The 227,928-nt window shown below is 31.7% G+C and overlaps 13 protein-coding genes and 2 long non-coding RNA genes across 20 annotated transcripts; 7 read left to right on the forward strand and 8 right to left on the reverse strand.

Moving 5' to 3' along the window:
- Window positions 1-15,211: 15,211 nt before the first annotated feature.
- Window positions 15,212-16,886, reverse strand: LOC134686299 (uncharacterized). Its single transcript, XM_063545966.1, has 3 exons — window positions 16,712-16,886; window positions 15,869-16,115; window positions 15,212-15,508 (listed from the first exon to the last, which is right to left on the reverse strand). Exons 1-3 carry the CDS (start codon window positions 16,772-16,774, stop codon window positions 15,318-15,320), a joined length of 501 nt encoding a protein of 166 aa, XP_063402036.1. The 5' UTR covers window positions 16,775-16,886; the 3' UTR covers window positions 15,212-15,317.
- A 9,973-nt stretch (window positions 16,887-26,859) lies between these two features.
- LOC134687530 (uncharacterized) lies at window positions 26,860-33,928 on the reverse strand. Its single transcript, XR_010101772.1, has 3 exons — window positions 33,189-33,928; window positions 31,734-31,816; window positions 26,860-27,603 (listed from the first exon to the last, which is right to left on the reverse strand). It is a non-coding gene; the product is annotated as an uncharacterized LOC134687530 (long non-coding RNA).
- Window positions 33,929-67,030: 33,102 nt separating this feature from the next.
- LOC134686300 (uncharacterized) lies at window positions 67,031-74,540 on the forward strand. 2 transcript variants are annotated; one of them, XM_063545968.1, is made up of 4 exons: window positions 67,031-67,178; window positions 70,287-70,433; window positions 72,739-72,973; window positions 74,273-74,540. In XM_063545968.1, the coding sequence occupies exons 2-4, from the start codon at window positions 70,371-70,373 to the stop codon at window positions 74,512-74,514; spliced, it is 540 nt and encodes a 179-aa protein (XP_063402038.1). In that variant the 5' UTR covers window positions 67,031-67,178; window positions 70,287-70,370; the 3' UTR covers window positions 74,515-74,540. The 2 variants fall into 2 exon arrangements, with proteins under 2 accessions (XP_063402038.1, XP_063402039.1); XM_063545969.1 differs by lacking the exon at window positions 67,031-67,178 and having other exon boundaries at window positions 69,957-70,433.
- A 13,224-nt stretch (window positions 74,541-87,764) lies between these two features.
- On the forward strand, window positions 87,765-93,217 carry LOC134686301 (uncharacterized). The gene is made up of 3 exons (XM_063545970.1): window positions 87,765-87,911; window positions 91,258-91,507; window positions 92,942-93,217. The coding sequence occupies exons 1-3, from the start codon at window positions 87,852-87,854 to the stop codon at window positions 93,145-93,147; spliced, it is 516 nt and encodes a 171-aa protein (XP_063402040.1). The 5' UTR covers window positions 87,765-87,851; the 3' UTR covers window positions 93,148-93,217.
- Window positions 93,218-97,310: 4,093 nt separating this feature from the next.
- LOC134686302 (uncharacterized) lies at window positions 97,311-100,942 on the reverse strand. The gene is made up of 2 exons (XM_063545971.1): window positions 100,874-100,942; window positions 97,311-98,501 (listed from the first exon to the last, which is right to left on the reverse strand). Exon 2 carries the CDS (start codon window positions 98,438-98,440, stop codon window positions 97,313-97,315), a length of 1,128 nt encoding a protein of 375 aa, XP_063402041.1. The 5' UTR covers window positions 98,441-98,501; window positions 100,874-100,942; the 3' UTR covers window positions 97,311-97,312.
- Window positions 100,943-103,660: 2,718 nt separating this feature from the next.
- LOC134687531 (uncharacterized) lies at window positions 103,661-123,334 on the reverse strand. Its single transcript, XM_063547902.1, has 2 exons — window positions 123,304-123,334; window positions 103,661-105,954 (listed from the first exon to the last, which is right to left on the reverse strand). Exon 2 carries the CDS (start codon window positions 105,853-105,855, stop codon window positions 103,777-103,779), a length of 2,079 nt encoding a protein of 692 aa, XP_063403972.1. The 5' UTR covers window positions 105,856-105,954; window positions 123,304-123,334; the 3' UTR covers window positions 103,661-103,776.
- A 4,579-nt stretch (window positions 123,335-127,913) lies between these two features.
- Window positions 127,914-131,079, reverse strand: LOC134687532 (uncharacterized). 2 transcript variants are annotated; one of them, XM_063547904.1, is made up of 2 exons: window positions 131,012-131,079; window positions 127,914-130,483 (listed from the first exon to the last, which is right to left on the reverse strand). In XM_063547904.1, exon 2 carries the CDS (start codon window positions 130,376-130,378, stop codon window positions 128,363-128,365), a length of 2,016 nt encoding a protein of 671 aa, XP_063403974.1. In that variant the 5' UTR covers window positions 130,379-130,483; window positions 131,012-131,079; the 3' UTR covers window positions 127,914-128,362. The 2 variants fall into 2 exon arrangements, with proteins under 2 accessions (XP_063403974.1, XP_063403973.1); XM_063547903.1 differs by lacking the exon at window positions 131,012-131,079 and adding an exon at window positions 130,887-131,005.
- Window positions 131,080-133,841: 2,762 nt separating this feature from the next.
- Window positions 133,842-147,757, reverse strand: LOC134687534 (uncharacterized). Of its 4 annotated transcripts, none has more exons than XM_063547906.1 (2): window positions 147,667-147,757; window positions 133,842-135,689 (listed from the first exon to the last, which is right to left on the reverse strand). In XM_063547906.1, exon 2 carries the CDS (start codon window positions 135,589-135,591, stop codon window positions 133,954-133,956), a length of 1,638 nt encoding a protein of 545 aa, XP_063403976.1. In that variant the 5' UTR covers window positions 135,592-135,689; window positions 147,667-147,757; the 3' UTR covers window positions 133,842-133,953. The 4 variants fall into 4 exon arrangements, 3 of the variants coding, with proteins under 3 accessions (XP_063403976.1, XP_063403975.1, XP_063403977.1); XM_063547905.1 differs by lacking the exon at window positions 147,667-147,757 and adding an exon at window positions 143,692-143,757; XM_063547907.1 differs by lacking the exons at window positions 133,842-135,689; window positions 147,667-147,757 and adding exons at window positions 139,228-142,494; window positions 143,692-143,757.
- A 4,380-nt stretch (window positions 147,758-152,137) lies between these two features.
- On the forward strand, window positions 152,138-155,407 carry LOC134687969 (neurogenic locus notch homolog protein 1-like). The gene is made up of 2 exons (XM_063548435.1): window positions 152,138-152,249; window positions 153,585-155,407. Exons 1-2 carry the CDS (start codon window positions 152,138-152,140, stop codon window positions 155,405-155,407), a joined length of 1,935 nt encoding a protein of 644 aa, XP_063404505.1.
- Window positions 155,408-155,509: 102 nt separating this feature from the next.
- Window positions 155,510-159,006, forward strand: LOC134687970 (multiple epidermal growth factor-like domains protein 10). The gene is made up of 4 exons (XM_063548436.1): window positions 155,510-155,525; window positions 156,756-157,238; window positions 158,056-158,161; window positions 158,890-159,006. The coding sequence occupies exons 1-4, from the start codon at window positions 155,510-155,512 to the stop codon at window positions 158,960-158,962; spliced, it is 678 nt and encodes a 225-aa protein (XP_063404506.1). The 3' UTR covers window positions 158,963-159,006.
- Window positions 159,007-165,133: 6,127 nt separating this feature from the next.
- On the forward strand, window positions 165,134-167,557 carry LOC134686303 (uncharacterized). The gene is made up of 4 exons (XR_010101589.1): window positions 165,134-165,179; window positions 165,624-165,671; window positions 166,515-166,570; window positions 167,426-167,557. It is a non-coding gene; the product is annotated as an uncharacterized LOC134686303 (long non-coding RNA).
- Window positions 167,558-169,874: 2,317 nt separating this feature from the next.
- On the reverse strand, window positions 169,875-179,219 carry LOC134687535 (osteopetrosis-associated transmembrane protein 1-like). The gene is made up of 6 exons (XM_063547908.1): window positions 178,811-179,219; window positions 178,017-178,131; window positions 175,594-175,748; window positions 174,062-174,193; window positions 172,487-172,652; window positions 169,875-172,096 (listed from the first exon to the last, which is right to left on the reverse strand). Exons 1-6 carry the CDS (start codon window positions 179,165-179,167, stop codon window positions 171,984-171,986), a joined length of 1,038 nt encoding a protein of 345 aa, XP_063403978.1. The 5' UTR covers window positions 179,168-179,219; the 3' UTR covers window positions 169,875-171,983.
- A 174-nt stretch (window positions 179,220-179,393) lies between these two features.
- On the forward strand, window positions 179,394-193,466 carry LOC134686304 (small ribosomal subunit protein mS31-like). The gene is made up of 10 exons (XM_063545972.1): window positions 179,394-179,483; window positions 184,171-184,260; window positions 186,071-186,238; window positions 186,587-186,633; window positions 187,285-187,363; window positions 188,259-188,311; window positions 188,595-188,700; window positions 190,305-190,393; window positions 191,027-191,161; window positions 193,161-193,466. Exons 1-10 carry the CDS (start codon window positions 179,404-179,406, stop codon window positions 193,427-193,429), a joined length of 1,116 nt encoding a protein of 371 aa, XP_063402042.1. The 5' UTR covers window positions 179,394-179,403; the 3' UTR covers window positions 193,430-193,466.
- Window positions 193,467-199,917: 6,451 nt separating this feature from the next.
- On the forward strand, window positions 199,918-207,751 carry LOC134687536 (eukaryotic translation initiation factor 1A, X-chromosomal-like). The gene is made up of 6 exons (XM_063547909.1): window positions 199,918-200,066; window positions 201,772-201,855; window positions 202,758-202,861; window positions 204,311-204,443; window positions 205,231-205,322; window positions 206,157-207,751. The coding sequence occupies exons 1-6, from the start codon at window positions 200,051-200,053 to the stop codon at window positions 206,160-206,162; spliced, it is 435 nt and encodes a 144-aa protein (XP_063403979.1). The 5' UTR covers window positions 199,918-200,050; the 3' UTR covers window positions 206,163-207,751.
- Window positions 207,752-212,846: 5,095 nt separating this feature from the next.
- LOC134687537 (uncharacterized) lies at window positions 212,847-226,446 on the reverse strand. The gene is made up of 10 exons (XM_063547910.1): window positions 226,350-226,446; window positions 224,742-224,807; window positions 221,294-223,342; window positions 219,713-219,856; window positions 219,250-219,351; window positions 218,117-218,281; window positions 217,383-217,498; window positions 216,428-216,638; window positions 214,631-214,903; window positions 212,847-213,321 (listed from the first exon to the last, which is right to left on the reverse strand). Exons 2-10 carry the CDS (start codon window positions 224,794-224,796, stop codon window positions 212,912-212,914), a joined length of 3,525 nt encoding a protein of 1,174 aa, XP_063403980.1. The 5' UTR covers window positions 224,797-224,807; window positions 226,350-226,446; the 3' UTR covers window positions 212,847-212,911.
- Between the last annotated feature and the right edge of the window lie 1,482 nt (window positions 226,447-227,928).

Below are 227,928 nucleotides of genomic sequence, written 5' to 3' on the forward strand. Positions count from 1 at the left end.
GCAAAAATCATTAAACGCATACCCTGTATCTTATTCTTCATGTAGCAATACATGTTGTTTACCCTCAGCTGAACTTTCTTTTTGTCTTTTTTTTTATGTTGAGCTACTGTTAAAAGAGGCTAACATGTAGGTTATATTTGGATGCAAAGAAAACATTTTCACAAAACAAGGTTCATACTTGATGAAAATAAATATGTGATTACATAATTTTTAGCAATGAGAAGCGGAAGATATCCACTTTCGTATCATAAATTGCACGTACCACTTAACATTTTAACTCTCCAGTTAATGTTAAATTCCCAAATATACACAATAAGTAATATAAGGTATGTGCACTTATGGACACCCAAACGAAGGATAACAACATAAAATATATATGTTACTGTTCCTAATTCATATCAAAATCTTAAATTCGCCTCAAGCTTATAAAAGATGTAAATATATTTATACTATACTATTAATGACATGACATCGATAAGGAATTCCCTATAATACAATATCCATAAAGATATGAAAATATAAAACCCACCGACGAGGTTACTGTACTGAGATATCTATAATACTAAAATTACGTGGTCCAATTTGTCAGCCGGAACACGTAAAAACGACGAATCAAAGAATTCAACTTTATATACAACTAATATAGTACAAAGGTGTAGATTAAAAATTACACCACTCCAGGCACTTTTGTTTTCCACGTAATTAATATTGCCAATAATTAAGAAGTTCGGGGTCGAGTCCGATACCGATACCAATAGTATAATCACCTGTTACCTATTACCTTATCTGTACGTTCCGCATCTGACAAGGCGCACCACCAAACGGTTTATTCAGGATTAATATGCTATATACACGGGTCATAATCACAGGGTTGACACTACTAAATTGTCAAATTGTTACTTATTGTACTATTTTAATCAGTAAGACTTTCTAACTTATAACAATACGAATACTAAAAATCTGGACTAAAAATAAGGCGTATAGGTACAGTTTTCAATTTGTTAGCGTGCATGACGTAAAACAGCGAATCAAAGAATTCAAGTTTATTTGTAACTAATATAGGACAATGCTGTTGATTAAAAAACACTCCATTCCAGGACCTTTTGTTTTCCAAATAATTAATATTACCAATAATTGATAAGTTCCAGTTCGACGGGTTCAAACAGAAAGATTTGAATGCAGAGAAAACTGTGTATCTTATAATCGGCATGACTTTATCAGATGACAATACTAATACTAAAATAAGGCTCAGTACACGGACCCGCGATATCACGGGTGTGTTCTAGTATATCGGATAAATAGTTATAAGCGCTTTTACCATAAATGGTTCTTTATGGAGATTATATTTGCTTAATATTTGTAAGTACAAAATGTGTGAATACATTTTCTTGCAGAGTGTCATTTGAGGTTTTTTTTATGACGCCTGTAAAATCCACACATTGATGTCTTCATCTTTTCATAAACAACAAAACATAAATGGATTGTGGTCTACAGTGGCTATAATATAAGCAAATGTTGCTAGCATTGCATACATTATATTACCTGTCAATAATATGCCAATATTTATAGTGCAAAAATGTCAGGCATGTTATTTAAATCACTAACATAATTAAAATTTGCTGTTACAAAATATCAGAAATTATTATAAATTCAGGAATGTATCTCCCTCATGCTAAGCTCTGATTCCTTTCACGGATTTGGCTATACTTTTAAGACCTTTTGGATTATAGCTCTTCATCTTTTATATAAGCTTTGGATTTCAAATATTTTGGCCACGAGCATCATTGAAGAGACATGTATTGTCGAAATGCGCATCTGGTGCAAGAAAAATTGGTACCGTTAAATTTATTATCGCTCTGGTATATTTTTTATCAATCATTCTAATAGATCATATCATATTTCAAAAACTAAATGAATAATAAAAAAAAATCAAGATGAAATCAAAATTACAGTAATACAAGACCGATCAAAAACGTTAAATGAAAACAAAACTGAAATCAAAAACACTTATATGAGAGTCAACGATAGAACGTCTCTCTCAGCACGCAGAACTAATCGCATCTAATGTGGTCGAAGCACATACATGCGACTAAACAAATTAATTCAATATGAGTGAAGATGCATGTCACCAGAGAAGTTAAGATAAAGTGTGAGTGGAGAGCGCTAAAAGTATTGTTGCGCAATTCATTATCAAAATTTCGATAAATAATCGTCCAATATATGTACATTTTAATTGTAATAATCGTAACAGTAATTTACTAGTTGTATCTAACATTAGGTATTGCACTCTATCTTCAACATTGTTTACCGTACACGATGTGAGCTATTTGACGACGAAATTCTATGTTTCAATGAAGGTTGCTGATCAGATGACATCCACCCATTCATAAAAACTTTCAGGGAGTTGTGTATATTAAACGGAACTGGGTAATAAATGAAGGTTTGTCTTAATCTTATTAAATGAATTGTAATTAAATGAAGCTGACATTTATAAACACCCCATATTTGATAAAGGTCAAACAGAAAATCTAGAATCTACTTTTACTGACAAAACTTCTGTGAATCAAACAATTTAAATTTGAAAATCAAATCTCTTGGTCATTTGGCAGTTACACCTTATAGCAAGTTTAGCAATACAACTTTTTTTCAATCGTTATATATAATAGAGACCATTTCATACAATTGTTTAAACTATTGTCTGATATGGTTCTTTTAAAGATAAAGGTCTCTTGAGCAATTTTGACCACCAAGAAAAAAGTCAACAATGTGATAGCGAAACAAAATATATCAACTGAAAACGAAGGATTTTGTCCGGTAAATATTTGGCAAAACATTTTACAAGTAAGAGTAAATTAAACCATTTGGTATTTTAAGTATCGTGATTTTCTTATTTAGTTAATTAACGTATGTCGAGTAAGTTTATCTATATATCTTTTTGTAATTTTTCTGAAAACTCAAGGTTTTTATGTTGAAAATGCATGTCATTGCCGTTATTTGATGTCAAAAAGATACGAATTGATGACCACGTGGTGTTATTCATTAAAATTGAGGTATTTTATATGTCAATCGAAACTATGCAAGTGGGATGTTTAATATCAGCTGTGAATAATGTTACAGTATTAATTGGAAGTTTCTTGTAACTTTGATGTGGTAAAACGATTTTTCATTCCAAAGCCTTTATTATGGATTGAATAACAAGGTAATTGTATAACAAAACCGTTGTTCGATGTAGGGAACATTAATAACAATGTGTCTTGTGTTTTTTTTTACTTTTGTCAATTTTATATCAATACCCTTGACATAAAATGTATTCAGTTGCACATTTTCAATTAATTTCATAGACACTTTAATTTTGGCTGACACAAATTGGATCTTTTTTTAAATAAGGTTGAATTGTTTTCGATGTGAAATGTTACCATTGTGTTTATAAATTATGCAAAAGAAGTTTAGGTTTTGACGAAGTATAGTTGAATGACTTTTGTATAATCAATGGATTCTAATAAAAAAAGTTTTGATAGTTTCCGTAAAATTCTCCCAATCTGAATTTTAATGATGATGAAACACTAAAGTATCCGTGTTGGACGTTATATTACAACAATATATCTAAAAGCGTGAACGCGAATCATCCAAAATCATACTCATGTCGTTTGTTGATGTGTTACTTATTAGTCTATATCGTTCTGTTTTTGTTAATACATTAGGTCGTTAGATTTTTGTTTGAATTGTTTAACATTTGTCATTTCGGGGCCTTTTGGAGCTAACTATGCGGTATAAGCTTTGCTCATTTTTGAGGGCAGTACGGTGGCCTATAGTTGTTAATTTTTTATTCATCTTTGTTTCTTATGGAGAGTTTTCTCATTGGCAATTATACCATACATTTAAGAGTGCCGTTTTACCATAGTTTATTCCACACTTTGATTAATATTTCTTGTTGGTTACATTTTAAAGGGATTTTTTTACGTTGCATCCGCATGGATTGTATCAGGGTGTTGGTTTGAAGAAAAAATACATTTCATTTGGTGATATTGCACTGGTATTGTATTAAAACAATAATTAATAAACACATTCGAATAATTTAATAATAGAAACAGAAAGGATATTTTAGTTTCCAATCATTTGAAGGAATGTGCATTGGCAACAAAATGAAAACAACACGTTAAATTAAAATTTCATGCGCCAAAGGCATTTCGTAATTATTCTCAAATTCTTGTACATGTCCTACTGCGATGCATTCACCTTGGTAAACCACTTTGTAAATTATTTTTCAATATCTAATTTGTTCCTTGTATGGATGTTGCTACTTAACAATATGGTGTTTCCTCAATGTTGAATGTCGTGTATGGTAAACAGTTGTTGTTCATAATCATGGCCTTTGGTCTTTAGTGGATTACTGTCCCACTGTCACGAACAAACATATCTTTATACATATACAAAGTCTGTAAACATTAAGTATGGAACGAATTTCATTTTTTGAAAACGTTATATTGATAAATAATTATTTAAAACTTTCGATCTAGAAATGAGAGAATCTGAAGAAAATTACACATGAAATAACATATACTTGAAGCTTTTATTAAAGGGACCTAAAAATTCCCAAACGTTTACAAAGAGTTTTGTTTGAATAAGGATTGGCGATACTTTGTTGAAAACTTCAAGATATTAATTTATCTAAATGCACATATATGTGTAATAAATGTAAAAAATAAAAAAAATAAATACAAACTCAAATATTAAGTAATTATTACAGGGTAAATTATACAAATTGAAACAAAACATAAGAAACAGCCAACTGGACAAAGTTTGAGTAAATTCAAATACAAGAGCATTCAAAGTTTTGTTCTAGTCTACATTTCATCCAAGGCATATATTTGAAAATAAAGTGAATTAAGATTATTATTTAATAAAGTGTATTTCCTTCGTTCTTATATCAATGTGTGTTTCCTTGTTTTTGATAAATTCGAGGTTTTTATTCATAAAATGCAAGTCATTGTATTTATTTGATTTCAGAGCGATACAAAATTGAGTACCGCATGGTGTTCATTGTTTTAAACTTTTTTGTAATGTCAACAATCGAAACTTTGAAGGTTTTTTAATTTAATTGTTCTCGTTTGAAGCTCCGTGGGACTATTTATATGATATTTTTTCATTCTCCCGATCTTAATTAAAGACAGAATTTAACGGCAATTGTATCATATCCATATTGTTCGATGTGGGGAACATTTGTAACAAGTGTGCCTGTGTATTATCGTACTTTTGTCATTTTTTATATCAGCATTTTTAAACGAAAATTTATTCAGGTGCACTTTTTCAATTAATTTTAAACAAAACACAAACAGAAACGTTAACTGACAAAATTTAAATGTTAAAACGTTTGAAACTTATACTTCATTAATTCAAATGGTATTGAATGTCATTACAAATTAAATTAAGTATGCAATAGAAAGTTTTGGTATAGAATTTGTTTTCTATTAGTATCGCTAGTGTATAAACTGCTTCGTTTTTGTTTGAGAAATATATTCGTTATATCAATATTTATGAATATCGTCTCTAAAATAATGTGAACACTCGTCTGCATCTATTTAATGAATGGCCTCGATCATCACTGAAGATACATTAATTGTCGAAATGTGCATCTGGTGCAGTTAAATTGGTACGGATAATATATATATATATATATGGCATAACATCGTGGCCACAAGTTAATTGTTTTCTGTGTAGTAAATTATTTAACAAGATCCATTTTGTTACATCTTGTGATCAATTTGATTTGGCAATCGCCAATAGCAGTCAGCAGGGTTAAAGAACATCAATTGTTCGACCTTTAAGTCAAATGCGTTTTGTTTCAATATAATTTTTCACTTTTTTGGTCTTTTGGAAAATGTTGTTTGTGCTGTATTTAGACCCTTCTACAACGAAATTTGTTTTACATGCACACGTATAAAAATTGCGGTTTTTATCCAACGCAATCAAAGGTTTGAACGTAGATTTCAATTTAGACTCGTATATATATATATGGTTACAGTATATATGCACAATTGTAATGCTTAACATCAAACTCATGACTTCTACCATATATGAAGGTCTTACAAATTCATAGAATTTTCAAACAGTTTTTTTTTATTGATAAGGCTTTAAAATGATGAATTCGAAAGAAATTCCTGAGCTTTCAATCATGAGGATGCTTGTTGAATGATCTTTAAATCAAATAAACTCCGGATGCGGGAATTTCTCGCTGCATTGAAAACCTATTGGTGACCTTCTGCTGTTGACTGTTTTATGGTCGTGTTGTTGTCTCTTTTGACAAATTTCCCATTTCCATTCTCAATTTTACTTATTTTATTACTGTATTTTTTATCAAAGAACTTAAGGCCACACAGAGGCAAAACCTTGCACAACTAAATAACTAATAAAAGAGGGACGAAAGATACCAGAGGGACCGTCAAACTAAAGAATAAGCAACACGAACCCAAACAAGTATTAGGGGTGATCTCAGGTGTTCTGGAAGGGTAAACAGATCCTGCTCCACATGTGGCACCCGTCGTGTTGCTTCTGTGATAACAAATACGGTAAATAGTCTAATTCGGTAGGATACATTCATGAAAAGGAAGGGGGTTGTAGTTACGACGTAAGGAACATATCCGATATCATTTGTGACACGGTTATTTCATAACGGTTAACCAACTTTTGACTGTATTAAGGTGGTACCTAACACTACAGGGAGATAACTCTGTAAAATCAGTTAAACGTTTTAACAACGGTGTGTTGTTGAGGGAATATTAAGCTTTGCAATCTTCAAAATTACTGTTTGTCAATCTGCTATATATAACCAGTGTATTTTTTCTGATATAATGGTTGGTTCAAATTTTTTGACAAAGGGCCAAATTAATTTAACCTAAAATAAAACAAAATGAACTTTTTCCAATCTTAGGTTATTTGCAAGTTAGAGACATGTTTTGTCGAAATGCGCATCTGGTGCACGAAAATTAGTACCGGTAATTTTATTAGCAGGTCATGATCATTAACTGGAAAGTAATCATAAAGATTCACTGCAACACCACATGATTGTCCAATCGTTTGATGATTTTATCATTTGATTTTGCCATTTGATTAGGGACTTTCCATTTTTGAATTTTCCTCGGAGTTTAGTATTTTTAGTATTTTACTTTTTGCTACTGTTCCAAAGACATACACATTTATCATATACATGCATAAATAATACACCACGTCCAGGAACCAACACTAACAATCAATCCTACTATGGAAAGTACCGGTTATTTATTATTTATAGAATTTCATTCTTCGTTCAAATAATACTGTTGTAAAACCTTACAATGATTACAAATGATAAGCAAGACAATGCCCTCATAAAACCTATCGATTGAAAAGTTAATCGCTGAGATGTTTGAATATAAGGAATTTTCACAGACATTTCTACGGAAGCGTATTAGCGCCACACATTTTTTGTCTTCCTATGTTTGAGTTTGAAACCTTTGCGATATAACGCAAACCTTTGCAATTTAACCCAAACCTTTGCGATATAACGTAAACCTTTGCGATTTAACCCAAACCTTTGCGTTATATAACGCAAACATTTGCGTTATAACGCAAAACCTTTTAACGCAAACATTTGTTTCATCTTTTTTCTTATTTAAGATACAAAGGAAACAGTAGTTATTAATGGAGGAGGCTGTATATATCAAAATTTATCACCTTTTTAGTCATTGCAAAGTAAAATGCTTGAATAATTAGATCATAGCAATGATTAATAATGAGCAGAATATTATAAGAAGATGTGGTATGAGTGCCAATAAGAAAACTCTCCATCAAAGTCACTATTCGTAAAAGTAAACCATTATAGGCCGAATTATGGTCTTCAACACGGAGCATTGGCTCACACTGAACAACAAACTATAAAGGTCCCCAAAAACGATATCCATATTACTACTTAGTATATATATTACAAAGAAAATTGAGTAAATTGAGGTTATACCTAAGAAAAAAAATCAACCCTGGTAATATAGCTATAACCGAATATGAATATACTTCCAATGTTAGCTATCGTTTGAGAACTGTGTGAAGTAGAGTGAATTCAAACAAGCTACCCTTTGGCAATAAATGTATAGAATGAAGATGTTTTATTAATAAAATTATGTTCTCTCTATTCAAATTGCTACCCAAGCATCTATCTTATTCATATTCTGAGATTTTTAAAAAAAACAAGCAGAAAGATCATTTTGTCTACTTGACTTGGAGGTTTCACAATTGTATGACATCATTTTTTATCTTTCAATTTAAATATGGCTATACAATGTATACTAAACTATATCTATTTTCTTGTTAAATTATATACTTTTCTGATGGACAAATCAGTCTTAATTTATGTATAATTGCACTTCAAGTAATCCATTATTCCTATGCATATTTATTATAATGATTTTGCTTTGTATGTATGTTTTTTTTTATCTACTAGTAAATCACATCCGAAAAAAAGACAGACGGACATATATACAAAAAGTTTTAAAAATTGACCAAATTCAATGAATATTTACGAACATGCGTTGAAAGGCCATTTCGTGATGTCACAGTTTCATGTATTGAAAATAAGCTATCTGTTTTTATTGTGTAGCAACTATACACGATCATAAAAAAAAACGTTTACCACAATTAACCTAGTTTGAGAACAATAAACAAAGCATACATAAAACAAAAATTGTACATAAACTTTCATATGATCTTTTGTATTGTCAAGGAGAGAGGTAAAAGATACCAAAGGTACTCGTCAGTCGAACATAAATTGACAACGCCATGGCTATAAAAGAAAAAAAAGATCAACCGACAAATAAAAGTACATACGAAAAAGGTCGAACAAAACAAAATCCTTGGAATTTGACATTTGTGAGGTATTAATCCTTCATTTCAAAGGCGTAAAACATTTCTGAGTAATACACATATATCTTGGCTGTTTCAAAGCACCAATATTACTTTTATTTGGGGTTTCTATAGAATATCTTGAAAACTTCAGGTTACATGGTTTACTTCAAGTGATGGTCATTTTCATATATTCAAAGACATGTTATAATAAATGTGGTATAACACCTGGTTGTTGCTCATGAAATCAAGCATCTTGATAAAGAAATTTTAGAAAAAAGATTTGTTTGAATCAGCGTTAATTTTAAAACGTAGGATTTATTCCTCCCTAAGAAAAGATACTTGGTTATATGTTGGCCCTGCTTTTAATTAAACAAAACAGACACAACTCTTTCAATTTGTCTTATAGTTTGGAATACTTGTGTAAAGTGTTGAAAATTCAAATGTTAATATTTTTTTTTTCCAATAATGTATATGTCTGACCTTACTTAGGTATATGAAGATATGGTATGAATGCCAATGAAACAAATCTCCATTCAAATAACAATTAATAAATAACAAACAGTAAACAATTGTAGGTCAAGGTACGGCCGAATTATGGTCTTCAACACGGAGTCTTGGCTCACACCAAACATCAAGCTATTAAGGGCCCCAAAATTACCAGTGTAAAACCATTTAAAAGGGAAAACCAACGGTCTAATCTATATCAAAAAACGAAAAACGAGAAACATGTATACATTACATAAACAAACAACAACTATTTTTGCTTTTCATTCGGTAAAGAAATCTTTTCTTTTCGTCCTGACTAATAGTGTTGGATAGACGAAAGACTACACATACATTATGTAACGACATACGGAAATCACGATTGTTTGATGAAGATACTAGGTGGGAAATAAGAAATACAATCATGTACTTCAGATAGGCTGAGAGATAACGTCTCACCTGTATAGCACCCGATCACAGTAAAATATATTGCTATGTATAATTACTTAACCAAATTCACGTGTTCGTTACACAAATGCTGTTTTTCCAGGGAAATTTTGCCGGTCCGGAGCAAACTACTATTTATAAGACATGCACTGCTTTCAAATTGCAATGTAATTCATTAACTTTTGTAAAATTAGAATTGGTGGGAGCTATTATCAGTGATTAATTTTGTTTTAAATGCACTTTAAATATTTGACTTCCACTTTATTAAGAAAAATCGTACAACAAACTATACACCGTTAACTATGTTACTACACCATCATGAAGTGAAACTTCCCTAATTATAGTAATTTGTCTTGATAGATCGTCAAGACGTAGACATAAAATGACACTATATACACAATTCATTTTGTTATGATAAAGAATATAAAGTTTGTATTTTAACATAAGGTAAGTTCACCTATAAAATATTCATGTAAACCAAAATGTTCTTAGTTTTGTCTTTTATTCTTATTTTACATCGGTCTTATATAATAAATAATATTGGCAAACGCCAGGTGAAGGCTTTGTTTTATGCACATTTCATCATTATTAAAAACAAAATATATATATTAATAAATTATGATGATTATTGAATATTATGGATGCAATAAAATTCAAAAACGTTCAAAAGGAAGTAATTTAAAAATCATATAAATGTATTCAAATGTATTTATAAATTGACTTAGTATAAAGCTAATTACATCCCAGCTCCTTTGTTCTAACAGGGTTGATCTGAGCCGGATCACCTCTACCAGATCACCCCAGTTTGAGTTTCTTTGTTATGCATGCTTCCCTTTGTTCTGTAACATTTTGGCAGGAATGTCAAATCCACTATAAAACTTATTAGTAATTATACGGAAAAGACTATCTATCAAAATTCACGTAGAGAAAATCTAGTGTATATGTTGGGATTCGAACTCAAGACCTTTAGCATATCAATCCACGACACATACCATTACACCAGGACGACTGGATACGAATTAATAGTAATTTGACATACTTAAAGGAAGCAAGATCTTTTTATAAGTGGGGCGAGTTGTCAAACCTTCATTCAGTGGGGTTTAAACCTTTTTCGTTTAAAACATGAATAAGTGAGTTTTCAGACTGATTGTTAAATTTGATTTTACAATTTTCAAAAGTTGGGCGAGTCGGTAAACAAGAGTGGGGCGATTTTTTTTATAAAGTGGCGATATTGTGTGGGCCAATTGGCAAGTAGGGCGAGTTGACATTATTTGATATCTGCTCATCGTGTTTCAGGGTCATTAAGGGTATACATCATATATTAATATATAAAGTATATTATAATGGTTGTGTGGCATTCTAAACTAGATTTTATGAATTGTAAATGATTTCCCGTCTAATCTAAAACAGCTGGGATGTAAAATAGTTATCCCATTCGGACTTGGTGTGTCAGTGTTAGATCACCCTCTGGCCTCCGGCCATCGGAGTGATCTTACACTGACACACCGCGTCCTTGTGGGATAACTATTAATGATAGACATGCAGTTTACTATACTTAATCATATTATCACTGTACTAGTAAACATATTTTTAAGGGGCCATCTGAAGGACGCCTTAGGGTGCGTGAGTTTCTAACTACATTGAAGACCCATTGGTGGCCTCAGGCTGTTGTCTACTCTATGGTCGGGTTGTTGTCGCTTTGACACATTCCCCATTTCCTTTCTCAATTTCATTTCTATGAATAATTAGCAGGTTTTGTCAATAACATAGTCATTCATAAAAGGTCACTATACAAGAAATAAACATAAACAAGTATCCGTATATTTTCTAAAATGTACAAAGATACATACTAGGGCAAGCTTAATAAGATTTAAGTACACTAAAATAAGGGAAAATAAAACAAGAACGATTAGGCAAAAGATGTAAAATGAAGACGAATAATCTTTAGTCAAAGTTCCAAAACACTATAAACAAATTCCAAAACTCTCTCTTTTCGAAAATCACAGAAAACAAAAAAGACGAGTGCTGCCGGAATGTTTTAAAAATGGGTGTTAAATTCGTGAAAAATCACATTTCATCTTTTGTAAATTACTTTTCAAATGACCTGTGATGTCAGTATCTAGTAATATATAAGTAGCATCAGTACCATACCAATATCTTAAATCGTAACTACATTTTTCATATAAATGTCAAGATAATACACAAATATTAAGGGAATCGTTTGAACTTTTAATGAAGCGAGAAATGACTCAATGAGAGGGCAAGTCTTTCATTTTATGCATGATTTAACTTTTTTTTTAAATGACACAATAAGAAATAGAACACAATCGAACAATTTACAAATTATACGATTATTCTAGTATTTCTATATGTAAGACATGTATCTCGTAAGTAGAAACACAGAAATGTCATACTAGGCAACCTATTGGTGATTTGGATTGTAAAAGAAATGTAAAAGAAACCAAATAGACATTTAAACTCAAAATAGACTGAATTTCGAGGGAGGGGGGGGGGGGGGGGGGGCAACGAGGGGAAAAGGGGAAAAGAACAAAAGAACAAAAGATAAACAGCACAAAAAATTTGGGGATGATCTCGAGTGCTATGGGCGGGTGAATAGGTTCTGTTCCAAAAATAACATCCTTGATGTTGCTTATGTAAATACAAACCTTGTGATCAGTCTAATTTTGCACATTTCTACCTTCCAAGAGCACCTTTATTTCTCAGTGTTTGATGCGCTCTTTAGTTTTCTGTGTTGTGTCTGATGTACTACTGTTTGTCTATTTGACTTTTTTTTCCTTTGTAACCATGGAGTTTCCATGGTTTTTTTTTAAGGTAATTTCAATTCTGCTTTTCAGAATTATAGTTTGATAGCGTAAGCAATAGCCTTTAATCATGAAAAACATGAAATGGAAACGCAAGCCTCGGAAAATCGGATACAGCTGGAGATTTACAACTCATATGCGGGTGCACCTGGAATATTGCTGCATAGAAATGGAAAGTTTTGAATAAGAAGGCTTACATCGGCTCTAATGTCTTAAATCTTTTTCTACAACCGACGGTGGTTGTCAATTACAAAATAATGAGTTGAAATATAAGACAAATTTAACTGTGTCTGTTGTATCCATTATTTTTAACAGACATATATCTCTGAATATAGTTCACATTGGCACAAATATTGATTTTGTCATTAGCAAATTAAAACATAAGTAAATTTCATTATCTTTTGAGGCGAGATGTATAGAGACACAGACACGTTAACTTTTATTTCTATAGAAGTCGCTCTTCAATATACTACTACCTGTCGATACATTTATTTTTGGCATTGCACAAGTCATGTCTTCTTTGACTATTAATGACATTAAAATACTTAATCCCTGTGATGTGTTTTAGTCGATTTTAGTCTCTGATGCATGATTTTTTACTATTAATTGGTTTTGGCTTTTAACTAGCTGTCAGTAATTGCGAGTACTCTCAAATCGTATTTTCTTGTTAATTCGACCTGTTGATACTGTTTATAAGGCTTTTTTGTTATTTTTTTATTTATATGGATCTTGTCTGTACACCAGCTTTGATTATTTGTAATATCTTCAATTTTCAACATTTGTATAATCTTCAAGATTATAAAAAAACGTTTTTTTTATAAAATGAACATTGATTGTTAAATATTTCTCAGTGATGTCCTGTGTTTGAATTTGTTTGTTAGCTTTTTTGGTCATGAATGTTTGTCTCTAATATTTAATTAACTGTGCATTTGTATTCAGATATCGCAGTTCAAATTTATTCGTTCATTGTGTAATCATACGTTTTTTGATTGAGTTAAGTCTGCCAATTGATATATTATCGTATGTTTTTCTATGTTGTGATGTTATGCTATTGTTTCAGAAAAAGGGAGAAGGTTTGGATCCATTAAAACGTTTAATCCCGCTGCAAATGTTTGCACCTGTCCTAAGTCAGGAATCTGATGTACAGTAGTTGTCGTTTGTTTGTGTAATATATACGTGTTTCTCGTTTCTCGTTTTGTTTATATAGATTAGACCGTTGGTTTTCCCGTTTGAATGGTTTTACACTAGTAATTTTGGAGCCCTTTCTAGCTTGTTGTTCGGTGTGAGCCAAGGCTCCGTGTTGAAGGCCGTACTTTAACCTATAATGGTTTACTTTTTAAATTGTTATTTGGATGGAGAGTTGTCTCATTGGCACTCACACCCCATCTTTCTATATCTATATATGTAACAATGTCCTGTACCAAGTCAGGAAAATGGTCATTGTTATATTACAGTTCGTTTCTGTGTGTGTTACGTTTTAATGTTGTGTTTCTGTTGTGTCATAGTTATCCTCTTGTGTTTGATGCGTTTCACTCAGATTAAGTTTTTAACCAGGATTTGTATTTTTCTCAATCGATTAATGAATTTCGATCAGCGGTATACTACTGTTGCCTTTAATTACCATTGTCACCAAATTTATTTTTTTTATCCGAGAAGACATTTTCTTTATATCGGGATCCAGGCAAACTTATTTGAAGTACTACAAAACTGATTTCAAAACTCAATGAATAAATGAGGCAATGATATCACGCAAGTGTGACACATTAATTTCTAATAGCGTTAGGCAAATACACAGTTTTTAATTTAAAACAACAAAATAATCAATTATGAGATAAAACGACAGAAGACAATTGAACCATATATTCCTATGGATAGCTTCAGTAATTATATATATATATATATACGTAAAACTAAGATTATTGTTTTTCAGATGTACTTTAAATATGTTCTCTTATCTTAGAATGTGTTTGCAAAGAGGGATAACTCGAAACAACCAGTGTAACTTTAGTCGCACTTTTGACTTTAACCTACCTACTGACTGGAAAAGTAAGGAGTTTTGTATTCAGAAGCCGGTATATATGTATAAGTTCTTTACCTCGCATTTTAATTGGTATTTTACATAAATTTGAGTGTCAATAATGTATCTTTAAAGACGAAGCGCTCGGCTTGTATACAAATTTTTGATTCCTAATTTTGTTATCCAGATACATATTTGATGAGTTTAATAATTCAAATGCATATGTAGCAAATACTTGGAATACATTATTGACATTTTATTTGAACATTTTTTTTCATAAGTTTTTTTTATATCCATCCACGTGCAGCTCCTTTCACAAAATAATTTTAAAAAAAAAGTCATTATCTCTTCAGTATAACTTAGATCGATCATTCTATCATAGGCATTTTAGGTGAAAATAGTCGCTGGTCTCGCAGTACTTTGCTTTATGTTCTTTTCAATATGTTTTATTGCTATGTCGATGCTGATCAATGCGGATAGAATGCTTTGAGTAACAAAGCACACACACTGAGGACTAGCAGTTTCACTCAATCATTTGAAGCATCAGTATGTCAACGTCTCAGTTTACTCCATTGCACAGTTCGACTGTCTACCTCTCCTTGATGATTGCATCCGCCCGAACTTTGAAAATAGTATTGCTTCAGATATTTCTGAACAGTTTATTGCTAAAGTTCTGATCAGCTACTGATGTCTGATTTTGACAGTTTCCAAAAACGGATATTTGTTCGCAAGATATCCTCATCACAAATGTCACTATCAGAATCCCTTATGAAAGACAAAGATGGCGGTCGAGATAATTTGGGTGATCTCGTTGATAAATCCTCTTCACTTTCAGAATATTCACTCATATCTTCAGAACAAACAGATCCTGAAATCCAAATGGAATAACATGTTAAAAAATTATTAAAAAAAATAATCTTGTTTTTAACTAAATCCAAATTTAATAGTATGCAGTCAATAAGCTACTTAATAAATATGCTTATGCAGTTTTCATATGATTTTAAGTTATAATATTTCTAAACTGAAAAGAAAATGACCATTTTGCTATTTTGATAGAAATAATAAGATGAAGATCAATCAAGGTAGATGTAAATTCAACTTTCCTGATGATGTTACAACTACACGAATTGATAAACATTAAACATGATGAATGCAACGCAGGTCTTCAACATACGATAGATACATTGTATATATACAAAATGTTAGGTTTATTTGAATATATAATTACCTTCTAAACTTGATGATGAGCCCATTGTATCTTCGAACATAGGAGCACTTAGTCTTCGTGTAAATGTTTTTTGTTCTATTTTATTGGTAGAATTTGGAAGCATATAACTACTCATGCACCTTCTTTGGTGACCAGAAAAAGTTCTAGGTTGTCGCGTGTGTCCTTGCCTTTTAGATAATGTTTGTATGGTATCATTTATATTAAGAAGTTGCGTCATCAATTTAACATCTTGGCTTCTTAAATCAAGCTGAAAAATAACGTAATAATTATTAAATTATATAAAACAAAATGTATTATAAAACAATAAGTGTTTTATATATAAGTAGAACAAATATAAATGAGGGTTTGTTTATTAAAGTTTACGTATGAAACAAATAGTATATAGTGTATATTAAATATCTGTCTATGGTAAACATGTAGGATAGAGAGTTGTTTCATTAGCACTCATACCAAATCTTCTAATAATAACTATGTGACAGTAGAAAAAGCTCCGGAATCGGAGTATTTCTCCGAGTCTAAATAAAGATATTGAATAATGAATGTCACTTTTGTATATTAAATATCTGTTATGGTAAACATGCATAATAGAGAGTTGTATCATTGGCACTCATACTAAATCTTCTCATATCTATGTTACAGTAGAAAAAGCTCCCCGAAATCGGGGTATTTCTCCAGGTCTTTATTATAAAGATATTCAACAATGAACGTCTTTTTGACAAGCAAAATTTAATGATGTTTAAAATAAAATAATAAATACCTTAGAAATATTGAAAGTATACATAATCAACAATCAACAATCAAAACACAATGTCATCCATTTAAAAAGAATAATCTACAACTTACCAGTTCATTTCTTAATGTATTTAAAGCTAACGTAATTCTATCATCCACATTATTCTGTTCCATGTTTACAATATAAGTTTACACGGTAAGTGTTCTACTATTAAATGATTATGTCAGTTCATTTCATCTCTTTTATACCTTTAACCGTTAACTATTTATCGGATCAGTAATTCCCAATTTGCCACGCACCGTATAGGTTGTACGTTACCACCTCAGAATCTGTCAAGTACTTTGCACTTGAAGGTGACATAATTGTATTAGGATGTAGTATTCGGTTATTGTAGAGATCACGGTATGTTAAGGACTTTATATCTTATTATACGGAAATTATCATTTAAACTAATAAAAATATTCTTTATGAAAACAACATCTAGACAGTACATGTTGATTATATTTATTATGTCCTTATTGGAAAAGTCGACAACGTTTTAATACAATTCAATAAAATATAAAAAATGTTAATCCTATTAGCTTGACACTGTACCGAGCATGTTAGCCTGTAAAATGACCTTAAATTAATTTTCTAATATACGGTCTGATTTGAGTTTCTCTTTAACAATTAGTTGACAAAAATAATGCTTCTTCGTTATAATATTGTATGAATATTTTTCTCCATGTTGATGTTCGCTGTGACTTTGAGATGCAGAAGAACAGCAGCACAATCCCTGGTCGGTTGCTATTTGTGTATAATTGCTGTACATGTACTGATTTCCTGTATCCTTTATTTTTCCATTATATTAGGTATATCCAAAATCAATGTATAATTTAAACGAATTTTGAATACACATACAAGTACGATTTTCGCACGGACAATTTATTTACCTTGATAATGCCCCAGGAATAGCAATGACCATGTTTTTGAAAACTTATTTTTAGTTTTGATTTTACTTTTTATTTTCTTCTTTATCCAAAATATTATTAGGTCGAAACATTTGGGCTTTCTGTACTATTTTTTCTCTCTTTTTCTTTTATAAAGTGATTTCCTAATGTATCAAATAACTTATCACGCTAAACAGCACATGGAAAATGGTCAGACATAGACTAATTTTCTAACTGACGTTGTGTCGTTGTTCTCCTCTTATATTTAATGCGTTTCCCTCGGTTTTGGTTTGTTACCCCGATTTTGTTTTTTGTCCATGGATTTATGTGCTTTGAACAGCGGTATACTACTGTTGCCTTTATTTGACATTTATTGTTAACTTTTCCATTTTTATATATTCATTTCTATTATATTTAGATCTAAATATGTAATGCCTACTTATTTTTTGGTTTGTTGTTTTTCTTTTCTTTGCTTTTGTGTGTGTGTGTGTTTAATTTTCTTTTCTTCAAAACTTATCCATGAAACTTTTTTTAATAAAGACATATTAATAATTACTTTATGGGTATACGGTTATACATTTAAAATAATATTTAACTTAATTTACTTAATATAAAGAACTCACTAGTGCTAAGTACTTATCTATTAAATTCGTCGAACTCTTATTAATGGTCTTTTTTTCTTATGACAAATTTAAAAAAAAACATGGATTATATGAAATCCTCGAATTGGTAAGTCTATGTATATAAACACATGCACGTGCATGTGCTTCACCGCCTTGTATTACACTTCAATAACTTCAGTGATTAGTCTTCCCTGTAATACGTTATAGTGGTTTTCCAGGGCTTGCTTTTTATAAATGTACTGTGGTTTATAAACCAAAGGTTATTGTGGTTTTTAAAGTTGCTCTAATATACAAACAAAACTAATGACATAATTCGCGAATGTAAGTATTTTCCTTGCTTTACATGTGTGTTATGTTGTATGGATGTTTCATGTTCCCGTTCTCTCTCTCTATTTCGTTTTTTTTTCTAAGTTATTTTTTTATTTTCACCCAAGAATCCTTAATTTCTATGTTAAACAAGTTCAGTTTTAAATGATGTAACTGTGACTCTTCTTACAGCAATGTTTTATAACTTGTCAACATGAATCTTTTCTTTTTAATCATTTCAGTGCTTAATTAACAGAGACAACACAAGAATTATCGGTCGATACACCGCGGGCATTATCTACATTGGCAGATTCTCTCCCTCAATATGCGCATTTCAGGTAAAATCCGATGTTGTCGCATTTGGTCGTCACATGAACGACAAAGGAAATCGGTATTATAGTTGAGACTATAGAAATATGGTCATCCGTCACATATATTCTGATATTCTATAACGATCAGCCAAAAAGTAAAGTCAGTAACAGTTTCGCAATATGAAATAAACTGTACTACTATGATTCGTTGGTACTATAGCTTTCTTATAAACAGTAGCTCTCAAACGTGTATGAAAAACTACAATGTATTCATAGTAGGCGGATGCTCCACTCGCACTATCATTTGTCTATGTTCAGTGAACCGTAAAATTGGTATCACACCTCTAGTTTGGCATTTAGATTAGAAAGATCATATCATATATAAGGATCATTTACTCAGTTTCAAATTGATTGGACTTCAACTTAAGCAAAAACTTCCTTGACAATTAACTTCAACCTGAAGCGGGAATAACGGACGGACAGACAAATGAACAAACGTACGCACAGACCGAAACACATAATGCACATATATGGAACATACAAAACAGTTATACGTTCAGTTTTTAACTACCAATGAAATAAAAAAGTGTGTGCAAGCAGTATAGCATAATATGTATAAAAATGTGTGACACGATCTTCATTAGTTATGAGAGCCAGTAATAAGTTTAAAAGAAAGCCAGTTGGCACCATTTGAAAAGTATTGTTTTAAAAGATTTTCTTGTAAGATACTTGCAACGAGTGCAAAGATTGATGCTACCACTACATGAGGTAGATATGATTAACTTTGATTTATTTGATAGACTATCGAGTTACTCTATTGTAGGATATTTGTCTCCTCAAAAGTACTATTGGCGTCCTCATCCAAAAAGTCAATGATAATGAACACCTATGTTGTAAATAATACTTTGACAGTAAAACCACGTTTCCTACGCCAAGGATAAATAATATTTTTTATATATATAAAAATAATTATTAAGTACATTTTTTCTTCCGTGTGATATCATCTTGATTGAACTGATTTTTAAATATTCACTTATCAAACGTGTGACTCGATCTTGTTTATTATTAAGGGTCAGTAATAAGTTAAAGAGAAAGCCAGTTGGCACCATTTGAAAAGTGTTGTTTAGAAAGATTTTCTTGTGAGATACTTGAAACAAGTGCAAAGACTGACGCCACCGCTACATAAGGTAGATATGATTAACTTTGATTGAATTGATAGAATATCTCGTTACTCTATTGTACTAGGCTATTTGTCTCATCACAAGTACTGTTGGCGTCCTCATTGAAAAAAGGACATTGATAATGAACACCTATAATATAAATAATAATTCGATTGAAACTGAAACCATGTTTTCTACACCAAGGATAAATGAAATTAATATACTTATATAATATAAACAATTATCAAGTATATTTTTTCTTCCGTGTGAAACATTTTTATTTTGTTTTAACTGCTAATGAAAAATTATACTTATATAAAAGTGTGTGACACCATCTTGATAAGTTATGAGGGTCAGTAATTAGTTTAAGAGAAAACCAAATTTTTGTGAGATATTTGAAACGAGTTCAAACACTGACGCTGCCACTACAAAAGGTTAGATAGTATTAACTTTGATTAATTTTTAGAGCATCGAGTTACTATATTGTAGGTTAATTGTCTCCTTATGAGTACTATTGGCGTCCTCATCTAAACAGTCATTGATAATGAACACCTATTTTGTAGATAATACTTCGATTGAAAGTGAAACCCCATTTCCTACGCAAAGGACAAATAATGTTTAATTTAAAATATATGATGTCTGTCATAACTAATGCTTGCATGTAATAATGAACAACAACATATTATTTTACAGATAGAATTACTTTTACCTACAAAGCATGTCGTTAATGAAATGAATTGGGTGTAAATAACAAAAAAAGAAGTTGGAAATACGTAAAAAGGACCAACATTGTAGTATATACATGCCAACAATAGCTTGTCATACGTTTGGGTATTCCAAATACTGATCACTCAGAGTGATTTAGTATTAAATTTTGCATAATGTAAAAAATCTTTGTATATATTACAACCATACGTTGCATTGACCTTGAAGTTTGTTTTGTCACTTTGTTGGGTTGATGTCGTATTAAAGTATGCCGCATATCTCTTTTTAGTCGTTATATGTTTTGACGATCAATATAAGGTTTCTGAAAAACATAAACCTCTTAATATATCTTAAATTATTGTTGTTAAAATTTTTTAAATGAAGTGTAAAAAAGGTTTTTGTATAAACAATTAAGGTTTCATTTGAAGAAACATATTGTCTCACAAAAATGTCTGAGAATGTGTTTGTGTAAAATGTGGTCGTATTTAACATTTTTTTTTTACAGTTGTATGTGATTTTTTTAAAGGAAATAACATTTTATTATGTCAATAATGTATACATGTTTTTTTAAATTTAATCCTAATAAAACTGATTAAAGGATTACAAGGTTAGAGCAGGAAACCGGAAAGTGCAGTGGTTTTATGGTTTTAATATCGGCGCAGTTCGAAATACTAATTTTGCTACGTTTGAAGTGTTTTTGTTTTGTAACACAAAGTAAAGTACGAGTCAATAGAATATTACTGACAAAAGTACAACATGACAGAAAGTCATCTGTTTAAACAACACTGCTTACAGGGCTAACGTTATGTCAACAAAAACTTTCATTTAATCACACGAGATAAAAAGTTACAACATAAAGACAAGTAATCGGCAGTGTTTCCTTTTGATTGTTAACCAACTCTAAGGTGATATTTCCTCTCGCATGCTTTGCATCAAAATTAAATTTCTTTGTTGTTGTATTAATACAGCAAATGATACTTGTTATTTACTTTATTTTCACGCAAACGACAAATCGCTCATCATAATGATGTTTTCAATGACTTCCATTACCGGATTGTAGCAGTGTGTATCATGTTATATAGTGATGTCGAAGTCTGAGCAGACAACTGCTTTTTATAATTATTTAAAAACCATAAAATTTTAACATGTTAAAGTAGACGTATCAATACAAACAGTTATAAAATCTTATCTCAATTTCTTTCTCAAAATATTATCGTCATGAAATTGGTTTCAAAATACCTGACCACATCGAAATTAAAATCAAGTATGAGAGTATATTCTGAGATACAACGCAAAAAAAGATGACAAAGCTACATACGTGATTTGGATTATAACCCCGCTAAAATCTAACTAAGGAAGTCATCTATTTATAAGTCTTCATAATTTAGATTTTCAGAAAAAAAAGCCAATCAGAAAAAGAATCTCATTTGCAAATACTGTAGCGATAATTCAAATTACATTCTGACTGTTATTGCACATCAGAAAATGTTCTTATTGTAGCATACTTACTCTAATTTGTTGGACAACACTTCATTTGAAAACAGAGAAAACTAGGTTTTTAGGTTGAAAATACAAAACATAAACCACATTTTTAAAAACGGAACTTTTACTGAAGATAACATGATAGCGTTAAATCTGTAAGAAACAAAATCAAGTACATTGAAAATGAATATCTTTATTTGTAAATCCATAGTTACTTTTCGTGTGCTTAAATTATTCCTAAAAATATTGTTTTATTTAGTTGTGTTTCGTTATAAAATCGTATTATCGTATAATAGGATTTTCCTGTTCATATCACGTGTTAACCTTCGTCAGGCAAGCTTGAGACAGAACATTTAAAACGCATCAAACAAGCATTTGAAGATCAAACAAAACAAACGGACCCGAACAGAATAGCAGATACTATATGTCAACTTTGTTTGATTAGTCAGGGGCAACATGCAGTGGTTTACCGATATCAAAATCTCAGAGCCTTATATGGAGGATACAAGTCAAGAAATAAAAAACCTGAGGGAAACACAATTTTAGCAGAAATACCATCGTTTAGTTCTTTTTTTTTTTAAATAATTGTATCAATTCAATCATTCCAAAGCTAACACATCATACAAGGTGGATGGTACCCGCGGCTTATGATAATCCACAATCGGAAAACCTGACCGATCAGAAGTAAACAGTATATAACAGTGTTTATTTCACTGGGAAAAATATTAATTTATAATATTTATAGCGTATACATCTATGGATATTCCATATGTTAGTGTAAATTCACATTGCGATAAGACGTGTCACGGTACTTGTCTATCCCAAATTCATTTATTTGGTTTTGATGTTATATTTAATGCATTTCCCTCGGTTTTAGTTTGTTGCCCCGGTTTTGTTTTTAGTCCATGGATTTATGAGTTTAGAGCAGCGGTTTACTACTGTTGCCTTTATTTACCCTATGTGCTGCTGACTTTCGTGGTACATATTAATAACTGCGACATTTACGAATTAGAATTACATATACTGTGTCTATTTTGAAGAGAAAAAACACGTATGGTTTTGCTTTTCAACAATATTTTTTTGTTCTGAATACCCTTTTCGTTTTGACTAAGAAAATCAATGTTGATATATTTTATATAAGAAGTAAAAACACCAAAAAACTGAATTCGAGGAAATTCGAAACGGAAATTTCCTAATCAAATGACAAAATTAAAGGTTGAAACACATCAAACGAATGGATAAGAACTGTCATATATTCCGGACTTGGTATGTTTACCCTTTACACATTAAGCCCAATGGATCATCAAAAAACTTCCTATTTATCATTTGATATTGATACATCTTCACAGCTTAGTATTCGTTTTACGTGGATAACAAAACATGCGCGGTCGATTATGCTTATTTTATTGCCGTTATCTTATGTTTTAAAGTTTGAACTTTGTTTCATTTGAAGGATACTCACATTGCGAAAATATTAGTGCATTGGATTTAGCAACAGGTTTGTGTTTTATAGAAACAATATAGGTGTGTGAATATTTATAAAGGTGTGCAATATTTGTTACGTTTAAAACATTTAAATCAAAGATTATTGAAGTGCCACTTCGGATTTGAAAGTAATTTTGCGTGAAGACAACAAGCTCTTCCTTATACCATCTTTTGACGTCAAACCATAATTACATTTACCATTCTATTGCAGAGCAGTTAAATATTTGGTGCTTTTTTTTCCAGAAACATTCAGACCAAATTCTGAGATTATTAACACAACCGTTATATTTTGTGTAATAAAGCTGCAATTTATTAAGGGTGCATGTATGTTCCTGTACATCAATTGATCAAACCTGATCGTATATTTGCTCCAAAACACACAAAAGATTCAGCACAATGCAACAATTACCATCATTACACAAATGCGAAAAAATTAAACGAAGAATACAGACCCAAACAAAATAGCCTTATTTAGTATCAAATAAATTTTAAAGTATCTCTTAAAAAGCTGACGGTGCACAGCGGGTTCATGGCCATCTTGATGACTTTATCTTATAAAAAATGTCATGTTTATCTAACAATGTCCTTGAACATCAATTAATACCTTTTTCTGATACACAAGTAGTTCAAAGATCATATTTAACAGATATGTTGTGATAACTAGAAGATTACGTGTCAGAATGGCGCAATATATCTCTAATCCGACGGAGATTTTTGATAATCCGTATAAGTGAAATACAAATAAAAACAGCATATATAAACTAAATGTCGTTGTTATACATACTTGCCTTAAAAACATTTCGGAAGATTGGTATTTCACACTGCTGGTAAACTGCTGACCACAGGAGCAAAGTAGTCATTGTTCGGTTCTGACATCGTAAAACATTTGCCCTACACTCACCCTTGAAAAAATTATATAATAACTAAAAGACTGAGTTTGACCTCACTCAATCAGTGTGAACCTTATTTAATTTTTGATATTTTATTTAATGGTTCCGTTTGGTCATTTCCTACCAACGATTCTGTGTATTCCTACATTTCTGGTTCTTGCTTACCAATGATTGGTTATTTCAGAAAAGTGCTTCTACAAAAAGACTCTTTTTAAGTGGTATATTTCGAATATATTTCTATTTCTTTACTGCATGCATGGCATTTGAACCCGGATAGATAGTTAGTATCCTGGTATAAAAGATAATGGCCTCTCACTGCAGACCTTACATCAGTTTTCATGAACACAAAATCGTTAGAGAATCACAAGAATTTTGTTACAAAACCATAAGTTTACACGAGGGATTCATTAGAAGGCTTTTTATCAAATCTGCAATATGGCGAATGTCAATTGATCAACAAAACAAGGTATATTTGAAACCAGTTCATTGTATACAGTAGAAAAGCAAAAAGACTGCTGGCAAACTGTTATGTCTCTTTAAGGATATAATGGGTGTACTACTGAAGCATTTTGATTTTCTTTGCGTCTTTATCTTAAAAGAAATACAATTATATAGCACCTTGTGCCATTCCGATATAATGTTTGACCAAGTTGAAAAAACATAAAATCTCAATCAGATCTCAAGCAGTAACTGGGCTTATATATTTTTCCTGCAAAAATTGGATAAGGGTCTCTACTCACTTGAAATTTAAACTGATATATAAATTATGTATGTATTGATCAATTGTCAATCGGTGGATGTAGTGAACAATATATCAAATTCACATTGTACTTATTTATTTAGCTTTTATTCGGGATTGAATAGAATTTTAACGATATTCAACTAGTCAATTTCTTTGTTGTAGATTTACCATTTACAAAAAGTGAATGTCATTTCCTAAGTTTGCGTGCTACAGTGTGTTATTGTCATTTAAATGGACATCTATGAGAAAACCATGCAGATGGTGCTCCATGCAAAGTTGTTTGATTTTGATAAAACTCTGCTAACATGTTCAGATTGACCTTATATGAAAGTCATGCAAGTTTGAAGCCCTTACACTGCTGGTAACCATGGCAACGATAGGGATTTAGGGTATTTCCCAGTTTATTTATAGATGCATTTACTGAAATGCATAGATTTCATAGATTTCTCAAATAGAAATAAACACTATAATACTTCTGAGTGTTTAAATACTTTAATAGCACAGACAGGATGTGTATGAAGTATAAATCACATAATTTTATTAAACATAATGATATATATAGAAAATAAGGGCGTGGCAAAACACATAAAGTGATAAAAAATATGGCCTTTTCATCAAATCACACTAAAATAGACACTACAGCCCAAAAGTCGCTTTAATTTACCCTAAATTTCAGACATACATTGCATTTTCTTTGGTTCAAAATATTTTGAAGGGATTTTGGTTGCAAATTAATTTTATAGATTTTATTGATCATTTAGATAGCCTCCCCCCTTTTTTTGGGGTATTTTCGCAATAAATTGAGGAAAGTCTCATATTTCAATTAAACCAAGCATTCAAAAATAAATACTTGAATTATACAGATTGTACTATGCAAAATAGGTAATTCAAATAGAAAATTCAAAGTGAAATGGATTTTTGTGTCACAAACAATAGTAAGCATCAGGCTTAAAAACGGGGGGAGCTGCCAAAGACAAATTTTTTTTGGTATTTTTTTTATTCCAAATTCCTTCAGTACACTTGTCCTTATTACTTTAAAGAGTAAAATCCTTTCATTTCTTCCTAGTAATCCTATTTTGGTGATTGCAGCTTGCTAATTACTAAAGTTTTATTCTGGTTACTCAAAAATGATATGAAATTTAATGTCAAGTTCATCATATTGAAAAATCTTAAGTATTGACATTCAGAATATGTGTTCTACAGGTAAACAAAGATAAGACACTTGCAACCTTTTACTTGCATGCTGGTAACAATATAAGTCATTTTGATCATGAGTACCTGAGACAGTGATGATAAAATCTGAATTTCTATTGTACAAAGGGAGATAATCCAATAAAAATGTCGTTTTTTTAAAACCTTAAAATTGCATGTACATATTTATTTAAACTAACATATGCTTCATCAATTTAATAAAATACAAATATATCTCTATTAGGTTATCTGGTGAGAAAGTTAATATTGCAGTTGAGCATATACTATTCGTTTGCTTTTGTTGTAGTACTGTCTTAAATTCTCCTCGAAAAATGTCTAAATTCCTTTTAGCATTGATATATTTATAAATATTTCAATCTGTTTAAATGATCAGAAATGTTATTTTATTTATACCATTAGTATAATATATTTAACAATCAATGTAGATGATACAATAACACAAAATGATGCTTAAATGCAAGAATAAGATTACTATAAACATACATAAAAGTTAATTCAAATTGACTTAGCAGCACAAGACAATTGTTGCATTAGGTATAGAATTTAGGGACGTATTAAATTATTTCCATACTATCTGATAAAGATTTACATACATGTAACTACATGAACTACGAAAGGTAATTTACTAACAATTCAATCAATAAAACTAGTTAGTCAATCTAAGTAACAATTTCTGACAAATGAAAATATTATAATGTTTATCAAATGGCCAAGTACAACCGTAATCTTCTTGATTGTCTTCAATATTGATGACCTTTTAATGCAGAAGTAATTTTTAGACTTCTTTTTTGCTGATGAGAAAGCCATTCTAATGGTGAGACAGTAAGAACACTCTAAGTCCTTGCAAATGTCTCTCTCTTCTCATTTGTGTTGCAACTGTGTGTTGACTTGGTTGTTGGTAAGACTTCGGCAAGATTCACATTGCTGTTTATTTCTTTTTTCAAAGCATATCCATGAGTTCCATTTCAATTTATTTTTATTTGAGCTTGCAATTTTTTAACACCAACAGGAAAAATCAAAGACAGATCATAGCCTTATTCAAGTATCCGTAATACAATCCAAGTTTTTCTTCATCATAAACATGTTTATCAACAAAAATGTGTCCCAGCAATCAGTCTTGTTTCATGAACTCCAGTTATTTTTGGATCACCAAATGTCTGTAAAAAATAATAAGAAAATAATTGTTATCCATTAAATCATTGAAATTTCCTAAAAAAGAAATTGATTATTAACTTGGTCTTAGTGTAAATGTGTTTCGATTATCACAACTCTGACATTCCAGTACATAGAATAAGAAATAATGTAAACTGGCTAAAAAGCTGCAGCAAAATTAATTTTCTGAAGTTAAATTTGCAGATTTCATCTTGTATTTAATTAATGACATTATGACAACACAAAAATAGGGAGATGAGTATTGATTACAAATGAGACAAATATCCACAAAAGATCAAATGAAATGAATGTAAGTCCCCTGTACAACCTTCAACAATGAGATTTAAACAGCTCAAGTACATTCTATTACAACGCAGAGATTGCACCTTAATGAGGTTGGTGGTGTTTGTATACCAAATATAGTTGACTAATGCATAAAGTATTAGCCAAAATAGACCATAACTCAACCAGATGCTCCGCAGGGCGTAGCTTTATACGACCGCAGAGGTTGAACCCTGAACGGTTGGGGCAAGTATGGACACAACATTCAAGCTGGATTCCGCTCTAAATTTGGATTGTGATTAAATAGTTGACACAGCATAGGTTTCTGACACAGAATGAATGTATTCAAATGAACGTAAAATTTTTGTTTTCTCTTAGAGCAATTCACTATGCTGTTGAATATTAATCCTCTCAAAAAAATGTTTGAAGAAATTTTCTTTTTATTTATGAAATTTCAAATGAGAAAAATTTAACCCAATTTTTTATTCACATCCCCCTTTCCCTTATTCCAAAACTAATTTCAATTAAAATATTCTAATGGAGTTTGCAACAATTACTACTCATTTCAATATATGATGTAAAAAACTGCTTGTTATCACTGAATGGTAAAGATTATTTAAATTTATCAGTTGGTAGTAAAAAGTGAATATACATTGTATATTGTATATAACAAAGATTAAAGTTGATTCTGGACAAAGAAAGATAACTCCAATTAAAAAAAAATCTAGCAGATATTTCTTGCTTACTATACTGGACAAAGAAAGATAACTCTTAATTAAAAAAAAATTTGCTATTTCACAATATTGTGAAATTAGATATTTCTTGCCATTGCACAATACTGTGCAATTGAAAAGACTTGCTATTGCACAATACTTAATATAATAATTTTAGATCCTGATTTGGACCAACTTGAAAACTGGGCCCATAATCAAAAATCTAAGTACATGTTTAGATTCAGCATATCAAAGAGGCCCAAGAATTTATTTTTTGTTAAAATCAAACTTAGTTTAATTTTGGACCCTTTGCACTTTAATTTAGACCAATTTTAAAACTGAACCAAAAATTAAGAATCTACATACACAGTTAGATTTGGCATATTAAAGAACCCCAATTATTCAATTTTTGATGAAATCAAACAATGTTTAATTTTGGACCCCGATTTGGGCCAACTTGAAAACTGGGCCAATAATCAAAAATCTAAGTACATTTTCAGATTCAGCATATCAAAGAACCCCAAGGTTTCAATTTTTGTTAAAATCAAACTAAGTGTAATTTTGGACCCTTTGGACCTTAATGTAGACCAATTTGTAAAACGGGACCAAAAATTAAGAATCTACATGCACAGTTAGATTCGGCATATTAAAGAACCCCAATTATTCAATTTTGATGAAATCAAACAAAGTTTAATTTTGGACCCTTTGGGCCCCTTTTTCCTTAACTGTTGGGACCAAAACTTCCAAAATCAATACCAACCTTCCTTTTATAGTCATAAACCTTGTGTTTAAATTTCATAGATTTCTATTTACTTATACTAACGCTATGGTGCGAAAACCAAGAAAAATGCTTATTTGGGTCCCTTTTTGGCCCCTAATTTCTTAACTGTTGGGACCAAAACTCCCAAAATCAATACCAACCTTCCTTTTGTGGTCATACACATTGTGTTTAAATTTCATTGATTTCTATTTACTTTAACTAAAGTTATTGTGCGAAAACCAAGAATAATGCTTATTTGGGCCCTTTTTTGGCCCCTTATTCCTAAACTGTTGAAAATAAAACTCCCAAAATCAATCCCAACCTTTATTTTCTGGTTATAAACCTTGTGTCAAAATTTCATAGATTTCTATTAACTTAAACGAAAGTTATAGTGCGAAAACCAAGAAAATGCTTATTTGGGCCCTTTTTGCCCCTAATTCCTAAAATGTTGGGACCAAAACTCCCAAAATCAATACCAGCCTTCCTTTTATGGTCATAAACCTTGTGTTAAAATTTCATAGATTTCTATTCACTTTTACTAAGTTAGAGTGCGAAAACTAAAAGTATCCGGACGACGACGACGACGACGCCAACGTGATAGCAATATACGACGAAAATTTTTTCAAAATATGCGGTCGTATAAAAACTTAACTTTGACCACCGAATCATAAAAATGAGGTCAAGGTCAGATGACACCTGTCAGCTAGACATGTACACCTTACAATCATTCCATACAACAAATATAGTAGACCTATTGCATATAGTATAAGAAAAACAGACCAAAACACAAAAACTTAACTATAACCACTGAACCATGAAAATGGGGTCAAGGTCAGATGACACCTGCCAGTTGGACATATACACCTTACAGTCCTTCCATACACCGAATATACTAGCCCTATTGCTTATAGTATCTCAGATATGGACTTGACCACCAAAACTTAAACCTTGTTCACTGACCATGAAATGAGGTTGAGGTCAAGTGAAAACTGTATGATGGGCATGAGTACCTTGCAAGGTACGCACATACCAAATATAGTTTTATCCAATTACTTATGATAAGAGAGAATTAAACATTACAATAATTCTTAACTTTTTTTTCAAGTGGTCTCTGAACCATGAAAATGAGGTCAAGGACATTGGACATGTGACCGATGGAAAGTTCGTAACATGAGGCATCTATATACAAAGTATGAAGCATCCAGGTCTTCTACCTTCTTAAATATAAAGCTTTTAAGAAGTTAGCTAACGCCGACGCCGGATCACTATCCCTATGTCAAGCTTTCTGCAACAAAAGGTGCAGGCTCGACAAAAAAATCAAACTAAGTTTAGTTCTGAATCCCTTATACCTTGATTTGGTTCAATTTAAAGCTTTTAAGACATGCCCGAAATTAGAAAAATATGACTACAATGCACTGTTTAATTTTGCATAATATCAAAGAACACCAATTATTCCATTGTTTTATCAAATCAAGTTTAACTTTATTTAGATTTAAACATATTTTATTTGCTCAAAGCAAAAAAGCATCAGACACAAGTAAAACATACTTAAAGTTTAACTTTGGACGCTTTTGACCCTATAGCTGATATGGATCATTTAAAAACAAGCCAAAACATTTGAAATTTGTAAAACAATAAGCATTGAAAACAAATATATAATTAATTTTACAGCTAAATTCCAAAGGCATGTAAATCTAAGACTTTGGTTAGCTTGCAAGGTTTGTTTGTATATTGTACAATTACAATTGGCATAACGTCTAATCAAATTTAAAAGTACTCTACCAGAAGATATCAACATTAATTACAAAGCTTGAATTAATATATATACAACGGAGCAAGCAAACCTTCCAAAGTTTTAGTCTACATGCAGTAGGAAAATAGCTGTAATAATGCTTAAAGTGCTTTTTCAAAAATGAAAAATACAAATGTAGTCTTCAGGTTTACAATATACAAATGTATGCATGTATACTATAAATGAGGATCTGTCAAGCTGACAAGAACATATATATTTTATTCTAGGTTTAATTCTAATAAAGAAAACAATTTCAATATGATGAGTAATGAAAATTTTGTTGTGTAAATTGTACTGATATGGCCCTTACATGCCTTAATTGATCATAAAATAAGAATTTGAGTGTTCTGTGTGTTATTTTTACTTTTTGTTTACCAGATTCAACTTTTAAAATTGAAGGGTTAATCTAATTTCTGAACATTTATCATGTTTTTACAATAATAAATGTAACTGGTCAATTTCCAATTTCTGTATATGATTATATTTCACAAATAATGCCACAACACAGGTCATATTTGATGTCTATTTAGTAGTCTCTTTTTATGACTTGTTTGATTCATTTTTTTATCAATTATATCATATATTTACCTATATGATCTCCTATCATACATGTACATGTATCTGCTTTCATTTGTATATTTTTTTTGTGCTTTTCCATCTTCAACATTAACCTGTTGATAAGAAATAAAATATTGTATATTTGTGAATTTGCATGATCAGTACAGTGAGTTACATCTACATGTATATGTACATTGTAAATTGAGTTGGCTTTATAAAATAATGCATTGGATCATTGAAAAAAAAAGTTTTGTAGATATGATAATTAATCTGTGTAAATGTCATAAATGCTTTGATATCAATCACACCATCAAGTAATTCATTTCTTCAGTATTGTCATTTTGAATTTGTTTTATCTGAGTAATCTGTAATGTAATTATAATCTCATGTTGCCCGTTCTGTGCCCTTTAATTTGGATTAGTTTGTAAGCATATTCTATTCTGATTCTATTTTATTAACTGATAGAAGTAAATACATGTACAAGTTCTTTTCCCATGTTTATCACTGTGATACATGACCTTCACTTCGGAAATATCAAGAAAAAGATTCACAGTAACAAATATTTAGAGAGAAAAAAAACAAGCTCATAGTCTGTAAAACATGTTTTTGAGTTTGAGAACCATATATTGAATCAATCTAGTTGCATTGTACAATGTCGTATTGGTAAAGGAATGAATAAAGACAGGGAATTCACAACTCTTCAGGAGATATATTGTGACTTGAACAGTGTTTTATCAAAACCTTACAAAAATCTTTAGGGAAGGGATAAAAATAATGGTAGGTAAGGGTAGTGCGGTTAACACACATACTTTTTAGTTGGCCTAAATGTACAGTAGTTTTCGTTATGTTTATGTACATTAATTTGTACGTGTTTCTTGTTATTCCTTTTTAGACCATTGGTTTTCCTGTTCAAAGGGTTTTACACTAGTAATTTTGGGGTCCTTTATCATTTTTATAGCTTGTTGTTCCGTGTGAGGCAAGGCTCTGTATTGAAGGCCGTACATTGACCTATAATGGTTTACTTTTATAAATTGTTATTTGGATGAATACATGTAGGCACTCATACCACATCTTCCTATATCTATCTACTGAATGTTTACTATTTCAATGGGTTATATTTAAAAACAGGGATTTGAAGCAACCATTAATTTTGAATTAGGAGAAAAAAACCTGAGTCAACGGACTCTTATTGACAATTTGGAAAACAAACTCAGGGCGAACTTTGTAATCGAATATATCTTTTATCATGATTATTATAAATTTCAGAAGAATTCTAAATCATTATAAATGTATGTCAATGAAAATTAAATCAGTGTTTGCTTCCAGAAAATTATGTAAATACCCCCCCCCCCCCTTTTTTCTCCAAAGACAAATGGTGAATGCTCTTCTTCCTATATTTATGAGTTGATGTGATGTTTCTAAAGTAGGTCTTTTTATGGTGTCAAATTGCTTTTTCTAACCAAAAGAAAGAAATAACAAACTTACCAGAACCAAATGAAACTGAAAGTTTTGCTCCGTTGCTAGATTTGCAAGGGTCATGAAAGGATGACATCAACTCATTTTGTTTTCTTGTCCACTGCAATCCAACTCCTGTCCATGTTTGCAGCATATGCATTTAAAATTATGTTATGTGAGTCTGAAACCTAGACATGATTATCAGATAGTGAGTCTAGCCTCATGTCATGTCTAGACTATCTGATCAGGATCAGACTTATCCCAATGGCAGTTGGAATGTCTTGGCCACATGGTTTACTATGTTTTTGTTACACTCTTTCAATGAAAATAAGTTTTTGGCTACACCATATTCATCAAAAATACCATTATTTTCTATCCTTTTGCACATTTGTTGATTTCCCTCCTTCTGTTATTGACAATAAATCTACCTTTTATTGTGAAGAGTTTTACAAAGGGAGATAATTTTAGGTATATTTTTCAGTTTTTCATCATTTATTTAAATAAGCTTATATCAATTTGCAACGAAAATCCCGTTAAGGAATAGTAGTTTGTAGTGAACCATAACGTTTAACAAAATATTGTTTCAATTTGAGTGACTTTTGAGGTTTTATGGACATTTTCAGTACAGGCTGGATTCAAATTCTCGAAAAACACATTTATGTCAATAAAAATAAAAACAAAAATAAAGGTTGAAATAAGATCAAAATTACAGTTTATTTTAGTAGAAAGTCTGAATTTTAAGGTAAAACTGTTTTTTTTTGTCATATAATACTTTGAACTATTCAATAAAAAAAAATAAAAAATGACCATTTTCAACAACATTTTTCAGCAAATTTGGTACTTTAATAGAATTGCCCTGTATTCACATGTTTTGAGATAAATTGTCAATTTTTATACATAGAACTATTAGATGTACTTAATACTTTACTAGGAACCCAAAATCAGCTGAAAACTCCACAACCCCTTTCATAATTTTTTTTTGATTTTGCATGGTTTTCTCGTAGACATCCATTTAATATGTATAATTTTGAAATGGTGTGTGTGCTTAAATGCATGTCATTGCACTTATTAGATACCGAAAAGATAAGATATTGATGGCCAAATACTTGTGATTATATTTATTTTAAATAACATTCTATACTGATCTATAATGATATATTTCAAAGGGTTCTGAATCAAATATTGCAATCGATTGACACTACGTGATACTCTTTTTCACAGATATTTTAAAATGCATATTGCTTGTTAAATTAATTTTTAAATCGTTGTTAATATAAAAAAAGGTTTTTAAAATAAAATACCTCTGTTTGTAAAGATAACCTCACTTGATACTCAATTTCAATTATCTAATCAGCATTTTATTTCCACTTTTGCTACATAGGAGTTAAAAAAGTAAGATGCTAAGATAGCATGTAAAAAAGGGTTTTAAATGTAAACGAAAGTACCCCTGCAACTATATTAATTAACAAAATTAATATTTAATGCTACTTAACCTTGAAAGTGTATGATAATTACGACAGTATAGATTATAATCGTTATAAGATCTTTTACATGCACACATTTTGTCTTTTTTCCTCGAGAATTTTAAATCAATCTGAGATATAAAGGCAGGATGTAGATACTATCACTAAAATCTGAAACTCAGTATGTAGGGTTGTACAGTGCAAAAATGTTAAACTACCTGATTCCTTGACATATTAAAATATCAAAGTGCTACAAAACAACTGTTAAAATTGATGTTTAAAAGTTTAAAATAATTATATATGTTCAACACAAGCTAAATTCTCTATATAGTTATCAAAGATGGTCTTAGGACATGTCAAAGTCGTAAGATAAGTTTTCGAAAGTGTCCTTAGCTACGATTAGTCATTACTTATGTCGTAAACTTAAGACCCCTCGCGACATGACTTATGATTGTCTTATAATTGTCTACTAAAATTTTAATTACTTTTCATGTATAATTTCTTGTTAATTGCAACAAAAATATTTGTTGTGTTTCTCAGTTAGCTAAATAGTAAATATTTTATTTTTATCAACTACGTGAATTAAATTTTGAATCTCCTGCGACATACAATTTGGATATTTTTTCGAACTCATGGTTTTGTATAATAAATATACATAATTTTTCGTTCCTAGAACATTTAACAGTACTATATTAACGTATGTGCACGGGAATTTCGTTAAGCGGGTACTCGATGAACCTAATCTTAAAAGTCGTCACAGTTAAATAACCATGCATGTTTGATATAACACGAAAACTAAGTTCTAGATTTATCATATAATATTAAAAATTAAACTTAAACAAATTATTAACTCATATTTCAGTTCCTTTTTGTATAAAATACATGTTTATCTTAATACAAAAATTAAAATATTTGTAAATATTAAGAATGGTAATAATTAATATGTTCATACTTTTCATTTTGCGCTTTATATTTATCACTTTTAAATCATTTTTTAAATATTAGAAAATAATGTTCACTGATGACAAGAGCAGCATAGCTACGATTATCTTAGCTTTAATTTACATCCTATGACATATCATATGATAGTCATAAGATGATCATAAAATATGTCCTAAGATATATCTTATGACATATCTTATGATACTTTCGAAAACCAGGCCCCAGGATTATAATTTAGTACGCCAGACGGGCGTTTCGTCTACATAAGACTCATCAATTACTCTCATATCAAAATAGTTATAAACCAAACAAATACAAAGTTGAAGAGCATTGAGGATCAAAAATTCTCAATGAATATTGAAAGTATGGATATGAATGAGCATTTTCGTTCATAACTGCATAGCATATGTTATTGTACTAGTAACATTTAAAGTATTGATCTCATATAGATCCGAATTTTAAAATTCAATCCAAGATTAGAAAAATGCAATTTAACACAGAACATCATTTCTATGACACTGACAATGATAAACATTACATAAAAGCCAATATGCATCATGAAGATAAAACTATAAGAAAACCACCGACGAGGTTGATATCTATCTGATTAGCATATTGACCATATACATAAATTACCTTCGAGGTTATATTGGCTAGAGTTAAGTAAGTTGGACTAAACAAAACATATTAGCGAACTGACCATAATGGTTCTTCTTTTACAAGATAATATTCGCTTAGTACTGGTAAGTTGAAAATGGGAGACGAAATACTCTTGCAAAATGACATTTTATTGAATCCTGTGAAATGCACATACGTCCTTTCGATAAATAAATCTTTGTATAAACAATTGAATATAATTGTTTTGAAATGAGGGATAAGGTATAACGAAAATTATGTTGCCACAATTACAAGTTATATTTTATTGTTGGTATGTTAATATTTAAATGTATAGGTAAAACAGAGGGTGGTACTTTTTGTATCACAAACTTAGTATCTCTTAAACAGTAGTCTCATGTACAATTGTATTAGCCATAATGATATATTTTCATAATAGATAACAAAATGTTTCATTAAGGTTTACATTATTGATGACAAGATTGTAAATTTACAGCAATATAAAAGTAAGAAGATAACAAAAGCGAGGGGAAAATACGCAAGATTAAGTTATATTAGATTCAATGGTAAGGCGCTTGCACCGCACCCAGGACTAATCGTATCAACAATGGTCGAAACAAGTACATAAGAAACAAATTAATTAATCCTATATTTATGTAGATACATGCCATCAGAGATGTATACAGTTCATATTACAGAAATCAGTCACAACATATTAATGTGCATTTATGTGATACTTTTACTTTAACGTACCAGTTGAATTATGAATTGGCGTTAGTGTTTATCTTCAACAATTCTTATCATACAAGATACAAGCTATGTTAACTACAACATTCTATGTGTCCGTGTATGTTGCTGACCAGATATCATCCCCTATTCATAAAAACTTTCAGTTCTAATTGAACGGAACAGTGTAATAACTGTGGGGTTTGTCTTAATCGTATGAGATACGCTTTAATTAAATTTTACTTTAACAAATATCAGCATCTTCATATTTAAGGTGGTACCTAACACTACAGGGAGATTACTCTGTAAAGTCAGCTAAACGTTTTAATTTCGTTGTGTTGTAAAGGGCATTTTAAGCTTCTCAGTGATAAAAAGTGGTGTTTGTCAAACTGCTATATAACTAGTGTATTTATTTTGATAAAATATTTGGTTTAAAGTTTTTGAAATTTTTATATTTTTGTTACAGGGTCAAAGTAAATAATTTGTCAAAATTTAATGAAAATAATGAAAATTAAACGAGCCAAATGAATTTTAGAATTTGAAGCGAACGGCCGAAGTTAAAACGTTCTTTTTTGACACATATGGAATAATATATCTAAAGTATTAAAACATTGTTGTGACGTTATTCTATTGTTTACCCCGTTCCTCATTTCAGTGATTGGACTATCATTATCCTGTAAGAAACCCTTATGTTACCTTAAGCTGTCCAATATTTTCAAGAATAGCCCTCTGCTTTCCTTAAGGTGGTACCCAACACTTTCACTAAAATTAATTTGGCTCGTTTAATTTTCATAAAATTTTTCCAAAGTATTTATTTTGACCCTTTAACAAAAATATGAAAATATAAAAAAAAATTGAACCAAGCGTTTTGTCAGAAAAATTACACTGGTCATATAGCAATTTGACAAACATCAATTTTGATCATTGAGAAGCTTAATATTCCTTTTTCAACACAACATAATTAAAACGTTAAGCTGACTATTCAGAGTTATTTCTCTGTAGTGTTAGGTACCACCTGAAGTATTGAACAACAACTAAAGGTAGCATAACTGATTTTTACTGGCAAAAGACAGTTTTTCACTAAAATAAATAAAAAAAATATTACTTACCCCCATTGATTTCATCATGTTAACAAAAATTCAACCAAAAAACAAATGACAAGTCAAAAAAGCAATAAATAAAAAGTCACCTTTCAATACTATAATTTTGTCACTCAACAAAACGGTCTCGTTAGGAAAAAAATCACTTTCAAATTGATTTTTAACACTACCAATACAATTTTCTCATGTTATTGTGTTGTCTCCTTTAGCACAAATTCAATAAGTTGACTATGCCTGTTGTAAGTCTTGGTTTGTTGCTTTTATGAATTTCCTTTTTCTAAAGATTTATCCTCGTCCGTCTTTAGCCTATTAAAATTGACTTCTGGTGCTGCTCTTATTTTTCCTAACATCATTTACAACTATAATTAAAATGAAAAAAGAAATAAAGTAATTATTTTATAATTTGATAGATCATGGTGTAATACAATTACCATGAACAACCTGAACCTTATCCTGTGTACAAAGTGCGAATCTAGAACTTCCTTCATGAACTAGGGGACTCATAGTTTTTTTATAATTTTCAGGTTTCGGCGTTGATTTACAAGTTGTTCTTTTTTTAGTCTGATAATATTGCTAATATAATTAAATATGAATATAGTGCAAAATTTCGATTATGGACGACGATGGATATGGGTAGCAGAAGAAAGGAAGACATAACCCCATTTTATCAAACCAATCGTGACTGAGTTCAATTCGCACTTGTTATCATGATTTTCTTCATAGAGGATTGTTGCGTACAAGAAAGCTATTAAATCAAGAGTCTAAAAAACATCTAGTTTTTGGTGGTGTTCGTGTTGTTTATTCTTTAGTTTTCTATGTTGTGTCATGTGTACTATTGTTTGTCTGTTTGTCCTTTTCATTTTAAGCCATGGCGTTGTCATTTTATTTTTGATTTTGAGTTTGGTTGTCCCTCTGTTATCTTTGGTCCCTCTTTGTTCGCACTGATCGTTTTATAAAAGATTTATTTTCAAAAGAAAAATGAGACACACTTACGTTTCGGTAACATTTAAAAAAAAAACACATGGGGATTCAAAACAAAAATAAACGAGATTAAGAGTGACGCGACCTTACAGAAAGAAATAAAACAGAAAAGAGGGTCAGGTGGCATCGTTTTGGTAAACAATAACAAGTTGAAAATTCCGACAAAAGAATAAAACGGATTGCATTTTGATATCTCTTCTTTTGTTCATATTCATTATATATTTGAAATTTTATTAAAATCGACTGCGGTGCACTCGATAGTTTTCAACAAGAACCTGTCTTCATATGCTATTCTTCATTGTTGATTCCCCTTGAAAAAAAAAAATAGAAGAAAAAAAGAATCTAATAGGTGAGGTCTACATTTTGAAAAAAAATATATATGACCTGCCATTATTAGCTGCATTGCCTATATCCTCTTTTGTTATCCACACTGATATAATGTATCTGAATAGAATCTGTATACATATTTGATTTGATTCCAAAATTTGAAACAACACTATTACTAATAACAAAATTTCTTTCTTCATGTTTGCATTAAAAATATCCTTTCATCACTTTATCCATTTTGAAACACGCATGTAAAGGTGTTCTTGGAAACTAGGAGCGGAACTATGAGCAGCAAAAATCATTAAACGCATACCCTGTGTCTTATTCTTCATGCAGCAATACATGTTGTTCACCCTCAGCTGTACTTTCTTTTTGTCTTTTTTTTTATGTTGAGCTACTGTTAAAAGGGGCTAACATGTAGGTTATATTTTGATGCAAAGAAAACATTTTCACAAAACAAGGTTCATACTTGATGAAAATAAATATGTGATTACATAATTTTTAGCAATGAGAAGCGGAAGATATCCACTTTCGTATCATAAATTGCACGTACCACTTAACATTTTAACTCTCCAGTTAATGTTAAATTCCCAAATATACACAATAAGTAATATAAGGTATGTGCACTTATGGACACCCAAACGAAGGATAACAACATAAAATATATATGTTACTGTTCCTAATTCATATCAAAATCTTTAATTCGCCTCAAGCTTATAAAAGATGTAAATATATTTAACAAAAACTATTAATGACATGACATCGATAAGGAATTCCCTATAATACAATATCCATAAAGATATGAAAATATAAAACCCACCGACGAAGTTACTGTACTGAGATATATATCTGATAAATAGTTATAAGTGCTTTTACCATAAATGGTTCTTTATGGAGATAATATTTGCTTAATATTAGTAAGTACAAAATGTGTGAATACATACTCTTGCATAGTGTCATTTGAGGTTTTTTTATGAAGCCTGTGAAATCCACACATTGATGTCTTCATCTTTTCATAAACAACAAAACATAAATGGATTGTTGTCTACAGTGGCTCTAATATAATCAAATGTTGCTAGCATTGCATACATTATATTACCTGTCAATAATATGCCAATATTTATAGTGCAAAATTGTCAGGCATGTTATTTAAATCACTAACATAATTAAAATTTGCTGTTACAAAATATTAGAAATTATTATAAATTCAGGAATGTATCTCCCTCATGCAAAGCTCTGATTCCTTTCACGGATTTGGCTATACTTTTAAGACCTTTTGGATTATAGCTCTTCATCTTTTATATAAGCTTTGGATTTCAAATATTTTGGCCATGAGCATCACTGAAGAGACATGTATTGTCGAAATGCGCATCTGGTGCAAGAAAAATTGGTACTGTTTAATTTATTATCGCTCTGGTATATTTTTATTAATCATTCTAATAGATCATATCATATTTCAAAAACTAAATGAATAATATAAACAAATCAAGATGAAATCAAAATTACAGTAATACAAGACAGAACAAAAACGTTAAATGAAAACAAAACTGAAATCAAAAACACTTATATGAGAGTCAACGATAGAACGTCTCTCTAAGCACGCAGAACTAATCGCATCTAATGTGGTCGAAGTACATACACGAGACTAAACAAATTAATTCAATATGAGTGAAGATGCATGTCACCAGAGAAGTTAAGATAAAGTGTGAGTGGAGAGCGCTAAAAGTATTGTTGCGCAATTCATTATCAAAATTTCGATAAATAATCGTCCAATATATGTACATTTTAATTGTAATAATCGTAACAGTAATTTACTAGTTGTGTCTAACATTAGGTATTGCTCTGGTCCGTGTAACACTTATCAATTTAAAGTTTTGAAAAGTTTTGTAATTTTAGATTTTTGGAATTTTGATCAAAGTTTTAAAATATCAAAATTTCAAATTGTGTAAAAGTTTTGAAATTTTGAAATTTTAACCAAATTATTAAAATATTAAAATTCTAAAAATCATTTTTAAATTTGAAAGTTTAGGAATTTGACCAAACTTTTAAGATACTAAACCTTAGGTGCAATTTTGATTATTTCACTTTTTGAAAGTTTGATTTTTTTAATTTTTGATTAAAATATCAAACATAGAAAGGGGCGAACAGAGGGGTACCTGTAAAAAGCGAAACGAAATAAAAGCGGAAGGAAACGAAACAATATGAATTAAAAACATACTGATACTTAAAAGTTTATGTATTAAATAAAACCACAGACAGACAGTTGTAGGCGGTGAAAAAATGGATGGATGACAAAATAAATATTTCTCAAAAGAAGCGAATAAATTTCGAAACCAGACGTACGGCTCTGATATTGGCCATTTTACTTGCTGGTTTTTCTAGCACCCATATTTTAGGAGAAACAGGAGCAGCAGTAAAAATTGAACAACTCGCAGTAGTTCAAATAGTATGGTTAAGTTGAGCATGTATATATATTTTCTACTGAACTCAATAAAAAACAAAAATAAGTTCTATACACGGTGTATTATCTCATTTGATTTTTAATTTTTCTGTTTTTCTCTACGACTTCTTTTTGCAATCTTGTTGGCTAAAGAATACATCATTTCATGTACATTATGAACGTTCATCTTTAACGTTTTAATCTGTTCTTTGTAAGTTATTGGCCCTAAATATTCAGCTTTGATCGTTCCCTATTAAGAAGGTCGATTTTAGTTATATTTATTTGGTACGGTAAGAATACTGAATGCATGGTGTCCCAATTAAGGTTGTACTAGTCTACAATGTGGGAGGTTTTCAATATATACATATGTATATCTTAATTACGCTGAAATTAAGAGTACTAAGATCTAATATAAGTAGATTGGAGCCAAGATACCGTTACAAGGTATCTACAAAAACTCATCATAGATGGATACCAGGATATAAATTTTACCAGGTTTTTTTTGCGCCAGACGTGCGTTTCGTTTACAAAAGACTTATCACTGACGCTCGAATCAAATTAAGTTAAAAAGCCAAATAAACATTATTTTCACGAGCATTCATATTTATGTGATAGGTGCCGCTGAACTACCTCCCTCACAGTTTTGGAGGTCAAGCTGTGTTGTACAAGAATCTATAAAATATTTTGGAATGCTATAAAGAACAGAGACGCTAAATTCATCCAAGTGCGGACATCACAATATAGCAACTAATTACATAACAATAAATTGTGTAATAATTATTTCATAAAGAAATGAACACAATTTGAAAGATTAATCTTCTTCTTTCTTTTGGTACCTTATTTATAAAATATACTGTGAAGGATGAAATGAATTACATCAAGTTATTTGATTGGGAGTGAAAAAATCTTTGTATTGTGCTACCTTAAGGGATATTATTGTTCCATATTTTTATTTTGTTATTTGAGCATTTTAAAGTTATCGTAGAAGAGCACATGTACACCCAGTCAGAATGGGGCGTGTAAAGAGAAGCCACACTGTCAGCTGCATGATGGATTTTTCCATTTTTTGGCGGACACCAATGTTGCTCTCGAAAAACACGTACAATGTAAAATGCTGAATTTTAAGTACACTGAAACTGAAATTCGAAAGTCAAGAAAAATAAGGACCGAAATAATTGAAGAGGTGTTTGGCCAAACTGAAGTTAAAACATCTCAAAATGCATCTATAAGGGCTACCTTGTCCTAGGCTGAATCCTATGTTTCTTCGTTATTTGTATGTAAACAACCTATTTTAAATTATCGAATTTTTTTTATGCCAGTGACAAATATTTCATGAATGTTCTTGAACAAATTAGCAATAAATGCAACAGGGAGAGAGTGTGCATAATGATGAAGACATATAAAACCTTTCAATTAGTTTAATTGATGTCTGAAGCCGGCGTATGGCAGTAACATCTAGCCTTATATAGTAGTCCTTTGTGAAATTTTCATCATTGTCATTTTGATTAGTTTCTTTTGTTTCCTATTCTGACATAGGACTTGTATTTCCTTTGCAGTGCGTTTTACTGTTCGTATTACTGTGTGTTTTTCATTCTGTATTGGCTACAGGTATCGGGAGGGTTGTGATCTCACGAAACACGTTTAATGTGACCCTGTCGCATTTGTGCGCCTGTCCCAAGTCAGGAGCCTCTGTCCTTTTAAGTCTTGTATGATTTCAATTTTAGTTCATTGTTATATTTCGGAGTTATATAATCTATAATCACTGAACCAGTACACTTTTTTGTCTAGGGGCCAGCTGAAGCACGCCTAGCACAAGGTTCATTGCGACGCTATATATTAAGTATTCCTTCCGTATCATTTCTTGGACCTGAAATAATTTATAAAAGGCTATGTATTATCGTCATGCAATCGATAAAAAAGAAAACAAAACGTTTAAAGCTGCATGCGACCGAATCGCTATTTCTGGATATACCTTCATCAGGAACGTCAAAAGGGCGAATAATACTATTTGGTTTACTGGGATCGCGAGTTGGTCAGTTTTCACTGATATTTCTAAATGTTGGGCGCTGGGAACACCAAATAGCTCTGAATTATTTATCTCAAACGCTAACCTTAATATATAAGAGATTTAAATCAACTTATGTGATTCCGGTTTAAATAGATTTTTTTTTTTTATAGATGCACAACCTTAAAATTTCAGGATTCTGTTATCCCATGTGATGTCTAATATGTTTCATAAAAAAACAACTTCTTCTTTTCATTATTTATTTATATTGATTTGATATATTTCTGCTATTTATTTATAACTAAGAATAATTGTTATCAGAGCCGTCTTTACATCAGTGTTTACAGGTACCCCTCTTTTCGCCCCTTTTCTACTTTTGAAATTTTAATCAAAAATTTAAAACATCAAACTTTCAAAAAGTGAAATAATCAAAATTGCACGTTAGGTTTAGTATTTTAAAAGTTTGATCAAATTCCAAAACTATCAAATTTATAAACGATATTTAGAATTTTATTATTTAAATAATTTGGTTAAAATTTCAAAATTTCAAAACTTTTACACAATTTGAAATTTTGATATTTTAAAACTTTGATCAAAATTCCAAAAATCTAAAATTTCAAATCTTTTTAAAACTTTGAATTGATAAGTGTTACACGGACCTGCTCTCTATCTTTAACATTGTTTACCGTACACGATGTGAGCTATTTGACGACGAAATTCTATGTTTCAGTGAAGGTTGCTGATCAGATGACAACCACCCATTCATAAAAACTGTCAGGGAGTTGTGTATATTAAACGGAACTGGGTAATAAATGAAGGGTTTGTCTTAATCTTATTAAATGAATTGTAATTAAATGAAGCTGACATTTATAAACACCCCATATTTGATAAAGGTCAAACAGAAAATCTAGAATCTACTTTTACTGACAAAACTTCTGTGAATCAAACATTTTAAATTTGAAAATCAAATCTCTTGGTCATTTGGCAGTTACACCTTATAGCAAGTTTAGCAATACAACTTTTTTTCAATCGTTATATATAATAGAGACCATTTCATACAATTGTTTAAACTATTGTCTGATATGGTTCTTTTAAAGATAAAGGTCTCTTGAGCAATTTTGACCACCAAGAAAAAAATCAACAATGTGATAGCGAAACAAAATATATCAACTGAAAACAAAGGATTTTGTCCGGTAAATGTTTGGCAAAACTTTTTACAAGTAAGAGTAAATTAAACCATTTGGTATTTTAAGTAGCGTGATTTTCTTATTTAGTTAATTAACGTATGTCGAGTAAGTTTATCTATATATCATTTTGTAATTTTTCTGAAAACTCAAGGTTTTTATGTTGAAAATGCATGTCATTGCCGTTATTTGATGTCAAAAAGATACGAATTGATGACCACGTGGTGTTATTCATTAAAATTGAGGTATTTTATATGTCAATCGAAACTATGCAAGTGGGATGTTTAATATCAGCTGTGAATAATGTTACAGTATTAATTGGAAGTTTCTTGTAACTTTGATGTGGTAAAACGATTTTTCATTCCAAAAGCCTTTATTATGGATTGAATAACAAGGTAATTGTATAACAAAACCGTTGTTCGATGTAGGGAACATTAATAACAATGTGTCTTGTGGTTTTTTTTTACTTTTGTCAATTTTATATCAATACCCTTGACATAAAATGTATTCAGTTGCACATTTTCAATTAATTTCAAAGACACTTTAATTTTGGCTGACACACATTGAAACTTTTCATAAAGTTGAATTGTGTTCGATTTTTAATGCAATCATTGTGTTTATGAATTATGCAAAAGAAGTTGTGGTTTTTTGGAAAGTTTAATTGAAAGACTGTGGAACAATAAATGTTTTTTAATAATAAAAAAATTACAATTTCCGTAAATTCGCAGAATTATTTTGGTCCTCTGACTTTCGAAACTTATACAGCAAATATAATATTCATTTGCCGTATCTTTATTTGTTCATAAAAATACTATTTCATCAAATTTTAGTAACATTAACATAAACCTACGTCACGATTTCTTTTTTTTTTACAAAACGTTATAATAGCAATGTATGATTGTATCTTATAATACTTAATTTCAATAAAAATAAAGTCCGGCTGAGAAATCTTACTCACAAAATCCACAATTATATTCAAAGATTCAAGCAAAACTTAAAATGAAAATAGCCAAAGAAATTTTTTGTGACCTGGTATAGTCTTCGTTAAAATATTGGTTTTAATCATCAATGAAGTGCATATATGATGAGCCTATATTTGTTTAATCGTTGTTCTTTGGTCTATAGATTAAAACTTTTTCCTTGTCACGCAAAACACATGTCCTTGTCCTTTAGTTATGTTGAAAACAGATTACTTTCGAACTAAGAAAGAAAGATTCTACAATAGTTTACACCTGTTATTCCATACACTAAAAGCTATTATAAAAGGGACCAAAATCTGCCTAATGGTTACAGACAAAGAGTATTGTTAGAAGAAGGATTAACGTTACTTCGTTAAACACTGCAAGGTATTTATGGGCTGATAATTTATCGAAATGCACATATATGTGTTATAATTGCAATATATAAAGGAAAAACAAATACAAACTCAAAGTATTAAGTATTATTTCAGGCTAAATTATACAATATGGAACAAAAATAATTAACAACTAACTGGACCAAGTTTGAGTAAATCCATATGTTGGTGCATTCAAAGTTACTTTTTTAGTATACACTTCAAATAAGTAATATATTGACATGATTAAATGGAATCGAATCCCCATTGTTCTATGTGGGGAATATTCATTACAATTTTGTCTGTGTTTTATTGTACTTTTGTCATTCTTTTTTATATGTCAACAATTTTAACCGAAAATGTATTCAAGTACATATTTTCAATTAATTTTAAACAAAAAAATCCAGAAACATGGACTGCATTGTACTGGCAATTTCTTCATAAAACATTTAAATTTTGAAATAAAACAATTTTGGTATCGAGTATTTTTCTATGAAAATTTCTAGTGTATAAACTGTGTTATGATATTGTAATGATTATGTTTATTTATGTTGGCCTAATTTGTGTTGAATGGCCTGATAGTTGTTTACCAAATAATTATATAACTGTGCAGTTTAGGAATCACTGGAACAATCACAGCATGATTGGAACTTTCTAGAATGATCCTTATAAAAGATGCGTAATTTAAACTTCTACGTTATTCCAGAAACTTCCGTTGTAACTTTCCAGGATTTTCCACAATGTTCCATTAAAGAGTGTTCTAGAACTTTCCATGACAACACTATATATACAGACACTAAAGTAAAACTCTCATAATTAAACTTGGACATAGACATTGATAGACATTAGTATTCACAGCATTTGGATTGACACTTTTATTCTACAAACAACATCATACTGGATTGTGACCTTAGTAGTGAACATAATATTCAGATTGGATTCCGAAAGATTTCCGGATACAGATAAAGATAAAAGATTGGACTCATATTTGACAGTTAAGTTGACAGTTATATTTGTGTAAAACTTCTTGTAAACTTTTGTATAATAAATATTGTTAAATTTTACTATTTATTTGTGTCTTTTGTTGGCTACAATTTAAAGGCGATTTCTGGCCGTAACAGAAATTGGGGGCTCGTCCGGGAGACTGAACATATTTTATTCAAAATTTGTTTAATATTTTATTATAACTAGCCAACAAAATTCTACAAAATGGCATTTGATGCTGGTAATTTTTTGAAAACGCCAGACCTGGAGAGTTTTGATAATTTAAAGAAAGAGGAATTAGTGTTGCTTGCTAAACAACTGAAATTAGCTTTTAAAGTATCTATGAGAAAACAAATTATAAAAAATTTGGTTATAGACAAACTAGTTGACGCAGAAATTTTAGGTGAAGAGGCTCTTGAACTTAAGGTCGAAAATGTTGACGCCTTTAAATTAAAACAGCTTGAATTAGAACATGAACTTAGATTAAAAGAACTGGAAATGAAGGAAAGATTGGAAATAGATAAACAAGAAAAAGAAGATGAATTCAAATTAAAACAAGATGAAATTAAATTAAAACAAGATGAACTTGAATTAAAACAGGCAGAACTTGAAATGAGGGAAAGGCTAGAGATGGAAAAACTAAAAATTGAAATGGTCAAAGAAGAATGCAACACTAAAGTCCAGCCAAAATCAGATTATTTTGATGCAGCAAAAAATATGAGTTTGGTACCAAAATTTTGTGAAAAAACAGTCGACAAATATTTTCCACAGTTTGAGAAAATTGCTAATAATTTGAAATGGCCAATGCCGTATTGGACTACGATGCTGAAAAGTGTTTTTGAGGGTAAGGCAGCTGAAATATACTCCGCACTTCCATCAGAAAAAAGTTCTGATTATGACACTGTGAAACAAGAAGTTTTGAAAGCCTATGAGCTAGTACCAGAAGCATATAGACAGAAATTTAGATCTTATAAAAAGTTTGATTCGCAAACCTATGTGGAATTTGCTCGGGAAAAAGAAGATCTATTTGATAAATGGCTTACTTCAAAGAAAACAAATAACAATTTTGATCACATAAGACAATTGATGTTATTAGAAGAGTTCAAACAATGTGTTCATTCAGAATTAAAAACACATTTAGACGACAAAACTGTTGAGTCAATACATGATGCAGCTGTTATATCAGATAATTATACTCTTTCACATAAAAGAAGTTTCAAGGGTCAAAATGTCAATACCTCCAGTGGAAATTACAAAAATCAAAGCACTGAGCATACTGATAGTAAGCCTGTTCCACAGAATAAGAGTCATTCCAGTTATAATATGTCTAGTACAAAATTTGATACTTTTGAGAAGAAGTCACTGATTTGTGCTTATTGTAAGAAGACTGGTCACCTGATGGCTGATTGTTTTAGACTCCAAAAGAAGAATGAACGAGATAATAAGCCGAAGACCAGTGCATGTACGACACCTTACATTTCCAGTGCGTTGGAATGTCCTGCGAGTCAGGCTTTTAAGTCCAGTTTTTGTGATTATATGGAGGAATATAAACCCTTTATGTCTGATGGGTTTGTTTCTATTGTTGATGATACCACTCTTCAGCCTATTAAGATTTTACGAGACACTGGAGCTTCTCAGTCTTTATTGTTAGAAGGTGTGTTGCCTTTGTCCGAGAAGACTTCTGTTGGTGCCTCCGTTTTGTTACAAGGTGTAGAGTTGGGTTGTATAGATGTTCCTCTCCATCGTATTTATCTGAAGTCAGATTTGATAACTGGACCAGTTATTGTGGGTGTTCGTCCTAATCTCCCTGTTGAGGGTGTTACATTATTGCTAGGAAATGATCTAGCTAGAAACAAAGTGGTTGCTGAACCAATTGTTATCAGTGAACCGGTGGTGGATGTTAAATCACCTGAAGATGATGCTGAATTATATCCAGCTTGTGTTGTTACTAGGGCGATGGCTAGAAAACAACAAGATGAGAATTTGCAAACAGACAAGTTTGATTACATGGACCTTTCTGACACTTTCATAGCTGACATTGAAGGTCTTGGTAGCTCAGAAAAGACCATAGTAAGACCACCTAGTGATAACAAGAATGTTATTATGCCATGGCCGGACGTAAACAGCCATTCATTAAACAGAAAGAACCTTTTCGAAGAACAAAATAAAGACCCTGAGGTTCTTCAGCTCATCCAGAGGGCTCAACCACAGGAGGAAGCAGAAAAAGTGGCAGAATGCTATTTCCATCAGGCCGGCATTTTAATGAGGAAGTGGAGGCCTCCTGATGCTACCCCAGAGGAGAATGGAGAGTGATGTACCAAGTGGTGGTGCCTAAAGTTTATAGGCAAGAAATTATTGGTCTTGCCCATGACACCCCCTTGGCTGGACACTTAGGTATAAGGAAGACTTGCCTAAAAATATTGCAACATTTCTACTGGCCCAGACTTAGAAACGATGTTGCAGAATACTGCAAATCATGCCATATATGCCAGGTTGTTGGTAAGCCTAACCAGAAAATACCACCAGCACCTCTTCTGCCTATTCCAGCCTTTGACGAACCTTTCAGCAGAGTTCTAATTGACTGCGTTGGACCTTTACCAAAGACCAAGACTGGAAATGCATATTTATTGACAATCATGTGTACATCTACTCGCTTTCCTGAAGCTATTCCGCTCAGAAATATCAAGACAACTACGATCGTCAAAGCTTTGATCAAATTTTTCACATTAGTAGGACTTCCTAAGTCTATACAGTCCGACCAGGGATCAAATTTCATGTCAGGTTTATTTCAGCAAGTCGTATACCAGTTAGGGATTGCTCAATACAGATCAAGTGCTTATCATCCAGAATCTCAAGGTGCCTTAGAACGTTTTCATCAAACATTGAAGAACATGATTAGAACTTTTTGTCTTCAATTTGATAGAGACTGGGATGATGGAGTTCACTTTCTACTTTTTGCAGTCCGAGAGGCTGTTCAAGAATCCCTTGGATTTAGTCCCTTTGAGTTGGTATTTGGTCATACTGTAAGGGGACCGTTAAAATTGATTAAGGAAAAGTGGCTTACTGAACATACTGACTTGAATCTTTTAGACTATGTATCTAGATTTAAAGAAAAATTGTTTACTGCTTGTCAAATTGCTCAGAAAAACTTAAAAAATGTACAGAACAAGATGATAATATGGTATGATAAAGATGCCAGGGACAGAGTTTTTGAGCCTGGTGATAAGGTACTTGTATTTTTGCCAGTCCCTGGACATCCTTTACAGGCTAAATATTGTGGTCCTTATACAATAGAGAGTAAAATTAATGATTTGAATTATATTGTAAAAACTCCAGGTCGGCGCAAACAAAATAGAGTGTGTCATATTAATATGTTAAAACCATATTTTGAGCGTACTAATGTACTATGTGATAGTAAACCAGTTGCCACTTTAGGCATGGTTAAATTTGAGAACAATCATGACAAACCAGATGTAATTGGACCAATTTTTAGTTGTAAAACTATGGAAGAGACAGTTAGATTGAAAAATTCAGAAATTTTGTCAAATTTAGATTCAAAACTTGCACATCTGTCTTTTGATCGTAGAGAAGAAATAAAAACTTTGGTATTTTCTTTCAAAAATCTTTTTCCAGATGTGCCTAACAAAACAACTGCTGTTTGTCATGATGTTGATGTAGGAGATGCTTCTCCAATTAAGCAACATCCTTGCCGGCTCAATCCACTCAAACTTGAAGTTATGAGAAAAGAAATTAAATATATGCTTGACAATGATATTATTGAGCCGAGTAACAGTGAATGGAGCTCTCCTTGTCTCCTTGTGCCAAAACCAGATAAAACCTTTCGTTTCGTGACTGATTTCAGAAAAGTAAATTCAGTCTCAAAATCTGATTCCTATCCGATTCCAAGGATAGACGATTGTATTGACAATATTGGTCAAGCAAAATTTGTGAGCAAATTTGATTTATTGAAAGGTTATTGGCAAGTTCCATTGACACAGAGAGCTCGTGAAATATCAGCTTTTGTTACACCAGATGGCTTATTTCAATATACTGTAATGCCGTTTGGCATGAAAAGTGCTCCAGCTACATTTCAAAGAATGATCAATAATGTTATAAAAGATTTAGACTGTTGTTATGCTTATATTGATGATCTAATTGTATGTAGTGATAGCTGGGAACAGCATTTAACACATTTGTATGATACTTTTGATAGATTGTCAAAATCAAATTTGACTGTTAATCTTGGTAAAAGTGAATTTTGTCAGGCCACTGTTGATTATTTAGGGCATACAGTTGGCCAAGGTCAAGTTAAACCTATTATGGCTAAAGTGGAAGCTATTTCCAAATTTCCACCTCCTACAAATAGAAAACAACTTATGAGATATTTAGGCATGATTGGATTTTACAGAAAATTTTGTTCAAATTTTGCTGCTGTTGTTCAACCATTGACTCATCTTTTACGGAAAGATTCAAAATTTATCTGGAGCGAAAATTGTCAAAAAGCTTTTGAAAATAGCAAATCACTTTTAATTAATAGTCCAGTTCTGATTACTCCAGACTTTGAAAAACAATTTAAACTTGCCGTTGATGCAAGCGACGTAGGAATAGGAGCTGTTTTATATCAAGAGACAGATGATAATGTTGAAAAACCTACATCATATTTTTCTAAGAAATTAGATAAACATCAGAAAAATTATTCAACTATTGAAAAAGAGTGTTTTGCAATGTTGTCAGCACTTCAACATTTTGATGTATATTTGAATCCCACTGTATATCCTATTCTTGTTTATACTGATCATAATCCTCTCACCTTCATGCATAAAATGAGAAACAAGAATCAGAGGTTGACTAGGTGGAGTTTATTGTTACAGGAATATGATGTAATTGTAAAACATATTAAGGGTAAAGATAATGTAATAGCTGATTCTTTATCTAGAGCTTATTAAATCACTTTGTATATATTATGTATTTTTGTTCATATTAATCATGATAAGTTTTTGTTACACTAAAACTTCTTTTAAGGGGGGAGGTGTTATGATATTGTAATGATTATGTTTATTTATGTTGGCCTAATTTGTGTTGAATGGCCTAATAGTTGTTTACCAAATAATTATATAACTGTGCAGTTTATGAATCACTGGAACAATCACAGAATGATTGGAACTTTCTAGAATGATCCTTATAAAAGATGCGTAATTTAAACTTCTACGTTATTCCAGAAACTTCCGTTGTAACTTTCCAGGATTTTCCACAATGTTCCATTATAGAGTGTTCTAGAACTTTCCATGACAACACTATATATACAGACACTAAAGTAAAACTCTCATAATTAAACTTGGACATAGACATTGATAGACAGCATTTGGATTGACACTTTTATTCTACAAACAACATCATACTGGATTGTGACCTTAGTAGTGAACATAATATTCAGATTGGATTCCGAAAGATTTCCGGATACAGATAAAGATAAAAGATTGGAAAAACAATTTAAACTTGCCGTTGATGCAAGCGACGTAGGAATAGGAGCTGTTTTATATCAAGAGACAGATGATAATGTTGAAAAACCTACATCATATTTTTCTAAGAAATTAGATAAACATCAGAAAAATTATTCAACTATTGAAAAAGAGTGTTTTGCAATGTTGTCAGCACTTCAACATTTTGATGTATATTTGAATCCCACTGTATATCCTATTCTTGTTTATACTGATCATAATCCTCTCACCTTCATGCATAAAATGAGAAACAAGAATCAGAGGTTGACTAGGTGGAGTTTATTGTTACAGGAATATGATGTAATTGTAAAACATATTAAGGGTAAAGATAATGTAATAGCTGATTCTTTATCTAGAGCTTATTAAATCACTTTGTATATATTATGTATTTTTGTTCATATTAATCATGATAAGTTTTTGTTACACTAAAACTTCTTTTAAGGGGGGAGGTGTTATGATATTGTAATGATTATGTTTATTTATGTTGGCCTAATTTGTGTTGAATGGCCTAATAGTTGTTTACCAAATAATTATATAACTGTGCAGTTTAGGAATCACTGGAACAATCACAGAATGATTGGAACTTTCTAGAATGATCCTTATAAAAGATGCGTAATTTAAACTTCTACGTTATTCCAGAAACTTCCGTTGTAACTTTCCAGGATTTTCCACAATGTTCCATTATAGAGTGTTCTAGAACTTTCCATGACAACACTATATATACAGACACTAAAGTAAAACTCTCATAATTAAACTTGGACATAGACATTGATAGACAGCATTTGGATTGACACTTTTATTCTACAAACAACATCATACTGGATTGTGACCTTAGTAGTGAACATAATATTCAGATTGGATTCCGAAAGATTTCCGGATACAGATAAAGATAAAAGATTGGACTCATATTTGACAGTTAAGTTGACAGTTATATTTGTGTAAAACTTCTTGTAAACTTTTGTATAATAAATATTGTTAAATTTTACTATTTATTTGTGTCTTTTGTTGGCTACAATTTAAAGGCGATTTCTGGCCGTAACAACTGCTACTTTCTTGTTTCAGAAATATATCCGTTATCTCAATATTTATTATTCTACGAAAAAAGTCCCATAAATAATATGAACACTGCATCTAGTTGAATTAAAGTATGACCTCGAGCATCAATAGAGAGACTTGAATTGTCAAAATGTGCATCTGGTAAAGTTACATTGGTACGGTTAATGTTATATTGTTCCAGTATACATGCAAAATTGTATTGTTAATTATCAAACGTATGACGTATGACCTCTATCAAAGGTCATATAAATTCTAAAATTTAAACAGTTTGATTTTTATGAGGCTTAAAAATGCTGAATTCGAATGAAATACACGAGCTTTCAATCCTGATGACGTTAATTTGATCATCTTTACATCAAATGAAACATGCCTAATTTGATAATATTTTACGGCACTTTTTTTATCAAAGAACTTAATTAAGACCACACAGAGGCAAACCTATAACAACTAAATATATACTTAACTATACATGTCTCAAATAAAAACCTGAACTATTTCATATCTTCGGTTATGTGCAAGTCAGCAGGTTATCAACTTGAAAGTAATCAAACAAAGTCAGTACAACACCACTGTGCCTAAGACATACATTTAACATATACATGCATGAATGATGCACCACTGTAGGTTTATGAACCAACGATCAGTCCTACTATGGGAAATACCGTCTATTTATTATTTATAGAATTGCATTTGTTCAAATAATACTGTTGCAAACCCTTACTATAAACTTAGTAATATATAACTAGATTTTAAATATTTCGTACTTGATTTGGCCTCTTTACTCTTTTGACCAATTGATAAATTGAATACCAGTAATTATTTAATTGATCAAGTTTAAATTTTGCCATCAATGCTACATCTTTTAGGACAATTCTAGATGATGATATATTGGGCTATGAAAGTATTCCTTTTCCTATTTCAAATACATCTAGGTGTTTCAATATCTTAGTAGAATAACATTTAAATTAGTTATTTTACTGACTATCTACCTCAGGCATAGATTACCTTAGCTGGGCCTCAATGCTCTTCAACTTCGTACTTTATTTGGCCTTTTTAACTTTTTTGAATTCGAGCGTCACTGATGAGTCTTTTTTAGACGAAACGCGCGTCTGTCGAATATACATTTTTTTTTTAATTTTGTAGGTAGTATATTTATTATATGACACCATTATTTTTTTCTTTAACTACATAATAATTTTATTCATCGAATATTGCTTGTTGCATAAACATGTTCAAGAATATACAAAATTTAGTCCTGGTATCTATGATGAGTTTATTTATTAACAAACAAAGTATAACAATAGTACAAGACTCTAAGATATACGCAGTCTATAAAAACTAACCAAATTGAACGTTGGACTTTATCAACCATCTGAAAGAACGGAAAACAACTGTCATATTTCTGACCAGATACATGCAAAGTTGGTCCACATTATGCAGCTCCTGTTTTAATGTTAAACAAGGCAAGGAAAGGAGCAACCCCCACATAAGACCTAGCGATTTAAACGCTAATATCTTATAATATTATAAATATTCACAGAAATATTAATTGTAAAATATCATTAATTGAATTTTTTCATCGAAAATATTGAAAATAGCTATGTTAAAAGACGCGTGTAATGATAAATGATAGAAATACAAATTGTTTAGTATTTACAAAAACTTTCAAGATTTATGTTGTATTTTTACAAAATTTGTTCAAATTTGGTATTCGGCGCAATTTTAATATTGTGACGTTTCATGTATTTGTTAATGGGAAACATTGAACAGATGCATGTTATAGAAATGTTTAAAGGAGCAGTATTTCATATACATACACATCATGGTTAATCAATTAAATATCTGCAGATGTTCTATATTTCTGGTCTCAAAACGTTTGAAAATTGACCAAATTCAATGAATGTTTACGAATAAGCGTTGTTAAAGGCCGTACGGTAACCTATAGTTGTTAATGTCTGTGTCATCTGGTCTTTTGTGGATAGTTGTCTCATTGGCAATTATACCACATCTTCTTTTGTATATTGAAAGGGCATTTCGTGATGTCAGAACTTCATGTATTGAAAATAAACTATTGTTTTTAATTGTCTAACAAGTAACTTTACACGTTTATAAAAAAAAATGTTTTCTATAATTAACCAAGTTTAAGAACAATAAGCAAAGCATACCTGATAATTATGCATAACATTTTTTATGTTTTTTGTATTGTCAAGGACAGGTAAAAGATACCAAAGGCACATCCAAAGCTCCTCAGTCGAATATAAACCTACAACGTCTGGCTAAAAAGGGGAAAAAAGACCGACTGACAAATAAAAGTTCACAAATTACAAAGAATTTATACTGAAGACTAAACACAAACACTCGAAATGATCGCAATGGGAAACGTTGACTGTTCTCTGGTATCTTTCGTCCCCCTTTTCTAGAAGGTTCAGCAAGTCACATTCTAAAACTAGGAGATATATACTCTGTATGCAGCATTAGATAAATTATTGATACATTAAAAATGAAAAATTGGGAAGCTGAAATCATCTCTTATGTAAATCATAGTACATGTACGTCAAAACCGGTTGCATACGAAAATAGGTCGAACAAAAAAGATTCCTTTGAATTTGGCATGTGTGTGTAATTAATCCTACATTTCATTGAAGTAAAACATTTCTGAGTCATACACATATATCTTTGGTGTTTCAGAACACCATTATTTCTAAGGTATATTTTTGAAACTTGAGGTTACATGGTTGAATTCCAATAATGGTTATTTTCTAATATGCAAAGACATGTTATAATAAATTTGGTTAATATTACTGGACATGATAAAGTTGGACTCATTCAAAGTATATTTTTTATTTGAAACAATTATGAGTTCTGTTTTTTGGGGGGGAACTGAAATTTTGTAAAGACTATTAGGGGAAAATAAATTGTTATATTACACCTGTTGTTGCTCATGAAATTAAGCAACTTGATAAATCAGTTTGAGAGGATTTTTTTGTATGAATCAGCGTGATTTGTTCTGTATAACAAGATACTTGTATTTACGTTGGCCATACTTTTTATGATACAAAGCAGAATCAACTCTTTCAATTGGAATACTCGTGTAAAGTGTAGAAAGGTCAAATGTTAATAATATTTGCAAGATAGAATATTCTTAAATAGCATGTACTTTAAAAGATCTTTAGATTTTTCAGTCAAGTATATGTCTGACCTTACTCCATTATTTGGCTTTTTATTCAGTAAGGAATTCGTTCCTTTTCATCCTGACTGATAGTGTTGGATAGACAAAAGTCTACTAAAAATTTATGTAACGACATACGGAAATCACGATCATTTGATGAAGATAGCAAGAACGACATTACAAACACAATCGTGTACTTCAGATAAGCTAGAAGATAACGTGTCGCCTGTATAGCACCGGATCACAGTTAAATATATTTGTTATGCATAATAAAAAAAAAACGAAATCATGCGTTTCACAAATACTTTTTTCCGAGGATTTTAGTCGGAACCACCTATTATTTATACGACATGCACCCTTTTCAAATGGCGATGTGATTCATTAACTTTTGTAAAATTAGAATTGGTGGGATCTTTTATAAGTGATCAATTTTGTTTTCAATGCACTTTAAATATTTGACTTCCACTTAACCAGAAAAATCGTACAACAAACTATACACCGTTAACTATGTTACTACACCATCATGAAGGGAAACTTCCCTAATTATAGTAATTTGTCTGGATAACTCGACAAGACGTAGACATAAAATGACACTGTATACACAATTCATTTTGTCATGCTTCAGAATATAAATTTTGTATTTTAACGGGGTTCATCAAATATACAATGTTTACTTGTAAAATATGCATATAAAACAAAATTATCTAAGTTTTGTCTTTTTATTCCTAAAGTACTTAACATCGGTCTTACGTAATAAATACAATCGGCAAACGCGAGGTAAAGGTTTGTTTTATGCATATTTCATCATAAATTAAACATATCTTTAAATATATACTTTATGATGATTATAAGATATTATGGAAGCAATAAAAACCAAAATGGATATACGATCAACTATCGACACAAAAGGAAGTAAGAAAATCAATGTTCTAAAATGTATTTATAAATTGACTAATGCAGTTTACATTACATAGCCGTCTATAAATGATAAGCAGGTTTTGTCATATAAATAACCAGCAATTAAGGTCAAACTACTAGAAATAAATATATACAAGTATCCGTATATTTTCTATAATGTACAAAGATACATACTAGAACAAGACCAAAGTATACTAAAATGAGGAAAAATAAAACGAAAACGAGATTTAGTCATAAGATGTAAAAGGAAAACGAAAAATCTTTAGTCGAAAACTCTTTTTTCTAACATCACGGAAAACAAAAAGTCAAGCAACAAAAAAAGACGAGTGCTTGGTATGCAGAAGATGCCGGAAGATTGCTTCAATTAAAGTTCAGAATTGGAAAGCTTACAAAGTGTCTAATGTCTTTCAGGTTTTTTTCAACAGACCTTTGTTGTCAATTCGAAAAGAGAGTTAGGATATAAGTCAGATTTAACTTTATTTTTTGTATTCATGTTTTCAATAAATATCGGACAGATGAGTAAAGCATTGTCACCAAAATTAATTATATTGCGAGAGGACAATAACTTTATAGCGGAAACTAGGCAAATTTATTTGAGTTTATTACTACAAAACTGATTTCAAAACCTAACAAATAGATGACAACTGAACAAATTAGTCTATGACGGCAAGCGATGGTGACACAGTAATGTTTACAACCGTTAGGCAAATAAAAAGTTTTAGTTTTTAAATCATTGAATCATCAACTATGAGAGAAAATGACAGTTTCTACAATATATTCTAGCAAGTCGTTATGTATATAGTGTTGCATTGCGAATATTTTTAGTAATAATACGTAAAACTAAGATTATTGTGTTTCAAATGTACTGTATGATGTCATATCGTATAGAAAATGTATGCAAAGAGGGATAACTCGAAACAACCACCTCAACTTATGTCTTTAAACTAACTACTGATTGGAAAATTAAAGAGTTATTATATTCAGAAACCGTTATATGTGTATAAGTTTTTTAACTTCGTACTTTATTTTGTTTTTTACATTTTTTGGGGTAGCACTGATGAGTCTTTGGAGACGAAACACTCAGCTGGCATACATTTTTACAATTTTAATCCTGGTATCTATGATGAGTTCCATCTTTCTAATAAAATTGTAGCAAATGCTTGGAATATAAAATAAGCATTTTATTTGAAAAATGGCGATGAGTGTCTACATTTTTCAGCAGTTATTTACTATTTTCACACACGTGCGGCTCTTATAACAAAAACAAAAAACTTACGAGTAGTGATTATCTCTTAAGTATAACTTAGATCGATCTTTATATCAGACTGTACTTCATTTCATGTGATTTTTCATGTTTTACTGCCATGTCGAGTCTGTATATAAATGAGTATATGCTGTAAAAATTAAAATATTCTTCCTACGTAATCCAGTTACTGTTAAAAAAAAAAAGGTCAATTAACTATCTATATCAGTTCATTGGCTCAATAGTATTTGGTTAGTTAAAACATATTTACCTATAGTGGATTTAGAACTTATATTAATCCCTATCCACATTGCGGATATTATTATGTTTGTTTAATACTCCTTTGTGCAATCTAGGTAAAATCTTATTTTAGCTTGATTATCACACACTTCACTTCATAATGAACATGTTTCAGGTTTGAAGTTGATATGACCCAAAGTGCATTAAACAAACGCTGAAACCTATCATTATTTTCAATCAGACTCGGTTTTCTTAATTGAATCATTTCATGTTTTGTCATGTTAGTGACATAACGTAAACCCTCTTTAAAACAAAAATTGACGAACTTGATACGGTATGGACTAACTTACAGACGGACGGACGTATGCACAGACAGTTCAATATAATGTGTATATACAATTGTAGGCTGGAAATAATAAACACATTAACTCCAAACTCATTTATACCTATGACTTCATGACGAGTTGGGTGATGATGTTCTCAGCAATTAAAAGTAGGAAGAGTTAATGAAACATATTTTTCCAGGTCATCCTATAACACATATATATGAGATCTAAGATGAATGTATCTTACAAAACGGCCCCCAATTGTAACTTGTAAGTCGCTTACATTGCGTTCCTTAAAAATATTGAAAACGTGGTGTTTGATGGAAATATTAAACAAATTCCTTTAATAAAGTTTTGAATGGTAAATATGTTTGACATAAACTAACGCCTTTCGTGTACAAACATACGTGGATTCTGCTCGAATAAATACAATTTATTCTCTACTTCAGAGGTTAACTAAATAATAATTCAAACAAAATTTTCCACTAATGTTTTAAGTCATCATCTAAAAAATGTCACACAATAAGAGTGTTTAATTAGCGATTTATTTGAAGACAGCATGACATTTGTGAAACTATATGAGAAATATAAAATAATATAACCGAGACCTTTGACCGATCCAACAGTTTTATGACATATCCGATCGCCCTCTACTTAAGTCTTTTACCAATGAATTTTATACAACCTTCATATCTAAGTCGATGTTCATGCTGTCAAATACAATTTCTTTCTGTTATTATTCAGATCGTCCATGACAATGTTCCTTTGCCAACAACAATTAGTTTCCGGCAAATTTAGGCAAAAGTAGTTTTTCGGTGTTCAAATCCTGTCAATCGACTGAAAAAAAGGAAATATCAAAAGATGCAATCTCCGAGAAAAGTTCAAAAATAAAGTACCTAATATAATGGCAAAATCAAAAGCTCACGCCCATCAAACGAATTGTTCATAACTGTCATATGCTTACCTAGTACAGACATTTTCTTATATGGAAAATGGTAGATTAAATCTTGGTATATACCTAGCTAAAACTCCGAATTGTATGACAATCGTATAAAATTCCATTATATTGAGGTGTGATCAAAACAAATAGACATAGTTGTAAATAAGAAGATACACATCAAGCTAACAACCCCTGACTGCGGGAATCAAATGAACTACAATGTATAAACAAGTCATAAGAAAACAGAAACTACAAAGAGAGGTTAGTTATATACAATGAGATCTTAGAATAAATACTATTCCGACAATCATCATAGACTAAAATCTTACTAATTCTGTAATTATTTAGATTATCTTTTTCGCGATCTTACGTCAAAGATGATCGTTCTTGCAATCTTATATAAACTGTTTATATTGGTCTTTCATCTCTAAGGAGAGTGTAAGCAAAATATATACTGCTTTGCAATGTTATCATCCAATTAATTTTGTTTTATATTCTCTATACATAAGACAAATTATTATGAACAACTGAATGCATTAATTTGAAATTTTTTTATACATGTAATTTTGTATTAAACTTATTGAAATATATGCGTACTGTCTATCGTTTTAAAAAGTAATCACCATATTGTAATTAGTAAATAGCAATGCAAACTATATTTACATAACAAATGAAAGGTTAATGAAACATGATACATTGTTTTTTTATTTTGGTCGGGTTGTTGTCTCTTTGACACATTCCCCATTTCCATTCTCAATTTTATTTTTTACAGAGTTTGTCTTTAGTGCCGTGTGGAGGCAGTAGAGTGCCTCCCCGTGCTTCAGGTTTATGCTCTTATAATATACTAGATTATGGAGTGTGTGTCCGAGCGAGAACTTCTCTAGTTCATTACTTTAGGAATGTTTATCAAAAAGTAGTATTTCAATATTCAGCCCCATTCTACTAATTGGTCAGCCATCAGTCATACCCTGATATACACTATCTTTTTCGGGTAATTAATACTGATAGCGTTCGACATTTTCAGCCGAACAAATTTATCACTTTTACTTAACTTAATTATTGTATGCTGGTTCATATTCTGGACGCCAATCTTTGCTCCTTTATTATGTAATTCACTAACAAAACAATTATGAAACTAAGAAACGGAAAAATACTAAATACTAAACTTGTTCAAAGGGTATCTACACGTCTCAATTTTCAAAATCGGTTATCTAAAAATACTACCATCGCTAACATTTTTAACAATAAAAATCGTGGTTACCCTTCTATCGATAAGTGTCATGCCAAAAAATGACTTACATGTCCCCGTCTTTCCACCAACAATACGGTAAGGTCCACGTTTAATGGTCGCACATTTTCTTTAAATTTTGAAACTGATATTACTTGAAAAACAAACAGTATTATTTATTTACTCACATGAAACAAACCGGGATGTGGTATTCAGTACGTAGGAGAAACTGGAAGATATTTATCAAAACGCACTCAAGAACATCTGTATCGTTTTAAAAGACCTAATAAATTCAAAAGTATCATTTACCAACACCTTAAGAAGCACAACCATCCTTTTAAATATTTAGCAGTTCAACCTTTAGAAGTAGTAAATAAGCAGCCTGGTGAATCGCATTCAAAGTTTGTACGATCACGGAAAATAATTGAATTAAATTGGATTAAAAAATTACAGACAGTTTACCCTCTCGGTCTAAATGATAATATCATGGGAATTGGTAATATATCTAGAACCAATTCCGTTAACATTTTGGATATTGTTTCTAAAACTGTTCGTAAAAACCGTTCTCACGGTTGTAGAACAAATCGCAATCAAAAAAAATTTCGGGCCAATCATACCAATATTTCGGACCTTATTTCTATTTCAAAAAACAACGGCAGACATTATCTGTTAACAAAACTCTGTTCGTTACCGGTTAATAAGTTAAATAAAATTTTGGAGGATTGCAACACAATTTCATATAGCAGTCCTAAGTATGAAATTGTTCAAATTATTATGGCATATTGTTATTCTAAATTATTTCCCAAAATTGATCGCCCTGAAGATCATAAAAAACATTTTATTAAAATTAAGTATGTCAACAAAGGCTTTGATTTTGTAAATATTGCCGGTATATTTAACGACCATTCTGTTAAAGAACAAATTCCTGGATATTTTGACAATACTGAGCTACCTCTTATTTGTTATATTTACAAGAAATCTACCCGGAAATTTGTGTTTAATTATATTCAATTGTGTAAAGATGTTAATATCAGTGAAAATACACCTACTTCATGTAATTGCAGTAATTCCGAATATATTTATGGACCCATTTCCCATGTTATAACAGGAGATCTTAACATCGTTCAAGACTGAGAGTTAAAATCATTTCTAAGTAAAGGACCTAAATATCGTCCCCCGTCATTTATTAATTGGAATGAGTGTCGTAATATCATCCACGACTCACTCCTTACTTTCTGTATGAAATGGATAAAACGGGAAAAAGCTGACAAAAAATCTTTGGACTCTTTTTTTAATTCAGTAATGAAGATAGTTGATATACGTATTCAACATTTTAAAGAACATTTTACTATTAACAATAACCATAATAAACCTATTTCTCGTATCAAACATAAACTAAAAGAACTAGCCAAGGAATTTGTTTTTGTCCCGGCCGATAAAGCTGCTAATAATATTATTATTGTTTGACGTAAATTTTACATCGAGGTTCTGAAAAAGGAAATCACCAATTCACCAACATTCCAACTGACTCCATTTTCAGAAAACGAAATCTGTAACAAACATAAACTTTTAGCCACCGCTTTACAAGCAGAGCCAAATACAATGAAAGTTCCAACTATGTATTGGCTTCCGAAGCTACACAAAACCCCTTACAAATATAGATTTATTTCGTCTTCAAGCCATTGTTCAACTACTAAATTGTCTATTATTCTTACCAGCACACTTGGTACAATTAAAAACCTTATAATAAATTGTTCAAATAAGGCCTTCGAAAATAGTGGAATAAATTACTTTTGGAGTGTCAAGAACTCGTTGGAAGTACTTGATAAATTGCATGCTTATATTGGTGATTTTGAATCTGTTCAAAGTTTTGATTTTTCTACCCTGTATACCACATTGCCTCACATTCTCATTAAGAAAAAACCACACATCTAATTAAATGGGCATTCAAAAAATCAGAATGTGAATATATATGTTCAAACTCTTTTAGGTCATTTTTTAGTAGCAATAAACAAAAAAACTATGTTAATTGGACATGCTTTGATACTATATATGCCCTTGAATTTTTACTAGATAACATTTTTGTTCGCTTTGGGGATTCCGTATATCGTCAGATTATCGGAATTCCAATGGGGACTAACTGTGCACCACTTATTGCGGACCTCTTTTTGTATTGTTACGAGTTACAATTTATGACAAAAATAAGCAAAGACCCATCAAAACAACATCTGATAAACAAATTTAATAATACTTTTAGATATTTGGATGATATTTTGGCTCTCAATAATGACGACTTCAGTATGTATATTAATGAAATTTATCCTGGTGAACTCACTTTAAATAAAGCTAATACTAACAATGACCACTGCCCTTTCCTCGATCTTGATATCTATATCACTAACGGAAAGCTGAATACTAAAATTTATGATAAAAGGGATGATTTTTCATTTCCTATCGTTAATTATCCGTTTTTAGATGGTGACGTTCCCTTGTCACCATCTTACGGTGTTTATATATCTCAACTTGTACGATTCGCTCGTGTATGTAACAATGTTTTAGATTTTAACGAGAGAAATTTATGTATTACTGAAAAATTATTACACCAGGGTTTTCGATATCACAAACTAGTCAAAACATTTACTAAATTTTATCATCGGTATAAAGACATCATTCGTAAATATAGCTCAACATGCAGACTTTTTATACGTTCAGGTATTTCACATCCAATTTTTTATGGAAATATTCTTTATAAAGCACAAAGGTGTCAGTATTCACCTCATAAACTTACAAAACCTTTGAATAGACTTATTAAGAAGGGATATAATTACGATACTGTTGTCAAGTCATTAAAGATTGCATATTTTGGCGTTAATATTGAGTCACTGATAAGGTCTTTGCGTCGGAACTAAACACATTTATTCTTAAAACAGTTGTTGGCATGACACGGGTTATGTTCTTCTCATATATGTTATGATGGTATGATACTAAACCCCTTACGGGAAGGATTGTGCCTGATGTTCATATGATGAAATCATAGTCTTTCAGTCAGTTTAATTGAAGTCTGGAGCTGGCATGTCAGTTAACTGCTAGTAGTCTGTTGTTATTTATGTATTATTGTCATTTTGTTTATTTTCTTTGATTACATCTTCTGACATCAGACTCGGACTTCTCTTGAACTGAATTTTAATGTGCGTATTGTTATGCTTTTACTTTTCTACACTGGTTAGAGGTATAGGGGGAGGGTTGAGATCTCACAAACATGTTTAACCCCGCCGCATTTTTGCGCCTGTCCCAAGTCAGGAGCCTCTGGCCTTTGTTAGTCTTGTATTATTTAAATTTTAGTTTCTTGTGTACAATTTGGAAATTAGTATGGCGTTCATTATCACTGAACTAGTGTATGTTTGTTTGGGGGCCAGCTGAAGGACGCCTCCGGGTGCGGGAATTTCTCGCTACATTGAAGACCTGTTGGTGACCTTCTGCTGTTGTGTTTTTTTATTTTGGTCGGGTTGTTGTCTCTTTGACACATTCCCCATTTCCATTCTCAATTTTATTTAAAGATCAATAGAAAAACTTGACGAGCTTCAAGATTGTCAAATGAAAGGTTATAAAAGCACGATGTATTGCATCTATTGTGGGAGAGAAATACAAAATCTGACTTGAGTTTTTATTACAGATTTCAACAAGTAGCATAAACAGTTTGGAGAGTTTAATGAACTAAAGAGGTCGACTATTTTACGTACGAAAAGACAAGTTGACTTGCAAAGTCATAGACAGGTGTTTCAATATGTGTTTTGAGAACTATAAATTTACTATTGTCCTGTCATGTTTATAGTCTACTATAAAAACTTGTTCTCAGTATTTATACGTAACAGCAGTTATAAATAATGCTCCAATTCATTAAATGACAATCGGCATTATACTTTAAATTTGATCAATATACCATAGATTGTGATTTAAAGAGCATTTTTGACACTTCGAATGTCAAGTAGCAGTTAGGTGTTACTAACAATGTATGTCATTTCATGAATCTGTCTTTTTTACTTATGATATACTAAAGGTATTGCTGCTATGTGTCTTTTTTACTTATGATATACTAAAGGTATTGCTGCTATGTGTCTTTTTTACTTATGATATACTAAAGGTATTGCTGCTATGTGTCATTTTTTCTCTTAAATGGGTTTTTGCCTGCTGTAAGAAACAGAACACAATAAATAAAAAGCTATAGTAATTACATGTACATGATAAACAAAACAAAAACAATATATTTAACGGTACATCCATATTAGTATAAATCTGAATGCTTGACAATCAGGGTTATTTATATAGCTTACTTCCTCACGTTAACAAAGTATGTATCAACAATCTATGATGTTATTACGATATTAGAATTTCTCTAATGAACAAATACAATTGCTATTTTTAACAATCATGATACACAAATTCCCGAGACAAAGTACAATGAGTAAATGATTTCCATTACAATTTGCTATATCACATTTAAATTAACAGTTATTGTGAAACATTGATTAATGGCTACTTAATGTCAATCGTCTAATGTTATCAGGACAATACTTTTTTAGTGAAATATTATTATAGTATCTTACTAAATATGAGTTTGAATATTAATGTGCTAGCTCACAAGGATCCAGTTTTTTCAGTTGAGGGGAATATAATAGTTTGGTATGTCAAGAAAGAAAAACACCAATGCAAGCGCTGTTACCTTGCTTATTTTGATGCTTTGCATGTACTGATTTTGTGTTATGTATGGATATCCCTAATCCTATCTTTTATTTTTAACTGTGTATGGTAGAAAGATCTACAATATATTATATAAATGAATTTCAATGACAAATAACAATTACACCACAAACAACCAACGTTAATATTTTAATTACAATAAACAAACAATTTCTATTTAAAAGTCGTCGACAAGGTCATTTTAAATGCACTTTATCCGTTAAAATAGACCTGTATTCAACTGACTATGTTTAAATAATGATACATGAGTTACTTTATCTCACGTAAACTAATCTTTTATTAAAATGTGGTATTGAAGATAAATGAATAAGATGATTACAACCAACATATGTTTGACAAGACATTAGTTTTTTACTCAACAAGTAATACGCATATGTGTAGATCTTGTAAGATAGAAACAAAATTACTTATCGTAAATTTAAATTTGAAAGAAAGAAATTAACAACAACATGTAATTGTCACACTCCTTCAAACATGAATGACATTATAAATCATGTCGTAGGAGAAACATGGACTGCTTGATAGACATCTTTTGGCGAACGTGGTAAATATCATCTTATTCATTCAGAACTTTTTAAAAAATAAGCGTGTAAAAATAATACTTTAGATTTACAGTAAGAATGTGATTAGGTGAATATTTTAGTGAGATAATGAAACAGTTAATGTATAATAGAATATTTTTTATATATGTTTGTAGACAGGGATCTCATCAGTGATTGTCTATTGTCATATCGTAATTTGCGAGGTTTTTTCATAGCTGTTTTGCATTTTTGGCAATTTGGTAAAGATAGCATTATCAATGATGACCACGCAATGCCAACACTTTGATTTCCGATAACGATGAAGAAGAATTTAAAATCATAGGAAACTCATTCTACTACTCAGATTTATAAAAGCAAAGATGTTGACAGCATAACCCCAGTATTTTCAAATGAATATCGTCTATAAGTTTTTTTATGAATGGAATGATAAAACTGAAAAGATTACAGACTAAAGGCTGACATACTGTACGAATATGTATTTCATTAGAGTCCGTATTATAACTTCCTGGTGTCAATTGGTCAATAAGTTCAAGCATTATAAGCATTTCTGTATGTGCATAACACTTATTTGATTAGCAATGATAAAGGAGACATGTATACAAATCTATAAATACCTATAGCATAAAAAACAAATGCATCACTTTTGAACTTAAAGGGTTTTTACTTTCAATCGACAAATAAAAAGGTATTAGGTTTTATAAGTCTGACTATAAGTTTGCGTTTCCTGAGATTCAGATTTCTTCTTCTGGTTTTTGAAATAAAAATATTTGTTTTATTTGGTTACCATTGATACTTTGGTTAATGTCATCCTTCATAGTTTAAACAATGCTTTCCGTTTTTGTCTATAATTAAAATACAAGGTTTTGTTAAAGACTTTATCATAAATCTTACGAATCCTTTCTAAAATATAGTTTCTAGTTTTAAAGGTAGTTTTCGTCATGAAATAAGATAATTTGCAATGAGCGATATGCTCATTATATGCACGTAATGCTTGACATTTAATTTAAAGAAGTAATGAGAGCAAACTTCAAGGTTAGTTTATTGTTTTTCTGTAAGATTTAAAAAAAAATATCTCATATTCAGACTAAATGTTCTTGGTATGCAAGAACATAATAAAACCATTCTTCTTCTTTAAGTAAGAATGACAGCGACTGCATGAAGGAATTAGTACTTTCGTATAAAATAATGTTAAATGAGCAAGACTAAATTGATTGCATTCAAAATGTTATCAGTATTACTACTTGTATCTTAATTAGATGCTATGTTAGATGAAAGTCAATGTTGTTTGAAGCAATTAAGTGAATTGAATGAACTCCATATATCATTAGTAAGAACTCACGCAAAAGCTATGACGATTTAGTGTTTCCAAAACAAACAAAAATCTTTGTAATTTGCTGCTTTCGTTTTTATATAATTTAGAATATTATTTTATTTCAAACTGATTAGCACTTGACAATGCTATAAACATGTTAAAAAGTAAAATACTAAACTTAATTCACGGATTCTATCATATTTCAATTACCTACATGTAAATACGAACCGTAGGGTTGTAAGAAATTGCATTGTACATCAAATGAAATAATTAATAAGCTACCCCATATAAAAAGAAACGCTACATGTGGAACAGACATTGTTCATAGTTCAGGAGCACCCGGAAATATCCCCGGTTTTTGCTGAGGTTTGTATTGCTTAGGCTTTTAAAATTTACTGTATAGCATTCGATTTATCTTTTCGTCGTTCTTTGTTTCAGCCATGGTGTTGTCGTGTTTTCCTTAAATTGTGATATTTTGTGTGTCTCTTTTATTAGATTGTCCTAGGTTTTCTATTTACACTATGTACATTTGTGTCGTCAAGATATATAAAATTGTATTTGTTTGAATAAAAAATTGACATGTTTTTAATTTTGTTATTTTGAATGTCACTTATATTTATATTAATGATTGGATTTATATGCTATAATTATAGAAAAATCGTTTTCTCAACCTGCTGTAAACGCTTTAAAAGTGTCACGTTTAATCTTGCATAACGGCTCAGCTATTCAGTTTCAAGTTTTCATTTTACGGGTGATCTTTTATGAAATACTTCGTTTTCAAAAATGTTGACAATTAAGACCAGCAACATTTTGTTGTTTTACATTTAGTAAAAGTAGAATTTCTACACATGTACACTGAAGTGAACTCATAAAACATACATGATAGTTTAGTTATGATTTGGCGTTTTGTTTTAATCTATTATTCCCATGTTGCGTGATAATCAAAAGGCATGCAGCGAAGAGAAAATAAATTATATCTTGAAATTTGGGTTACCAAAGTATTTTATTTGTAAAAAATACAAAAAAAGTTGAATTATCTTCTTATTATTTGTATAGCATTGAGTAAACAGATTTAAATAAAGGAACATGTGGTTCAGATATTTCCTGTTAATAACGATTTTATAATATATTGAATACATATCATGATAAAACAAATCTTCTGCACTATTCTTTACAAATCTTTTAATGCAGAAGTTTATATAAAACTTGATCAATACAGAAGTTTATATTAACTTTTGTCAAAACGTTATGAATTGAACCAAATCGGTTTATGCTATTTTAATAATGTAGTGTTCATAGCGTGATCCTACAATAATTTATTATATTGTATAACTTGATCTAGTCAATAATGCGAGAAAGTGCAATAAGAAAATTAATGAAATCTGAGACGGTAAAAATACAATGAAATTTCTCACAGGTAAAAATAATAGTATTTATTAAATTCCAATGCATTTGAATCAAAGACGCCGAAAGTGAACATGTAATGCATATGTTGTATGGTGTATATAGAAGTTCATTCGCAGGCAGTTAATTGTCCATTAAAACCATGATAGAGTAGTGTTTGAACACGCGCCTAACTGATAAGTACATTAACTTTTAAAAGTTATAGTGTACGCATTTTAACTGCTGGGTAGATATAACTGGAGATACTATTTATCTATTTATGAAAGTTAAATTAGCTTCGAATATTATTTAGGGTTGACTTGCACGTAGCGTGATCTCTGGATTAATTTGCATTACAAGGCCAGATTTTAATTATGCGATTTAAACCACAAGAATCTCAATTGGTCTCTTTCAGTTAAAACATTTAATGACAACGTTAATTTAACCTGTGTATTAATGACTGTGGTGTGTGTTTAATGTGTTTAATTACGTAACTAGAATGATGGAGCGCTCGACAGAGGAAAGAATTACTACTGCATTGGACAAGTTGAGGAATGATCTTGTAAGTGTTTTGATATTTTTAATATTTTCAATAACTTGAATTTTGTAAAAAGAAAGTATATATTTTTTTTTATATCTGAACATTATTATTCAAGGAAGGTGGTATACGACTTCGTTACGATATAGCAGTCCAGATACAACACAAAAAAAACAACAAAAAAAGACATCGCATAAGGTCATCAATCATAGACATGTATCAACACCATGTGATAATTTCTGAGCGATTAAATTGTCTTGTGACAAGTTTAGTCAGCTAATAAATGAATAAGCATGCAGAGATATCAGCATAACTGTTATCATTTTAAATGTCACAGTAAATCCGTTTTCATATATATTCATGAACGAGTTCCTGGTTTCCTCAACTTTACCAAGGACCCATAGGAGTCTTTCGTTTATCATGCAAGATATATAAGAATTCAAGGAGTTTTTGTCGACGTGTTAACTCTAAGTTCCCACATTAAAATTCATGAAAAAATATCAAAGTTCTATTTTTCACATCAAGTGAATAACTCTAATACTTGAATATTCATCAAATCTATATTACTTATCAAGTATTTTTTTTTTAATTAACGAAGTCTTGTAAAATGTGCAGATTAAAGTACCAAGATAAAGTTAGAACCATGAATAGTTCCGAACTGGTGGCGATATGGCATGGTTCTTCTTTAGCTTTTCATTCTCGGGAAATAACGCTCTTGCTTAAGTTATGCGTCTTTTTTGCTATCTTAATGCCCCGCTCTTCATCGCAAGGTAGCTAGTTCGCAGAACAAACTGTATGCCTTAATTGCTTATTTTTCAAGTTCAGGTCCGGATGAAATTAAAAACTTGTCACTGGACATTAACCAATCATTTTTATTATTTTATGTTTTATTTGGTGTTTGTTATTATTATGCATATATGTGGCTTTTTCCTTCGTCAACTGTGAATATTTTAACATATCTTTGACCATCGGCTGTTCCGTGCAAATATATGAACACAGATAAGTCAATGGTACACATAAACTATAAAATTGACTTATTTCGTGTGCGTTATGACACATCAAGCGTGCCTTAAAAGGTGAATTGTGGAAAGCGAAACAAGAACTGCCTTACGTGCAAATATCTTTTTTCGATCCCCGGGCAATTCATTAATGAACGGTCCTGGAAAATTTGGTATATTATCTACTGCTTTGCTTAGCAGGTGTAATTATGAGAGTAAGTATAGGTAGATTGACATGTTGTCTTTCTTAATGTTACCTTGTGAACTACGACGTTAAATATGCAACTCAGCATGTCGGTCTAGTACAAAGCAGGGTTTATTTTAATATAGCATTAACATATTCTCGTCCTGATTTGCATTTAATTTGCTACAAGGCTTTACTAGTAAAAAGCGCTCTATAATCATCATTACAAAAGATTAAATATTTTGAACTTATAAATTATATAAATTTCACCTCCATCATTTAAAATTTCACCACCTTTGAATAAAATTCACAGGTCCTCCTTCCTTCTGTTTAAATTAAAGTTGACTTTAGTCGCTCCTAAAATGTATTTTGATACAAAATCGAAATCTTTTTTCATATCCCAGAAAAACTAATGACACGGCCAGGTTAGCCTTGAAGTTCTCAACTATATTTACCTCTTAATGGCATGTTACTTCAAATTATATATGAAACCTGTTATTTCAATTGGTCAATTTGAAATTCAAAAAGTAGATAAAGATCTTTGATCAATGACGATAAAGTATTTATAGACTAAACATATAAATAATTTTCATAATTATTACATATTTCAATTGTATATGGATTGAGAAAAGAAGGGGTAGACAACACTTTTTTACGGTGTATTAGTTCGGGACACAAAATTTCTACACGCACAAAACAAAATCATAAACAATTATTCAGGGCTTTCTTTTACCCTCCTAACTCTGATTACAGATAAGTTGACAACCTAACACTCTTTCTCGTCAGCATTTTTATCAAACTTTGTTTATTAAGGGAGAACCTATTTTACTTCATAAGGGGGTATGTTTTTTTTTTATCTGAGACAGAAATTCTTGTATTCAATCAATATTTGTTTCTAAATTCAACAAAATAAGGTATGAAGAACAATCTAGATTCAAATATCTTTTGTCATCTGCTTGAGCAGAATTAGTTTTCTTATAAAATTTGGCATCGGAACTTTTTTAACGTAAAAAACATACCCTCCCTTTTGAAGTTAAATTGTAATAACTTTAAAGCGTACCTTTTAGTATAACATAAATATCGAATATTTCTATTACGTGTTTATAACAACAAATTACGAAAAAAATCCTATTTTCATTGTTTTTAGATTGAACTGAGAAACACTGACATCAAATTACTGATCCAGCTTTTAAATATACATGACACAATACAGACTTTACTGAAGCACAGAACAATGTCAAGGACGCAGTCGTGTTACAACTGTTTAACAAGTAACAACAAATTAGGCAGTATAACATCCCTCAAACTAGAGACGCCAATCTTACGTCAACAAAGCATGCCGTCATTTTGTAACTTAAGTAGTTCGTGTTCTAGTTTAGCAGGTAAATATTTACTTGGAAGTCATCAATTAACCTTAGACACTTGTGCGTGTTTAATGCTTAGTTTTAAAGAATGAATACAGAATCTATACATTAATAAGTACGTTCATTAGATTGATGGGCGATGTACAGAACAGATACAATTTGCACTAATATCAGTTCAAAAATTCCATTTATTTATTGTATCTATAATTCCTCTTCCCATGCTGTTTAATGTGAAAACTTCACAAGCAAAACTGATATATTAACAAGTATGTGGTCGCTACTTTTTAATATGAATAACAAGATGTGGTATTATTGCCAATGAGACAACTTTCGAAATAAAACCAAAAGACACGGAGGTTAGCTCTAGTCTTTACGGTACAATCTTTCAGACATGTAGAGCGATATCCATGCAACATAGCAGGCTTGGGTTATGTACATAACAATGAACGAAAAACTAATATGTTATATTATGATCAGTAACAAACGACAACCACTGAATTAATAGTTAAGATTAGTTTAGAATTTTACCCTGTATAGCTACATAGTATTTTGGCATTGGTTTTGTTCTCTCAAAAGAGTTTTTGTCTTTGAAACGAGCCATTCATGGATGAACAACGTATAAATGTAAAATGTAAACTTGTTTTCAAAAAAATCACTATATATATATTCGTACTCAAACGTAATTTTATAAATGAAAATCTTGATATGAGGCAAGCTTTTTTGGTTCAATCGAGTTCTTTGATTTCATGTTCAAAGAGATAGCATCTATATAAATTGTTATAAATTATTACCTTATTTGTATGGTTATGTTAATTGAAATTAATAGGTCGCGTGTAACGTGATGTTTTCTTATTTCATAAACGCGTTCACAAACTAAAAATGTCCAATTAAGAATGTATTCAAATACTGTCGTTTAATCATATGAAATAAATTGTACAGTTGAAAAGCATTAAAACATCAATTGATAAAATTTTCTAAATACTGTGTATTAATGTCAAATGTAGGAATTGCTGCATATTTGGTTAATACAAAAACAATATCCCCCCTCAAAAGCAGGATTATCAATATAATCCCACTCATTTTTGGAAAATTTATAACACTACAGACGTCCAAAATTTGTTCATTGATTTTTTTTAAAGATTATATTTCGCTTTATACAGCATTATTGTTTTGTGATTGTCCGATTGGTTTTTTTTTTAAATTTCGGATTGTTATTTGACGTATATGCTATATTTATTTTATTCATATCACATACATTGCAGGAGGCCTGCTTTAGCTTATTGCAAGTAGATAACACATTATTGTATACTGTTGTAGAGTCCTCGCCAGTAAACAACATGTTTTATTTCGCCGAAAGTGACGAAGATATATCTGAAACACCAGAAATATCTGACATATCCGAAAATACGTTAACAACTTTCCAGTCAGAAGCAACAGATGTACAAAAATATGAAGACATTCTGAAGTTCAGTGTTCAGGAATGGAAATCGACACAGTCTGTTGAGATTTGTCTTGAAACATATTTATCATGTAAATCATTTGAGAACAATGTGTTTTGATGATAAACATATATAGATACACTGTATATAGAAACTATCATTGATATATCATCAATAAAAAAAACTGTCTCATTAAAATAAATCATAAAAATTTTACATACAAAAGCTATTTTGGCATGAAAGGAGGCTGACCAGGTTAAATCCACCATTCTCTGCATAAGAAAATGCATGTTCTTAGTCAAGAATAGACGGTTGTCCATTCGTTTGATGTGTTTGAGATTAGGAACTTTCCGTTTTGAATTTTTCTCGAAGTTCAATATTTGTGTTTTTTAACTTTTTGGTAGTCACATGACTTAAAGTCGTGGAGGGTATAAGTACATTTTATCCATGTCTCACTATCATATGTGATTACTTAAAATCAGAAGATGAAAATCACTGAACCATTAATAACGGTTAAATAGATGACAAAGCACATGTGCAAAATAAATGAAATTAACCATAGTATAACACTTGTTTTTCTTGTAAATAGGAATTATAGGTAAGACGTGTTCAATTGAAGTTTTTGGCTTTTAATCAATATTGTCTTCTTAAAATTCGATTAAAAGATTTTCAAACAGACGATAACACTTTAATATGAAATATACAAATCACGCAACATATACGTCGTTTCGTGTTTTTGTTTGTAATTGCCATGTGCTATAGATTTTGATTGCTATAATTGAACTCTAATAAAAAAAAAACACGTTGGCTTACAACTTTCACATTTTAGTACCGTTCGGCAGCAAATAATCAGGTATTTTTAAGTGTTCTATTATTTTAATGTATTTCTGCGTCATTTATTTGTACATTGCACAAAATCTTTTGAAAGTTTCGATTTAAGTCTGGTTAAATTTTAGCGTAATTGTACAATGAATCCTTCTTCAAAAGTACAAAATGTATTTGAGCTCAACTTGTTGCACTGACTGGTATAAATTTTGTTCTTGTTAAAGAGGGGCGAAAGATACCAGAGGGACAGTCAAACTCATATATTGAAAATAAACTGACAACGCCATGGCTACCAAATAAAAAGAAAAACAGACAAATACTAGTACACAACATAGAAAACTAAAAACTAAACAACACGATCCCCAACACGTAGGGGTGATCTCAGGTGCGACGGAAGGGTAAGCAGATCCTGCTCCACATGTTATATTCATGTTATTACAAACCTGTTAAATAGTCTAATTCGGTAGGTCACATTCGTGATGAAAAGAGAATTTTTGGAAAAGGTAACATCCGAGGTCAAAGACAAATCCCCTGATGAATGGTAAGGGCAAAGCTACATAGAATTAGTATTATACTACTTACAAATAGAAGTCCTTTTTGAACTAAACAGTCAGAGTTTTCTTCAAAATAATATGTTTAGATTTTACAGAAAATTTCAAATGAATTATTCAAAAGATTAAAAAAAGAAAAGAGATCTAGTATGTTTTATGGAGTGAAAATAGATTTTAAAATGTACCAGGTATAAACAAAGGCAACAGTAGTATACCGCTGTTCAAAATTCATAAATCGATTGAGATATTGAACATATCAGGTTGCAAACCGAGGGAAACACATTAACTGTAAGAGGTAAACAACGAAAACAACAGAAAACTGAAGAGTAACAAAAACAAACCAGTAACGAACTATTAAATTACTGCCATATTTCTAACTTGGTACAGGACTTTTTCAGAAAACATGACTGGTTGAACTTGGTTTTGTTTTCAACCATTGATAGCTGTCGACTTTTTTTCATTTTGTACAAATAACAAATCTGATTAAAATAAATGATACACTTGGTCAAAACTGTGTTGAGTTGTTGACATGTAGTTCGTCGTAATTTTTGTTTAAATTTTCAAAAACGACAACTGTACAGTAAAGCGTTTAGATACAGTAAGGAAAATGAAGCATATTAATACAATGTATATGTAATATACATAATAATATATGCGAATAAAACAGATAACTTGTAAATATAAGAAATTAATATTCATCAAACTGGTGAAACATGCAGATTTTAACTATTAGAAAGATATCATCTGCATAATCTTTTGAAAATTTAAAATTTAGCAAACTTCTCCGGGGTTTTATGCACTTTGCTTGAATACATTTCAATTGCAAGTCAAGATTTTAACAGCTGATTTAAACGCCATATTTAATACGAAATGTCTTTATTTGTAAACATCATTCCATCCTGTACGCGCATAATACAAAACTTGCACCTTAGCTAACTGCAGAAATAAAAATCTATATTATCTGTATTTCAATTAATATAAAATCAAACAGTTGATAATTAACAAACATATGATACCGAATCGTATGTGTGAAGGGAACCAATGAATATAATACAAAAGAAGAAAAGAATATTTTATTCAAATTAAAGGATCCATTTAAAAGTAATTTATTTCAATTATTTACATAATTGAAAACACAAACTATTTTACATAATTTTATATAATAACCTTATATAATGACTTTATATAATGATCTGAACACGCGAACAGGATAATTCAATAATTATGAGAAAGACGTAAAAGATTTGACCAATACAATTTACATAAGAATATTTATATTTGAAGGGCACTTGCTACGAGATATTAAAAGTATCTAAGATATGATTTTTTGTGTTAAATCATTAATGAAAGTGAAATAGTGAAATAATTATTTGCTTTAAGCAGCCTCCACAAAGTAAGCATTTAACACTCGTCCTATCGCCCAGCTCTTTAATTTCAATATTGACTATGAAGCACACGATACATGTTTCTTAAATAACATAATGAAATTCACCAAACAAGTAAATCGTAAGGTGAATATACAAAACATTGAAAGCCTCAAGACCAAGAGGACACAATGAATAACCAAAACCATCTAATGTTTTGAACTACTTTGCCTCAAGATATTACTACATTAGGTTAAGTTAAATTAGAATCACTCAGGAGTAAAACTTCACCGACAAAACGTTACATTCGAATCACGAAAGAATTTAAAAATACTCGATACTTGGTGGATGATACGTTCAAGAACTAAAAAGTTTACTAAATGAAGGCAACAGTAGTATACCGCTGTTCAAAACTCATAAATCCATGGACAAAAAACAAAATCTGGGTAACAAACTAGAACCGAGGGAAATGCATTAAATATAAGAGGAGAACAACAACACAACACCGAAACGCAACACACACAGAAACGGACCAAGCATCAGACAAAACACAACGAGAATAACAAATATAACATGAAAACCAAATACATTAATTTGGGATAGACAAGTACCGTATCTCAATATCTCAAAAATAAGAGAAAAAACAAACAACTCAACGTTAAAATGCAACACACACAGAAACGAGGAATAATATAACAATGGCCATCTTCCTGACTTGGTACAGGACACTTTTAAAGGGGAATAAAAGTGGTGGGTTGAACCTGGTTTTGTGGCATGCCAAACCTCGCACTTTAATGGCAAAGTTAAATTTAACATTGAAATGAAAACATAATATTACAAGACTACAATACAAATAAATAAGAGAACATATTAGACAAAGAGAAACATGATTAATAGATAACAAAAAGCATCAGGTTTAAAATTCAATACGCCAAAAACGCGCCTTGTCCACACAAGACTCACCAGTGACGCCCAGATATAAAAGATCGAAAGTGAAAAAAGTACAAAGTTGTACAGCACTGAAGATCAAAAGTTGAAAAGGTTTCGCCAAATTTCGCCCGGGATAAGAACATTCTTATTATATACTAAACATAACAAGAACCGACACATATGTAATCGAAAAATGAAAAATACTTACGGTCGTACAACGGTAATAAACATCGAGAGCAAAACTATTGGCCATGTGTAACACACCTATATGATACAATCCATATTGGAACCGTAAAACAGTTTTCATAATATCAGATAAGGTTTGTTATCACTGGTTGTACTCTTATGGGTGAATCGACTGCAGCTATTAATATAACATCGATTGTTATTTTCAATATGTAACATATACAGGTGATACAGGTCTGCAACTTAGTATAGAGAAATACTGTTCATGCGAAAATCTCCTGTTTTTTTTTGTATCTTGACTTTGTTAATGAAGAATGGGTATACCAGTATTGTAGTTTGGTTTTCCACTTTGGGTCCTTTCTAAAACCTATGGTTTAGATTAACATCATCCTGAGCATAAATCAGAAAGCTGAGAGCTACCAATATTAGCATTAGTCTGATTAGTTCTTTCAATCTGTATAAAAAGGTGAAAATATTTCATGAAGATAATATCCGCACAAAAGATGGTGTTTCTGTTTTGGACACCGCGAATCTTCCATCAAACTATAACGAACACATCGATCTATTTTATCTCCAGTCTTATTTCTTTATTTCCCTGACACTTTTTTTAGACATTGAAAGGCAGGTTATTACTTTTCAAATCTAGAATTTACACAATAGCATATTTAATCATCTGTAAAATTATATATTTTGTTTTTATTACTTCTTACTATGCTGTACTCATAATGGGTTCGATCAATAAAAAGTGAAATAACTAAAATACCGAACTCCAAGGAAAATTTTAAACGGAAAGTCCTTTATAAAATGGCATAATAAAAAAAAACCACATCAAACCAAACAATCAAGAAGAAAATACATTGCTATACTTAACATTTATTTATTTATTCTCGACCTTGAATTAAGTATCGCTTAAGTGTACAATTAAACGTACCTTTGTTTAACTTTCCTTTATCAGCCATATTTATTACCGGTTTAGGATTAAGAAATTTTTAATATGTTCATATAGTAGTGAAACGATTATAGAATAGCGTATGATAAAGTCATAATATGGCAGTGAACGCAATCCTTCCATTCTTGTAGTAATCGGAATTCCGATTTAAAATCCATATCTGGTTGTCGTAATCGTAATGATGACAGGTGTACTATATTCGAAATATAGAACCGTAGAACTAGAGAAAAAAATTGTTCAACTAGTTTTATGATTTTCTTTATGACCTTGCAGGAGTAATGTTTTAATCAAAAGTAAACATCTGTTACTCAAATTACTTTAATGATTGATGAATCAACTCATTGACGCAAATACCAAAGACTGGTGCTAATAGAAGGTTTCTACCGAACAAAGGGTGTTGACAATAGGAAAGGTGTATACAATTATAACCCTTATAAATTAAAAGACCTTTACAAGTTAAATAAAGTATCAAAAAGAACAAATAATCAGTGCATTGTACATTGTGGTTGTAAAAGAAATAATGATGCTAGTTTTTAGCATGACCATTAGGAACTTTAATCCAGACCCATTCTGACGTTTTGATGAATTATTCGATTTTTTTAAGTCAATTTCTACGAACCATTCATTCCGCATACTCAGTGTCTATGTTTGATGGACCCTTTTTTATATCCAATGTTGTTTTATTTTTATTAGCAGTATAACTCTTCATAGACATAAGTTATATTCGTTTGCTCACACTTTGTTAATGGTATAAAACCTTATAAATGATTTAGTCACCAATTCCTAGTAATAAATGTTGATTAGTTTTTACTTATTCTGTTGTATACAAGTATACATAGTTTGAACTTTTTGATAATTTTGAAGCGAATTAATTTGCGATATCAATGGGAAATGATTTACAAAATATGACAGTACGATTTGATTGTTGGTGCAAAAGGTCAATTGTTGTGCATCTTAACCAGCAAGGTAAATACATCGGCATTATTATTGTGGGGGTCATTACTGAGAAATCGGAATATAGATTATACTTTGAAAACACAAAACATGAGATAAACTATGATCTCTCTAAAGTGTCTTTTTTTCTTTGTTTGTCCAAAAAGATATCAAGTGAGCTATTAATAATCAAAGCTCAACGATCACATGAAGGTGTTAAGTTTTTGGAGCGCATTACGGACCTCTTCAACTACAAAATACGGACCGTCACAATATAGAAACATGTGTTTAAAATATCCAAAACACCACCAAGCTATCAATTAATCGAAGACGAAAAATCTCGTCGAACAAAAGACAGACAAATAGTGTGCAATACATAACAAATTGTGTTGAAAAAAACTGACCAGGTAAACATGGATGTATACCTCTAAATCACGTGGAGATTATCTCTGAGAAATCAATAACCATAAAATTGAGAATGTAAATGTTTCAAAGAGACAATAACCCCACCATAAAGCAGACAACCGCCTAAGGCCACCAACGTGTTTTTAAGCAGCGAGAAACACCCGCACCCTTGAGGAGTCCTTCAGCTTGAAGAGGTATCTTTTATCAGGAAAACAATTGATGTTGCGTTTGAAGAATATTTTTGAAAATATCAGTTACATCAATGTTCAAGTAAAACAGCTTCTACATCTCCGAATAACCCCTCACAAGGAATGCTCAAGGCAAAATATAAAAAAATAAAAAATAAAAACAAAAAATGATAATATGTTGATTTCCCTTAAAAAGAACATAAATTTATTGTTACATCATGCTTTTTTTTTTAACTTCAAGCTATGTATATTTAATTTCCCAATATGTGCTTAATCAAAGTAGACTATCTAGTATTATTTATAAATAATTCGTGATAATGTTGTATATTTCTAACCGACCTCGTAACATTAACTACACCACTGTAAAATAAAACACATGTTTAAAAGTAAGGCATCTATTTAGGCTAATTAAGCTTGAAATCAAAGAAATTATCAATAAATATTTATTAAATGTTGTTTTTTTTCTTTCTCTCTTACATTTTTCTAATCGACAATGCATTATACATTTGATCAGATTTGACAAATATTCATTGATCCAAATAAAAAAATAAATACTCTAATATATACCGATAATTCAGTGTTCGGGTTTATTTTAGAAATGATTTCTTTTAAAATGAATAAGGTATTATTGAAATTATGAAATGGAAACTTCTGCAGAGGCACGAATAAATATTGCACTGAAATATCTGAAGCAATAATTGGTACGTAAAAAAGAAAAAGAATATGTTTCATGCAATACCATAGTATGTCTGAACTAGATGGCGTACTGCTATATAAGGTAAGAGAACAACATTTTTAATTCTAGAAAGAGGTGGCGGAAGAAGACCTTAGGCCATTTACTGACGTAATAATTATTTAAAAAATTTCTTGTTGCGCGAACGTTTAAATGCTCTATTTTACACATTTATTATCTCCAGTCATTTAAACTGATGTTTATGTTATTTATTTTTCAGTTACCAGGTCAAAACATTCGAATTCAAGATCCTCCATTATCCATTATCCCGTATCAATATATAAAACGGTCTTCTACTTTTAATGTTTTTTTGTTAACTGAAAATGATAAATTAAATTGCAATTTTGTAAATGTAAGGGTTAGGATAATCAACTGGTAAATATATTCACGGCGTTTCGTGATTCAGTGCAATTTTAAAGATTGCCAATATGCAACACCTGGCCATAATGAGGATTCATCATATGTTTTCAACTTGGTTTTTTCCTTGTATATTAAGCTTTTTTACATGCATTTTCAATGACAAACAATTATCACTTCATTTTTATTGCATGATTTTTTTTTTCATTTGTAATTGTAGGCTAAATTTATTTTAAACTAGAAGATCTGTTACTTTTATCCATTGAACTAAAGAAAGATGTATCTGTATATAACATGTTAACATACAACATTTAATGATAATTTAGGCTTAGTATATCTCTATGTTATACATTTAGAAAGAGCAGTTCCGTTATTTTCCCTTACAAAGTTCAATTGCGTTTTATTTTTTATTCTATTTAAAGGACATTTTGTTGGAATCTTGAAACGTTACGAAACTTTATTTAAATCTTTATTTAGTGTTAATTACCTAATCTGTGGTCACATTTGTTTAAACTGTTTCCTTGATTTTTTTTTTGTTTGTGGCATATTTATGATCAAACTCTAGAAATGTATAATTTAAATTGTAAAATTACCTGTCTTCCTTAAAGGTTTTGGTTAAAGAGGAGTATGATTTTTTGCATAGGCGATAGTATTAGCATTTTGGTTTCTGAGTTGAAACGGGGTATATTTCTCCCAATTGATATGATATTCCCCGCCATGTTCTTTAATATTATGATTTACTTGATAAATGTTTGCTGCTCACAAAGAATCTATTAAATCAAGAGTTCCAAATGGTGAAGTTGAATCATCCCGTCGTAAATTTTACGGACGCCATCACGAGTTGATTGACCGTTATGGAATAACCGTTTCAAAGATGAAATCGGATATGTTCCTTACGTCATCACTACAATCCTCTTCCCTTTTCATGAATGTGACCTACCGAATTAGACTATTTACCGGGTTTTTGAAAACACGAGCAACACGATGGGTGCCACACATGGAGCAGGATCTGATTACCCTTCCAGCGCAACTGAGATAACCCCCATTTGTTGGTGGGGTTCGTGTTGCTTAGTCTCTAGTTTACTATGTTGTGTGTTGTGCACTATTATTTGTCTGTTTGTCTTTTTCTTTTTTAGCCATGGCGTTATCAGTTTATTTTAGATCTTCGAGTTTGACTGTCCTCTGGTATCTTTCGCCCCTCTTTTGTACATAAATGAAACTTGATTGATTGTTTATTGGAGTTTCACTTTAATGACTTATGGCAATAACGTGGCTGTCATTTATACTATTGGAGTGCCCTGTAAAACCCAACGTCCTTCGGGGACAAAACCTAAAATGTTTAATCAATTAAGACATGTGCTGTGTTCGAACTAACAATTTCAGAGTTTAGAGGGAAAATCCTTACTGTGAGTGTATGGAACGCCATGACTGTCTTCTGATGTTGATTGTTTAATATGTTCGGTGCTTGATGCATTATGTTCAGTAGTATGTATATTATGATCAGTAGATTATCTATTATGTTCAGTAGATTTCCTATTATGTTCAGTAGTAATTACATTATGTTCAGTAGTTATTACATTATATTCGGTGCTTTGGTGATTATGTTCAGTAGTTTCATTATTATATGCAGTGGTATTTAAATTATGTTCGGTACTTCTGACGTTATATTCAGTACATTTTACATTATGTTCAGTACTTTCGACATTATGTTCAGTACTTTCGACATTATGTTCAGTAGATTCAATATCATTTACAGTACATTATGTAATACCTTCAGTAGTCCCGGTTTCTTTATATTCAGTAGATTATTCATTATGTTCAGTAAAAGCATCGGTGTTATATTCGGTTCGTGCACCTTTATATTCAGTGGTTGTATCATTATGATGATGTAGTAAAAGTCGGAAAGCCAATAACGGAAAATGTCGGAAAAAAACGAACACGGATATTTTTTGACGGACGTTTTATTCATGAACACCTTTACACCGCGCTGAAGTACGTCCATTATTCATAGTTCATTATTCAAAATTCAATAATGAATAATGAAATAGTTCACTATTCACTATTCGATGTTTAAAAAATGAATAATGAAATAGTTTATGTTTCATCATTCAACTTGAAGCGGAAAATAGTGAAATAAAAAAATGAATAAAAAAAAATGACTGTGACACTATAGCTATATCCCGTATTTCTAAATTCGTCTTTTTGGTATTATCCAACAAATATTCAAATTAATATAAAAAGATTAGATAAAAACACTCTTTTAATTAATATATTTATCTAGTTTCTAGTTTCAGAGGATAAACTAGCGGATTTCCGTAACTATTTTGATCAGAAATTTCTTAAAATAAAACAAGACTAACAAAGGCCAGAGGCTCCTGACTTGGGACAGGCGCAAAAATGCGACGGGGTTAAACATGTTTATGAGATCCCAACCCCCCTATACCTCTAGCCAATGTAGAAAAGTAAACGCAATACAATACGTACATTTAAAATTCAATTCAAGGGGAGTCTGAGTCTTTTTTCAAAATTGAAATACTCTACGTGGTTTTTCTTTTCTAATTTTCACTGGACCTTTGCTATTCTTCATCCTTTAATAAATTATAGATAAAACAAGTCGATTGTGCCGCAATGACAATTAGAGGGGTTACGGAGGACCTAAATGCCAAAATACGCGTGAGAATTTAGAAATACCCAATTTTGAATAATTATTTAAGGTCCTCCGTAACCCCTCTAATTGTCATTGCGTCACATATCGTTAATACTCAGTTTATTCCTTTATTAATAAGCTTTAATTTGGTGTATGAATTTTACTTTGATTAGGGACTAAAGGGTAGTAGCAATTCATTCCATTATTAAAAATAAGCTATTTCTTCATGTTCAAGCGTATTTTGATATTTAAATTCCCTTCTAATATGCGTTGCGGAACATGTTGACTATAAACCTTTTGTTCCTCTCGTAATAAGCTTTTGAATTAGGTATAATGTTTATCTATAATTGGGGGCTAAAGGGTCGCAGCATTCCATTCCATTATTTAAAATATCTATTTCATTATTCAAAATTGGCTATTTCTTAATTTTCACGCGTATTTTGGCATTTAGGTCCTCTGTATCCTCTCTAATGGTCATTGCGGCACATATCGTGTATACCCAGTCTATTCCTCTATCAAAAAGCTTTAATTTTGTGTATGAATTTTGCCTTGATTAGGGACTGAAGGGTTGCAGCAGTCCATTCCATTATTCAAAATAAGCTATTCAGGGGTGGATTCAGCCATTTTCAAAAGGGGAGGGGGTCCTAACCCAGGACAAAAAAGGGTGGGTTCCAACTAAATGTCCCAATTCAAATTCATTATTCGTCCAAAAAAGGGGGTTACAACCCCCAGAACCCCCCTCTGGATCCGCGCCTGGCTATTCCTCAATGTTCACGCGTATTTCGATATTTAAATCCTTCGTTACTCCTCTAATAAGCGTTCAAAATATCTATTTCATTATTCAAAATTAACTCAAATAATTCTGCGCCCTCTAGCAGCCTTTTGCCTATCGAGGTAAAAATGTAGCAATCTAAGATTAAACGGAGATCAGCGGAATAAAACGACTGACATTATTCGGGTTAATTCAAAATTGGCTATTTCTTTATTTGCACGCGTATTTTGGCATTTAGGTCCTCCGTAACCCCTCTAATTGTCATTGCGGCACAATCGATTTGTTTTATCTATAATTTATTAAAGGACGAAGAATAGCAAAGGTCCAGTGAAAATTAGAAAAGAAAAACCACGTAGAGTATTTCAATTTTGAAAAAAATATGTTTTGGTATTCAGGTCGTCCTTACAATTAAGCAAGGAATTTCTGATCAAAATAGTTACGAAAATCCGCTAGTTTATCCTCTGAAACTAGAAACTAGATAAATATATTAATTAAAAGAGTGTTTTTATCTAATCTTTTTATATTAATTTGAATATTTGTTGGATAATACCAAAAAGACGAATTTAGAAATACGGGATATATAGCTATAGTGTCACAGTCATTTTTTTTTATTCATTTTTTTATTTCACTATTTTCCGCTTCAAGTTGAATGATGAAACATAAACTATTTCATTATTCATTTTTTAAACATCGAATAGTGAATAGTGAACTATTTCATTATTCATTATTGAATTTTGAATAATGAACTATGAATAATGGACGTACTTCAGCGCGGTGTAAAGGTGTTCATGAATAAAACGTCCGTCAAAAAATATCCGTGTTCGTTTTTTTCCGACATTTTCCGTTATTGGCTTTCCGACTTTTACTACATCATCATAATGATACAACCACTGAATATAAAGGTGCACGAACCGAATATAACACCGATGCTTTTACTGAACATAATGAATAATCTACTGAATATAAAGAAACCGGGACTACTGAAGGTATTACATAATGTACTGTAAATGATATTGAATCTACTGAACATAATGTCGAAAGTACTGAACATAATGTCGAAAGTACTGAACATAATGTAAAATGTACTGAATATAACGTCAGAAGTACCGAACATAATTTAAATACCACTGCATATAATAATGAAACTACTGAACATAATCACCAAAGCACCGAATATAATGTAATAACTACTGAACATAATGTAATTACTACTGAACATAATAGGAAATCTACTGAACATAATAGATAATCTACTGAACATAATATACATACTACTGAACAAATTGCATCAAGCACCGAACATATTAAACAATCAACATCAGAAGACAGTCATGGCGTTCCATATGAGTGTTCGTTAGTTCAGTGGTTGTAGTTGGTTTATGTATGTTGTATTTGTTTATCGCATATTGTTTTGATATTAAATTGTTATGTTAGATTTCTCAATTGTATTGTCGCATATATTTATAAGGTAAATCCAGAAAAGCGCTTCGGACGCAATAAATTGTTAAACGTGTTTATATCATTTTTTTAATGTCAGGGTCTTTCATAGCTGACTATACGATATGTTTTTCATTGTTGAAGGCCGTACGTTTGCTAATATTGTTTTAGTTATATTTACTTAGTGGATAATTGTCTCATTGACAATCGTATTTAATTTACCTTTTTTAATTGTTAGTCGATTAGCCACTTAGACCACTCGGCCACCGAGTCCACCATATAAAATACAGAATAAATCTCACTTCTGAATCAGAGGACATTACAGTTCTGTATTTATTTTTTTTCGGGTGTACGGCATTAGAGGTAGATTTCGTTTTGAAAAAAAAATCACTCATATCATGTTCAAGTGCATTCAAGGAACATTTTGGCACCAATTATTATAAATATTACTGCTTTCGCAAAGAAAAGTTTCGAAATTTTTAAGAAAACATTCGCCAGGAAATATCAAGTCAAAATTTTGCAGGCGAAATACAAATCTTCGGAACCAACACATTATGTATAATAAATATAAAAGAAAGAAACAAGGATAAAAGTCAGGTTGATCGACACAGGTTGCAAATTTAAATTAGATTTAACCGAAATTTAAAAATATAAATTAACGATAATATCTCAAAATGTATGCAATACTAGATCATTTCCGTCCATATTTTATTTCAAATGTTAATATGTTGATTTCGTTTTAGTATACCATAAATTTATTGTAATATCATGCTTCTTTATAATGAATTTCAAATAACGTATATTTAATTTCCAAATCTGGGCTTAATCAAAGTAAATTATTTTGTATTATTTTGAAATAAAATCGTGTGAACGTTATTTATTTCTAATCGACCCCATAACATAAAATAAACCATTGTAAAAATAAACACCTGTGGTATAGTATATAAGTAAGAAATCTATTTAAGTCAATTAAGCTTGAAATCAAAGAAATTATCAATAAATATTTATTGAGTGTTCTTTTTTTCTCTGACATTTTTGTAATCGACATTTACATTTGGCTATAATTCAATGATCCAAATAGAAAACTTGAAAATGTAGCTAGCATGTTAATTCGATGTTTAATATATATTTGCGAAGTAATTACTGATTAAAATGATGCAGGTATTAATAAAGTTATGAAATGGAAAGTTCTGCAGAGGAACGAATAAATGTTGCCCTGGAAACTCTAAAGAAAGAATTGGTACGTATATATTTATAATCAAAAATTAAATACGTTTGATACCATATCATAATATGTCGAAATTATATGTCATACATCTAATCTAGATAGAGTGGTGATAATTTGATCAGTTCTTTGTCGCACAAAATTTTATTTCCATTTGTGTAAAACTTTATAGTATGCATTTGACTGGGTAAATGGCAAGGTAATTAGTTTTCAGCTCTTACCTTCTCTGTCCTTGTATGTCATCAAATGTGATACGGAAAGCATTTTTGTTAATTCGCTGTAATCATCACTTTCGTAAATTGTATTGATAAAAAAAAAAAAACAACGGGGAAATATGGACAACATGTCGTGAGTCAGTGCAGTTTCAAAAAAAGTATTTGGCAACACCTGGTAATAATCAGGGATCAGCGTATGATTACTTCTTGATTTCCTTGTATGTTTAAAGGTTTTTACATGACTTTTCAATGACAAACCAATCTAATTGATTTGCATTGCATAATATGTAATCACATTGTAACTACACTCGCCAAAAAAGTTAACTGGACACTTTAAAGAGTAACATCATGTGATTTAAATAATTGTCCAATGTTGATCCTTTAAACTTTGCTCAATTTTTCTCTATTCATTTGTTTTGGCATATTATTTTATCAATATATAAAAACTAGTAATTTGCAATAATAGCTGTATACATGCAGTAACCTGTTAGATATAAAGAGAGAGTGTTTATTTGTATAGGTTACAATAGCAGACTGTCGAAATAAAAAGACAAATTATGAATTTTGAACACCTAAAGGTGTAAGCAATTTGGCAAAATACATAATGTGTCGTAGCTAATTTTGGTAAAAAATTATTTCAAAACAGTATAATTGTATGACTTCGAACTTTTTAAAGCAGTATGAACGAAGAACTGCCTTGTTGTAATTTTCGAGTAGAACTTTAATAAATATGTAAAATTTCCGCAATTTTTTTCACTATTGTTATATTTGTGTGTCTAGAACGTTAAACATGTAGCAACACGCATGTATATACATGTAACACTGTATGTTTTACTCTTGGCATATAGTAAATTGAGAGTATCAATATGTGTTGATCTCCTCGAGTAAAGTATATATTGTAATGTGACAATAACATCGATGGCATAAATAGACCATGCGATGACCTATAGTTGTTTAATTCTGTGTCGTTTGGTCTCTTGTGGAGAGTTATGGCAATCATACCACATCTTCTTTTTTATATTCAATTGTAACGCTCGAAACAATTTAGATCATTAGACAGAGTACAAATTGTGTCAGAATTAACAGCACGCGAGTCAAATCAAATTTAACCACCTAACTATGATCCCTCAAGAGCTAAATTGGTATTCCTAGTATGAATGCAGGCTTTTAGTTACGCACGTTTGGCCAGATGATTTAACCACTTTGATATTCCTATGATGTACTTACAAAAAAAAAGATGTGGTATGATTGCCAATGAGACAACTCTCCCCAACAGACCAAATGACACAGAAATTAACAACTACAGGTCACTGTGCGACCTTCAACAACGAACAACGCCCATGCCGCTAAGTCAGCTATAAAAATGACAAGGTAAAACAATTCAAACGAGAAAACTAACGGCTTAATGTATGTACAAAAAATGAACGAAAACAAATATGTAACATATCAACAAACTACAACTACTGAATTACAGGCTCCTGACTTGGGACATACATACAGAATGTGGCGGGGTTACACATGTTTGTGGGATTCTAACCCTATCCCTAACCTTGGACAGTGGTGTAACAGTACAACATAGGAACCAACTAAAAAAATCAGTTGAAAAAGGTGTTAACTTATGCCCTGATATGAAAGTGGTGTGTCAATGGTATCTAGCTAAGTCAAGTAGATGCTAAATGAAGTTCTGCGTAATATCTTTTAAAATAGATAGATGAACATAGCCCGTTATTAATAATTATGGCAGAAGCTGAAGTATGTGTTAGTAAATGACCATCGCATATCCGTCTGTAATAATAACTGTCAATGGAGCAATTCTGCTGTACACTTGAATAAGAATAAATGTCATAACTGTTTGTTCAGTGTCTGAGTAGAAAGTTGATGAACCAGGGGTATGTCAAAGAACGTCTCTTCCTTTTTCTAAAAAAAAGTTCATCGGAAGGTACCAAGACCTTGTTGATAAATTTTCCGTATCAATTTCTCAAATAATACACGATGGTCTTGATGTATAAATTCTGCGAACTGATGTTGTTTATCATCTAAACAACGTGTTTTATTGTTCCTTCGTTTGTTTTTGTTCTATTATTAATATTACTTTTACTGTTGAATGGTGTTATGTGATATCCGTTTGACGTGGCTCGGTATTTATACATCTCGTCAATGTGTTTGTATTGGCTTTCATTTTTTGGTGGTTTATTTTGTATATGCGACTTTTTGTATTTCTTTTGTTCTTATAACGTGACTCTGTACTTTAAAAGATCCAGTCAGTATGATATTGGTCTATTATATGTCATTATGATATATTTCTATTATGAATTACTATATACGTTGACCACAAACGTCAAAATCATTCAATCGCGTAGTGGAATTAACTATTTTGGATTCTTATAAATTCTATCTATAACTTTTGGACTAGTTTAAATCGCGGTCTATTTCTGAAATGTATTCATTCTTACATACTTTTATTTGTTAACCCTGTAAGCTTACATTGCCTATGTAAATTTTAAAATTGTTTGTATGCACATTGAACGACAAATTTATGTGACGTATAGAAAATTTCTGACGTCAGACACTCAAATCAATCAATGTGTTCGTAGATAGTAAATGTTTTTGTGTTCTGTTAAGTTTCTTTTAAAATTGTTATACGATGATGACTGATGTACCCATATTTTTACTATTTTATTTATGGTGTCTGTTTATTTAAAGCATCAATGTAAATATAACGGAATTTGATGAGACTGTCATTAAAGTGAGAGGGTTAGCGCTATAGAACCAGGTTTAATCCACCATTTTCTACATTTGAAAATGCCTGTACCAAGTCAGGAATATGGCAGTTCTTGTCCATTCGTTTTTGATGCGTTTTGTTATTTGATTTTGTCATGTGATTATGGACTTCCCGAATTGATTTTCCTCTAAGTTCAGTATTTAGGTGATTTTACTTTTTATACTCACTGTACGATAGAAAGACTATGGAATGTGCATTTCATATTCATTTTGTAATAAATTTGGATTTCCCGCGTCGGTTATGAATAGATGAGTATACGCTTATAAGATCTTCTAGGTATTGATAAAATCAAAGATTGCTTAGGCTTTAAATGATCCAAAGATACCAGTTTTACATTTTATCTATTTTTATTTGTCCATTACAGATTGAAATGAGAAGTCTTGACGTTGAATTAATGAAACAATTACTCTCCATTAATGACACAATACAGAAACTTACCAAGGGTAACACCATGACAAGAACGCAGTCATGTAAAAGTCGCATCAGTACAAAAAGGTCACAAAGATTGCAGCATATAAAAGACAGAGTTGAGAAACCAATAAGAAGACTACAGAGTACACCATCTTTTTGCCGGTTGAGTAGTTCCGATTCAACGTCAAACTTTGAAAAACAAGGTAAAATAACAGTATAGTCAAAACCCAATTCATCAAGATTTCGTATGCACAGTCAAACCAATACATAGACAATAACTGTTTAGTGTCTTTAAATATCAGCTGTATTTGTACGAGGCTGGGAAACGAGGTGTGTGTGAGCTTTTAGCGAGGTACTACACATGTTTCGAGTCGACGAGTACAAATACAGCTGATATTTAAAAAGACACTAAACAGTTATTGTCTTTATCCTGCAATTACTTCTGCATATTATTTGTGATTTGTTTCACAATCATACACATTCAAGTTTTGAAATCGATAGTTGTCATCGTAGAAAAGCCTGCTGTTCATGCGTGTATGTTATCAGATAATTGATGTGATTCTTATTGCTCTAAAGAAATGTTTGAAAACAAACAGAACGTATAAAAGTTATCGTTAATTCGCAATAATATATTACGTTTTTCAATTGATGTACCGATACGTATAAAAGTTATCGTCAATTCGCAATTAATACGTCATTGGAATGCGATTGCAATACACATTCTGAGGTGACGTGCAGGTTCATAGAATACTCAGTCCGGCAGTGGGCGGAGCTTTAAAGCGATATCTGTACAGCATAGCGATATGTGTAGGGCTGTGTCTGTATAGTAGAACACCCGTTGCAGGAAAAAATTGAATATAAAGTATATGAGATATGCATAGACACTTTGTATGGTTTTGTATTGTATAGAATAACATACACGGTATTGCATCGTTTGTTTGTTACTTTAAACTTCTTCGTTAATTTACATTCATAGATGAAACATGTTTCAATTTCTTGTTCAAAGTAGCCTCCGATGCTTTATGAATAAAGATAAGATGTCATGTATCCAAAAGTAGCTAAGATGAATTTTATATTTACCGATTTTTTTAGAATTGTTCGGTTTTTATCTCAGTTTATTTTTCTGTAGATCTTAGAATTTTGCAGATGCATAAAACCTTGTAAGGCATTGGGTTGAAACCGTGTAATGATCGTGTTACACACTTACAGTTATAACAAATTCTAAACTTTCCATTTTATACGTACTAATAATTTCGCAGCGCCTGCATAAATTCGTTTGATACGGTATTTAATAGTCTTTAGCTGTTTTGGAAATCTCTTAAACTTCGCGCTTTATTTGCCCTTTTAACCTTTTTCGATTCGACGGTCACTATTGAGTCTTTCGTAGACGAAATGCGCTTTTTGCGTTCTAAATGTTAACCGCGGTATCTATGATGAGTTCATTGTCGATTATGATTGCCTTGGTAGTAGATTGTTGCTTATGAGGAATCTAATTTCATTCACGATAATGTTTTCCTTATATTATTTTCCAATATTAACTGCTAGTATAGGGTAATGCACGATAGGGGTGATAAGACAATATTTTAGGGGGATGAAATGTATAACTTGACGTCTACTGCTTGCTGTTTCTATTTCAGAGTCACCAAACTCAATGGACGATGCTACATTTTATTTTGAAGAAAGTGACGAGGATTTGTATGTAAAAGATAATAGACTTGCCCGTTACAATTCTATGTCATGCATAGCACCTCTTGATGATACCCAAACTAACTGTTATGAAGAGATACTACGAGCTAATATCAAAGTATGGAAATCTTCAAAAGTGGAAGAAACTGAATGCTGAATCATTAACAACAGTTTTAGTGTCCATATAAAAAAGTATTAGAAAAAGACGAATAAAATAATAAATGTGCATGCATTTAGACAATATACGTATAGTGTCTTGAAATATGAAATTTATTTGTATGAGGCTTAGAAACGGGAAAATGCGAGGTTCTACCGAGCATTTTCCCGTTTCGTGCCGAATACAAATAAATTTCATATTTCAAGACACTATACGTATATTGTCTTTATACTGAAATCGAAAAAAAATATTTAAAAATGAAAAAACTATGTAACAAAAATTGTTAAAAAAAGTGTTTGGAATTTCCCTCTTGGGGTACCATTTTGGGGTATTTCCCTATGAGCGTAGTCCAGGCGGTAAAACATTGACATATTAAGGAATTAGAAAGGGAAAATGAACTTAATTAATAACATTTGATAATCATGGTATATAAATAACCAATTTGCAGACAAAGAAGTTTAAATTCATATAAGTTTGACCATTGTTACTTTACGTTGTTATGGTCGTGACGTGTGTTGTTGATGAAATACAATAAGGAGGCGGGGCTTATAGGTTAGTTGGGGTCATTGACGTATAAAGCTAACGTTTATACGTATAGCTTTATCTGTATAGTAAAATAGCTGATTGCAGTATAAAACTATGTTAATGGATACAAAGGCTCGGCTCAGCAGATTATTGCATCTAGTGTGTAATATTTTTTTCTTCTTATACACGTGTACTTTCATTCATAACTTGATCAACTTTGATTTGACAGAAATGTCATGATTCAAGAGTATACTTTATATTTTTTTCTAAATAGTGCTCGTGTAATTTTTCTATTTTTGTTAACTTATTAGGTCAAAACCTTGCACATATATTTTTTTTACTATTCAAGCTTCATTTTATCTCACTATCATGCCGTAAGTATTACTAATTATGACTGAATATGACAATTATGAATTTTACAGCAACACATACACTTTAGAGCTTCCGATTTGTACAATTAGAATATTATCAACTGTGGAATTTTTGCCACTATTAGTTTTGATTAAAATGTTCTGTTTAATATATATATTATCCCTTCTGTGTTTTCATTGTTGAGTGTGTATATTTGTGAAGATACAAATTAAAGTACAGAATCAAACTTCTCGTCATTAACCTTAACATGTCTTATACAAATAGATCTAGTTGTAGTGCCTTAAAAGTACATTAAAGCAAATTATGTGTGCTTAGTTAGCACCCATCAATTGTCAAAATGAGCATTTGTTGTTATAGAATTTGTACCGTTAATACCTTTACTCCTACCATGTCGATACCTCTGCTTGGACCGTTATTCTCCGAAGGTATCACCAGTTAAATCGACAGTACTTCGGTAACGATATGAAAATGTGGAAATTGTTTGATTGAAATTTGCTGTACATAATGCAAATTCAAAATCTATTTTGACTTATATTAATTAATGAATATGTAATCCTTACTTTCCGGATTAAGCTAGTAAACTCAAGGTCATTTTTCACTTGAACGATTCTTCAACCTTTGTATTTTCACATGGTTTGCCGACTTTAGCATCACAGAAAGGAAGTTAACTGTATAATAAAATGTCCTCGCGGGTTCATTTGTATTTGTATTTGTGTTTTGAAAGAATTCCTATAATTGTTTCGGAAATAAACCAGAACATGAAAACTTGTGCATACTCATCTTCGTATTTTTTTTGGGCTTTCTACTTCTTTGGTTCGAGCGTTATTGATGAGTCCTGTTGATAATTACGAGTTTCTTTACACTGATTTGGTGTCTTTTTAATCATGTTTTTTCTTGAGAGTGTTACTACAATGTACAGTTGTATACCTCTAACCCTAAATCTAGCACCAATGATAAGAAATAAATTTCAAAATTTCTACATGTGGATCATATAACCATTCCGTCAGTTAGTATTGAATGAACTTGTAATATTTGTCGTTTATTCAGACAAAAATTTATTATTTAACATTGATACATTAAATAATTATAACTACATTGATTGTGCACATGAATTTGCAGCCTTTTGTTCATATTTCAATCAATAGTATGCGGTATTGTCACAGTATTGGTTTCGTTTAACTAAAAGTTGAAGACGTATTTTGTAAATAATAATAAGTCTTAAAATCAGACTTCTTAGATAAGTTTCTTAGTATCGTTTTGGGTATTTATCTTAATATTTGTAAATCGTATGTGACCAGTCCTTGAACATGTACTCTTACAACAATGTACTTTTTAAAAATTATACGAAACATGCACACATGTTCACTTGATCACTTTTATAGTAAACAAGCCGATTTTTTTTCTTCGAAAGTGTCGGATATATATTATACGTGTATTTTCTGTAACTGTTACATATAGATTTTACACTGCATTGCTTGTTATATGATATTTATCCACTAGAGACAGTTACTGTAAATTAAGAATTAGAGAAATATAGATTCTACCACTGCATCGAGAGTAATACGATATTTATTCAATCAAGACAGTTAAATTTTCAAATTTAAAATTTAACTGTCGAGAGTGGATAAATATCGTATTACACGAGATTTGGTGGTGGAATGTGTTTCTCTAATGATTTGGCAAACTTATTCCTTCTTTGCGACTGATCTGCAAAAAGATGTGTTCTTTCTATATGACGTCATCAGGTATGGTCATGCCGTCACAATAGGAAATTCAGAGAAAAACAAGAAAATCAAGTTCGACGTCACAATCGGATTTTAACCAATGAAGAACTGAGATCAAACGAACCGCACGTTGATTATTTTTTTTTATACAATGGGTACAAAAGGGATAAATTGACGAATAATTAGAGAAATAAAAATAATCAACAATATAATAAAGCCAATAGTTTAATATAAATACTCAAGATCGTGATTTGTCTTGATTGTTTATGACGTCTTTACATAAAATCTATTGGATGTTTGATGTTAACTTATTGATTATTTTGTCTTTGATGCATAATTATTTATTTTTTTTAGTTTTTACTGATCTCTCCTGGCTTTGCACTAGCTTTTAGCAACTGCAAGCATTCTCAGATGAGTAATGAGCATCTTTTTGTTGCAGAGATATACAACTACCCGACCGCGTTCACTCTTCTTTTTTTTGTTAGATGTATTTCTAATTATATCCATCTGATGAGTAAAGCTGTGTTCAACTGACTTTAACCGTTCATTCTTGCGTTGTAATGTTACACTACTGTCACAGGTTAGGGGGAATCTCGCTCACATGTTCAACTCCGCCACATTCTATATGTAAATGCCTGTGCCAAGTAAGTAGCCTGTATTTCAGTGGTTGTCGTTTGTTGCTGTGATACATATATGTTTTTCGTTCACATAACAAATTAGGCCGTTCATTTTCTCGTTTGAATCGTTTTCGTTTGTCATTTCGGGGTCGTTTATAGCTGCCTTGTGCAATTGACTTTGTTCATTGTTGAAGGCCGTACGGTGACCTATAGTTGTTGATATCTGGGCCATTTTGTTTCTTGTGGACAGTTGTCTTATTGCTAATCATATCACATCTTCTTTTATTCGTCCTTTCTCAATTTCACCAGATATACAGCTTAGGCCCAAAACATCTTGCATTTTAAAAACAGATTCCAAATCATTCAGATATAAGGAAAATAAAAACGGAGAGAATTTTCCTCCTTATCTATACCTAATATTACAAGGAAAGATGATTGACAACTATTTACAATTCTTGATTTAATACCACTATACATGTAATGAATATAACGTTATATTAATATACATTTTGCTATGAATTTTGTGTCGAAACAAATTCTTATACAGTATAAGTCTCCATACACTATCAAAGTCTTTAGCAAAGTCAACAAAGGTACAATACATTTTTACTTTTCATTAAACTAAATAACATGTAAATAACAAATAAATTATGTGTAGTACTATATCCATTTATAGAATACACCATAAATATTTGTCGAGCATAGGTGGTCGAGTGGCGCTTAACATAGTGCAAATCAATTTGGTGCTAAGATATCTCAGCAGCATGAGTTCGAAACCGGCAAGGGAAGATGTAGAATTGTTGAACTATTATTTCGACGAATTATTATATATATCATATTTAATTGATATAACTAAGTTATTACAAACGTAAAAACGTATATTTATTTATTTTTTAAATTTACTAAACGATTTTTTTATCTGGTTAATCATTTACTCTCTGTGTCTTGAATATACCGTGCTAGTTGTATAGCACCAGTGGATTTTGAAGACGGATTAGATTTCGTTCCAATTATCAATTGGTCATTTGTGTCCCAAGCCATACTGTACGGATTGCCATATAATCGACAATCTCCCTTTTTTATGACATTGAGGAGTTTTGCTTGGCTATCGAACATGAGGATATCACCACTCTTCTCGTCGGAACATATAATGTCACCTACTGGTGAACACGTAACGAAACTTGGGCAGAACTTGACACCATGTCTGTCATCTGTATACATAGAGATAACCTGTCCTTCGTCATTGAAAACTATTATCTTTCCTTTAGATTTTGAGTTTTCAAAAGCAGCTACAATAATGTTATTATTGACACTATTCACTATGCATCGGTGAGGCATTATAAAGATAGCTTTCCCTTCCTGAATTGAGTCAATTTTTAAACAGACTGTTCCGTCTTTACACATCTTAATTATCGATCTAGATGGTGATTCGTCGTTTGAATATTTGTTCACAAGACCGACAAAAATATAATTATCAGACGAAATAGTAATGCATGTAGGTTTTAACGGACGGAAAGATTTGAATAAAGATATTTCATATTCGGAAGATATTGCAGTGATACTGGAATTTTTACGATCACTGTATAAAATTCTGTCATCGTCAAAGTCGTAACAGAAATCATAAAAGTCTACATCCGGGTATTCGAATTCTTTTATATAGGTGATCGTGCTAGATCTGACTAGGTCGTATTTTACCTTCAACAGATTGCTTTTAGGACTACCTATCCACATCGTATAGTCATCAACAGAGCAGATGGTTGATACTTGATGGAGTCTAGTGTAAATGATTTGCCAGTCTTTTAGCAGTTCTATTGATGGTTTACGGGACGAGATCATTTCTGTTTCAGAGTATTCGTCTTCTTTCTTTGAATACTTCGACTTTGGACTAGATTCTTCTGAGATAGTGTGTCCATTTTTATTGCCACCTGATTTGGTGATATTTTGACGTTTTCGTAAATTATATTTTTTTGGCTGTTTGCTTTCTTCCATGTTGATATCTATTAATTTGGATTTTATCCAATAGCTTTGTTGACTTATTCTTGATTTTGTAAGCATACAAACAATGTTATATCATATTTGGTTCATGCTCAACTAATATTTACGATTTCTTTGTGTACTGAAAAAGAAAGCAAACTCGTGGGTAAATATCAAAACTGTGGGTCGAACAAAGTAAACGTATTTTAATATAATTGCACAAAGTAAGACCCGTCTCAAACTACTTATCGTGTCTAAAACCTTATCCGTTCGATATTGTAATTCTAGTATAGTAGAACTCGATCTTTTTATTATTTAAAATTCGGCTTTTAATAACCACCAAGTAGTCTTAAAATCAATGCTGAGTGTCTTTTGACATTGTGTTATTTGCTTTTGTACCAGGTACAGATCTAGTGAGTCCACACGTTCCTTGAGTATTTTTACTATGTGTTCTAAAAATATATCGTACTGCACATAAGGAGTCAGACCGATAATTCTGAATTCCCATACAGCTAATCAAATTGTGCAATGTTCACAGCTTTCTTTATATATTATCTGAAGTTTACATTTATAGAAACCAGATATATCCTGATTTATTCGTGTATCGCCTTTCCACATGACAATTTTCAACCCGTGTTTAACGTCTTATAAGAAAGAACTGCGTTTCGAAAGCACTACTAAAAATAACCACTGGCGTCTGGAAATCTTAAATTGGTATATACTAGGCAATTGCTATTTGTCCGGTCAATACAATACAATGTAATACAGTGCGAGATATTAATCCTCATTTTTATTGTAATCTCATAGACATGTTAATTATGGCTCAAAATGGTCTAAATATATTTCTCTTTCACCAAAAGATGCAATTCTGCAAATTTGTTGGTTAATTGAATTAAACAACGACATTAACAAACACTAACTTGTTTTACGTTTCAAATTATGAGGAGAGAATTTGCGGTCTGACACCGTAAACACCAGTTCTAGTTGAGGACTGAGAGCTTAAAAAAATCATTAAGTCCTCCAAATTATGTGTTTCTTACAAGCCAGAAACCTATAGTCCGATAGTTGTTGTTTGTTACCGTAAGTCTTAATAATTTTCATCACTTTTGATTATGGTTGTTTGGTTTTTTTTTAATTGTCTTACATTTTATAATTTGTTTTACATTACGGTAGTTTTTTACAACCTTATCATTTTGGCATTGGTCATTGGCAACATTTCTGATGATACATACATGTAATCTGTGAAAATTCATCAAGGACAAAAGAGAAAAAAAAATATTTTAATGATCAAATGAATGCAAAAGACAATGAAAAATATCTTGAGGTATTTGAGAACTACTTTTTTTTAGAATTAATCGGTAACCAAACTTTTAATATTCGTGCCGAATACGGCTAAGGCTATATTTAAATCGAGTAGAAGTACCCTTAGGCTAGCGGTTTAAAGTATCGTAAACAGAAAATTACAGAAAATGAACATTTCTGAAATATTTCATGTGAAGTGCAAAAGTGATGCCCTCGTGGATAACCCTTCATAGAAAAAGCTCAAGTATAGAATGAACGCGATGGGAGTATAAATACTTGATTGGTAATTATGAACAATATTGGACACAAAAAATAGCCAAAATTATAAAAGATTTACCCTTATGTTAGAAGTTGATTTTCAATACTCGCTGAATACGTTAAATTTAAGATATAAAAACAGAGAGAGATGGTATAGCTGCAAAAGAGACAATCTACAAGAGTCAATATGGCGTGGATATAAGAAACAATTTATAGCCGCTAATCGGACGGCCAAACTCATACCGTAGATAGATATAGGAAGATGTGGTAAGAGTGCCAATGCGACAACTCTTCATTCATAAAACAATTTATATAAGTAAACCATTATATGTCGAGGTACGGTCTTCAACACGGAGCCTTGGCTAACACCGAACAGTAAGCTATAAAGGGCCCCAAAAATAGTGATGTTAAACAATTAAAACGGGGAAAACCAACGGTCTAATCTATATAAAAACGAGTATGAACTACATAAACAGACAACAACTACTGTACATCAGATTTGTAACTTGGGACAGGCGTACATTTGTAAGGTCTGCTTTAAAAGGCTTAATATGACAAAATGGGAAACAATATTGAAAAAAAAATCGTCGTGATTTACCACTAGTTTAAACAATGGAGGAAAAACGAATATGACAGACATCGACCAATGCCAACAACCATTGAATTACATAACGAAGACACTTGTCCAATGTTACATACATTTGTCTGTACACTTAGAAAAAATTATATATATATTAATAGTGTAAACACAGCCATATGTTTATCTAATCTGCTGTACAGTACTAAACATGTGTACTAATGCCATTACTGATACTTTTTCGGCTGTCATTTGCTCTTTGGTCGGGTTGTTGTCTCTTTGACACATTCCCAATTTCCATTCTCACTTTTATTTTTTTTAACATCTAAAACCACAACATTAATTATTAAAAATGCAAAATTAATATAAAGACCTACCCGCTTTTCCAAATCGTTGTTTACATTTACCTGTATGTTTACATTCGTTACTAAACATGTAAAGCAATCTGATCATGTGATGTGTGTGTATAGTATAGTTATAGTTTTGTATTGTGTGTTTAGTCCTGTTTACTTAGCTAAAGCTTTTGTGAAGGAATCAACACAATTAAATATAAATGGACACACAATGGATATTTTTTTTCAAGGTTTTAAACAATATATTTTATGATATTTTATAATAGAATTTAATTGTCACAATATAACTAAGACTCTCAAAGCTTCTTTTGTATAATTTTGACAATGTACATTTTTGTATAAATTCAATACTTTAAAAATATTGAATTTCTGACGCTATAGCTTTCTGTCGTTTAAATATAATATTGCCAGTTAAAAATCATAAGGCTGTGTCAATAGAAACACCGGCAATTTAAAGCAATTATTATGACATTAAAAAAAGTTTGAATAAAGTTTGATTTTATTTTGTTGGAAAGCTACATTCGTCCTATCTAGCGTATCTGAAGAGGTAAATAAGTTTCAGAATAAGCTTTTTGTTCTTATCTTATTCCTAAAGATCCTACCAGTGTCCTCTATCTTCATCATGTGTTCTAGCCTTGAACATACATGCATGCACTATTTACAACTGAAGGTTAAGCAATCAACAATTAATTAACCCATGAATACTAATGACAGATTGATGTAAATGGGAATCATTCAATTTCGGACCCCTATTTCAAAACTAAATGAAAACCTGTGGCGAATCCAACAATTTTCATAAAAAGGGGGATGACACTGACTCCCTGAGAGGTACGTTCCAGCCTCAGTGATACCCTATATAATCAACCAAATTTTCCTTACAAACGGGCAGGCCTGGCACCTTGTCCCTTTAAAAACAGTCTGTGATATATATTTAATTGCATAAATAGTTTTTTAAAGCAACCGGGAGTAAAATCTCAATACCCGGAATATTCGTACTTCGCATACAAATTATTTTTGCCGTAAACAATCAGTATAAAAATGTATCTATACATTTACGTTGGGTTATTTTGTATATCTGATCATCATGTCACTTCAAGTTTGCGAGGTATTTTGTTTTTAACATACCATCTCTTTTACAAGCACTGTCGCTACACTTCTGAACCTTTCTAATTTTTATGCTCTAGGAATGCGAAATTATCGAATTTATATATTAAGGCATATAGGGGAAACAAATTCTGAGACAAGTGCCTGTGGAAATTATGCAGTCCGTTTTTTACGACTGTTGTTTTTTCTTTTTTTTTTTCTATGATTTTGTCCTTCTCTCTTCGACTTAAAAGTTTTGAATATTATACAAGTCTCAGAAAATAAAAGAAAAACTATAGAGGGTCTATACCTTTTCTGAGAAAGTGCCTGTGGAAACTATGTAGTCCGTTATTTACGACTATTGGTTGATTTTCTTTTGTTTTTCTATGCTTTTGTCCTTATCTCAGAGTTTTGAATATTCCTGTGATATCTTCTGAAGTCTTTTTGTCCCCACCAAGTCGCGGCGTTGGGGATACGACAATAGTATATGTCTGTCCGTCCGTCTATGTATCCGAAACACTTTATGAAGGCAAATCCTCTGAAATCGTTTGACAGACAATTGTCTTACTTAATTGGAAAGATTTTTAACCACTTTTTGAAATAAATCATTTTAAACGGCAATTTGGAAATACAAAAGCTATAGGGCATTTCCATATTTTTAGTACTAGTATTTTAAATTGACACATTGTGGAAGCAACCCCTTTGAGTTTGACAAAGCAATCTCATAAATTATTTAGTAGGATTGTTAACCGTCATTTTGCTTTGATTGTATTCGCAGGAGTAATGGGGCTTTGATAAGTTTTTACGTGTACCACAATGATACTGTATGACGTCACAATAGAAATGCGTGGCGAGGCGAAAGCTACAAAAGAGATATTCAAACTAAACATGCCATCACAAAGAAACAACCAGAAGACAAACACAACTTAGAAAACTAATGACTGAGCAGCACAAAACCCAACAAAACCCGGCATGATATCATGTGCTCCGGAAGGATAAGCTCTTCAACATATGGTACCAATATTTTAGCCCATGTAATTACACACCAGGTGATCAGTCTAATTCGGTAGGTCACATTCGATGAAATTAGACGGGATTGTTGTTACAATTGTAACGTATCCGTCGTCATCTGTGAATAATTTAATTTTGGATGTAACGCGTCTTCTGACTGGCTGACATTATTTTGTTATCAACCCATAGACATAATTTAGTCATGTGACCGTGATGTCATCAATGTTTTTTTTATGGTTTTCCTGGTATAAAATGCAATTTAGATTTAAATTATAAGAAATGACTGTAATATTTTTCTGTCTATTCGAAATAACTTTAAAAATGTGATGCACACTGTGAAATAACCCGATACGCGCGTTATTTATTGTGAACCAATTTTTTATGTTATTTCTTCATAGACAGGAAATATATTACAGTCATTCCTTAATTGGATAATTATCAGTCATTATTTATATAAATGGCGTAGGTATTTTGTTATAATTACTTTGAGGTAAAATATTGCAATTATATTTCAATTTAAACAGCGAGGTACCAGCTGAAAGACTACCTCCGAGTGCGAGAGTTTCTCGTTGGATTGAAGACCCATTGGTGCCCTTCGGCTGTTGTCTGCTCTATAGTCTTATATGTCTCTTTGACACATCCCTCATTTCTATTTTCAATTCTATTCTTTCATGTAACTTACACACTTGGTATTACTATATGGCTATGACTAGACTATTTTCATGTTACATATTTAATAAGGTGATATTTTTTGGCGTAGAGTTTCTTCTTTTCACACAATAAATAAATTTCTCAAATATTTGTCACTTAACATAGTATGGTTATATCCAGGGTTAACGATAGAGGTAATCAGCAAAGCAAATAGTAGGAACCTTCGGTTCATGCGCCAGTGTACCAATAAGTAAGTGATCACTACTGTCAAAAGCTAAACTCCATGGTCTGTCGGTTATTCCAATCGATTGAGATGTGATTGTTTCTAATAATTCTCCCTTGACATCATAAATATAAATTTCTTCATTTGCATCATTACAAACAACTATATCGCCCGCTTTGGATATTGTCAAACCACTAACATGAAAACGTATACCAGGGTTTAAGTTTGTGACTGTTTTTGCAAATTTGCTTTTCCCTTCGGGATCAAAACTGAGTAGCACTTCCCCATTCATGTCGTTAGTTGCTATTATAATATCATTGTTGGGGTGAATAGCAATTCGATGGGACATAGAAAAACGTACAATATTGTAATGAATTGATGGTATTCGCATGACGACTGTCCCATTTTTGGCCATTTTCACGATTTCCCTTTTTGGAGATTTCCGATATGAATACTCATCAACTAGGCCTAAGAAAATAAAGTCATCCAGAGAAATTGTTATACATGTAGGTTTCAGCGGTTCCACACATTTGAACTTTGTCAGCTTATAATTTGAGGAAATAGACATTATGCTGTTGTTAATTCTATCCGTATATAATATTTGATCCTCGTTTCGATCATAGCAAAAGTCATAAAAATCACACTGCTCAAGTTCTTTTACGATGGTAAGTGTTTTTGATGAACTGTGTGTCACCTTCAAGATGGTACCATAAGCCATTCGTCCTATCCATAGGGTATTTTGGTCAACACAGCATATATTGGACACAAGATATGGAAGATTTGTATCAAAACTCAAATATGGGCGAATGAACGACGTTTTCTTCGTATTCTCTTTTATCTTATCAATCTGATATTCCTTTGACGGCAATCTCTGACGTCTACTTTTGTTTGGAGGTTTTGTTATTAAAAGTTTCTTTTTCTTGAGGTTTCTTTTCTCCGTTTGTGTTTCGCTTTTTAAATCCAATGCTTTTGATCTTTTCCTTTTTGTCATTCTATTACTTGTTAAAGAAGTTACTTTCAAATGTTGTCGTTTTACCTTTTCAGATATGTTTTTCTTTAGTTTTATTGAGTCAGATTTAGTATCTTTTGAATTAATTTCTTCGGCTTTTCTTGTACGATGATGTTGAAGGGAAGACTGACTTCCTCTTCCTCTTTTTCCAGTCCTTGGTACTGAAGAATCTTTCGAGTTTCGTTTATTCTTTTTTGCAGTTGTTGTTGTAGATGGCACTGCTGCTTTAGCTACCTTTGTTTTTGTAGATGGCACTGATGCCTTATCTACTTTTGTTTTTGTAGATGACAGTGATGCCTTAGCTACCTTTATTTTTGTAGATGACAGTGATGCCTTAGCTACCTTTATTTTTGTAGATGACAGTGATGCCTTAGCTACCTTTATTTTTGTAGATGACAGTGATGCCTTAGCTACCTTTGTTTTTGTAGATGACAGTGATGCCTTATCTACTTTTGTTTTTGTAGATGACAGTGATGCCTTAGCTACCTTTATTTTTGTAGATGACAGTGATGCCTTAGCTACCTTTATTTTTGTAGATGACAGTGATGCCTTAGCTACCTTTATTTTTGTAGATGACAGTGATGCCTTAGCTACCTTTATTTTTGTAGATGACAGTGATGCCTTAGCTACCTTTATTTTTGTAGATGACAGTGATGCCTTAGCTACATTTATTTTTGTAGATGACAGTGATGCCTTAGCTACCTTTATTTTTGTAGATGACAGTGATGTCTTAGCTACCTTTATTTTTGTAGATGACATTGATGCCTTAGCTACCTTTATTTTTGTAGATGACATTGATGCCTTAGCTACCTTTGGTTTTGGTTCTTTTATTCTCTGATCAAACTTCCGTTTTCGTGAAGGTAATGCTGAAACAATTGAACTTTGTAATGAAGCGTTCGATACATTTTTCTCACTTTTCTTTGCTAATGATTTTGCCTTTTTCTTACGCATGTTCTTGTTGTGGTCATTCAGCTGTACGTTCCCACTTGATTTTTCTTTAACGGTTTGCCGAGTAAACCGTGGTTCCATTTGAATAGAAGGACTAGTAATGATTTTTTTTTAAATCCAAATTCAGAACTGTGAATCTTCGAAAACACCTCATTCCTTCTCATTCAAGTATAGATTCATCTGAAAAATTTATTGATACCGTTTTGTTAATATATAGAATAAGATGCAGTATGATAGCCAATGATACATCTCTCCACAACCCACAAAATGAGTAAGAAATTAATAACTTTAGGTTACCGTAAGGACTACAGCAATGGACAAAGGCTTTACTACATAGTCAGCTATAAAAGGGCTGTGAAACCAAACTTACGACCTATTGTACGACAAAATTATTAACAACAAAAAAAACGAAAAACACCAATTAACAGGCTGCTGACTTTGGCATTTTATTATCGTTTTATTATCATTTAGAAACCCCATCTTTAGATCGTTTTTTTCAAATCATGAACTGGCTGACTGTAACTTAACGTTTGGTTTTCGACATTATGTAAAACTAACGACAATAAGACCGGAATTGTATATAAGTCTACTATACTGTGAAATCGAATTGTCTGATATCGTGACAGAAAGCCCCAAAACGAACAGTTAAACCATAGAAAATTAACAATAAGACATACCTTCTGATTGAAGTTGTTCTTATATTTACCTGTTTGTAAACCAAGTATCATCATGTGGTATGTATGTATCTTATAGATAAAGAGTTGTGCATCGTGTGTAACTAGTTGTAGCTCAAACTTTAAGCTTTGTAAAGGGATTTAATCTAACACAATCTATTACTTATTATGTTTCTATTATCTTATAAATATTGTATGTACTACAAGTTATCTTGGTGTAATCAGGGGTGTACAGACTTTTACACCGTTGTTGAAAATTCATACACCCTGAGGCGCAGTGACAGTGATGTGACAGTATACCAACTTTTTTAAGACTCATCAGTGATGCTTAGATCAAGATAGTTATGAAGCAAAACAAGTACAAAGTTGAAGAAAGTACCAAAAAATTCCAATACCAAATACGGCTTAGGTGTCCTTTTTCGTCAGCTATATTCCAAATAAATATTAATGAATTCTTATGCAGTTTATGTCTATTCTAAAAAAAATCAAATAGTGGGGGTTAGGTGGTATGGGTGTCTTCCTCCATCTTGGATTGAAAAAAAAAACAGAGAACCAAAGGTCCAGATTTTCAAGGTCCAGATTTTCTAGTAAGTTAGCAAAATTTGATGCAGGAATGCAGATATTTAATGTAAATTTTCATTTAAAAGAACCAGTATAAAAGAAAATAACGTATAAATTAAATATTTTTGCAAATATTGATTATTTTTTGGTTGTTAATATTTTATTTTTTTTTCAAATTGGCATTTTAAGGCTTGGCGGATTGAGCCAACATTTGTGATAACAATATTGCGCCATCTATCGGAAATTTAAAATCACGCCTATTTCGAATACATTAGTCTTGACCAATGGTAGCACTTGAACTCTTCAATTTGGAGGTAAAAACACGGTAGCGTCTAGATTCTACACACTTGGAAAAGCCGGAAATGAAAGCATACGTAAACATTCATGCAGGAACTTCTATTTGTTGATTAAAACATTCAAGTTTTCACTAAATATAGTCGTATGTTTAGGGATGTAAAGGCTTGTTGCACAAAAACACGTGGCAATTGTTTACAAACACTTTCTACATTTACACGTGATCATGTTATATGCGCATTTTGATTGGATGCAGCGAGTTTTGACTGCAACCAATAAAAATCCTTACTTTGTGTCTCCGAAATGTGATCTCAATCCGCCAAGGGTGAAGAGAGCGAGAGTGGATCGTAACCCTTGGCTAGCGAAGATGGGAGGTTACAGGCATTGAGGTAACTCTAAAACAGTGCATTTTTTGAAGGATTCTACATGGAATTTTCCTATTTTGAATTTTAGCCAGAAAAAACGTACGGTGACCAAATCTTCTCTTTTGATATTCTAAAAGCATTGTATAAAAGCTATCTTTTTCTTAAGTATTTTACAATTTTATCATTTTATTTAGTTTTTAATCACAAAATGGTGTTTTTTCCTGTATAATCCATACAAAATGTGTCATTTTGTCATGTCCTGTAGCTTGAGAAAATGCGCGGTGACCTATTATTTTTATTATATTTTTCAACAAATATCAATAGATACTATGTTTTGGCAATTTTTATTTTAGACTCCCATACCATCTTAAGCTTGTTTTTTTTTTAGCAAAACTCAATTAAAGAAAAGCACATAGAAAATTGTAACGAGCAGAGCATACTTTTTACAGTCATGTCTTACGCTACCGGACGTATCTTAATTTTTTAAAAGATATCAACATCATAAACCTAATTTATCCCATCCAACATAATAATGAAATTTGCTAAATTCGACGGTAAAATGATTTTTTACATCGAGATGACTGTGAGGTCATTCCGATGTAGTGCTATCGCCTAAATTTCCATGGGTTTTCAACCAATCTATAAAAATTAAAGATCCGCGGCGGACATTATCTAGTGCAAAATAACATTACTTATCGCCTGTTTTTTTCAATGGATACTCCAAAAAAAATAAAAAAATTAAACACAAATTAATGATATGAAAATGTTTTGTCGTTAGATATATATATATATAAGTGTAAAAAATCATTGATAATATCTATTCACACGTACCATAAAATTGTATTAAAGCTTGCGGAAGAATATCTCAAGAACGTTTTGTGACACTCCCGGCAAGGACCGATAACTCTTTAACTGTTTTTTGCGAGAAAAAATGAAAGGCTTCTCTTATCCACTCTTTTAGAAATATAGATTGTTTTACAGAAGAGTGTCCACCACGCACTGGCACTGCACTATTATTAGAAAAGTAGAATAGAATATTATCCAAATGGATGAAAATTATATATATATGCAACTGTTTTATTAATATGATATATAACAAACCAGTGTATACTCTGGGACTATTATTATATTAGTATAATAGTCCCAAATTAACTGATTTGTATCACTACATGTACAATAGTTATTACGGTGTGGTTGAATTTCCTGTAGTTTATGCATCATCCACGCACGAACATGTGCTTTTAACCATCGGGCATTCGATGTTCAGTACTTCAGTACTCTAATTCTGGTATTGATCTACCGTAGAATATCTCCAAAAGAGGTCCAGATTCATATTTTGGACTTTTCACCAGAAGACATTCTGGAGATGTGTAGAAGATACCAATAAATCATGTCGCTGCTGTCTAAACGTCCGGTATTCAACATTATGCAAAACTAACGACAATTAGAAGTTAGGCATTCAAAGACGTATAGTATCCGTATCTGATACGTTGACGCATATACGTATATTGAAGGGTTATTGTTTGATATATCGTTTACGTGTTTAAATAGTACATGCATATGTTTGGTTTTTTACTATAATGTTAGATGTTTTACTATCGTCTCTTTCAAAAATATTTAATTCTTGTCTGTCTCATGGTTTATACCCAAGAAATTGGACCGAAGGTTATATTACAGTATTACATAAGTCAGGTGAAGTCACTGACCCAAATAATTATAGAGGACTAACAATCACTAATGCAATTGGTAAGCTTTTTAACAGTATACTTAATATAAGGTTGGATAGTTTTTTAGAAGAAAATAATGTAATTAATGATTGTCAAATAGGTTTCACAAGAAAGGCAAGAACATCTGACCATATGTTTGTTTTAAAATGTATTTTTGATAAATACTGTAATACTAAGGATGGGAGAGTGTTTGCTTGCTTTGTTGATTTTCATAAAGCTTTTGATAAAGTAATACATACAGGAATTAGAATTAAGCTGTTAGAGATTGGGGATAGTTCAAGGTTTTATAGCGTTATAAAGAATATGTATCTTGAAACTAAATCTTGTATAAAAATACATGATAGAATAACTGAATTCTTTCAAACAAAGCTTGGTGTTAAACAAGGAGATAACTTGAGTCCTAACTTGTTTAAAATATTTATAAATAGCCTTCCAGACTATTTTACACAAACCAGAGATCCAATTATGCTGGATGGCAAACTCATTCATTGCCTTATGTATGCTGATGACATTGTAATTTTATCTAACTCAGCTGAAGGACTACAAGAGAAATTAAATGAACTTCATAATTTTTGCAATGACTGGTGCTTAGATATAAATACTAAAAAAACTAAAGTGTTGATATTCAACAAAAATATATCTCAAACATTTATTTTCAACAAAGATGAGCTGGAGTGTGTATCTAATTATAAATATTTGGGTATCCAATTTAATGCATCATGTTCTTTTTCATATGCTCAGAATGATTTATACCAAAGAGCCTTTAAAGCATACTTCAAACTATGTAATGATTTTTTAGTGCATGATCCTACTGTTAAAAATGCAATTCATGTTTTTGACCATACAATAAAGCCTATACTTTTATATGGGTGTGAAATTTGGGGATATTTCAATCCCTTTACTGCACGTTTAAAAAAAGAAAACATAACAGTGGATACAATTTACTCAAGGATACTTTGTGAAAAACTTCATATTAAATTCTGCAAATATATTTTAGGCGTTAATAGGAAGAGTACAAACTTTGCAGTTTTGTCTGAATTTAAGGCCGTTTTCCACTTCACTATGATATAGTCAAACATGTTTTAGGATATTGGCATCGTTTAGAAAATATTGGCTCATAATTTCCCTTGTTAAAAGCTGCATATAATTGTTCTAAAAAGCTATTTGAAACAAACAAAAAACTCGTGGTATGGTTCAATTAATATTTTAAGGAAAAAATGTCAGGCATAGAAAAACATATTCTTGAAAAATATTCAACATTTAAACTACACTGTGGTCAGATAGTTAAGGGATACTATACTGCATTGTGGAAAAAACAGCTAGATATACATAAAGATGGTAAACTACGAACTTATGTAACATTCAAGTGCAACTTCGGTTTTGAAAATTATTTGTCAATAATTCGACATTTTGAGCAAAGGAAATGTATTACTATATTAAGAATATCTGCTCACAAATTGCAAATTGAATCTGGTAGATACCAGGGTACTCTTCGACAAAACCGAATTTGTCTCAGGTGCACCTCAGGTGAGGTTGAGGATGAAGTTCATTTTTTATTTAAATGTGATACTCATTTATTAAAAAGAGAGGAATTGATGCAAAATATATTAAAATCATGTCCAAACTTTCAAAATTTAAATATTGATAACAAATTAATTTGGATAATGAATAATGAGGATCCCAATGTACTATTTGCATTTTACAAATATATAGAAGATACTAAGAATTAAAGTACAACATTTTTTTCACTTTTCACCGGTTCAATTTGAATAATGAAACATAAACCATTTCATTATTCATTATTCATTTTTCAATAATGAATAGTGAATAATGAACTATTTCATTATTCATTATTGAATAATGAATAATGAACTATGAATAATGGACGTACTTCAGCCCCTTGATGATCTTTGCTGGCTGGACACAGAATCTATAATCTTAAAAATATGTTTTTAAAATATATTTTCAATAATTAAGGAGCTTGGCTCTTAAGCACCGACTCTTGGTGCTTTCTGCAGATAAGTCATATTAAATATCCTTTATTAAATATACTTTGTTATTTGCAGTATACCACATAGTCAAATGTGAGAGTGCTTAATTGCTTTGTTTTTTATTGGGTTCTTTTTGTATTGTATTTTTTTTTTATATTGACATTTCTCCGCACAAACTACTAATGCCTCATGTTTGACTTACCGGGTGCACTTGAGTCAATTTCAACATAGTATTCATTGAATAATAATACATTGCTACTATTTTGTTGAGTGTATTTTCTGTGATATATTATTTTATTTTATTATTTTTATAACACTTGTTATATATCTTTTATTGTGTGTGTATTGCATATGTTATTGTTTATAATAATATTGTCTGTATCATATGCCCTCCTGGGGCCCTAATTTGGAAAATAAAAATATTCTATTCTGTTCGGTCATTAATACACTCATTTTATGACATGATAGTTTTAATTTATGTATAATTATATCACGATAATTTTTTCAAATAACTCTTACAATGTATGTAAATAAGAGTGTATTGTAATGACCGAAAGACATTTTGCATAACAAACGAAAACCACGCACACATAAAGATGTACTATTTAAACACGTTAATAATCAATTTTAAGCAATAACCCATCAATACGTTCAGATGCATCAACGTATCAGATACGGATACGATACGTTTTAAATGTCCCACTTCTGTTAGAGGTTTCTCAACATCTTACGAACGGACGAAACTCTACGAATGTATCGTTATGGAGCAGTAATTTTGTTATAATAAAATCCATAATAAATGTCTTCCGATACTGCATTGTGTTTAAAAGACAACAGTAAACAACTTAATATCCTTTTTTGCCACCTTGCATTTTATTGTTATCATTAAACATCCGTGTTCCAATTAATTTTCTGTTGTTTACTGTTTCGTTTTCTTACGTTGAGTTCCGTTTGTTGACAAGTCGTATATATGCGTTCGATTTATCTCCCTTATCTATTCAAAAAGATTTTTTTTTTATAATGTCCTTGATTAAAAAAATCAACACATCTAGTTTGCAATTGGTCGATTGATTGTTTGGTGTTTAACGTTCATTGGCAAATATTCCATTCATTTCATTGCGATAAATGATTGATAAGTGATTGAGATAACACAACTTTAATATATTTTATATATCCACACGTCCCTGCTATGGGTCCAATTGGTTTGAGTTACTATGAGTTTCATTTTTTCGTGTCGGAGAGTATCTTGGATAGATACGTCGTAACATAGCTTTTTTATTTCTTATATTTATTAGGAATCAGTTTAAGAAATTTAAAGGTGCACTCTATCTATCGTTAGAAATAGATTTTTGTGTGTTTTTGTTGAAAGAATGAGTGCTACCCTAACAAAATAGGTAGTCGCATAGTTATCAAAATATATATTTTTATATATTACCCCCTATTAACTAAAAAGAAACAGAGCAAATATGCACAGTATGCCATAGAAGCTAAGTCGAAACAAGAAACAAGAAAAATAAATTATGTACTATATACTTATAATTATACTATTATGGAAACATACACACATATAATAAGAAAGGCCATGATAAAAAAAACACAATATATAAGTTTAAATATGTATTTCAATATTTCCCTTGTATTTTCTTGTTAAGTCTACAAATTCATAATAATATATATTAATAAAAAGAGATCATTTGGATTTTAGTGGTTGTGGCAAAGAAGTTATCCCGGAACTTATTGGGATGTTTTCTTTTCAAATTTAAATCGAAAGGCGTTCACTCCTAGCTTTATTTTACCTCATGTCCACGAAAGAAATTTTATCGTTAATCAACTTCTTTCTAAGATTCAAAAAGATTCTTATCCCTTTCCATCCATAGATCTATATTTACCTTTTTCACATAAACTTAATAGTGATGTTGTCATCATGTTTGTTAAAATTTCTTGTACGATTACTGTCCTTTGATTAAATACTATATACTCTTCGCTTTTTATATATCAGTAAGACTTTCAACTGTGTTGATTGAACAGTAATATTATATATTATATAATATCAAATAAATATAATATGTATTTGATTCAAAATGTTTTAAAAAAATCAAGCATGCATATTTTACATATAAAAGACATTTCAATGCACAGCCGATAATCCAATATTTTAAGATAAATTACTGCTCCCTCTTTTCTCGTTACGGCAAGTTACGTCAAGTTAGGGCGATTTTCGTTCGTTCGTAAGATGTTGAGAAACCTCTATTAGACATATAAGAAGTACCGTCAGTACGCTGTACCTGTCTGCTGTACTGTGAAATCGACTATGGGCGTCAAGTTGGTTACCTATTCCCTATTCCCTATTCGTTACCTATTCACTATTCCCTATTCGTTACCTATTCGTTACCTATTCCCTATTCCCTATTCGTTGCCTATTCGTTACCTATTCCCTATTCCCTATTCGTTGCCTATTCGTTACCTATTCCCTATTCCCTATTCGTTACCTATTCGTTACTTATTTGATTTTTAATATCCTTCCCCCTTTTTAATTATGGCATGGAAAAGTTTAATATGGCTGCCATGGAAACGGCACAATTGTGAAAAAAAATCTGTTTTTGGTTTTTGGGTAACTGTTTGGATATGCTTCAACTCAGAATCATTATATTTTAATTCGTTTTTGATGCGTTTTGTTTTTTGATTTTGCCATGTGATTATGGACTTTCCAAATTGATTTTCCTCTGAGTTCAGTATTTTTGTGATTTTACTTTTTAAAACAATGTAGGTGCCCACTATATACAGGTGTTGGATGACTTTGGCGATCATTGGAACTACTATATTGCCATGGAAACTACACCAAAATTTTCAAAATTCTCAAAATGCTCAAAACTTCATGAAACTTCACAGTAATGATGAGCAACAATAGTAGATGTGGCATTTGGAGTTGGAATTTCCAAAATAGGTCTTGTTACCATGGAAACAATGCAAAAAGGTCCTAAACTAAAAAAAATAAGAATTTTGAGTAAACTGGATGAAACTTTACAGGAATGGTAACTGGCATAGGCAGAGTTGGATTTTGAAGTTAGAATTTTCAAAATGGCCACCGTAACCATGGAAACAGCAAAAATATCAAACATTTCAAAATGTTCAAACTTAATGAAACTTTGCAAAAATGTTACTAGACATCTGTAAATGCTCTCTTTGACTTTGGAATTGTCAAAATGGCTGCCGCTCACCTGGTAAAAGGGGGAAGGGTGCCATCCGTTATTGCTAGCAATTACAAATCTAGTTGTTAATACTCTTACATATGGTAATAGTTCTAAATTGTTGAGGTAAAATGATCTTTTTATGACCTATTTATATGTGTTTGTGCTCAACCGATCCTTTTACTTCATGTTCGATACGCATTTGTTCCTTACTTGTTTATTATACGTTCTACCTTTTAACTGCTTTATGTCCGTATGTTTGAAGATGGATCTTGGTTCGACGGGATGAAATCACCGTGTAAGCGCTTGCATAAAAAAGAAGATGTGGTATGATTGCCAATGAGACAACACTCCACATTAGACCAAAATGACACATAAATTATCAACTATAGTTTACTGTACGGCCTTCAACAATAAGTATAGCCCAAACCGTGTAGTCACCTATAAGAGGCCCAGGCATGACAACCTCATACAATTCAAACAACAAAATTGACCGCCGTATTTCATATAAAAAAAAATAAACGGAAATATGTAACACAAAAACAAACAATAACTACTTAATTTCAGGCTCTTGTCTAGGGACAGGCACATACTAACATAATGTGGTGGAGTTAAACATGTAAGCAGGGTGTACATCGTTTCGGAGCATGCTATTACCTTGTTTAATTCGTTCGATCACTCACTAATAATTCGATTATAATACGAGTATCTTACGTTGCACCTTTTAAAACATCATTTTCAATTGTTTTGTTGTCTCTGGTGGAAGATTTGGGCTCTCAGAGGTGATATAACTCTATAAGTGCATTTGTATCCGTTCCAGCGCACGGAAAATACCCTGTTACCTATTCGTTACTTATTCGCTATTAAAAAGTTTGTTGTACGGAACTAAGGAAAATTTGCGTGAAGTTCCCCGGGATAATGGTTAGCAACGTCCGGGGATATGGGTTAGCAACACCCAGGGGCTATGGGTTTTGTAACGACGTGCGTTAACCAATCAAAATCCTAGATATATACTAAGCCGGGGATAAGTGCATTTGTATCCGTTCCAGCGCACCGAAAATACCCTGTTACATATTCGTTACTTATTCGCTATTAAAAAGTTTGTTGTACGTTGCACCTTTTAGAAAAGAATTTTCAATTAAGTTCATATCTCTGGTGGTAATAAGTACCGATTATCAGGTTATCTGCATGTTGATATCGTAAAATATCAGCTGTGAGACATAATATGAAGCTTTTTGTCGAGTGAGCGTAGCGAACGAGATCAAAAAGCCTTCATATAATGTCAAGCAGCTGATATTTTACAATATCAATATGCAGATAATCTGATAATCGATTTATCGAGCTATATTTGCGTGTTCCAGAAGTGTTTTCTATGTTTCACCAGCACACAAAAGATGACTTGATAAGTTCGGGTCAAAGTAATTAACGTCGGTTCAAACATTATGACGTCGCTGATATGTCCGGGTTAAAGTTATTAAGGCCGGGTCAACGTATTTGACGTCACAAAGACATGATACGGAATAATATTAAGAGCTGAACAGAGTGATATAGACAGTGGGACGACCGATAATGTGTTCTTATAGATGAAATACCTCTATTAGCACATATGTACTCGTTCCAGCGCTCGGTTAATACCCTGTTACTTATTCGTTCCTTATTTGCTTTTAATGCACGAGGTATACGTTGCACCTTTAAATAAATCGTTTTTTAATTGTGTTCATATCTCTGGTGGTAACAATGTGTTCTTAGAGATGAAATGACCCTATCAGCGCGCATGTTCCCGTTCATGCGCTCGGTTAATACCCTGTTACCTATTCGTTACCTATTCGTTACTTATTCGCTTTTAATACGTTTGTTGTATGTTGCATTTTTAAGAAAAGAATTTTCAATTAAGTTCATATCTCTGGTGGAATTAATGTGTTATAATAGATGAAATACCCCTATTAGCGCATATGTTCTCGTTCCAGCGCTCGGAGGAGACCCTGTTACTTATTTGTTTCTCATTTGCTTTTAATGCACGAGGTATACGTTGAACCTTGAAATAAATCGTTTTTTAATTGTGTTCATGTCTCTGATGGTAACAATGTGTTCTTAGAGATAAAATTACCCTATTAGAGCGCATGTATATAAGTGAATAAGTAACGAATAGGTAACGAATAGGTAACAGGGTATTAACCTAGCGCTGGAACGAGTACATGCGTGCTAATAGGGTTATTTCATCTCTAAGAACACATTGTTACCACCAGAGACATGAACACAATTGAAAATCATTTTCTAACAGGTGCAACGTATAAAAAAATGTATTATAAGCGAATAGGTAACGAAAAGGTAACGAATAGGTAACAGGGTTTCGACCGAGCGCTCGAACGGGTACATGCGCGCTAATAGGATCATTTCATCTCTAAAAACACACTGTTACCACCAGAGACGTGGACACAATTGAAAATCCTTTTCTAAAAGGTGCAACGTACAGCAAACGTACTATAAGTGAATAGGTAACGAATAGGTAACAGGGAATTAACCGAGCGCTAGAAGAGGTACATGCGCGCTAATAGGGTTATTTCATCTCTAAGAACACATTGTTACCACCAGAGACGTGGACACAATTGAAAATCCTTTTCTAAAAGGTGCAATGTACAACAAACGTATTATAAGTGAATAGGTAACGAAAAGGTAACGAAAAGGTCACAGGATATTAACCGAGCGCTCGAACAGGTACATGCGCGCTAATAGGGTCATTTCATCTCTAAGAACACATTGTTACCACCAGAGACATGAACACAATTAGAAAATGATTTATTTCAAGGTGCAACGTATACCTCGTGCATAAAAAGTAAATAAGGAACGAATAAGAAACAGGGTATTAACTGAGCGCTGGAACGGATACATACTCGCTAATAGGGGTATTTCATCTATAAGAACACATTATTACCACCAAATATATGAATTTAATTGAAAATCCTTTTCTAAAAGGTGCAACGTACAACAAACGTACTATAAGTGAATAGGTAACGAATATGTAACAGGGTATTAACCGAGCGCTGGAACGGATTCATGCGCACTAATAGGGTCATTTCATCTCTAAGAACACATTGTTACCATCAGAGACATGAACACAATTAAAAAAACGATTTATTTCAAGGTTCAACGTATACCTCGTGCATTAAAAGCAAATGAGGAACGAATATGTAACAGGGTCTCCTCCGAGCGCTGGAACGAGAACATATGCGGTAATAGGGGTATTTCATCTATAAGAACACATTAATTCCACCAGAGATATGAACTTAATTGAAAATTCTTTTCTTAAAAATGCAACATACAACAAACGTATTAAAAGCGAATAAGTAACGAATAGGTAACGAATAGGTAACAGGGTATTAACCGAGCGCTTGGACGGGTACATGCGCGCTAATAGGGTCATTTCATCTCTAAGAACATATTGGTACCACCAGAGACACGGACACAATTGAAAATCCTTTTCTAAAAGGTGCAACGTACAACAAACGTCTTATAAGTGAATAGGTAACGAATAGGTAACAGGGTATTTACTGAGCGCTGGAACGGGTACAAGCGCGCTAATAGGATAATCTCATCTCTAAGAACACATTGTTACCACAAGAGACATGTAGACAATTAAAAATCCTTTTCTAAAAGGTGCAACGTACAACAAACGTATTATAAGTGAAAAGGTAACGAATAGGTAACGAATAGGTAACGAATAGATAACGAATAGGTAACGAATAGATAACGAATAGGTAACGAATAGATAACGAATAGGTAACGAATAGGTAACAGGGTATTAACCGAGCGCTGGAACGGGTTCATGCGCTTTTATAGGGTCATTTCATCTCTAAGAACACATTGTTACCACCAGAGACATGAACACAATTAGAAAACGATTTATTTCAAGGTGCAACGTATACCTCGTGCATAAAAAGCAAATAAGGAACGCATAAGAAACAGGGTATTACCTGAGCGCTGGAACGGATACATACGCGCTAATAGGGGTATTTCATCTATAAGAACACATTATTACAACAAAAGATATGAATTTAATTGAAAATCATTTTCTTAAAGGTGCAACGTACAACAAACGTACTATAAGTGAATAGGTAACGAATAGGTAACGAATAGGTAACGAAAAGGTAACAGGGTATTAACCGAGCACTGGAACGGGTTCATGCGCTCTAATAGGGTCATTTCATCTCTAAGAACACATTGTTACCACCAGAGACATGAACACAATTATAAAACGATTTATTTCAAGGTGCAACGTATACCTCGTGCATAAAAAGCAAATAAGGAACGAATAAGAAACAGGGTATTAACTGAGCGCTGGAACGGATACATACGCGCTAATAGGGGTATTTCATCTATAAGAACACATTATTTCCACCAAAGATATGAATTTAATTGAAAATCCTTTTCTAAAAGGTGCAACGAACAACAAACGTACTATAAGTGAATAGGTAATGAATATGTAACAGGGTATTAACCGAGCGCTGGAACGGATTCATGCGCACCTATAGGGTCATTTCATCTCTAAGAACACATTGTAACCACCAGAGACATGAACACAATTAAAAAACGATTTATTTCAAGGTGCAACGTATACCTCGTGCATAAAAAGCAAATAAGGAACGAATAAGAAACAGGGTATTAACTGAGCGCTGGAATGGGTACATACGCGGTAATAGGGGTATTTCATCTATAAGAACACATTATTACCACCAGAGATATGAATTTAATTGAAAATCCTTTTCTGAAAGGTCCAACGTACAACAAACGTACTATAAGTGAATAGGTAACGACTAGGTTACGAATAGGTAACAGGGTATTTACCGAGCGTAGGAACGGGTACATGCGCGCTAATAAGATAATTTCATCTCTAAGAACACATTGTTACCACAAGAGACATGTAGACAATTAAAATTCCTGTTCTAAAATGTGCAACGTACAACAAACGTGTTATAAGTGAATAGGTAAGGAATAGGTAACAGGGTATTGACCGAGCGCTGGAACGGGTACATGGGCTCTAATATGGTCATTTCATCTCTAAGAACACATTGTTACCACCAAAGACATAAACACAATTAAAAAACGATTTATTTCAAGGTGCAACGTATACCTCGTGCATAAAAAGCAAATAAGGAACGAATAAGAAACAGGGTATTAATTGAGCGCTGGAACGGATACATACGCGCTAATAGGGGAATTTCATCTCTAAGAACACATTGTTACCACCAGAGACTTGAAAACAATTAAAAAACGATTCATTTCAAGGTGCACCGTATACCCCGCGCAATAAAAGCAAATAAGTAATGAATAGGTAACAGGGTATATACCGAGCGCTGGAACGGGTAAATGCGTTTTAATAGTGTCATTTCATCTCTTAGAACACATTGCTAACACCAGAGATATGAACTAAATTGGAAATTATTTTCTAAAAGATGCAACGTACAACAAACGTATTAAAAGCGAATAGGTAACGAATAGGTAACAGGGTATTAACCGAGCGCTTGAACGGGTACATACGCGCTAATAGGGTCATTCAATCTCTAAGAACACATTGTTACCACCAGAGACCCGGACACAATTGAAAATCCTTTTCTCAAAGGTGCAACGTACACTAAACGTATTATAAGTGAATAGGTAACGAATAGGTAACGAATAGGTAACAGGGTATTTACTGAGCGCTGGAACGGTTACATGCGCGCTTTTAGGGTAATTTCATCTCTAAGAACATATTGTTACCACAAGAGACATGGAGACAATAAAAAATTCTTTTCTAAAAGGTGCAATGACAGCAAACGTATTATAAGTGAATAGGTTACGAATAGGTTACGAATAGGTAACAAGGTATTAACCGAGCTCTGGAACGGGTTCATGCGCTCTTATAGGGTCATTTCATCTCTAAGAACACATTGTTACCACCAGAGACATGGGCACAATTGAAAATCCTTTTCTAAAAGGTGCAATGTACAACAAACGTATTATAAGTGAATAGGTAACGGATAGGTAACGAATAGGTTACAGGGTATTAACCGAACACTGGAACGGGTACATGCCCGCTTATAGGGTCATTTCATCTCTAAGAACACATTGTTACCACCAGAGACATAGGCACAATTGAAAATCCTTTTTTAAAAGGTGCAACGTACAACAAACGTTCTATAAGCGAATAGGTAACGAATAGGTAACGAATAGGTAACAGGGTACTTAACGAGCGCTGGAACGGGTACATGCGCGCTAATAGGATAATGTCATCTCTAAGAACACATTGTTATCACAAAAGACATGGAGACAATTTAAAATCCTTTTCTAAAAGGTGCAACGTTCAACAAACGTATTATAAGTGAATAGGTAACAGGGTATTAACCGAGCGCTGAAACGGGTACATGCGCGGTAATAGGGTAATGTCATCTCTAAGAACACATTGTTACCACAAGAGACATAAAGACAATTAAAAATCCTTTTCTAAAAGGTGCAACGTACAACAAACAGATTATAAGTGAATAGGTAACGAATAGGTAACAGGGTATTAACCGAGCGCTGGAACGGGTACATGCGCACTAATAGGGTTGTTTCATCTCTAAGAACACATTGTTACCTCTATCGACATGAACACAATTAAAAAACGATTTATCTTAAGGTGCAGCGTATACCCCTGCGCATTAAAAGCGAATAAGGAACGAATAAGTAACAGGGTATTATCCGACCGCTAGAACGAGTACATACGCGCTAATACGGGTATTTCATCTATAAGAACACATTATTACCACCAGAGATATGAACTTAATTAAAAATTCTTTTCTTAAAGGTGCAACGTATAACAAACGTATTATAAGTGAAAAGGTAACGAATAGGTAACAGGTTATTTACCGTGCGCTGGAACGGGTACATGCGCGCTAATAGGGTCATTTCATCTCTAAGAACACATTGTAACAACCAGACTTATAGGCACAATTGAAAATCCTTTTCTAAAAGGTGCAACGTACAACAAACATATTAAAAGTGAATAGGTAACGAATAGGTAACGAATAGGTGACAGGTTATTAACGGAGCGCTGGAACGGGTACATGCGCGCTTATATGGTCATTTCATCTCTAAGAACACATTGTTACCACAAGGATACGGACACAATTGAAAATTCTTTTCTAAAAGGTGCAACATACAACAAACGTATCATAAGTGAATAGGTAACGAATAGGTAACGAATAGGTAACAGGGTATTAACCGAGCGCTGGGACGGGTACATGCGTGCTAATAGGGTATTTTCATCTCTAAGAACACATTTTTACCACCAGAGACACGGACACAATTGAAAATTCTTTTCTAAAAGGTGCAACGTACAACAAACGTATTATAAGTGAATAGGTAACGAATAGGTAACGATAGGTAACAGGGTAATTACTGAGCGCTGGAACGGGTACATACGCGGTAATAGAGGTATTTCATCTATCAGAACACATTATTACCACTAGAGATATGAATTTAATAGAAAATCCTTTTCTCAAAGGTGCAACGTACAACAAACGTATCATAAGTGAATAGGTAACGAATAGGTAACGAATAGGTAACAGGGTATAAACCGAGCGCTGGAACGGGTACATGCGTGCTAATAGGGTATTTTCATCTCTAAGAACACATTTTTACCACCAGAGACACGGACACATTTGAAAATTCCCTTCTAAAAGGTGCAACGTACAACAAACGTTTTAATTAAGTGAATAAGTAACGAATAGGTAACGAATAGGTTACAGGGTATAAACCTAGCGCTGGAACGGGTAATTGCGCGCTAAAAGGGTATTGTCATCTCTAAGAACACATTTTTACCACCAGAGACACGGACACAAATGAAAATTTAAAAATTTTTGATATTTTTCCTGTTTCCATGGTTACGGCGGCCATTTTGAAAATTCCAACTTGAAAATCAAACTTTACCTATGCCAGTTACCATTCCTGTAAAGTTTCATCCAGTTTGCTGAAAATTCTTATTTTTTAAATTTAGGACCTTTTTGCATTGTTTCTGTGGTAACAAGACCTTTTTTGGAAATTCCAACTCGAAATGTCACATCTACCAATGTTGCTCATCATTACTGTGAAGTTTTATGAAGTTTTGAGCATTTGGAGAATTTTGAAAATTTTGGTGTAGTTTCCATAGCAACATAATAGTTCCAATGATCGCCAAAATCATCCAACACCTGTATATAGTGGGCACCTACATTGTTTTAAAATATGATGATTCTGAGTTGAAGCATATTCAAACAGTTCACCAAAAACCAAAAACTGATTTTTTTCAAAATTGTGCCGTTCCCATGGTAACGGCAGCCATATTAAACTATTCCATGCCATAATTAAAAAGGGGAAGAATAATAAAAATCAAATAAGTAACGAATAGGTAACGAATAGGGAATAGGGAATAGGTAACGAATAGGCAACGAATAGGGAATAGGGAATAGGTAACGAATAGGCAACGAATAGGGAATAGGGAATAGGTAACGAATAGGCAACGAATAGGGAATAGGGAATAGGTAACGAATAGGCAACGAATAGGGAATAGGGAAAAGGTAACGAATAGGTAACGAATAGGGAATAGGGAATAGGTAACGAATAGGGAATAGGGAATAGGTAACCAACTTGACGCCCATAAATCGACTTGTCTCATATCGTCACAGAAAACCCCGTAATGAACAGTTAAATCATAAAAACGTAACAGTTAGACATACCTTCTGATTCAAATCGTTGTTTATATTTACCTGTATCATCATGTGATATGTGTGTATATTATAGATAAATAAGTTTGCATTGTGTGTAACTAGTTTAAGCTCAAAGTTTCAGCTTTTTGAAGGAGTGTAATATAACACAATCTGACATTTGTTATGTTTCTATGATCTTATAAATACTGTATGACTGTACAAAATATTACTTCAGATAACAATGCACCATTTTTGTATGAACAATGCGTTAATTATTATATTTTTTGGCGCCTTACTATTCAAACGTTTTATTATTATCAGTATTATTTTGGTCTATAATATATCATTATGATATATTTCTATTAGGAATTACTATATACGTTGAACCACAAACGTCAAAATCATTCAATCGCGTAGTGGAATTAACTATTTTTGGATTCTCATAAATTCTACCTATAACTTTTGGACTAGTTTAAATCTCGGTCTATTTCTGTAATTTGTTCTTACATACTTTTGATTTTTTAACCCTGTATGCTTACATTGCCAATGTAAATTTTAAAACTGTTTGTATGCACATTGAAATACAAACTTATGCGACGTATACAAATTTTATGACGTCAGACACGTAAGTCAATCCATGTGTTCGTAGATAGAAGTTTTTTGTTCTGTTAAATTGTCCCTTTTTTAAAACTGTTATGCGATGATGACTGATGTACCCATATTTTGACTATTTTATTAATTGTGACTGTTTATTTAACGCATCATGTAAATATAACGGAATTTGATGAGACTGTTATTAAAGAGAGAGTGTTAGCGCTATAGAACCAGGTTTAATCCACCATTTTCTACATTTGAAAATGCCTGTACCAAGTCAGAAAAATGACAGTTCTTGTCTATTCGTTTTTGATGCGTTTTTGTTATTTGATTTTGCCATGTGATTATGGACTTTCCGTATTGATTCCTCTGTGTTCAGTATTTTTGTGATTTTACTTTTTACATATCGCCAGTTAGGAATAGAATGACGGTGTCAGGAGAATCATATGAGAATTTATATTAAATTATGACAAACAATTTTACTATTAAAGTAACTTAAGTTTGTTTGGGTTTCACCCATTCTCTATACCGAACGTTTCATTAATAAGAGTTATTTAAAGGTTAGACAATACTCATGTTTTATGGATATTTAAGGCCCGAAGCGTAGCCGAGAAGAAAGAACTATAAAAAATCAGTTGAAAAAGGCTTTACTCATCAGATAGATACAAATACTACACAGAGTGGACGTGGCCGGGTACTTGTATATCACAACAACAAAAAGAATCTTAGTCGAGGTCTGAGAGCACTCACAGTAACTGACAGCCAGTTTAAAGCCACGAAAAACTAGTAAAAAACATGCATCTGAGACTATAAAAGTATGTAGGACCAATCATTGTCTTGCCAATTTAGAGCGCATTCAAACCTTCAAGTGATATGGAAAAAAAATCATCCTTGCTAATTTTAATAATCAAACCTGGATCAGAGTTATCTTTAATTGCTATTATGGTTAATAAAAGATATATCAATCATATATGTAATGGTCATTTCAACAGGTGCAAAGTGAGATAGTTTTTTTAGGAACAAAAAGGATAAATTGTTCAAAAATGAAGTTGTTGTTGTAAAATTTAGTACTTTTATATCACAAATTCCTTCAATTAAAAAAGCACATACTGTTATAAAAATCACCTTTTCGAAAATAATATATTTGTTTATTAATGATAAAACTTACAAAATAAAAAGATAAAATAACTATCCTTCCAAAATAAAATGCTTACTTTTTTATTGACGAAAGTATTTTTTTATTGACGAATGTTTATATTTGTTTAAATTCTTTCAAAACATTGACCTAAAGTAAAATATTGTTTCACCTTTAACCCCTTTTCATTCTTCAGTGTACTCTACATTTGTACAATAACATAAATTTTGCAATATTCAAAAACTCTTATTTGAGATGTTTGATAATTCATTCATCTTGTTTTCACTTAAAACAATTTGACAAACAACACTAGTCTTATGATTTTTTTCTGCTCTTTTCCTGTGGTAATTTCCCCATGGGTTTGTTATACACTTGGTAAGTGCATTAAGTAGTTTACCTTCATAATTATTCTAAAATAAAAAGTTTTTCATGTATACCATTTTATACTGAAAGCCATGTAGTATGAAAAATATAAGGCAAAATACTGATTTTCCATTGGACGAGAAGGATGATTATGTTCTAAGAAGGGGTGCTGTGAATAATTTACAGATCTTGCCTTTTGATCATATAGTATGTGGTGTTTATAACCCATGAGTTGAATTGAAAACATTAAGCAATCGTGAAGTTAATGTATGTATGTGATACACCCACGAGGCCGTTAGTCTGAACGGATGTATTTGTATCTCATTTACACAAGAATATTATGCTTAGTGCAAACAGATAGATATATTTAAAAGATATATTTAAGCAATGTTACCCTATGTCGAAGGAGAGTATGATACTTGCAGGAAATCCTATTACATTTGAAAATGTCAGGAATTGTTTGACGGCCTATTGTAAGAGAAAATTTATTGGTGGCAGTCCAAATTTCCAAATCTTCATGCCGGTCGATTTAACTTTAAGTTCCTTCCTACTGTATCTCTGGAAATCTGTTCTCGTGTTAAACATGCTTGCAATATTTGACACTGAACATTACAAAAAAATAGCTTGAAATTACATGTAATGACATGTTTCTGTAATTGAAATAAAAGATAATTGATTATCCAGTTTATAAATCGTAGTACTAGTATGTGTATCTATAAGAGGTCATAAGTAGACCTTTTTGATTGTGAAATGGCTGTCCCTATGTAAAGATATCATCAATATCAAACGTTAGTCCAAGTGTACGTAGTATGTGTACCTGTTAGAGGTATTAAGAAGACCTTCTTTATCGTAAAATGTCTGTCCCTATATAAGACATACTCAATATCAAACGGTAATTTAAATGTATGACCCTTCATCCAAGTCTATTCTTTCCCTGATATAACTTTATTTCCCGAAGTAAATACAGCTAATTTAATTAACACAATATGCATATCCAATACGACATAATACAGCAAATTTTAACATTGATACACAAATTATACAAATCAATTAAAGAATTAATCTGAGAATGACATATAGACATTTTAAACTAACAAATACATTAGAATAATTAACCATGACGTGTTTTTTTTCAGTGTAGTATGAAAAATAGAAGGCCAAATGGTGATTTTCCATTGGACGAGAAAGGGTGAGTATGTTCTAAGAAGAGATGCTGTGAATAATTTCCCGGGTTATTTAACTCTTTAATACATCTTTAAAGATCCTATTAGTGTATTCTATGTTAATGTGATCTCGTCTTGAACATGCATGCAAATATTTGCTACTGACGGTTAGGCAAACAGCAACCAATTTAACTAATTAGATTAATGACATATTTGTGTAAATGGGAATCTAACCATTGATGAGGCTACTTCTTGTATTTCTTGGTAAATAGAATTGATTCTCCGATTGCCAAATAAAATTATTCAATGGTGAACATCGTATATACAATGAGCCTGTGGTATATATTGAATTGATATCGCTCATGTTTGTCAAGCACTCTGCAGTAAAATCTAAATTTGTTTTTATCATCTTGTTGATACAAGCATTGTACAGACGATCGGACACGTGCGTTTACAGATGTGTTTGCTCAAACAATATGTCCTATTTCACGAAATAGGAAGACTGCAATAAAATTTTAAAAAACTGTTTATATTGGAACTATATATTTTGTGCGAAGCAGCATTTATCCGGAGTATTCGTTCCTCGCAAACGAAATTTTATAAAACATTTAGTATATAAATGTATCTATACATAAATTGCTGGTTTTTTTAAGCTAGGTAATAATATCACTGCACGTTTGCGAGGTATTTTTTTGTTAAGTATTATCTCTTTTAAAAGTAATGTCGCCATACTGCTGATCCTTTCTTGATTGAAGGACCTAAAAATGCGAAATTATGCAGTCAATTTTTAACGACTGTTTGTTGTCTTTTTTGTATTTTCCCATGATTTGAATATATCTTTGATATCTTCCGCATCTTTTTGTATCCATCGAGTCGAGCCGTTAAAGATATGAGACTACTCATCTGTCCGTCTGTTTGGGTATCCGAAACACTTTTTCCATTTTACCATTAACTTATAATTAACCATATTATACGGGAGCTATTGGTCTAGTAACGTAAAACTCGACACCTTATGAACACAACTCCTCTGAGTTTGACAAAAACATCTGATATTTAGTTGAATTGTTCACCTTCATTTTTATTTGATATTTTTCGCAGGAGTAATGGGGCTTTGATAATATTTGACTCATACTACAATGATGTTGTATGACAACAATAGAAAGGAAAGGCAAGTTAACCCAAAGGGATATTCAAACTTGAAAGTCGATAACAAACTGAAAAATGCCATGTCAAAAATAAAAAACAAAACGACGAAGACACAAATAACAGTACACAAAAACAGGAATAAAATGACTGAGCAACATGAATCCCACCAAAAACAGATGCGATCTCATGTTCTCTGGAAAGATAACCAGACCTTCTTGTAAGTACACACCAGATTATAAGTCAAATTCAGTAGGTCACATTCGAGGAAAGGAGACGGGATTTATAATACAACAATAACAACATTACAACAGTTCCGTCATCATCTGTGCAACAGATATTCCATAACGGTGAACTCGTGGTAACGTCCGTAAATTTTTGGAAGGGTAATTCATAAGTCATTATTTATATTAACGGCCGGAGAATTTTGCTGTGGCGTAGTAATTCTGTTTCAGTAGTTTAAGGTTAATAATGTTCAATGGTATTTCAATTTCAAAAGCCAGGTATTCTTTCATTTAACTTGCGCACTTGGTATTTACTGTTTCAATCACCAAATGCCTATGAGTAATTAGACCATTTTAGTTATTTTTTTAATAAATTGATATGTTTTAGTTTAAACCGTTCTCCTTTACACAGAATAAATTAAGTCATCAAATATTTGGCATGCAATATGGCTTGGTCTTCAACATGGTTAGCGGTAGAGATATTCAGCAAAGCAAATAGTCGGAACATTCGGTTGATAGTTAACCATAGTGCCAATAACTAAATGACCACTACTGTCAAAAGCTAAACTCCATGGTATGTCGGTTATTCCAATTGATTGAGATTTTATTGTTTCCATTAATTGTCCCTTGACATCATAAATATAAATTTCTCCATTTGACTCATTACAAACTACAATATCGCCTCCTCTGGATATTGTCAATCCCCTCGGCTGAAAACGTACACCAGGGCCTGTAACTGTTTTGGAATATTTACTTTGCCCTTCAGGATCAAAAATGAGTATCACTCCCCCATTTATGTCGTTAGCTGCTATTACTATATCATTGTTAGGGTGAATAGCAATTCGGTGGGACATAGAAAAACGTACAAGATTGTCATTAATTGATGGGATTCGCATAATGATTGTCCCATTTTTTGCCATTTTCACGATTTCTCTTTTTGGAGATGCCTGATATGAATACTCATCGACAAGGCCACAGAAAATAAAGTCATCCGGAGAAATTGTTATACATGTTGGTTTCAGCGGTTTTACACATTTGAACTTTGTCAGCTTATACTTTGAGGAAATAGACATTATGCTGTTGTTCCTTCGATCCGTGTATAATATTTGATCCTTGTTCCCATCATAGCAAAAGTCATAAAAATCACACTGCGGGTGCTTAAATTCTTTTACGATGGTAAGTGTTTTTGATGAATTGTATGTCACCTTCAAGATGCTACCATAAGCCATTCGTCCTATCCATAAAGTGTTTTGGTCAACACAACATATATTGGACACAAGATTTGGAAGATTTGTATCAAAACTTAAGTATGGATGGATGAACGACGTTTTATCCGTAGTCTCTTTTATCTTATCAAACTGAATATCCTTTGACGGCAATCTCTGACGTCTACTTTTGTTTGGAGGTTTTGTTATTAAAAGTTTCTTTTTCTGTTGGTTATTTTTCTCCATTTTTCGTTCACTTTTTAAATCCAAAGCTTTTGTTCTTTTCCTTTTCATCATACTATTACATGTTAAAGAAGTTACTTTCAAATGTATCCGTTGTTGTCGTTTTACCTTTGTAGATTTCTTTGGTTTTATTGAGTCAGATTTAATATCTTTTGAATTAATTTCTTCGGGTTTTTTTGTACGATGGTGTTGGAGGGAACACAGTCTTCCTCTTTCTCTTTTTTCAGTCCTTGGTATTGAAGAATCTTTCGAGTACCTTTTATTCTTTTTGGCAGTTGTTGTTGTAGATGGCACTGATGCTTTAGCTACCTTTGTTTTTGTAGATCGCACTGATGCCTTAGCTACTTTTGTTTTTGTAGATGGCACTGATGCCTTAGCTACCTTTGTTTTTGTAGATGGCACTGATGCTTTAGCTACCTTCGTTTTTGTAGATCGCACTGATGCCTTAGCTACCTTTGTTTTTGTAGATGGCACTGATGCCTTAGCTACCTTTGTTTTTGTAGATCGCACTGATGCCTTAGCTACCTTTGTTTTTGTAGATGGCACTGATGCCTTAGCTACCTTTGTTTTTGTAGATCGCACTGATGCCTTATCTACCTTCGTTTTTGTAGATCGCACTGATGCCTTAGCTACCTTTGTTTTTGTTGATGGCGCTGATGCCTTAGCTACCTTCGTTTTTGTAGATCGCACTGATGCCTTAGCTACCTTTGTTTTTGTAGATGGCACTGATGCCTTAGCTACCTTTGTTTTTGTAGATGGCACTGATGCCTTAGCTACCTTTGTTTTTGTAGATGGCACTGATGCCTTAGCTACCTTTGCTTTTGGTTCTTTTATTATCTGGTCACATTTCCGTTTTCGTGGAAATAATGCTGAAACCATTGAACTTTGTAATGAAGCGTTCGATACTTTTTTCGAACTTTTCTTAGCTAATGATTTTGCCTTTTTCCTACGAATCTTCTTCTTGTTATGGTCATTCAGCTGTATGTTGCCATTTGATTTGTCTTTAACGGTTTGCCGAGTAATTCTTTGTTCCATTTGAATAGAAGGACAAGTAGTGATTTTTTTTATTGTTTAAATCCAAATTCGGAACTGTGAATCTTCGACAACACCTCATTCCTTCGTATTCAAGCATAGGTTCATCTGAAAAATTTATTGATACCGTTTTGTTAATATATGAAAATAAGATTCAGTATGATAGCCAATAAGACATCTCTCCACAACCCACAAAATGCCACAAAAATGAATAACTATAGGTCACCATACGGCCTTCAGCAAAGAGCAAATGCTTTTCTACATATTCAGCTATAAAAAGGTTGTGAAACCAAACTAACGGCCTAAAAACGAAAAAAAAACGATTTACAGGCTGCTGACTTTGGACATTTTATTATCGTTATATTATTATTAAGAATCCCTTTCTTGGGCTGTTTTTTTTTTAAATCACGAACTAATTGACTGTAGCAGTTGCTGTCTTAACGTCCGGTATTCAACATTATGTACGCTAACGACAATAAGACCGGAACTGTATATAAGAAGAACACTTTACCTGTTTGATGTACTGTAAACTCGACTTGTCCTGTACTGTGACAGAAAGCCCAATAATGAACAGTTAAACCATAAAAACTTAGCAAAAAGACATACCTTCTGATTCAAATCGTTGTTTATATTTACCTGTATGTAAACCAAGTATGTTTATATTTTCCTGTATGTTAACAAAGTATGATCACGTGATATATGTGTATCTCATAGATCAATAGATTTGCATCGTGTGTACCTAGTTTAAGCTCAAAGTTTAAGCTTTGTGAAGGATTTTAATTTAACAAAATCTAACACTAATAATTTTTCTATGATCTTATAAATACTGTATGTACAAAGTATTACTTCAGTTAACAATGCACCATTTTTGTATGATTAAATGCTTTAAATATTATATTTTATTTGTGGCGTCTTAACATTCAAACGATTACATATAGCCTGTTTTATGTCAATAGAACCATATGTATGATTTTATATTAATTATGACAAACAATTATACTAAAGTTTATTTTGGTTTTTACCCATTCTCCCTACATAACGTTTCCCTAATAAGTGTTATTTATTTGTTATTCAATACTGGCTCCTGTTTATTAATATTTAAAGCCCGAAGCGTAGTCGAGGGTTTTAAATGTTCATGAAAAAATGACCAAGTATTGTCTGACCAATTTAGAACGTATACTATTCAAACCTTCAAGTGACTGTCAAACAAAATCCTTTTCTACTGTAATTGAAATAATCGTAACCTTGATAAGCGTTATTTCAAAATTGTAAACATGGTTTATAAAAGAGATGTAAACCATATATGTAATGTCCATTTCAAGAGGTGCACTTTGATAGCTTTAAGATGCTATTTTTAGAGACAAATAGGATGAATTGTGCAAAAATGGTTTGATAGTTTTTGTTTTTTTTTGCCTCGGATAAAATGTGATACATTGAACTTTTATATCACAATTTCATTCATTTTGAAGAGGACATAATGTAATAAAAAAAACTCCTTTTCAAGACTATATATATTTGTTTTTTACTCATAAAATTCAATAAATAGATATTATAACTATCCATGCTTATTTTGTTATTGACGAAAGTATATTTTTTTCCCAAATTACCTTTGCCTTATAGATCAACAGTCATGTTTTTTTTCAAAATATTGACTTTGTGGTCTCGTATAAAAATTAGATTACCTATTGTTTTCCTACCCCTTAACACCTTTTCATTATTTGTGTGATCAATATTTGTACCATTACATACATTTTGCAATATTCAAAACTTAAAATAATAAAATAATTAAAACTAATTTATATTTTTTTTTATAGTTCTATTATCTTGTTTTCATTTAAAACAATTTGACAAATAACAATACTCATGAATTTTAGTTTGCTCTTTTCCTGTTGAAATTTCCTCACAGTTCTTGTCCATTCGTTTTTGATGTGTTTTGTCATTTGATTTTGCCTTGTGATTATGGACTTTCCGATTGTATTTTCCTCTGAATTCGGTATTTTTGTGATTTACTTTTTGTAATACAGTTTGTAAGGGCAGTTAGTAGTTCACTTTCATAATTTAAAAATTAAAAAAAATCATGTATATCATTTCATAGTGAAGCCATGTAGTGTGAAAAATATGAGGCAAACTACCGATTTTCCATTAGACGAGAAAGGGTGAGTATGTTCTAAGAAGAGGTGCTGTAAATAATTTGCAGATCTTGCCTTTTGATCCTTTAGTATGGGGTGTTAATAACCCTTGAGTTGAATTGAAAACATTAAGCAATCGTGAAGTTAATGTTTACGTATGTGATACACCCATGAGTCCGTTAGTCTGAACGGGTGTATTTGTATCTCATTTATGGTTAGTGCAAACAGATAGATTTGAATAATTTGAATGGGATATTAAGCAATGTTACCATATGAGAGAAAATCCTGCAAGGTATACAATTACAATTGAAAATGTCAGGAATCGTTTAATGGCCTGCTTCAAGGGACCTTCCAGGTTTGTTAATGGCGGTTCAAATTTCATGTAATGACATGTTTGTGTAATTTAAATGAGATTATTGATTATCCTGCTTATAAATCGTAGTATGTGTATCTGTAAGAGGTCATAAGAAGGCCTTCTTTATCGTAAAATGTCTGTCCCTATCTAAGATATCCTCAATATCAAACCGTAATCTAAATGTACGACCCTTCATCCTAGTCGATCCTTTCCCTGCTATTACTTTATTTCCGTAAGCAAATACAGCTTATTGGATTTACACAATATAGGTAACCAATAGACAATATACAGCATAATATAACATTTATACACTAATTGTACAAATCAATGAAAGAATTAAGCGGAGTCTGACATATAGACATTTTAAACTAACAAAAACATTTGAATAATTAACCATTACGTGCCTTTTCTGCAGAACGCTTCTCCTCAGAATTTGACAAAAACATCTGATTTTTTGTAGAATTGTTTACTGTCATTTTGATTTGATTGTTTTTGCATAAGAAATAGGGCTTTTAAATGTTTTGAATCGTACCACTATGATGCCGTATGACATAAGAATAGCAGGAGAGACAATAGATACCAAAGGGATTCTAACTGTAAGTTGTGGTACCAATATGTTTTGCTCATGTATGTACACATCAGATTATAAGTCGTATTCAGTAGGTCACATTTGAGGACAGGGGACGGGATTAATAATACAACAATAACAACATTACAACAGTTCCGTCATCATCAGTTGTGCAACATATATTCCATAACGGTGAACTTGTGTTAACGTCCGTAAATTTTTATGAAGGGTAATTCATAAGTAATTATTTGTATAAACGGCGCGATTATTTTGCTGTGGCGTAGCAATTCTTTATAATTAGTTTCAGGTTAATAATTTTCAATTTAAACAGCTAGGTATTCTTTTATTTAACTTACGCATTTATTATTTACTGTTTCAATTACCAAATGGCTATGACTAATTAGACGGTTATAGTTAAATTTTTAATAAATTGATATTTATTTTAAGTTGAAAGTGTTCTCCTTTACACAATATAAATAAATTTATCAAATATGTGGCATTCAATATGGCTTGGTCTTCAACAAGGTTAACGGTAGAGGTATTCAGCAAAGCAAATAGTCGGAACATTCGGTTGATACATGTTGTCAACCATAGTGCCAATAACTAAATGACCACAATTGTCAAAAGCTAAACTCCATGGTATGTCGGTTATTCCAATCGATTGAGATGTTATTGTTTCTAATAATTGTCCCTTGACATCATAAATGTAAATTTCTCCATGTGCCTCATTAGAAACTACTATATCGCCCGCTCTGGATATTGCCAATCCCCTCGGCTGAAAACGTACATTAGGGCCTGTTATTGTTCTTGGGTGTTTGCTTTGCCCTTCAGAATCAAAAATGACAATCCCTCCCCCATTTATTTCGTAAGATTCTATTACTATATCATTGTTCGGGTGTATAGCAATTCGATGGGGAATAGAAAAGCGTACAGCATTGTCCTGGATTGATGGGATTCGCATGATGATTGTCCCATTTCTTGCCATTTTCACAATTTCCCTTTTTGGAGATGAATGGTGTGAATACTCATCGACAAGGCCAAAGAAAATAAAGTCATCCGGAGAAATTGTTATACATGTTGCTTTCAGCGGTTTTAGACATTTGAACTTTTTTAGCTTATAATTTGAGGAAATAGACATTATGCTGTCGTTCCTCCGATCCGTGTATAATATTTGATCCTTGTTCCGATCATAGCAAAAGTCATAAAATTCACACTGTGGGTGTTTAAATTCTTTAACGATGTTAAGTATGTTTGATGAATTGTACGTCACCTTCAAGATGTTACCATAAGCCATTCGTCCTATCCATAAAGTGTGTTGGTCAACACAACATATATTGGACACAAGAGTTGGAAGATTTGTATCAAAACTCAGGTATGGACGAATGAACGACGTTGTCTCCGTAGTCTCTGTTACCTTATCAAATTGAATTTCTTTTGACGTTGATCTCGGACGTCGACTATTGTTAAGAGGTTTGGTTTTTAAAAGTTTCTTTTTCTGTAGGTTACTTTTCTCCCTTTGTGTTTCTCTTTTTTGTTTTAATGCTTTTGATCTTTTCCTTATTATTCTATTACTTGTTAAAGAAGTTAGTTTCAAATGTGTCCGTTGTTGTCGTTCTACCTTTGCAGATTGGTTTTTCTTTGCTTTTATTGAGCCAGATTTAAAATCTTTTAAATCATTTTCTTCAGCTTTTCTTGTACGATGATGTTGGAGGGAAGACAGTCTCCCTCTTTCTAGCTGTCTTGTTCTTGGTATTGAAAAATCTTTCGAGTTTCGTTTATTCTTTTTATCAGTTGGTGTAGACGGCACTGATGACTTAGCTATCTTTGTTTTTGTAGATGGCCCTGATGCCTTAGCTTCCTTTGATTTTGTAGATGACCCTGATGCCTTAACTACCTTTGTTTTTGTAGATGGCACTGATGTCTTAGCTGTTTTTGTAGATGGCACTGATTCCTTAGCTACCTTTGCGTTGGGTTTTTTTATTCTCTGGTCAAATTTTCTTTTTTGATGACGGGATAATGAAACCATTGCACTCGATACTTTTTTCTCACCTTTCGTAGCTAATGACTTTTCCTTTTTCTTACGCATGTCCTTGGTGTGGTCATTTAGCTGTATGGTGCCCTGTAATTCATCTCTAGCAGTTTGCCGAGTAACTCTTGGCTCCATTGAATTAACAGGACAAGTGATAATTGGTTGTTGTTTTTTTTCCAAATTCAGGACTGTGAATCTTCGACAAAATCTCAATCCTTCTCATAAAGGTTTATCTGAAGAAATAAATATTCATACTATTTTATCATTTAAAAATAAATAATATGGTATAACACAATTATGTACTTAGCTAAGATGTTTCTATGACAGGTTCGGTTGTGTATTTTGTTTCGTTTTGTCGTTTGTGGCTTGAGGTCTGTCATTTTTCAGTACAATTCATATATGTCTTAAAATATAATAATCCCTACACGTACAAATTCTATGTTCTATTCAATTCTACAAATACGGTACATTTAGAAAAACTGTGTAAATTATACTGAAATTATTAACGTGAAAGTATGTCCTCCTAGTTATACTTTCTAACTTATGTGTGGTATTTCACACATGCATGTATTAAGTCTTTTTATGCATATATCTATATATATATATGTACCATTTTCTGTAATTTTGTACTTAGTTTATGTGAATAAAAGATTCGATTCGATTCTTATTTGTCAGTATACTCGAGTTAATGTCCATTTTCAATAGATAAAGTATTATGTTAGTCCAGATAATTATAATTTCGTCTCAATATTAAATTCAAAAAGCCTTTCATTACCATGATAGTTATTTGGACTATTATTGTGAAAATATCGATCTCATTCTTAATACAATTCCATTCAATTGGATGAATTTCAAGATTAAATATACGTCATAAAATTACATCCCTGTTTATGGGGTCCTGTGATACTGGTTATGGATGCTTTTAGTTGTTATTCTGAGGTTTACGTGTTTATTAATTAAATGTACTGTTACATTATTATTATTATGTTTGTATCTCTGTGTGATTGGTTTTTCTTGCGTTATTTTTACTGTCACGTAGTCTTGTCATATTAGCAATTCTTATTAACATTGCCATATAAGTAGGAGATTTGGCTACCCACAAAGACAGGTAAAACCCACCATTTGTTCTTACATTGTCCTGAACCAAGTACGTTGTTATCAAGTAGACTGTTTCTATGTATTTTAGTGTTTGTTTTTGTTGACTTTCAGTGTTTCTGTTGTTCCGTTTTTTTCCCTTTATAGTTGATGTGTTTCCCTGGGTTTTAGTTGGTAACCCGGACTTGTTATCTCTTAATATATGACATCTTAACAGCAGTATACCACTGTTGCCTTTATTTTTTCCCAAATCTTTCTCGTTTTAGTAAATTATATTCTAAAGAGAAATACTCATGTTTAAACCAGCTACATTGTTGCGCTTGTCCTAAATCGGGAGCCTCTTTCTTAGTCTTGTCTGATTTTTAATTCTAGTTCAGTTATATGTTTCGGAGTTTAGAATGACGTCCAATATTACTAAACTAGTACACAATTTTATTCAGGGGTCAACTGCGGGATTCTCATCGAGTGTGTTTTTTGTTTGTTTTGTCGTTGTGCCAGTTGAAGTAAAAACATCCAATTTTATCGGGGATTGTTCTTAAGGTAGCACAATACAAAGTTGTTTTCTTCCAATCAATAACCTTTGAAATGTTGTAACTTTCTAATGAATGCATAGAAAATAATAAAAGAGGTATATATAGATAGATAAAAGATTAATCTATTAAATGAATGCAATATTTTTATTATGCAATCATTATGTAATCAATTAGTATGTAATTAGTGGCGAAATCTGGGTAAGTTCACTTGAATTAATTTGGCTCTACCATCTCTGCAACTATACAGAAAATTTTTACGAAATCTGAATCAACACATCATGGGCTTCAATAGGGTGTTACAGATTGTCCCTATGTGATTCTATCCTCTCATAAATCTCTAATTAGTGTAAAAATCCGAACCACATAAAACAAGATAATGTTTAAATAGGTTTAAAATTTGTTTTATACATTCTATCTGAAATCTGAGACACCTTTTTGTACATAATGGCCATAGGAACAACATATACTAAAATCAAACCTCTTGGGATACCTATGCAGAAGCTAATTTCATTTGAAAGTGGAAATTTGGTGAAAAACATTTTAGACACAGTAAACATTATAATTAGTTACATAAATGTTGCATTACACTAACATTGGATTGATTTGAAAGAGTAATCTACTAGCTATCCACATCTACCACTTTTATAAATTTTCAAGCATTATCAAGAAAGTAACAGCATTTTGAAACTTGGGAGTTGAAGTTATAAAATCTTTGTATTGTGCTACCTTAATTCCGTCTCTGAAGAAATATCAATTATCGACATGCGCATTTTGGAGCTGTAAATTTTGGTGCTGTAAATGAGAACCATTGAACATTGAGATCCCGCTTGGCGAGGTGATATTAAAAGGCTCAAACGTTTAGTCAAACGTCAAATAGTTGTCAAGCTTACGACGCTTTTAATATCGATACACCAAGGGGGTAAATAATATATTATCTGCGTGCTGTCATTTAGTATATTGAATACTTTAATGGTACAAAATAGTAGCTTATGCTTATCTAGACAGAATCCAGGAACTGGAATACCTTTCTTTTTGTGTATTTTAAATCATGAACTGTCTGATTGTAACAGTTGTTTTCTTAATGTCCGACATTCAACATCATGTAAAACTGACCGTAATATTGCTCAAACTGAATAGGAATCTCATAAATGTAATACTGTAAATTCGACTTGTCTCATATTATCATAGCAATCCCCAAACATGAACAGTATAACCCTAAATCCTTATTTTAACAATAAGACATACCTTCTCATTTGAAACCTTGTTTATATTTACCTGTATGTGTAAATGTCTTACTGTAGGTTGATCATGTGATATTTGAATATATTATTGATAGATAAATTTGCATAGTGAGCAATTATCTAAAGATTTGGTGAGTGTATTCTATCTATTACAATATAACATTTATTATGTTTCTATGGTCTAAACGTTTCTTCGTTTAACAATGGATCATTTACATTCTTTCGTATACCTATCGTCAGTTAAAGATCGAATTACGGTGACGATAAAAAAAATACAAACAATTATTAAAGGGGCACTAGCTACGAGATATATTTAAAAAAAAGTATGATTTTTTATTTTTCAATCATTAATGAAAATGGAATAGTAATTTGCTTTTAGTCGGCAGTATGGCACAAATCTTTTTAATTTAAGCTAAAAAAAAAACATTGAGAAAGAATAAGTCTCCTGCACCTGAATTATTCGACCTCATTGAATTTGTATTCATGTGAATATAAAGATGAATAACGTATGACGTGTACATGTTCAATTATTTTAAAAAATATTGTAAGTGAAAAAAGGTAAATCATTTAATTGACTGATTCGATCTACAACAAATCATTCCTATACAGGTAATATCGCTGATGAACATATATTTTCATCTATACACATGGAAAAAAGTATTGCAACACCTTGATTTTTTAAAACTTGAAAAATCAGCCTCTTTTTTTGGATGATATATAATAATATATGTGTATGCTATTATTGAGACATAGTTTATGATAACATTGGCATTGAAACGAACAAAAAATGTTTGAAAAAAAAATGATTTATATAACCACAATTTTAATAACAAAATGAAGTGTTTTTTGTACAAAAAATGCATTTTACAACTTTTACTGTAGTCGAACTTTACAATGTCAGGCATTTCAAAATTAATCTTCAGATAACTGTTCGCATTATGGTTTGTCGTTATACGCCAAAGAATTAGAACTTTGTGCGCAGCCTCCAATCAAACGGATAACCGCATCTCAACGTCTGCTGATTCCTGCCACAAATCGACCAATATGTTGTTAAGGTAGCAGCAATCATTTCTGATGAAGGGCATTGTTTATATCATGATGTGTTTGAACTGGTGTGTCCTTTTGTACACTTTCTGCCAAATAGTTTCCCATATATGCTCGATATGGTTCAAATCCGGGCTACGATCGGGCCAAGGAAGATGAACCGAATTCCATTTGAACATTGGATCTTCCTCCACGATGCTAATTTCCAAGTTTGGCGAGCTCTGCACTACATTGGATACGGAAAACTGTGTGTCTGTTCGTAAACAAAGGTCTCCGAAATGGTCTTATCGCACGATAACCAGTTACGATGAGTTGATCTTGAACAGTTCTTGTTAAAAGGCTCTTGTATGGCCACCACTCTCTTTTTATGATTGTCTTGTATGCAATGGGTTTCCTTCTGATCAACCTTTAGTATGCTCGATTTTCTCTAGCAAATGGTAAAGGGGGTCTTCATTATCTCATAAGGTCTTTAACAGCGTTTATTGTCTGATTTTTATTCTCAAAACGACTTATAGTGGAATGGTGATGACCAACAATACGTGCAGTTGTTACAGCGACATCCCTGCTTCTCTTATGCTGATAATCTGCCATCTTGCTGCAGTGAAGAGCTGTCAAGGACCCATTACAAGGTGTCAATCACATAAATTTAAAAACTTGATTTTTTAAAGTGTTGAAAACAAGGAGGATAAAAACATCTGTTTTGCTGTGTACGGGTACAGTAGCTGCATGTGCAGATAAAAACTTATCGAGTCGATATTTATTGATTAAACTCAGGTGATACTTAAATGATGTTTAACTAGTTATATTTACTAAATTATATCACAAACAAATCACAAGTGTTTTTTTTTTCATTTCAATTTCAATTTGGTGTTGCAATACTTTTTTCCAACTGTATATATTATGAAATTAAATAGATTACTATTGCTACAATGCATCAGTCCCATTTAAGCAATACATTCCTATTGACAATAATGAGTCATGCGTATCCTTGTACACTTTATGCACATTAACGATAAATCTGTGCTAAAGACTAAAATTGCAAGTTTGGTTACAAGAACCTTTCACGGACAAGTCTATATATTTTTTTTTAATTATTAATTTTACCTTGCAATCCTATTTTTCTCAGACAGGAACCAACCTCTTTAATTTATTTACTAAGTTTCGTCGACTTAACGAACACACAAAATGCCAAAATTATATTCTTTTAACATATTGAATACGAGTGTATTTTATTATTTTTAAACATACTTTGATCCGGATTTTTTTTAAATTAATTATCCATACACATACAAACATAACGTTACAAAATGGCTAGATAAAACAATTACACTTTATTTGTAGTCACATTAGTTAAATTGTAATAATAACATCTCATTTGTATATACAAAATGAAAAACGAAGTAATATGATAATTGATAACACGATATTCTACAAACAATGTATTCCCAATTTTCATTATCAATTCGGCTCTCTTAACATTTAGCCGTCAAAGTATTCTGCAAAGTAGATCAAAGGAGTATTTGCTGTACCAATAAGTAAATGACCACATGTGTCAAATGCTAAACTCCACGGTCTAACGGATATTCCAATCAAATTTGATTGTACTGTTTTCATTAATTGTCCTTTGGCATTGAGTATATAAAACTCGCCGTTTGCCTCATTACAACATATAATATTGCCGTCTTTAGATATTGTAAATCCAAACGGTGTAAAAGTTACACCAGGGGATGTAACTGTGTTTTTAAACTTATGTTGCCCTTCAGAATCAAAGCTAAGCATCATTCCCCCAGTTTTGTCGGAAGCTGCTACAACTATGTCATTGTTTGGATGAATAGCAATTTGGTGCGGCATTGTAAAACGTACCAGATTATCTTGAATGGATGGGATTCGCATAACGACAGTTCCATTTTTTGCCATTTTTACGATTTCCCTGGATCGTGATTCCTCATATGAATACTCATCTACGAGGCCGACGAAAATAAAATCATCAGGAGTAACTGTTATACATGTTGGATACAACGGTTTCACACTTTTCAACTTTTTCATCTCATATTTTGAGGAAATAGACATTATGCTGTTATTACTTCGATCTGTGTATAAAATATGATCCTTCTTCCGATCATAGCAAAAATCATAAAAATTACACTGTGAATGTGTAAACACTTTAACAATAGTGAGAGTTTTGAATGAATTGTATTTTACTTTCATGATACTACCGAAAGACATGTCTCCTATCCAAAAGGTGTTTTGGTCAACACAACATATATTGGTTACACGATCCAGATCGGGTTTTAAACTAAGAAATGGGCGAATGCAAGGAGATTGCTCAACAATCTCTTTTCTCTGTTTAAATTTAGTTGCGTGTACATTTGGCATTGAACTCGAACGTCGACTTTCTTTAGAAGGCTTTGAAGATCTAGGGTTTTTTTCGGGTGTGTCAATTTTCTGCAATTGGGTATTATATTTCATTGTGCCAATCACGGATTTCGACTTTTGCCTTTTCGTCATTTTATTAGATGCTGCAGTAGTAATTTTATCAGAGGCTACAGTAGTTATTTTCAAAGGTGTCCATTTTCGTTGATTTACCCTTGTAGCTTTACTTTTCTGTCTTTTTCTAAATTCAGGTTTAGCATGTTTTGTTTCAGTAACTGCGTTTTTGTTAAGACCAGGATGTTGAAGTGTAGACGGTCTCCCTTTTCCTCTTTTCTTTTCTCCTGTCCTACGTTTTGCAAAAGCTTTCGAGTTTTGTTTATTCTTTTTATCAGTTGTGTTTGTAGATGACACTGATACTTTAGCTACTTTTGCTATTTGTTCTATTATCCTCCGTTCATGTTTTCGTTTTCGTTGGGAGGATGCCGAACCCACAGATTTTTTAAATGACGTGTTCGATGCCATATTATCACCTGTATTTGCTAATGATAAAGCATCCTTTGTACTTATCTCTTTGTTGTGGTCAACGTGCTGTATGTTGTCTTGTAATATTGTTCTGATAGTTTGCCGTGTAATTCTTGGTTCCATTGAAATTAAAGGATAATTGGTGATGTTGTATTGCTTTAATCAAAGGTAAGAACCGTCAATCTCCTATAAAATCTTCATCCAATCTCATTGAATACAGGCAGGTTCATCTGGGGGGAAATCATACCTTCTTTAGTTTTCGTTAAATTCATTATTGTAAGCTTTTGCATATTTTTTTTTATTGAGGGTCTTATAGGGATTTGCAGAATGTTGAATTAAAATGCTATGAACTTTATTAGATATAGGAAGAAGTGGTGTGAGTGCCAATGAGAACTGTTCATTTTCCGTTTTGTACAAAACAAGGGAAATTACTAAATTTTAAACAAAAAATTATCTTAAAGATTAGAAACAGGGCAAACACGATGCATATATTTATATAACACATTATGGTCTTCTATAATGTCTCGATCAGTTCTACCTTCATGCAGTCCTCATGAATAACGTCAAATATTGAATGCATTAACTTTAATTTATCTAAGTATTCAATTGGAATTAATTTGCGTAGTGTATGTCAATATCGACCGTTCAAAGAAAAACATCCTTTGTGAAAACCAGTCTTTTGACTCCATTCTCCATTCTAATTTTATTGTTTGACACCAGGCTCTGCATCTGTTTATTGTTTTGAGATCCGGTTTACGAATACGGCGCCTTGTTCCGACGAAATTTATCACGGCTCAAGATACGCGCATTGGAACCCAGCCCCAAAACCTGTGGTGTTACCTTTTTTTTCTTATATGGTTTGCCATTTTTCCAGTGACAACGAAATTAATCGAATGAGCATTTACTTTATGCTACAAATGACAGATTCATGAAATTCTAATAAACTTTTTATATCAGATACATACATGTATAGTCTTAAGTGAAAACTAAATTCTACGTATTATTATTCAAATAGTTTTATGCATTCGAACAGATTTATGATGTTTTGATTTGCCCTTTTTCTGGACGGACAATGATGAATCAAAACAGGTAAATTCGTTATAAGAATGAACCGATATACTTTAAGAGTAAGCAATGTGTGAGCCAATGCTTCCATTTCAAACGATTTTCTTATGTACACACAAATACCTTAAGTTTGTGGATCTATAAATGAACTATAAGATACTGTGTATTAATCGATTGTTGTTTTCATATAGTCATGTACCATTTAAAATCATTCAGAATTGACCGAATTAACGCTGGTACTATATTTTGATAGCTTATATGCTGTACTTAAAGTTCGTCGTACCATTACATTCCATTAGCATATCAATCCCTAACATTAATCGTTAAAACACTTATACATTATATAAAATATAAAGACCTACCATCTTATTCAAAATGTTGTTTACATTTGTTACTAAGTAGGCTATGATCATGTGATATATGTGTACCTTTATTAACTATTAAAGTTAATTTTTGTACCGTATGTAATTAGCTAACGTGAGGAACTTTAATGAACAATATGAGTACACTTAAATAGATGAAGTTATTTATAACATTTCTATAATTATATTACTGCAATTTTCTATATACTTAAGTTAACAATGTTAATTATTGGAATGAATTCAATATATCTTTTAAATGTAAACGCCTTAAATATTAAAGTTTTTATATATCAAGACAAAAAAAAGGTTACCTTTTTCGTTTTTGTTTTTTTCTTTTACTAGAAATATTTTTTTAAACATTTACTTTATTATCTCTACCTAACATATTTCTGATATGTCGTATGTCGAGTTGCCGTCAATAATGTTGAAATTGTGCTTTTTCATCCAAAGCTAACTGATGTTAATAATCTTTGACAACCATTTTTTTCCACAAAAAGGTGGGGGCGGGCCCTGTATTTTCCTTTGGCATTATCTCAATTCGGTGTACTATATCTGAGTTACATCAAGATTTAATACAAAAGAATATATTTTAATTATTTATGAAGGGGTATTTTCACATTTTTACTTTTCTCTATGGGAAAGTTTAACACATGCATACTATTCATTGACATTTGCAAGGACCAAGGGTTTACTTAAGATATAATTATGATCATCCTTTGAACTCCTACTGTCCTGGTAGTACAACTCTTGCTAAACGAACAGATTTTAGTTATTTAGAAAGGGGTATTTCTACAGTTTTACATTTTTATAGACTATAGAAAAGTCTAATAAAATTGAGAATGGAAATGGGGAATGTGTCAAAGAGACAACAACCCGACCAAATAAAAAAACAACAGCAGAAGGTCACCAACAGGTCTTTAATGTAGCGAGAAATTCCCGCACCCGGAGGCGTCCTTCAGCTGGCCCCTAAACAAATATATACTAGTTCAGTGATAATGAACGCCATACTTATTTCCAAATTGTACACAAGAAACCAAAAATAAAAATAATACAAGACTAACAAAGGCCAGAGGCTCCTGACTTGGGACAGGCGCAAAAATGCGGTGGGGTTAAACATGTTTGTGAGATTACATACATGCGGCGGGGTTAAACATGTTTGTGAGATTTAATACATGCATACTGTACATTAACGTATGCAAGAAACAAGAACTGACTGGTGGATATACGTATGATCATCGTTTGACTCCTACTGTCGAACTCTTGGTGGTAAGGCGGAATAATAGCAGAGCTGGGATGTTATATCAAATGCCTCTGTGTTATTCAGAAAAAGCCGGATGAATTTTATTATCCTTTTGTGTGAGATTTTTTTGCATATGAGAATGAAAAATACAACTTCATCTATATGTACACAGAAACCACTGTGGATACTTGTAATCCATTATATTATGACGTTCTTCTTTCATTTGAGATACAAAGCTTTGTTTTAATTCAATTGAAACAAGGCAGCACGTCATTGACGTCACTATTAACATTGCAACATTTGTTGTAGCGTAAACAACGCCGGAGATAAAAATTGACATTTGTGTAGCTCGTGATGTTCTTCTTTCACTTGAGATACAAAGCTTTGTTTAAATTCAATTGAAATAAGGGTAGCGCATGCTTGACGTCACTATGCACTCTTAACCTTGCAACATTAGTTTTAGCGTAAACAACGCCGGAGATAAAACCAAAAATGACATTTGTTTATCTTGCAATTAAATTAAATAATTGAAAATCCTTACAAAATCGTTTTGGTTTCATCTTATCAAAATGCCATATTTTTCCATTTGTCATATCAAAACATACAAAAACATTCGTTCTTATGTTGTACTGTTATACCACTGTCCCAGGTAAGGGGGAGGATTGGGATCCCGCTAACATGTTTAACCCCGCCACATTATTAATGTATATGCCTGTCCCAAGTCAGGAGCCTGTAATTCAGTGGTTGTCGTTTGTTTATGTGTTACATGTTTGTTTTTCGTACATTTTTTTAAATAGATAAGGCCGTTAGTTTTCTCCTTTGAATTGTTTTACATTGTCTTATCGGGGCCTTTTATAGCTGACTATAGGCGGTATGGGCTTTGCTCATTGTTGAAGGCCGTACGGTGACCTATAATTGTTAATGTTTGTGTCAGTTTGGTCTTTTGTGGATAGTGGATAGTTGTCTCATTAGCAATCATACCACATCTTCTTTTTTATAATATTGCCGTTTAGGAGATTGTTAATCCAAAAGATTAAACGGGGCAGAAAACTACGTTTAAAAGATTTTCTTAAATTGATTAGATTGCATAACGACTGTTCTGTTTTTTGGCAAATGTTACGCTTTTCCTAATTCGCGATTGCTAGTATGAATTTTCAACGACGAATATGAAATTATCAGTAGAAAATGTTAAACATGTTGATGATAACGATTTGACATTTTTGAACATTTTCAGGAAATAGACATTATGTTATTGTTTGGCGATCAGTGTAAATAATATGATCATTGTTCCTATCAAAGCAAAATTCCTATCTATAAGCGTTTTGGTCAACACGACATAGATTGTTATAAAAACTCAAAATTGGCGTATGATAGGAGATTGTTCCGTAGTCCCTTTACTAAATAGAGTCAAAATACTTGGCGTTGGTTTCCGATTCCAGTAAGTTCTTTTGTATTCACACCTGGATGTTGAAGCGCATACAGCCTTCAATTTTTGATTACTTATCTTCCTGTCTTTAATACGTTTTGATAAAGCTTTCGAGTTATGTGTATTCCTTTTGACAGTTGTTAATGTAGATGGCACTGATGCTTTCGCTATTTTTCCTTTTGGTTCTTTTATTATCTGGTCAGAGCTCAGTTTTCGATTTATTTTAAGCAATGCTGAAACCACTGAACCTTTTAATGACGCTTTCGATACCATTTGATCACTTTTGTTAGGTAATGGTTGTGCGCTCATACGTAACTCCTTGTTGTTTTTAACCAGATGCATATTGTCTTTTAACTTTCCTCTACCAGATTGTCGGGTTATTCTTGGTTTCATTAAAACGGAATTATTTGTTCACAGGTTTTTTTTTATGTTTCAATCACAAGTAAAACATCGTGAATCTTAGATGAAAACGTGATTCCTTCTCATCGAAATTCAAGTTAATCTAAAACATAAACTTATTCACATTATTTTTACTCTTTGTTTAATTCTATCATTCTTACATTATTATTAGCCTAGATTAGGCTATGACGAGGTCCGAAAAACCTCTTTTTTTAAATTTCCATGTCTAGACAGGAAATGTTATAGTAAAGCATTAAATAAAAATTGTAAATTGCATATGGTTCATGAATGAATTAAAAAGAAATTAGATTAAGATAAAGTTAACCTCTCCAGAGAAGTTCAACATTTTCCAAGCAAGTAAAAAACTAGCTATTAAAATGCTAACACTTTTTGGCCATGACGCTTTTTAACTACTTTGGTTAGTGTAAACTTATACATATTTGTCTTTGAGCAGTCCTGTTAAAGCTAAATCCAAAGAAAGCGCCTCCAACGCATGAAATATATAAAGATTTGATTTTTTAGTCTTTTAAACAAGTTTGAACAAAAGACATTTTCAGTACCATTTTTACAAACTTGCCTGCAATTGTTGCTGTCAGTGTTAAAGTGAGTGCACATATCAGTAATCAAACTTTGTCTTTAGATGCTATTTTGTGGTGTTAAAGATTAGCTTTTGTCTAACTTTCAATCCATGAAGGTTACAAATTTACAAACTTCAAATCAGAAGTATTTGTTTTTAAATCCTGTATGACAAGTTGTTGCTTCCTTGTCTCCAGTGGAATACAATTGACGACAATGCGACATGTACTAATTAGAATATCCAATATGCTTTACTTAAATTCCTCGTGCTATTCCATATTCATATCAAAACCAAATTGTTAAACCAACAAATACTTAAAATATCAAGACCTACCTTCGTATTTCGTATTGTTTACATGTGTCACTACAGTAAGTATGATCATGTTTTATGTGTATGTTAATGTTGTGTGTCATATGTTATGCACATACTTTGAATGAATTCAATACTTTAAATGAATTCAATACTTTAAATATTGATTTTTGACACGATAAGTTAATCGTTTTAAAAGAGGGCGTCAATACAAACATAATTATACTAGACTTTTAAAAAAACTTTTGTAGACGAAACGTGCTTCTAGCGTATTCATTCCATGATCACTGGTATTAACGAGATAATCGTAACTGGAATTACGACTATTCCAATATGGCGACGGCAGATATAGGTAAAATCTTTACAGTCATTTTTTTTTAAATATAGCATGTTTTTGTCAATAGTTACTTAGCTGCAAGGTCTTTCTATACCATTACATCATATTTGAATCGTAACGGTGCACTGGAATTGTCTAAGCGCTTTGAAAATTGCCGTTGAAAAAATCGGGATGATAATCGTAACTCGAAAAAAAGATAATCTAAATTAGGGTATAAAAAAAAGAAAAAATAATCGTAACTGGAAAGTGCTTTAATATTGACACTGAAAACGTATATTTGATAGCACATGATGAAATTATAGCGATAAATTAATAACGAACGTTTAAACATCTAATGACATTTCACTCCCGGTTTTTATTGGAGTTCGTGTTGTTTCTTATTTATTATTTATAACTGTTGATATAAATGTCCCTTGGTTTTAATTGTCTGGTCATCTTTTAATGCATATATTATTAATAGTTCTAATGAAAACACCTACATACTAGTATATCAAAAGATTTGAAGGGTGAACAAGCTTCAAGAAATTTTGATATGAAAAACACGAACTATGTTAATATACAGAAATTTTTAAGAACTAGGAATGTCACAAAATATGGGAATGACCAAAGAGGAAATTTTAAAGGAAGTTATGATATATTGCAATTATTGCCAGGCAAAACGCTTGTGTGACTCTACATCAGATTTCTGATTAAGACGGTAAACAAACATTTATTTATCCTGAATAAAAACATAGACAATATAGTTAATATTGTTGTAATTCATTTATTTCAGGTGGCTATATGTGCTATTTCTGCCCCCGGGAAGCCACTGCTTATTCATTTTAATCAAATCAAGAAATTAGGGACTACAGTTTTCATGTCACTTCATTTTTCTTAGTTGATATCACTTAAAAGTTATAAAGAACAAGGGATAACTTTAAAAATAAACACAACCGACAAAAAGATTACTTTCAAACGAAAACATGTTGACGCTCACATACAAGGATTTTTGACACACAAAATAACCATTGAAATGCAGAAAGACACATGTATTATGTTTCAGTTACTATTATCCGATAAAGAAATTACGATTATCAAAGAAGAAAAATGCATGTAGAGTTACGATTATCATCCCGAATTTTTCAACGGCAATTTTCAAAAGCGATTAGACAATTCCAGTGCACCGTTACGATTCAAATATGATGTAATGGTACAGAAGACCTTGCAGCTGAGTAACTATTGACAAAAAAATGCTACATTTGAGAAAAATGACTGTAAATATGTTACGTATATCTACCGTCGCCATATTGGGATAGTCGTAATTCAAGTTACGATTACCTCTTTTATACCAGTGATCATGAGTTTATATAAGTGTTCATATATCATGACAATAACATTGACTTTTTTTCGGTTTATTATTTTTGCATCTACTCCCTTTCTTACGTTCCCTAATATGCCTTACGTATGGTCAGTAATAAAAAAACAATCAAACATTAACTTCCAAGATGGTAACTTGTCACCACTGTTGTTTCCACTGCTTTTAAATCATGTTAGCGAATGTATCTCTTTATCATACAATGGATTATTGTGGTGTGTTTTTTTGTGTTATGAGACAGTGTAAAAATTACTACAAACTATAAAAAAAAATTAAGATATGGAGTTGTTTTCCAAAATCAGTTATTTCTGGTGTCGAACAATCGACCATTTGTTTACCTACTATTCCATGTATATCTGAGTAGGTTAAGATGCATGATTCATTCAGGTGTAAGGAGACATAGCAGTAGTACCTCTCTGATATTTAAGCAGAAATTCAGTTTGTATCATGCATTTATCTATTTTCATTCGGAATTACAATGTGTTCATAAGATTTCATTATGTAAAGACATAGCGTGGATGGGAAAAAAATGTAATATTATTTTTGGGAAGACAATTCTTGTGATAGTCTAACAATGGCAACTGTGGACCTCTTTTAATTTTAAAATACAGGTATTAAGATGATAACTTGTCAAAGGAGTTGCCTTCACTGCTCTTAAATCATTTGAACTAATTTACCCCAAAGCATATAGTATATCACAAAAGGTTGCATACGAAAAAGGGTCGAACAAAACCATTCCCTTACATTTGAAAGATGTGAATTGATCTTACATTTCATTGCAGCAAAAAAAATGTGTCATCGACATATATCTTGAGTGTTTCAAAGCACCATTATTTTTAATTGTGTTTTGTGTTTCTACAGAATATTTTGGAAACCTGAGGTAACATGCGACTTTTTGTGTTTCTTTACACACTTTGATTATTTAACCTTGTATGCTTACATTTCCCCAAGTAAAATTTTTAAATTGTTTGTATATACATTGACTGACAAATCTATGGGACGTATAAAATTTTCTAACGTGAGACACGCGAATCAATGAATGTGTTTGTAGATATATGTTTTGTGTGTTCTGTTCTGTTCCTTTTAAAATTGTTACACGATGATGACTGCTGTACCCATATTTTGACTATTTTATTTATTATGTCTGTTTAGTTCACGCATCATCGTAAATATAACGGAACTTGATGAGACTGTCATCAAAGTGAGAGATTTAGCGCTTTTCAACCAGGTTTAATCTACCATTTTTTCTATATTTGAAAATGCCTGTACCAAGTCAGGAACATGACAGTTCTTGTCCATTCGTTTTTGGTGTGTTTTGTCATTTGATTTTGCCATGTGATTGGATTCTCCTCTGAGTTCAGTATTTTTGTGATTTTACTTTTTATAAAGCTTTAACACAGGAAGAAAAGCACGTTGAAAATTTGAATGGTTAACATCCAGTTATGATTATTTTCTAATATATTTTCTTATATTATATAGTATTGGACAGGATAAAACTATACTCATGCCAAGTATTTCTTTATTCGAAATATATATATATTCGATGTTCTATATAAAAGCGAGCTATACCCTGGTTTAGTCCTGATCTCTATGATGAGTTTATTTACATACAACTATATGCGATATGTGCGCTGACCAGTGTACTGCAGAACAAATTACTAGTTTTGAGGATTTGTTTTTTCCAATTATATCAACGGTACCATTCTCATTGCACCAGATGCGTCTTCCAAAAGTCAATGTCTATTCGTTCAGGTTCGTCAGGTTCAATCCATCATTTTCTATATAAGTAAATGCCTGTACCACGTGAGGAAAATGACAGTTGTCATACATTCATTTGATCGGCTTGAGCCTTTGATTTAGCGATTTGATTAAGGATTTTTTTTGAATTTTCCTTGAAGTTCGGTATTTTTGGTGATTTTACTTTTTCTGATGATGTTCAAGGTCAAAATACTTGAAATACCAAAATATAATACATAAATGAAAACATGGTAAAACATAAAATGACCCAAACTCGGACAGGGAATGAGAGATATACCCGAGAGAGCGATATTCCTTTAATTAAAATTATTCAAAGAATTTTATAACAGCAAACCTACATGAAAAATAAACATGAAGTGACAAATTAAGGAGTGAAGGTACCTTTTTTTGCAATATATAATAAGATTGAAATGTTAATCTCTAGACGAAATAATAGAGTCTTGTATTTCCTCTTGCTTCTCATCATGTATGAAACTTCATTTTCCTATATAATGTTTAGTTTTTTTTAATACACAAGTATAATTAATTTTTCCTTTATAATGTTAGATAAATTCTAATCTCTCTAAAATGAGTAGGTTAGTTCAATTTAATACAGAAAGCATGTCCTACCATTTATATCGTATACGATTTATATACTAGTATTTAGGACAGTATTTTAAAAAAATTAGGTTGATTACAAATACAATACTCGTATTGTAAGTAAACTCTCGCGAGACGAGATTTTGTATAACTTACATTTCACTTTATAGCATACTATAATTAAATTGGTAGTCATCAGTCACAACGAATTATTTTCCATATATTGATTTCCGCAGGACACAAAATAATAAATAACACTATATTAATTCATAATTTGAAATACAATGCTACATTTTAACTCCCTTACTACATGGAAGCTATCGAATAACCCGCCTCTTTTAATATGTTGATATAACACTTAGATACTTATTTGATTGTCACCCTATGATACGACGACACATTGTTTTATGTTATATAACAAAGAATTTTGCAGTTGATGAGTGTAAAACTTTGGCATCAATGCAAATATGGATCAGTGCAGCCAATATGCATTAAGTTTTGGCACTGTTACTTTAGTCGTGTTTCAAATTTTAGCAGCAACTCATTGTTTCGAACTAAATGGAACGTCTTCTAATACAGGTACAGATTTTGTTGATCATTATTATTTAGTATTGCTTAATCATGATTAATTTGCTCACTCTTTTTAGTAGATTCAAAAGATTCACTGGGGTAAGAAAAACATATTTATTTTTTTTAATTCTCCCTGCCGCCGGTAAAACTCTTGCCAAAGTACTTTATGTATAGATACGCAGTCACTCATGTCGGAACGTGGACGTCAAATATAATGCACATTCTCTAGTTTTCAGTGTAGTGATTTGTGAACCTATTTGTCTATTCTTTGTCTTTTGAGTTGGGTTTTTATTTTTTGTTTTTTCGTGATGTCGCGGTTTCTCTCGGCTTATGAGGTATGTTGTCCCTTTTGCATTTTTCGCCTTCATTTTCTGTTTTTCTTGTCCTGAAAATTAACTTAATATTTATGCCGCTGGATTTTACGCAAGCAACACTTTTTTATTTGTAAAATGGTTTGTAAGTATTTGAATGTTTTGTCAATAATTTGTCTCTTTATTTCTCATGTCTATTTGTAATGACACAGTATGTCACTAATCATGATGTTTAAAATGAAGAATTGTTTCCTTATATGATTTGCTCAATCGGTTTTATTGCTTATCACTTTTAATTCAGATGTACAAAGAAAGACCAAATGATTGATTTCTTAACCCTCTGTTCCTTTACTATGCGAGTTTCTTCATCAACCACTTGCTATCGTACAACAGACATTATAGAAGATGTTATCAAATAGTCCGTTTCTCCTTATATGTGTAAGCTTTTTTTGGATGGTTTTTGCCATTTAGTGTTTCTGTCGTTCCGGTGTTTCCCTCTTATAGTTGATGTGTTTCTCTCGATTTTAGTTTGTAATCTGAATTTGGTTTTCGCTTAATCCAGATATGACTTATAAAAGCGTTATACTACTGTTGCTTTTATAGGGAGATCAATCTAAGAGTTGTTCTATAAGACTCAGACAGAGGATAAAAGGCGAAATTTCGTATTTGATATATTGCCATTTTTTAGGGTAAATACTAATATGCAGACTCAACTTGATGGATTATTAATTGCAATTTCTAACTTGAATTACTTATTAGTTTTACTATTTCATATTTGTCTTTAGTATAACAAATATAATGTAGACCCAATAAATTTCTTTGGCAGCCACAATTCCTTTATTTTCCACTCATCATCAAAATGTCATTACCTTATCCGGAAGAACTCTTTTACAGTTCCTTACTTTTGTATGTATTGTTATTTTGTTCTCCCTTTACATGCATAAAATATATCCACTATATCTGGAGCAACAACAAATCATACATTCGGTAAAAAGTAATGCTTTTAAAATCGTTAGTATATTCACTTTTTCAGACTACAGTTACAATGATACAGAACTGATTGAAACTAGCTACAACCAATCTAATACAAGTCCGTTGTTAAATGAAAGTAACAAAGAAAAAACAGAAAATATTTTGGATGCTCAAGCATATAGTTTAGCTCTCTCGTCAAACAGATCAACGAAAATACAGGATGTACTACAAAACATCTCACAGGATAGCCTATGCAACATATCAACAATTATCGAGGTATGTTGCCTTTCATCATGCTGTAACCAAACCGATGTTAACAACAGAGATTATCGAAGTATTCCGTACAGACCAGTACAGAAAACTCAATACAACTGTTCACAGTTATTTGCTATAATAACTGACCAGACCTGCAGATTGAACTTTACCCTCTGCATATATAATTTCACTGATACTTTAAGGCTTATTTCTGGTAACACATCTGACGTATACACCCCATGGCTTGAATTTATTAACAAATTATCAGTCAATGATATTGATGACTGTAACTTTTCGTTTACTGATATTCAAAATGATACACAAACTGTCGATTGTATATTGCTAAATGAAAACGGATCTTCAGAAAATGCTTCTATTTACGATATTCCATGTGATCATATTACTTGCAGAGCAGATACACTTAAAGAGTTATGTGTAACGTATATATGTGATAATCACATACAAGTTTTCGATAAATCATGCTTTTGTGATGAGAATATTCACCAACCTAAATGTTCCGAACATTGTAATGATGGTTACTGCAATAATACGACTGGTGAATGTAGTTCTTGTAAATTTGGTTGGTTTGGAAATGCATGTGAACATAGATGCATAAATAACTGTAAGAGATGTATAGACAACTCCACATGCCTCGAATGTATTGACGGTTTTTATGGGCGCATGTGCGATCACAAATGTTCTAATGATTGTCAAATTTGTTCAAAAGACGGAAAAGTATGTGATTCTTGCAAAACAAATAACGATTTTGGACCCCAATGTGCATGTAAGGTGAACCAGTGTTTTAAGTATAGTCCAATGCTGAGATGTCTCGAATGTAAACAACCTGGTTGGTATGTGTCACTTGGAGGTTGTTGCCCATGTAGTCATAACTGTGTAGGCGGGTTTGCCAGTTGTGACAATATAACAGGTTCTTGCTCAGACGGATGTATAGATGAATATTATGGAGATACATGTTCTGATAAATGTAGTACCCATTGTTTGGAAAAACCTACAAAATGTAACTCGCTAACTGGAGAGTGTGCAAATGGCTGTGAACAAAACTGGTATAGTTCTACATGCAGTTATGAATGCCCATTGTTTTATCCTTATTGCGAGCTTTGTTCTAATACTACTGATTTTGGAATGAAGTGTGTCAAATGTATGGATGGCTATTATATGCCACAGAAATACAGTCTGACAGACAATGAACGATCCTATTTAAGTGGTTATTGTTTCCCATGTAACCATTGTTTGAATAAAACCTGTGATGGGTATAACGGTATTTGTACGAAAGGCTGTAAATTAAAAGGTCACTATAACTCGGATGATTTTATCTTAGGAGAGAAAAACTGTGTTTTAGAGTGCATTTCATGTTGGAATCAGAACTGTGATTTTATAAATGGAACCTGTTTGGATGGTTGTGTACATGGACTTTATGGTAGCCACTGTGATTTAACTTGTAGTGAATCATGTGTGTACAGTACATGCGACCAATCATCTGGTGACTGTCTCTCCTGTAATGTTGGCAACTATGGCCCTTGGTGTAAAAGTAGTTGTGGCCACTGTGAGAAAAACGGATGTGACCAATACACTGGAGAATGCGATGGTAATATTACATACTTCTTGTAATTCATTCATTTTATTTTATCCGGTCTAATTCATGAGCAACAGTTGATCTATCATTATTAGATATATACTCTTTGTTACCATTAAAACAAACACCGTGAACACATGGTTTATTGGATAGGTACTAACTGATGCCTAACTATGCATAGGCAACTTTGTTGGAAATTTGACCAATGGGATGAACTAGTTTACGGCATAAAACCGTCCTCTTAGATGACAGTCATTTTTATTTCTCAAGAAAACGACAAAACACGCGCAATTGACAAAAATAACAGTAATGAGCTAGGATCGAGAAATAAAGAAAAAAACGGTTCTTAAAAATGAAAAGATGTTCTTTGATAAGTAATTAGACAGGAGTTAGAAATTGCAAGTCACTATACGACCTTCCAAAATCAGCAAAACCCATACCGCATAGCAAGATTTAAAGGGCTCAATTTATATATTAATGCAGGTAGTAACATTGTGACGAAAATAAACCTTTGTATTTGGTTTTTGTCTGAAAAACAATCAGATAAATCTTATTTTAAGAATTTTCTATCACTGCCACTGACAAATGCAGTATACGTAAATGACAATAGTCAGATAAATTATTAATGTATAAGCTTGTCGCTTGTTGATAATAGAAGTGTCACACGCTTTAAGATCTTTGCAGAATTAATGTCTTCATTTATAAAAAAAAAAAGGAAATAAAAGCTCACCAGGGTTTTGGAACATCTATACAAACTATTTATAAGATACAATGTACGCAAAAACATATTGTGGGGTGGGTTTTTTTCAGCGGTTAATCCCTATTCAAACTCAATGTCATTTGTTGAACAAGTTCCAATCATTATTTAAAAAAAGAATGAAAATAAATGAGTGTTGAAAAAAAAGAAACAGATTAAATTTATGTTTATTGTGTATGTTTTACATATATATTAATATGTATGTCAGACTCAGACCGACCACAGTTCCTCAAATCGATGTCCAAATCTGACGTCACACAATTAAATAACATTCCAAATCAACAGTAAATTTTATGTCCCTTTAATCGACGTCCATTCTTGGTTTCCTGATCGACGTCCGTTTTATGAATTTGTCGCAGCAAAATCACATATTTATTAACTAATATTATATTTATTATTGATACCAATATAAGAAAACAGTAACAGGTTCTTTAAACTACTTCAAAAAAAGACCGTTAAACAATATATCGATCAGACGTCGTTTTTTGTGATTTAAACCTCGATTAGAAGGTAAAATAATGGACTTTGATTTGACGTCGATGATGAACGGACATTGATTTTTTAGACCTGACGTAGATCTGAGTCTAACATAAATGTAACTTTAAACTGTACTTGCTTAATTGTAGGAATTTGCTTACCAGGATTCTATGGCAATAAGTGTGATGATATGTGCTCCAGTTGTGTCGGATCTGTCTGTAATCAGAATGGACAGTGTACACATGGTTGTAATACAGGTCTTTACGACTCTTTCTGTGACAAACAATGTCCTATGAATTGTTTGATTTGTCACCCATTGAAAGGTTATTGCATCGTTTCAAACTCAACAAGCAGTAGTGAACACTATTCTTTGAATAAATCGACTACAGCATGTTCATCTAATAAATTTGGTATACATTGTGAACAGTACTGTGGCATAGGTTGCAAGAAAACAGTACAAGGTCTAAGTATCTGTGACAAATACACTGGGTTTTGTGAGCAGTGTTTACAAGGTTTTCATGGCATCACGTGTAGAAACCAATGTAATACTACATGTTTTGATGAAGACTGTGACCGAGATGGATTCTGTGTAAAGGGTTGTGTATATCGCTGGCAAGGCAACTATTGTCAGAGTAAGTATATGGGGTTGAAGTTAAAGTTGAAAACGGAGAGTCCCTAATCAAAAGCGTTAACAAATCAAACGAATGGATAACAACTGTCATATTCCTGAATTAAAGGGTAATTGAACTACCGCTAAATAGGGCTTAATGAGTCAACAGTCCATATATCGGGTTAAATGAGAAACAACCCATAACAGGTGAATGATATACTAGCCTACCGTTAGTAGACAAGTAGTCAAATAGTCAAGAAAGCTGTTTTATTGAGACAGCAAATCAGAGATGAGAGTAATTGAGAAAGCATTTTATTGAGAGGGGAAACGTAAACACACAATCTGCAGACAGAACTCAAAGCAACAGATGCTGATATATAGGGAGTTCATGTAACAACGCAACGACTTTTATTGAAATGAAAATACTTTAAATGTTCAAATTCTAATAAGATATGGTATGATTGCCGGTGACCCTACTCACCAGTGATCGAATGATGTCAATCCGAGCAATTATCTTACCAAATGTTATATGTGTCTCTTATTTGAAGGAAAAGATATTGAAAATATCATATCCGCGTTTCTTTTTATCTTAACTATGATTGTCTTTTTTTCTTATATAACTATGTATTGTTTATAATTAAGAGACAAAGTAACTTTGTTTTGCTGTTTAATAATCAAGATCCATGTATAATAACAGTAACACGAAACTTCAAAAAAGCTTAGAATCGCTTCATATAAAATGATACTTCAATGCGATGTTGAAAACTATACAATGTAATAAGCACCCTGTTAAGTAACAAACGTTAACATTATTAATTTTAATTCAAATTTTGTTTCAGATCATTTCCCTATTACTGTATTCGAGGAAGTCAGTGGAATATTGTTCGGTGTGATGTGTGTTCTAGTCTTTTTCGTTGGCGTTTTATGTGTTACGCACAAAAAGCGGTAAGAATGTCTTCTTTTGTAGAACGTTTAGGTTATTAAATGTTCTAAATGCCTTATCAGAGTCAAACATGACCAGTTTGATGCATCTAGACCGTTTTTGAAAAGTAGAAGTGTAACTGTAAATGAATACTTAATTGATAGTTTACAATAAATCATAAGTTCTACCTCATTCTTCACAATAAATCACAAGCCTCGCCTTGTTTTTCACAATAAATCATACTTCCCGCCATGTTTTTCAGAAATACATTCGTTTAAAACCGTTTGACAAAATGTTGACATCCAATTCAATTTTAATCGATGCATTTCATAACTTTGAACTACGTTACAACGTATAGTGACCGAGGTATGAATTTCGTATCATTGAAACCTCCTTTTAACGTCTTGTATAACAGGTCACTTTCATATATTTGTGATGCAGAGGATGTCCCACCATTTGAAGATTACTTCATTTGTTTTGTTTTGAGTCTTCTTATTGTTTTTTGAACAGAATAATGAGGTAAACGTCAAACGTAGGGACATCCTCTAAATTGTAGTATTAGTGTCCGAATGTGCATAATAATGATGTTCTGATTTATGTTGCACCTTATTCAGGCTAAACAGCATATTGGCAGTGGAGCTTCTTTGAATAACGCATCTTTCTTTGACTTAAGTCATTATTATTCTGTATACATCGTGAATTAAACTTATCCTACCTTATGGAAAATAAATAATTCCTATTTATTTTACAGGGAAGAACTCAGAAAATACAGAAAAGAAAAATCGTTGTTACTGAACAGCAATGACAAAATTACATATGTTTGAATGTTAAGAGATTGGCAAAGCAAAGGCACACGATAGATGCTTTGTTCATGTAGTAAAAGTGTAATGAATTTTTCATATTCACAGTTACTTCACAAATATGTTTATCAATATATTATTATTGACCACTAAAATATCTATTTAAGGCAGGTACAAAAGTATATCGATTTTTTTGGCCAAACTTTGTCTTGAAGGATATTAAAATTAATATGACCTAACATGCATTTAATTCACAAACCTTGGACGTACTTTTGAACCTCTCCTTACATTATCATACTAATGAAATACACAGAAGGCGGAACTTCGTACCATTTTTAAACAACATTCTTAGTTATACAGACTTTAATGTATCATAAACGTTATTGGTGACATAGATCATGCCGTTTACGTCGTAACTACAATCCCCTTCCCTTTCATGAATTTGACCTACCGAATTAGACTTTTAACCGGATTTGTAATCACATAAGCAACACGACGAGTGCCGCATGTGGAGCAGGATCTGCTTATTCTTCCGGAGCACCTGAGATCACCCCTAGTTTTTGGTGGGGTTCGTGTTGTTTATTCTTTAGTTTTCTATGTTGTGTCATGTGTACTATTGTTTTTCTGTTTGTCTTTTTCATTTTTAGCCATGGCGTTCTCAGTTTGTTTTAGATTTAGGAGTTTGACTTTCCCTTTGGTATCTTTGGTCCCTCTTTTGCTTTCTCTGGTTGTTTTTTTTTTGTTATTTTCGTGTAAGATTTATAACCAACCTTAGAAGTATGAAATTTGTGAAACCGAATAATACAACAGATTGCGTTCTCTTCTCGTTTATGACATTTTGACAGAACGAGGTTTCGCATTACGAGAGATGAATGCAAAGCTTATGTTGTATGTGTTTTGATAATTGTTAACAAACATGCAGCGACCTTACCTAAGTTTTTAACATTAATGTCATTTGGACTCTAGTGGAGACTTATCTCATTGTCAATCATACCAAATCTTTTATTTTAAAAATCATGTACATTAACTTCGATAAGATGAGCTCCCTTGAATAACACTACAATTTTTATTACAATATAGTTTGTCCAAAAATATAATTGATTACTGTTGTAACTTTATAAACAGAATGCTGACTTGTGTATAATTGTATAAAGATACCGTGTGGTTTGTAACATCTTGTGATACAGATGTTGACATTGATGATATCTATTGAACTTTATCAGTTGCTGATATTTATTGTTTTATAAGATTTAATTATGATTTGTGTGTTTGTGTTATCAATAATGATTCCATTAATTTCGTGTCATAGTTCTATCAAAAGTAAGTGTACTTTCAAATATCTCGAAAATTTATTATTTATTGATGATATATATATTTTGTATTTCAAGAGAAACTTCAATTGTAGCTATATCCCTGCTTTTGTTAAGTTTGAAACATATGTCAACTTTATTTTTTTGGTTAATAGTATTTGAAAATATTTTTAATAGTGCTTTCTTCTCATGGAATGAATAACGGATTTCAAACTGAGTACGCTTAAAGCTTATATTCATCAAATCAACCATACCACTTGAGTCCTGAAAAATCCGTTACTTAGTCACGTTTTTAATTTGGAATAATTGAATCATCTATATGGCTTCTAATGTTCATATAGTGCAGTAATATTCCCAGGGAATAGAAGATGTCATCAGTCATAATTGGCACTTCATAGGAAAGAACATACATTAGTATAGCGATGACATTTATAAATCACGTATTGAATGTTATCATTACATCCCATGGAATGCAAATATATCAATAAAACTCAAGTGGAGACTGACATAGAATGTAATTGATTTTGAGTTAATATTGTATATAAATATTGATGTACTCATTTGCATGTATTTGACGTTAACGGGTTTTTTTTCTCAATAAAGAATAAGTTTGTCATGCATACCTGTTTTACTTGCAATAAAAGTGCGTGCTGACTTTTTCAAAGCAAATTTGATACAAAATGCGAATTGTACATATGGTTTTATTAATGAAAATGTTGTATTAATTTTTCAGCTCAGAGAAATCAGATGTTTAACGAATTTAATGTCTTTTATGTCAATATCACTATCGATTTATTATTAATTGGTGATGATGCTTTTTAAAAGACGAAACTGATAATATTTGTTTATCTGTTCAAAAGTATATAAAAAATACCAAAAGTTTTTCTCTGCATTGACAACCTAAATGTTGTTTACATCACATGTGTATACAGATATTTTTATATACTAGTACATGTAATGGCAATAAACGAATGATCTTTATGAATAACTAATGTTAAGTTATGTTATCAATAACGAATCAAAGAATTTTGACGAAAGAATATAAGAATAAGTTTCAAATCTATACTTATCATTGTGTAGCTGACATCCTTTTCTTAAACTTGGATAATATATGAAGATCCCACGCTTAATTATGAGAAAAAAACAATACTTATTGAAAAATATTGAAAACAACACGTTATTAATTTCTTGCGTCCGAAGCGCTTTTCTGGATTTACCTTCATCAGGAACGCTCAAAGCGAAACATTTGAAATCCGAAGATGTATAAGTACCGAAACCGTTGAAGAGCTGTATGTCAAAAAATACCTAAAATAAATAGCCAAATTCTTCTAAAGCCAACTTTGCCTGAGGGAGTTGAAACCTTAGTTTCTTAATAATTTATAAATTTATAAATGGACAATTTTAGTAAAGTTTGTTAAATCATGTCAGTACCGAAATACTGACTACCGAGCTGATGATACCCTCGGGGACTGATAGTCCACCAGCAGAGGTATCGACCCAGTGATGTAAAATATTGAAAACAACACGTTATTAATTTCTTGCGTCCGAAGCGCTTTTCTGGATTTACCTTCATCGGGAAAGCTCAAAGCCAAACATTTGAAATCCGAAGATGTATAAGTACCGAAACCGTTGAAGAGCTGTTTGTCAAAAAATACCTAAAATAAAAAGCCAAATTCATCTAAAGCCAACTTTGCCTGAGGGAGTTGAAACCTTAGTTTCTTAATAATTTATAAATTTATAAACGGACAATTTTAGTAAAGTTTGTTAAATCATGTCAGTACCGAAATACTGACTACCGAGCTGATGATACCCTCGGGGACTGATAGTCCACCAGCAGAGGTATCGACCCAGTGATGTAAAATATTGAAAACAACACGTTATTAATATAAAATATTTACCTTCATCAGGAACGCTCAAAGCCAAACATTTGAAATCCGAAGATGTGTAAGTACCGAAAGCGTTGAAGAGCTGTATTGAAGTTATGTCTACACAAAATAAAATTGCGCAAAGATAAATTCTACTAACTATTCTGTGTGTTTGTATCTTATTTATGCTGTAAAAAAGATGCACTCGATTGAAATCCATTCATTCTGCTAAAAAAAGTCTCCTTTTGTTTTCATGTCTTTATTCCTAAATTATTTGTTAGTATAATATATTTGATGTGTTCATCAATAAATGTGTATATTTTTGTTGTTTTGGAAACGACGTTACTAAGTTGTAAAACTTGTGTATAATCCATTTGTCATTTTGAACAATAAAATATGTTTAAACATATAAAACTGTAGCTCACAATAACTCTCTTTGACCTTGTTCACATTTGCATATTTAGATCGATTAAAGTACAGGGTAAACGTTTTAGATATATCTTGATTGTTCTTAACTAAAAAAACCAAGATAGGTCTCTAAATATTTTTGATTCTCTTATACAAATAAGATAAGGCATGATAGCATAAGAGAAATATATGTAGAGTGTCCATATTACGAAGATTTGCAGTCGTTCTCATATTTTTTATGGGGTAAATTTACATATTAAAGCTCTGCCAACTGGTATACTTAATATAGACGCGTCAATAGAATACCTCTATATTGATGATGTATGATTTTTTTCATTGTTGGTATTGATTTTGTTTTGTTGTTTTTAGATGGTCTACCAATGAAAACTATTCAAGCTTGTGTTGATGACTGCAAACAATCAGCAAAATCTATATCTGGTAATTTCTATATTTTTCAAATAAAAAAGGAGTTATCTAATATAGGTCAGTAATACATAAACCAAAGATATCTAAATCCTGTTTAGTATTGATGAAATGTCTTCAATGCATTATATATGGTGTTGTGGGTTTCACTATTGTGTTTACCGAAGTACAAAATGGTTATAATGTGATCCATTAAACGCTAGGTTTGTCTACATAAATATCATTAGAGTGACGCTTAGATGAAAATAGTAAGAAGCCAAAACAAGTACAAAATTGAAGAGCATTGAGGACCAAAATTCCATAAAGTTGTGCCAAATACGGCTAAGGTAATATATGCCTGGGATAAGAACATCCTGGGTATTTCGAATAATTCATACTTTTGGAAAAAGTAAATTTATAAAAATGACCATATAATTTAAATTCATGTCAACATCGATATGCTGACTACTGGGCTGGTGATACTCTCGGGGATGAAAAGAAACATGCATTACGTGCAGAACACATATTTTCTCGAGATCAACCTAGAACATAAAACCTAAAGAATTTAAGCAGAACATCTTTACTTGTGGAAGTTATAACCGCAGTTGTGTGAAAGTTTCAAAATTAAATTAATTGAAAGTATACGGTCAAATTTTAATTTATAAGATAAATCCGGGTATCAAATGTCGCCATAAGTATATAAAGGGATAATTATATTGGCTTCAGAATCTAGGTCTTTGCAAATAATGTTACAAATCAATGTAACGCTGATGAATAAACAGTGCGAATACTTCTTCAGATAATTATATGTACCTCGATTGTTGACAAGCTGGCATGTTGTGTCGGTTTGTTTTGCTCACACATTGTTGTCAATATAATGGATGTCTTTGCGATTGCCATTTTAGTGAGAGGTTAAGTTAGCTTTGAAACCAGGTGTAATCCACCATACTCTACATAAAGCAATACTTTCACAGGTCAGGAATATGACAGTTGTTTTCAATTCGTTTGATGATTTACGCTTTGGATTTCTCCATTTGATAAAGGACTTGTTTATGTACGTGTTCTGTGGAACTAATTTGTGAATTTTGGTATTGATATATAGCTGTAAAACCTTTCTGGATTTGTCTGTGAGAAACCAGATGCCTGTTATATGTGCTTAATGGTTGCTGTCTATCCTATATGTTTACCGTTTATTGTTATGTACATAAACATGGCTGATCCTATATGTTTACCGTTTGTTGTTATGTTCATAATAAAGATGGCTGATCCTATATGTTTACCGTTTATTGTTATGTTCATAAACATGGCTGATTGTGTTCTCGTTTGAATTGTTTTACATTTTGTCAGGATGAGGGTTTTTATAGATAACTATTCATAAACGGTTTTGGTTTGCTCCTATGAAGACCATACGTTGATCTTTAGTTGCTGTTTGTAGTCTCTGGTGGATAATTATCTCATTGATAAAAAAAAATCAAAAGTATGATTTAAAACTTGAACTTCTATCATAACTGATGGTTTTACAAAAAAATCTATTGCATATTGTAAATTAAAGTGAATGAGATAACTGTGTATGTATGTTAATTAAGAATTGAATGCTTCTTTTTGTTTTATTGGGGTGTAAAAGCGTTGACCGAAGTACATTTTGTATGAAATGTACGCACGGTCAACGCTTTTACAACCCTATAAAGTTACAAAAAGAAGCATTCAATACTTATAATTACATTTTTAGCTAGGATCATGAAAACACGATTTTTATCCAGTTTTATTTAATTCACCTGTGCACTTTATTGTGGAACCTCGTGTCATCATGAATGATAAATGTTATTGTCTAATGCAATTGCTTACGGAATAACATGTGATGTGTAGTTAGCCAATCAGAAAAACGTATTATAATAAAACATACACTAATGTAATTATTACAAAATACAAAATAAAAAAGATTAAGCAACAATAAGGACAGTATTAATATAATTAAATAAAAAATAATTCGTAATGGTTTGTCGATTATTAATTGGGTCTTTATATATACAAAAAAAAACATTACCAATTTATATAGCATTGTATGATTTTATTTTGTTTGTCGTAATTTTTATATTGTTAAATATGCATCTTTGTATATTAATTAACAGGATATGATCTCGGAGTGTGTATAACCGGTTGTAGACGTAAGTAGATATTATACATTATACATTACACTATACTTACAAGTTAATTAATCAAAGATCTTGGGAACACTGTAATGAAATTTCATGTCAGGTAAATTGATGACTTGAAGAAATTTAACTTTTACTTGGTACTGCAGTTAACGGTTTCTCATTTAAATAAACTTGGATACTAGAATTGAAATTTGTATTCGCGCCTAATGCGCGTTTCGTCAACCAAAGATTCACAAGTGACGATCGAATACAAAACAAAGTTAAAAAAAAAGAAAAAAAGGCCAAATAAAGTACGAAGTTGAAGAGCATTGAGGACTTAAAATTCCAAAATGTTTTGATAAATACACAGTTTACTAAATTTGTTTCTATCAAATGAGCAAGAGGACTATAATCATTTGAGTTTGTGAAAGAATTCATTTGAAAGGTTACAATGAGAGTTGATAAATAATTAAACATTCTACGTGTAAAAGACAAAGTTTATACTAATTTTACCAGCTGTCTTTCATGTTAAACTCATTTTTATATTTTTCTTTTTAATTTTCAGCTGCATCGCTGGACGAGTGCAAAGAATGCTGCAAAATGTGTGACGAAGGTCAGTCTATTTCTTTATCTACTTCCATAAATTCATCATAGATATCGGGATTAATTATTGAATTTACGCCAGACGCAAAAGGCCCATCAGTAACTCTCGAATCCAAAAAGTAAAAATAAAACAATTCGAGTGTCACTGAGAAAACGTGTACTGCAGTCTAAATGATACAAACTTGTAAATATATATATGTATATAGGTCACTGTATCGATTATTGTCAAAACGGACAAAGTCTAGTATCGGAATGGCCGTAATTTTAAGTCAAAGTGAATAATAAATTTCATGATAGAAGAAAATATGATGTTGCTTGTTTTAGAATATTGTAGGAACCGAAAAATGAACTGTGACATGAAAAAAAATACGAATAGTTGAATGTTTTTTGTCTTCTTAAAGAACAACAGCACATATCATTACGAATGAATTGTCAAAATAAAACCATCAGATGATATGGGTCCACAGATGGGATTAATTTAAAACGTCAATAGAATAATGAAGCAATATAAAATCGTGACACATTTTGACTTTTTTAACCATTACGTCTGTGTTTGGTTCACGCATCGTTGTCAATTTAAAGGAATCTGATGCGACTCTCGTACAAGAGAGATGTTTAGTGCTATGAAACCAGGTTCAATCCATTAATTTCTATATAAGAAAATGCATGTACCAAGTCAGGAATATGACAGGTTTTTTTTTCATTCGTTTGATGTAATTGAGCTTTTGATTTCGCAATTTGATTAGCCAGGGACTTTCCTATCTTAATTTTCCTCGGAGTTCAGTATTTTTGTGACTACTTTTTATTCATCATGTTATAAAAGTAACGTACAGAATAACATGCTTTTTTTCAGGAGATATTTCAGACTGTTTGCAAGTGTGCAAAGTTACATATGAATATTAGCTTAAGGTATTTATATTGTTTGTGTTATTAATGCATACACATCAAAACGATTAAAGTGGTGTTAATTTTAGGCAATAAGTGTTATTTTTTTCATTTCTAATAAACCAATTCATCAGCCAGTATGTTGTTATAGCAAAATATGTTCATACTGTATTTCATGTCATCAGCCCTCTAGAGTACAATTAAGTTTTCATTTTTAGGTTATTTATTCGTTTATGTGTGTCACTGCACTATTGCAGAATTGCTTTAAAATTGTTTTACAAGTGACAAATAACACATAAAAACCTTTCAAGAAAACTCACAAGCCTAAAAGTAGTAAAAAGAAGATAATTTAGAGATGAATTTAACACCGAGAAGGTCATTAATAACAATAAAAGTGTTCCGGGAAAATAAAGGAATGTCAGATTTTAACTTGATGCTCTGAAATATTCATGTGCTATTTCCACAATTAAGAATCCCGTTTTATGTGAGAAAAACTGGCGATACATATTACAGTTTATATACACTCACGCTAAACAGTGTTGGTGTTGCAGAAAATCAGGGAATGGTATCAAAACGTTACATTTTTGTATAGATCATTTCATCTGATCTTATAACAATAAAACGATTGTTGTGATATGCAATAGTGTCCATATTAAACTGACTTAACTGGTTTACGTAGAAACCGTTAGTTCTAATATGTAAAAAGGACATCAGTAGTATACGGCTATTCAATTGTCATACATCGATTATGCGAAATCAAATCAGGGCTATAACCAAAAATAAGGTTTTAGTTTTCGGTGTATGATTTGCTGACATTTTTCTTAAGGAATGTGATTATATTTTGTTATACCTAATAGATTTAAGTTTCTTATGTTTTAGACTATTCTAGACATTGAGGGACAACACATTACAACTGCATAATATACAACAGGTTCTCTAGCCATCACAGTTTAATCAATAAAAAGGACTATAATCAATTTCCCGTTGGACCGATCTTTGGTACACCATCAACTCAGGAAGTTGATACATGTTGTATTATTTGAATATATACAAGAATATATATTAGTGTTGGTGTATTTTTTTGCAGGATGGGCCATTTCTTGAAATATATAGTATTTTTAAAATAAAAAAGAAAGTATACCAAATGATATCATATAAAGTAAAATGAACAAGACCCGAGCAATCAAGGGTATAGCCTAAAGAGATAGACTTACTTAAGTAGTCCATCTATAGTCCACCGACAAACCATTTTACCCAACTATTTATATATTTTGCTTGCATGTCTTGTTATGCTAAATAAGAACGGATTAAAACTTCATAATTTGTAGTGCACACTCAAATGACAAATATACAAAAACGCATATTGCAGTCGTTCGAAGGATTTGTTACGTAAAAATATATAGTTTGATGATAGATATTTTCTTCAAACTGGCTGTGGGAATGTACTCGAACACCAAATCTAGTATATAGATTCTGCTGAGTCTTAGTACGGTTATCGTTCTCAAAATGTGTTTGGCCGAGCGCTCGAGACTACTTCACAAGTCCAATTAATTTAGATGAGGCAATATAACTTTCGATCGATAACTTATGAAATCTACTTAGGACTACAAACACTGTCTGTTAATAAGTGTGCAGCTGATCCACAATTTAAGAAGCCTAAATCAGCCTGAACTAAAATCGTAGCTTTACATTATATAACGACCGTTGTAGGGGCGATTATGTTACAGGTTTCCCAATCAGTTGCGGGTACACCCCCTTCCCCTATATAAACAGTTCATCGGCAAAAAATTCAAAGTGGGTTTATTTGATTAAAAGAGGAAAAATATACCAAATGACACTAGAACTCATGATCATTAGTCGAAAACAAACTGACAACCCCAAAAGACAAAAAAAAACAGTATACAAAATCCTACATAGAAAACTTGAAGAATAAGCAACACGAACCCACCAAAAATATGTTTATCAGGTTCTCCAGAAGGGTAATCAAATGATGCGTCACATGTGGCATTCGCCGTCTTGCTATGTAATTTAACATCCGGAGATAAGTCTTATTATGTAGGTAACATTTAAAGACAAGGAGGACGTAATATAGAATATAGAATATATAGGCAAATAGAATAGATCTATTAATATCCAGGATTATCATTTTGTTAAGTGTCATGGAGATAAATATTGAGTGTCCATGTGAAATGGCAATGCTTATTCATTTTTGACGCAGTTTATGTTATATTATTTTCACCCAAAACGATGTTGTATTAGACTTTAACTAGGGACACCAACATATTTGGAATTGATGTGGGATAGGTGCATTGCAGCATTTTGGTCTTGAAAGATTGATTTAGCATGCGTATTCATAGAAACGTTCAGTAATATGTTTAATTTTAATTTGTATTAACTACCTCACAGCCGTTATCTATTTCGATAAAGATTGTGATCAAATTGATGGGATGGAGACCTTTGTTGGCAAAGGAATGTATAAGAAAGGTCTGTTTTCCTTTTCATCTATGCGAACTGGTTTGAAAATTCTGTGACTAACAATGATCAAGATTATAGCTGTCAGTTTGTATTGGTTTGAAATGGTTGTGTAATATAAAGTAGTTTCAGAACACAATTGTACGGAGCATGAAGATTTAAAAGTTTTAGCGAATAAAACGTCGTGCAAATGTGATGCTTTTGTACAAATGTCGGAAGGCAATTAATAAAAACATAGTGGAGAGCAGGTGATATATAATGACGAAGGCCATCAATGTGTCTTCGTCAAAAAGAAGAGTTGAAAATGTTAATAACATGCACCAAGCTTCAGGAAGGACTAGATAGTAAAGCTATACCTTAAATTAAGTCATTGTAACCATATGGTGTTACAGCTCCCAGTACTCGAATTGTGTAGTCTTCCTTTTCTTTTGTCTATGGATAGGTGTTGCAAGATGAGGATTGTAAGTCCTATTGTATAATTGTACGATGATGCAAACTTGCATTGAAAGTATTGAATGATCAGTCTGATTAAAACGCAGGTAAACTATGTTTTTTGCAATGTTGTTGATGTCTGATCTATGAACGGAGATTTATTGAGGAGAGGGGCGAAAGATACCATAAGGACATCCAAGTAATAAATCCAAAATAAATTGATAACGCCATGGCTAAAAAGGAAAAGAAAAACAGATAAACAATAGTACAAAAACAACATAGAAAGCTTTAAACTATTAAGCAACACAAATCCCACCAAATACTGGAAGTGAACTCAGGTGCACTGGAAGGACAGATCCTGCTCCACGGTGAGCGCCCATTTTGTTGCTCATGTTAGTTCAAAACACTGATGAAACACATCTAATTCAGTAGGAATGTTGACTTTATTTTGTACTTCATAAATTCTTAACAATTTGATCACTAGCTATATTTTAAGTAACACAAGTATGATTCATAGTTCAATATACAATTTTCAATCTAATACTGATTTGGCACTTTTCTTAATCTTATATACATTATTTCCACACATATCCATTAAAATTACGAAAACAAAAAATTCAAACAAATGTTTTCCAAATAATCAAGAGATCAAATCAGAAATATATGTTATAATTATGTCTGATAGCTTTCTATGAAATGTCCAACACTACATCACAATCTTGAAAAAGGGGGAATCTATACGCATTTACCATATAAGTAGGTCCATTAATAATGCATCAGATAAGCATACACCAACATAAAAATACAATTCATCTTTTAAAATTCTTATGAAAAAGAGAAAGAAGACTGATTTTTGAAATTATGACAAATTATTTTTCAGAGGCACAGAAATTAACTGCATGGTCATTTTTGTAACAAATGTACACTATATGATATTGTCAAATAGGTTAGGAACTGAACTGTTCTAGACAAGACAAAAAAAAATAGTGATGTTAAGACTTAAGGAGGCTCATGGGTACAAAAAAATCAGCTAAAACTTTAACATTTGTATTTCATTACAAATTTTATCTATTACACTATTAGTTATTACTTAATGATATGGTACCAAAACAACACCCAAAAAACGATTTGGTTGGCCCCAGATGACATTAAAACTGATATTTTCATTGAAAAAGCTCCAAACTATCTACCTTTGGTGCAAAAATGAAATTTTATGGCATTAAAATTTAAATATCTTTTTTAACTCATCGGTGACCAAAATTTTTTATTATTGTTTTCAAATAAGCTGTACATAAACTAAATAATTGTAAATTTAAGCAATTTCTGTATAAATTTAGTTCTTTTTTTATTTCAATATTACCTCTATATTAGTTCAACAGAAAAAAAAAGACAAACAAAATTGTATGCTTCTTTGGGTGGCAGATTGTGAGCTTAAATGAACTGTGACCCCATATTTTTATTTTATTTTTCTATTCGGTATAGGATAAAGTTTATTTATATAAAAAAAAGAGAGAAATCCTATATTAGAAAAATAAATGATTTATACCTGCGAGCCCCCTTAAACAATGAATATAAAATGTTGTATTCTAGATCAGTGAATTAGTTTCCCTTAAATATCACTGTCATTTATCACCACTGCTTTTTATAAGTAAACTACAGAACCATAGATGACAAACTCCTGTAAGTTCTCATGTACATACTGGTCATAAAATGCTTTGGTGACAGGGAATTAATACGCACAAATAATTAAGATAATTAATCAAATATGTTCACCTGCCACAATGTTTCTGTTCTTTGGACTGGTAAGTTTCAGGTTCAAATTTTAGTAGGATACAAAAACCTTATTTATATATTATACATGGACCAATATGACACAGAAATTAACAACTATAGGTCATCGTACAGTGATAAATAAATGAATCTACTGTTCAGATACCGGAAATAAAAAAAATAAAAAACATTATTTATTATAAAGCTGCTAACTTTTCTAACTGCAATTTCATCTGATTACATCAAATTATATTAATTTCATTTTAAATATAGTTAATATGATACATTAATCTTGTGTGAGTTAGAGTCAACTATGGACATTACAGGAGAAAACTAAAATTATCGTACTTTTCTGATAAAGGAACCTGATGAGTGAATGAAATGCCTATTAAATGTAATATATAGAAGTGATTTTTTTAAAACCTCAAACTGGTAATGTGTTCAAGCAATATTATACAAGCACCTTCATATGACTTTAAGCTTATTGCACATTTATATATGTGTGTGTAAACTAGCTTTAAATAAATAGATATTCTACTAGTAGTATAAAAAAAAATGGGAAAAGTCCCAATACCATGGAACTTTCACATTATCACACAAACAAAAAACTACATACAAATATATAGATATTCAACATGTAAATGCTTTTTGAAAATAAATTTGTTCATTCATTCATTCATTCATTCAACTAGTAACATTACAATATACTGAAACAAGTCTTAGTACCATAGAACTATCCTATAATCACACAAACAGCTAACTATCAACTGAATAATGGTTGTCTCTCTAGTCCATTGCCATCATCTAATCCATCTTGATGAAGCTCTGTTGTGGCACCATAGGAAGGGGCATCTGATCTAACCGACATTCTTTTCTCTGTAATAAGATATCATACTATTATGTAATCTGATAGAAAGGCTTACTTATCAGGCATCTTTTAACATTGTCCTGTTATGGAATTCAAATTCCTTTATAATCATGTGTAATAGAATTAAGTTTTAGATTGAAGAAACATTGGGTATGTTTATTTCAATTTGAAGAAATATTTCAGTATTTGTTCCAGATGAAAAAAGGGTATAAATAATATGTAACGACAGGAACAGGGGTAGGTTCCATATCCAGAAAGCTGCCTCCCAAAACATTAAAATGCACACACACACAGGAACAGATATAGTATTGTTTATTGGAATATTTCCACAAGATTACAGAGAGGTCTTCTATAAATATAAATAAAAGTAAATGATAACCTCATGAAAAACTACTCACGTATCATCAATTTTTTTTGCACCCTAATTCCCTTCACTCCTACAACAACATAAAAGCTTATAGTTCCTATGGCAACAAGGGCTGTTATAGTAATCACACCTGCATTTGTTTTGTAGTGTTTTGTGCAATTCAGCTTCACACCCCACGCTATACGGGTGTAATTCATCTGAAAAATGTAAACATTGTATTATTATGTTAATGTTAATTTATACATCTAGTAAAATGAATAGGTATTTAAAGATTATTTTTTGACTATATATCTTAACTGTTATTTATATATAAGTATAATATTTCGGTAAGTTTAATTCATATTTCTGAATTTTTCCAAAAATAAGATTTTGATCTTAAGCAAAAACAAAAATAACCAATACATTGAAGAAGCAGTGCTCTTATTTCTGTTCCTCATCTAAACTTGCTGGATGGTCCACCAAGAAAAGACTAACAAATCTTATGGTAAGATCAAGGCAGTCCATTGTGGCAACTTAATCTGCATTATTTGATATTCACCATTTAAGCATCATATGTAATTTATTTAAGAGTATACACTTTGTGCATTTATATAAATGTAAAAGAGGGGCAAAAGACAACAAAGGGACAGTCAAACTCATAAATCGAAAATAAACTGACCACCATGGCTAAAAAAGAAAACAGCAAACAGACAAATAAAAGTACACAAGACACAACATAGAAAGCAAGACTAAACAGCATGAACCCCACCAAAAACTGGGGGTGATCTAAGGTGCTCTGGAAGGGTAAGCAGATCCTGTTCCACATTTGTTTATAGCCTAAATCTTATGTAATTTAAATTAAACTTTGATTTCATGTTATATAAATTAGATAAAACAAGTGAAACTGGGAGCTACTGCTCACTGATGATACCCCCACCACAAGTGGATAATATTAATAGTGTAAAAATATGCAAGTGTTCGGTAAACAGGAAGTTGTCGAGTGATGAATCTAAAAACACATCACACTGTATAGCTGACTTATATAAATCCTGAAACCAAATTTCAGAAATCCTTGTATTGTAGTTCCTGAAAAAAATGCGACGAAAAGTATTCATGGGACGGACGCACTGACTGACGGACTGACGGAAGGACAGACAGAGGTAAAACAGTTTACCCCCCCTTTTTTAAAGCGGGGGTATAAAAACAATCCAATACTGTTGGCCATATTTATTGGAAAGGATTTTTTTATGTTCATTAACATATATATTTCAATGTAAGTTGCATTTATTAAGTTCTATGAAAATCATTAAAAAGAACATTTTCCAAAATATTTTTTCCAGAAAAAGAATATATTAAAACTTAAAACATGATGTGCACTGCCAGGTATCAATTCAGTATAAGTCATTATAGTCTTAATCTTTGGTAATTTAAATTTCAACGTTGATTTCATGTTATATTATTCAGTGCATAGTAATACACTCAATGAGCTAGACTTTCAAATCAAGTCAAAAATGTAATAACTGAAACATTTAAAAAAAAAACAACTCCAAGACTGTTGACCTATTTATCGGATAAGATTTTGTTTTGGTTACATTTTTAGATTTCAATTTTACTTTTAAAACCTTACCATATCTACTAAATCCATACAGACTTCTTTTTGAGTGGTCTTCATGGCATCTTTAAACTCTCTGTTCATGTCATCATATAAAGCTGAACATGCATCACATGCACTAATAATACTTATATTGTGTATATCATCCTGAAAACAATAAATCAAAATTATAATAATACAATCTTCTAACAGTTTTTAATTTATAATGAAATCAAAAGAACTTTTGTAGAGATTTATCCATGCCATCCAAGGCATGAAAGTGAATGTTTCTTCTGTATATATACATGATATAGTTAAATCTTCACTTCAATAACGAAATACAATGCCAGGTGTAGGTCCAGGATTTTGAAAGAAGAAAAGCCAAGCCAATGTTTTTGGAGTGATATTTGTTAAAAAAAACATTTATCATATATGAAACTCTATAAGAGGGACAGTTCTCTCCCCCCCCCCCCCCCCCCCCCCTCAATCGTCTTCTAAGTTTTCCCTAACTATTTAAAATCAAAATGTAATAAATCATTTGGATTTAATTTAATAAAGCAGATCCACGTACTGAAATTATAAAAAATTGTGACTGAAAATTTTATTCATGAAATATTTCATTCACAGGATTTTTCTCTCCTGAACAGGAGGACTGGAGGAGACCCCTGCAAGCAGGATTATGGTACTCCCGTCGGGAGGTTCACATGTATGTGTACACTTGTATTTGTTTCCATCTGATGAGTTAAGCCTCTTTCAACTGATTTTATAGTTTGTTCTTATGTTGTACTGTTACAACACTGTCCCTGGTTAGGAGGAGGGTTGGGATCCCGCTAACATGTTTAACCCTGCAACATTCTGTATGTATGTGCCTGTCCCAAGTCAGGAGCCTGTAATCCATTGGTTATCATTTGTTCATGTGTTACGTATTTGTTTTTAGTTCATTTTTTATACATTAATTAGTTTTCTCGTTTGAATTGTTTAATATTGTCATTCAAGAACCTTTTATGGCTTACTATGAGGTATGGGCTTTGCTCATTGTTGAAGGTGACCTATAGTTGTTAATTGCTGTGTCATTATTGTATTTTGTGGGGAATTGTCTCATTGGCAATCATACCACATCTTCTTTTATATATTAAGATTTTCAATTGCTTTGTTTGAAATCATAGAAATTCTATTCTTTGACTATCCCATTTTAACAAGTGATGAAGTCCATTTTTTAGAATCTATTCTGGTACATTTGTATAGCATACTTTTTCTACCTCATAAAATGTTGTCCTGTCTCAGTTAAAAGTAATTGTAAATGAATGTGAGTTTTACTGTAAGAAGTGAGGAGGATCAAAATTTAGAGACACATTCAAAGTGTTTAAAGCACAAAACAAAGCAATTGGGCATTATTTTGTTTTATTTTAAAAGATAATATCAATAAAAAAATTGTGAAATAGATCTACAAATACAAATGTATATACAAGCAGGTAAACAGAACTTCAAGTACTAAGTATTTGTTTTAAATTACGTGTGAAGAAATGCAGTAAGCAAAATATCAGAGAAAATGATGTTGGCATACTTACCATAAGAGACTCTTTGTCCAAAGATACATTGGAGTGCATTTTGATACATCTAGTCATATTTTTGAATATCACATTGAATGCGTTAGAAATTGTGCTGTACTGAAATGTTACTGTTCCATTTTTGTCTTCACTGATACTTCCTGATTGAAAACATCCTGTAGATTAAGAAACAAAAATTGGTTACTGAATTAGAAGATTAAATTCCCTTTAGTTATTTTTGTTATAGCTTTTGATATTTTTTCCAGAAAAGTAACCAGCTTTTAAAATATTTTGTTTTTTGTTTTCTAAGTGATTTATTCATAAATAATTACATTAGCTGTACGTTTCATTATAACAGGTTATTCTGATTGGCTACACTGCAATCTCGCGTTATTCCTTAATCAACTTTATACACAATAAAATTTATCATTCATGATGACACGATGTCCCAAAATAAAGTGCACAGGTAAATTAAATAAAAACTTGCATGATAAAAATCATGTTTTCATGATCCTAGCTAAAGAAAGTAATAATAAGTATTAAATGCTTCTTTTTGTAGGGTTGTAAAAGCATTGACCGAAGCTTCTGTGCTTCATACAAAATGTACTTCAGTCAATGCTTTAACACCCCAATAAAGTTACAAAAAGAAGCATTCAATTCTTAATTAAAAAGAAAAACAACACATTCCCATCTATAGTGCATCACTTTCTTTATCCAATTCTGGCCCAAATTCCTGATAACTCTACTAGTCTAGGATTCTTTTAACCACTAAACATAATGACAGATTTCATAAATGAAACAAGAAATGTACACCCTTTCAAGACAAGAGTGCACACACTGAAATGTCTCGCCTTCTTTACTAATCATTGATGTTCTTTTGATAGTCCTAAGTGTAAAGCTTTATTACAACTGTCACATAAACTTAACATTAACCAAGATAGCTAAACAAAGACCAATGAACCGTGAAAATGAGGTCAAGGTCAGATGAACTATGCCAAGGAGACATTTACAGCTAACAATGCTTCCATACATTAACTACAGTTGACCTATTACTTATAGTTTAAGAAAAAATAGACCAAAACACAAAAACTTAACACTGTGCAATGAACCGTGAAATTAAGGTCATGGTCAAATAAAACGTGCGGGACTGACATATAGATCATAAAATATTTCCATACACCAAATATAGTTGACCTTTGGCATATAATATAAGATAAAAAGACCAAAACTTAAAAACTTAACTATAACCACTGAACCATGAAAATGAGGTCAAGGTCAAATTACATCTGCCCGCTAGACATGTACATCTTACAATCATTCCATACAACAAATATAGTAGACCTACTGCATAAAGTGTAAGAAAAACAGACCAAAACACAAAAACTAAACTATAACCACTGAACCATGAAAATGAGGTCAAGGTCAAATGACATCTGCCCGCTAGACATGTACACCTTACAAGCATTCTATACAACAAATATAGTAGACCTATTGCATAAAGTGTAAGAAAACGGACCAAAACACATAAACTAAACTATAACCACTGAACCATGAAAATGAGGTCAAGGTCAGATGACACCTGCCAGTTGGACATTTACACCTTACAGTCCTTCCATACACTGAATATACTAGCTCTATTGCTTATAGTATCTGAGATATGGACTTGACCACCAAAACTTAACCTTGTTCACTGATCCATGAAATGAGGTTGAGGTCAAGTGAAAACTGTCTGACGGGCATTAGGACCTTGCAAGGTACACACATACCAAATAAAGTTATCCTATTACTTATAATAAGAGAGAATTCAACATTTTTTTAAGTGGTCACTGAACCATGAAAATGAGGTCAAGGATATTGGACATGTGACTGACGGAAACTTCATAAAATGAGGCATCTATATACCAAGTATGAAGTATCCAGGTCTTCCAGCTTCTAAAATATAAACTTTTAAGAAGTAAGCTAACGCCGCCGCCGCCAGATCACTATCCCTATGTCGGGCTTTCTGCAACAAAAGTTGCAGGCTCGACAAAAAATGATATAAGTCTCACTGAATGTAAACATCTGGTTGAATAAAAATTGATCATAAAACAGACAAGCACTTCTTTGAAATTTCCTAAAAAAAGATACTGTAAGTTTAGAAATTTTTGCAAATTTTTTATTAATGTGAAAAATGTGACTGGATTATAATAAGAAATCACAGTCTGATATTTTATTAATGTATCTGAATGCAGCTTGTCATAAAATGCAATAATTAATATCATATTTTTTTCCATTCTTCAAAAAGGCCAATAATAAAAGCACGCAATAATTTCGGACGTCTTTAAAACTTCATTTAAAATTGCAATTACTTGTTTCATTTCCAAATAATATTAGAAGGATAACATGGATAACATATAATTGTTTATCAAAAACAAAAAGTTAAGTAGCAATTATGAAATACTTACCATTACAATAAGCTTGGTCCCAAACATTCTTTATATTATTATAAACTTGATCTAAAACCTGTATCCGGTCTGCTTTCAGTAATACATTTCTGCATCCACTCCATTTCTCATCATCCTACAATGAATTCAAAATTTTTAAAAAAATATGAATAAAACATTAAGTTTTGAATACTGATTAAAATTGAGAATGAAAATGGGGAATGGGTCAAAGATACAACAAACCGATCATAGAAAAAACAACAGCAGAAGGTCACCAACAGGTCATCAATACAGTAATATATACCTGCACCCTGAGGTGTCTTTCAGCTGGCCCCCAAACAAATATGTAAATATACTAGTTCAGTGATAATGAACATAATACTTAACTCTAAATTGTACACAAACAACTAAAATTAAAAATAATACAAGACTAACAAAAGCGCAAGGCTCCTGATTTTGGACAGGGCTGAGGCGCAAAAATGAGGCGGGGTTAAAGACTTTATAATATTTCATTTACCTGGACGGTGTGAATAACTTTCCTTTGATATTGGGATAAAAATGTCATCAAAAACAACTTTATTTTCACAGATTTTAAAATCAATCAAAATAACATTTGTATTTTTATAAACATTTAATAATAGAATTTTTCTAGTTGGAGAGTTTTATTGTATTAGACAACATGGACAAGTGAATAGATTCACCAAGTTCACCATAAAGAGGTAAATGTCCAATAACCAGCGTCAAATTTTCAAAGTGTGGCTTGTTATTAAATGAAGGATATAAACCTAAGTAGTTGTCAAATGTAGTATCATTACCTGAAGAATGTCCTCAAAGGTGGTCATTGCTCTTTTGTATTCCCTAACACAACTTTCACAAAATCTGAATGGTCGTGCTTTCTCCACTGAACATTTTATAAAATCTGCTGAATTTTGTCCAAATTCTTTTAGAAACGCTGTACATATATCATATATTGGAATGTGACCAAAATCTGTGGAATTGTTGAAGGATTGTAACTGAATTAAATGCTCCTTTGCTTTAGTCAAACGATTTAATATTTCATATTTTAATCGTCCTTTGTGTTTTTGATTGTTCTTGAGAAGTTTTGTTGATTCATTTGCATTAACTATGCTTGATAATACAATACACATTGGTATTTGATACACTAATCTCATCTTTTTAACATAAATTTGAAGCACAGCAGTCAAAACGAAACAGGAAAACGAAAGTTGATTATCACGTGACTATTACGCAGAAAAGGTTTTAAAAAGACACCAAAGAATTTAGTTTTTTATTACTACTATTTGTACAGTTAATTAAAATCCTTTAATCAAAAATTCCAACAGCACATGTTTAAGGGTTTGGGATATTTTCTATAAATTTTCCTGGTTATTTAGTGCGAAACTTCAAGATGTCAGCGTCCTTGAAAATGTTACAGATTTGTAGAAGTTGTTTGAAATGCAGGAGTTCTGTAACCTCTCTGTCAAATGGGTAAGATTTGTTTTTACCAATCGGAACATTTGATTTTTAATCCTTCCAGTGATTAGATTTTTTAAAAATGTTACAGATTTGTAGAATTTAAATGGAGTTCTGCAAACTCTCTGTAAAATTGGTGAATCATGACAAATCGCCCCACACCAAATCGTCCCACTTTTGTTTACCAACTCGCACCACTTATGAAAAAGGGTAAAATCCCATTGCAAATAGGTTTGATAACATGCCTCACGTATGAAAAGGGTTAATATGAGCATGGAAGTAATATTTAGAAGGAATAACAACGACTAATTAGCATGTATTTATAGCATGCTGAGCTCTGTACTAAAGTCATACAATTTTATCCAATTATAGTCTCAGCGGTAAGACCCCTTTGGTTACTATCTGCGTTACCGCGGTTGTAAATGGCATCTGGAATTTCTTATCAGTCACGTGGTTTTATCGAGTCCGTTAATTATAAAGTACCTGTGTGACATCCGCGGTTTATTAATAAGAAGGTGGCGCTGTATCATATAAAACATCTACCTTCCAAAAGAAGTCGTATGACGTAAAAAACTTGAAAAACGGACGAAAATTGTTCAAACTACAGCAGTTTAACATGGAAAATTGTATTTAATTTAGCTTATTTTTGCTTTTTACCGTTTGTTTTAAACTGTTTTAAAAGTATTTTCCGTTTAAAAGCGGATCCCGAGTTAAACAGGTAAATACCGATGAATTGATCAGGTTTCACATGATGTTTAACAAAATAATGTAGGCAAATGTAGGCATATATTTTTTTACTGTTGAAATGTGCAAAGTTTATCGAGATTAAATAAAATAATATTTACTTTCAAGTATTCTAAATTTATGTATATGTCATAAATGTCATTGATTGCATTATTGAAACTGGACAACTAAAACGGGGATAATATTTTCGTAAATATATATTTAAAAAGTGTTTATTGTGGAATGCTTGTATTAATATAATAAGCTATACAGCAAAACATATAACAAGCCGACGAAATGGGCTTGAATCTATCTGTCTTACGGTAAATTCATTTTTACACAAATTAGTTTATGTATCAAGAACTTAAATTGAAGGATAGAACCGTTAAGAATTGTGAATATTTTAATTGATAATAAACGGGGTCCAAACGTATTTTTGTACAATCATCTTCTTAACTTTATACGGAAATGGTTTTTTAATTGTCTGTTAATATTAAAATTGAAATGACACAACTTTGTTCTCTAATTTCGTATGTGAAAGCTGTCGGTTTTAACTATTAGGATCAAACTAACAAAAAATATGGAAAAATTGGACTAAAATAAAAATAGAACGAATGACTTTTTTCGGCAGCGTACGTCAACGGAATGTAACGATTGACTATTCGGGTTACTTCGCAAGTATATTCGACAAAAACTTGTCTGTTCGTAGTTCTCCGTGAACACGAAAATGACCGATAAGTGTCAGTGATTTGATCGATCACATGCGGAGACTAAACTTCCATGCTAGATATTGAACCAATTAACGAGTTATTGAAAGATGGGCGGTAACGCAGATGAAACCTTTGAAGTGAAGTCGTTGTTATTCCTTTTCAATATTACTTCCATGATATGAGGCAGACATAACCTGTGAATGAGGACGAAGTCTGTATGTATTATGGGGACGAAGTCCCCAATTACGGTAGAAAAATAAATAAATAAAAAAAAAAAATCGGGAAAATTTCCCGAATTTTTCAATGTACTAATGAACTGAAAATCGTTAAGTTTTTTTTTTCACATCTACTTCCTGTTCCGGTTTTTCCCGCATTTGCGCAGATATCTGTCTTGTTTACATCAGACTTTGATTTTTTTTTATAATTATCAGTCAAGTAAAATATAAAATTGGATTTCAATACAAATTCAATTTTAATTATTGTTTCATATGAAAAAAACGTTACCTGATCAAAGTGTTTCTTTTGTTTACATCGAATATGACGTCATAACTGAAAGAACGTCACAGCTAATTCCCTAACAACAGAACCAAAATCGGGAACGTTACGTACAGTATTTCGGTTTCTTTTATCAACATGATTGAATTAAAAAAAAAATACATACAGACCTCGTCCCCATTCACAGGTTATGCCTGCCTCATATTATTTTTTACGGTAGAAAAATCCAAAAAAAAAAAAAAAATCTGGAAAATTTCCCGAATTTTTCATTCTTCTAATGAACTCAAAATCGTTAACTTTTTTTTTCAGATCTACTTCCTGTTCCGGTTTCCCCTGCATTTGCGCAGATATCTGTCTTGTTTGCATGAGACTTTGATTTTTTTTTATATTTATCAGTCTAGTCAAATATAAGATTGGATCTCAATACAAATTCAATTTTAATAATTGTTTGATATAAAAAAAAACGTTACCTGATGAAAGCGTTTCTTTTGTTTACATCGAATATGACGTCATAACTTAAAGAACTTCACAGCTAATTCCCTGACAACAGAACCAAAATCGGGAACGTTACGTACGGTATACCGGTTTCTTTTATCAACATGATTGAATAAACAAAAAACATACAGACTTCGTCCCCATTCACAGGTTTATGCCTGCCTCATATTAAAAGAAACCGAAAATTATACCGTACGTAACGTTCCCGATTTTGGTTCAATGTAAACAAAAGAAACGCTTTCATCAGGTAACGTTACTTTTTTTCCCATATCAAACAATTATTAAAATTGAATTTGTATTGAGTTCCAATCTTATATTTTACTAGACTGATATATTAAAAAATTCAAAGTCTCATGCAAACAAGACAAATATCTGCGCAAATGCGTGGAAAACCGGAACAGGAAGTAGATCTGAAAAAAAAAGTTAACGATTTTGAGTTCATTAGTAGAATGAAAAATTCTTTTTTTTTTCTTTTTTTATTGATTTTTCTACCGTAATTAGGGGACTTCGTCCCCAAAATATGAGGCAGGCATTACCTGTGAATTTGGACGAAGTTGTTTTTTTTAAATTCAAACATATTAATAAAAGAAACAGAAATACCGTAACATTTCCGATATTGGTTCTGTTGTTAGGGATTAAGTTATGACGTCACAAAGAAACGCTGTTATACAGGTAACGTTTTTTTTTCATATCAAACAATAATTAAAAATGGTGGGTGTTGAATTCCTTCCTATATTTGTTGATAAGTATACATTTTATTCAAAGTCTCCTGCAAACAAGACCGGAAACAGAAGTAGATCTGAAAAAAAAGTTAACAATTTTGAGTTAATTAGTAAGTAGAAAGAAAAATTCAGGATTTTTTTTTTATTTTATTGATTTTTCTACAGTAATTGGGGACAAAGTCCCCATATAATCAGACTGAATTAAAGTCTGCCAACTCGCCCAACTCATGACAAATAGCTATATATAGATACATGTTTGTAACCATGATGAGTTTATTAGTGCCACCTCCCCCACTTATGAAAAAAGATGCAATCCCTGTCCCATTTCAATACCTATGAAAAACTTAGTGAAGTGCTATAAAACAAGTTGCTGTTACGGTACTGAGTAATTGAAATCCTTCAATTGTATGAACAGGTTTCCTTTCAAGTGTTATACAAATGACTAGGCTTACAAGTATAAAGTTTTTCTCCAATAATGATATGAAAACGTTTTTGCAATTATATCTTACATGTCTTAAGAATGTAAAACATCATTTAATTTATAATTCCTTTTTTTTTTTGTATTCTGTGTAGATAAGTTTTCATTTAAGTGGGGCTAGTTGGTAGACCTGAAAATTATATATTGAAATAGATTTTACCTTTTTACAATAAGCATGATAAGTGGGGCAATTTGACAGAGGAAAAATTAACGGGATTCAACCCTTTTCACAAGTGGGGCAAGTTGGTAAATTTTTTTAAAAGTGGGGCAGGTGTGTGAAAAATTGGGGTGTTTTGCCAGTGGGGCAATTTGTCCTGCTTCCAAATGGGTTAGAATTTTTGTTTTAACAATCGGAACATTAGATTTTGATAAATCCCATTGGCAATGAACATAATGAAAAAAATAAACATTTTAAATTATTTTCAGGAAATTTATAAATTGTATCTGTAAATAAATAATATGTGTGTTACTCAGTGCAGGATCCTATCTTGGATATACATGTATGCTCACTGATTTCGAGGTCTTACAGTTAAAGCCCATGGCTACAGTCCTGAAGGTCCAGAGGCTGAGCACGATTCTGATTAGTCCAATTAATAATGACATCTGGCAAGGCTATTTTATTGGGACGCCTTCCTTTAACTGTTTATTAGAAGGTGTCCCAGAAAAGTTATAGTCAGAGATTGCTCTGACGTCCAAGTTCCAACAACAAGACATGCAGGTGTTGTGGGATGTCAGAGCTCGTCCAATATCAAAATGATGATAATTTGTCATCCAAAATGGATGTCACAATTGCTTGCTTCTGTCAAGTTCTGGAGTCCACAGACGACCTTGGACATTTGGGCATAAGTCGGGGAAAGTAGTCCAGAGGCTAGAGGGAACACCCCAGTTTTCTGAGGTTAAAAAAATCCCAGTTTTCAGGGAGTTTTTTTTCTATTTCAATTTCTGGCAGGAAATCTACAAAAAGCACACATTTTAACTTCGACAGAATTTATGTTTTATGTGAATAACCTCTGCATTATAGTAAATTTCTTTTTCTTTTATATTTATCCTATGTAATTTTAAAATATTTACTGTTTCAGGTTTAAAATAACATTTCCTACAAGAAGTATATTTAGTACAACAAATTTACTAAGTAGTAAAAAAACAAATAATCCTCACCAAGGAGAAAGGTATGTAACATGTGTAATACTAATTATTAGATTGATTTAAATACAAATTTATCTTGTATAACTTGTTGAAGTAGCAAAATAGAGGTGATCATGGTGATAAAATAAGATCACAAAAGGGAAATTAAAACTCACAAATCGAAAATCAACTGTAACTGGAGAGCATGTATATATCTACTCTACAAATTCATATCATCACCACCGGGATTCAAACCCAGGTTGTCTGCTTGACAGTCAGTGCGTTAACCCACTGAGCCAAAGAATCGATTCCCTAGCTCAGTTGATTAAGACTGGCTTTATATGTTCTACCTGTACTGAGGGGAAGCAACCCCGCTACACTATTCCCCCACCACAAGAGTCATCATATCTTCATATATGACTCTTAACAACACAAACCCTGGCTATACTCCAGATAACCATCATGGATTTTTTAGTCGGGCGCCAAATGTAATCGGAGAGCACGTATCTACTCTACAAATTCATAACGTCACCACCAGGATTCGAACCCCAGTTGTCTGCGTGACAGTCAGTGTGTTAACCCACTGAGCCAAAGAATCAATTCCCTAGCTCAGTTGATTAAGACTGGCTTTATATGTTCTACCTGTACTGAGGGAAAGCAACTCCGCTACACTATTCCCCCACCACAAGAGTTATCATATCTTCATTTATGACTCTTAACAACACAAACCCTGGCTATACTCCAGATAACCATCATTGATTTTTTAGTCAGGCGCCAAATGTAATCAGAGAGCACGTATCTACTCTACAAATTCATAACGTCACCACCAGGATTCGAACCCCGGTTGTCTGCATGACAGTCAGTGCGTTAACCCACTGAGCCAAAGAATCAATTCCCTAGCTCAGTTGATTAAGACTGGCTTTATATGTTCTACCTTTCCTGAGGGGAAGCAACTCCGCTACACAACTAACAATTAATGGTATGGAAAAAACAGAAACAAACTGAAACTGTACAAAATAACATGACATATTAAACTGAGCAATACAAACCCCAACAAAAACCCACGTGCTACCTCAGGTTATCCTGAAGGATAATCAGATTCTGCTCCACTTGTGGCACCCTACATATTGCTCATGTAAGTACAAACTTGCACTAGTACATATTTTAGTTATACATGTTATATAGACATACTTTTAAAATACTATACTTTGAAAAAAAAAGTTGAGTTTTGTCTTGAATATGCTGAATATTTCTTTACACAAGTGTAACTTGTATGTAATGTATTACTGCTTATATTCTATACATGTACATGTAAGGGACATTATTCAAGCAATTACCTTTTTTGTCATGTAATGAATGAGAAGTTTCAAAAACAATAAATCAACATTAATAATTATTGCTGACCTGTGTCTTATGGGACCCCTATTTCTCCATCATGTCCATTTCTAAGTATACATGTGGTAAATATGAATCAATTCAATTGAGAAGACAACAGGCCAAATTTGAAACAAAATTGATTTACGAAAAGCAAATGGGACAAACATGAACAAACAACAACCACTGAACTACTGGCCCATGACTAGAAACAGTTACATTAAGAATGAGGCAGGGTTTGGAAGTATGCTATATCATGTTGCATTGACAAATGTGAGCTGCAAAACTTTCCTTTGAAAAATAGGAGTGCCTTTTTATTGGTGTTATGCTTATAAATAAATTCTTATTTAAGTTAAAAAAAAAAGAAGAAATAAGCCAGTACATTAATATTGTATGACATGTTAGCATAATATATTATAAGAAGTCTGCCAAAAAAAATGCTTTAATATCATTATTGTACATTGTCTTTTTATTATAAAGTGAAGATGATTCTATGGACAAAACATTACAGTCTGCTGCTGAAGATTTGTCTAACAAAATTCCTGGTGAAAAGGGTAGACATGTAGCTACAGATTTAATTCAAAAACTAAAAATGATGAAAATGACAAAACCTGAGAGAGAAGATACAAATGGACAACAAAATTTTGGGTAAATAGACAACACAATTACTATCATGATTGTGTCTTATTTGATTAATGTTTTAAGGATAATAAAATTTCTTAATTACAATTTTCAGCGCTTAAGTTACTAATTAGTTGTGAAGGAAATCAAACTTTATGCATTTATGACACTTTTTATTTCCTAAGGATAGTGAAATTACAAAAATAATATAATCATTCCTGACTCTTGCTTTTTTCCACCAAATTTGTTATTCAAAGAAATCTTAAACTTATTTTATATACATTGATATAAAGACCCATATCATAAATTGTGAATTGCAATTATTGCTGTACATGTAAACGTCAGTATATTAACTGCTTTTCTTGTTTGTTTCAGTTCCATTTTAAGCAAAATGACAACAGATCAAGTCAAACACAAAGAAGGTATTATAATCTTGAACCTTTATGTCAAGCAATTGTGTATACTGTTTTTTACTGAATGATAAAAACAAGTTTTTTTATGCCCCACCTAGGGGTATTATGTTTTTTGGTCTGTTTGTTTGTCTGTCCCTTTGATTGTCCATCATTCTGTCCATTCACCCGTCTGTCTGGCTTCAGGTTTCAAGATGTGATCTGTTCCACCATAACTTTGCATGACAAATCAACAATATTTTGTTTTATATGTATATCCTAAAGTTTTTGCTCAAGGTAGTTTATTATGAAGTTAAAAGTCCAATCAACTTGAAACTTAGTACAGATGTGCCTTATGATATGATCTTTCTGATTGTAATGCCAAATCAGGGTTTTTTTACCCCAATTTCACTGTTCACTGATCATAGAAAATGAAAGTGCAAGTGGGGCATCCTCAACTATGGACACATTTTTTATTTTACATTATCATAAATATATGATTATTGCACAACCTTATGCATATTAATAAAAATTATTTGCTCAAAGGTTTCTTTAATTTAAATATCAGTAACTTCAACTTGTAAGAATCAAACTTTAATTTAAAATTATTGACTTGAATAACACAAGCCATGGCAAAACATAGATATATATATATATATATATATAGATAAATATTTATTGTAGAAGGCAGACCAAGGCGTCGAGGCCAAAGAGATGATAAGAGAGATAATAGAGATAATAGAAAAGAAGTGCAGGCTTTGAGGTAGTTATGTGGTTTATAACCAAGATTCTACAAAATATAAAATTAAATAAGCTGATAGATGAGGGCCGCTTCCTACATGTATATACAAGCTGATAGGACATACAAATGGAATAGGTCATCTGTCAAGCTTGAAAATATGTGAATAGGTTGTGAAAACTATCAGAAATATATTTTAAGGTCAATTAAGTTCCCATAACTTCTTTAAGTCTGTCATCTTTCTTGGTGTTCCATGCTGTGCTTTTATTAACCATTAACCATATTTTTCTCTTTTGATACTTTGGTGATCTTTGGTATTCCACTCTTACATTACGAACCACATGAAACCCAAACAATATCGGAAAAGGTTACATTTTTACCTACACAATATGATAAAAAGGCAAAACATTTTAAAATCTAAATTATATAAAAATGGTGGGGTAATAGAACACCAGCAGTACCCCCTATCAATTAAGTATTAAAGTGCCCCCTTATTTTGTAATTACAATAAATGCTAATAATTATTTAATATATTTCCTTGATTTCTTAGTTTTTGCTTAAAATACAAGAATCAATCAAAATATTATACATGTATAAAATATTTGAGGAATGATTTGAATACACAAAGGGAAGTGTTTTCTCTTATTTTTGAGATATTGAGATAAGACGTGGCACAGTACTTGTCTATCCCAAATTCATGTATTTGGTTTTCATGTTATATTTTTTATTCTCGTGGTGTTTTGTCTGATGCTTGGTCCGTTTCGGTGTTGTGTCGTTGTTCTCCTCTTATATTTAATGCGTTTCCCTCGGTTTTGTTTTGTTACCCCCATTTTGTTTTTTGTCCATGGATTTATGAGTTTTGAACAGCGGTATACTACTGTTGCCTTTATTTTAGATTAAGATTTTTTTTAATTTTCAGTGGTATGTTTGATGATATGTCAGCAGTTAGATATCAAGATTCAGAAAATTATGGTAAGTACGAAACAGATTAAAATATATGTTATTTAATTTTACCGTATTTGTATCTGACAATTGAAAAAAAGATGACTTTTGTAAATAGTCTTATTTAAAGTTGGCCTATGTTCTGCAGCTTAAGGAGTTGCCAGTATGAATTTTGTAACAGATATGTGTTGTCTGTAACAGCATTTATTTTCTCCCGCTTCTCCTGCACATGCTTTAGAATAAACTAAGAAAGTAAAAATATTATTCATATGACGTTTTTGGTGCTTGTTTATCAGTGTGATTTTTTCCTCAGATTATCATGCAATGAAAAAGCCCAACCCCCAGGGAGTTGAAAGGAAATATCCTGATAGAAAATCAGCTGATCAACGTGGACCTAGGAAATGGACCAGACAACCAGGGTAAATGATTTATTAGGATTTAAACGTATTGAACATTATTTTATTTATTCATGTTTTAGAGAATATACAAGATAGTTCAAGATAATTTCAACCTTTTTTTTTCTTTTTTCTTTTTAAACTAGAAATATGTATGATCATGTTAAGAGCTGCAGTTTTGTGTTTGGACATACTCTTATAAGCAAGATTCTACTAGATAAAAAAAAATAATCTGATAGATGAGGGCCACTATTTTAATAGGATATAAGGTCTTTTTTTACATTTACCATGTTGACACCAAAAACTTTAGAATTTTTTATATTCATATTTTACATATTCATTACCAAATCAAGCATTAAAGCACAACATATAGAGTAAGGTTTATGAAGTTAGGAACAATAAACACTGACAGGCTCTGATAACAAAGAACAATAAACACTGACAGGCTCTGATAACAAAGAACAATAAACACTGACCGGCTATGATAACAAAGAAAATATTTTGCAAAAAGTGTTCTTTTAACAATGTTTAAGGGCATAGGATACAGTTTTGATCCTGTATTTACAAGTTCATGAAAATTTGCATATAGGCTAGTTTGTACCTGATTAAATCAAATATGTAATAAAAAATATACCTTCATGTGCTACTTTTTTAGTAAAATGAGGTCGAAATTTTGTATATTTGCTCAAAATTCAGATTTGTGGCCGTAATTTCTTTTTCGAAAGAAAGACATAACTTTTTTGTTATAAAAGATAAACACAAATTGTTTTTTGTTAAATAATCAGTAATTTCTGTATTTTATAAATATCATAAAAAAATATGCAATTTTTTATTCAGAAATAACTCATATTTATCAAATGTTCATGAATTGAGGAAAAAACAACATTTTTTACTGCATGTTTATCAAAATTAAAAAAAATCCTCTATTTACAGTTTTATAAAATTTGGGTCACATAATTTCCCTGCAAAATGAAACAAAATGCCGTTTTGAAAATAGGGGTCCATGAACTCGTTTTCAAATTAAATCAGTTTGAATGATGAAAATCAGTCGAAAAATGCATCTTTGCCCGATATGTCACAGTTTGACGTCGCGAAAATAACAAATTACGATAGCAACGTCATTACCTTCCCTTCAACTGTATCGTATGCCCTTAAAGTAAACATACTCCATGTATAATCATTGGTGATAGAAATAAATATGTAATTTACATTTTGTAACCTTCATTCCATCTTTGCATTGAGTATTTCTTGTTAAATCAAGCTAAATGTAATAGGATTATTGAGTCAAAGTTAAAAAAAACTCATTCAAGCTGAAGAAATTGGAAAACCAAACCCCCAAAAAATTGCTCAACCAAGGGTCAGACAGAGAACAATTTAATTTAAATTTCTGATTTTGAATCTAATTTGACAAATAAATGGCAGTTGCAAATTGATGGATCCTTGTTCACAATCATTCAAATATAGACTATATATAGAGCCTTTTAATTGACCTTTAACTTATTATAAGAGGAAATGTTCTATTGGCAGTTTTAAATGGCCAAGATTATATCAGATCTAGAAATCATTATACATTTACAAAAAAAATACCTACCTCTTTTAATTTCAAAACATAAACATTATTATTTTAGAGCAGATAGAGATTTCAAACTTTTTGAGGGAGAAAGATTGGGCATTTTTACCGCAGAAGGCATTAAGACTGAAGTAAAAAAAGAAAAAGGTTTGTATACACTACCCAGTTTTTTTTATGCTGTTAATTTCATTTTGTACCAAATATGTTATCTTTACTATCGATTTTGACTATATTTTTCACCACACAAGTCAAGATTTTTATCCATGTCCTTGTAATAGATATTTTTAAAAAAAATGTCACTTCTACATTCAACTGTCTTTTGACATATTTCATGAAAGTATAAATGATGTAAACAAAATATGTTCATAGTGGCAGTGTTGTGCCTTTTATGCAGGTGTTATTTACTGGATTGTTATGCCCCAGCTGCTAGGTAAAGGGGTCGATAAATGTTACCCTTGACCATCTGTTCTTCCTCTATTTATCCCGAAAGTATTATCACATGTCATGAGAAAGATTGAGTGGGAGCATTCGTGTCCTCAGACACATTCTTCTTTTTAGGTAAAAAATGCTGAAGAAAAAGAATTCATATTTAGACTCTTTTTTTTATTGCAAATAGGAAATCTTACATGAAATGAATAAAAAAAAATTGTTTTGTATTACTGTAGAAACTTGTTTTGTATTACTGTAGAAACTTGTTTTGTATTACTGTAGAAACTTGTTTTGTATTACTGTAGAAACTTGTTTTGTATTACTGAAGAAACTTGTTTTGTGTTACTGTAGAAACATTATGGGATGTATTGGAGAAAGAAGAACTTACAAAGTTACAAACTGCAGCGCCTAAAAATGGTTTTGAAGAGATGATTGTTTGGACAAAGCAAGGAAAGTTGTGGCAGTTTCCTATTGATAATGAACAAGGTGGGTTACGAAAGATCTTTGTATTGTGTTGCCTACAACAAAGGTCTTAAGAGGCTATACAAAGGTTGTACCTTTACTATCTAAAGAGATTAGTATTGTGTGGCCTACAACAAATGTCTAAGAGGCTATACAAAGGTTGTACCTTTACTATCTAAAGTGATTTGTATTATGTTGCCTACAACAAATGTCTAAGAGACTATAAAAAGGTTGTACCTGTACTATCTAAAGATCTTTGTATTGTGTGGCCTACAACAAAGGTCTAAGAGGCTATACAAAGATTGTACCTTTACTATCTAAAGATCTTTGTATTGTGTGGCCTACAACAAATGTCTAAGAGGCTATACAAAGGTTGTACCTTTACTATCTAAAGATCTTTGTATTGTGTTGCCTACAACAAATGTCTAAGAGGCTATACAAAGGTTTTACCTTTACTATCTAAAGATCTTTGTATTGTGTGGCCTACAACAAAGGTCTAAGAGGCTAAACAAAGGTTGTACCTTTACTATCTAAAGATCTTTGTATTGTGTTGCCTACAACAAATGTCTAAGAGGCTATACAAAGGTTGTACCTTTACTATCTAAAGATCTTTGTATTGTGTGGCCTACAACAAAGGTCTAAGAGGCTATACAAAGGTTGTACCTTTACTATCTAAAGATCTTTGTATTGTGTGGCCTACAACAAAGGTCTAAGAGGCTATACAAAGGTTGTACCTTTACTATCTAAAGATCTTTGTATTGTGTGGCCTACAACAAATGTCTAAGAGGCTATACAAAGGTTGTACCTTTACTATCTAAAGATCTTTGTATTGTGTTAGGCTATACAAAGGTTGTACCTTTACTATCTAAAGATCTTTGTATTGTGTGGCCTACAACAAAGGTCTAATAGGCTATACAAAGGTTGTACCTTTACTATCTAAAGATCTTTGTATTGTGTGGCCTACAACAAATGTCTAAGAGGCTATACAAAGGTTGTACCTTTACTATCTTAAGATCTTTGTATTGTGTTGCCTACAACAAATGTCTAAGAGGCTATACAAAGGTTGTACCTTTACTATCTAAAGAGATTTGTATTGTGTTGCCTACAACAAAGGTCCTAGAAGCTATACAAAGGTTGTACCTTTACTATCTAAAGAGATTTGTATTGTGTGGCCTACAACAAATGTCTAAGAGGCTATACAAAGGTTGTACCTTTACTATCTTAAGAGATTTGTATTGTGTGGCCTTCAACAAAGGTCTAAGAGGCTATGCAAAGGTTGTACCTTTACTATCTAAAGAGATTTGTATTGTGTGGCCTTCAACAAAGGTCTAAGAGGCTATACAAAGGTTTTACCTTTACTATCTAAAGATCGTTGTATTGTGTTGCCTACAACAAATGTCTAAGAGGCTATACAAAGGTTTTACCTTTACTATCTAAAGATCTTTGTATTGTGTGGCCTACAACAAATGTCTAAGAGGCTATACAAAGGTTTTACCTTTACTATCTAAAGATCTATGTATTGTGTGGCCTACAACAAAGGTCTAAGAGGCTTTACAAAGGTTTTACCTTTACTATCTAAAGATCTTTGTATTGTGTGGCCTACAACAAATGTCTAAGAGGCTATACAAAGGTTTTACCTTTACTATCTAAAGATCTATGTATTGTGTGGCCTACAACAAAGGTCTAAGAGGCTATACAAAGGTTTTACCTTTACTATCTAAAGATCTATGTATTGTGTGGCCTACAACAAATGTCTAAGAGGCTATACAAAGATTTTACCTTTACTATCTAAAGATCTATGTATTGTGTGGCCTACAACAAAGGTCTAAGAGGCTATACAAAGGTTGTACCTTTACTATCTTAAGAGAATGTGGCAATGACTAAAAAAATTATATCAATTAGTACACATCCAATAGATTTAGTTTAAAGACATCATTAACATATAGGACCATGAATGCACACCATTCAGCAGCTCTGCCTGTTATTATAGTATGATAATATATAAATATTCAATTTATTACAGGTTGGGAATTAGAGCAGAAAACAGGATTCCATGAGCATATCTTTCTAGAACATTTAACTGATGACTTTCCCAAGAAAGGACCATTAAGACAATTTATGAATCATGTTGTAGTAGCTCTATCTAAGAATGCCTTTATAACTGCTGAGCAAAAGAGGGAGCATATTCAGTGGTTCAGGGAATATTTTATTGAGAATCAAGATATCTTACAAGAATCACTCGGAGAAAATGGATTGATTAGAAATGAAACACTATCTCAATTAGAAGCTTAATTTGTATTTTTATGGATAAATATATTGATTTAAATAATTATTGTTTATTGTTTAATATTGATACGGAAAGCTGGCCATACATTTGTATAGAAATGCAATGTTTATTGGTACCATTGCAAATATGATTAACATTGAGAATGGGAAAGGGAAATGTGTCAAAGAGACAACAACCAGACCATAGAGCAGACAAAAGCCACCAATGGGTCTTCAATTCAGCGAGAAACTCCCGCACCTGGAGACGTCCTTCAGCTGTCCCCTAAACAAATATGTATAATAGTTTAGTGATAATGGATGTCATATTAAACTCCGAATTATACACAAGAAACTAAAATTAAAAATCATACAAGACTAACAAAGGCCAGAGGCTCCTGACTTAGGACAGTCGCAAAAAATGGGCCGGGGTTAAACATGTTTTTTGATATCTCAACCCTCCTCTATACCTCTAGCCAATGTAGTACAAATTGTTTGTATAAACATGGAATTAAAAAAAATCTGTTTCTTTCATAAAGCAGAAAATATTTTAGCTGATGACACAATCCAAGTCATTCTGAAAGCATATTGAAACTTATGGTTTGGTACGTTTGCAAGTAGGAAATATAACATACCTTTAGAAATTAATGCCATGTGTATACTAATGAGAACAATATGATGGGGTTCAGATTACACTAGTTTTTATCAATGTTTTTATCTGTCACATTTATAAAGGAATACATTGCTTATTTAAAAATCTATAGGTGGAAGTCCTGGATGCTTCATACTTGTATATGGATGCCTCACTTTCATGGTTCAGTGACTACTTGAAAAAAAGTTCAGATATTTTGTAATGTTAAATTCTCTCTTATAATAATAGGATAACTATATGTGTTATGTGCATACCTTGCAAGATCCTCATGCCCGTCAGACGGTTTTCACTTGACCTCTCATTTCATGGATCAGTAAACAAGGTTAAGTTTTTTATGGTCAAGTCGATATTTCAGATAATCTAAGCAATAGGTCTAGTTACTAAGTATATATTCGGTGTATGGAAGGACTGGCATGTGTCATATGACCTTGACCTCATTTTCATGGTTCAGTGAATATAGTTTTTATACGAACGCAAAATTTGAAAAATTTCTCGTCGTATATTGCTATCACGTTGGCGTCTTCGTCTGCGTCGTCGTCCGAATACTTTTAGTTTTCGCACTCTAACTTTGATAAAAGTGAATAGAAATCTATGAAATTTTAACACAAGGTTTATGACTACAAAAGGAAGGTTGGTATTGATTTTGGGAGTTTTGGTCCCAACATTTTAGGAATTAGGGGCCAAAAAGGGCCCAAATAAGCATTTTCTTGGTTTTCGCACTATAACTTTAGTTTAATTAAATAGAAATCTATGAAATTTTGACACAAGGTTTATGACCACAAAAGGAAGGTTGGTATTGATTTTGGGAGTTTTGGTCCCAACATTTTGGGAATAAGGGGCCAAAAAGGGCCCAAATAAGCATTTTTTTGGTTTTCGCACTATAACTTTAGTTTAAGAAAACAGAAATCTATGAAATTTTGACACAAGGTTTATGACCACAAAAGAAAGGTTGGGATTGATTTTGGGAGTTTTGGTTTCAACAGTTTAGGAATAAGGGGCCAAAAAGGGCCCAAATAAGCATTATTCTTGGTTTTCGCATAATAACTTTAGTTTAAGTTAATAGAAATCAATGAAATTTAAACACAATGTTTATGACCACAAAAGGAAGGTTGGTATTGATTTTGGGAGTTAAAGTCCCAACAGTTTAGGAATTAGGGGCCAAAAAGGGACCCAAATAAGAATTTTTCTTGGTTTTCGCACCATAACGTTAGTATAAGTAAAAAGAAATCTATGAAATTTAAACACAAGGTTTATGACCATAAAAGGAAGGTTGGTATTGATTTTGGGAGTTTTGGTCTCAACAGTTTAGGAATAAGGAGCCCAAAGGGTCCAAAATATAACTTTGTTTGATTTCATCAAAATTGAATAATTGGGGTTCTTTGATATGCTGAATCTAACTGTGTATGTAGATTCTTAACTTTTGGTCCCGTTTTCAAATTGGTCTACAATAAGGTCCAAAGGGTCCAAAATTAAACTTAGTTTGATTTTGACAAAAATTGAATCCTTGGGGTTCTTTGATATGCTGAATCTAAATATGTACTTAGATTCTTGAATATTGGCCCAGTTTTCAAGTTGGTCCAAATCGGTGTCCAAAATTAAACTTTGTTTGATTTCATCAAAAATTGAATAAATGGGGTTCTTTGATATGCCAAATCTAACGGTGTATGTAGATTCTTCATTTTTGGTCCTGTTTTCATATTGGTCTACATTAAAGTCTAAAGGGTCCAAAATTAAACTTAGTTTGATTTTAACAAAAATTGAAATCTTGGGGTTCTTTGATATGCTGAATCCAAACATGTACTTAGATTTTTGATTATGGGCCCAGTTTTCAAGTTGGTCCAAATCAGGATCTAAAATTATTATATTAAGTATTGTGCAATAGCAAGTCTTTTCAATTGCACAGTATTGCGCAATGGCAAGAAATATCTAATTGCACAATATTGTGAAATAGCAATTTTTTTTTTAATTAGAGTTATCTTTCTTTGTCCAGAATAGTAAGCAAGAAATATCTAATTGCACAATATTGTGCAATAGCAAGAACTTTTTTTAATTGGAGTTATCTTTCTTTGTCCAGAATCAACTTAAATCTTTGTTATATATAATATACAATGTATATTCACTTTTTACTACCAACTGATAAATTAAAATAATCTTTACCATTCAGTGATGACAAGCAGTTTTTTTTACATCTTAATATTTTATTATGTATTTAAATGAGTAGTTATTGTTGCAAACTCCATTAGAAATTTTAATTGAGATTAGTTTTGGAATAAGGGAAAGGGGGATGTGATTAAAAAAAATGGGTTCAATTTTTCTCATTTGAAATTTCATAAATAAATAGAAAATTTCTTCAAACATTTTTTTGAGAGGATTAATATTCAACAGCATAGTGAATTGCTCTAAGAGAAAACAAAAATTTTAAGTTCATTAGAACACATTCATTCTGTGTCAGAAACCTATGCTGTGTCAACTATTTAATCACAATCCAAATTTAGAGCTGAATCCAGCTTGAATGTTGTGTCCATACTTGCCCCAACCGTTCAGGGTTCAACCTCTGCGGTCGTATAAAGCTACGCCCTGCAGAGCATCTGGTTGTGATTTGGTATGTTTTTCTTATACTGTAGGCAATAGGTCAACTATATTTGTTGTATGGAAGATTTGTTAGCTGTACATGCCTGCCTGGCATGGTTCATCTGACCTTGACCTCATTTTTGTCGAGCCTTCGATTTAGTCGAAAAAGCGAGACTAAGCGATCCTTCATTCCGTCGGCGGCGGCGGCGTCAACAAATATTCACTCTGTGGTTAAAGTTTTTGAAATTTTAATAACTTTCTTAAACTATACTGGATTTCTACCAAACTTTGACAGAAGCTTGTTTATGATCATAAGATAGTATCCAGAAGTAAATTTTGTAAAAATAAAATTCCATTTTTTTCCGTATTTTACTATAAAATGGACTTAGTTTTTTTCTGCAGGGAAACAAAACATTCACTCTGTGGTTAAAGTTTTTAGAATTTTAATAACCATCTCCAACTATCCTAGGTTTGTACCAAACTTTGACAGAAGCTTATTTATGATCATTAGATAATATTCAGACGTAAATTTTGAAAAAATTAAATTCTATTTTTTCCGTATTTTACTTATAAATGGACTTAGTTTTTTCTGCGGGGAAACATTACATTCACTCTGTGGTTAAAGTTGTTAAAATTTTAATAACTTTCTTAAACTATCCTGGGTTTGTACCAAACTTGGACAGAAGCTTATTTATGATCATAAGATTGTATCCAGAAGTAAAGTTTGTAAAAAGTTTACTCCGTTTTTTCTGCAATTTACTTTTAAATGACTAAGATTTTCTTACAATCATAAAATAGTAACACGAGGAATATTTTTATTGATTTTTTTCCTCATTGTTGTTGAGCCTGCAATTTACCGCAAAAATAGGCGAGACAGTGGGTTCCGCGGAACCCTAATAAATTTTTATGGTTTGTTGGTCAATGTTTAGTTTTCTTGGTTAATATAAAGTTTATGTAACATTTGTACTAATTAAAGCTTTATATTTAGGACTATCAACTTAATATCAATAATTAAAAAAGAAGGCAAGACATTTCAGTGTGTGCACTCTTGTTAAACAAATAATTTTTTTTTTTTATACAAGTTTACTACAAAAACATATGAAAAACAAAATTAAAAAATTTGTAAGGGTTCCCCGGAACCCAGTGTCTCGCCTACTTTTGCTGTAAATCCCAGGCTCGACAAAAATGAGGAAAAAAATCTATAAAAATATTCCTCTTGATACTATCTTATGATTGTAAGAAGCTTCTGTCCAAGTTTGGTAAAAATCTAGGATAGTTAATGAATCTATTAAATGTTTTGAAAACTTTAACTGCAGACTGTATGTAATGTTAACTGGAAGAAAATCTAAGTCCATTTAAAAGTAAAATATAGAAAAAAATGGAGTTATCTTTTTACAAAATTTACTTCTGGATACTATCTTATGATCATAAATAAGCTTCTATCACAGTTTGGTACAAACCCAGGATATTTTAAGAAAGTTAATTAAATTCTTAAAACTTTAACCACAGAGTGAATGTAATGTTTCACCGCAGAAAAACTAAGTCCATTTTAAAGTAAAATATGGAAAAAATGGATTTATTTTTTTACAAAATTTACTTCTGGATACTATCTTATGATCATAAACAAGCTTCTGTCCAAGTTTGGTACAAACCAAGGATAGTTTAAGAAAGTTATTAAAATTCTGAAAACTTTAACCACAGAGTGAATGTTATGTTTCCCCGCAGAAAAAAACTAAGTCCATTTATAAGTTAAATACGGAAAAAATGGAATTTTATTTTTACAAAATTCACTTCTGGATACTATCTTATGATCATAAACAAGCTACTATCCAAGTTTGGTAGAAATCCAGTATAGTTTAAGAAAGTTATTAAAATTTCAAAAACTTTAACCACAGAGTGAATATTTGTGGACGCCGACGACGACGACACCGACGACAACGGAAAGTAGGATCGCTTAGTCTCGCTTTTTCGACTAAAGTCGAAGGCTCGACAAAAAGGGATATGGATTTTGCTCAACATTAAAGGCAGTATAGAACAGTGAAAAAAAAGTATGTGACCTTCTACATTACAAACTGCTCAGAGTCAGAAAAGACCATATTTTGACTAGTTGAGCACAGTTGATATGGCTCAATGTAATCTCAACAGCACTCTTTGGTCTCATCTTACTTAATATGTCACAGTTTGATTGAGGACTTGTCATTATCTTGATATAATCTGAATATGGTCCCAACAAATAAGGAGCTTGGTTTATTTCTGCATGTCAATTTTAAGGATGTAAAAGATCAAAAGCTAGATTTTTCAGTTTGAACTAATTTCAGATACTAGTAGTCAATTTAATTTTTTTTATAAATTTTCAGATCAACATGGATTTTTATATTACTCTTTAGAAATCTCAATTGTATTTTGATCTTATAGAATACCAGCTTGTTTGGTGTTTTGCTGTCAAATTTATAGAATTTATTAAAAGGTACTGAAAAAAAGTTGAGGCTAAATCATGTAAATTCAGATATATAGTCATCTTTCCAAAATATTAATAGTTTTTCAAATCAATGTGGATTTTCATATAACTTTGCAGCTATTTCATTTATATATTGATTTTACAAAATTCCAGGTTGTTTGGCAGTTTGGTGTATTGCTGTCAAATTAATAGGTGAAAAAAGGCTAGATTTCCATTGTCATGTATTGTTTTCCATATTATTATTCAAATCAACTTGGATTTTCATATACATTTTGTAACTTTACAGCTATTTCATTTATATATTGTTCTTACAGAAAACCGTGCTGTTTGGTGGTTTACTGTTATTTTAATATTAAAAAATAATAGGTAAATAAAAACAAAAATGTTAAGTCTAGGCCAATTTCAGATAGTCACCTTTCAAATTTTGTATAACTTTTTCATATCAACAAGAATTTTCATATAAAACAGCCATCTCATTTATATATTGATCTTAAATAATGTCAGGTTGTTTTGGTAGTATGGTGTTTTGTTTTGCTGTCAAAATTATGAATTCAATTAATAGGTAAAAAAACTGACGATTTTCAGATTATGCTTTATGCAGATATAGTCATCTTTAAAAATTGGTATAACGATTTGAGACAGGCATCAATTTGAGTCTTACATATATAAATATATAGAAAGACAAAGATAAGGTGGCGAATGCTAGATTTTTTTGGGTATCGAAGTGAGGTGATCCCGAAATATCCAACATGGATGTCGAAATGTTTTCGGACCTAGGTGCCGATATGTCGTGGTGCCGAATTGTCTTGTTACCGTAAAATGTACCACAATTCCTTTCGTTTATATTACTTCCGGTAACTGGGAAACCACGGCCATTCACTTCTGTTTTTGCGAATTATACAAAAGAAACTTATTTACAGGAGTAAATACAAAAAGAATCATCAATTAAAGTAGACATTTAAAAGCAGATATGCCTAAAAATAAAGGTAAACAGTGACATTTAGAATATACAATACGATATGTCTAATGAAACATAAAAATATGTACCACATGTTAGGAAGGAAAAAGAACCTTATAAATGTATATAGCAAGTCATAACAAACAATTAAGTTCCTTTTCATGGCAATGATGTGAAAAGATTATGAAATAAAAAGCTTTTAAAGATGACATAATGATTGACACTTCTATTGCAAACACGAAAGAAAAGACAACCTGGTTTACATGAACATTTTAATTTTTAGGGTTCCATGACAATTTAGGGTTTAAATATATGTTGAATTAGATGGGGTGGTTTATATTTCAACCACCTGTGTCATGTTAATATCTAGGAATCGGAGGGATTGTCTTAAACCTGATCCTAACAGGCCAGTAGCCAGGAATTTCAAAGAGGGGGTTCTTTTGACTCACAAACTCGACTTTAACAGTCACAATTCGAACACAACATTGACTCTAACAGTGCTTATTTGTTTTCAAGGACGAACCCCCCTGGCTACGGGTATGACCTAAGATCAAAATTATATGTATGTGCTGGTATTCCACTGATACTCAGAGCCAAAAGTACCCATTCAAGTTTTATCTATGATTGCCAATGAGACAACTCTTCACACAAGACATCAAATGACACAGAAATAAACAAATATAGGTCACTGTTCAGCCTTCAACAATGAGCAAAGCCAATACCATAAAGTCATCTGTAAAAGGCCCCGAAATGACAAATGTAAAACAATTGAACAGGTTGGGAACAAACCCTCTCTATGGTGTTTATACCTGTATAGAGGGATAATCCTTCTATAGAGGGATAAAATTATCCTTCTATAGAGGGGTATTTTTGTTTAGACTGGATTTAAATCAAAACAGGACAGAATGGCATTCTCTACTTGTTATGGCAGAAACCTGCAACAGTTGATGCACCAATGGATGTACTTAGTTTAATATGCACATGCCCAGTTTGCTGCTTATCTGACTAAATATAAAATCTGTTGTTCACCATGATTGAAAGCTGTGATGATCAGGTAAATTCTACTCACTTATGCCTCACTGAACAGAATTTCTATTGTTAGATTTAACATGAAATTTAAAGGTCAACTATTCCTTTTGATGTTGATCAGGTGTTCAGATAGGTATACAATAGATTTCAAGTTTTGTCACTTTAGCAGAAAACGGGTTATCCCAAATTTTAGTAAAGTGCATATGTTGATGCACCTACTGCTAGGGATTATAGCCAATATAAATAGTAAATGCCATTCTGCCCTTATTTGCTTTAAATCCAGTGCAAACACAAATACCCTTCTATAGAGGGATAATTTTATCCCTCTAAAGAAGGTTTATCCCTCTATACAGGTATAATCACCATCCAGGGGGTTTGTTCCCAACCTGTTGAAATGAGAAAACTGACGACCTATCACTTAGGAACAAAATAATGAAAGAAACAACAAACAACAACCTCTGAATTACAGGCTTGTGACCTGGAACAAGCATTACAGAATGTTGTGGGGTTAAACAAGTTAGCTTGCGTCCAACCCTCCCCTTACCTGGAACAGTGGTGTAACAGTACATCAGAAAAACAAACGATAAAAATCAGTTGAAAATGGCTTAACTCATCAGATGGATACATATTCCAGTGTTAAGGATGATGTACATGCTCGCCCTCAAGTTCTTTAATGTATGAAACACATATTATCGTTTTTCTAGGAAAGGGAGGAAAGAATCGAAGAAGAGGAAAAAATGAAAACGAAAATGAAAAGCGTGAATTGGTTTTTAAAGAAGATGGACAAGGTATGTCAAACAATCTCTTACCATAGTGAACCAAGTTATGGCTAATTATAAGCCATTGTGATAAATGAGAGCACATACAGAATTTATTATTTGTGATAAGCAATCTTTATATAGTTTGCTAAAAACTTTTCACTTTTAATTGTAATAAAAGTTAACTTTCAGCTGTGAAATGAGATCATTTATAATCCTAATGTTTATCATATTTGATATTTTAAGATACATGCATGTATGGAAATGTATGATCAATCTCACTTATAAGTATGGATCAAGAATCAAAGCCTTAGCATTGCTGCACTATTTATGCCTCTGCTGATGCAGAGGGTTATCAAGTTTTACCCTTGTCCATAGTTCCTAAAATTGGTTTCAGTATTCCAACTTTAGTTTGCCTCAACCAAATGTTATAGAAAGTTATGCACAAGTTTGTTTTATGGTGACATCTTTTTAACCATACTAGACTTATGCCTCTTTACAAATTGAAAAAAAAAAGCTGAAATTTATTTTTTTTTGGGGGGGGGGGTGTTTTCTAACATATTTTGCCCCAACCAAATGTTATCACCTTATACACAATGCTTATTACCACAAAACTCCGATCAAGTACAATTTTGGGTAGCACTATTACTGATCTTGAGTTATGTCCTTTAATAATGTTATATGCAAACAAGGACACAATCCCCATTTATTTGGTTCATATAGAAATATTTCTTTTAAGTTTCAAAGCACATCTTGTTATAGTTTTTATGTATGTAAATCAACTGATACTTACATTTTAATATTGTACATGTAAAAATGAGTTTTATATAAAAATGCAACTTAACACAGATTAATAGACAATTGCATTGTTCTTGTATGATATTTGCGGCAAGTTGACATAGAACTAACCAATTCTTTACTTTTAAATCCAGAGTATGCCCAGGTGACAAAGATGCTTGGTAACGGCAGACTTGAAGCTATGTGTTTTGATGGTGTCAAAAGATTATGTCACATACGAGGAAAGTTAAGGAAGAAGGTAAAATAACAATTACAGTATTATTTTTATATAAACTGAACATTTTTAGTTAGCTAATACTTAATTATGTTAAGGTTCATCATAACCTTTTGGCTAAAATGGCCGTATTTACACCCCAAATTTTACTCTGAGCACAAACTAACCTATACATCTGGAACAGTTTTGAGGGATGGCAGGAACTAAATATATAAATTTTAAATGCATTTTATGTTTCAGAAAATTATAAACTTTTCTAGATTTTGCTATCCATTTTTTTTCGTTCCTGCAGAAGGTGCAAAAATTAACTAAGTAGTGAAAACGATTGAGAAGCTCCCCTCATATAATCAATGTTGTGAGTAGTATTGATTTAAATTGACAATAGATGGACAATAGACACCTGTAGACAATAGGTGATTTAACAGGTTTAAACTGTGTAACTGAGTGGACCGTATCAAATGAAACTCGGGTGTTTGTTTATTTTGCTATCTTCTGCAGACTGGAAAAAAATGCACATCAAAATGCAGGTAAGTTTTTAATTTTCTGAAACGTAGACTTCATATAACTTTTATATATCTAGTTCCTGCCATGCCTTAAAACTTTCCTGGATGTACCAGTTTGTCTGTACTCATAGTAATTTTTGAGGCTTAAACACGGCCATATTTTTCAATTCCTTATGATGAACCTTAAACACAGCAAATTATTTTCTTTTCAGGGACTATTTGTATGTAAAAAATGTTGAATCATGTTTATCTTTGTAGCTTATATATTCATCATGATTAGTCAAACAAAAAGATAACAGTGTGACTGTTTGGATAATGAATTAAATTCTTTCTTATACATTTAGCCTTATGTAAATCATAAAATGTAACTCACAAGATATTTTGACCTACTAACAACCTTTTGATTTAAAAAAAACACATTCAATCATAAAAGTGATAACAGGAAAAAATCTTAAACTAATGTTTATTAGATTTAGACAAATCAGATTAAATCAGGAAATACAAGTTTAAGAAATAAAATAAAATGACAAAACACAATAAGATAAAGATATAAGAAAGAAGATGTGGTATGAATGCCAATGAGACAAGTGTTCTCAAGAAACGAAATAACACAGAAATTAATAAAATTGAGAATGGAAATGGGGAATGTATCAAAGAGACAACAACCCGACCATAGAAAAAACAACAGCGGAAGGTCACCAACAGGTCTTCAATGACAACAAACTCCCGCTATATAGGTCACTGCACTGCCTACAACAATGAGCAAATCCCATTCCACATAATCAGCTCCGATTCTGAAATGTATGTTTTGTAGACTTGTTTGCAGACACAATGATAAAATATATGAATGAAAAATATCTTTTATCTTTAAATATTTATTTGTTTTGATAGACTAATTGTTCAAAAACATACTTATGTATGATGAGTAATTAGAAAATACTTTTACCATAAAACTAATTTTTCCTTTAAGGTATGGATAAATGGTGGTGATATTATATTACTTGGTTTAAGAGACTATCAAGACACAAAAGCAGATGTTATATTAAAATACACACCAGATGAAGCTAGAAACTTAAAAGCGTATGGAGAATTGCCAGAATCAGGTTTGTTTATCAATATAAGAATTAAGAGCTTTGACGGGACTGCAAAGAAACACACATTGAAATTTTCCTTAGACTCCAAAGAGATGAGAAATTAAATATATCTTAACATCTAAGGGCCATCATATCCTGTGACTAATAAAAAAAAATGACCTGGACTGTTTTAAAAGTTTTATTATTTTCATAGAAGATATTAAATAATTTGCATTGGACATATTAGAGATGATTTCTTCTTTAATTAAAAGTGGTAGTGTGCTATCCTTAAGTTATGGAGTTCTTTCGTTCTTGCTTTATAGTCAAACATGTGACTTTAAAATTTGTTTTTGTTGCTTCTCTGTCAAACATTTACATAAGCATATTTACAACTAAGACTGGGATGCTTAAATTCCAATTTTTTCCAGTGTGGATTGCAAATATTCCTGTAAACTGATACCATATGAGCTAGCATGTATAAAAATCCTACTAGCTTGTGGTCGAGTTCATATCAATCATCAACTTATTATCCAGAGTTTCCTCTGCGTTGAAACAGACATATGCCTATTTATAGCTATAGACATTTAAGTTCAAATGTTTTCCAGTATAAGTATAATAATTTTATCATGAAACAAAAAATTTACTAGCATCCACATCATGAAAAACAAAAAATATGACACATTATGAAATAATAATGAAACATTTACATATCACATGAGAGTTCAAACCTTTCACTAAAGATGGCATTTATTAGCAATATTATGCTTTGAGTCTACTTCTCAACCTGTTTAACAAAACGATATATTTTCCATTACAGCCAGAATTAATGATGCTGCATTTGATGAAGAACAAGGAGGAGATAACATCATTTTCGACGATGTTGATGACGATGATGAAGACATTGATGATGTATGTATAGCCATACTAGTTTTATTTTTAAAGTCATCCCTCCACAGTATGAGGGAATTCAGGTTTACATTCAGGTTGTCTGTGTTTCATTTCGTCTGTCACATAAAAAATTGTACACTTTTCTAGGGAGCTACAGATCAGAAATTTAGCATCAAGCTTCTATTGTGCCATTCATTTTCAGATTTATCGTCTAACAACTTCCTGTTAACTGAATATATATATAATCTTACCAATAATGGCCTTTTCATCACATTTTACTCGGGAACTACAAATCAAGGCTTTCTAATATAGGGATTCAAGCTTCAAGGGAGCTTGCTATACATCTGATGTGTTTTCACATTAATGACTTTTAACTTCTTGGTTATGGAATACTTAAAACAGGGCTAGGGATATCTCAGTTCAACTTGTTATACCTTTTAGTCACTGGCAAACATCTTTTTTTTGTGATATGAATAATATTGACTACTAAAACCATTCATATGTAGTTTCAAGAAATAAATCAATAAATTGACATCCTGTCTTGTAAATAAAAATTGACATGAACTTATAGACACATCATTGTCCTTTATGGACAACCCAATGAATCATGACTACTTTTCATGGATTTTTAAATTCATACACTTCATATAGTCATGGATTTGAAAATTTTAAACAAAGGTTTTCCACCATGTCCACTGTTTACAAAAGTAAAAAAATATTTTAACACACAAAACATTGAAATACTGATGCCTTATTCATACTTCCATTCTCAATCTTTTAAATAGACCGACATTTTATTCTATCTTGTTTATACTTACTCAACTGGTTTAATATGCATTATGTTTTCTATTTCAGTTATGAAGAAATTTGACTACGAACTTGATTTGATTTGTGAAAGACATTACTGTGATTTCTACCATATTTTGACTTGGATATTCATTTGATATTAAAGCATGAATGTTCATTTTCTGTTTAGATTTTTTTCGAGGATAAGTTTAAAATATCATACACATCCTGTGGAATAAGGCAGCAAATGTTGTCTTAAAAATTTAATTAGCATTAATTATTATGGCTTCTTTAATTAAAAGATTCATATGTGATCTTTTAATGATATTGAGTGCATACTTTTATTTTTTAGAGCTCGTACCAATATGAAAAGCAATTGAAAAAAAAATGCATTAACCTGTAAATATTTTTTTTTTTTTTTTTAATTCTTAAAGAAAACAAGAAAAATGGGTTAGTTTATGGGTATGTCTGTATATACTCACTTTAATACTGTTCTATTGAGCTTACCAGTTTACATATACAAATATACAGATACAATTAGTTTAAATGTCCATGCTTGAATCATCCAAAACTAAATAACATGCAAAGAGAGAATAATATTATTGAATACGTGAGCTCTATGGGGAATAGACAGTTTATAAATAACTAAATACAAAAGTTCCAAGTAAACATATTATATATTTATGTATTTTTTAATTTGTTACTAGTTACTGTTATTAAATTTTTAGGATATTAGCTTCTATTTTTTCTACTATTTCTTTATATTTTCGTAACCTTTCGTTTGAGATTTTGTCCTTCAACCCATATAACATACTACCAATTATTTCAATTTTTTCTTAGATTTTGAGTTGATCTATTTATTTGATAATTTTCCTGCTAAAAATACTTTAAAATTTCAGAAGCGAATATCCTAAAAAAAAATAATTGAATTTAATGTATAACTGTCATAGATGTGTATATTGATAGTTTTTTTTTCAATGTTAAAACTCCATGGAGAGAAAGTTCTCATTGATGATTTAATGCATTATTAAAAGTGCACAATGAATTTGAAAATAAAAAATTAAGATTATTAAATGGGATCATAATTAATTTACCAATTGAAATGCCATGAAGGGTAACATAGATTGGAAGTCATTGCAACTAGGTCATTGAAACTAGATGTTATAAATGTACGGCTTTGTTTCTATATTATTGTGTATGATATAAAGTCATTTATTCATTTCATTGTTTGTTTATCATTGTTTCATATTCTCATCCTTAGTGTTATCTAGAGTAGACATTCTTCTGTTTCAACATTTTTATAAAGAATTCATTTTGAAACTTTAAATTAATAGGGTTGTTTAAAATATACTTATTTATAAAATACTATGTCATTTTAAGGGGGAAAATCTACTTTTATTCTGACATTAAAAAATGTTATTTGGCAAAGAAGTGCAACGTTGAGTTGGTTGAAGTAAAGGAGAATTTTAAAACAATGTAAAATTAATATTTTATTTTAATTTGAGATAATGTTTGTGCACTAAGCATGAAATAAACAAAACAAAAATTGATAGAGAGACAAAATCTTATTGACCTTTAAAATTTGTGGTGTCCTTTTGAGTTTAACTATTTAATAAGATAAAAAAAAGTGCTGAATATTAAAATTAAAAATCTTTTTCAATTTATGTAGTTGGTTTTTTTCATCTTCGCCAAGCCATGTACAAGACACCACACATATATTTCTTCAATTTGTGTCTTGCCTGTCAGGAAAATCATGAAAATGGGAATTTTCAGTCTTACAATCTGAATGCATATTGGTAAACTGTTTTGTTTTGGCTGTATATTTCAAAGGATAAAAGACCTGCTGGCTTCATACCTTGTTTACATGTGCCTTATGTTATGAAAATTTCTGTAACATTCATTTTCCTTGACTTTTGCATGGTTCATAGACTGCTTAAAAACATAGCCTAGATTTTTGTCATGTGAATTTCTCAATTTTAATGAGTAATATGGTGGGCCTCCATTTCTAAGTAGTTACTACTGTAATCTATAGCCAGTCAACACTGATGTGCAGGTGCACCGATTCCAATATTAATTGACTAGGATTGTTATTTTTTCTATCGAAGGTCAGTGGCTTTCTCCACCAAATAACACTGGTCATGCCACCACTAAATAGTCATCAACGTTAAAATATATTAAAAAAAAAATCAAATGACCTATTTTTAGTAAATTGGTTCCTTGAAATTCTACTTGTTGTCAGACATGGTTCACTTGAACTGGGCCTCATTTTATATATATATAATCATCATAGATACAAGTACTAAATTTTGAATATAAGCCAGACGCACGTCTCGTCCACAAAAGACTCATCAGTGAAGTCTGAATCCAAGAGCCAAAAAGGCCAAATAAAGTACGAGGTTGAAGGGCACAGTATCAGTGAGCAAGGTGAAAGTTACTTGATTTGGTCTGTTTCTGTGGTGCTTCAAATAGCAGTTCAACTATATTTGGTTAATTGAGTGATACATGTCAATTGGACTAGCTACTCTTGCAGGTTTCATGTGACCTTGAACTCAATTTCACTGTCAAGTGTGTTTTGGTCTGTTTTTCTAATTTTATAAGCAATAGGTCAACCATATTTGGTGTATGGAATGGTTGTAAGGTGAACATATCTGTCTGACGGGTAGCATATGTCCTTGACTTCATTTCCATGGTTCATTGATCACTGTCAAAATTCAGAAGTTGGGCGAGTCTTGGGTCATCATCTAAGATACTTTAATCAATAGGTCATTTACAATCTATGGTTGGTGTATGGAATAATTGTAATGTGGAAATGTCTGTCTGGCAACATTCAACTGACTTTGAACTCATCATCATGGTTCTGACATTGGTCAATATTAAGTTTTCTTGGTTTGGCCTGTTTCTTATAAACAAGACATGCCTTACGCAATAGTTCAGCTATATTAGCAACAATCATTTGTCTTAATTTTAGTCTGTGTATTGGCATAAACAGTTTTTTTTATAGTTGTGTGTAATTATCTTGATGTGGCTGTTTTATGGTTATCTGATGAATATAAAACTAACAATGATTTGGGCAACCACAGAAACAGTTCTTAATGGGAGACAACTAAAATTTACTATGAATTAGGTTTGAGTCCTAAAATTTTAGCAAGCTGTATTTATACATTTTATCAACATTAATCTAGCTTTTTCCATTTTTATACGACTGCAAATTTTGAAAAAAATTTCGTCGTATATTGCTATCACGTTGGCGTCGTCGTCCGAATACTTTTAGTTTTCGCACTCTAACTTTAGTAAAAGTGAATAGAAATCTATGAAATTTTAACACAAGGTTTATGACCATAAAAGGAAGGCTGGTATTGATTTTGGGAGTTTTGGTCCCAACATTTTAGGAATTAGGGGCCAAAAAGGGCCCAAATAAGCATTTTCTTGGTTTTCGCACTATAACTTTAGTTTAAGTTAATAGAAATCTATGAAATTTTGACACAAGGTTTATGACCACAAAAGAAAGGTTGGGATTGATTTTGGGAGTTTTGGTTTCAACAGTTTAGGAATTAGGGGCAAAAAAAGGGCCCAAATAAGCATTATTATTGGTTTTCGCACAATAACTTTAGTTAAAGTAAATAGAAATCAATGAAATTTAAACACAATGTTTATGACCACAAAAGGAAGGTTGGTATTGATTTTGGGAGTTTCGGTCCCAACAGTTTAGGAATTAGGGGCCAAAAAGGGACCCAAATAAGCATTTTTCTTGGTTTTCGCACCATAGCGTTAGTATAATTAAATAGAAATCTATGAAATTTAAACACAAGGTTTATGACTATTAAAGGAAGGTTGGTATTGATTTTGGGAGTTTTGGTCCCAACAGTTAAGGAAAAAGGGGCCCAAAGGGTCCAAAATTAAATTTTGTTTGATTTCATCAAAATTGAATAATTGGGGTTCTTTAATATGCCGAATCTAACTGTGTATGTAGATTCTTAATTTTTGGGCCCGTTTTCAAATTGGTCTACATTAAGGTCCAAAGGGTCCAAAATTAAACTTAGTTTGATTTTAACAAAAATTGAAACCTTTGGGTTCTTTGATATGCTGAATCTAAAAATGTACTTAGATTTTTGATTATTGGCCCAGTTTTCAAGTTGGCCCAAATCGAGGTCCAAAATTAAACATTGTTTGATTTCATCAAAAATTGAATAATTGGGGTTCTTTGATATGCCAAATCTAATTGTGTATGTAGATTCTTAATTTTTGGTCCAGTTTTAAAATTGGTCTAAATTAAAGTGCAAAGGGTCCAAAATTAAACTAAGTTTGATTTTAACAAAAATTAAATTCTTGGGCCTCTTTGATATGCTGAATCTAAACATGTACTTAGATTTTTGATTATGGGCCCAGTTTTCAAGTTGGTCCAAATCAGGATCTAAAATTATTATATTAAGTATTGTGCATTAGCAAGTCTTTTCAATTGCACAGTATTGTGCAATGGCAAGAAATATCTAATTTCACAATATTGTGAAATAGCAAATTTTGTTTTAATTAAGAGTTATCTTTCTTTGTCCAGTATAGTAAGCAAGAAATATCTGCAAGAATTTTTTTTAATTTTTTTTAATTGGAGTTATCTTTCTTTGTCCAGAATCAACTTAAATCTTTGTTATATACAATATACAATGTATATTCACTTTTTACTACCAATCTTTACCATTCAGTGATAACAAGCAGTTTTTTTACATCTTAATATTTTATGATGTATTTAAATGAGTAGTAATTGTTGCAAACTCCATTAGAATATTTTAGTTGAAATTAGTTTTGGAATAAGGGAAAGGGGGATGTGATTAAAAAATTGGGTTCAATTTTTCTCATTTGAAATTTCATAAATAAAAAGAAAATTTCTTCAAACATTTTTTTGAGAGGATTAATATTCAACAGCATAGTGAATTGCTCTAAGAGAAAACAAAAATTTTAAGTTCATTTGAATACATTCATTCTGTGTCAGAAACCTATGCTGTGTCAACTATTTAATCACAATCCAAATTTAGAGCGGAATCCAGCTTGAATGTTGTGTCCATACTTGCCCCAACCGTTCAGGGTTCAACCTCTGCGGTCGTATAAAGCTACGCCCTGCGGAGCATCTGGTTTAATTAGTCCTTGTGACAACTATGTCTGTACTCAAACACATTAATAAACCAACTAGTGCTGATAAAGAATGGTTACAATAAAATGTAAAATATAATATTCTCCTTTTGCTGCCAAGTGGCATAATTGTACAGATTACATCATTACATGTCTATCTTGGTTTGTCTGACCTAAACCTCATTTTCATGGATCACTGATAAAGTTTATGTTATACTTGTAGTAAAAAATGTATCATTAGGACAAGAGTGCACACACTGAAATGTCTCGCCTTCTTTACTTATCATTGATATTATGTTGATAGTCCTAAGTAAGCTTGATTAAAAACTGTCACATAAACATAACATTAACCAAGATAACTAAACAAAGACCAATGAACCATGAAAATGAGGTCAAGGTCAGATGAACCATGCAAAGCAGACATGAACAGCTAACAATGCTTCCATACAAGAAATATATTGACCTATAATTACTTATAGTTTAAGAAAAATAGCCCAAAACACAAAAACTTAACACTGAGCAATGCACCCTGAAAATGAGGTTGAGGTCAAATAAAACCTGCGCGACTGACATAAAGATAAAAAAATATTTCCATACACCAAATATAGTTGACCTATAGCATATAGTATTAGATAAAAAGACCAAAACTCAAAAACTTTACTTTGACCATTCAACCATGAAAATGAGGTCAAGGTCAGAGGACATCTGCCCACTAGACATGTACACCTTACAATCATTCCATACAACAAATATAGTAGATCAATTGCATAAAGTATGAGAAAAACAGACCAAAACACAAAAACTTACCTATAACCACTGAACCATGAAAATGAAGTCAAGGACATTTGACTGACGGAAACTTCGTAACATGAGGCATCTATATACAAAGTATGAAGCATCCAGGTCTTCCACCTTCTTAAATATAAAGCTTTTAAAAGTTAGCTAACGCCGACGCCGAGCACTATCTCTATGTCGAGCTTTCTGCATAGTTGCAGTCTCGACAATAAAATCAATCTTGTTTGGTGGCCAGGTGAGACATTTACTCTTTTTGATGTGTATAAAATGCACTCGTTCTTAGAAGCACCCTCTTATCATCTGATAGTATCATAGTATGTCTTGGTAATTAATAGACTGGTTAACCTTCCTAGACATTAAATTATAAATCTTTGAGTGGACATATTTTTACCTCACCTGCCCTTACAGGTGGTGCCAGCTTTAGCAACTATTTGGAATATAAAAATAAAGACATGGTGTTTAATTGCCAATGAGATACTATACAACAAAGCAAAAAGACATGGATTTATGCAATTATAGACTTTCTTTAAATACAAGGTTCCTTTCAAGTGTATTACACCTGAATGTATTACCGTCATATATATATACCAACAAAGGGTGTACATAAGCAATGAAAATATATTTTTAAGGAGTTCTGAGTCTTTGAACTTATGTGAGCATGCTCTCAAATGTTCTTTAACTTGTGGATGAAATCAGCTTGCATAGATTAATCATTCTCTATCTGCAATAAAACAAATTTTACCACATTCTAATTAGATCTGGTGACTATTGCCTTTATTGGCAAGTGTAGACAAATTGGAATCAGTCACTTAGGCTACTCTTATTTTTGTTTAAATTTCAGACTCTTCAAAAGATAGTTTTAATGACAATCATATAAAATTAAAACATTTCATATAAATATTGCACAATTAAGAATTCAAAATGCCCTTCAGATCAACATTATTGAGTATTAAATCCTTTTCTTCAAAAATCTCATTCCTAGCTTGACACTTCTCCATGTGTCTCTGTAGATGAAATTTACGTCCGAAAGTTTTCATACAAAACTGACATTCAAAGTCTCTCACTCCTGTGTGAATCAATAAATGGCGTTTGTAATTCTGAAGTTTGTAGAAAACTTTCCCACACTCCTCACATTTGAACGTTTTTTCTTTCGTGTGCTGATATTCATGTTGTTTCCTGTCCCCTTCACGTGCGAATGTTTTATCACAGAAATAACACTTGAGATTCTTTTGTCCAGTATGTATCAGAAGATGTGTTTTTAGATGAGCCTTTTGTCTGAACGTTTTCTGACATATGTTACAGGTAAATACCTTCATACCTGAAAAATAAAAGTATTATGTTATGCTTGTGATAATTTTTGAAGTTTGAAGAATTGCGAGATAATTGCAGGTCTTTGATATTATTATATTATTATAGATGATAGTTTAGGCAATGTGTAAAAAGACAACTGTTCAGCCATTACTGTTAATTTACACGGTAAGGTATTTGCCCCCCCCCCTTTTTTTGGACGATCAATGCATTTGAATGGGGACATGTAGTTGGACACCCCCTCTTTTGTCCTGGGTTAGAACCCCCCTCCCCTTTAAAAATTGCTGGATCCACCCATGCAATAGGACATTGGCAATGAACAAGTACAATAGTTATGTTCATGCAGTAATCTCAATAATTATCTAGGTTAAAACTGTAATTTGGTATAAAATTTTAGAAACTTGTAATGTTATAATGAACTGGTGTACATTTATCAAGTTTCAAGTTGATATGACCATAACTTCTTTGTTACAGACTAATGCATAGACAAGTAAATATATAACATATTGAGTAAACAGGGCATACAAATTTAGAAAAATGCAATAATGGGATACTTGCAACCAATCTAACAGTTAATTGTTCCTTTGAAAGTTTTTGTTGATTGCAGGTCTTTGATAGTCTCTACTAAATTCATACATAACTTTTATTGACTTTGTCCATTTTCACTGAACTAGTTCACTTTTTTGTTTACAGGCCAGATGAAACACACCTCAGAGTGTTGGATTTTCTCACTGTGTTGAAGACCCCTTGATGGCTTTGGTCTGTTTTCTGATTTGTTGGGGTTTGTTCTCTTTGACACATTCCCCATTTCCATTCTAAATGTTTGGACTTTTTACAGATGAAGATGGTACAGTTATACTGAAATCTAGATGTATTTTGACTTTGCGTCCTTGGTTTGCTGCCTCATTGGCATATGCCCTAAATTTCTTGTTTTCATATTTGTATAAATTTTAACAAATCTTTTTGATTAACCAAACTCACTATTAGGTATCTAAAATTATGATGTATCTAAAATTTGATATGTTTAACTTATCTCAAAATTATCAAGAGTATATCTATTCTTACTTACTGTGGATTCATTATTATTCTTTGGATACCAATTTTCGTGGATTTTAATAGTGTGAACAGGTGAACCACAAAATTAAATTCTCAACAGATGACAAATTGTCTTAAGGCTTGTATAAAAACTTTGGCTACACCATGGATTTAAATGTCCAGGAATATGCAAATTTTCCTTCATTCACAAAAATTGGTGCCCACGAAAAATAAATGGATCCACAGTACAAGTGAGTAGGTCGAATTTGTTGTGTAATACATACCTGTATGAACTTTCAGATGTACTTTAAGGTTACTGCTATCATTGAAGGTCTTGTGACAGACATGACAGATATGAGGCTTGACTCCCATGTGTAACATTGTGTGTCTTTTTAATGAAGACAAGGAAGAGTAGAGGTGATCACATATGTGACATTTAAACTTCTGGTAATGAGGATGTTCCTTCATGTGAAGTTTTCTTGTGGACTTGTCGATGAACACTTTACCACAAATTGGGCACTCTGACAGACTAGCTTCACCTGGTAGGCAGGGATATCCTATAATTAAAAAAAAAGGATGCAATTAATATTTATTTGCAAATCCAACTATATTCTATATAATTACAATTAATCAAAAATATATTAAAAACAGATGTAAATTCAAATGGTGAACAATAAAGAGTGTTCTCGCTAAGGATTTTTGAAGGTGAGTCCAGGGACTCGTCATTTTAGGCCATGGTGAGTCCAACAGCAAGACTAATATATTTCATTGCAATATTATATGTTATTCAGGTCTCAGACAGGGTATATACTGTGACATTCCCGGCTTAGAGTTTATATCCCCTGAGCCGAAGGCGAAGGGGATATAAGCCCTAAGCCGGGAATGTTACAGTATATACCCTTTCTGAGACCTGAATTACACATATATTATGGATTACCCTGACTTAATGTTATTTTCCAGTGAAGGTTTTTGTTCACAACACATATATAAGTTGAAAACGCTAATATGTTCGGCATACGTGAAAGATTTTCTAATTTGCTGTGATTATAATTTTATCGTGTATGTAATAATTTATAATAACACTTTTAACATTAAATTTAAGTATTAAAAGTGTAAATTGCTTGTTTTTGTATCAAAAATGTATTATTGACTGAAGCACGTCATTTTTTTCCCTCTGAGAGCCTCTAACAATCTGATAGCTTTTGACTACGTCACATAGTAACCCTGTTAGGATGACGTTTTTGAGGTTCCAATTGGGGATAAAAACGTCGTATATACCCCAGCAGTTTCCTGAATATACACTGACATCTCTGTGTTGTTATCCAATCACAAACCCGACACATTTGTAATCCGTAATATAAAGTAATATTTTATCCACCATGGTGTAACAGATCAATGAAATGACATTAAATTTAGATTACTCCTTAAACTTTTGCTCTAAAATGATGATATTTGTGTTTAATTGTGTTCAGTTTATACAAAATTTTTAAATCTTGATGCATCTGTGGACTCACCAGTTTTGAAAATGGTGAGTCCAGATAGATTTGGATGAGTCTAGGACTCATGGACTCGCCTTAGCTAGAACCCTGAAAGAAATTCTTATAGAGCCAGTCAAAATTACCCTTTGTTTGATGCTAGGGCAACAATAACAAAGAAATGTATTCTGTCCATTATACAACACAAAATTTTGGCAACCATATAAAAATTTCAAATATATGTACCAGTATATATGTCTATGTTTTATATGTATGTACATAAAGTGAGAATTTGATAAAGTATTTGTCTTGTGAATCTTGTCTTGTCTTATTAATAATAATGTTAATTGATATACTGTGGATTCAAGTTTTTTTTTTGTGGGTACCAATTGTTGTAGATTGAGGAAAACGTCCATATACGTGTAAATTTAATATGGCTGTTTTGGCAAAGCAGATTTCCTTAAAAGATATGTAAGTTATTGAACATTTTAATTAGTGGCTTCCCTGTACCCACAAAATCCACAAAAAATTGGTATCCAACAAATGCTAACAAAACCACAGTGTAATATAAAATCTTCCAATGAAAGAAATACCAGCTAACAATACCTGACAAAGTGGCATATTCTTTTGAGAACCAATACAGTAGCTCCTGACCACAGAACACTTCCTTGGTAGTGAAAAAATAAATATGTCTGCCTAACTGATGTGCTATGAGATTCTGGGTTTTCTCACATCGTGCTGGCTTCAAAAACATCATCCAATTACATTCATTCTCATCACTTCCATCAATCATCTCAGATCGGGTTTCCAAAAATATCTAAGGAAAGGAAATATGAAATGTATAAGTCTAAAATTTGGAATTTTGAATTCATATTTATGCTAAAAATAAAAATGTGACTGTTTCCGTCTGCAACTGTTCCTGAAATAGTCTATAACATTTATGAGATCAACAATGCAAAGGTTTCATTATGCATAATGTTTTATAACATTTTAAATTATTTCTAACAGTTCGATTCATCACATAGCTAGACTAGAGGAGTTGGCTTCCCCATGTGGTGAAAGTGACAATGTTTCCAAATTTTCATTGGGAGTCAAAAATATCTTCTTTTTCTAACTAATGACCTAAATTCATTGTTTTACTTTTTCTTGAAACACTGTCAGACCAATTCACTATTTCAGATAAAACAGCAACAAATTACGTTATATTAGAAAATAAAATATACAACCTAGACTTCCATAATTTGCACAATTGAAAATAACTTTTTCCCACACACATGTGAAAATAACACTAAAATATCTCAAAAAGTAAGACTATATCTCTATTTATATATTAAGAGAGTATGTCAACATTCATTTTTTTTCAAAATTATAAGGAACCAATTAATTAAAAGATCTTAACTGTAATGTTCACCCTTAAAAAAACAATAGTTAGGTCATTTAGAGTTTGAGTATAACAAATACATGTATTTGAATGTGTGTGTTATCTATATTTTTCTTAATCTGAAAACAAACATGAATATTTTTTTTATACCATTGGACAAAACTGTCAACAAAAACAAACCTTCCAAGCAGGAAAACATTGAACAGTTTCTGAATTTCTTTCACATTCACTTTCAATTTTACCAGCCAATGGACCAAACTTTGTGTGAGCTGGGATATTTTCTTTGGTCCACACTCCTAAAATGAAAAACAAACATTACACTATGTACACTATGACTCATTATTCGAACGTTCCATATTCAACATTTCTCACTTCAAAAAAATCCTAATGAACACCAACATTATTTGTTTTTTTTACTTATTTTGAAATGTAAAAAACTTTAAAAAAAAAAACTAATATTTTTATCTAACTGGAAACTGTACACCTTATTTCTATATTCAAACTACCTTTTTCTACAGTTGTGAAAAAAACCTTAAAAAAAAGTTAGTGAAAGGACTTTTTAGAGCTGAATGGTGTTTCCTGATCAATGTATACAAAATAGTTATAGCTACATTATTTGATCTCTGGTCCATAGTTGTCTCATTAATTGGCTATCATAACTTATCTTCTCATTTATATACAACCATAGGTGACCTTCGGCTGTTTTCTGCTCTTTGGTCAGGGAGTTGTTCCTTTTTTATCACATTCCCTATTTCAATTCTCAATTTTTTTTCAAAGATACAATACAATCAAGACATAAATCATACTCAACAATAAAAAAAAAATCAATTATATTTTGTTTGTTTAAAACTTTCTTATTTCTATAATCTTAATGTTATAGTATCAGAGTATCTAATATCTATTGGTTTACAAACCCAAATAAACATTATATCCAAATGTTGATGTAGGCTGTAGGGTCAGACAACTAGGTATTGATGTTCTGGCTTTAGACAATATTGGAGTATCTTTTATATGATTGTAGCCAATTTTATGAAATTGACAATCTTCATTCAACATGGCTGCTTTACAGGATAGGCAATCTGAAGTGACAATTTTGGAACTCATATTAATTATTAAACAAGCATGAAATAACTAAACAAAATTACCTATATATTGAACATATCAAACATCTTATTTTTGAAAATCTCAAAAGGAAATAAATAGTTACTAACTTATAAATAACATGTTATAATTTCCTTTTTTGTACTTTGACAAAAACTGATCATGAGAGGGGGATTACTGGGTAAGGTTGTGTCGTCCTGAATTAACCGCAACATAAATGCTGAATACTTTAATTTTAAACAAGAATGTGTCCTCAGTACACGAATGCCCCACTCACACTATCATTTTCTATGTTCAGTGGACCATGACATTGGGATAAAAACTTAAAATTAGAAAGATCATATCATAGGGAACATGTGTACTAAGTTTGAAGTTGATTGGACTTCAAAAACTACCTTGACCAAAAACTTTAACCTGAAGCGGGACAGATGGACACACAGACCAGAAAAACATAATGCCCCTCTACTATCGTAGGTGGGGCATAAAAATTAAAAATAAAGAGTTCTTTCCCAGATTCCAATAAATTAACCATTGATTCCCAAGTTGTAATAAGTGTAAATCCTTAATTCTTGCAACAATAAAGACCCAATAATCCTGATGTTCCAAAAAAGGTCACTATCATAGTGTTACATAAATGTGTTTTCATTGTTTGCTATGTTCTAAAATAAGGCTATCGATGGTCTATTTTTAAAACTTTCCTGGCATTTGGTTAAGTCCTTTTTTTAAAGCTTGCAGTCTCTCAAAACTGATGGATTTATGAACAATGACATTCATATGGGTAGGCACTCAAGTTTTCATTTTTGTTTGTGATAGATAATATTTCTGTTACATTTTTAATAGCTAGCCTCCTAAATAATTAAAAACAGAAAGACAGATATATATAAAGAGCGTCAAGCAACAGTTACGACTTTGCAACCAAATATTGCTAAAATCTATGTAAACTTACACTGTTTAAACATATTTGGGACATCAGTGAAATCTTCCTCTTGGTCTTGTGTTAGCAACATTTGTGCCTTTAATGTGTTTGATTCTGTGATATCTTGGCAACCTGTTATAAAAAAAAAAGAGCATCAAGTAGGGCAAAAGTTTCAAATGCGAACTTTTGATCCATTCAGAAATTTTACCCTAGTAATTACATTACAATGTCTTATTGACCATGTGACTGAGTGATGTATAGTTCAATTTTTTTTAATTCATTAATTTCTACATTGTTTATACTTTATAAGGAATGTAAACCTCAAGATGAAGATATATATACTATAAGGTTTTTCTGAAAAAAAATCTTTTGCTCTTCATCATACATTGCTTATTTTAAATCATCTCATCTAAGGTGGAAAGTCGTCTCATATGCAATCTTACCACATCTTCTAATTTTTACATAGAATCAAAATAAATGATTATTAAATTACATGAATCATCTGTAAGGTGCATTGTATCATGGTTCACTAAACCTTCCTCAAGGTTATTTATTGTTACAGATGAACTGTCACCTCTTGAATTCAGAAAGTCAATGCTTTTGTTGTACAGGAAATGTTGCTCCTCATAAAGTGCTTCTGAAAATGTCAAAGATATTCATATATGTATAATTTGATTTTAAGAAGAGCATTTAGAGTGATATGATCAACAGTGTTAAAGATGCATGGAAAAAAACGATATCAATCTTGGCAAATAACAAAAGCCAATGTGTAATATATTTTGTATACAGAAACTTAGAAGTGATGGCACAATGTGGATGAGTTTGTTTAAAATTGTTTGATATTTTTGCAAGTTTCAATATTTCCATGGATAGGTAATAATTTGTAGTTAAGCCGTGAGAGTTGTGTCCCTTTTATGATGATGATGCATATTTGTCATGTGATGTTATCTTCCTTTGAAATAAATGTGTTATGGAAATAGATGTGTTTTTATTGCTCTTAAGGATGTACACCTCTGAGGAGCCAAAAATTTCTAGAATTAAACTTTTTTTCTTACCCTGTTTTTTTGGTTCATATGACTGTAAAAAAATAATTGGTGAAGAAAAAATCATATGGTGGTGCACTTCTTTCTTTGCTACGGCCCTTTGAAAGTACCCAATTTTGATGATTTTCTCATTTTTCATCAGTTTTTACCTATTTTTGGGCTATAATCATGAAAAAAATCACATTTCCACAATTAAACTTTTTGTCATACTTTCAATAAAGATAAAGGGGACCAATCTGAATAAATTTGAATTACAAAAACTATAGGTAGGTGTTAATATAAGAAAGTTTTATCATATTTTGATGCTTTTTTGTGCCAAATTTACCATGTTGTCAATTTTGTAAATTTGTGATTTTTCTCCGTTTTAAGTACAAATTGCATATTTTTTCAACTTCTTTGTTATAAATGTTTGAAAACATACATATCTAAGAAATTTGAAAAGAAAAAAGGGATGTGCGATGTATATGTTTCTGGTAAAATAATTTTTTGTATCCCTCACCCATTTTCTCGAAATTTTGGCTAAAAATACTGACTTGATTGGTAATAAAATTTGAAAAATTGATTACTCAAAAACTACTCATTGGAAATACCCAATTTTTTCAAATAGTTGAGTTTGATTACAACATTTTTTAAATTCATTCATATTTTCCACTTGTACCGCCTGTTTTAGACATAATTCCAGAACGAGATTTCAACGAGACTGAACGAGACTGAAATGTCAGAAGAATACATCCTTAAGCAAATATAACTTTAGCCGCATGGGGAGGCAAGTACATGTCCCCCCATGTACGTAACACTCAATTTTTTATTTTTTTTCTATTCCAAATGACTTGTTTAATTATTTTTCTTCTTCAAATGATTCTTTTTAAATAAATAGACTTATTGAAAGATATGATAATTTCATTAATTTTGCCAGTGATACCAGTATATCATTACATCTTGTATTTTAAAGTATAAATATAAAATCAAAATGTTTTATATTTTTTTGTACTTTCACAAATTAATAAAATATGGAGATGCTCTAAACATACCAGACTGTTCAGACAAAAATGCTTCATCCACCAATCTATCACCAACATGCCCTATCTGGTTCCCTCCAGTCATGTCAGACTCATTTATTAAGTTACCGTCAACATCTATGCTATTCCTGATAGTTTGATTTGGAGTCGTCTGTTGACAAGTTCTGCTATCACATGCTAAGTTTTGAGCAATGTCTACAGCTGAATTGCAAGATAAGATGTTTTGATCAACTGGATTATCATTTTGATGATCTGATTGAATTGGATTAATAGGAAGTGGTACAAAGGAGTATGGGATATCAGGTAATTGATTAGAACCAGTTATATCCAGTATCGGTTGGTTAAGACCAGATCCAATTTGAGCATGGCTAGAACCATTTTGCACAGATGTACTCATAATTGGTGAATACAGTTTTCTAGTAGCATCCAACTGGCCTTGTAAACTAGATATTAAAGAACTTAAAACTGATTGAATGTGTTGATAATTAACTGTCACATTTTCTCCACTTGTAGATTTAATCAATATAGACCCTGGCTGTCCTGGTTGCTTTTCCTGTTGCAATATTGTAGTTGGTTCAAAGGCAGTCATATCATTTTGCTGTAAACCAGCCACAGGTATCTGCTGATTTGTTCTACTGTTACTATCTTCAGTGTGATGGACTTTTTCAGATTTATCAACTTCTGAAGACAGTGTCATTTCATTTTCTATCAAAGGTAAAGAATGTAAGGTAGATGACTGTTTGTTAGTGACAGATAATTCTGTATCTTTCCCATGTTGTGTTGATTCTGAATTAACAAGCTGACCAATCAGTGAAGTGATAACAGACAAAGAACTTGGTGACAGCTGAGTGATATTTGGTGTGGTCTGTATCCCTGTTGCACTTGACAAAGTTAGTCCATTTTGAACTGAAGGCAAACCAGGCAACACATTGCCAAATGGAAGTGAAAAGTTGTTCATGCTTGGAACTGATGTACTGGTACCAGACATATGTGCAACTGTTGGTTGTAAATTGGTAGCATGTGGGTCCTGCAAAGATTGAACAGGCTGAAAACCAGCTATTGGCATGAACTGATTGAGAGATTGAACTGATGGTAATGCAGAAATGTTCCCTGCAAGACCTACAGTATTGAGACCAGTTGTTGTAGATCTGGACAGGGCAGGATTGGTCACTGGATCTGACTGTAAGCTAGATACAGATGCTGATGGTATTACTTGTTGAATCAGGTTTGTTACAGACACCCCTGTCATTGGACTGCTCATTTCTGTATGGGTATTAGACATCATGTCTTGAAGAAGAACTTTTCTCATTAAATTAGAAGCATATAGTTGAGAAGGTTTGTTTGATGATGCTAAAGTTTGACATACTGAAGTACTGTTTTGAACACCTAATGTATTTTTAGGCAAAGTTGTTGCTGAGTTTGTAATAGAATTTTGTCTTTCTGGTGATGTGCTATTGCCAGGTATATGATCTACCTCTTTTGGTGCTATTGGTACCAGTGAGTGTTTATCCTGTCTTGTTTTAACTTGATGTGACAATAATTGTTTGATCTTTTGACTTTTCTTAGATGTTCTTGGTTGATTTTTTCCAGATCTGGATTTAGACTTGACAGAGGTCATGGGCAAACATCTAATTTCTGTATTACCAATACTGTCATCTGTCTCCTGTATATCATTAGTACTAGATTCATTCTCATCTTCTAAACCTTTATCCTTTAAATCATCTGGTCCTAAATCTTTGTGTATAGACTTAGAAACTGCCTGAACTGCTTGCATCTTATCTGAACACTCCTTGTCATGAGGTAGTAAATATCCGATACTTTCATTCCAATTGATGTTCTGGCTGTGGTTTTGTTGGTGTAATGTAGCTAAAAGTTGTGCCTGTAACTGTTGACTGTCAGGTATCTGGGGAGATAGAGGTTGTTGACTATAAGTGACTGACTGTACTTGTTCTGATAGCTGGGATGTGTATAATGGAGTATCAGTTGGTATGGATGCCAGAACCTGTGATAGAGCTTGTAATCCACTTTGTTGAATCAGTGGTAATATAGGTGGTAGTGTACCTGAAAAAGTAATATCACTAAATTGAAAACCAGTCACTGATGATTTTTATACTACTGATAGTGGTATTTTAAAGGAAGATTAGAGGATTGACTGTTTAGTTTAATTTAAACATATTTATTTATAGTGGATTGGGATCTGTGAATAATAACTTTAGTATCAGAGTCCCAGTGGCTGAATGATGATTGATCACACCTACATGTACATATACAGATTACAATAAACAGATCATGTCCTCCTATGTAACCATTCAAACATAGCTAGATAGTGGTTTTTTTTAAATGACATGGTGCTTTCCTTCCATTAGATTTCTTTTCCAACAAAAGACTATTTTATTGGTAGAAAAACTGTGTGAGTACATGTGAGAGTATAACATGTTTCAGTTCATTCTGTTACAGCTGATTCCCTAATGCTTACAAAATAAAATTTTGGTTGGCTTGCAGCTGTTGAAAGTTGCTTGCTTTGTTTGTATAATTGTTTATACAAGCTTTGTAAATAAGATTGACATCTTCAAACAATATATATAGGCATAGTTTAACCTGTATATATATTATATTTGAATTCAATTGGATGTTGTCCTAAGATGATTGTACAATATACAAACAAAGCAAGCAAGCTTACCAAAGTTTTGCTCTACATGCATTAGGAAATTAGCTGTATTTCACTTCATAATTTTCAAGTTAAAAGATGTATCTTAATGATACACTTGTCATTGTTTTGAATTTTAGACATCACCCCAATATGACCTTTCTTTTCAAATTAACCATTCAATCATATTTAGGACTCAGATAAATATCATTGTTTGTACATTTATACATATCTCAACCAAACACTACAATTCAGTGTACAATTAGGAAAAAAATTGCACTCTATCATGTCTATAATATATTTAAGTGAATTGAATAAGTTTTCATAGCTCATTACCTTATTTTTAACTTTTCAGGATTGACAGATACACATGATGTATGCCATTTTGAAATCTTGAGTGAGACTTGACAAGATGCACACAAAATATATATTGTAATTTAATATAATTTAATTTTGGATGTAACATGTCTTCTGATTGGCCGTAAGTGTTTTGTCTATTAGCTCATTGACATAATTTTGTCATCACCATTTTTTCATGATTCATTGGGGCTTCAAATGGAATTTAGAATTAATTATAAGGAATGACTAGTATTTTACTGTCTATTCAAATAACATAAAAAATGTGTTGCACATTTTAAAATAACTCACTACACAGGTTATTTAGTGTACACCACATTTTTTATATTATTTCTTTAGAGACAGATAAAAACATAACAGTCATTCCTTAAGTAATAGAAAAAATAGCAATTTTGAATTTTGCATTTAACTTCATTAGAATTTCAGTGATCTACAAAGATTAGGTGTGTTACATACCAACTCCTTCTAGTTTCTCTGTCTTTTCATCTATTTTACCAGTCAGTGGACCCATAGTAGCTGTGTCTGTAATCAAAAATAAGGATATGACTATACAAATCCTTGGTTAAACAGTTTGACAATTAAACAATTATCCAACAGAGTCAAAAAGATTTACAAATCTAAGACTGGGAATATTTGCGTTACATGTACCACGATTTTCCAAGGATTACAAGAACTAATTAAAACATGTATCTAAAGGACAAATTGATTTGTCTCGAAAACATAGTGTTATACATGTACTACTTAAAATAATATTTAAGTATACAATTTTAAGATATTAGTCATGGTAACTCAATAAAAGTGCAATTTTACTTCAGGAAAGCTATTTGCATGTCCTGAAAGTTATATGTAAATAACTTGTTGAAAACAATATTGCGGACCTAATTATTCAAAAGGTAGACAACTATCAAATTTTGCATACCAATCGATTTCTTGTACTTATATTGAATATTGACAAATGAATCGTCTCAGACCTTTCAATTTTACAATTTAAAACAGTAAAACACCATGTTAAATCATGTATTTGAGACAGATAAATTTGTCCTTGGGATATTTAATTGTTCTTGTAACCCAGGACTGCCAAGTCTCACATATTTAGCATGAGACTTACGCATATTCATGCTTTTATGGCAGCATATTCCTTTGATAAATGATCTATTGTTTTTTCTCTTTGATCTTTTTGATTTTGGCCAAATCTCATACATTTGCTTCATGAAAAGTTGGCAGAACTGGTAACCTCAGGAAATTGTGATACCCAAAATTTATATTTGCAATCTTATGGTTGTTTTTTTTTTTTGGTTGGCGTTGCTGTTCTTATGATTAATTATATGGGGACGTAGTCCCCAATAACAATAGAAAATTCAAAAAAAAAAAAAAATCGGGAAAATTTCCTGAATTTTTCATTGTACTAATGAATTCAAAATTGTTCAATTTTTTTATGTCATGTTTTGAAATCCCGGACCTGCGCAGAAATCTACAATGTACTTCCTTTTTCCTGTCTCGTTTGTATGAATCTTTGAGTAAAATAGATATTTATCAGTCTAGTACAAATAGGAAGGAACGTAATACCAATTTCATTTTTAATAATTCCTTGATATGAAAAAACGTTACCTCATGATAGCGTTTCTTTGTTTACATTGCATATGACGTCATAACTTAAATAACGTCACAACTAAAATCCCTAACAACAACAGAACCAAAATCGGAAACGTTAAGGTATTTCCGTTTCTTTTTTTTTTTAACAAATATGTAAGTTACAAAAAAATAATTCATACAGACTTCGTCCCCATTTACAGGTTATGCCTGCCTCATATTAATGTATAAATGAATCATGGTTCATACCAGGAACAAACATAGACCATACCAACATTCTCTATTTGTAATGTTTAATCATCAAAGACAGACATCAAATAATCTAATCATCAGTAATTTCTAATGAAGAGACATAATAAATAATTTGTTCATGGTAACTGTATTTACTAGGCCATATTTTATCAATTTGTAATATATTTATGTTTTCAGTATTTTGCTTGGATAATAACTGATAAGTATGGAGTCAATACATACTCAAGGATTCTGAAAAATGCTTAAAAAGGGTATTTTAAAATTCATTGTTTTGGCATTAAACATGAACCGGAAATTAATAGAACCATAAAATATTACAACAATTCCGGACGAACATAAATTATTTCCGTGCTTGTGTCAACGGATATTTGTTACACATAAATGATAAGAATGATAACAGAAGTTCCACTGGAAACTTACTTTCGTTACAGAAAACCATCAACATGCTGATGTTTACTTTCCAGCCTGGTAGACCGGTTTTGGATAAATTAATATGGATGTTTTTGTTTATCAAAACATGAATTCACAAAAAAATCTTGAGCAATGTTGATTTCAATACCTTTTGTTTGGTCATAACAAGGATTTGTATAGTAACTATACAAATCCTTGGTCATAAATTTAATACGAATTTTCATTTTATTTTTTCTAAACAAATTTTCTTTATTTTTTAATAGTTTGTACAATTTTAAGTTTTTTTTCAATATTGCTTTATATTATTTTCTTGGTTTAAAATTAAAAAAAAACTTGACTAAAAAAAAACAAGATTTATTTCAAATGTGGGTATCAAGGAGCACGTCATCGTGAGTGATAAGCTGGTTCTCGGCTGACTACTACACTTTGTTCATAGACGTTTGAGTGAAGCGAATACAAGCGGATTCCAGTTTACGTGAGTGAGTGCACCCTAGAAGGTTTCTGCAGTACCTCAGAACGTGTTTTAGTAATTTCAGAGCCTCGGGATTCTTTATGGGTAGATTTTGTAGTAGACTGACTGTTGTAATACCGTGATTATGCGATGGTATGACTATATTTCCATTTATTATCACGTTATATATTATGTTGTGATGTCTGTTGCACTCATACCTTGCCATCCGTCTCTGTACTGTTTTTAGTGATCTTATATGTTCATTTGTATATGAATCCAATATAGTACAACATTATTCTAACTTTGGTCTAATAAGTGTAAAAAAGAAGATGTGGTATGATTGCCAATGAGACAACTATCCATAAAACACTAATACGTGTTTGTTATGCTCTTTCTTTATTTGTTTGTGATTGGACTTTGAGATTTCTTCTGATGAAACAAGAATTTATTTGCTTTAGCAGCGAATTGTTAGATGTGGGTGTTCAATTTTAGGTCTGCTGAGATGGTGATAACTATTAAAGTATTTAGCCTTTAGAATTTCTTTTTGTTGTAATGTTCATGATGTTACACTTGTCTGGATGGAAATACATAAGCCTTGTTCCCATTTTATGGAAGCTTCTGTGTCTTCTTGAAGCTTGAGGCAGTTTTTTTGAGATATAATGTGTCAGTAGATTATACTGTCAACTGCAAAGAGTCTAATTTTGCTATTTTAAATGTATTCTGGGAGTTCATTTATGTAAACTACGAATCATTTCGGTCCTAGCACTGTACCATGGGGACACCCGATGTGACTGGTATTAATTTTTGAAGATGACATGTTTTCTTGAAGTACTGTTTGAGTTTTGTTTGAAGGATTCAATTCAGTTAATGATTTGATCTGTTATGCCAAAGTATTTCATTTGTATACTAGTATTAATCTTTTGTGTGGTACCCTGTCAA

This window comes from Mytilus trossulus, chromosome 10, assembly GCF_036588685.1.
Source record: "Mytilus trossulus isolate FHL-02 chromosome 10, PNRI_Mtr1.1.1.hap1, whole genome shotgun sequence".
In the NCBI taxonomy this organism is placed as follows: Eukaryota; Metazoa; Mollusca; class Bivalvia; order Mytilida; family Mytilidae; genus Mytilus; species Mytilus trossulus.

Coding starts and splice junctions, on each gene's coding strand:
- LOC134686299 (XM_063545966.1), bottom strand. CDS start 16,774: ATGGAACAGAATAATGTGGATGATAGAATTACGTTAGCTTTAAATACA. Junction 16,116..16,711: donor ATACATTAAGAAATGAACTG/GTAAGTTGTAGA, acceptor GTTATTTTTCAG/CTTGATTTAAGAAGCCAAGA. Junction 15,509..15,868: donor CTCATCATCAAGTTTAGAAG/GTAATTATATAT, acceptor TTTGGATTTCAG/GATCTGTTTGTTCTGAAGAT.
- LOC134686300 (XM_063545968.1), top strand. CDS start 70,371: ATGATGGAGCGCTCGACAGAGGAAAGAATTACTACTGCATTGGACAAG. Junction 70,434..72,738: donor ACAAGTTGAGGAATGATCTT/GTAAGTGTTTTG, acceptor CATTGTTTTTAG/ATTGAACTGAGAAACACTGA. Junction 72,974..74,272: donor TTCGTGTTCTAGTTTAGCAG/GTAAATATTTAC, acceptor ATACTGTTGTAG/AGTCCTCGCCAGTAAACAAC.
- LOC134686301 (XM_063545970.1), top strand. CDS start 87,852: ATGGAAAGTTCTGCAGAGGAACGAATAAATGTTGCCCTGGAAACTCTA. Junction 87,912..91,257: donor AAACTCTAAAGAAAGAATTG/GTACGTATATAT, acceptor TGTCCATTACAG/ATTGAAATGAGAAGTCTTGA. Junction 91,508..92,941: donor GTCAAACTTTGAAAAACAAG/GTAAAATAACAG, acceptor TTTCTATTTCAG/AGTCACCAAACTCAATGGAC.
- LOC134686302 (XM_063545971.1), bottom strand. CDS start 98,440: ATGCTTACAAAATCAAGAATAAGTCAACAAAGCTATTGGATAAAATCC.
- LOC134687531 (XM_063547902.1), bottom strand. CDS start 105,855: ATGGAACCACGGTTTACTCGGCAAACCGTTAAAGAAAAATCAAGTGGG.
- LOC134687532 (XM_063547904.1), bottom strand. CDS start 130,378: ATGGAACAAAGAATTACTCGGCAAACCGTTAAAGACAAATCAAATGGC.
- LOC134687534 (XM_063547906.1), bottom strand. CDS start 135,591: ATGGAGCCAAGAGTTACTCGGCAAACTGCTAGAGATGAATTACAGGGC.
- LOC134687969 (XM_063548435.1), top strand. CDS start 152,138: ATGGATCAGTGCAGCCAATATGCATTAAGTTTTGGCACTGTTACTTTA. Junction 152,250..153,584: donor TGGAACGTCTTCTAATACAG/GTACAGATTTTG, acceptor TCACTTTTTCAG/ACTACAGTTACAATGATACA.
- LOC134687970 (XM_063548436.1), top strand. Junction 157,239..158,055: donor GCAAGGCAACTATTGTCAGA/GTAAGTATATGG, acceptor ATTTTGTTTCAG/ATCATTTCCCTATTACTGTA. Junction 158,162..158,889: donor TGTGTTACGCACAAAAAGCG/GTAAGAATGTCT, acceptor TTTATTTTACAG/GGAAGAACTCAGAAAATACA.
- LOC134687535 (XM_063547908.1), bottom strand. CDS start 179,167: ATGAGATTAGTGTATCAAATACCAATGTGTATTGTATTATCAAGCATA. Junction 178,132..178,810: donor CCTTTGAGGACATTCTTCAG/GTAATGATACTA, acceptor AATTCATTGTAG/GATGATGAGAAATGGAGTGG. Junction 172,097..172,486: donor GCAAAAAAAATTGATGATAC/GTGAGTAGTTTT, acceptor ATCTTATTACAG/AGAAAAGAATGTCGGTTAGA.
- LOC134686304 (XM_063545972.1), top strand. CDS start 179,404: ATGTCAGCGTCCTTGAAAATGTTACAGATTTGTAGAAGTTGTTTGAAA. Junction 188,701..190,304: donor AAATGGACCAGACAACCAGG/GTAAATGATTTA, acceptor TTATTATTTTAG/AGCAGATAGAGATTTCAAAC. Junction 191,162..193,160: donor TCCTATTGATAATGAACAAG/GTGGGTTACGAA, acceptor AATTTATTACAG/GTTGGGAATTAGAGCAGAAA.
- LOC134687536 (XM_063547909.1), top strand. Junction 201,856..202,757: donor TTTTAAAGAAGATGGACAAG/GTATGTCAAACA, acceptor TTTTAAATCCAG/AGTATGCCCAGGTGACAAAG. Junction 204,444..205,230: donor TGGAGAATTGCCAGAATCAG/GTTTGTTTATCA, acceptor TTTCCATTACAG/CCAGAATTAATGATGCTGCA.
- LOC134687537 (XM_063547910.1), bottom strand. CDS start 224,796: ATGGGTCCACTGACTGGTAAAATAGATGAAAAGACAGAGAAACTAGAA. Junction 218,282..219,249: donor CCCAAATATGTTTAAACAGT/GTAAGTTTACAT, acceptor TTGTCACTTCAG/ATTGCCTATCCTGTAAAGCA. Junction 213,322..214,630: donor ACATCTGAAAGTTCATACAG/GTATGTATTACA, acceptor TTTATTTTTCAG/GTATGAAGGTATTTACCTGT.